This window comes from Chiloscyllium plagiosum, unplaced genomic scaffold, assembly GCF_037043375.1.
Source record: "Chiloscyllium plagiosum isolate Xiang-an unplaced genomic scaffold, Cpla_swu_hap1 HiC_scaffold_45, whole genome shotgun sequence".
Taxonomy (NCBI): Eukaryota; Metazoa; Chordata; class Chondrichthyes; order Orectolobiformes; family Hemiscylliidae; genus Chiloscyllium; species Chiloscyllium plagiosum.
Window position 1 is genome coordinate 53,611,572 of NW_028270183.1, and position 288,358 is coordinate 53,899,929.

The 288,358-nt window shown below is 44.0% G+C and overlaps 1 protein-coding gene across 1 annotated transcript; it reads left to right on the forward strand.

Annotated features, from left to right (window-relative positions):
• Positions 1 to 80,184: 80,184 nt before the first annotated feature.
• On the forward strand, positions 80,185 to 183,353 carry LOC148136669 (uncharacterized). Its single transcript, XM_087983357.1, has 2 exons — positions 80,185 to 80,233; positions 182,773 to 183,353. Exons 1-2 carry the CDS (start codon positions 80,185 to 80,187, stop codon positions 183,351 to 183,353), a joined length of 630 nt encoding a protein of 209 aa, XP_087839483.1.
• Positions 183,354 to 288,358: the final 105,005 nt, after the last annotated feature.

Below are 288,358 nucleotides of genomic sequence, written 5' to 3' on the forward strand. Positions count from 1 at the left end.
GCCTGTAGTGTTAGGTAAGGGGTAAATGTAGGGGAATGGGTCTGGGTGGGTGCGCATCGGCGGGTCGGTGTGGACTTGTTGGGCCGAAGGGCCTGTTTCCACACTGTAAGTAATCTAATCTAAAAAAAGCTCTTGGTGGCTGCTACCCAGTGGAAGCAGGAGGACTGAACACGGCTGTTGGAGATTGTTACTCAGCGGCAGCAGCGGGAGAACAAACAGCTATGACAGCCTGGTACTCAGGGGTAGCAGGAGTAGAGTGCACGGCCGTTTATGCCTGTTACTCAGGAGCAGCAGGAGAGTAAACAGATATTAGAGCCTCTTATTCAGCGACAACAGGAGGACAGTTCACAGCTATTGGATCCTGTTACTCAGTGGCAGCAGGAGAGCACACAGCTATTGTAAAGTGTTACTCCGCGATAGCAGGAGGAGAGCACACAGCTACTGAAGCTTGTTACACAGTAGCAGCAGCTGGAGAGCGCACAACTATTCGGGCCTGTTACTCAAGAGCAAGCAAAGGAGAAAACCTAGCTATTGGAGGTTGTTACTCAGGAGGAGGAGGAATGCACACAGCTATTGGAGCGAGTTACTCAGGAGCAGCAACAGAAGAGCACACAGCTATTGAGCCTGTTACTCAGGACCAACCGGAGTAGAGTGCCCAGCTATTGGAGCTTGTAACTCAGGAGCAACCGGAGGAGAGCAAACAGCTTTTAGAGTGCGTTACTCAAGGCCAGCACGATGGGAGCACAGAACTGTTGGTGCCTGTGACTCGGGAGCAGCAGCAAGACAGCAGACAGCCATCGGAGACACACAGTTATTGGTGCCTGGTATCTAGGGTCAGCAGGAGAAGAACTCACAACTATTGAAGCCTGTTACTCAGGGTAGCAGGAGGAGAGCACAAAACTATTAGTGGCTGATATTCAGGGGCGGCAGGAGAGCACATAGCTATTTCAGCTTGTTACTTAGGGACAGAAGGATAAGAATGCAGCTATTGGAACTTGTTACTCAGCAGCAACAGGAAGAGAGCACATATCTATTGAAGCCTGTTACTGATTGGCAGCAGGAGGACACCGCACAGCTATTGGAGCCTGGTGCTGACGGTCAGCAGAAGAACATGTAGCAATGAGAGTCCCTGCAGAGTAAGAGGAGAACACGCAGATATTGGTGTCCGTTACTCAAGGGCAGCAGGGGAGCACATAGGTATTGAAACCTGAAACTCAGGGGAAGGAGAAGGAGAACACACAGCTATTGAAAACTGTACCTCAGCGTCAGGAATAGAGCACACAGCTGTTGCAGACTGTTTTACAGCAGCAGCAGCAGGAGAGCACGCAGCTATGGGAGGCTGTTAATCAAGGCCAGGAGGAGAGCACACAGGGATTCGACGCTGTTACTCAGAAGCAGCAGGATAGCACACAGTTATTGGAGCCAGTTACTCAGGAGCATCAGGAGAGCACAAAGCGATTAGAGTCTGTTACTCAGGGACAATAGGGACAGAGCACACAGCTATTGGAGCCTGTTACTCAGGGACAGTAAGAGCAGAATACACAGCTATTGGAGACTTGTACTGAGGGGCAACAGGAGTAAAGCAAAGAGCTATTGAAGACAGTATCACAGAAGCTGGAGGAGGAGAGCACACAGCTATTGGAACCTGTTACTCAGGAGCAGCAGGAGGAGAACACACAGCTATTGGTGAGTGCAACTCAGGAGCAACCAGAGGTGAATACCCAGCTATTGGAAATTGTTACTCTGGAGAAGGAGGAAAGCACACAGGTATTGTATTCTGTTAATCAGAAACAGCAGGAAGAGGGGACACAGCAATTGGAGCCTGTTACTCAGGGGCTGCACCAGGAGAGCAAACAGCTATTAGAGCTTCTTCTTCAGCGACAGCAGGGGGACAGTACGCAGATATTGGAGCCTGTTCCTTAATGGCAGCAGGATTGCACACGGTTATTGACAATTGTTGCCCCTGGACAGCATGAGGAGACCACAAAGCTATTAGATCCTGTTAATGTGGAACAGCTAGAAGAGGGCACACAGTTATCAGAGCCTGTTACTCCGGAGCTGCAGGAGGAGAGCACACAGCTATTGGAACCGGTCACTCAGGGGCAGCAAGAGGAGAGCACACAACTATTGGAGCGTGTGACTTGGGAGTAGAGGCTGTAGTGCGCACAGATCTTGGAGCTTGTCACTCAGTGGAAGCAGGAGACCACACAGCTGTTGGAGCCTATTAATCAGGGACAAAGGGAGGAGTGTACACGGCTGTTGAAGATTGTTACTCAGTGGCGGCTGCAGCAGAGCACATAGCTGCGAAGCCTGGCACTCAGGGACAGCAGGAGTAAAGCAAACAGCTATTGCAGGCTGTTACTCAGGAGCTGGAGGAGGACTGTACATAGCTACCTGAGCCTATGACTCAGTGGCAGGAGGAGAGCACACAGCTCTTGGAGCCTGACACTCAGCGGCAGGTGGAGGAGAGCACACAGCTGTTGAAGCCTGTCACTCAGGGGCAGCAGGCGAACACAGCTATTAGAAACTGTTACTCAGGACCACAGGAGGAGAGCACACAGCTACTGTAGCCTCTTACTCAGGGGCTGCAGGAAGAGAGCACAAATCTATTGGAGCCTGTTACTCAAGGGAAGCAGGAGGACAGGATGCGCCAATTGGAGCTGGTTATTCGGGGACAAGAGGAAGACAGTGCACACCTATTGGAACCTTTTACTTCAGGGCAGCAGGAGAGCACACAGCGAGTGGACATTGTTACTCGTGCCAACAGGAGGACAGTACACAGCTATTGGTGCCTGGTTCCCAGAGTCAGTAGGTGAGCATGCAGCTATTGGAACCTGTTACTCAGGAGAAGCAGTAGTAGAGTGCACAGCTATTGTGAGGGGCAACAGGAGTAGAGCAAAGAGCTATTTGAGACTGTAACACAGAAGCTGGAGGAGGAGAATACACAGATATTGGCCCTGTTGCTCAGGAGCTGGAGGAGAGCACACAACTCTCGGAGCCTTTTACGCAGGAGCAGGAGAGCACACAGGTGTTGTAGTTTGTTACTCAGTGGAAGCAGGAGAACACACAGTCATTGGTGCCTGTCACTCAGGGGCAGGACGCGGAGAGAACACAGGTATTGTATCCTGTGACTCAGGAGCAGGAGGAGAGCACACTGCAATAGCAGTTTTTTCAGCAGCAGAAGGAGGAGAGCACAAAGCTATGTAAGACTATGACTCCGGGACAGGAGGAGAGCCCACAGCTATTCGACCTTGTTACTCAGCAACAATAGGAGAGAACGCAGTTATTGGAGCCTGTTACTCAGGAGCAGCAGGAGGAGAGCACACAACTATTGGAGCCTATTACTTAGGGAAATCTGGAGGAGAGTACGGGCGGCACGGTGGCACAGTGGCACAGTGGTTCGCACTGCTGCCTCACAGCACCAGAGACCCGGGTTCAATTCCCACCTCAGGCGACTGACTGTGTGGAGTTTGCACGTTCTCCCTGTGTCTGCGTGGGTTTCCTCCGGGTGCTCCGGTTTCCTTCCACAGTCCAAAGATGTGCAGGTTAGGTGAATTGGTCACACCAAATTGCCCGTAGTATTAGGTAGGGGGTAAATGTGGGGGTATGGGTGGGTTGCGCTTCGGCAGGTTGGTGTGGACTTGTTGGGCTGAAGGGCCTGTTTCCACAATGTAATTGGTGGGTGGCACGGTGGCACAGTGGTTAGCACTGTTGCCTCACAGCACCAGAGACACGGGTTCAATTCCCGCCTCAGGTGACTGACTGTGTGGAGTTTGCACATTCTCCCAGTGTCTGCGTGGGTTTCCTCCGGGTGCTCCGGTTTCCTCCCACAATCCAAGAAATGTGCAGGTTAGGCGAATTGGCCATGCTAAATTGTCCTTAGTGTTAGGTGAAGGGGTAAATGTAGGGAAATGGGTCTAGGTGGGTTACGCTTCGGCGGGTCGGCGTGGACTTGTTGGGCCGAAGGGCCTGTTTCCACACTGTAAGTAATCTAATCTAATCTAATCTAATCTAATCTATTGGAGTCTGTTGCTCAGCAGCAGGAGGAGAGCACAAAACTATTCGACCCTGTTACTCAGACGCAGCAGGCGGAGAGCACAACACTATTGGAACCTATTATTCAGGAGAAGCAGGACAGCGCACAGCTATTATATCCTGTTACTCAGGAGCAGCAGGTGGAGAGTACACACCTGTTGGATCCTTTTCGTCAGGAACAGCAGGATTAGCGGACACAGCTGCTCGAGCCTGTTACTCAGAGACGACGGAACAGCACACATCGTTGGGAACCTTTTGCACAGTGGCAGCAGGAGAGCTTTCAGATATTGGAGCCAGTTACTCAGGAGCAGCCGGAGGAGGGAACACAGATATTCGAGCCTGTTACCCAGGGACAACAAGAGGAGAGTGCTGAGCCTGTTACTCAGCAGCAGCAGGAGGGGAGCACACAAATGTTGTGGCCTGTCTGTGGGGGCAGGGGAGGAGGGAACACGGCTATTGTATCCAGTGATTCAGGGCAGGAGGAGAGCACACAGCTATCGGTCCAAGTTATTCAGCAGCAGCAGGAGAGTACAAAGCCATTGGAATCTGTTACTCAGGAGCAGCAACAGGAGAGCACACAGCGATTGGAGCCTGTTACTCAGGAGCAGGAGCAGAGCACACTGATATTAGAGTCTGTTACTCAGTGACAACTGGAGGAGAGCACACAGTCTTTGGAGTCTGTTACTCAGAGGCAGCAGGACAGAACACGGATATTGGAGCCTGTTACTACATGGAAAGAGGAGGGGAGCACAGCTATTGGAGCCTATTTCTCAGCAGCAGTAAGAGAAGAGCACACGGCTATTGGAGCCTGTTACTCAGGAGCAACTGCAGAGCACGCAGCTATTGGAGCCTGTTACTCAGGGACCATAGGAGCAGAGTAAACAGCGATTGGAACCTGTTACTCAGAGGTAGAAGGAGAGCACACAGATATTAGAGCCTGTTACTCAGGCGCAGCAGGAGCTGTGCACACATCTATTGGATGCAATTACTCAGAAGCAGCAGCAGGAGTGCATAGTTATTGGAGTACATTACTCAGGGGCAGCAGGATGGGAGCACAGAACTATTGGTGCCAGTGGCTCGGAAGCAGCAGCAGGAGAGCACACAGAAATCAGAGATCAAAGCCAGGTACCCAGGTGCAGCAGGAGGAGAGTGCACAACTTTTGGTGCCTGGTACTGAGGGGCAACAGGAATAATACAAAGAGCTATTGAATACTGTAACACAGGAGCTGGAGGAAGAGAGTACACAGATATTGGACCCTGTTTTTTAGGAGCTGTTGGAGCCTTTTGCTCAGAAGCAGCAGGAGAGCACACCGTTTTGGGAGCCTGTTAGTCAGGAACAGCAGGAGGAGAGCACAAAGCTATTGTTGACTGGTATTCAGGGGCAGCAGGAGAGCACACAACTATTGGAGCCTGTTACTCAGCAGCAGCAGGAGGAGGGCACACACCTATTGGAACCCGTGTCTCATTGGCAGCAGGAGGACAGCACACAACTATTGGAGCCTAGTGCTCAAGGTCAGCAGAAGAAAATGCAGCTATGAAAGCCCCTCAGGAGCAGAAGGTGACAACACAGATATTGCTGTCTGTTACTCAGGGGCAGCAGGAGAGCACATAGGAATTGGATCCTCTTACTCATCGGCAGGAATAGAGCACACAGCTATTGCAGCCTGTTTTACAGCAGTAGCAGGAGAGCACACAGCTATGGGAGGCTGTTAATCAGGGGTAGGAGGAGAGCACACAGGTATTCGACCCTGTTATGCAGAAGCAGCAGGTTCGCACGCAGCTATGTAACCCTGTTACTCAGGAGCATCAGAAGAGAACACAGCTATTAGAGACAGTCATTCAGGGACAATAGCAGAAGAGCACACAGCTATTGCAGCCTGTTTCTCAGGGATAATAGGAACAGAGTACACAGCTATTGGGACCTTGCACTGTGGGGCAACAGGAGTAAAGCAAAGAGGTATTGGAGACTGTAATACAGAAGCTGGAGGAGGAGAGCACACAGATATTGGAGCATATTACTCAGGGCCAGCAGAGGAGAGCACACAGCTATTGGGGATTGCTACTCAGGTGCCGGAGGAAATCACACAGCTATTGGATCCTGTTAATCAGGAACAACAGGAGAAGGCGACGCAGCTATTGAAGCATATTACCCATGGGCTGCACCAGGAGAGCACACAGTTATTAGAACCTCTTATTCAGCGACAACAGGAGGACAGTACGCAGCTGTTGGAGCCTTTGACTCAGTGGCAGCAGGAGAGCACACAGCTAATGGAGCCTGTTACACAGGAGCAGCAGGTGGAGCGGACACAACTATTGGTGCTTGTTTCTCAGGCGCAACCAGAGGAGGGAACCCAGCTCTTAGAGGTTGTTACATGGGAGCAGGAGGAAAGCACATGGGTATTGGATCCTGTTAGTGTCTAGATTAGAGTGGTGCTGGAAAAGCACAGCAGTTAAGGCAGCATCCGAGAAGTAGTAAAATCGACGTTTCTGGAAAAGCCCTTCATCAGGAATACAGGCAGAGTTCCTGAAGGGTGAAGAGATCAGAGTTGGATCCTGTTAATCAGGAACAGCAGAAAGAGGTCACACAGCAATTGGAGCCTATTGGAGCAACCGGAGGAGTGCACCTAACTGTTGTAGCTTGTTACTCAGGAGCAGGAGGAGAGCACACCGCTATTGGAGAGTGTGACTTGGGAGTAGAGGCACGAGTGTTCACAATTATCGAAGCCTGTTACGGAGTGGCAGCAGGAGAGCACACAGCTGTTGGAGCCTAATACTCAGGGGCAGCAGGAGGAGAGTGCACAGCTGTTGGAGATTGTTACTCTGTGGCAGCAGCAGGAGAGCATACAGCGATTGAAGCCTAATACTCAGTAGCAGCAGGAGGAGTACACACGGCTGTTGGAGATTGTTACTCAGCGGCAGCAGCAGGAGAACAAGCAGCTATGACAGCCTGGTACTCAGGGGCAGCAGGACTAGACTGCACAGTCATTGGTGCCTGATACTCAGGAGCAGCAGGACAGCACACAGGTTTTAGAGCTTCTTATTCAGCGACAACAGGAGGACAGCATACAGCAATTGGAGGCTGCTACTCAGTGGCAGCAGGAGAGCACACAGCTAGTGGAGCTAGGTACGCCGCGGCAGGATGAAGCGGGCACAGACCTATTGGTACCTGTTACAATGTAGCAGCAGGTGGAGAGCGCACACCTTTCTGAGCCTGTTACTCAAGAGCAAACGGGCGAGAGTTCCCAACGTCTTTGATGCATGGTAAGGTGGTTATGGTTTATGGAGAAAGTGAGGTCTGCAGACGCTGGAGATCAAAGTTGAAACTTTATTGCTGGAACAGCACAGCAGGTCAGGCAGCATCTAGGGAACAGAAGATTCGACGTTTCGGGCACATGCCCTTCTTCAGGAATGAGCAGAGAGTGTTCAGCAGGAGAAGATAAAAGGTAGGGAGGAGGGACTTGGAGGAGGGGCGTTGGAAATGTGATAGGTGGAAAGAGGTCAAGGTGAAGGTGATAGGTCGGAGTAGGGTGGAGGCGGAGAGGTCAAGAAGAAGACTGCAGGTCAGGAAGGTGGTGCCGGGCTGGAGGGATTCGGCTGAGACAAGGTGGGGGGAGGGGGGATGAAGAAACTGGTGAACTGGTGAAACTGGTTATGGTTTATGGCTTTGTTAGGTCTGCTTGTCGTGGTTTGTTCTTGAGGAATCTGCGCACTGTATTATTTGAGTATCCGTTCTTCTTGAGTATGTTGTATAGGTGGTTCTCTGTTTTCCGAAATTCGTCTCTACTGCAGTGTGTGGTGGCTCGTTGGAACAGTGTTGTGATGCAGCTTCGTTTGTGTGTGTTGGGATGGTTGATGGTGTAGTTAGGTATTTGGTCAGTGTTTGTCGATTTTCTGTATACGCAGGTTTGTAGTTCTCCGTTGTCCTTTCTTTCGACTTTGATGTCCAGGAATGCGAGTTTATTTCAGAAATGACACAAGTTTCAAAAATGACAGCCACAGTACTAAGAACCCTCGGAATCGTAGTAGCACACAAACTGACCAACACTCAAACAAAAAAAAACAAACTTAAAAGACCCAGTACAACCCATGGACAAAACCAACGTCATCTACAAAATTCCATGCAAGGACTGCCACAAACACTACGTAGGACAAACAAGAAGAAAGTTAGCCACCATGATACACGAACACCAGCTAGCCACAAAAAGACACGACCCTCTCTCCCTCTTAGCCCTACACACGGATGAATAAAACCACCATTTCGACTGGGACAACACATCTATCCTGGGACAGGTTAAGCAAAGGCATGCCAGAGAATTCCTACAGGCCTGGCACTCCAACCACAAGGCCATAAACAAACGCTTAGATATAGATGCCATCTATCAACCCCTCAGAAAAGGGTCAGGAAATGACGTCACTACAGGAACCCTATCCAGGATAAAGATATAAATAGAAAGCAGGAAACATCAGCTTTGCTTCACTTGGAGGTCGCCACTGATGATGTTACCTAGCCAGGTAATGAAACATCTGGATATCAAACCTACAGCTCAGCGAGCAAACCTACATCCTAAATCTCAACCTGAGCTACAAACCTTCACGAAACTTGCAAAAAAGAGTGTAACCAGTCATTGAAGCTTGTCACTCAGGAGCAGGCGGAGAGCACTCCAGTATTGGAGCTCGTTACTCAGGTGCAGCAGGAGGGGATCACACATCTATTAGACGTTGTGACTTGGTAGCAGAAGGAGTAAAGCAAACAGCTAATGGAGCCTGTTACTCAGGAGCTGGAGGAGGAGTGTTGACAGCTACCTGAGCCTGTGATTCGGTGCAGGAGGAGAGCGCACAGCTATTGTCGACCGTTACTCAGAAGCAACAGGAAAGCATACAGCTGTTGGAGCCTTTTGGTCTGGAGCAGCAAGAGAGCACACAGGTATTGGAGCCTGTCACTCAGGGACTACAGGCGAACACAGCTATTGGAGCCTGTTAGTCAGGAGCCGCAGGAGGAGAGCAACCAGCTATTGTAGCGTCTTACTCAGGGGCTGCAGGAGGAGAGCACAAAGCTATTGGAGCCGGTTACTCGGGGACAAAAGGAAGAGAGTGCACAGCTATTGCAGCCTGTTACTCAAAGGCAGCAGAAGAGCACAGAGCTATTGGAGCTTGTTACTACGTGGAAACAGGAGGGGAACACACATCTAATGGAGCCTCTCACTCAGGGGCAGCAGGAGGATCGTCAACACCTGTTGGAGCCTGGTACTCAGATGCAGCAGGGGAGCATGCAGCTATTGCAGCCTGTTACTCAGGAGCAGCAGGAGTAAAGTTCACAGCTATTGGAACCTGTTACTCAGAAGCAGCTGGAGAGTACACATTTATTACTCAGGGACAAGAGGAGAGCACACAGCTGTATGAGCCTCTTACTCAGAGGCAGCAGGAGAGCACACAGGTATTGGAGCCTGTTACTCAGGGGCAGCAGCAGGACAGCACACAGCCATTTGAGACTGGTACTTAGGGACAGCTGGAGAGCACACAGCTATTAGAGCCTGTTACTCAGGGACAACAGGAGGAGAGTACACAGGTTTTGGAGCCTGTTTCTCAGAGGCAGCAGGACAGCACACAGCTATTGGAGCCGACTACTCAGGGGCAGCAGGAGAAGAGCACACAACTATAGGTGCCTGGTATTCAGGAGCAGTTGGAGAGCACATAGCTATTAGAGCCTGTTACTCAAGGACAACAATAAGAGAGTACACAGATATTGAAGCCTGGTACTCGGTGGTAGCAGGAGGGCACACAGTTATTTAAGCTTGTTACTCCTTGGCAGCAGAAGTTGAGGACACAGATTCTCGTTCCTGTTAATCAGCAAGAGGCATGCACAGAGCTATTGGACCATGCTACTCAGAATCAGCAGAAGAACACACAGCTATTGGAGCCTGTTACTCAGCAACAACCGGAGGAGTGAAATCAACTATTTGAGTTTCATACTCAGGAGCAGGAGGAGTGCATTAAGCTATTGGAGCCTGTTTCTTAGGTGCAGCAGCAGGAGCGCACACAACTATTGTTGCCTCTTACTCAGCAGCAGCAGGAGACTGCACAGCTATTAGAGCCTGTTACTCAGGGGCAGCAGTAAGAGAGTACACAGGTATTAGTGCCTGTTACTCAGGGACAAAAGTAAGAAAGTACACACTATTGGAACCTGTGACTCGAGAGCAGCAGCAGGAGAGCACACAACTATTGGAGCCTGTTACTCAGTGGCAGCAGGATTCATGTAGATGACTGTTGGAGATTGTTACTCCGTGACAGCAGCAACAGCGCACAAAGCTATTGGACCGTGGTACACAGGGGTAGCAGGAGTAGAGTGCATAGCTATTGGAGCCTGGCACTGAGGGACAACAGGAGGAAAGGAAGCAGCTATTGGAACCTGTTACTCAGGAGCAGCAGGAGGAGAGTACAAAGCTATTGCAGCATATTACTCAGGGGCAGCAGGAGAGCACACAGGCATAGGAGCCTGGTACACAGGGGCATCAGGAGAGCACACAGGCAAAGTAGACTGGTACTCAGCGTCAGCAGGAGGAGATTACACAGCTACCGGAGCCTGTGATTCAGGGGCAGCAGGAGTCATGTACACGGCTGTTTGGGATTGTTACTCCATGGCAGCAGCAACAGCGCGCAAAGCTATTGGAGAGTGGTACATAGGGGCAGGAGGAGTAGAGTGCATAGCAATTGGAGCTTGGTACTGAGGGGCAACAGGAGTAAAGCAAACAGCTATTGGAGCCTGTTACTCAGGAGCAGAAGCAGGAGAGTACACAGCTATTGTAGCATGTTAGTCGGGGCAGCAGGAGAACACACAGCTTTTGGAGGCTTGTACTCAGGGGCAGCAGGAGGAGAGCACACAACTATTGAAGCCTGTTACTCAAGGGCAGCAGAACAGCACACAATTATTGGAGTCTGTTACTCAGTGGCAGCAGGAGAGCAGACAGCTGTTGGAGCCTGTTACTCAGGTGCAGTAAGAGTCATGTAAACGGCTGTTGGAAATTGTTACTCCATGGCAGCAGCACCAGTGCACAAAGCTATTGGAGTATGGTACATAGGGGCAGGAGGAGGAGAGCCCACAGGTATTTGAGCCTGTTACTCAGGAGAAGGAGGAGGACAGCACACAGCTGTTGGAGTCTTTTGTTCAGGAGCAGCAGGAGAGCACACCGCTATGGGAGACATTTTCTCAGGGAAGGCAGGACAAGGACAGACAATAGACAATAGACAATAGGTGCAGGAGTAGGCCATTTACCCCTTCGAGCCTGCACTGCCATTCAATATGATCATGGCTGATCAGTCCTAATCAGTATCCTCTTCCTGCCTTATCTCCATAACACTTGATTCCACTATCCTTGAGAGCTCGATATAACTCTTTCTTAAATGAATCCAGAGACTGGGCCCCCACTGCTCTCTGGGGGCAGCACACAGCTGTTGGAGCCTTTGGCTCAGCAGCGGCAGGAGAGTATACCGCTATGGGAGACTGTTACTGAGTGGCAGCAGTAGGAGAGCACACGGTTAATGGAGCCTGTTACTGAGAGGCAGCAAAAGAGCATGCAGCTATTGGACCCTGTTCCTCAGTGGCATCAGGACAGCACACAGCTATTAGAACCTCCTACTCAAGGGCAGCAGTAGGAGTGTACACATGTATTGGAGCCTAGTACTCAGGGGCAGGAGGAGAGTACACAGCTATTGGAAACTGTTACTCAGTTGGAGCAGGAGGATGCATACAGCTATTGGAACCTATTACTCAGTGGCATATTGGAGAGCACACAGCTATTGGAGCCTTTTACTCGGCGCAGCAGGAGAGCACACAGCTTTTGTAGCCTGTGTCACAGGACCAACAGGAGGAAAGTGCACAGGTATTGGCGTCTGGTAATCACGAGCAACAGGAGGAGATCACACAGCTATTGGAACCTATTACTCAGGAACAGCGGACGTTGAGTACACAGCGGTTAGGCCTTGTTAGTGAGGAAAAAGAGAAGGGGAACACACAGCTATTGGAACCTGCGACTCAGGGGCAGGCGGAGAGTACACAGCTATTGGAGCCTGTTACTCAGAGGCAGCAGGAGGAAAGTACTCAGCTCTTGGTGCATGTTACTGAGCAGCAGCAGCAGGAGAGCACACAGCTATTGCAACCTGTTACTCAGTGGCAGCAGAGGAGTGCGCATAGGTATTGGAGCCTGTTACTTAGCGGCAGCAGGATAGCACACAGCTATTTAGCCTATTTTTCGGGAACAGCAGGAGGTAAGTAAACAGATATTGGAGCCTGGTACGCAGGGCAGCAGTAGGAGATCACACAGTTATTGGAGCCTGTTACTCAGGAGCAGGAGGAGGAGATTACACAGATATTGGAGCCTGTTACTAAGGGGCAGCATGAGGAGAGCACACAGCTATTGGAGCATTTTACTGCTGCGAAACAGGAGGAGAGCACACAGCTATGGGAACCTGATACTCATGAGCAGCAGGACAGCTCACAGCTATTGGAGCTTGTTAATCAGGGGAATCAGGAGTAGTGCATACAGCTATTGGAGCCTGTTACTCAGGGCAGCAGGAGGAGAGCAATATTTATTGGACCCTGTTAGTCAGGGGCAGTGGAAGAGAGGACACAGCTCTTGGAGCCTGTTACTCAGGAGCAGAAGGGCAGCACACTGTTATTGGAGCTTTTTAATCAGGGGCTGGAGGAGGATATCTATTTTCGCAAACCCTGGGCAAAGGAATAGGAGTCTGTCACTCTACTGCTCGAGACTGGGATGTTACTCATGAGCATGACTCGGATGCAGGAGGGTGTTATTCAACTGCTCGAGACTGGTACCCAGTGACATTCGGAAGTCATTCGATTGCTCGAGATTTTCACCCAGCGATAGGAGGCAGTCATTCAACTGCTTGAGAGTGGGCACAGGAAGATGAAGCAGTCACACAGAGCTCGAGAGCGGGAAACAGGAACTGGAGGCAGTCATTCAACTGCTCGAGTCTGGGATACAGGAAAACCTGGAGGCTAGTGAGTCCCCTGAATCCTGTAACCTTTTGAGGAGGTGACTCACTCCTTATCAGTATGAGACACTCGAGAAAAGGGAAATTGGCTTGTTACTAACAGAAATTTGAAGCATTTGCATGAATAACCCATTCAAACCTCCTCCAACATTCTCTGAGAGCGTCGCTGATCTGATTGTGACTTCTTCATTCGTTTTATAGAGATTCTTCTTCCTGCAGCCTCTGCTTCATTTGTTGGTCATGTCGTAAACTCAGATGCCGTAAATACAATCCACTTGACTCATCCTGGGTGGTCACTAAAGCCTTTGGCTTTCATGAATGTCCACAGCAGCTTAAAACGCAGCCTTCACTAATGTTCCAAAACTAGAATTAAGTCAAATATCACTCAAATGGAAGTGAAAAGCCTGGTCATAATCTATAACAGTGGTGGGGATTCCTCATGTTACTGAGCACATAATCAGCAGAGAGTGACTAATGCAGGCATTCCGTGGATAGACACAGAACAAATTACAAAGATGTGCTTCAAAACTGTTGAAACCCCACTATCGAAAATGGAGCACAGGGCATGACAACGGGAAGTCAAAGAAAACGCAAGCTATGCCTTTTGAACATTGTTTCAAAACTTCTTAATGTCGGAAGCTGATGCTCTTGGGTGAGCAACATTCAAGGCCAGGGAAAGATTTAGGACAATTATTGACATTAAAACTGGACAATTAAAACTGGATGGTGGGGATACAGTATAATACAAAAAAGGGAGGGATTTGGGAAATACACAGAGGGAGAGAGACTCAGAGACAGTGTTATGGGAGGATGTGATCGCAGGTTTCAGAATGCTGAAATGAAGACATTTCGATCGCATCTGGTAACATAAGCTGGTATTTCCGGGATTGATGAATTAATGGGATATTGGTGTGACGTCAGACCGAGTCATAGAGTCTCGGGCATGCACAGCATGGAAACAAATCCTTCTATCTAACTCGTCCACGCCGATGAGATATCCTCCATTAAACTAGTCCCATTTGCCAGCATTTGTCCCATATTGCTCCAAACACTTCCTCTTCATGTACCCATCCAAATGCCTTTTAAATGTTGCATTTGTAACAGCATTCACAACTTCCTGTGGCAGTTCATTCCACATATGCACGCGTCTCTATGTGAAAAAGCGGCTCCTGTGGTTATTTTAAAACAAAATCTTTCCCTTCTCACCTGAAATCCATGCTCTCTCATTTTGGTGAAAAGATCTTGGTTATTCACCCTTTATATGCCCCTCATGTTCCAAGTAAAATCACCCAACCTACTCAGCCTCTCCCTGTAGCTCAACTCCTAGCAACATCCTTGCAAAACTTTCCTGACTCCCTTCAGGATTCACAATATCTTTCCGATATATGGGAGAGCAGAATTGAATGCGGTACTCCAAAAGTGGCGAACCAATGTGCTGTACAGCAGCAACATGACCTCCCAATTCATTTAGCCAAAGCACTGACCAACAAAGGCAAGCGTACCAAATGCCTTCTACACTATTCTGTCTAACTGTAATTCAATTTTCAAGGAACTATGAACCTGCAATCAGAGGTCTCTTTGTTCTGCAACACTCCCCAGGACCTTTCCATTAAGTGCTCTGATTTGCATTTCCAAAATTCAGCACCTCACATTTTTCTAGATTAAGCACTATTTGCCACTACTCTGCCCAACAGCCCACCTGATCATGATCCCATTGTACTGAGACGTAAACCTTCCTTGTTGTCCACTACACCATCAATTTTGGTATCATTTGCAAACTTACCAACTACAAATTGATGAGGGTCGAGTGGTGGATGTTGTGAATGTGGCCTTCCGCATGGCATTTGACAAGTTTCCCCATGGTAGGCTCTTTCAGATAGTCAGGAGGATTGGGATTAAGGAAGATTTAGCTGTCTGGATACAACATTGGCTGGTCGACAGAAGACAGGGAATGGTAGTGGAAGGAAAGTATTCTGCCTGGAAATCTTAGTAATTTTTATTAATGACATGGATGAGGAGATTGAAGGATGGGTCAGCAAGTTTGCAGACGGTACAAGGGTTAGAGGTATCGTTGACAGTATAGAGGACTCTTGTAGACTGCAGCGTGACATTGATGCAGGGATGGGTGGAGATGTGGCAGGTGGAGTTCAACCTGGATAAATGCGAAGTGATGCATTTTGGAAGGTCGAACTTGAAAGTTGAGTACATGATTAAAGACAGGATTCTTGGTAGTTTGGAGTAACAGCGGGATCTTGGTGTGCAAGTACACAGATCCCTTAAAATTGCCACCTAAGTTGACAGGGTTGTTAAGAAAGCATATGGTGTTTTGGCTTTCATTAACAGGGGGATTGCTTTTAAAAGCCGTGAGATCTTGTTGCCGCTCTATGAAACTTTGGTTAGACAGCACTTGGAATACTGTGTCCAGTTCTGGTCGCCCTATTATAGAAAAGGTGTGGATCCTTTGGAGAGTGTTCAGAGGATGTTTACCAGGATGCTGCCTGGAATGGAGGGCTTATCTTACGAAGAGAGGTTGACTGATCTCGGAATTTTTTCATTGGAAAAAAGTAGGAAGAAACGGGAATAAATTGAGTCGTGCAAGATAATGTGAGGCATAGATAGATTTGATAGCCAGATACTTTTTTTACAGGGCAGAAATTGTTAACACGAGGGGTCATAGTTTTAAGTTGTTTTGCGGAAAGTATTGCGAGGATATCAGAGGCAGGTTCTTTCTGCAGAGACTTGTGACAGCATGGAATGCGTTGCCAGCAACAGTTGTGGAAGCGTTGTCATTGGGGATATTTAAGGAACTACTAAACATGCATATGGTAACAGAAATCTGAGGGTTCGTACATTAGGTTTACCTTACACGAGGATCAATGGTCGGCACAACAGCGTGAGCTGAAGGGCCTGTTCTGTGTTGTACTGTTCTATATTCTATGTCTATGTTCTATGTTCTCTCGCTGCTGTGTTCACATCCAAATGTTTTATGTAAATAATGAAAAGCAGTGGACCGAGCACCGATTCTTGTAGCAACTACTGGTTAAAGGCCTCCAGTTCGAAATGCAGTCCTCCACCATCACCCTCTGTCTCATACGTTCGAGCCAATTTTGTATCCACATGGCTAGTTCTCCCATTATTCCATGTGAACTAATCTTGTTAACCTATCTAACACGCGGAAAGTTGTCAATGTCTGACTGAAGTCCATATCGGCAACATACACCTCTCTACCTCAATGAATCCTCATGGTCACTTCTTCAAAAAAAGACTCCGTAAATTTAGTGAGACACAATTTCCAATGCTTAAAGCGATGTCGACTATCCCTTATCAATCCTAGCGTTTCAAAGTGCATGCAAACTTTGTGCCTCATAATCCTCTACCAATTTTCCCACCACTGACGTCAGGATCACCGGCTTTTCTTTACCACCCTTCTATCATTTTTGAAATAATGGAAAAGATTAGCAACCTCCTATCTTTCAGCAGTCATGATGCAAATACCTCAGCAATAGGTCCAGCAATCACTTCCCTCGCCTCCCAGAGAGTTCCCGAGTACACCTGATCAGGACCTGGGGTATTTTTCAACCTTTACATGCTTTACGAACTCAAGAATCACCTCCTCTGTAATGCAGACAATTTCAAGATGTCACTGTTTATTTCCGACGTTCCCTAGCTTCCATATCCTTCTGCACATAAACGCTGATGCAAAATGCTTGTTTAGTACAGACTCAATCTCCTGTAGTTCTGCATATCGGCAGACTTGCTGATCATGAATTAGACCGAAGATCTCTTGAGTTACTCTTTTGTCGTTAATGTACTTGTAGAGTCCCTTTGTATTGTCCTTAACCCTAATTACCAAATCTATTTCATGTCCCGTTTATGGCCTCCTGATCTCCCTCTTAAGTGTACCCCTACTGGCTTTAGACTCTTCTAGAGATTTACTTTAAATCTGGAATTACAAGACTGATGGCGATGTTGAATCCACTTTTGATTGGTGGATTCACTGATGTCCTTGATGGAAGCAAACTGCCATACCTACCTGGTCTGGGTCGTTGAGACTCCAGACCAACAGCAATGTGTGTGACTTAACTACCCTCTGGGCAATTAGCGATTGGCAACACATGAAAGGTCCTTATGTGGGTAGGATTAGGGAAAACCCTAAGGCTTTCTATAAGTATATCAGGAATAAAAGAATGACTAGGGTAGGAATAGGTCCAGTCAAGGATAGTAGTGGGAAGTTGCGTGTGGAGGCTGAAGAGATTGGGGAGACACTGAATGAATACTTTTCGTCAGTATGCAATCAGGAACAGGACATTGTTGTCAATGTGAGTACTGAGTCACAATTAAGTAGAATGGATGGCTTTGAGGTATGTAGAGAAGAGGTGTTGGAAATTCTGGAAAGGGTGAAAATAGATAAGTCCCCTGGGCCTGATGGCATTTATCCTAGGATTCTCTGGGAAGCAAGGGAGGAGATTGCAGAGCCATTGGCCTTGATTTTAATGTCCTCGTTGTCTACAGGAGTAGTGCCAGAAGATTGGAGGCTAGCAAATGTGGTTCCCTTGTTCAAGAAGGGGAGTCGGGATAACCCGAGTAACTATAGGCCGGTGAGTCTCACTTCTGTTGTGGGCAAAATCTCAGAGAGAATTGTAAGGGATAGGATTTATGAACATCTGGATAGGAATAATGTTATCAAGGATAGTCACATGGTTTTGTGAAGGGCAGATCGTGCCTCACAAACCTTATTGAATTGTTTGAGAAGGTGACTAAGGAGGTGGACGAGGGGAAAGCGGTAGATGTGGTGTATATGGATTTTAGTAAGGCGTTTGATAAGGTTCCCCATGGTAGACTACTGCAAAAAATACGGAGGTATGGCATTGAGGGTGAGTTGGAGGTTTGGATTAGGAGTTGGCTGGCTGGAAGAAGACAGAGGGTAGTAGTTGATGGCAAAGGTTCATCTTGTAGTGCCGTCACTAGCGGTGTTCCGCAAGGATCTGTTTTGGGACCATTGCTGTTTGTCATTTTTATAAATGACCTGGAGGAGGGGTTGGAAGGTTGGGTGAGCAAGTTTGCGGATGATACGAAAGTCGGAGGAGTTGTAGACAGTGAAGAAGGATATGGCAGGTTACAGCGGGATGTAGATAAGCTGCAGAACCGGGCAGAAATGTGGCAAATGGAGTTCAAAGTAGCGAAGTGTGAGGTGATTCACATTGGTAAGAGTAATAAAAAGATGGGATACTGGGCTAATGGATGAGCAGAGGGATCTTGGTGTCCATGTACACAGATCTTTGAAAGTTGCCACCCAGGGAAATAGTGCGGTGAAGAAGGCATATGTTGTACTGGCTTTTATTGGTAGAGGAATTGAGTTCCGGAGTACTGAGGTCATATTGCAGTTGTATAAGACTCTGGTACGGCCGCATCTGGAGTATTCTGTGCAGTTTTGGTCGCCATATGATAGGAAGGATGTGGAGGCACTGGAACGGGTGCAGAGGAGGTTTACCAGGATGTTGCCTGATATGGTAGAAAGATCGTATGAGGAAAGGCTGAGGCACTTGGGGTTGTTTTCATTGGAGAAAAGAAGGTTTAGGGGTGACTTGATAGAGGTGTACAAGATGATTAGGGGTTTAGATAGGGTCGACAGTGAGAATCTTTTTCCACGTATGGAGTCAGCTATTACAAGGGGGCATAGCTTTAAATTAAGTGGGGGGGGGGGGGGGTAGGTATAGGACAGATGTTAGGGGTAGGTTCTTTACTCAGCGAGTCGTGAGTTCATGGAATGCCCTGCCAGTAGCAGTGGTGGACTCTCCCTCATTATGGGGATTTAAGCGTGCATTGGATAGGCATATGGAGGATAGTGGACTAGTGTAGGTTAGGTGGGCTTGGATCGGCGCAACATCGAGGGCCGAAGGCCGTGTACTGCGCTGTATTATTCTATGTTCTATGTTCTATGTAGAACCAGTGATACACTCATCCCGTGAATGAATACTGAAAAAAATCTCGATTCCTGCGAGAGAACATAGAACAATACAGCACATAACACGCCCTTCGGCCCACGATGTTGTGCCGAACATTTGTCCTTGCTTAAGCACCCATCCATGTACCTATCCAATTGCCGCTTAAAGGTCACCAAAGATTCTGACTCTACCACTCCCACAGGCAGTGCATTCCATGCCCCCACCACTCTCTGGGTAAAGAACCCACCCCTGATATCTCCCGTATACCTTCCACCCTTCACCTTAAATTTATGTCCCCTTGTAACACTCTGTTGTACCCGGGGAAAAAGTTTCTGACTGTCTACTCTATCTATTCCTCTGATCATCTTATAAATCTCTATCAAGTCACCCCTCATCCTTCGCCGTTCCAATGAGAAAAGGCCTAGCACTCTCAACCTATCCTCGTACGACCTAATCTCCATTCCAGGCAACATTTGGTAAATCTTCTCTGAACCTCTCCAAAGCTTCCACATCTTTCCTAAAGTGAGGCGACCAGAACTGCACACAGTACTCCAAATGTGGCCTAACCAAAGTCCTGTACAGTTGCAACATCACTTCACGACTCTTGAATTCAATCCCTCTGCTAATGAACGCTAATATACCATAGGCCTTCTTACAAGCTCTATCCACCTGAGTGGCAACTTTCAAAGACCTATGAACATAGACCCCAAGTTCCCTCTGTTCCTCCACCTCACTAAGAACCCTACCGTTAACCCTGTATTCCGCTTTCTTATTTGTCTTTCCAAAATGGACAATCTCACACTTGGCAGGGTTGAACTCCATCTGCCACTCCTCAGCCCAGCTCTGCATCATATCCAAGTCCCTTTGCAGCCGACAAGAGCCCTCCTCACTATCCACAACTCCACCAATCTTCGTGTCATCTATCTTTCACTGACATAAGTTTCCCTCTTATCCGTGTCCAGGGTCTCACTTTCTACAGTCTCCAGCATTCTTTACACCTACCAGCCTTACGCTTCACACTAACAGAGACATAGCGTCTCTGTCTACTTCACATCTCATTTTTTGCTGGCCTCGTATCTGCGAATATCTGTCCTAATCCACTTTGGAAGTTCTTGCCTAATAACATCAAAATTGGCCTTCCTACAAATTAGAATGTTAACTTTTGCATCCAGTTCATCCTTTTCCATCTCTGTTTTAAAAGTAATGAAATTATGACTACTAACCGCAAACTTCTTCCCCAGCGATACCTCAGTCACCTGCCCTGCCTTATTTCCCAAGGATAGTTCACGTTTAGCTCCTTCTCTGTGATGGAGAGTATTGGCTAAGCACCTGCAGGTTTGTAGCTGTGAGTGGTGTCAGCAGGGTGTTCGCCACATTGATGTGAATCGAACAATAATTTGGCTCAGTGATGTTTTCATTGAGAGAGAATAAGGTATCGTCTGCACAAGGCCGAACTAGTTTCCTGGTGCTATCTTATCGAACACACCTGATTAACCATCTACCGCACGCCACGGTGCCTGTTTGTTGAATGTCAGGCCGCTTCTCAGACCGGTCGTGGCTCGAGGTCCTCATCATCGCCCGGATGCCCCTGGATATTCCGTGAACCCTGGCACTGGTTTCATCTTTAACAGGCACTGCTGCCTCACAGCGCCTGAGACCCGGGTTCAATTCCCACCTCAGGCGACTGACTGTGTGGAGTTTGCACGTTCTCCCCGTGTCTGTGTGGGTTTCCTCCGGGTGCTCCGGTTTCCTCCCACAGTCCAAAGATGTGCAGGTCAGGTGAATTGGCCATGCTAAATTGCCCGTAGTGTGAGGTAAGGGGTAAATATAGGGATATGGGTGGATTGCACTTCGGCGGGTCGGTGTGGACTTGTTGGGCCGGAGGGCCTGTTTTCACGCTGCAATCTAATCTAATCTAAAAGGTCAATGGGCACACGGTTGAGCTTTCCCAGTTTGGAGCTGCCCTATGCAGTTTAACCCGAGCATGGCAGATAAGAGGCAATTATACCAGGGTTTGTCGACAAGTGCACGGAGACCCTGGTAGATGGGCTAGTACAGAGGAGGGCCATTCTCTTCCCAGAGAGGGCCACACCACCAGACCCACCGAGCATGGTCATGGTCTGAGTTCACCACCCAGCTCAGTGCAGTATCTGCGGTCTGAAGAAATGTCCAGCAATACAAGACAAGCATCAATAATTTTCCCCACTTTGCCAGGATAAGGGTCATCATATTCTCTCTGCTTTCTAACACGCACTGTATATCTGTTGCAGCACCTGCCACCAAACAAAGTACATGCTCCACCACTAACACCTTCCCACCACCCCCCACCCTCCCCACCCCACCTCATCTCCATTATAGCTCCCACACTAATAACATGGCATGGATACATCACTGTCGACTGGCTCCCTTCGGAAACCTCACCATTCGCCCCTACCTACACTAGCACTAACAGCAGGGCCACCTATTCCCACCCTCCCAACCTTTCTGCCTTTCTCCCATTCCAGGGGAAACAGCCTGGAAAAGGACAGAATGGGCCAAGTCGGATGGTTTGAGTGCCTGACAGCCGTTCCCTCACCTCCCTGGTACGAGCCGGTGAGGACCGGGATGCCTCGTATGGAGATTCTGAAACGTCCACGTCCCACCAACCGAGTAAGGCGCAATGTTCGGTGCAGGACAATTCTCACTTTAAACCCACTGTCAGTTCCATTTCTCCGACACAACTTAGAAGCCGTGGCCCTGATGCCATCTCCCTTTTGTGTCGAGATGGTACAAATGGGATACCCCACAGCCTCGGTGAACAGGATGGTGGGCTCACAACACATCATCACCACCACCTCCCAGGAAGGGAGCATGGAGGCTCCCTCCTACACCTCCTCCCATAATCAGCTCAGATACTGAAACTAATCTGCGATATTATCTGCCCTCACAAGTTGTATTGAAATCCTCAATAATTTCTCCTCATACGCACCGAAAGCCCTCTGCTCCTGCACCCCCTTTATAACGGTACAGACCATTTTATATTGTCTTCCAATGTCCTTCCTTCCAAAGTGCATCACCTCACACTGCCCTTCACTGATCGTCATATGATGCATACCTGAACACTACACCAACATGTCGGTGCCCTGTTGTTGTTGCACTGCGACCTCGACACACTTTACAATTCTTCCAGGTTTGGGGACATCAACAGGCCTCGAAGGTGTCGTAGAGTCACGCTCCACTCAATATAACTGAAAGAGAATGTGTTCCTGGAAAAGCACAGCAAGTCAGGTAGCATCCGAGGAACAGGAGAATCGAGATTACAGGCATAAGTACTTCATTAGGCTTATGCCTGAAATGCCGATTCACCTGCTCTTCAGATGCTGCCTGACCTGCTGTGCTTTTCCCGCACCACACTCGCGACATTGATCTCCAGCATCTGCGGTCCTTACTTTCGCCTGCAAAAAAAACTGAAATACTGACAGATTCTCTGATGTGATCAAGGAGCACTCTGATACCAAAGGAGAATCAGAAATATCAACACACATTCCACAGACCCAGAGAAACAAAAAGGACATGCTGCAAACAGAGAAATAGAAATAATATGCACACCATGCAGAGAAGGTGAAATAGTGAGAATTCGCCACAGAGAAAGAGAAATATCGATTGACGCCCCATGTTTGTCTCTTGCCAGTGTGCTGTGTGTGTGTGTGCGTGTGTGTGTTTGTGTGTGTGTCCATTGATTTGTACGTCTGCATCTGTGTGTATGTATTACTGTGTGTATTAGTGTGTGTGTATCTCTGTGTGGGACTGGTCTGGTGGTTTTCCGTTGCCGAAAGTGATGGAATTCCACACTCTGCTTGCCTCTCCACTCCATTGTTCAGACAGTGGCGGATGGTGAAAACCGTCTGGAATTCCGTCAGAGAGGGAGGGAGGGAGGGCAGCAGGTCACAGCATCATGCAAACCCACAGCAGTATGAACAAGAAGACAGAGACACACACACAAACACACACACGCACACACATACACACACAAGACTAGTGTGGAGAGGATTGCAATTGTACTGGGGCTCATATGGAGAAATGTCTGTGCTCCCTCTACAATGTAGTCTGAATTTGGGCAGTATTTCTGACAAATAGTGTACATATTAATGAGTATTTCCACAGCAGCTGTCTTCAGACGTCTCTAAGTGAACCATTGTGGAAGGAGATGAGATCATTTGATTGCACGTTCTGCTACTTGCATTTTATTTGCTCTACCTTCTGACGAATGGTAAGCGAGAATGCATTTTCAATAACCCAATGGCGCTAACAGGTTAACGCTAGACATGTCCACCTCCATTTGATAAGGTTCCCCATAGTAGGCTCATACATAAGGTCAGGAAGTATGGGAGACAGGGAGATTTGGCTATCTGGATTCAGAATTGGTTGGCTGTAGATGGTGGTTGTAGATGAAAAGTATTCTGCCCAGAGGTCAATGTTGAGTGGAGTCCCGCACAGCTCTATTCTTGGGCCTCTGCTCTTTGTAATATTGAAAAATGACTTGGAAGAGGAGATTGAGGGGTGGGTTAGTAAAGTTGCAGATGACACAAAGGTTAGAGGTACCATCGATAGTATCGAGGGCTATTGCAGGCCGCAGCGGGACACAGGCAGGATGCAGAGTTGGGCTGATAAATGGCAGATGGAGTTCAACATGAGATAAATACGAAGTGATGCATTTTGGAGGGTCGAACTCAAATGCTGAATATAGGATTAAAGGCAGGATACTTGAAAGTCTGGAGGAACAGAGCGATCTGGATGTGCAAATACATAGATTCCTCAAAGTTGCCACCCAAGTGGATAGGTTTGTTAAGAAAGCATATGGTGTTTTGGCTTTCAATAACAGGGTGATCGAGTTTAAGAGTCTCGGGGTTTTGCTACAGCTCAACAAGTCCCTGGTGAAACCACACTTGGAATATTGTGTCCAGTTCTGGTCACCCTACTGTAGGAACGATATAGTGGGTTTGGTAGGGTGCAAAGAAGGTTTACCAGGATGCTGTCTGGACTAGAGGGCTTGCCTCATAAAGAAAGGTTGAAAAAGCTCGGACTTTTCTCTCTTGAGAGAAGGAGGACGAGAGGAGACCTGATCGAGGTGTACAAGATAACGAGAGGAATAGATAGAGTCAATAGCCAGAAAATTTTACACACAGGGCAGGATTTACGGGTACGAGAGGTCATAGTTTGAAGATATTGGAGAAATGTATAGAGGAGACGTCAGAAGTCGGTTCTTTATGCAGAGAGTTGCGAATTCATGGAATGCGTTGCCAGCGGTGGTGGTGGAAGAAGTGTCATTGGGGACATGTAAGCAACTGCTTGACATGCACATGGAGAGCAGCGAGTTGAGGGGTGCGGCGTTGAGATTAAGTTATCATATTTTACATTAGGATTTAACCTCGGCACAACATTGTGGGCCAAAGGGCCTGTTCTGTCTGCACTGTTCTATGTTGTATGTTCTCTAATGTCTCAGGGACAAGATTTCAAATGGTCACACAAACCCCACTCTATTGCCAAGCTATTCTTTCAAGCACGACACAGCCGCACAATGTGTGTGATTGACAGTCATTGATGCATTCTCAAACAAACGCTGAGGTCTCAACTTTTCTCCTGCAATCCAAAGATGTTCAGGGTAGGTAGACTTAACGGCCATGCTAAGTTGCCCATAATGCCCTGGAATATGCAGGCTAGCATGGGTTAACCATAGAAAATGCAGGGTTACAGTGATGGGAACGATTGTGGGACACTCCATGGCGAGTTGGTGTGATAAACTAGATTAGATTAGATTACAGTGTGGAAACAGGCCCTTCGGCCCAACAAGTCCACACCGACCCGCCGAAGCGAAATCCACCCATACCCCTACCCCTACATTTACCCCTTACCTAACGCTACGGGGAATTTAGTATGGCCAATTCACCTAACCCTGCACATCTTTGGACTGTGGGAGGAAACCGGAGCACCCGGAGGAAACCCACGCAGACACGGGGAGAACGTGCAAACTCCACACAGTCAGTTGCCTGAGGCGGGAATTGAACCCGGATCTCTGGCGCTGTGAGGCAGCAGTGCTAACCACTGTGCCACCGTGCCGCCCACTAAAGATGGCCTGAATTCCACACTGAAGGGATTCTGTTAAACCTGCTGCTTGCACAGCGGTGTTCGTGAACCAGCAGATGGTGACATTACATCATTTTTAAGCACACATGGGAACGAGGCATTATCCCCCTTTTCAATTAATCCACTCTCCCCAAAACAAGAGAGAACCCATTACACAGTGTTACTGATCAGATCAGAATTCTCAAAAGAGACTAAGAAGTTAGCCTGAACTTTAACGCTTTCTTATTTTAAAGGTAAATGTAAGTGCTATGTTTCAGATACAATTCAATTGATCAAACTAATTGAAGTTTCGCAAAACGCAATTTATTTGAACACCAAATTTAAAATATGATCAAAGAAAGATGAACGTGGAATAACTTAACTCTATTGGAAAACTTAGCAAAACTTAGTAAAATATTTTACTAATTAACAGTAACTGTTCCAAATACGGAACATCCCAGAAACACACCCTGGGCACAAAGATTCAGAAAAGCAAATTGTCTCACATGCAACTCCTGCAACCCAGAAGGGAAAATTCAGAGAAAGTAGTAGCCAGCGACATGTAGCAGAACTTCCAACCAGTTGATATCCCGGCTACAACTGCTGAAAGCAACACAGTTAAAAATCACACAACACCAAGTTATAGACTAACAGGTTTAATTGGAAGCAGACTAGCTTTCGGAGCGACGGTCCTTCATCAGGTGATAGTGGAGGACACAAGTCTAAGGCACAGAATTTACAGCAAAATTTTACAATGTGATGTAACTGAAATTATACATTGAAAAATACCTTGATTTTCTACTGAATCTTTCATCTGTTGGAATACCATGATAGTTTCACTACTTTCATGTGTAAATCACAAAACCTTTTTTTAAAAGTTGCATTCTCAGGTTGGCTGTAACAATGGGCGTTAGCTTGACAATATGTTGAAGGTGTTATCCCCCTGTGTTCTCTGTGTATGCCATGAAGTTTAGATTGATTCTATTCTAAGAAGTGAGAAAACAGAGTTTTGCATGAATTCTTGCCTTTTTTGAGCAAAGTACAATGTAACTGTGCAAGTACAAATTCACCCCACAAAATATATGTGTGCACGTATGTCATTGTCTGTGTGTGTCTGGGGTCGGGGGATTGTGAGTGTCTGTGAGAGGGAGTTTATATGTGTGCGCATGAGTGTGGCGTGGTATACGTCTCTGAGAGGATGCCTGTGTGGGTGTGGGAGTGTGTGTGTCTGTAAGGATGTATGTGAGTGTCTGTGTGCGTGTCTGTGTATATGTGTGTCCGTGTGTATGTGTGTGTATAGAAGTGCCTGTGTGTGTATGACCAATGGTGGTCACTTGTATGTGACATGAACCCAGCGTCCCGGTTGAGGTCCTCCCTATGGGTATCGAACTTAGCTATCAGCCTCTGCTCGGCCACTTTTCGCTGCTGCCTATCCTGAAGTCCGCCTTGGATGATGGTCACCCGAAATTCCGAGGTCGAAAGTCCTGGACCACTGAAGTGTTCCCCAACTGGGAGGGAACACTCCTGTCTGTTGATTGTTGTGCAGTGGCAATTCATCCATTGTCGTAGCCTTCCTTCGGTTTTACCAATGTACTATGCCACCGGGCATCCTTGCCTGCATACAACCCTGACACGGTAGGCACTGCAAAATGTGTCAGAGTGTGGACATGGATACCATCATTACACGTGGGGATTCCTCCCACCTTGTACTTGGCAGGTACTCGTGTGACCCATCCAACGTTGTCTATCTTATACATTGCAGGCAAGGATGCCCTGAGGCATGTTACATTAGGGAAAACGGATGAATGGGCACCACACAACAATCAACAGACAGGAGTGTTCCCTCTCAGTTGGGGAACACTTCAGTGGTCCAGGACATTCGACCTCGGAACTTCGGGTGACCATCCTCCTAGGCGGACTTCGGGACAAGCAGCAGCGAAAAGTGGCCGAGCAGAGACTGATAGCTAAGTTCGGTACCCATAGGCCGGGCCTCAACCGGGACTTTGGGTACATATCACATTACAGGTGATCACCATTGCACTATACACGCACACACAGGTACTCCCACGCAGGTACTTCAAGACACACACGTAGACACAGCCACACATATACACAGACACGCACACACACCCTTCCAGACGCACACACTCCCACACCCACACATTCATCCTCTCAGAGACTTAAACCACTCTACACTCATGCACTCACATATACACTCTCTCTCACAGACACTCACAACCTCGCACCCCAGACACGCAAACACAGACAGGCAAAGACCCACATGCACACATATATTTTGTGGTGTGAATTTGAACTTGCAGAGTTACATTGTAATTTGTTCAAAAACTGCATGAATTCATATAAAGCTTTGAGCTTAGAAACTGCATGAATTTATGTAAAACTCTGTTTTCTCACTTTTTAAAAATTAGAATCAATCTAAACATCATGGCATAGCCAGAGAACACAACATATTGTCGAGCTAACACCCAGTGTTACAGCTAACCTGAGAATGCAACTTTTCAAAAAATGTTTTGTGATTTACCCATGAAAGAAGTGAAACAATCATGGTATTCGAACAGATGAAATACTCAGTAGACAATCAAGGTATTTTTCAATGTATAATTTCAGTTACATCACACTGCAAATGTTTGCTAAAAATGCTGTGCCTTAGAATTGTGTCCTCCACTATCACCTAATGAAGGAATCGCGCTCCGAAAGCTAGTGTGCTCCCAATTAAACCGGTTGGACTATAACCTGGTGCTGTGTGATTTTTATCTTTGTACACCCTGTCTTCAAATCAAGAAAACTACAGAGTATTCACGCTGGTGCTATCAGACCTTGACTGTACTCATTGAGGCTGCTTCTTTTGTTCAAGTTTTTTAAAACAACAACGTCTCACGAACAACATATTTTAGTTGCTCTGGAAGATTGCTGGGTGACTTTAAAAGAGGACGACAAAATAAACCCTTAAACCTACAACAGACATATGCACGAACAGACATAAAGACAGTCATATATGAACAAACATGCAAATATAGACACGATAATGCCTTTCAGATAGGGTTAGATAAAGTTTTAACTAATAATGGAATCTAGAGTAATGGGGAGAAGTGAGAAGCATGTGCTTAAGAAACAAAACAGCCATGAGCAAGCAGCAGAACAGATTTGATGGCGCAAATGTCCCAATTCAGTTCTCGTTTGTTATGATTCATTGATACCTGGAAATGTCGTTGTGAGTGTGCTGTGCAGGCTGGCTTTGACAGATATTTAACCAAAATGTAGTCAGTGGTAATGTGCGAAATGTTAGGAGGGCTGAGTGGTTTTTATCTATTCCTAATTATTGTTGTTTCCTATGAGGTTAACAGACTATATAAATAAGCGAGCTCCATTTAAGACTGAGTCTAGAATCTTTTATTCGCGTTGGGGATTTTCTCATTCCCAGGGAACAATGAAGATTGGGTTATTGAAGGTATTCAAGGCTGAGATCAACTGACCTTTGATAGACAGCAGAGTCAGTGTTTATTGGGAGCAGACAAAGGAAGAGAACTATCATATTCAGCTCGTAACGCAATGGGATAGTGGGGGCCGTTCTGCCCCTCTAAGGAGTTAGACAAAAATGAGGTGATGTTATTCAGCCCTTCACAGTACACTGCACAGCACAGGACGAGGCCATTCAAAATGCCTGAGGTGCTGCAGAAGCACAGCAGACTCCTGAATATAACAGGAAGTAGTGTGTAGAGATTAATATTGGTTTGCAGGTTGGATAACTGATGCAGATTAACCTTTGAGGCACGCCACAGGTTACAGTTATTTGGATGACCCGATAAATTGAAGTTCAATGAGCTAAGAAACCAAGATAGTCATTCAATACGTTGTCAACTTGACGCAGACAGTCAGCAATGGGATACATTCAGGAGTGGTTTAGTGTCAAAACCTTCAGCAGAAAATGTTTAATGTGGATTATGAAAGTCACTGCTGCATGAATCATGTCAAGTTAGTCAGCATGTGCAGCAAATGATTCGGAAGTTAAATGGAACGATGCTGCAAAGGTTATCGGGTTTAATCGTAGGAATGTTTTACTGCATCAGTACAGAGCATCGCTGAGATCACACTTGATGCAGTATTAACTGTTTTTCATCCTAAACTGAAAAAAAGAAAGATTCAACAGAGGAAGAGCACCATTCTGAGGAAGGTTTACCGGACCCAAAATGTCAACTCTGATTTGTCTTCACAGAAATTGCCAGATCCGCTGAGATTTTCCAGGAAATTCTGGATTTGCTCCTGATTTACAACAGGTGGTTGTGAGTAGAGTTTTATGTTGATTTTCAGTTTGGAAAACTGAAACCAGTGCAGTGCTCCAGGGATCAGTCTATGTCAGTTATTCATAGTTCTTTTGCTTTCCGGTGAACCAAAAACATTTGATTTAGAAACTTCACATTATTGTTTCTGAGTTGAAGGCCTTGTATTATGAAGGATATGTACTTTAGGTCTCAGTTCAAGTGATTCTGCTATTGTACAAAATAAGATATGAAAACAGTGTATCAGGTGAATACCTGATGGACATTTCCTCTTGTATGGAAGACTAAAACCTGGAAATCCATTTTAAGAATAAGTATTCACTTTGACACAGATATTGGAAAGTCATTAACCATTTTTATAAAAGGTAAACGAGTCTTGGTCACAGAATCAAACAATAAGGAAACACACTCGTTGGTTCAACTAATACTACCAGTCTGCATTTGGCTCATATCCCTCTGAACATTTCCTGTTCTTGAACCTACCCAAACATCTTTTACATTTCGTAACTGTACCTGCATCCACCACTTCGTTTGAAAGTTCATTGCACACACTAACATTTCTATGTAACAACATGTTGTCCATCTTGTACTTTTTAAAACTTTGTCTTCTCACTTTAAAATATTCTCGCTGGTTTTGAACTCCTCCGTCCTAGAGAAAATAAACATGCCATTCACTTTATCAATATCGCTCATGATTTTATAAATATCCAGAATGTTACCCTTGAATCTCGTGCGCTCCAGGGAAAAAATGTATGAGTCGATCCAATCTCACCTTCTCCCCCAATCCCTCCATTCTTAGCAACATTCCCGTAAATCGTTTTAACCTTAACCAGCTTAATAACGTCCTTCCTCTGGCAGGGTGATTAGAACTGGACCCAGTACTCCAAAAAAAGCTCTTACCAATGCCCTGTACAACCTTAAGATGAAATCTGGACGCCTATACTGAAACGTCTGAGCGACGAAGGCAAGCGTGCTAATTGCCTTCTGAACCATTTTTTCGACCTGTGACACAAAGTTCAAAGAATTATGTGCCAAAACCCCTCGTTCTCTGTGGTCTGAAACACCACTCGGGCCCTATGATTGTTTGTTTTACGTCATGAAGTACATCACATTTACTGGATCTAATCTCCATCTGAAACTCCTCAATCCATTGACCTAATTGATCAATATATCTTTTCAATTTCAGACAACTGTCTCACTGCCCAATATACCAGCACTTTTTGAGTCATCTGAAAATGCCTTCTATAATATCATCCAAATCTTTTACATCAATGACAAACAAAAGTCCATCCAGTTCTGATCTCTGTGGAACACTGCTGGTCACAGGCTTCTAGGCCACAGCAAAATCCTCGATTCATTCAGTTGGCAAGCTCACCCTCAATCCCATGTGCTCTAACTTTATTCATTTGTCTACCATGCAGAACCTTATCAAAGGCTTTGCTAATATTCATTTAAAGTACATCTACCATTCTGCTACAATCAATCTTTCTCGTTACTTCATTTAAAACAAATTAAAATCATGTTTGTAAGACATGATTCTTCTCACACAAAACCTTTCTGACCATCACAAATAAGTCCTTCCCTCTCCATGCATATAAATCCTTTCTTTCAAAATCACTTCCAACAACTTACTCATCAACAATGTAAGATTCACAGTCTATCGTTTCCATGCTTTTCCTACCAGCCTTTCTAAAGGCGCAGCATTAGCCACCCTCCAGTCCCCTACAGTACTTCACTTGTGTTTATAGAAGAAACAATTGTACCTGCTGGGTTCCATTCGTTTCGAAGAATAATGAACAAAGAAAAAATAACAAAGAATATTACAACACAGGAATAGGCTCTTTTGCCCTCCAAACCTCACCGATCCAATTCCTCTATCTAAGCCTATTTTCTATGGATCTGTATCCCTTGGCTCCCTAACCATTCATGTATTTGTCTCGATCGACCTTAAATGACGCTATTGTGCCCAACTTTACCACCATTGCTGGCAACGCGTTACAGGCACCCCCACCCTCTGAGTAATGAACTTACCACATGTACCTCCCCTAAACATATCTGCTCTCACTTTGAACTCAAGGCCCCTCGTAATTCAGTACGCCACTCTGGGGAAAGAAAAAAGCTTCTTGCTATCCAACCTGTCTATACCTCTCATGATTTTGTTGACCGCAATCATATCCCCCCCTAACCTCTGTCTTTCTAATGTAAATACTCCCAATCTACTCAAGCTCTCTTCATAGCAAGCGCCCTCCATGCCAGGCAACATCCTAGTGAACCTCTTCTGCACCCTCTCCAAAACATCCACATAGTTTTGGTAATGTGGCGACCAGAAATGTACCAAATGTAAGGTCCAACCGTAGTCTTACTGAACTGTAACATGACCTAGCATATCGTGTACAAAATACCTCGTCCGATGAAAGAAAACATTTCATATGATTTCGTGACCACTCTATTGACCTGTGTTGCTAAATTCAGGGATCAAAGGACCTGAAAACCCAGAGTTCTCTCTGTGCATCAATTTTCCCCTGGACATTTCTACTTATGGTATAATTCGCTCTTGAATTGGATCCTCCAAAATACAACACCTTGCATTTGCCCCGATTGAATTCCATCTGCCATTTCTCAGCCCAACTCTCCAGTCTATATATCTTTGCTCCCACAACGTCCTGGCTCACACAGGATCCAGTCCTGGGAGATTGATCAATTCTTATGTTTTCTCGGGCACAACACCCAAATCTCCTTGTGCTGGTGTTTTGTTTTTACAGTCTCTGTCCATATGAATAATCATTTGTTTTTTCATTCTTCCTTCTGAAGTGCTTGACCTCACACTTTATTACAATGAACTCCATCTTTCAATTACATAGTGCAGATTTCTAATATCCTTATCGCACCAGGCACTCCACCCTATTTTTACGACCGTCAAATGTGCATAGATTGCATTCTACACCGCCCCTCAAACCTTTAATACATGAGTATGCAACTGGAGTCCAAGTGCACGCATTTGTGGTACTCCATTTATTATATCTTTCTGAACCCTCGCAGACATATTAATCAAGACTCACTCCTTCGTGTCTTCACAAATATTAAATCTCTGAGCAACAACCCACAAGTTCCTACCTTGTGCAATACACGCTTTATATGGTATTTTACAGAATGCTTACCAAATCTAAACACACGGGCTAAGAATTCACTTTTATTATCACTGCTTCTCCTTTCAGATGACTATGTTGAGTCTGTTTGATCCTTTTAAATTACTGTAAATGCCATCTTTTTCCCCTGAATGATAGACCCGAGCAGTGTCCTAATAATAGACATGAGGCTACCTGACCTTTATTTTCCTTTTTTCTACCTTCCTGTCTCCTTGACGCAGGCATCACAGTATGACCTTAGATTCCAATGAAATCCTCTTGGACTGTACTGATATTTCAATGAATGCCAGGAATATGTCTGAAGCACATTCTTTCGAAATCCAGGAAACAGACCACTGGTTTTTGGTGGATAGTTTATCCGTAATTATTTCCTTCATCAAACAGGTTGCCCTGAAAATAAGTCCTGTGAATCCTTTGGGATATTTCTATGTCCAATCAATGCGGCAATCAATATAAAATATTTGTTCGAGTGATCTGGGAGTTTCAATTTTTCCTGTGTGGAACTTCCCGATTTCATCTTCCAACTGTTCCAAAAAAGGTTTTAGCGACATTTTTTCTATTTTAAATTTCCACATGGAGCCTCGTGCTATTTATATTTATACTATGCAACAACTGACCTTCCGAAATCAATTGCCTTCAACTTTATTTGCTTTATATCATTCAACTGTTGGGCTGTAAAAAAGAAACCCAATCCTCTGGTCGACCAGCAGTTTTTATCATTTCGTGCAACTTTGTTTTCATTTGGTACTCGTCCTGACTACACTTGTTAAGCATACAAAGTTCATCTTCTCATCAATTCGTTTTTGTTTTTTATTAAATTTGTTCACGGATTTAGGGCGTCACTGGCTCGGCCAGCATTAGTTGCCCATCCCTAATTGCCTATAGGGCAGTTACGAGTCAATCAAATTGCTGTGGGTCTGGAGTCACATGTAGGCCAGACCAGTTAAGGATGGCAGATTCTTTCCCTGAAAGGACTTCAGTGAACCAGAGGGTTTTTCTCTCCCCAAAAATCGACAATGGATTCATGGCCATCATGAGATTCTTAATTCGAGATTGTTTTATTGAAATAGATTTCCACCATCTGCTGGAAATTCGGGTCCCAGAACAATCTGGCGATGACACCACAAGACTACCGCCTCCCCATCATTTTTGATCATTGTGTCACGTTAATTTAAATATCTGCCAATGTCATCAAGTGAACTTCCTCTCAGTCTACTTTCCCAACTCATTGTAAGCAACAAATGCCCAAGCTATTGATTATAACATAAGAACTAGGAGCAGGAGTAGGCCGGCCAGCCCTTCGAGCATTCTCCATCATGCAATCACATCATGCCTGAGCTTTCCGTGGACTCAGCTCCACTTACCTGCCCTCTCACTGGATCCCTAATTTTCTTCATTGTTTGAAAAAAAATACCTTAGCCTGAAAGTAGTTTCCTGAAAAGCGTCAACTTCTTCCCCAGGCAAAGAGTTCCATCGATTAACAACCCTCTGAGTGAAAGTCTTCCTTCCGATTTCAGTCCCAACTCTGCTTCCTCTATTCTTGCAGCTTTGCCCTCTTGTCCTAGCTTCACCTGCCAGTGGAAACATCCTCTATATTTCTATTTTGTCCATTCCCTTCATTATTTTATATGCTTTTGTGAGATCCCCCTCATTGTTCTGAATTTCAAATAATATAATCCCAATCTACTCAATTTCTCCTCATAAGCCAACCCCTCCTCGACTTCGGAATCAACCTAGTGAAAATACTCTGCACCCCCTACAGTGCCAGTATATGCTTTCTCATGTAAGAAGACCAAAGCTGCACACAGTACTGCAGGTGTGGTTTCACCAGCGCCTTGTACAATTGCAACATTACCTCTTTGCTTTTCAACTCAACCCCTATAGAAATGAAGGAAAAAGTTCCATTTCCCTTCCGAACCACTTGTTGATGAACGCCTTTTGACCGAAACATCGAATTTCCAGCTCCCCTGATGCTGCATGACCTGCTGTGCTTTTCCAGCACCACTCTAATCTAGACTCTGATCGCCAGCATCTGCAGTCCTCACTTTCGCCTACTTGTCCGACCTGCAGACCAAAAGTCTGTGATTCATGCCTGATCCTTCTCAAGCCTCTAAGGGGTTTTCCCATGTGAATTAAAGTTTGATCAGCTCGCGGTGACTAACTTGGAGTTTTAGTGGATAGTCAGAGAATAATTGTGAACGACATGAGTCAATGTTTCTAAAATCCCTGTCGGACAGGGAGCCGCACGTGTGATGCTTTGGACGTGAATGATAATACAAGCAACAACACAGTACCACCAACTGTACAGGGGCTCAAATCATGGTCAGTGAGGGACAAAGAAGCAAGTACATTCCCACTAAACACAGGATAGGACAATGCTGGAAGGAAAACACATCTGACGAATATATGAGAAATGAGCTGAAGAATCAGACTAATTGGAGAAGTGAAGTCATAGAGACACATTGATAAGAAGGAGAACTTTAAAATGAGACATTATCACAACGATTATAGGGGTAATAAGTGAATGGAACTCCGTGTGATTTGGCAAACAAGCAGCAGAGTTGAGGATGAGCTGAGGTTCAGGGACGGCATAAGGTGAGATGTCAATGAGACGATTATTATAACAGTTGAGACTGGAACAGACAGAGACATGCATAAAGTTTTCAGAAGAAGAGTTTATAAGGAAGGGATACAGATCGAGGCTGCAATAGAGCCAGGAAATGGGGAAAGTTTTGGTGACAGGTATGGAAAGTAGGATGAAGCTCAATTCACTGTAAAGTAGAATGCTGAGATTGTACACAAACTAGTTCAGGCTCAGATATCAGCTGGGAGAGGAATTAGATCAATACATGTGGGCGATCACGGTAATTATGATACAGGCTCCTGTGGTATAACAGTACACTCAGTACTGATTAGTGCAGGAATTATCTATGGAGTAGGAGGCAGAAAGAGAAATGAATTTATGATGATAGAACATGTCACTAATTCTATCATTGTTATGATATTTAGAATAAGGATGTCACCATTTAGACAATGTTACAGTTTCCAAAAGATAGATAATCAAAACACCAGCATAGCCTGAGGTAGATACAGAGCACACCTCCCTCATTGTTTGTGTGAATGGAGAAAGGGGTGGAGGAGTTATATTGAACATTTCAGTAAGGATTCTGGACTATCGGTATGCAGGAATTCTTGTGTTTACTTGTTTGATCTTATTTGCAGATTTGGTCAATGTTTTGTTTTTAAACTATGCAAGTACACTTTGAATGCTGTCCAGAGGAAGTTTACTCAATTGAAGCCTCAGGTATTCAAGTTTTCTTTTGAGAAAAGGTGATACGCTGGCCTTGTTTATATGAGTATGCTTAGGAGAGAGGAATGAATTTATGAAGTACTGTTTAATATTCACAATCTACTTGTGAAAATGATGATGTGGATTATTGTTGGCTCTACCTAAAGTTTTAACATAGCTATTTATGTTTTGATATCATAGATGAGTTGTGTACAATTTTTTAACACTATGTCAAAATATGTCAAACATAGGCAGCCGAACGGGGAGCATGCCAGTGTTTACCCTGATTTAATAAGATCACGCTGAGCTGATCATAACATTAAACCTGCATTCCCAACTATTCTGCAAATCTGTTCACCTCTTTCCTGACCTGGAATCTGTATACCTCTGCCTTACAAGGGTATTTGGGGTCTCTTGCTTCCACTACATTTTCAGGTAGAGAAATCTAAAACAAAACCACCTGCAGAAAAGAAAGTTATTTGCTGTTTTGAATAGGTGATCCTTCATGTTTAACAAATGAACTATAAGTCTACATCTTACACGTAAATAGAAGCATTATATCTACATCTAATCTCTCAGGATCCAATATGATGTTTATCAGACATTGAGCCAACATAGTCTATTCAACAAATCAACTCTGTTCCGCAATTCATTACCGTCATGGCTGATTGATGATCCTCAAATCTGCCTTCTTGCCTTATCTCCATAGCTCTTGATACCCTCACTGCTTAGCAATCTATCCACCAACTACTTTGATTAGACTTAGCGACGGGGTTTCAGCAGCCCTATCTTTCATTAACCCTCTGAGAGAGAAGATCCACCCCACTTCCATCAAAAAGGTACACTCCCTTTGATTGAGGCCATGCCTTCTGGTACTGGACTTCCTCCACAAATTCACAGATCTTTTTGGCAATGAACCTATCGTCCTACTAAGAATTTGTTTTTGTTTTCATTAAGATCTCCTCTCATTCTTCCAAACTCCAATGAGTTTATGACCAAGCTACTCAAGTTTGCTCCATAAGGAAATACCTCAATTCTCAAGATTAATTCTGTGGAGATTCTCGCATCTGCTACCAATAAGTCTGTTATCTCATCTACATAGTTCCTTAGAAAATCAGACTAGAATCGTTCACATTTTCACAGGTTCAGTCTGTGTAGAAACGTGTGCATGTTTAGAGAGATATTTATGTGCCATCACATTTGAAATAATAGCTAATAGTGCATTTGAATTTCCTATAATTGTTGAATTGCACGCCAACATTTTGACTGTCATGTCGAGGGTCTGAAATTCTTGAGTCCTTTATCTTGTTACATAGATTTAGCTCTTCTATTTTGTCTGACAACGTTAATTAGTACAAGCTTTCCAATTCTGTATGGCAGATTCCAACTTTGTGTGCACTCATCTTATTTTTTCTATCTCATGATAAACTCCTTGCATCATCCTCACCATTTGCCTTTCCACTTCTGTTTGCGTTACTCACTGATATAGAGATAGTAGTTTCATTTCTATCACCCAAGGCATTGTGTGGTTAATAATTCCGGTCCCAGCACTGATCCCTGTGGCACTGCACTGGTTAAAGTTCATTATCCCAATAAGGTTCCTCGATGCTCCTCTTTCAGCAGATCTGTCTGTAGACATGTTATAAAGAAATAAACTACGAATTTCCTCAGCGAGAGCAGGAATTGAACCCATGCTATTTAATCGTTCTATTTGATATATACCAGCCATCTTGGCAACTGAATTTTCCAATGCCCAGTACCTGGCACCACTGAAACATTAACACCTACTTTTATATTCAATGTTGCTCAAAATAACTGATACAATTCTACGACGTTGCCTCATTACTTATTGTACCTGCATAAAACGTTTTGCAAATAAAACAGAAGTGCATCCTATAACTCTGTCGTCTCTCATCTTATTTTCTTTCTACTAATGGACGATTTCGCAATTACTCATCTCATACATTTGCTTTATCTTGTCCAACTCATGTGATACATCATTACGTTTTTCAAACCATAAAAATGAGATTGAGAGGGATTATTTGCTTTTAGTTAAGGGTGGGAGTACATGTATTCATATTCCTGTTAAGAAGAGGATCAAGCCATTTTGAGGGTAGAGGGGAGTGTTGTGTACAAATCAGAAAGGAATCAGTCACGGTCTTACTGAATGCCAAAATGCAAGGGGACAAATAGCCCATATCAGCTTCTAGTTTCTATGCATATTCCCTCATTTTCATCAATATTGCATAGAACATTACAACATAGTACAGACCCTTTGGCCCTTGATGATTTTCCGACGCACGGAGCCAATCGGAAGACCATCTAACTACACTGTTCAATTTTCATCCTTATGTCGATCCAAAGATCATTTAAATGTCCTTAAAGTTGGCACACCTACTTCATTCCACACCCCCACTACTCTGTGAGTATAGAAACTATTTCGGACATCTGTCCTATATCTACCCATCTCAATTTAAAAATATGTCCCCTCATGCTAGCCATCACCATCCCAGGAGAAAGGGCTCTCACTATCCACATAAAAACAATGATTGCAGATGATGGAGGCCAGATTCTGGATTAGAGTGGTGCTGGAAAAGCACAGCAGTTCAGGCAGCATCCGAGGAGCAGGAAAATCTCTTGTAGAGAAAGGAGGAAAACTTATTCAAGGCAGGCTCTCACTATCCATCCTTTCCAACCTTCTGATTATTTTATATGTTTCAGTTAAGTCACCTCTCAGCTTTCCTCTCTGTAACGAAAACAACCTGAAGTCCCTCAGCTTTTCATCGTAAGACCTTCCTTCCAAATCGGGCAACTTCCAAGTAAATCTCATCTGAAACCATTCCAAAACTTCCACATCCTTCCTATAATGCGGTGACCAGTGCACCGGCACCAGATGTTTGTCCAGCTGCAGAATGACCTCATGGCTCCTGAATTCAATTTCTTTACTAATAAAACCTGACACACCGTATGCTTTCTTAACAATCCTATCAAGTTGGTTTGCAACTTTCAGGGATCTATGTACATTGACATGGAGATCTCTCTGTTCATCTACCTTACCAAGAATCTTACCATTAACACAGTACTCTGCATTCGTGTAACTCCATACAAAGTGAATCATCTCGCACTTTTCCGCATTAAACTCCATTTGTCATAGCTCTGTTGTTTAGCTATGTCCCTCTGCAACCTACAACATTCTTTGGCACTGTCCACAACTCTACCGACCTTGGTGTCATCCGCAAATGTACTAACCAATTCTTCTTCGCCCTCATCCAGGTCATTTATAAAAATGACAAACAACAGTGGACCCAAAATAGATCCTTGCGATACCCCACTGGTAGCAGAACATCAGGATGGACATTTCCCATCAACCACCCTCTGCCTTCTGTTAGCCAGCCAATTTTTGATCCACAACGCGAAATCACCCTCAATCCCATTGCCTCCGTAATTTCTGAAATGGCCTACCGTGGGAACCTTATCAAATGCCTTACTGAAATCCATATACACCACATCAACGCTTTACCCTCCTCCAGCTGTTGATCACCTTTTCAATTAACTCAATCAGGTTTGTGAAGCACGATCTACCCTTCACAAAACCATGTTGGCTCGCCCCGTTAACTTGTTCCTTTCGAGATGGTATGTTAAATATTATAATTTATAACCTTTTCTAATGTTTTACCCACTACAGAAGTAAGGCTCACTCATCTATAATTCCCAGGGTTGTCTGTACTCACCTTCTGGAACAAGAGAACAGCATTTGCTATCCTCCAGTTTTCTGGCACTATTCCTGTAGACATTAACGGCATAACAATAACGGCATTAACGGCCAAAGACTCTGTAATCTCCTCCATAGCTTTCCAGAGAATCCTAGTATAAACCCATGCAACCCAGGGGACTTATTTATTTTAACGCTTTCCAGAATTGCTCACACCTCTTCATTGTGAAACTCAATCCCATCTCATCTAGTCGCCTGCACCTCTGTATCCTCTTCGACAACATTGTCTTTTCCCAACGTGAATACTGACGTAAAATATTTATTTAGCGCATCCCCATCTCGTCTGACTCTCTGTACAACTTCCTACTACTATCTTTCATTGGCCCTAAACTTATTCAAGTCATTCTTTTATTCCTTATATACCCAGAAAAAGCCTTAAGGCTTTCCTGGATCCTATCTGCCAACGGCTTCTCACGTCCTCTCTTGGCTCTTCTTATCTCTTTTCTGAGTTATTTACTGGTTAACGTAAAGCTTTCTAATGCCGTAACTGAGCCCTTCGTGTCTCACTGTAACATCAGTCTTACTTTTCCGCTTGACAAGAGATTCAACTTCTTTAGTAAACCACGGCTCCCTCGCTCGATCACTTCCTCGCTGCCTGACAGGTACATGCTTTTCAAGGAAAATCAATAACTGTTCCTTGATTAAGCTCCATATTTCAATTGTACCCAATCCCTGCAGTTTCCTTCCACATCCTAAGCATCCTAAATCTTGCCTTGTTGCATCATAATTAGCCTATCCCTTTTAGGGCTTTGCTTTTCAGTGGCCACTTGGGTGTTTTCTTTTCTTCCTGGTGGTGGAAATTGAATAACGGTTCATGCACCTTGTGTCTTTCACTGATTCTTACACCTGCACGCACAAACATGGGTGCGGGGGAAAAATAAGCACGACCACAGTTCGTCGGTTGCTTGGGGAAAGAACAGGAGTATCACTCTGTTCACTCTGACAAGAAAAGAAAAATAGCGAATAAAATATTCCTATCCCTTTCTATCGCTAAAGTAAACATAAACATATTGTGGTCGGTATTACCAAAGTGCTCACTTACCTCCAAATCAAAAATACGGTCTAGTTCATTACCCAATACCAAATCCAATGTGGCCTCGCTCCTGGTTGTGTTGTCTACATACTGTGTAAGGAAAGACTCCTGCACACATTGGACCAAAACTGACACATCTAAAGTACTTGCACTATAACATTCCCAGTCAATATTTGGAAAATTAAAGACCCCATAACAATTACGCTATCACTCTCGCTCATATCGAGAATCATTTTTGCTATGCATTCCTCTGCATTTCTGAAAATATTCGGAGGCCTATAGATAACTCCCGATAGGGTGACCTCTCCTTCCCTGTTTGTAACCTCAGCAGACGAGCTCTCAAACGTCCTTTCTGCCACTGTAATGCTGTTCTTAATTAATAATGCTACACCATCTCCCCAACCCCCATCTATTGCAATCCTCCCTCTGATTAATGAAACATCGAAATCCCAGAACATGCAATAACCATTCCTGTCCCTGCTTTACCATGTCCCTGAAATGGCCACAACATCGCACTCCAACGTACTAATCCATGCTGCAAGTTCACGCACTTTAATCTGGGTGTTCCTCACATTGAAGTAGACACACAACAAACCCGTGTGCTTGCAGTGCCCTCTTGCGACCTTGAAACCATATTACTGACCACACTATTATCAACATCGTGTATACTGGAACTAAAAGTTCGGTTCTTATACCTCTGCTGAATTGGTTTAAACTGTTCCAGAGAGTATTAACAAATTCCACACCCCCAGGATATCGGTACCCCTCTGGTTCATGTGAAGACCATCTTGTTTAGAGAGGTTCCACCTGCCCCAGAAAAATATCCAATTATCCAGTATTCCAAAACCTCTACTCTATACCTTCGCTGTAGTCATGTGTTCAACAGCGCTCTCTCCCTACTCCTCGCGTATTAACTTCATGTAATTCCTTGTAATTACTTGTCATGGAAGCTGCATTATGCCTCAGAGGAAATCATCAAATTTCCTTAGTCAGTACCTTCAAAACCTACAAAAACATCACTCCGGAGAAAAATAGTGCAGCAGGTATGTGGGAATATCATCTTTGACAAGTTCCCCTGCAAGTCACTTGCCCATCCTGCCTTGGAAACATATCATTCAGGGTTTTTGTGTCAAAATCTTCGAATCTCGTCTGAATGGCATTCTGGTTCTACCTTCGCCAAATTGTCTGCAGTAGACCTACAAACAATCAATTCCCACTTTTTCCAAGGCAACCTTGGATGAACAAAAAAACATGGCCCCAATACGTTCCTCCATAGCCCATGGACATATTCAACTCAATACAAGGTACTCAATTCACCGGTATTTCTAGGATATTATTCTATCATCCACCAGAAGACAGAAACAATGTATGCATCTCGCCTAGAATACGTGACCTCCATCACCTAATGATACATAAATGGACAGTATCGTTGGAGATGATGGAATGCATATTTACTCCTGCCTGGGAAGTTCTGGATCAAAGGCACTCAATAAAACTGTGACATTGATGATCAACGTGAGCCTCGTCTTCACCTGGTGTAACTCTACAAAATTTGTTGAAAGGGAGCGAATGACACAGCTGTGACACAACCTCTTCTTTGAACAAGACTTGCCTCACTTTGTGCTCCTGCTTACCCAATTTGTTGTGCAAGTGTTCCTGGAAAACCCAGGATATATTCGTCATATCCGAACTGTCTCAACTCCCAGCCCTAGCCCGACATCAGCATCCTACTTTTTAAAACGGCTTTCCCCATTCTAAAATGTTTGCTTAGTTTGACAGTCCCATTGGATATCCTCACTGAATCTATGCTGCAGCTGAAACACAACTGAGGAACCCATGCCCAACCTCCCATATAGCTTACCACCGAGATAAGTATGTTACATTCCACAAAGTCCATTGTTGATTAGAATAGCTTCATTCCTTGTCTTTGATCTCTTCTGTGCATTTCCCTTTCGAAAGAGACAGTGTCAGATGTTCAAGTCGTCTCAACAATCTGAATATTGGGACTCAATCTCTCCACAGAAATGAATGACAGTATAAATTGTACAATTTTCTGAAGGTCAGCATCTCGGACACCAACACTAGTGCTGCCTGTGGATGTAACACTGAGACATAAAAAACCCAGAAGTTAGGAAGAGGGCATTTGGCCCTTCATCGCAATCATGGCTGATCATCTAACTCAATAGCCGAATGCTGCTTTTTCCTCATTCCCTTTGATCCCATTCTCCCCAAGTGCTACATCGAGCCACCTCGTCAAAGCAATCAGTGTTTTGGCATCAACTACTTCCTGTAGCAATGATTTCCAGAGGCTCACCACTCTTTGTGTGAAGAAATGTCTCCTCATCTCTGATGTAAATGGTCCACCCTGAATCCTTAGACTGTGACAGTTCTGGACACACCCACCACCAACAACATCCTCCCGACATCTACCCTGTCTAGTCCTGTTTGAATTATATTAGTCTCTCCGCGATCTGCCACACCCCCCCCCCCCCCCGCCGCAACTCATTTGTCTGAACCCCAGTGAAAACAATCCCTCCCTCGTCAAATACTCCTCATATGTCAGTCCTGCCAAACCCGGAATCAGCCTGGTAAACCTTTGCTGTACTGCCTCAAGAGCAACACCATCTTTCCTCAGAAAAGGAGACCAAAGCTGCACAAAGTATTCTAGGTGTGGCCTCACCAAGACCCTGTATAACTGTGACAACACATCCGTGAATCTGTACACGAAACCTCCCGCAATGAAAGCCCAACATCCCATTTGTTTTTTTTTACTGCCTGCTGCGCCTGCATGACAAACTTCAGCGACTGTGCAACAGGACACCCAGGTCCCACTGTGAACTCCCCTCTCCCAACTTACAGCCATTCAGATAGTAAAATTGCTGTAGTTCTGTTCGCCGAGCTGGAAGTTTTTGTTGCAAACGTTTCGTCCCCTGTCTAGGTGACATCCTCAGTGCTTGGGATGTTGAGGATGTCACCTAGACAGAGGACGAAACGTTTGCAACAAAAACTTCCAGCTCGGCGAACAGAACCACAGCAACGAGCACCCGAGCTACAAATCTTCTCAAACTTTGAAGATAGTAAAATTACTTATTATTTTGCTTCAGTGGTGAATAACCTCTCATTTATTCAAATTATACTGCATGTGGCATGATTTGCCCAACTTACCCAGAATTTGCTGAAGGATCTCTCTTTCTCGTCACAGTTCATCCTCCCATTAAACCTGGTTTCACCTGCAAACTTTGAGGTGTCAAATTTTGTCTCCTTCATCCTAATCATGAATATGTATCTTGAATAGCTAGGGTCCCAGCTCTGATCTTTGTGGCACCCCACAGATATCCTACTTGCTATCACTAGGCCCAAATCCCTCGTCTCCTTTCCTATTCATTTAGCCATCGCGATGCCTTTTTAATGCTGTACTTATACCAGACACCATTACTTCCTTTGGCAGTTCATTCCATATACGGACCACCATCTCCATGATTAAGTTGACTCTTACGCCTTTTTAAAGTCTTTCTCCTTCCACAATAAACCTATGTCCTCTAGTTCCATACATGCCCACTCCACGGAAAATACCTTGGCTATTTACTCTATCCTCATGATTTTGTAAACCTCGACCAGTTCACCCATCAGCCTCTGAAGATCCAGGGAAAACAGACCCAGTCTATTCAACCTCTCCTTATAGCTCAAATCCTCCATCCCTGGCAACATCTTTGTAAATCTTTTCTGAACACTTTCAAATTTCACAACATACTTCCGATAAGAGTGAGACCAGAACAGCAAATAATATTCCAAATATGGCCTAACCAATTCCTGTAAAGCACCACCTTGACCTCCCAACTTCTAACTGAATGCTCTGCCCCAATAAATAAAGTAAGCCAAATGCGTTCTTCATTAACCTATCTGCCTGCAACTTCACGCCCAATGAACTATAAATCTGCACTCCAAGGTCTCTGTTCAGCAAACACCCCCAAGACATTCCCATTAAGTTTTTACGTTCTGCTATGATTTGCCTTTCAAAAAGCATTATCTAACATGTATCTCCTGCCACTCCTCGATCCATTTTATTCTGAGGTAACAATCTTTGCTGCCCACAAAACCACCACTTCAAGAGAAGCTAATTATACCTCCAAAATTCACTTCCAAACGATTTATATAAATGATGAAAAATACTGGATCCAGCACTGATCATTGTGGTTAAGCACTGGTACAGCTTGAAAGGCAACTCTCTGGACGGAAGGGAGGATCGAAAATGAGATGATGGATGGGAAGAAGGAAGTATCCGAAAAGCGATCATGGATGGATGGATGGCAGAAAGGAAGGATCGAAAAAGAGATGATAGACGGAATGAAGGAAGGGTGGAAGAAGAGATGGTGGGTGGAAGGAAGGAAACATTGAAAAAGAGGTGATGGAAGGTAGGAAGGATCAAAAAAGAGATAATGGATTGATAGAAGGAAGGAACGAAAAAGCGAAGATGTGTGGATGGAAGGCAGAACGAAAGGAAGGAATGAAGGAATGAAAGAAGGGGAGATGGAAAAAGAGGTGATGGCTGGAAGTAAAATTGGAAGGAAGGAAGGATGTATGGAAGGAAAGAAGAAACGAAAAATAGATGATGGATAAAACAGAAAGAAGGAAGGAATGAGAGAAAAAGAGATGCGGGAAGGAAGGCAAGAAGGAAGGAAGGGTCGATAAAAGATGAGGGATGGATCGACTTAAGAAGGAACAAAAAAGGAAGGATCAAAAAAGAGATGATGGAAGTAATGAAGGAAGGATCGAAAAACAGGTAATGAATGGAAGGAAAAAAGGATCAAAAAGAGATGATGGAGAGAAGGAACGAAAAAGCGAGAGTGGATGGATGGAATACAGAAAGGAAGGCATGATTGAATGAAGCAGAGATCAAAAAAGAGATAATGGATGACAAGTAAGGAAGGAATGGTCGAAAAAGAGATGTTGGAAGGAAGGTAAGATGGAAGGAAAGATCTCAAAAGAGTGGACGGAAGGTAGGACGGGAGTAAAACTCGAAAAAGAGATGATGGATGGATAGAATTAAGAAGAAACAAGAAAGTATGGATCGAGTATGGTCGTACCTTCCATCCACTATTTTTTGATCTTTTCTTCCATCTTGCCTTCCTTTCAACATCTCTTTTTCGGCCATTCCTTCCTTACTTGTCATCCATTATCTCTTTTTTGATCTCTGCTACATACTTTCTTGTTTGAGGTGAGGGATGCCATGGACGTCCCTGCTGATTACACTTGCAGGAAGTGCACCCATCTCCAGCTCCTCCAAGACCGTGTGAGGGAACTGGAGCTGGAGTTGGATGAACTTAGGATCATTCGGGAGGCAGTGGGGGTCATAGATCGGAGCTTTAGGGAAGTAGTTACCCCAAAGAAGGCAGATATATGGGTGATGGAGAGGGACACTGGGAGGAAGCAGCCAGTGCAGGGACCCCCTGCGGCCGTTCCCCTCAAGAACAAGTACACCGCTTTGGATACTTTTGGGGGGAACGACTTACCAGGGGTAAGTAACGGGGCTCAGGCTTCTGGCACGGAGCCTGTCCCCGTTACTCAGAAGGGAAGGGTGGAGAAGAGCAGAGCAATAGTAATTGGGGACTCGATAGTTCGGGGCACAGATAGGCGGTTTTGTGGGAACGTGAGAGACTCACGTTTGGTATATTGTCTCCCCGGTGCAAGGGTACGTGATGTCTCTGATCGTGTTTTCCGGGTTCTTAACGGGGAGGGGAGCAGCCCGAAGTCGTGGTCCACATTGGCACCAAAGACATAGGTAGGAGGAGGGCTGAGGATGTTAGGCAGGCTTTCGGGGAGCTAGTTTGGAAGCTCAGAGTAAGAACGAACAGAGTTATTGTGTCTGGTTTGTTACCCGTGCCACGTGATAGAGAGTCGAGGAATAGGGAGAGAGAACAGTTAAATGCGTGGCTACAGGGATGGTGCTGGAGGGAGGGATTCCGGTATTTGGATAACTGGGGTTCTTTCTGGGGAAGGTGGGACCTATATAAACAGGATGGTCTGCACCTGAACCTGAGGGGCACTAGTATCTTTGGTGGGAGGTTTGCTAGTGCTCTTGGGGGGGGGGGGTTGGACTAATTCTGCAGGGGCATGGGAACCCAGACTGTAGCTTTCAGGTGCAGGACTGGAGTGTAGGGAGGTTAGGAACATGGCATCAATTTCAAAGGAGGGTGCCTGTAAACAGGAAAGTGGCTTGAAGTGTGTATACGTCAATGCAAGAAGTATACGAAATAAGGTAGGTGAACTTGCAGCGTGTGTTAGTACCTGGGAGTTCGATGTTGTGGCTATTACGGAGACATGGGTAGAACAGGGACAGGATTGGCTGTTGCAGGTCCCAGGGTTTAAATGTTTTAGTAGGGTCAGAGGTGGGGGTAAAAGAAGGGGAGGTGCGGCATTGCTTGTCAAAGAGAGTATTACAGTGGTGGAAAGGACGATGGATAAAGACTCGCCATCCGAGGTAGTTTGGGCTGAGGTAAGGAATAGGAAAGGTGAGGTCACCCTGTTAGGAGTCTTTTACAGGCCTCCTAATAGTCCTAGAAACGTAGAAGAAAGGATTGCGAGGATGATTCAAGAGAACCATGAAATTAATAGGGTGGTTGTTATGGGGGACATTAACTTTCCTGATATTGATTGGGAAAGCTATAGCTCAAGTTCGTTAGATGGGTCAGTGTTTGTCCAATGTGTGCAGGAGGGTTCCCTGACACAATATGAAGATAGGCCAACAAGAGGTGAGGCCATACTGGATTTGATTCTGGGTAACGAACCAGGCCAGGTGTTAGAATTAGAGGTAGGTGAGCACTTTGGGGACAGTGACCACAATTCGGTGACTTTTACTCTAGTGATGGAGAGGGATAAGTGTGCACTACAGGGCAAGAGTTATAGCTGGGGGCAGGGAAATTATGATGCGGTGAGGCATGACTTAGGATGTGTGACTTGGAAAAGTAAGCTTCAAGGCAAGGGCGTAATTGATATTTGGAGCTTGTTCATTGAGTGTCCTTGATAAGTCTGTACCTGTCAGACAGGGAGGAAAGGGTCGTGTGAGGGAGCCGTGGTTTAATAAGGAATTGGAATCCCTTGTTAAATGGAAGAGGGCGGCCTATGTAAAGATGAGGCGTGAAGGTTCAATTGCGGCGATTGAGAGTTATTAGGTAGCCAGGAAGGACCTGAAGAGAGAGCTAAGAGCAGCAAGGAGGGGACATGAAAGGTCCTTAGTTGGTAGGATAAGGGAAAACCCTAAAGCTTTCGATAGGAATGTCAGGAATAAAAGAATGACTAGGGTAGGAATAGGTCTAGTCAAGGATAGTAGTGGGAAGTTGCGTGTGGAGGCTGAGGCTTATGCCAGGAACGTCGATTGTCCTGTTCCCTGGATGCTGCCTGACATGCTGTGCTTTTCCAGCAACACATTTTCAGCTCTGATCTCCAGCATCTACAGACCTCACTTTCTCCTCCTGGATGAGCAGAGGGATCTTGGTGTCCATGTACACAGATCTTTGAAAGTTGCCACCCAGGTAAATCGTGCGGTGAAGAAGGCATATGGCGTACTGGCTTTTATTGGTAGAGGAATTGAGTTCCGGAGTCCTGAGGTCATGTTGCAGTTGTATAAGACTCTGGTGCGGCCACACCTGGAGTATTGTGTGCAGCTTTGGTCCCCATACTTTAGGAAGGATGTGGAGGCACTGGAACGGGTGCAGAGGAGGTTTCCCAGGATGTTGCCTGGTATGTTAGGAAGATCGTATGAGGAAAGGCTGAGGCACTTGGGGTTATTTTCATTGAAGAAAAGAAGGTTTCGGGGTGACTTGATAGAGATGTACAAGATGATTAGGGGTTTAGATAGGGTTGACAGTGAGAATCTTTTTCCACGTATGGAGTCAGCTATTACAAGGGGGCATACCTTTAAATTAAGGGGTTGTAGGTATGGGACAGATGTTAGGGTAGGTTCTTTTACTCAGCGAGTCGTGAGTTGATGGAATGCCCTGCCAGTAGCAGTGGTGGACTCTCCCTCATTATGGGCATTTAAGCGGGCATTGGATAGGCATATGGAGGATAGTGGGCTAGTGTAGGTTAGGTGGGCTTGGATCGGCGCAACATCGAGGGCCGAAGGGCCTTTACTGCATGTATTCTTCTATGTTCTATGTTCTATGAAAACGCGATGATGGATAGAATGAGGAAAGTAACAAGGAAGGAAGAAACAGAGATGGCGGATAGAAGAAAGGTAGGAAGTAAGGATCGATACAGAGATGATGGATGGAAGGTAGGATCGAAAAATAGATGATGGAAGGAAGAAAGAATCGACAAAGACGATGGATAGAAGGGAGGAAGGATCGAAAAAGACTTGAAAGATGGAAGGAAGGATCAAAATGAAAACATCGATGGAAGGAAGGATTGGAAATTAGGTGATGGGTGGATCGATGAAAGGATAGGAAAGGAGCTGTTGGATGGAAGGAAGGACAGAAATAGAGATAATAGTTGGAAGGAAGGTAGGAATAATAAAGGAGATAATGGATGGAAGGATGGATTGAATAAGAGATGATGGATGGAAAGATGGCAGGGACAAAGAAGGAAGGATCGAAAAAGAGTTGATGGATGGAAGGAAGGAAGGAATGAAGGAAAAATCGAAAAAGAGATGATGGAAGGATAGAATTAAGTAGGAACATGAAAGGAAGGATAAAAAAACGGGATGATGGATAGGAAGAAATTAGAAAGGAAGGCTCGAAAAAAGAGATGGCGAAAGGAAGGAAGGGTCGACTAAGATGATGGATGAATGGAAGGAAGGATCACAAAAGAGATGATGGATGGAAGGGAGGATCGAAAAATAGATGATGGAAGGAAGGAAGAATCGACAAAGACAATGGATGGAAGGGAGGAAGGATCGAAAAAGACATGAAAGATGGAAGGAAGGATCAAAAAGAAATGATCGATGGAAGGAAGGATTGGAAAATAGATGATGGATGGAACGATGAAAGGATAGAAAAGGAGCAGTTGGATGGAAGGAAGGACAGAGAAAGCGATTACGGTAAGAAGAAATGTTGGATCGCAAAAGACATGCTGAATGGAAGTAAGGATAGAAATAGAGATAATATTTGGAAGGAAGGTAGGAATAATAAAGGAGATAATGGATGGAAGGATGGATTGAATAAGAGATGATGGATGGATCGAAGGGACAATCGAGAAAGAGAAGATGGATGGCTGGCAGGAAGGAAGCAAAGAAGGATTGAAGCAGAGATGATGGATTGCTGGAAGGAAGGAAGAGTCGACAATGAGTTGATGGATGGATGGAAGGACGCAAGAATGGAAAAAAGATGTTGAATGGAAGGAAGGAATGAAGGATCGAAAAAGAGATGATTGGTAGAAGTAAGGAAGGATCGAACAAGAGGTGATGGATGGAAGGAAGGGAGGATTGAAAATGAGATGATGAATGGAAGGAAGAAAGAACCGAAAAGAGAATGATAAATGGAGGAAAGGAAAGAAGAAAAGATCGAAAAAAGGAATGATGGTTGGAGGAAAGGAAAGGAAGGAAGAAAGGATAAAAAAAGAGAGGTTGAATGGAAGGAATGAAGGGTCGAAAAAGGGATGATGGATCTGACGGATGGAAGGAAGGCAGGATCGAAAAAGAGATGTTAAATGGAAGGAAGGAAGAATCGATAAAGAGATGATGGATGGAAGGAAGGATCACAAAAGTGATGATGAATGGATGGAAGGAATGAAGAAAACAAGGGTCGAAAGAGGGATGATGGATGGATGGAATTAAGAAGGAACAAGAAAGGAAGGATCGCAAAAGAGATGACGAACGGAATGAAGAAAGGAACAAGGAAGGAAGTATCGAAAAAAGATGTGATGGATGGAAGGAAGGAAGGATTAAAAATAAATGATGGATGGAAGGAAGGAAGTATCGGAAAAGAGATGATGGATGGAACGACGAAAGGATAGAAAGGGAGGTGATGGATGGAAGGAAGGAAGGACAGAAATAGAGATAATGGGTGGCAAGATTGTAGGATCGAAAAGGCGATAATGGACAGAAGGTAGGAAGGAATGAAAAAAGATGATGGATGTATAAAAGGGATGATCGGAAAACAGAAGATGGATGTCAATAAGGAAGGAAGCATAGGAGGATCGAAACAGAGATGATGGATGGATGGAAGGAAGGATCGCAAAAGAGATGATGGATGGAAGGAAGGAAGAGTCGATATAATGATGATGGATGGAGTGAACGAAGTATCAAAAAAGAGATATGGATTGATGGATGGAAATGCATAAACAGAAACATTGAATGGAAGGAAGGCAGGATCGTAAAAGAGATGATGGGTGGATGGAATTCAGAAGGAACAATAAAGGAAGGATCGAAAAAAAAAGTTAAATGCAAGGAAGGAAGGATGGAAAAAGAGATGATTAATATAAGGAAGGAAGGATCGTAAAAGAAATGATGGAAGGAAGGAAGGAACAAGGAAGGATGGATCGCAAAAGAGATGATGGATGGATGGATGGCAGGGACAAGGAAGGAAGGATCGAAAAAGAGTTGATGGATGGAAGGAAGTAAAGAAGGAAAAATCGAAAAAGAGATGATGGAGGATAGAATTAAATAGGAACATGAAAGGAAGGATCGAAAACGCGATGATGAATAGGAAGAAATTAGAAAGGAAGGCTCGAAAAAATAGATGATATAAGGAAGGAAGGGTCGACTAAGATGATGGATGGAAGGAAGGAAGGATCGAAAAAAAGATGAAGGATGGAAGGAAGGAGGATCAAACAGAAATGATCGGTGTAAGGAAGAATTGGAAAAAGAGATAATGGATGGAAGGAGGGATTGTAAAAGAGAAGATGGATGGATCTAAGGGACGATCATAAAAGAGAAGATGAATGTCAGGAAGGAAGGAAACAAAGAAGGATCGAAGAAGAGATGGTGGATTGATGGAAGGAAGGAAGAGTTAACAATGAGTTGATGGATGGAAGGAAGGACGGAAGAATCGAAAAAGAGATGTTGGATGGAAGGAGGTAGGATCGGAAAAGAGTCATTGCATGAAAGTAAGGAAAGAAGGATCAAAAAGAGATGATTGGTAGAAGTAAGGAAGGTTCCAAAAAGAGAAGATGGAAGGAAGGAAGGAAGGAAGGAAGGAACAAGAAAGGAAGGATTGTAAGAGAAATGAAAGAGGGAAGGAAGGATAGAAAAAGGATCAAAAAAGAGATGACGGAAGGAAGAATCGAAAAAGATATGATGGATGGAAGGAAGGAAGTAAAGAATGAAAATGTGATGATCGATGGAAGGAAGGAAGGATGGAAATACCGAAAAAGAGTTCATGGAATGAATGCATTAAGGAACGAAGCAAGGATCGAATAGAGGTGATGGATAGAAGGAAGGGAGGATTGAAAATGAGATGATGGATGGAAGGAAGAAAGGACTGAAAAGAGAATGATGGATGGAGGAATGGAAGGAAGAAAGGATCGAAAAAAGAGATGATGGATAGAAGAAAGGATCGAAAAAGAGTTGATGGATGGAAGGAAGGAAAGGCAAAAAACAGATGATGGATCTGAAGGATGGAAGGAAAGCAGGATCGAAAAAGAGATGATAAATGGAAGGAAGGAAGTATCGAAAAAGAGATGATGGATAGAACAAAGAAAAGGATAAAAAGGCGGTGATGGATGGAAGGAAGGAAGGACAGAAATAGAGGTAACGTGTGGAAGGATTGTAGGATTGAAAATGAGATAATGGATGGAAGCAAGGAAGGAAGGATTGAAAAAAGATGATGGATGTGTCAAGGGGACGATCGGAAAATAGAAGATGAATGTCAATAATTGAGGAAGAATAGAAGGATCGAAACAGTGATGATGGATTGATGGAAGAAAGGAAGGATCGCAAAAGTGATGATGGATGGAAGGAAGGAAGAATCGATAAAGTGATGATGGATGGAGTGAACGAAGTATCAAAAAGAGATCATAGATTGATGGATGGTAGGACTAAAACAGAGAAATTGGGTGGAAGGAAGGAAGGATCATAAAAGAGATGATGGATGGATGGAATTCAGAAGGAACAATAAAGGAAGGTTCGAAAGAGAGATGATGAACGGAAGGAAGGAAGAATCGAAAAGAAATGATGGAAGGAAGGAAGGAACAAGGAAGGATGGATCGCAAAAAGAGATGATGGATGGAAGGATGGGAGTGACAGGAAGGAAGGATAGAAAAAGAGATGATGGATGAGCGGAAAACATTCTGGAAGGCAGGATCGAAAAAGAGATGTTAAATGGGAGGATGGAAAGATGGAAAAATCTAAAAAGAGATGATGGATGGATAGAATTAAGTAGTAACATGAAAGGAAGGATCGGAATCGCGATGATGGATGGAAAGAAGAAAGGAAAAAGGACGGAAAAATCGAAAAAGAGATGATAGGTAGAAAGAAGGTAGGAAGGAAGGATAGACAAAGAGATGATGCAAGGAAGGAAGGGTCGACTAAAATGATGAATGGAACGAAGGAAGGATCGAAAAAGGGATGAAGGGTGGAAGGAAGGAGGATCACAAATAAATGATTGATGGAAGGAAGGATTGTAAAAGAGAAGCTGGATGGATCGAAGGGACGATTATTAAAGAGAAGATGAATGGCAGGAAGGAATGAAGCTCAGAAGGATTGTAGCAGAAATGATGGATTGATGGAAGAAAGGAAGAGTTGACAATGAGTTGATGGCTGGAAGGAAGGACGGAAGAATCGAAAAAGAGATGTTGTATGGAAGGAGAAAGGATCGAAACAGAGACGTAGCATGAAAGGAACGAAAAAGGGATCGAAAAAGAGATGACTGGTGGAAGTAAGGAAGGATCCAAAAAGAGAAGATGGAAGGAAGGAAGGAACAAGGAAGGATCAAGGAAGGAATGATTGTAAAAGAAATGATAGACGGATGGAAGGAAGGATTGAAAAAGAGGTGATGGATGGAAAAAAGGAAGTAAGGATCGAAAATGTGATGATTGATGGAAGGAAAGAAGGACGGAAATACCGAAAAAGAGTTCACGGAATGAATGAATTAGGAAATAAGCAAGGAGCGAGTAGAGGTGATGGATGGAAGGAAGGGCGGATTGGAAATGAGATGATGGAAAGAAGGAAGAAAGGACTGAAAAAAGAATGATGGATAGAGGAAAGGAAGGAAGAAAGGATCGAAAAAAGAAATGATGGATGGAAGGAAGGAAAGGACCGATGATGGATGGAAGAAGGAATGGTCGAAAAAGAGATGATGGATGTGACGGACGGAAGCAAGGCAGGATCGGAAAAGAGGTGTTAAATGGTAGGAAGGAAGAATCGAAATAGAGATGATGGATGGAATGAAGAAAAGATCACAAAAGAGATGCTGAAAAGATGGAAGGAATGAAGAAAAGAAGGATCGAAAGAGGGATGATGGATCGATAGAATTAAGAAGAAACAAGAAAGGAAGGCTCGAAAAAGAGATGATGGATGGAATGAAGAAAATAATTAGTAAGTAAGTATCTAAAAAGATGTGATGGATGGAAGGAAGGATCGATTACGATGATGAATGGAAGGAAGGAAGGATTGAAAATGTGATGATTGATGGAAGGAAGGAAGGATGGATATATTGAAAAAGAATTCATGGAATGAATGAAGGAAGGAAAGAAGCAAGAATCGAAAAGAGTTGATGAATGGAAGGAAGGGAGGATTGAAAATGAGATGATGGATGGAAGGAAGAAAGGACTGAAAAGAGAAGGATGGCTGGAAGAAAGAAAAGAAGCAAGATTTGATAAAAGAGATGATGGATGGAAGAAAGGATCGAAAAAGAGGTGATCGATGGAAAGAAGCAAGGACAGAAATAGGGATAATAGATGGAAGGACTGTTGTATTGAAAAGGAGATAATGGATGGAAGGGAGGAAGAAATGATCGAAAAAGAGATGATGGATGAATCGAAGGGACGATCGGAAAACAGAAGATGGATGGCAATAAGGAAGGAAATATAGAAGGATCGAAACAGAGATGATGGATGGATGGAAAGAAGGAAGGATCGCGAAGAGATGATGGATGGAATTAAGGAATAGCCGATAAAGTGATGATGGATGGAGTGAATAATGAATCAGAAATGAAATTATGGATTGATGGATGGAAGGACAAAAACAGAGTCGTTGGATGGAAGGAATGAAGGATCGTAAAAGAGATGATGGATGGATGGAATTAAGAAGGAATAATAAAGGATGCATCGAAAAAGAGATGATTCGTTTAAGGAGGGATATATCGAAAAAGAGATGATGGAAAGAATGAAGGAAGGAACAAGGAAGGAAGAATCGGAAGAAAAAAAACTGATGGATGAGGGGAAGACAGGAAGGAAGGAAGGATCAAAAAAGAGATAATGGATGGAAGGAAGAAAGGGTAGAAAAAGACATGATGGATCGAAGGTAGGAAGGATCGATAAAGAGTTGATGGATGGAATGAAGGGTGGATCAAAAAAGAGACGATGGATCTGATAGATGGATGGAAGGCAGGATCGAAAAAGAGAAGACAGATTAATAGAATTAAGAAGGAACAAGAAAAGAAAGATCGAAAAAGGGATGACGAATGGAAGGTAGGATGGAAAGAAGGATCGAAACTTAAATGATGGATGGATAGAATTAAGAAGGAACAAGAAAGGAGGGATCGAAAAAGCGATGATGGACAGAATGAAGAAAGGAACAATGAAGGAAGGATCGAAAAAGAGATGATGGATGGAAAGAAGGCAGGAAGGGAGGATCGACTAAAATGATGGATGGATAGAAGGATGAATCAAAAAAAGACATTAAGGATGGAAGGGAGGAGGATCAAAAAGAAATGATCGATGAAAGAAGGATTGGAAAAGACGATCATGGATGAAAGGAAGGATTGAAAAAGAGATGATGGATGGATCGAAGCGATGATTGTAAAAGAGAAGATCAATGGCAGGAAAGAAGGAAGTAAAGAAGGATCGAAGCAGCGACGATAGATTAATGGAATGATGGAAGAGTCGACAATGAGTGGATGAATGGAAAGAAGGACGGAAGAATCAAAAAAGAGATGTTGGATGGAAGGAGGATGGATCGAAAAAGAGACGTTTCATGTAAGGAAGGAAAGAAGGATCGAAAAAGAGATGATTGGTAGAAGTAAGGATGGATCTATAAAGCGATGGAAGGAAGGAAGGAACAAGGAAGGATGGATCGCAAAAGAGATGTTAGATGGAAGGAAGTAAGGATCGAAAAAGAAATATTGAATGGAAGAAAGGAAGGAAGGATCGAAAAAGAGACGATGGATGGATCGAAGGGATGATTGTAAAAGAGACGTTGCATGAAAGGAAGGAAAGAAGGATCGAAAAACAGATGACTGTTAGAAGCAAGGAAGGATCCAAAAAGAGATACAAGGAAGGAAGGAACAAGGAAGGAAGGATCGTTAAAGAAATTATAGATGGAAGGAAGGAAGGAAGGAAGGATCGAAAAAGAGATGATGGATGGAAGGAAGTAAGGATCGAAAATGTGATGATTGATGGAAGGAAGGAAGGATGGATATATTGAAAAAGAGTTCATATAATGAATGTAGAAAAGAAGGAAGCAAGGATTGAAAATAGGTGATGGATGGAAGGAAGGGAGGATTGAAAATGAGATGATGGATGGAAGGAAGAAAGGACTGAAAAGAGAAGGATGGATGGAAGCAAGGAAGGAAGGAAGGATCGAAAAAGAGCCGATTGATGGATCGAAGGGATGATTGTAAAAGAGACGTTGCATGAAAGGAAGGAAAGAAGGATCGAAAAAGAGATGACTGTTAGAAGCAAGGAAGGATCCAAAAAGAGATACAAGGAAGGAAGGCACAAGGAAGGAACGATCGTTAAAGAAATTATAGATGGATGGAAGGTAGGAAGGATGTAAAAAGAGATGATGGATGGAAGGAAGTAAGGATCGAAAATGTGATGATTGATGGAAGGAAGGAAGGAAGGATATATTGAAAAAGAGTTCATATAATGAATGTAGAAATGAAGGAAGCAAGGATTGAAAATAGGTGATGGATGGAAGGAAGGGAGGATTGAAAAGAGAACGATGGATGGAAGCAAGGAAGGAAGAAATGATCGAAAAAAGAGATGATGGATGGAAGGAAGGATCGGAAAAGGGATGTTGGATGGAACGAAGAAGGATATCAAAACAGAGATGATAGATGGAAGGAAGGATCAAAATGAAATATTCATGGAAGGAAGGAAGGAAGGAAGGATCGATTAAGATGATGGATGGAAGGAAGGAAGGATCAGAAAACAGATGACGGATGGAACGAATAAATGATAGAAAATTAGGTGATGAATGGAAGGTGGGAAGGACAGAAATGGAGATAATGGATGGCAGGATTGTTGGATTGAAAAGGCGATAATGGATGGAAAGAAGGAAGGAAGGATTGAAAAAAGAGATGACGGATGTATTGAACGGACGATAGAAACCAGAAGATGGATCAAAAGAAGGAAAGATGGAAACAGATGATGGATGGAAGGAGGGAAAGAAGGAAGGATCAACAATGCGATTATGGATGATGAAGGATGGAAGGATCAAAAAAGAGTTGTTGGATAGAAGCAAGTAAGGATCGAAAAAGAGTTTATGTATGGAAGGAAGGATCGCAAAAGTGATGATGGATGGAAGCAAGGGAAGATCGAAAAAGAGATGATAGATGAAGGGAAGGAAGAATCGATTAAGTGATGATGGATGGAAGGAAACAAGTATCGAAAAAGAGATTATGGATTGATGGTTGGAAAATAAAAACAGAGATGACGGATGGAAGAAAGTAAGGAGGAAACAAAAAAAAGGGTGATGGGTGGAAGGAAGCAAGGATCGAAAAAGAGATGTTGGATGGAAGCAAGGAAAAACAAGTAAGGAAGGACTTTAAAAGAGACGATGGATGGAAGGCGGGAAGGAAGGATCAAAAAGTCATGATGGATCCAATAAAGGAAACATCGAAATAGAGATGATGAATGGAAGGAAGGAAGGAACAAGGAAGGAAGGATCGCAAAGGAGATGATGGATGGAAGGAAGGAAGGAAGGAAAAACGAAGGGAGATTGAAAACGATACGATGGATGGAAGGAAGGAAACATCGAAAAGAGGTGAGGGAAGGAACGAATGAAGGATCTTAAAAGAGATAATGGATGGTAAGGAGGAGGATCAAAAAAAGATGATGGATGGATGGAAGGAAGGAACGAGAAAGCGAGGATAGATGGATGGAAGGCAGAATGGAAGGAAGGAATGTTGGAAGAAGAGATCGAAAATTAGATGATGGATGGGCAGGAATGTTGGAAGGATGGATGGAAAAAAAGATGGATGGAAGGGAGAATTGAGAAAGTGATGATGGATGAAAAGGAAGGAAGGAAGGATCGAAGAAGAGAAGATGGATGGAAGGAAGAAAGGAAGGAATGATAAAAAACGCGATATTGCAAGGATGCAAGAAAGACAGGATCGAGTCAGAGATGATGGCTGGACGGAAGGATCCGAAAATAGATTATGTTTGGAAGAAAGGAAGGAAGAACGGATTGGAATGAAGTGATGGATGGATGAAAGAAATGAAGAATCGAAAAAGAGATGATGGATGGAAGGAAAGGTGGAACAAAGAAGGAAGGATCGTAATGGAGATGATGGATGAAAGGAAGGAATGAAGGATCACGGAAGGAGAGATCGAAAGTGAGATGATAGTTGGCAGCAAAGAAGGAAAGATCGAAAAAGTGATGATGAAAGGAAGGACAGAAAGAAAAAGAGATGATTGGTGGAAGGAAGATGAACAGAAATAGATTTCTTGGATGGAAGGAAGAATTGAAAAAGAGATGATGAATAGAAGGACGGAAGGAATAATCACAAAGGAGATAATGAATGGATGGAATGAAGAAAGGAACATGGATGGAAGAATCGATAAAGAGACAATGGATGGTGGGAAGGTGGGAAGGAAGGATTGAGAAAGTGACGATGAATGGAAGGAAGGATCGAAAAAGAGATGATAGATGGAAGGATGAATGAAAGAAGGATCAACGAACATCATGGAAGGAAGGAAGGATCCAAACAGGAGGTGATGGATGAAAGGAAGGAGAACATGAATAGAGAAAATGGATGGAAGGAATGTAGGATGGAAAAGGAGATAATGGATGGAAGGAAGGAAGGATTGAAAAAGAGATGATGGATGGATCAAAGGGGCGATTGGAAAACAGAAGTTGGGTGGCAAGAAGAAAGGAAGCAAAGAAGGATTGAAACAGAGATAATTGATGGATGGAAGGAAGGAAGTGTCGACAAAGAGATGATGGATGGAAGGAAGGACGGGCAGGATCGAAAAAGAGATGTTGGATGGAAGGAAGGATCGAAAAAGAGATTATGCATGGAAGAAACGAAGGATCGCAAAAGAGATGATGGATGGAGGGAAGGAAGGAAGGATAGAAAAGACATGCCGGTTGGAAGGAAGGGAGGGTATGAAAGGAGGTGATGGATGGAAGGAAGAAGTACAGAAATATATTTAATGGATGGACGGAAGGAAGGATTGAAAATGAGATGATGGATGGAAGGAAGGAAGAATCACGAAGGAGATGATGAATGGATTGAAGGATGGCAGGATCGAAAAAGAGATGTCGGATGAAAGGAAGGAGGGATCGCAAAAGAGTTTATGTATGGAAGGAAGGATCATAAAAGAGATGATGGGTGGATGGAAGGAAAGAATGAAAAAGGAAGGAAGAATTGAAAAAGTGATGATGGATGGAAGGAAGGTAGGAAGGATGGATCGACAGAGATGATGGATGGAAGGAAGGAAGAATCGAAGAAGGGATGATGAATGGAAGGAAGGATTGACTAAGATGATGGTTGGAAGGATGGAAGGAAAGAACGGAAAATAGATGATGGATGGAACGAAGAAATGATAGAAATGAAGCTGATGGATGGAAGGTGGCAAGGACAGAAATGGAGATAATGGATGGACGGATGGTAGGATTGAAAAGGAGATAATGGATGGCAGGAAAAAGGAAGGATTGAAGAAAGAGATGATGGATGTATCAAAGGGACAATCGAAAAATTAGGGATTGGTGATTGGAAAATAAAAACAGAGATGACGGATGGATGGAAATAAGGAGGATTCGAAAAAGAGATGATGGATGGAAGGACGGAAAGATCAGAAAAGAGATGTTGGATGGAAGTAAGGAAGGTACAAGGAAGGAAGGATCATAAAGGAGATTAAAGCAAATTACTGCGGATGCTGGAATCTGAAACCAAAAGAGAAAATGCTGGACAAACCCAGCAGGTCTGGCAGCATCCGTAAGGAGAGAACAGAGCTGACCCTTTGTCAAAGCTACAAAAAGGGAGAAATAGGGAGGCATTTATACTAGGTTTAGGGAAGGTGTTGAGCCCGGCAGGCTTTCACGTGCTACTTCAACACACAATCCTGCTGCCATACCCACATGTCTGTCCTTGGCCTGCTGCAATGTTCCAGTCAAGCTCAATGCAAACTGGAGGAACATTTTCCGACTCGGCATGTTACAGCCTGCAGATCTCAATATTGAATTCAACAAGTTCAGATGATTCCCATCTCGACCATTTTGTTTTCATTCTGCTCCATAATTTTATTTCTTTTATTTTATTTATCTTTTTTGTATTTTTTCACTGTTCTGTACCTCTTATTTCTTGATTGTCTCTCTTTCTCTCGCTCCCCACTCTCTCATCACCCTTTTCCTCTCTTCTTTCCCCTTGCTACCTTCTCCCCTGTTTTCCATTTTGACTCTGCTTCACCCATCCCCCAAATCCACCACATATTTTGTGGATTTAGCAGTGTCTTCAGCCTTGGTCATTCACAGCTCCTAATCTCCCTATAATCTCTCTATACATTGTTACTATCACCTCTTTATCGCTACCTTTGCTTCTGGAACCATGACTCGCCTTCTCTCAGCCTAGTATAAATACCTTACAATTTGTCCCTATTTTTAGCTTTGACAAAGGTCAAACGTCGGCTTTTTTCTCTCCTTACAGATGCTGCCAGACCTGCTAAGATTTTCCAGCATTTTTCTCTTTTGGGCTCAGAAAGAGACAATCGATAGAAGGAGGGAAGGAAGGATCGAAAAAGCAGTGACGGATAAAAGGAAGGAAGGATCGAAACAGAGATGATGGATGGAAGGAAGGAAGGATCGTAAAAGGGATGATAGATGGATGGATGGAAGGAAGGAAATATTGAAAAAAGAGATGATGGAAGGAAGGAAACATCGAAATACAGATAATGGATGGAAGGAAGGATGGATCAAAAAAGATGTTGGATGAATGGAAGGAAGGAACGACAAAGCAAGGATGGATGGATGGAAGGCAAAATAGAAGGAAGGCATGAATGGAGGAGAGATCGAAGAAGAGACGATAGATGGAAGGAATGTTGAAAGGAAAAATGAAAAAAAGGATGAATGGAAGGAAGAATCGAAAAAGAAATGATGGATAACAATGAAGGAAGAAAGGAAGGAAAGAACAACGAAGGAGAGATCAAAAAAGATAATGGATAATGGAAGGAAGGATCGAAAAAAAGATGCTGGACGGAAGGAAGGATGGATCAAACAAAGATGATGGATGGATGGAAGGCAGAATGGAAGGAAGGAGCGAATGAAGGAGAGGTCGAAGTAGGAGACGATAGATGGAAGGAATGATGGAAGAAAGGTTGGAAGAAATGATGGATGGAAGGAAGAATCGAAAAAGAGATGATGGATAAAAGGAAGGAATAAAGGATGGAAAGAACAACGAAGGAGAGATCGAAGAAAAGATGATGGATGAAGGAAGGAAGGATCGAAAAAGGGAGGAAGGACGGATCGTAAAACAGATAACGGTTGGAAAGAAGGAATGATCAAAAAGCGATGATGGCTGGAAGGAAGGAACGCAAAGCAAGGATGGATTGATCGAAGGCAGAATGGAAGGAAGGAATGAAGGAAGGAGACATCGAAAATGTGATGTTGAATGGAAGGAACGCTGGAAGGATGGATGGAAGGATGGATGGAAGGAAGGATAGAAGGAAGGAAGGAAGGAAGGAAGGAAGGAAGGAAGGAAGGAAGGAAGGAAGGAAGGAAGGAAGGAAAGATCGTAAAAGAGATAATGGAATGGAAGGAAGCAACAAAGAAGGAGAAATCGAGAAAGAGATAATGGAAGGCAGGAAAAAAGGAAGGATCGAAAAAGTGATGATGGAAGGCAGCAAGTATCAAAAAAGTGATGATGGATGGAAGGAAGGAAACATCGAAAAAGAGACGATGGAAAGAAGGAAGGATCGAAAAACAGATAACGGATGGACGGAAGGATAAAAAAAGGTGATGGATGGATGAAAGGAAAGAACGACAAAGCGAGGATGGATGAAGGCAGAATGGAGGGAAGGAATGAATGAAGGAGAGATCGAAAAAGAGATGATAGATGGAACGAATGTTGGACGGAAGGATGGAAGAATAGATGGATGGAAGGAAGAATCGAAAACGATAAGATGGATAAAAAGGAAGGAAGAAAGGAAGGAAGGAATGAAAGATCGAAACAGAGAAGGTGGATGGAAGGAAAGAAGGACGGAATTATCAAAATGAGATGTTAGAATGATGCAAGGAAGGCAGGGTCGAAAAATAGGTGATGCATGGAAGGAAAGAAGGAAGGATGGTTCAAAAATGAGATGTTGGATGGAATGAAGAACGGATCGATAAAGACATGACGGATGGAAGGAAGGATCGAAAACGCAATGATGGATGGAAGGAAGGAAGCAATGAAGAGATCGAAAAAGGATGATCAATGGATTGAAGGAATGAAGTTCCGAGAAAGAGATGATGGATGGAGGGCAAGAAGTGAGGATGCAAGTAGGAAGCAAGGATCGAAGAAGATACAGTAGATGGATGAATGGAAGGAAGGTAGGAAGGAAGGACCGAAAGTAGAGATGATGGATAGAAGAAACGATCGAAAAAGTGATGATGGATGGAAAAAAGGAAGGATCACAAATGAGCTGACAGATGGAAGGCATGATGGATCGAAAAAGAGATGTTAGATGGAAGGAAGAAAGAATCAAAAAACGTGACGATGGATGGGTGGAATTAAGAAGGACCAAAAAAGGAAGGATCGAAAAAGAGATGATGAATGGAGGGAAGGAACGATCACAAAAGAGATGATGAACGGATGGAAACATGGAAGGAAGGATCAAGAAAAGGGATGATGAATGGAGGGAAGGTGGGAAGGAAAGATCGACAAATAGATGATGAATGGAAGGCAGGAAGGATCGAAAAAGAGATAATAGATAGAAGGAAGGAAATAAGGGGGGATCGATGAAGATGATGCATGGAAGGAAGGAAGGAAGGATGGTTCGAAAATGAGATGTTAGATGGAATGAAGGACGGATCGATAAATACAAGACGGATGGAAAGAAGAGTCGAAAACGCAATGATGGATGCAAGGAAGGAAACAATGAAGGATCGAAATAAATGGTCGATGGATTGAAGGATCGAAAAAGAGATGATGGATGAATGGCAGGAAGTGAGGATGCAAGGAGGAAGCACGGATCGAAGAAGATACAGTAGATGGATGAATGGAAGGGAGGTAGGAAGGAAGGACCGAAAGAAGAGATGATGGATAAAAGAAAGAATCAAAATAATGATGATGGATGAAAGAAAGGAAGGATCACAAATGAGCTGACAAATGGAAGGCATGATGGATCGAAAGAAAGATGATGGATCTGACGGACGGAAGGAAAGTAGAATCGAAAGAGATGTTGGATGGAATGAAGAAAGAATCAAAAAAGTGATGATGGATGGGTTGAATTAAGAAGGAACTAAAAAGGAAGGATCGAAAAAGAGATGATGAATGGAGGGAAGGAACGATCACAAAAGATATGATAATGGATGGAAACATGGAAGGAAGGATCAATAAAGGGATGATGAATGGAGGGAAGGTGGGAAGGAAAGATCGACAAATAGATGATGAATGGAAGGCAGGAAGGATCGAAAAGGAGGTAATAGATGGAAGGAAGGAAATAAGGGGGGATTGATGAAGATGATGGATGGAAGGAAGGGAGGATCGAAAAAAGAGATGACGAATGGAAGGAAGGATCAAATAGAAATGATCGATGGAAGGAAGGATCAGAAAAGAGATGATGGATGGAGTGAAGTAAGGATAGAAAGAGAGGTGATGGATGGTAGGAAGGAGATCATAAGTAGAGATTATGAATAGAAGGAAGGTAGGATTGAAAAGGAGATGATGGATGGAAGGAAGGAAAGATTGGAAAAGAGATGATTAATGGATCGAGGAACCATTGAAAAACAGAAGATGGATGGCAAGAAGGAAGGAAGTAAAGAAGGATCAAAACATAGAAGCTTGATGGATGGCCAGAAGCAAGGAAGCAAAAAAGGATCAAAACACAGATGATTGATGGATGAAAGGAAGGATGGTTCGACAAAGAGATGATGGTTGGAAGTAAGAACGGAAGGATCGAAAAAGTTATGTTGGGTAGATGGAATTAAGAAGGAACAAAAAGGAAGGATCAAAAAAAGATGATGTATGGGAGGAAGGATCACAGCAGAGATGATGAATGGATGGAATGAAGAAAGGAACATGGAAGGAAGGCCGATAAAGAGATGATGGATGGAAGGAAGGAATTATCAAAAAAGAGAGGATAGATGGAAGGAACAAAAGACGGAAGGATCGACGAAGATGATTGATGGACGGAAGGAAGGAAGCATCAGAAAATAGATGATGGATGGAATGAAGTAAAGACAGAAAATGAGACGATGGATGGAAGGACTGAAGGGTTGTAAAAGAGATGACGGATGGATCAAAGGGATGATCGAAAAACAGAAGATGGATGGCAAGAAGGAAGTAAGCAAAGAAGGATCGAAACAGAGATGATTGATGGATGGAAGGAAGGGTCAACAAAGATGAGACAGATGGAAGGGTGGAAGGAAGGAATCGTCAAACACGCGAGGTTGGAATGATGCAAGGAAGGCAGGATCGAAAAAGACATTATGAATGGAAGGAAGGAAGGATGGATGAATTGAAAATGAGATTTTGGATGGAAGGAAGGACGGATGGCAAAATACATGAAGGATGTAAGGAAGGATCGAAAACGCAATGGTGGATGAAAGGAAGGAAGGAAGCAATGAAGGATCAAAAAAGATGATGGATGGATTGAAGGAATGACGGATCGAAAAAGAGATGGTGGATGGAGGGAAGGAAGTGGGGATGCAAGGACGGAAGCATGGATAGAAGAAGAGACGGTGGATGGATGAATGGAAGGAAGGAAGGACGGAAAAGAAGATGAATGAAGGAAGAAAGAAAGGGAGGAAAGAAGGATAAAAAAAAGAGATGATGGATAGAAGAAAGGAAGGATCGCTAATGAGCTGATAGATGGAAGGCAGGATGGATCGAAAAAGTGATGATGGATCTGACGGACAGGAAGAAGGCAGAATCGAAAAAGAGATGTTGGATGCAAAGAAGGAAGAATCGAAAAAAGAGACAATGGATAAAAAGGAAGGAGAAAGGACGGAATTAATGTAGGATCCTAAAAGAGAAGATGGATAGAAGGAAGGAAGGAAAGATCGAAAAAGAGTTGATGGATGGAAAGAAGGATGGAAGGAAGGATGGAAGAAAGGGTGGTAGGAAGGAGCAATCAAAAAATCGATGATGGATAAAAAGGAAGGAGAAAGTAAGGAAGGAATGTTGGATCGGAAAAGAGAAGATGGATGAAGGAGGGAAGGAAGGAATGATCGAAAAAGAGATGTTGGAAGGAAAGCAAGAAGAAAGGAAGGATCGAAAAAGAAATGATAGATGGATGCAAGGAGGGCAGGATCGAAAAAGAGATGATGGATTGAAGGAATAAAGGAAGGATCCAAAAATAGATGATGCAAGGAAGGAAGGTCGGAAGGATCGAAAATGAGATGATAGCTGGAAGGAACGAAAGAAGGAAATAGATGATGGATGGAACAAAGTAAAGATAGAAAAGTAGATGATGGATTGAAGGCAGGAAAACAGAAATAGAGATAATGGATAAAAGGAAGGTAGGATTGAAAAGGAGATAATGGATGGAAGGAATGAAGGACTGAAAAAGAGATGATGGATGGATCGAAGGGATGATTGAAGAACAGAAGGAATAATTAATAAAGAGGTTATTTATTGATGGATGGAAGGATCGAAAAAGAGATAATGGATGGAAGGAAGGAAGGAAGGAAGGAAGGGAGGGAGGATCGAAAAGGAGATGCTGGATGGCAGGAAGGAAGGAATGAAAAAGCGAGGAAGGATGGATGGAATACAGGACGGAAGGAAGGAACCTCGGATGGAGAGATCTAAAAAGAGATGATGGATGGAAGAAATGATGAAAGATAGGACGGAAGAAAGAATGGAAGGAAGAATGGAAAAAGAGATGGTGGATAAAATGTAAGGAGAAAGGAAGGAAGTAATGAAGGATCGAAAAAGCGAAGATGGATGGAAGGAAGGAACGAATGATGGAAAAAGGAGATGTTGGATGGCGGGACGAAAGGAACGAAAAAGCAAGGATGGATGGATGGAAAGTAGGAAGGAAGGAATCTAGGAAGGGTAGATCTAAAAAGAGATGATAAATGGAAGGAAGGGTGGAAGGTAGGGTGGAAGTCAGGATGGAAGAAAGGAACAATCGATAAAGAGATGTTGGACAAAAAGGAGAAAGGAAGGATGGAAGGTAGGATGGAAGTAAGGATGGAAGAAAGGAACAATCGAAAAAGAGATGTTGGACAAAAAGGAAAAAAGAAGGAAGTAATGTAGAATCGAAAAAGAGAAGATGGATGGAAGGACGGACGGAAGGAATGATCGAAAAAGAGTTGATGGAAAGATGCAAGGATGGAAAGAAGGATGGATGAATTGAAGGAAGGAATGAATGAAGAATGGTAGGTGCGAAAAAGAGATGATGGATGAAACGAAGGAAGCAAAGAAGAAAGGAAGGAATGATCGAAAAAGAGATGAGGGAGAGAAGGAAGACAGGAATGAAGGATCGAAAAGGAGGTGATGGATGGAAGAAAGGATGGAAGGAACAATCAAAAATAGATTATAGTTAGAAGGAAGTAAGGAAGAAAGGATCGAAAAAGTGATGATGGATGGAAGGATGGACTGAAGGATCAAAAAAGAGATGATGGATTGATGGAAGAAAGGATGGAAGGAAGGAGGGGTAGATGGAAATAGTGAGGATGAATGGCACGGAGGAAGGATGGAAGGAAGGACTGAGAGAGCAATGATGGATGGATCGAAGTAAGAAGGGAAGGAAGTAATAATCGAACAAGAGATGAGGGATGAATTAAAGGAGGGAAGGAAATTGCCTGTAGTGTTAGGTGCAGGGGTAAATGTAGGGGAATGGGTCTGGGTGTGTGCGCTTCGGCGGGTCGGTGTGGACTTGTTGGGCCGAAGGGCCTGTTTCCACACTGTAAGTAATCTAATCTAATCTAAATTATAAAAAAAAAAATTGAAGGAGGGAAGGAAGGAAGGAAGGATTGAAAAAGAGTTGATGGATGGACGGAAGTACGAAAGGAAGGAAGAGAGTATCAAAAATTGACGATAAATAGATGGAAGGAAGGAACAAGGAAGGAAGTATAGAAATATTAGATGATGGTTGGAATGACAATAGCAAGGAAAGATCGATAAAGAGATAATAGCTTGAAGAAAGGATCGAAAACTGATGATGGATGGAAGGAAGGACAGAAGGCAGGAAGAATCGAAACAGTGATGACATTTAGAAGGAAGAATGAATGCAATGAGGGCAGGGTCAAAAAGAGTTGGTGGATTGAAGGAAGGCAGGATCCAAAAATAGATGATGCATGGATGGAAGGAAGGAAGGAATTATCAAAAAAGAGATGATGAATGGAAGAAAGTAAAGATCGCTAATGGGCTGATGGATGAAAGGCAGGATGGATCGAAAAACAGATGATGGAACTGACGGATTGAAGGAAGGCAGGATCGAAAGAGATGTCGGATGGAAGGAAGGAAGAATCGAAAAAGAGATGATGAATGGATGGAATTAGGAAGGAACATAAAAGGACAGATCAAAAAAGTGATGATGGATGGAAGGAAGAAAGGAACATGGAAGGAAGGAACGATAAAGAGATGATGGATGGACGGAAGGTAGCAAGGAAGGATCGGCAAAGTGATGATGATCGGAAGGAAGGAAGTATCGAAAAAGTGATGATGGATATATAGAATTAAAAAAGAAGGACGGCAGGAAGGATCGAAAAGGGGATGATGGAAGGAAGGAAGGAAGGACGGATCAAAAAATAATCATGGATGGAAGGAAGGAATGATCGAAAAGCGACGATAGATAGATGGATGGATGGAAGGAAGGAACAAGGAAGGAACAATTGTAAAATAGATGATTTTTGGATGGAAGGAATGAAGAATTGAAAAAGCAATGGTGGATGCAAGGAAGGAAGGAAGGATCGAAAAGACTTGTTGGAGGGAACGAAGGAAGGAAGGATGCAAGGAAGGAAAAAGGAAGAATCGAAGAAGAGATGCTGTGTAGGTTGAAGGAATGAACGACCGAAAAAGTATGATGGATGGAACAAAGGAAGGCCCGAAAAAGTGATTATGGAGTGATGGAAGGAAGTTAGCATCGAAAAAGAGATGAATAATGGAAGGAAGGATGGAAGGAAGGAATGATTGACAAAAGTGCTATTGTAAGGAAGAGAAGAAGAATCAAAAAAGAAGATAGATGGAAGGAAGGAACGATCGAAAAACAGATGATGGATGGAAGGAAGGAAGGATGGATAAAAGGAATGAAAGAAGTAAGGATCAGAAACAGATGATGAATGGACGGAAGGACGGAAAGAAGAATCGAAAAAGAGTTGCTAGATGGATTGATGGAATGAAGGAAGGAAGCAAGGATGGAAGAAAGACAGGATCGAAGAAGAGATGGTGGATTGATGAAAAGAAGGAAGGAAAGCAGGAAGGAAGGAAGGAGGAATGACCCAAAACACGATGATGGTTGGAATAAAGGAAGTAAAGAATGAAGGATCGCAAAAAGAGATGAAGGATGGATGGATAAAAGGAATGAAGCAAGTAAGGATTAGAAACAGATGATGAACGGAGGAAGGAAGAATCGAGAAAGGGTTGTTCGATGGAATGACGGAATGAAGGAAGGTTGGAAGGCAGGATCGAAGAAGCGATGGTGGATTGATGGAAGGAAGGAAGGAAGAAAGAAAGGAAGTAAGGAAGGTTCGTAAAAGAGATGATTTTCGTATGGAATGAATGAAGAATTGAAAAAGAGATGTTGGAAGGAATGAAGGAAGCAAGCAAGGAAAGAAGGAAGGAAGGATCGAAAAGAGCCGATGGATGGAACGAAGGAAGGAAGGATGCAAGGAAGCAAGGAAGAATCGAAGAATAGATGGTGGGTGGGTGGAAGGAAGGAAGCATGGAAGGAAGTATCGAAAAAGTTATGATGGATGGAAGGAAGGAAGGACCAAAAAAGAGATATGGAGTCATGGAAGGAAGGTAGGATCCAAAAAGATGTTGCAAGGAAAGCAAGAAGGAAGGAAGGAACTTAAAAGAGATGGATCGATGCAATGAGTCAGGATCGAGAAAGAGATGATGGATTGAAGGCAGGAAGAATCCAAAAATAAATGATGCATGGAAGGAAGGATCGAAAACGAAATGATGGATGGAATGAAGGAAGAATCGAAAAAGAGTTGAAGTATGGAAGGAAGGAAGGATCAAAAAAAGAGATGATGGATGAAAGAAAGTAAGGATCGCTAATGAGTTGATGTATGGAAGGCAGGATGGATCGAAAAAGCAATAATGGAGTGTTGCAAGCAAGATAGAATCGAAAAAGAGATATGGAAAGGAAGGCAAGAAGGAAGGAAGGAAGGAAAAACAGATGGATGAATGCAATGAGGGCAGGGTCAAAAAGAGTTGATGGATTGAAGGAAGGCAGGATCCAAAAATAGATGATGCATGGAAGGAAGGAAGGAAGGAATGATCAAAAAAGAGATGATGGATGGAAGAAAGTAAAGATCGCTAATGGGCTGATGGATGAAAGGCAGGATGGATCGAAAAACAGACGATGGAACTGACGGATTGAAGGAAGGCAGGATCGAAAAAGAGATGTCGGATGGAATTAAGGAAGAATCGAAAAAGAGACGATGAATGGATGGAATTAGGAAGGAACATAAAAGGACAGTTCAAAAAAGACATGATGGATGGAAGGGAGAAAGGAACATGGAAGGAAGGATCGATAAAGAGATGATGGATAGACGGAAGGTAGCAAGGAAGGACCGGCAAAGTGATAATGAATGGAAGGAAGGATCGAAGAAAGATAATAGACGATAAGAAGGGACGAAGGAAGAATCAACGAAGATAATGGACAGAAGGCAGGAAGGATCAAAGAGAAATGATCGATGGATGGAAAGAAGGATCAGAAAAGAGATGGTGGATGGAATGAAATAAGCATAGAAAAGGAGGTGATGGATGGAAGGAAGGAGAACAGAAATAGAGATAATGGATGAAAGGAAGGTAGGATTGAAAAGGACATAACGGATGGAAGGAAGGAAGAATCGAAAAGATGATGATGGATTGAAAGAAGGAAGTATCGAAAAAGACATTATGGATTGATTTATGTAAGGATCAAAAAAGTGATGAACGATGGAAGGAAGGAAGGAAGAATCGAATAAGAGATGACAGATGGAAGGAAGGAAGGAACGAACGAACGAAAATGCGATGATGGATGGATGGAAGGAAGGATCGAAAAAGAGATGATTTTTGGACGGAAGGAATGAAGAATTAAAAAAAAACTAGTGATGGTTAATGAAAGGAAGGAAGGAAGGAAAGTATGAAGGAAGGAAGGATCGAAAAGAGTTGATGAATGGAAGGAAGGAAGGATGCAAAGAAGGAAGGAACGAAGAAGCGAAGAAGGGATGCTGGGCTGGTGGAAGGAAGGACTGAAAATGTTATATGGATGGAAGGAAGGAAGGAAGAAAGGAATGCAAGAAGGAAGGAACGATCATAAAAGAGATATTTGGATGGAAGGAATGAAGAATTGAAAAAAGAGATGGTGGAAGGAAGGAAGGAAGGAAAGAAGGAAGGAAGGATCGAAAAGAGTTGATGGATGGAACGAAGGAAGGAAGGAAGCAAGGAAGGCAGGGAGGAAGAATCGAAGAATAGATGATTTTTGGACGGAAGGAATGAAAAATTTAAAAAAAAAACTAGTGATGGTGAATGAAAGGAAGGAAGGAAGGAAAGTATGAAGGTTGGACGCAAGGAAGGATGGAATGAAGAACCGAAAAATTTATGATAGATGGAAGGAAGGAAGGATCGAAAAAGAGAGTATGGAGTGAGAGAAGGAAAGTAGGATCGAAAAAGAGAAGAATAATGAAAGGAAGGATGGAAGGAAGGAATGATTGAAAAAATGCGGTTGGACAGAATGTTGGAGGGAAGAGAAGGAGAATCGAAAAAGAGAAGATCGATGGAAGGAAGGAACGATCGAAAAACAGACGATGGATGGAGGAAAGGAAGGAAGGATGTAAAAATGAATGAAGCAAGTAAGGATCAGAAACAGGTGATGAATGGGAGGAAGGACAGAAGGAAGGAACAATAGAAAAAGAGTTGTTACATAGAATGACGGAATGAAGGAAGGAAGCAAGGATGGAAGGAACGCAGGATCGAAGAAGAGATAGTGGATTGTTGTAAGGAAGGAATGATGGCAGGAAGGAGGGGAGGAAGCAAGGAAGGTTCAAAAATACGATGATAGATGTAAGAAAGGAAGTAACGAAGGAAGGATCGGAAAAAGTGATGATGAATGGAAGGGAGGAAGGAAGTGTCGAAAAAGAGATTTTGGATGGAAGAAAGGAAGGGTCGATAAAGAGTTGATGGATGGAAGGAAGGAAGGAGGGAAGGAAGGAAGGAAGAATCGAAAAAGAGATTATAGATTGATGGATGGAAGGATCGAAAATGAGACGATGAATGGAAAGCAGGATGGAAGGGAGGATCGAAAAAGAGATGATGGATAGAAGGAATATTGGAAGGAAGGATGGAAGAAATGACGGATGGAAGGAAGAATCGAAAAAGAGATGATGGATGAAAAGGAAGGAAGAAAGGAAGGAAGGATCGAAAAAGAGATGATGGATGAAAAGGAAGGAAGAAAGGAAGGAATGTTCAAAAACGAAATGTTGGAAGGATTTCAGGAAGGCAGAATCGAATAGAGATGATGGATGAAAGAAAGGAAGGAAGGAAAAATTGATCAAAATGAGATATTGGATGGAAGGAAGGACGGATGAATCGATAATGAGCTGATGGATGGAAGGCAGGATGAATTAAAAAAGCGATGATGGATCTGACGGTCGGAAGGAAGGCAGAATCGAAAAAGAGATGTTGGATGAAAGGAAGGAAGAATCGAAAAAGAGACGATGGATGGATGGAATTAATAAGGAACAAAAAGTTAGGATCAAAAAAGAAATGATGGATGGAAGGAATGAAGAAACGAACATAGAAGGAAGGATCGACAAAGAGATCTTGAATCGAAGGAACGATCAAAAGAGAGATGATAAATGGAAGGAAGGAAAGAAGGAAAGATCGACGAAGATGATGGATGGATGAAGGAAGGAAGTATCATAAAAAGAAATGATGGATGGAAAGAAGGATCAAAACGAAGTGATTGATGGTTGGAAAGATTAGAAAAGGGATGATGGATGGAACGAAGTAAGGATAGAAAAGGAGGTAATGGACAGAAGGAAGGAGAACAAAAATAGAGATAATGAATGAAAGGAAGGTAGGAATGAAAAGGAGATAATGGATGGAAGGAAGGATTAAAAAGAGATGATGGATGGATCGAAGGGACGAATGAAAAGCAGAAGATGGATGGCAAGAAGGAAGGAAGCAAAGAAAGATAGAAACAGATGATTGATGGATGGAAGGAAGGGTTAACAAAGATGATGGATGGAAGGAAGGATGGGAGGATCGAAAAAGCAATGTTGGATGGAAGGATTGAAAAAGAGATTATGTATGGAAGAAAGAATGGAGAAAGAGATGTTGGATGGAAGGAAGTATCGCTAATGAGCTGATGGATGGAAGGCAGAATGGATTGAAACAGAGGTGATGGGTGTGATGGACGGAAGGAAGGCAGAATCGAAAAGGAGACGCTGGTTGCAAGGAAGGTCGAATCGAACAAGAGATGATGGATGTGCAGAATTAAGAAGGAACAAAAAAGGAAGGATCAAAAAGAGATGATGGATAAAAAGGAAGGAAGAAAGGAAGGAAGGAATGAAGGATCGAAAAATAGAAGATGGATGGAAGGAAGAAAGTAAGGAAGGATCATAAAGGAGATGTTGGAAGGATACCAGGAAGGCAGGATCAAATGAGAATTGATGGATGAAAGGAACAAAGGAACGAAGCAAGGAAGGATCGAAAATGAGATGCTGGATGGAGGGAAGGAAAGATCAAAAACACGATGATGGATGGAAAGAAGGAATGAAGGAATGAAGGATCGTAAAAATGATGATGGATCGCTGGAAGGAATGAAGGACGAAAAAGAGATGAAGGATGAACGAAGATTCGAAAAAGAGATGATGGATGGAAGGGAGGATCGAAAACGCGATGATGGATGGAAAGAAGGAACGAAGGAATGATGGATCGTAAAAGTGATGATGGATGGATGGAAGGAATGAAGGATCGAAAAAGAGATGATGGATATGCAGAATTAATAAGGAACAAAAAAGGAAGAATCAAAAAAGAGATGATGGATAAAAAGGAAGGAAGAAAGGAAGGAAGGAATAAAGGATCGAAAAATAGAAGATGGATGGAAGGAAGAAAGTTAGGAATGATCATAAAGGAGATGTTGGAAGGATTCCAGGAAGGCAGGATCAAATGAGAGTTGATGGATGAAAGGAACGAAGCAAGGAAGGATCGAAAACGAGATGTTGGATGGAGGTAAGAAAGAATCGAAAATGCGATGATGGATGGAAAGAAGGAACGAAGGAATGACGGATAGTAGAAGTGATGATGGATGCATGGAAGGAACGAATGATCGAAAAAGAGATGATGGATGGAGGGAAGGAAAGACGGCTGCAAGGAAGGAAGAAAGGAAGGAAGGAGTGAAGGAAGGATCTAAGAAGAGATGGTGGATGAATGAATGGAAAGAATGAAGGCAGGAAGGACCGAAAACAAGATGATGAATGGAAGTCAGAAAGGAAGGAAGGAAATATCGAATAAAAGAGATGACGGATGGAAGAAAGGAAGGATCGCTAATGGGTTGAATGGATGGATGGAAGGATCAAAGCGAATTGGTCGATGGTTATAAGGATCAGAGGAAGTGATGGATGGAAGGAAGGAGAACAGAAATAGAGATAATGAATGGACGAAAGGTAGGATTGAAAAGGAGATAATGGATGGAAGGGAGGAATGAGAAGCAGGGGATGGATGGCAAGAACGACGGAAGCAAAGAAGGATCGAAACAGACGATTGATGGATGGAAGGGAGGAAGAGTCGACAAAGAGATGATGAATGGAAGGAAGGATGGAAAGACTGAAAAAGTGATGTTGGATGGTGGAAGGAAGGATCGAAAAAGAGATTATGTATGGAAAGAAGGAAGAATTGACAAAGTGATGATGGATGGAAAGAAGGAAATATGAAAAAAGAGATTATGGATTGACGGAGGAAGGATCGAAAAAGTGACGATGGATGGAAGGCAGGAAGGAATGGCGGATCGAAAAAGACATGGTGGATGGAAGGAATGTTGGAAGGAAGGATGGAAGGAAAAATTGAAAGAGAGATGATGGATAAAAAGGAAGGTAGAAAGGAAGGAAGGAATGAAGGATCAAAAATAGAAGATGGATGGAAGGGAAAAAGGAAGGAATGATCAAATATGAGATGTTGGAAGGATCCTATGAAGGCAGGATCGATTAAGAGACGATGGATGAAAGGAAGGAAGGAAGGAAAGAAGGATCGAAAATGAGATGTTGGATGGAAGTTAGGAAGGATCGCTAATGAGCTGATGGATGGAAGGCAGGATGGATCGAAAAAGAGATGATGGATCTGACGGACGGAAGGAAGGCAGAATCGCAAAAGAGATGTTGGATGGAAAGAAGGCAGGATCGAAAAGAGATGATGGATGGATGGAGATAATAAGGAAAAAGAATGGATGAAATGAAAAATGGAAGGAAGGCAGGATCGGAAAAGAGATGATGGAGGAATGGAGTTAATAAAAAACAAGAATGGACAGAACGCAAAAGAGACGATGGATGGAAGGAAGAAGGGATCACAAAAGAGATGATGAACGAATGGAAAAAAAATGAAGGAAAGAAGAATCTAAACAGAGATGATGAATGGATGTAATTGAGAAGGAACAAGAAAAGAAGGATCTAAAAAGAGAGGATGGAAGTAAGGAAGGAAGGACAGAAATAGCTATAATGGACGGAAGGATTGTAGGATTGAAAAGGAGATAATGAAGGAAGGAAGGATCGGAACAGAGATGATGTATGGATGGAAGAAAGGAAGGATCGACAATGTGATCATGGATGGAAGAAGGAGGGAAGGATCGAAAAAGAGTTGATGGATGGAGGGAAGTAAGGACTGAAAATAAGAATGAAAAAATGGTAGGAAGAATCGACAAAGTGATGGTGGACGGAAGGAAGGAAGTATCGAAGTAGAGATTATGGATGGAAGGAAGGAAGGATCGAAAAAGATGTTGGATGGAAGGAAGGAACAAGGATCATAAAAGAGATGATGGATGGATGGAAGGAGGGAAGGAAGAAGAAAGGAGAGATGGAAAAAGATATGATGGAAGGAAGGATCGAAAAAGAGATTATGGATGGAAGGAAAGAAACATCGAAAAAGAGATGATTGTAGGAAGGACGAAAGGTTCTAACAACAGATAATGGATGGAAGGAATGAAGCATCAAACAAGATATGATGGATGGAAGGATTGAAGGAATGACAAAGCGACGATAGATGGATGGAAGTCGGAATGGAAGGAAGGAATGAAGGAAGAAGAGATCGAAAAAGAGTTAGTGGATGGAAGGAATGTTGGAAGGAAGGATGGATGGAAGGAAAATCCGACAAAGAAATGATAGATAAAAAGGAAGGAAGAAGGGAAGGAAGGAATAAAGGATCGAAAATGAGTCGAAGGATGGAAGGGAGAAAGGAAGGAATGATCAAAAATGAGATGTTGGAAGGATGCAAGGAAGGGAGGATCGAAAATGAGATGTTGGATGGAAGGAAGGATCAATAAAGAGATGATTGAGAGAAGTAACGAAGGATGGAAGTATCGAAAAGCGTCAATGGATGGAACGAAGGAAGGAAGGAAGCAATGATCGAAATTACGTGATGCATGGAAGAAAGGGAGGATCGAAAATGAGATAATAGATAGAAGGAATGAAGTATCGAAAAAGCGATGATGGATGAATGGATGGAAGGATCGGATAACGAATAATGCATGGGAGGGAGGGAGGATCAAAAAAGAGATGATGGATGGATGTAAGGAAGGAACGAAACGGCGAGGACAGATGAATGGAAGTCAGAAAGGAATGAAGCAATGAAGGACTGAGAGATCAAAAAAGAGATGATGGATGAAAGGAAGAATGGAAGGAAGGATGAAAGAAAGGATGGAAGGAAGGAAGAATCAAAAAAGAGATTATGGAAAAAATGAACGAGAAAGGAAGGAAGGAATGAAGGATCGAAAAAGAGAAGATGGGTGGAAGGAAGGAAGGAATGATCGAAAAAGAGATATTGGAAGGAAGTCAAGAAGGAAGGAAGGAAGGCAAAATAGATGAATGGATGCATTGAGGGCAGGATCGAAAAAGAGATGATGGATTGAAGGAAGGTAGGAAGGATCCAAAAATAGATGATGCATGGATGGAAGGAAGGAAGGAAGAATTGAAAAAGAGATGTAGGATTGACAAACAGATAATGGATAGAAGGGAGGAACTATCAAAAAAGATATGATGGCTAAATGGATACAAGAAAGGAAGGAAGGATTTTAGGAAGGAGAGATCGAAAATGAGATGGCAGATGGAAGGAAGGGTGGAAGGAAGTATCAATCGAAAAAGATTAGATGGAAGGAAGGAAGGAATGATCGAAAAATGATATGTTGGAAAGAAGGTAAGCATGTAGGAAATAACGAAAAAGAGATGGATGGATGCAATGAGGGCATGATCGAAAAAGAGACTTTGGATTGAAGGAAGGAAGGATCCAAATGCAGATGATTCATGTAAGGAAGGAAGGATTTAAAGAGATGATGGATGGAAGGAAGGAAGAAAGTAAGGAGAGCAGGAAGGACGGATCGATAAAGCCATGATAAATGGAAGGAACGTAGAATGGAATTATTGAAAAAGAGTTAACGTATGGAATGAAGGAATGAAGGAAACAAGATCAGAAAGTGGATGATGGATGGAAGGAATGATGTTCAAACAAACGATGATGGATGAAAGAATGGAAGGATCGAAAAACGGAGAATGGATGGAAGAGAGGAAGGATCAAAAAATACATGATAAATGGATGGATGGAAGGAAGAAAGGAATGAAAAATAGAGAATTGATGGATGGAAGGCAGAAAGGAAGGAAGGAATGAATGAAGGAAAGGAGAGATCGAAAATGAGGTGATGGGTGGAAGGAATGTTGGAAGGAAGGATGGAAGAAAGGATCAATGGAAAAAAGAATTGAAAAAGAGATGATAGATAAAAAGGAAGAAAGGAAGGAAGGAATGAAGGATCAGTAAAGAGAAGATGGATGGAAGGAAGAACAGAAGGAATGATCAAAAGCGAGATATTGGATGGGAGGAAGGAAGGATTGATAAAGAGATGATGGAGGGAAGGATGGAAGGAATGAAAACGCAATGATGGATGGTTGGAAAGAAGGAAGGAATAAAGGATCGATAAAAAGATGATGCATGGAAGGAAGGAAGAATCGGAGGACCGAATGCACCTTAATCAATGGAATGAATGCAGGAAGGATGCAAGAAAGGAAGGGAGGATCGAAGAAGAGACGTTGGGTGGGTGGAAGGAAGGGTGGAAGGAGGGACCTAAATAGTTATGATGGATGGAAGGACGAAAGGAAGGAAGGAACGAAAACACGATGATAGATGGAAGGAAGGAAGGAAGGAGTGAAGGATCGATAGATAGAAGATGGATGGATGGAAGGAATGATGGATCGAAAAAGAGATGATGGATGGATGGATTAAGAAGGAACAAAATGAAGTATCGAAAAAGAAATGATGGATGGAAGGAAGGAAGGATCGAAAAAGAGATGATGGATGGAATGAATGAAGGAATGAATAAAGGATCGATAAAAAGATGATGGATAGATGGAAGGAATGAAGGATCGAAAAATAGATCATGGATGTAATAAAGAGATGATGGATTGCAGAAAGTAAGCAAGGATGGAAGGATCGAAAACCGAGATGATGGATGGAAGAAATGTTGGACAAAGAGATGATGGATGGAAAGAAGTAAGCGTCGAAAATGAGATGGTGGATGGAAGAAAGGGAAAGATCGAAAAAGTGATGACAGATCTGACGGACGGAAGGAACGGCACGGTGGGCGGCACGGTGGCACAGTGGTTAGCACTGCTGCCTCACAGTGCCAGAGACCCGGGGTCAATTCCCGGCTCAGGAGACTCTCTGTGTGGAGTTTGCACATTCTCCCCGTGTCTGCGTGGGTTTCCTCCGAGTGCTCCGGTTTTCTCCCACAATCCAAAAAATGTGCAGGTTAGGTGAATTGACCATGCTAAATTGCCCGTAGTTTTAGGTGAAGGGGTAAATGTAGGAGAATGGGTCTGGGTGGGTTACGCTTCGGCGGGTCGGTGTGGACTTGCTGGGCCGAAGGGCCTGTTTCCACACTGTAAGTAGTCTAATCATCTAATCTAAAGGAAGGCGGGATGGGAAAAGAGGTGATGTTTGGAAGGAAGGAAGTAATGGCGAATTGAAAAAGAGATGATTGTTGGATGGAGTTAAGAAGGAACAAGAATAGAAGGATCGAAAACGAAATAATGGATGGAAACAAGAAAAGATCATAAAAGAGATGATGAATGGAAGGAATGAAGGAAAGAAGGATCTAACCAGAGATGATGAATTAATGTAATTAAGAAGGAGCAAGAAAGGAAGGATCCAAAAGGAGATGATGGGTGGAAGAAAGGAAGGAACGACAAAGCGACGATGGATTGATGGAAGGCAGTATGGAAGGAAGGAATGAAGGAAGGAGAGATCAAAAAAGAGATGATGGATGGAAGGAATGTTGGGAGGAAGAATGGAAGAAAGGACGGATGGAAGGAAGAATCGAAAACGAGGTGACGGATAAAATGGAAGGAAAAAGGATGGAAGGACTGAAGGATCAAAAAGAGAAGATGGACGGAAGGAAGGAAGGAAGGTTGGAAGTAAGCCGTGACTGATGGAAGGAAAGAAGGATGGAATTATCAAAAAAGAGTGAACGGATGTAATGAAGGAATGAAGGAAGCAAGATTCGAAATGGATGATGGATGGGAAGAAGGATGTATCAACAAAGCGATGATGGATGATTGGATGGAAGGATCGAAAAACAGATAATGCATGGAAGACAGGAAGGATCAATAATGCGATGATGGATGGATGGATGGAAAAAAGGAAGGAAGAAATGAAGGAAGTAGAGATCGATAATGAGATGATGAATGGAAGGAAGGATGGAAAAAAGGATGGAAGCAAGGAGCAATCAAAAAGAGATGATGGATATAAAGGAAAGATAAAGGAAGGAAGGATTTAAGGATCGTAAAAGAGGAGATGGATGGAAGGAAAGAAGGCAGAAATGATCGAAAAAGAGATATTGGTAGGTAGGTAAGAGTATAGGAAGGCACGAAAACGAGATGTATGGATTGAATGAGGGCATGATCGAAAAGGAGATGACGGATTGAAGGACGGAAGGAATGATTCAAACACAGATGATGCATGGAAGGAAGGAAGGAAAGATCAAAAAAGAGATGTTGGAAGGATGCAAGGAAGGCAGTATCGAAAATGAGATGCTGGATGGAAGGAAGGAAGGATCGATAAAGCGATGATTGATGGAAGGAACGAAGGATGGAAATATTGAAAAAGCATTAATGATTGAAACGAAAGAAGGAAGGAAGCAAGGATCGAAAGTAGATGATAGATTGGAGGATGAAAGTATCAAAAAGGCGTTGATGGATGAATGGATGGAAGGATCGAAAAACGGATCATGGATGGAAGGGAGGAAGGATCAAGAAAGAGATGTTGAATGGATGGTAGGAAGGAAAGAAAAAGAGAAGATGGATGGAAGGAAGGAAGGAAGCAGTGATTGAAAAGGAGATGGATGGATGCAATGAGGGCAGGATCGGAAAAGAGATGATGGATTGAAGGAAAGAAGGAAGGAAGCATCCAAAAATAGCTGATGGATTGAAGGAAGGAAGGAAGGAAGGAAAGATCGAAAAAAGAGGTGATAGGTGGAAGGAACGACGGATTGAAGTAACGAAAACGCACTGATGGATGGATGGAAGATATGAATGATCGAAAAAGAGATGGTAGATGGATGTAATTAAGAAGGAACAAAAAGGAAGGATAACAAAGAGATGATGGATTGAAGGAAGGAAGGATCACAAAAGAGATGATGAATGGATGGACTGAAGAAAGGAACATGGAAGGAAGGATCCATAAAGAGATGACGGATGGAGGGAAGGTACGAAAGAAGTATCGAAAAAGAGATGATGGTTAGAAGGGAGGAAAGAAGGAGGGATCGACGAAGCTGATAGATGAAAGGAAGGAAGGATCGAAAAAGAGATGATGGCTGGAAGGAACGTTGGAAGGAATGAAGGATCGATAAAAAGATGCTGGATGGATGCAAAGAATGAAGAATCAGCAAAGAGGTGATGGATGGAACGACGTAAGGATGGATTAAATGAGAACAGAAATAGAAATAACAGATCGAAGGAAGTTAGGATTGATAATGAGATAAGAGATGGAAGGAAGAATTTTAAAAGAGATGATGGATGGAAGGAAGGATCAAAGGGAAATGATCGATGGAAGGCAGGAAGGATCAGAAAAGAGATGATGGATAGAACGAGGTAAGGATCAAAATGGAGATGGTGTGTGGAAGGAAGAACAGAAATTGAGATAATGAATGGAAGGAAGGTAGGATTGAAAAGGAGATAATGGATGGATTAAAGGGACGATCGAAAAACAGAAGATGGGTGGCAAGAAGGAAGGAAGCAAAGAAGGATCGAAACAGAGATGATTGATTGATGGAAGGAAAGAAGGGTCGTCAGACAGATGATGGATAGAAGGATGGAAGGAATGATCGAAAAAGAAATGTTAGAAAGGAAGGCAGGAAGAAGGATCGAAATAGAGATTATGTATGGAAAGAAGGACGGATCGCACAAGAGATGATGGATGGAAGGAGAAAGAATCGACAAATTGATGATGGATGGAAAGAGGGAAATATCGAAAAAGAGATTATGTATTGATGGGTGGAAGGATCGAAGAATAGATGATGGATGGAAGGAAGTAAGGAAGAATCGAAAAAGAAATAATGTTTGGAAGGAAGGGAGGATCGAAAAAGAAATGATGGATGAAAGAAAGGAAGGAACAAGGAAGGAAGAATCGTAAAAGAGATGGTTTATGGATGGAAGGAAGAAAGGAAAAGGAAGGAGGGATCAAAAATAGACAATGGGTAAAGGAACGAAGGAAGGATCGAAAAAGGTGTTGGATGAAAGGAAGGATCAAAAAAGAGATGATGCATGGAAATAAGGAAGTAAGGATCGAAAAAGCGATGATTGATGGAAGGAATGAAGGATGGAAGTATCGAAAAAGAGGGAGCGAGGGAGGAAGGAAGGGTGCATCACAATAGGCAGGCAGGATGGAAGGAAGGAAGGAAGGAAAGATGGAAGGAAGAATCCAAAGTGGAATGGAGGAATGAAGGAAGGGAGAATCAAATAAGGCAGGGAGGAAGGAAGGTAGGAAGGAAGGAAGGAAGGAATGAAAGAAGGAAGGAAGGACCGTAAATGGGAGGGAGGAAGGAAGTAACGAAGGAAGGAAGAAACCTTTCCATAAATGTAGGCACAAGGAAGGAAGGATGGAAGTATCGAAAAAGGGAGAGAGAGAGAGGAAGGACGAAAGGAACGAAGGAGGGATGGCATGAAAAATTGCGGGAGGAAGGAAGAATCGAACAAGGGAGGGGGAAGGAAAATGGTATTGGGGAAGGAAGTAAGGATCGAAAAAGGGATGGAGGAAGGAAGGATGGTAAAGGGAAGGAAAGAGTAAGGAAGGTTCGAAATGGAGAGAGGAAGGAATGAAGGAAAGGGTCACAGAAGGAAGGAAGAAAGCAAGGAAGTAAAGAAGGAAGGATGGATGGATCGAAAAAACGAGGAGTTAGGAAGGAAGGATTGAAAAGGGAGGGAAAAATAAGTAACGAGGGCACAACTGAAAAGGGAGAGCAGAAGGATGGAGTTAAGGAAGGAAGTAAGGAAATAAGCTTTGACAAAAGCATGGAGAAAGGGATGAATGAAGGAAGGAAGTAAGGATTGGAAAAGATAGGTAGGATGGAAGGAAGGATCAAGAAAGTGATAGAGGGAGGAAGAAAGGACGGAAGAATTCAAAAATGGAGCGACGAAAGATAAAGGAAGGAAGGATTGAAAAAGAGAGAGATGAAGGAACGAAATAAGGATTGAAGGAAGGAAAGAAGTAAAGATTAAAAGCGAGTGAGGAAGGGAGGAACGAAGGAAAGAAGGAAGGAACAAATGAAGGAAGGAAGAATCAAAAACGGAGGGAGGGAGAAAGGAAAGAATTGTCATAAAAGGGAGGGAGGGAGGAAGGAAGGAAGGAAGAAAGGAAGGAAGAATCCAAAAGGGGAGGAGGAGGAAGAAAGGAATTAAGGAAAGAAATAAGGAAGTGTTTACTGAAAAAGGGAAGGAGGAAGGAAGGAAGCAAGGAAGGAGCGAAAAAGGGATGGAGGAAGGAAGGAAGGATTGAAAAAGTGAGAGATGAAGGAAAGAAGTAAGGAATAAAGGAAGGAACGAAGGAAGGATTGAAAAAGCGATTGAGGAAGGAAGAAATGAAGGAAAGAAGGAAGGAAGAAATGAAGGAAGGAACAAAACCGGAGGGATGAAAGAAGGAAGGATGTGAAGGAAGGACGGATCGAAAAAGCACAGGATGAAGGAAAGAAGGATCGAACAAGGAAGGGAAGAGAGAAGGAAGGGTAGAAAAGGTATTGGGGAAAGAAGTAAGGATCAAAAAAAGCAAAGTAGAAAAGGAGGGAAGAAAGAAGGAAGGAAGGAAAATGGTAGTGGAGAAGGAAGGACGGAGGAAGGGAGGAAGAATCAGAAAAGGGGGAGAAAAGGAAGGAACGAAGGAAGGATAGAAAGAAGGGATGGAAGAAAGAATGATGTATCATAAAAGGAAGGAATAAAGGAGGGGATGAAGGGTCAAAAGGGGGCGTCAGGAAGGAATGAATTAAGGAATGAAGGATCGATGATAAGACGGATGAAAAAAATGGAGGGAGGAGGCCAGGATATTTTGAAAAATGGAGGGAGGGAAGAAGGAAGGGAAGAAAGAAGGGAGGAAGGGAGGGAGAATTGAAAAAGTGAGATAGGAAGGAACTAAGTAAGGAATGAAACCTTAATATGCTTCATTCACCAACAACAGTCCTGTCTGTGTAAAATGCCCCGCCCTACCAACATCCTTATTCCTGTTAACTGATCTCTCCCACCTCCCCATCTCCATGAACTGCTGCAGGCCATACAGCTCTCGACATTTCTTTACCTCACTGAGGCTCTATGGTCCTCCCTCCATGTGAAACCATCTCCGTTCTCCACAATATTATCAGTCTGGGTTGTCTGCTGCAGATCAAACTATTGGTGTCTCTGTAAACTCCGACACACCTCACAAAACTGCCTATTTATGTCTCTTCCTTCGGATCCCATCCTCTTCAGCTTTCTGAAAACTCTTCCTGACATTGTAACCCTCCCTATTTAGAACATATAACAGTACAGCGTAGTACAGTCCCTTTGACCATCAATGTTGTGCTGACCTTTTATCCTCCTCTAAGAATAAACTAACCAATATGCCCTACAGTTTATTATCACCCACGCGCCTATCCAAGATTTTCTTGAATGTCCCTAATGCTTCTGACTTTACTACCACTGTTAGCAGTGCATTCCACGCACCCACTACTCTCTTTGTAACGAACTTAATTATGTGATCTCCCTTGAACCTTCCTCCAGTCATCTTCAATTTATGCCCCATCGTTGTAGCCATTTTCGCAATGGGAAATGTCTGTGGCAAGCCACTCTATCAATGCCTCTTATCATCTTGTACAACTCCAAGCAGTCACCTCTCATCCTTTTTCATTCCAATGAGTAAAGCACCATGTCGCTGAAACTTTCTTCACAAGACATTTATTACAGTGCACGCAGCAGCCTGATAAATTTCGTCTGCACTCTCACTATATCTTCCACATCTTTCTGATAGTGAGGCAACCAGAGCTGAACACAATATGCCAAGTGATGTTCGGCCAGGGCTCTATAGAGCTGTAGCAAAACCTCGTGGCCCTTAAACTCAATCACCCTGCTAATCAAAGCCAACACAACATACCCCTTCTGAAAAGGCTATCAACTTGAGTAGCAACTTTGAGGGATCTATGGAAGGGGACACCCAGATCCTTCTGTTTCTCCACACTGACAAGAAGTCTGCTTTTGAACCTGTACAGGTTTTCTGCGGAATCCTTCAATCTTAAACCATGCCTATCTTGGTAGCTTTCTCCAATCCCTGCAACACTCGTAAACTGTGAAACCTCGTCAAGTCCCAACAGTCCTCCTGAGCACTGTAACCGCCTTTATTACTCTGAAACCTCAAAATCATTGAAGCCTCTTTTTGCCACAACAATATTCCTAATAGATACAAATCCCTCCCGGCCTGATATCCTTCCGTATCTCTGTAACGTCCACCATCCTCCAGTGTCCTTCTAAGGAACATTGCAGTGGAAGGAAGAGTTGTAGAGTCCGAGCCATGTGACGGAGGTAGGAAGGGCTGCAGAACCTGGAGAATGGTGCAAATGTAGGATGAAACATCGACCCCGCAGAAGTTAGAGGGAGCAGGATTCATAGATCCTGCAGGATGGGACCAAGAATGAGTTGCGGATCCTGAAGGATGTTTAAATTTGAATGACTGAGTGTTTTTGATCAGAATTTTGGGCCGATCTGGATATCCAATTTATGGAGATATTTGCTAGAATAGCTGTGCACCCTTCAGATTCGTAGGCTGGGAGATATGAGTTTGGATGTGGATCCATTATCCCATTCTGTCTGTGTGCCTGATGCTGACCTTTTACTTTTCTGATTTAAGCATTCTCCATGCATTGGTGACCTACAGATCTACATGACTGACAAGAGCTCACCTCATCAAAACATTTCTTTTGAACGTTTATTTTTTCATTATTTTCAAGTGGCAGTTTCGCGAGATGCAGGAAATTTCGAGTTTCAATTTTGAGAGAATGGGACCTTTATCATTGGAAATTGGGAAGCCTTCAAAAATGAGAACTGCAGTTCTGAGACAGGAGATGTATTCCTGTTAGGGTGTAAGAAAAGGCTGGTAGGTGTAGGGAATGCCTGATAATTAGAGAAATTGAGGTTTTAGTTAAGAAAAAGAATAAGCATATGTCCAGTATGGACAGGAGATAATATGAATCCTTAGAAAAGTGTAAAGGCAGTAGGAATATACTAAAGTGGGAAATCAGGCGGGCAAAAATGAGGCATGAGATAGCTTTCACTTACAAGGTTAAGGGCGATCCAAAGGGCTTTTATGAATACATAAATGACAAAACGGCAACTAGGGAAAGAATAGAATACCCTTGCTCAAAGATTAGCAAGGTAGCCTGCACGTGGATGAGGGAGATACCAAACAAGTATTTTGCATCAGTGTTTACTGTAGACAAGGACATGGAACATAGAGAATGTTCGGAATAGGTGGTGAATTCTTGAAAACTGTCCATATCACAGAGGAGGGGGCGTTGGATGTCTTGAAACGCATACATGTGGATAGATACCCAGGACCAGATCAGGTGTACCTTAGACCATTTTAGGAAGCTAGGGAAGTGATTGCTGGGCCTGTTGCTGATATATTTGTGTCATCGATAGTCACAGGTGAGGTGCTGGAAAACTGGAGGTTGTCTAACGTGGTGCCATTATTTAACAAGATAGCAAGGAGAAGCCAGGGACCTACAGATCGATTCGCCTGACGTCAGTGGTGGGCAAGTTGAAGGAAGGAATCATGCAAGACAGGATTTGCATGTATTTAGAAAGGCAATGTCTAATTAAGGATAGCATAGCTTTGAACGTGTGAAATCATGTCTCAAGAAATTGATTGAGATTTTTCAAGAAGTAACAAAGAGGATTAATGAGTGCAGCGCGGTGGATGTGATCGATGTGGACTTCAGTAAGGTCTTCGAAAAGATCCCACATGGGAGAATGGTTAGCAAAGTTAGATCCCATGGAATACGGGGAGAACTTCCCATTTGGATACAGAACAGTCTCGAAGGGAGAAGACAGATGGTGGTGGTGGAGGGTGGTTTATCAGAATGACGGTCTGTGACAAGTGGTGTGCAACAAGATTCAGTGCTGAGTCCACTACTTTTCATCATTTACATAAATTATTTAGATGTGAACATGAGAGGTATTGTTAGTAAGTTTGCAGATGACACAAAAATTGGAGGTGTAGTGGGATGCGAATAATGTTAGTTCAAATTGCAACGGGATCTGGATCAGATGGGCCAATGGGTTGAGAATTGGCAGATGGAGTTCAAGTGGTGTGAGCAGCAGCTAAGGTAAGACAGTTTGTTTTAAAATTACTTACCGGTAGCGGGTGGAGGTGTTTTTTTCTCTCTTTACAAAAAGAGCGGGAGCAGCAGGGGGAAGTCATGAAGACCAGAGGGGCAGCCGGGAAGGAAAGTAGTGAGTATAAATACTCACCCTTCGACGCCAACGGTCGCTTTGAGTGCGAGTAGCAGCTAAGAAAGAGCGGGAGCAGCAGGGGAAAGTGACGAAGACCAGAGGGGCAGCCGGGAAGGAAAGCAGTGAGTATAAATACTCACCCTTCGACGCCAACGGTCACTTTGAGTGCGAGCAGCAGCTCAGGTAAGACAGTTTGTTTTAAAATTACTTACCGGTAGCGGGCAGTGGTGTTTTTTTTTCTCTCTTTACAGAAAGAGCGGGAGCAGCAGGGGGAAGTGACGAAGACCAGAGGTGCAGCCGGGTAGGTGTTTCTTTTTCCCCTTTAAAAGCGCGCAGGAGAAGAACCCGAGGCACTACAGAGGTAGTGTCTCCCACCGCCCTCCTCCTCTAACCTAAATAATAAGGCGCGTTGTGGTAAGTAGGTAAGTGCTGCATTTTGCTTGTTGTATTCTTTAGACACAGATTTTTTTATAAAAGGTTACTTTCAGAGGGATGGCAGTGAAGGCAGTGCAATGTTCCTCTTGCAACATGTTTGAGATGAGGGATGCCATGGACGTCCCTGCTGATTACACTTGCAGGAAGTGCACCCATCTCCAGCTCCTCCAAGACCGTGTTAGGGAGCTGGAGCTGGAGTTGGATGAACTTAGGATCATTCGGGAGGCAGAGGGGGTCATAGATCGGAGCTTTAGGGAAGTAGTAACTCCAAAGATGGCAGATAGATGGGTGACGGAGAGGGACACTGGGAGGAAGCAGCCAGTGCAGGGACCCCCTGCGGCCGTTCCCCTCAATAAAAAGTATACCGTTTTGGATACTTGTGGGGGGGGGGGACTTACCAGGGGTAAGTAACGGGGCTCAGACCTCTGGCACGGAGCCTGTCCCCGTTACTCAGAAGGGAAGGGTGGAGAAGAGCAGAGCGATAGTAATTGGGGACTCGATAGTTCGGGGCACAGATAGGCGGTTTTGTGGGAACGAGAGAGACTCACGTTTGGTATGTTGCCTCCCAGGTGCAAGGGTACGTGATGTCTCTGATCGTGTTTTCCGGTTCCTTAAGGGGGGGGGGGGGGAGCAGCCCGAAGTCGTGGTCCACATTGGCACTAATGACATAGGTAGGAGGAGCACTGAGGATGTTAGGCAGGCTTTCAGGGATCTAGGTTGGAAGCTCAAAGTTAGAACGAACAGAGTTGTTGTCTCTGGTTTTTTACCCGTGCCACGTGATAGAGAGTCGAGGAATAGGGAGAGAGATCAATTAAATGCGTGGCTACAGGGATGGTGCAGGAGGGAGGGATTCCGGTATTTGGATAACTGGGGTTCTTTCTGGGGAAGGTGGGACCTCTATAAACAGGATGGTCTGCACCTGAACCTGAGGGGCACCAGTATCCTTGGTGGGAGGTTTGCTAGTGCTCTTGGCGGGGGGGGGGGGGGGGGGGGTTAAACTAACTCTGCAGGGGCATGGTAACCCAGAATGTAGCTTTAGGGTGCAGGACCTGGAGTGTAGGGAGGTTAGGAACATGGCATCAATTTCAAAGGAGGGTGCCTGTAAACAGGAAAATGGCTTGAAGTGTGTATACTTCAATGCAAGAAGTATACGAAATAAGGTAGGTGAACTTGCAGCGTGGGTTGGTACCTGGGAGTTGTGGCTATTACGGAGACATGGGTAGAACAGGGACAGGATTGGCTGTTGCAGGTTCCAGGGTTTAAATGTTTTAGTAGGGTCAGAGGTGGGGGTAAAAGAGGGGGAGGTGTGGCATTGCTTGTCAAAGGTAGTATTATAGCTGTGGGAAGGACGATGGATAAAGACTCGCCTTCTGAGGTAATTTGGGCTGAGGTTAGGAATAGGAAAGGTGAGCTCAACCTGTTAGGAGTCTTTTACAGGCCTCCTAATAGTCCTAGAAACGTAGCAGAAAGGATTGCGAGGATGATTCAAGAGAACAGTGAAAGTAATAGGGTGGTTGTGATGGGGGACTTTAACTTTCCTGATATTGATTGGGACAGCTATATCTCAAGTTCGTTAGATGGGTCAGTGTTTGTCCAATGTGTGCAGGAGGGTTTCCTGACACAATATGTAGATAGGCCAACAAGAGGTGAGGCCATACTGGATTTGGTTCTGGGTAACGAACCACGCCAGGTGTTAGAATTATAGGTAGGTGAGCACTTTGGGAACAGTGACCACAATTCGGTGACTTTTACTCTCGTGATGGAGAGGGATAAGTGTGCACTACAGGGCAAGAGTTATAGCTCGGGGCAGGGAAAGTATGATGCGGTGAGGCATGACTTAGGATGTGTGGCTTGGAAAAGTAAGCTTCAAGGCAAGGGCGCAATTGATATGTGGAGCTTGTTCAAGGAGCAACTGTTGAGTGTCCTTGATAATTATGTACCCGTCAGGCAGGGAGGAAAGGGTCGTGTGAGGGAGCCGTGGTTTAATAAGGAATTGGAATCCCTTGTTAAATGGAAGAGGGCGGCCTATGTAAAGATAAGGCGTGAAGGTTCAATTGGGGCGATTGAGAGTTATAAGGTAGCCAGGAAGGACCTGAAGAGAGAGCTAAGAGCAGCAAGGAGGGGACATGAAAGGTCCTTAGTTGGTAGGATTAGGGAAAACCCTGAGTCTTTCTATAGGTATGTCAGGAATAAAAGAATGACTAGGGTAGGAATAGGTCCAGTCAAGGATAGTAGTGGGAAGTTGCGTGTGGAGGCTGAAGAGATTGGGGAGACACTGAATGAATACTTTTCGTCAGTATTCAATCAGGAACAGGACATTGTTGTCAATGTGAATACTGAGTCACAATTAACTAGAATGGATGGCTTTGAGGTATGTAGAGTAGAGGTGTTGGAAATTCTGGAAAGGGTGAAAGTAGATAAGTCCCCTGGGCCTGATGGCATTTATCCTAGGATTCTCTGGGAAGCAAGGGAGGAGATTGCAGAGCCATTGGCCTTGATTTTTATGTCCTCGTTGTCTACAGGAGTAGTGCCAGAAGGTTGGAGGCTAGCAAATTTGGTTTCCTTGTTCAAGAAGGGGAGTCGGGATAACCCGAGTAACTATAGGCCGGTGAGTCTCACTTCTGTTGTGGGCAAAATCTTAGAGAGAATTGTAAGGGATAGGATTTATGCACATCTGGATAGGAATAATGTGATCAAGGATAGTCAGCATGGTTTTGTGAAGGGCAGGTCGTGCCTCACAAACCTTATTGAATTCTTTGAGAAGGTGACTAAGGAGGTGGACGAGGGGGAAGCAGTAGATGTATTGTATTTGGATATTAGTAAGGCGTTTGATAAGGTACCCCATGGTAGACTACTGCAAAAAATACGGAGGTATGGCATTGAGGGTGAGTTGGAAGTTTGGATAAGGAGTTGGCTGGCTGGAAGAAGACAGAGGGTAGTAGTTGATGGCAAAGGTTCATCTTGGAGTGCCGTCACTAACGGTGTTCCGCAAGGATCTGTTTTGGGACCATTGCTGTTTGTCATTTTTATAAATGACCTGGAGGAGGGGTTAGAAGGTTGGGTGGGCACGTTTGCGGATGATACGAAAGTCGGAGGAGTTGTAGACAGTGAGGAAGGATGTGGCAGATTACAGCGGGATATAGATAAGCTGCAGAACTGGGCAGAAACGTGGCAAATGGAGTTCAATGTAGCTAAGTGTGAGGTGATTCACTTTGGTAAGAGTAATAAAAAGATGGGGTACTGGGCTAATGGACGGATACTTGGTAGTGTGGATGAGCAGAGGGATCTTGGTGTCCATGTACACAGATCTTTGAAAGTTGCCACCCAGGTAAATAGTGCGGTGAAGAAGGCATATAGCGTACTGGCTTTTATTGGTAGAGGAATTGAGTTCCGGAGTACTGAGGTCATGTTGCAGTTGTATAAGACTCTGGTGCGGCCGCATCTGGAGTATTGTGTGCAGTTTTGGTCGCCATACTATAGGAAGGATGTGGAGGCACTGGAACGGGTGCAGAGGAGGTTTACCAGAATGTTGCCTGGTATGGTAGAAAGATCGTATGAGGAAAGGCTGAGGCACTTGGGGTTGTTTTCATTGGAGAAAAGAAGGTTTAGGTGTGACTTGATAGAGGTGTACAAGATGATTAGGGGTTAAATAGGGTCGACAGTGAGAATCTGTTTCCATGTGTGGAGTCAGCTATTACAAGGGGGCATAGCTTTAAATTAAGGCGGGGAGGTAGGTATAGGACAGATGTTAGGGGTAGGTTCTTTACTCAGCGAGTCGTGAGTTCATGGAATGCCCTGCCAGTAGCAGTAGTGGACTCTCCCTCATTATGGGGATTTAAGCGGGCATTGGAGAGGCATATGGACGATAGTGGGCTAGTGTAGTTTGGGTGGGCTTGGATCGGCGCAACATCGAGGGCCGAAGGGCCTGTACTGCGCTGTATTCTTCCATGTTCTATGTTCTATGTTCTAATTTAGATAACTGAGTGGCAAAGATATAAAGGGAGCCTAAGGGGCAACTATTTCAGGGAGCAGGTGTTGCTTGTATGAAACGAACTGCCAGAGGAAGTGGTGGAGGCTGGTACTATTACTGCATTTAAAAGGCATTTGCATGGGTATACGAATAGGAAGCGTTGAGAGAGATTTGGGCCACGAGAGTATTTTAGGATATGTGGGTGACGTGGACGAGTTAGGCTGAAGGGTCTGTTTGTGTGCTGTACATCTCTATGACTGTAAATGTTTTCCACTGTCCATTTACATCCACACATTTCACTGTTCCTCCTGTTTTACTTGGGCAGTTCTTCTCTCAAATATTTGTAAATGGCTTTGGTTGTAATTGTAAGGTGTGTTTTATGGTCACTTTAAAATTTTATCTTCTCTTTGAATTCCACTATACTATAATTTTCCAGAGGATTGCTCAGTGTGACATCACTCTTTCACTCAGATGCATCACCCACTGATCGATCTGAGATAGTCACGTACCTAGGAATTTGCACAATGTGTTATTCAAAGACACACTGACAAAATATACGAAGAGGCGTTTGGAGAAGTTTACTTTTGCCAATGTGACAGTCTCAGATTATATAAGGATTGAAGTGTCCCAAAATTATCACAGTGCCTTTGCATTACACAGGATTTCATTGAAATTTGCAACAGTGTTGTGCAATGAAATGCTGTTAAGTAGCCCAAACACTGTGCTCCTGCTTGTGATTTTGACACGTACTACCCAGAATTTGCATGCAGGCTGATTTAGCTGCGTAACCTGAAGCCAAATGCTTTCTCTGTAATTCCTTTGGTATTCATTACTGTCAGGGTTACCTAGCCTGCACTCCCATTCTGCCAGAGATCCCTCGAGGTTGTTTACTGTTGAATATTTATATTCCCCTTTTTGTTCACCCTGTAACCACGTCTCTCTGATGACTAAATCTCGTTTATTGCATTGACACATGTTCATCAACCTTATTACAGATACACTGTCCTTTCCAAAAAATAACATTATAATTGACTTTTTCACACAATTTTCTGTCACAGCCAATTCACTGATGTACTTTTTGGTTAACATCTGTTCCTTGCTGTTCCTCTCTGCTGGTCTTCAGACACATCCCAATGCTGTTCCATTGCTTCATATTTTCTGTTTGGGTTTGGAAATCTCCTTCGATTTGAACCCTGTCCCTGCATCCTTCATGTCAGCTTAAAGCCCTGTCCATAAGCCTACTGAATTGATTGGCCACGACATGGCTCCCAGCAGTGTTGTTTTTAATTCACTTGTGGGATGTTGCAGTCTCTGACTGGCCAGCGTGTATTTCTCACCCCACGCTGCCCTGGAGCTTAGTGTCTTCCTAGATCATTACAGAGGGCAGTTGAAAGTCAATCGCATTGCTCTGGATCCAGATTCATATGTAAGCCAGACCTGTTGCAGATGAAAACTTTCCTTCCTTAAAGAACATTAAGCAGTCAGGTGGGTGTACCGCATCAAATTCTGAACAGTCTTGTGAGAATAACGCAATGTCATCACCTTTCCCACTTGTAGCTCAACCGTCACTGAGTATGTGCAACATGAATCGAAACCATTTCGTTCTGATCATTGTTTGATTCTGAAATCTTTCAGCACTTTGGTGATATCACTCAGTCTCTCTCCATGTGGTATCCCTCACTGTGTGATGCCTAATTGCTGCCTTTGTGAGTATCGCTCGCTCTTGCAGCTACTCCAGATCCTGAGCCAACATAATCCTGCGCTCCAGAGAGACGAGTCAGCACAGGCCAAAGATTTCTCTGTCTTCTGTAGTTACTCAGGAAGTTCCTCACTCAATAAACCTATCAGCTGCTGGGTGTCTCCTCCATCACCTTATTCAAGGCTGTTGGTCAGCCAGAGGGCAGTTTGATCTGGAGCCTTCAATAAATCCTGCAGCGAGGTAAGATCATTCACAAAGAACAGAGCAGAGAACATTTAAAGGGCAAGAATAATTGGTTCACAAGACATGACGGATATTCAGTGCTGAAGGGTAAACACAGACCATAAAGCTACCAGGTTCAATCTCCACCCCCTTGTGAGAGAATTACTTTCAGCTCTCCAGTATTGATCCTTCCTGAGACAGCATAGGGAATTCCCAGTTATCAATTCAAAACTGTGCTTTCTTAGTGAGTATCGACAGAACAGAGGGAAAGAAGGCTTCCCTTAAGAAAGTGCTATTGAAGCCTGGGATCTTGCTGTTCTCTATTTCATCTCCAACACTCTCTGTTGTCAAATCATAGAGTCATAGAACAAGGAAACAGACCTTTCAGTACACCTCATCTACGCCACTGCCTTGAATACTTCTAAATCTGAGAACAGTTCCTATCTCTGTAACCTCCTTCGTTTTCTACAATCTCACTGTGTATTTAAAACCTACTCCAATGCTGACTACTCTCCCTGTCTCTGTAAATGACTCCAGTCTGAATGAAATGCCAAATCTCAGTATTCTCCATCTACAGTCATTACAATAATCCCTATTCCTATCATCTTGCTCAATACCTACAGCACACCTTGCCTCTGAAATATGCTCCAGCGTTTATCAATTCCCCCGCTATCTATGTTCCTTCCTCCAGTACCTACTGTATCACTGTAATACCCCTCTAATCTTCAATCCCTATCACATTCCTGTCTCCCGTCCTACACTACCACATGACCTCTGAAAACATACTATCCCAACAGAATTCCCAATCTGTGCAAACTCCTCCAGTTGCTATTACTTTTCCTAACTGTGTAACCTGCTACAATCCCTGAAACTCTCCCTGTGTATTGTGTTCTGTAGCTACTTTAACCCTCCGCATCTCTGCAACCTCGTCCAGTCTCTGCGATTCCCTCTATCGCTGTGACCTTCTGCCAACACCACAAAACTCTATAAATCAACCTCCTCTCATCTCAACAAGCATTCCTGTCTTTTGAACCTCTTGATGCCACTAAAACCATTCATGTACCTGAAAGATCCTCTTTGTTGCGATATTAAAGCCCAGGTCCTACAGCTGTCACTTTCTGCAACCTCCTTCTGTCTGAAGAACCATCCAGTGTCTACGCCACTGTGTGTTACTAACTTAATCTAAACGCTAAAATGTTGTGCAATAATAAATACCTAATAATCATATTATGAAGGAGTTTTGTGAGCAGAGACCCAGAATACTGTAATATGGATGCTGAGTATGATTTAAGACCATGAGATGTAGGAGCGAAATTATTACATTTGACCCATTGAGTATATTCTGCCCTTTATTTATATCATGGCTGCTCTGATGATCCTTAACTCTCCTTTCCTGTCTTTTCCACAACATTCTTGTTTCCCTGATTCAGTAAAATCTGACCATTTCTGCTGTAAATATTCTTAACGACGCAAACTTGACTGTCCCCTGCATTCAAGAATTCCCACAGAGTCACTCCCACAGAAGACATTCCGCGTCATCTCCGTCTTAAATTGGTGAACCCGTGCTGGGATTTTATGCCCCCGGTTATAGACTCTCTCACAATTGAAACGAAAGGAAGTGACAGGTATAATTATTGTAGATGACATGAGAATTGGTGGAGTTGGGGTTAATGAGCAAGGCTATCCACGTTTAGAGGAGGTTCCAAATCAGTTGGAAAGACGTGCAGAAAAATGGCAAGTTTAGTTTAATTTGAACAAGAATGAGATGATGAAGTTTCGGATGTGAAATTCAAGAAGAAATTCAGGATACCTAGGGATATTGATATTCAGAAGGATCTTGAGCCAGCCCGTAACTTTCTGAAAATGACAACAGAAGTGTTTCAGTTGGGAAAGAAAACAAATGGAACACTGGCATTCATCAGTCACCGACGTTGAGTGCAGTGGTTTGAATCTGATGTTGCGATTGTACAAAGATTTTGTTTGGCCACATTTGAAGTACTGTATGCAATTATCATCTCCATACAATAGGAAGGATGTGGAGCTTTGGAGAGGGTACAAAAGGGGTTTATCAACACCTTGTCTGTATTAGGTTTTTTTTTAGGTGTGTGCAAGCTATAAGAGGAAAATAAACAAAGTTGGATTGTTTTGCAAGAGTTTTTATTCACATAGAGAGTGGAAGTTACCGAGGGAGGTCCTCGAAGCAGAAAAATGAGCAAAGTTTCAAAGGCGCATTTAAACAGAAACATGAGTATGCACACAGATGGACCACGTGCAGGCAGATGGTATGAGTTGAGAAGAGCATCATGGTCGGCAGAACCATAGTGGGCCGAAGGTCTATTGTTGGACTGTACTGTTCTGTTTTCTGACTTATAACCATCTACCCTATCAAAGCCCTTCAGAATCTTGGATGTTTGATTCCATTTCTCTCTCATTTTTCTAAGCTTCAAAGGGTTCAATCTCAATCTACTCCACCTCTTCTCATTAGAAAATGTCTCCATTCCCAAGAACAGCTTGACTGAACCTTCCGTGTCCTGCCTCAAATGCAAGGATATCTTTCTTTCGGGCACTCATACTGTTCATAATATTCTAGGTGTGTATGGTTTTAGGAAGACCTTCCTAGTTTTAGACCCCATTCCATTCGTAAAAAATGCCAGCAATTGATTTGTCTTTTCTATTACCTGCTGACCCTTTCAGCTACCTTTTTAGATTGATGAACAAGAATCCCCATAACCCTTTCCGCTGTCAGTTTGAAAAAGAAAGTGTTAACCTGGCAGTAAGTAGGGAGCATGTTGAAATGTGTTAGAAAGGATATGTCACTAAACAATAACTGGCCACTTTAGAAACACATTTTATAAATAGAGAATGTGTTTTTGAGACTGCTCGATTTTATTTGTTGGTGTGAATGTAAATAGCAGAATAGATAAGGATATAGGAGGGGTTGGTCGTATGGGGTTACGATTTATTTGAATTTTCAGAATCTTTTATGCAAGTTTCAATAAGGGCTATAGAGTAATTTGGAATAGAATAGGGGCCCTTAGTTATCAATAAGGTCGCCTATGTTTGGAACCAGAGGAGATGGGTGAGATATTAGTCAAAATAGTCTTGGCAGAATTTACTGTGGAGAACGAAATGGAAGCTTGGGAACATAGGGAAATAATTAATTATGTATTGGAGAGAGTCCTCAACAGAGAAGCAGAAGTGCTGGAAACTTAAAAACCCTTCCTGGATATGCATGGGAAGAGATTATTTTCTATTCTCTCTTTCTGTGCAAGGAAAAATATTTTGGTAAACTGGGTGACTGAGAGCCCACCTGGAGTTTCGAATTGGTACAGAATAATCATGAAATGCATTTCCCTTGAATTTTTACAAATATAGTGCACCATAAGACCGAATTATTTCATAAAATATGGCAGCCCTTCTTGATTTACACAAATACAGATATTTCGGCCATCCTAACAAGGGATTTTATTTAACTGAGATGGCGAACCTGGCTGGTCCGCGGCCCCTTGGGAGAAGAATTCCGCACGAATACGGGTTTTGTTATGATCTGATGTTAACACATTTCGAGCATGTATCTCACTACACAATTTCTGTATTATCCGTCGATTTTTTTTCTTCCCTGAATAATGTAAGAGACTTAAGTATACACTCTGGTTAGTTGTAGGTTAGATTAGTAGTTAGTTGACTTTTGTTCTTTTCTCTCGGTATATCTTTTATCTGTTTGATAAATTTTGGTTATTGTCTATTTAAGATTTAATTGTATATCTATGTTTATACTTGGGTTTTTTAAAATTTGTAAACTTGGAAAATATGTTAAGTTTTCAATAAAAATATCTAATAAAGGTAGTTCAATCCTCAGTAGCTCATTAGGTCGATCTTAGAATATTGTGGGAAGCTAGGTAGAGATTGCAAAGTCCCTGACAGAGATATTTATATTATCAACAGATGCAGTGAGGTGTCGGAAGACTGGAGGGCGGCTAATGCTGTTCCATCGCTTGAGGACTGCAGAGAAAAAACGGAAAATTACAGACCAGTGATGGGTAAGTTGTTGGAGCAGATTCCGAGAGAAAGAAACCACGTATATTTGGAAAGCTATGGACTGTATAGAGATAAACAGCATAACTTTGTGAGTGGAAAACCATGTTTCACAACCCGTATTGACTCATCGAGGAGGCGGCCCAGAGATAACTGAAGGCAGAGCGGTCACCGTTGCTTACATAGACTTCAGCAAAGCGTTTGACAATGTTCCAAGGGGTGTAGAACATCTCATCAAGAGGAAGAAGGAAACGTAATTATAGGTTGAGAAAGCAAGGAGCAGACAGGTTTCTAGAGGGTAACATGGATTAGCACGGTAGCTCAGTTGTTAGCACTGCTGCCTCATAGCACCAGGGACTCTATTTCGATTCCAGCCTCAGGCCACTGTCTGTGTGGAGTTTGCACATTCTCCCCGTGTCTGCATGGGTTGCCTCCAGGTGTTCCGGTTTTGCACCCACAACATGATTATGTGCAGGTTAGGTGAATCAGCCATGCTAAAATACTCAGTGTTCAGGGATGCGTGGGTTTGGTGCATTAGTTGGACCAATGGAGAGTAATAGTATGGGAGGGACACTCTTCGGAGGGTTGGTATGGAGTTGTTGGGCCAAATGGCATGTTTCCACACTGTAGGGATATTCTGAAGTTATCAGGAAGGCACTTAAGAAAGGACTTAGGACACCTGGAACGGGGCATGAAAAAGCATTGTTTGGAAGGATTAAGGAAAACCATAACGCATCCTCCACTTGTGTGAGGAACAAGAGCATGACCAGAGTAACGGTAGCGCCAATCCGGCATAGTGGAAGGAACTTGGGCCTGGACTCGGAGGAGGTCTAACTGAATACTAAGCCTCAGTATTCATTACTGAGTGGGATCTTGCCATTTGAGAGGATAGCGTGAAAAAGGCTGATATATGTGAACAGGCAGCTGTTAAGATGGACGATGTGCTCAGACTTTTGTAAAATATAAAGATAGCTAAGTCTGCTGATCCAGACGGGATGCGCCCAAGAAGGAAACGATTGTTGCGTCTTTGTAGATTATCTTTGCACCCTCACAGTCCACTGGAGTCGCACCAGATGTTTGGATGCAGGCAAATGTTATTCCCTTGTTCAAGAAAGTGAATATGTATACTCCTGGGAATTAAAGACCTAACAGCCTTATTTCTGTAATGTGCAGAATTTTGGAGAGGGACGGGATTTTTGATTCATTGGAAAACCATAGTTTGACTAGAAAAGTTGATGAGGGTCGAGCTGTGAATGTGCTGTATTTGGACTTCAGCAAGACATTTGATAAGGTTCCCCATGGTAGGTTCATTCAGAAAGTCAGGAGGAATGGGATACAGGGGAACTTAGCTGTCTGGATACAGAATTGGTTGGCCAACAGAAGACAGCGAGTGGTAGTAGAAGGAAGATATTCTGCCTGGAAATCTGTGGTGAGTGGTGTTCCACAGGGATCCTTGGGCCTCTACTGTTTGTAATTTTTAATAATGACTTGAATGAGGGGATTGAAGAATGGGTCAGCAAGTTTGCAAAAGACACAAAGGTTGGAGTTATCGTTGACAGTATAGAGGGTTGTTGTAGGCTGCATCAGGACATTGACAGGATGCAGAGATGGGCTGAGAGGTGGCAGATGGAGTTCAATCTGGATAAATGCGAGTTGATGCATTTTGGAAGGTCGAATTTGAAAGCTCAGTACAGAATTAAGGATAGGATTCTTGGTAGTGTGGAGGAACAGAGGGATCTTGGTGTGCAGATACATTGATCCCTTAAAATGGCCACCCAAGTGGACAGGGTTGTTAAGAAAGTATATGGTGTTTTGGCTTTCATTAACAGGGTGATTTAGTTTAAGAGTGGTGAAATCTTGTTGTAGCTCCATAAACCTTTGGTTAGACCGCACTTGGAATACTGACTCCAGTTCTGGTCGCCCTATTATTGGAAAGATGTGGGTGCTTTGGAGAGGGTTCAGAGGAGGATTACCAGGATGCTGCCTGGACTGGAGGGCTTATCTTATGAAGAGAGGTTGACTGAGCTCGGACTTTTTTCATTGGAGAAAAGAAGGAGGAGAGGGGATCTAATTGAGGCATACAAGATAATGAAAGGCATAGATAGAGTCGATAGCCAGAGATTATTTCCTAGGGCAGAAATGACTAACTCGAGGGGTCATAGTTTTAAGCTGGTTGGAGGAAAGTATAGACGGGATTTCAGAGGCGGGTTCTTTACACAGAGAGTTGTGAGAGCATGGAATGCGTTGCCAGCAGCAGTTGTGGAAGCAACGTCATTGGGGACATTTAAGAGACTACTGGACATGCATATGGTCACAAAAATGTGAGGGTGCATACATGAGGAGCACTGGTCGGCACAACATCATGGGCTGAAGGGCCTGTTCTGTGCTGTACTGTTCTATGTTCTATGTTCTATCATTGGAAATGGTCAGCATGGCTTTGTAAGGTGCAGGTCATGCTTCACAAATCTTTTTGATTCCTTTGAGAATGTTGCAAAACACATTTATGGCTCATTCAGAAAGTACAGAGGCATGGGATACAGGGAAATCTGCCTGTTTGGATACAGAAATCCTGGCCCTTAGAAGACAGATGGTGATGACAGATGGAAAGTATTCAGCCTGGACCGCGGTGACCAGTCGTGTTCTGCAGGGATCGGTTCTGGGACTTCTGCACTTTGTGACTTTTATAGGTGACTTGGATGTGTGAGTGCAAGAGTGGGTTAGTAAGTTTGACGATGATACGAAGATTGGTGGAGTGGTGGATAGTGTGGAAGATGTTGTAGGTTGCAACGGGACATTGACAGGATGCAGAGCTGGACTGAGAAGTGGCAGGTGGAGTTTCATCTGGAAAAGTGTGAGGTGATCAATTTTGGAAGATCAAAGTTGAATGCAAAATACAGAGGTAAAGCCAGTTTTCTTGGCAGTTTGGAGAAACAGAAGGACCCTGAGTTCCAAATCCATAGTTCCCTCAAAGTTGTCACAAAAGGTGATAGGGTTGTTTAAAAGGAATATATTGTGTTGAATTTCATTGGCTGGAGGATTGCGTTTTAAAGCCCGTGAGATTATGCTGCAGCTCGAAAGAGCCCTGGTTCAACCCACTTGGAATATTATGTTCAGTTCTGGTCCCCCAATTAGAGAAAGAATGTGGAAGCTTTAGAGAGGGTAAAGAGGAGATTTGTCAGGATGCTGCATATACTGGACACCATGCCTTATGAAGAAAGTTTGAGGGAGCTAAGACTTTTCTCATTGGAACGAAGAAGGATGAGGGGCGACATGGTAGAGGTGAACAAGATGATGAGAGGCACAGAGACAGTGAATATTGAGAGACATTTTCCCCATGACGTAAATAGCTATTACAACTTCAAGGTGATTATCGGATGGTTCAGGGGAGATTTCAGAGTTAGGAGTTTTACACATAGATTGGTGGGTAAGTGAAATGCACTGCCAGCGGTGGCAGTAACAGTTGATGCATTAGCGACATTTAATGTACTTTTGGATATGCACATGGATGATAGTAAAATGTAGGGCATATAGTTTAGTTTGATGTTACGGTCGGATAAAAGATTGCCATGACATCAAGTGCCGAAAAGTTTTGTGCTGCAATGTTCTGTGTTCTACCATCTGCATGTGCGTAATACGCTCAGATTAGTGCAAAAGGATTTGACATTCAGGGGTAGCTTGTGAACTGGATACAACGTTGACTTGATGGTAAGATACAGAGGGTGATGGGATATATGTTGTTTTTCTGACTGGAGGCATGTGACCAGCGGTATAGTGGGCCTACTGTTGTTTGTTCTTTGAAGAAATGGTTTGGATGGGAATATTGGTGACCTTGTAAGTGTTTTTTTTTTGGGTGACACTGAAATTAGTAGTAAAGTGGACAGCGAAGAAGGTTATGAAAATACAACAGGATGAACAGTAATTCTGGGATAGTGCCCAGAAGAATAGCAGATGTAGTTGAATTGAATAAAAGTGAAGTGCTCCATTTTGGTGAAACAAACCAGGTTGAGACTTGTATAGTTAATGATCGGGTCCTGGGTAGTGTTGTCAATCAGAGACCGAGGGATGCAGGTACACAGTTCTTTGAAAGTGGTGTCACAGATAGACAGGCAGGTGAAGCATGCGTTTCGAATGCTTACCTTCTTTGGGCAGAGAATTAAAAGAAGGAAAATGATGTCATATTGTATGAGTGCAAAACATTGGTGAGGTTAATATGAAACAATAGTTGAAAGCAGGAAGAACTCATCTGGTTCACTTACCTCCTTTTGGGAAAGACATCTGACATTGTAACCTGGTGTGGCCGACATGTGACTCCAGACGCACAGAAATATGGCTGACTCTAAGCTACCCTCTGTCCAATTATTAGTGGGTCAAAGAATTCTGGTATAATCAGAGACGTCCTCAATCCATGAAGGAATAAATGAAAGTATATACCTTCCCTCCCTACCTTTGCAAACACTTCCAGCTGCAGCAATTCATATTGGCTTTGTAACACCATTCAGGCCATGGACACTCTCTGTAATACTCTCAGCACCATCAGCAACTTCACCTCTCCCTGTTCCTATTGTGACATTAAACACTGACAATGATTCCCCTTCCCACTGCCCTCCACCTGAAAAGAGGCCCATTGCAAATCCTTTAAAACTTACTCCTAAAACTCTTTCTCACTTCAGGATTTTAAGTACTTTTTGGTGATGTTCTAAGCCTCTTAATCTAATATAACCCTTTTTGTCCTGAGTGAGAGACCGATGGGGATTTCTTGCTGAAGCTTTGTCCGTTTCAGTCGAGTGCCTTTTTGTTGAGTGTTTTACACTGTTCCTTCAAATGCTTTTCACTATTCATTTACAGGTACATTTTTCAGTCTGTTTAGCCAATTTATATTGGTCTGTTCTTTCAAAAAAATTAATTGGCTATTTTTTGTTTCCAGTTGTAGATTGCCCTTCCTGCGATTCACTGTAAAACTTTATATTTCTTTAGAATGCACTTTATCATAATTTTCAGGAGGATCTCTCCTGGTGACATTAATCATTCACTAGGTTTCATCACACAAAGGTGATCTGAGATAATTACATCCCTCGCCAGTTGCACAATGTGTTATTCAAAGATACACGGAAAAAAATCTCGGAACCCCTCAACCAATATCACTCTTGACCCACATAATGAAATTTTTTGATTTTTCCCAAAATTATCACAATGTGTTTGTTGATAAATTCCATTAATTCCTGTTTAATGCAGTGATGAGCAACGAAATGCGGTTAGGTGCCCTAAAACTGTTCTGCTGCTTGTGTCTTTGGCAAATAGGAGCCAGAGTGTACATTTATACTGACTCCAATTCATGATCTGAGGCCAAGTGCTGTCTCTGTAATGCATTTGCTATCCATTATTGTTAGCGTTGCTCATTTTGCCTGAGTTTCCGCAAGGTTGTGTACAATTGAATATTTATATTCCACCTTTTTGAAGGGAAGTCCACATTTAAAATGTGGGACGTTTTCAAAAAATAAAATAAAGCTAGTGCAGGATAGGCATGTCCCGTTGAAGGCAAAGGATAGGAAGTGCAAGATTTTTGAATCGGAGATGACAGGAGAAATTGTACGACTGGCCAAGAGGAAAAGGATAGCATACATACGGTCTAGGCAGCTAAGAATAGAACTGGCCCTGGAGGAATATCGGAAGAGTAGGAAAAATCTTAAATTAGGAATCAAGCGGCTAAAAGGGGTAATTAAAAAGTTTTATCGAGCAGAATTAAGGAAAATCCCAAAGCATTTTATTCTTATATAAGAGGCAAGCGGGTAACTAGAGAAAGGATTGCTCCACTAAAGGAGAACGAAGAAAGGCTTTTTGTCGGACCTGAGAGATTGGGTGAGATTCTGAATGATTTCTTTGTATTAGTGTTCACTGAGGAGGAAAACATGATGGATGTTGAGATTAGAAATAGAAGTTTGATTAGTCTGATCTCGTTGACATTAAGGGAAGATAAGTTGGGTATGCTAGAGATTATTAAGTTGGACAAATCCCCAGGACCGGCTGGGATCTATCCCAGGTTGCTGATGAAGGCGAGAGAGGAAATAACTTGGACCCTGTCAGATATCTTTGTGGCATCCTTAAGTACAGGTGAGTTGCCGGAGGACTGGGGGGTTGCTCATGTTGTCCCCTGTACAAAAAGGATAGTAGGGATATTCTGGGTAACTACAGACCAGTGAACTTGACGTCAGTGGTGGGAAAGTTGCTGGAGAAGGTAGTGAAGGATAAGATAAATTTATATTTAGAAAACAATGTGCTTATCAGTCGTAGCCAACATGATTTTGTGCAGGGGAGATCGTGCCTTACCAACTTAATAGAGTTCTTCGAGGCAGTAACCAAATTGATAGATGAAGGAAGGGCTGTTCATATTATATAAATGGATTTTAGTAAGGTGTTTGATAAGGTTCCCCATGGTAGACTAATGGAAAAAATAACACCGACGAGGGTAGAGGCCATTTCGGATTTGGTGCTCCGCAACATGCCAGGACAGGTGTCAGATCTCGCGGTGGGAGAGCACTTTGGTGAAAGTGATCACAGCTGCCTCACATTTAGCATAGCTTTGGAGTGGGAAAGGAGCAGTTACAGAGGGAAGATATTTAACTGGGGAAAAGGGAATTATCAAGATATCAGATGGGAGTTAGGAAGTGCAAGCTTGTAGCAATTGTTTCACATAAATGGCTCAGCAGACATGTGGAGACTATTTAAGAAACAGTTCTTGCGAGTGATGCACGACTTTGTGTCGCTGAGACAAGTAAGAAGGAGTAAGATGGAGGAAGCTGAAAATGTGTTGCTGGAAAAACGTAGAGGGTCAGGCAGCATCCAAGGAAGAGGAGAATCGACGTTTCGGGCATAAGCCCCTTGGATAACGAGACCGAGGATCTTCTCATCAAAAAGCAGAAGGCAGCTTACGTAAGTTGGAGGAAGCAAGGATCTCGCACAGTTTGACAGCATTACAGGCTTGCTACAAAGGAACTCAGAAATGGACTGAGCAGAGCCAGTAGGGGGCACGATAAAGACTTGGTAAAAAGTAAAATGGAGAATCCAAAGGCGTTTTACTCATACGTGAGGAAGATGAGAATGATCATGGAGAAGATAGGGCCGATCAGGGATAGCGGGGCGAACTTGTGCGTGGAGTCTGAGCAGATAGTGGAAGCCCTAATTGATTTTTTGCTTCGTTTTCACCAAGGAAAGGGAACTTGTTGTAAATGATAACTTAGAAGAGCTGGGATACAGACTTGACCAGATCAAGATTGATGAAGTTGATGTGCTAGAAAGTTTGGAAAACATTAAGATGGCAAAGTCCCCAGGGCCAGAACAGATTTATCCGAGGCTGCCCCGGGAAGCGAGAAAGAAGGATGCTGAGCCATTGACGAGGATATGTACCTCCTCCTTCTCTACAGGAGTCATACCGGAGGATTGGAAGGAGGCGAATGTCGTTCCTCTTTTCAAGAAAGGTGGGAGGGAAATCGCTGGCAATTACAGGCCAGTCAGTCTTACGTCTGTTGTCAGCAAAGTTTTGGAAATAATTCTGAGGGATAAGATTTATGACTATTTGTCAAGCATAGTGTGATTAAAGGCAGCCAACATGGGTTTGTGAGGGGCAGGTCATGCCTCACAAACTCTTATTGAGTACTTTGAGGAGGCGTCAAGACTGGTCGACGAAGGTCGAACAGTGGATATGGTGTATGTGGACTTCAGCAAGGCATTTGATAAGGTTCCCCATGGTAGGCTCATTCATAAAGTCAGGAAGTACAGTATACAGGGAGATTTGGCTATCTGGATTCAGAATTGGCTGGCTGACAGATAGCAGAGAGGGATTGTATATGCCTGGAGGTCAGTGTTGAGTGGAGTCCCGCAGGGCTGTGTTCTTGGACCTCTGTTCTTTGTAGTTTTTATAAATGACTTGGATGAGGAGATTAAGGGGTGGATTAGTAAATTTGCAGATTACACAAAGGTTGGAGGTGACGCCGATAGTACAGAGGGGTCCTGCAGGCTGCAGTGTAACATAGACAGGATGCAGAGCTGGGCTGAGACATGGCAGATGGAGTTCAAGCTGGATAAATGCGAAGTGATGCAACTCGAAGGATGGAAGGATGAACTCGAATGCAGAATATAGGATTAAAGACAGTATTCTTGGTAGTGTGGAGAAACAGAGGGATCTGTGTATGCAAGTACATAGATCCCTCAAAGTTGCCACCCAAGTGGATAGTGTTGTTCAGAAGGTGTATGGTGTTTTGGCTTTTATTAACAAGAGGGAACGAGTTTAAGAGCCACGAGGTTTCACTGCAGCTATAAAAATCCCTGGTGAGACCACACTTGGAATATTGTGTTTAGTCCTATAGCCCTACTATAGGAAGACACAGATGCTTTGCAGAGGGTGCAAAGAAGGTTTACCAGGATACTGTCTGGACTTGCCTTATGAAGAAAGGTTGAATAAGCTCGGACTTTTCTCTCTGGAGAGAAGGAGGAAGACAGGAGACCTGATCCAGTTGTACAAAATAATGAGAGGAATAGATAGAGTCAATAGCCAGAGACTTTTCCTCAGGGCAGGATTAACTGGTACGAGGAGTCATAGTTGGAAGATATTAGGATGAAGGTATAAAGGAGATGTCAGAGGTAGATTCTTTCCGCAGAGACTTGTGAATGCATGGAATGTGTTGCCAGCTGTGGTGGTGGAAGCAGAGTCATTGGGGACATTTAAGCGACTGCTAGACACGCACATGGATAGCAGTGAGTTGAGGGTTGCGTAGATTACGTTTCTATATTTTGCGTTAGGATTAAATTTCGGTACAACATCTTGGGCCAAAGGGCCTGTTCTGTGTTGTACTTTTGTATGTTCTATTTCTAAAGTGAAGTCACATGGTGTTCAGGGTGTTCTAGCTAGGTGAATAATGAACTGCCTGAGCAACAGGAGACAGAGTATTAGTTGAAGGGAGTTTCTCGAAATGGAGAAGAGTGACCAGTGGTGTTCCACAGGGGTCAGTATTGGGATCACTGTTGTTGTAATATACATAAATGATCTGGAAGAGGGCACTGTTGGTATGATCAGCACTTTTGCAGATGACACAAAGATTGGTGGAGTAACAGAAAGCATAACGGACGGGCAGAGAATACAGGACGATATAGATAGACTGGAGAGTTGGGCGTAAGAGTGGAAGATGGGTTTAAATTCAGTCAAATGTTAGGTGATGCATTTTTGCAAGACAAATTCGAGGGCGAATGATTGGAAGAGTCTTGAGAAATGTTGATGGTCAGGGAGATCTGGTCGTATAGGTCCTTGTACCCTGAAGGTTGCTTCACAGGTGGATTGAATGGTCAAGAATGCATATAGTATGCTTGCCGTCATTGGACGGGGTATTTAGCATAAGAGCTGGCAAGCCATGTTAAAATTGTACAAGACATTGATTCAGCCTCATTTAGAATGTGTGTACAGTTCTGGTGGCCACATTACCAAAAGGATGTGGACGCTTTGGAGAGGGTGCAGAAAATGTTTACGTGCATGTTGACTGGTATGGAAGGTGCGAGGTAAGAAGAGAGGCTGAGTAGGTTAGATTTATTTTCATTAGCAAAAAGGAGATTGAGGTGGGACCTGATTGAGGTTTACAAAATCATGAAGGGGACTGACAATGTCGAAAGAGAAAAGCTTTTTCTCTGGGTATTTGATTCAATAACGAAAGGTCACGTTTTCAAGTTGAGAGGTGGAAAGTTTAAGGGGGATACACGTAGCAAGTACTTCATACAGAGGGTGGTGGGTGTTTGGAATGCGTTGCCAGCAGAGGTGATAGAGGCAGGCACTGTAGATTCATTTAAGATGTGTCAGGAGAGATGCATGAATAGGTAGAGAACAGAAGGATACAGATACTTAGGAATTGACTGACAAGGTTAGACAATACCTTTGGATTGGCTCAGGCTTGGAGGGCCGAAGACCCTGTTCCGGGGCTGTAAATTTTCTTTGTTATTTGTTCTTTTACTCGCCCTCTAACCATCTCCCTCTCGTGTCTAAATCTGTTTAATCTCTGTTTCACCATCTACCTTTTTGAAGAGATTTTATCCTTTCAAAAAAAACCCATAATTTACTCCTTCCCACAAGTTCCTGTCACAAATCGATTCACTGATGTGCCGCTTTGGTTAAACTTTGTCCCATCCTGTTCCTTTCTGCTTGTCCTCGCCCAGATCCCCATGCTGGTCTGATGCTTCACCTTTTCTCCTTTTACCTTTGGCTTTGGAAAGCTCCTTTGACTTGAACCCTGTCCCTGCATCCTCTTTTTCAGTTTAAAGCCCTGTCCATAAGCCTACCAACATGACTGGCGAGGACACTGATCTCAGCACGATTCCAGTGGTACCAAATACATTATTCATTTTTAAATCACGAATTGAATATGGGTGTCTCTGGCTGATCAGACTTTGGTTCAGCTGGCACTACCCTTCACCTGAGAATCTTGCTCGGCCATGTCAGAGGCAATTGAGAGACAAACTCAATCAGGCTGCAAGTACATCGTGCAGACCATGTGAGGATGTGCAGATGTCGTTCTCGAAAGGACAAGTGTTTGCATTTTTTCTACATCGACAATGTTATCATACTTATTTGTGGTTTGTTAATCACTAATTTTAAAATTAGTGATTTCAAATTTCACCATTTCTGTTGGTGGGAATCAAGCCTGTCTCCCCTGAACATTAGCTGAGGGTTTAGATATTTGATCTAGCAATAATGCCACTCAGCCATCACAAAGCAAAACCCGCTCTTACTACATGATTGTGTGATCCTGAAATCTTCCAGCACTCTGGTGATATCACTCGTTATCTCTCCATGAGGTACCCATCAATGTAAGCGCCTCTCGCTCCTGCAGCTATTCCAGACCTTGAGCCAACTGAGGTTTTCACTCCAGAGAGATGAGGCAGCAAAGGCCAGGGATGGAGACTGGGATTTTCCAGATATCTGTGGGAGTCAGTGCCATTCTCCATGTGTAACCGTCACTTCGTCAGTTTAATTTCCCATTTGTCTATGTCACTGTCTCCTGCAGGTACTCAGGAAGTTCCTGACTCAATGAACTTCCCAAGTGCTCGGTGTCTCGTCCATCACCTTATTGAAGATAGTTGGTAAGCCAGAGAGAAAAAGGGTATGGAGATCTGGAGCTTTCAACAAATCCTGCAGTGAGGTAAGATCACTCACAATGTTCAGAGCAGAGAGCAATGAGAGAGCTCCAAACATCGGCTAAAAAGACATGACGCATATACATTGCTGGAGGGGGAGTAGAGTACAGACACACCTCTGGCTCAATCAACACGTCTACTTAAACTTATGTTGTACTGAGGCAGCTTAGAAATTCACAGTTATCAATCCAGGTCTGTGCTGTCATAGTGAGCATCATTACAACAAAGGCCTCACATGAAAGGGTGGGAATGCTGCCTGGGATCTTTCTGTTCCGTGTTCCATTTGTAACAGTACATCTAGGTCATATCTCATAGACCACTGTCTTCAATAACGTGTAACTCCGATGTCAGTTCCAGTCCCTATAATCTCCTCCCTTCCCTATAGTCCCTTCACATATTTGAAACGTACTGCGTTCCAGATTACCATCCCTATCGTTGTAACTTGGTACAGTGTCTACAACATGCTTTATCTCGGTACTCGCCTCCTCTTTAACTGGATACAAAGTCATGCAGCATGGAAACAAAACCTGTGGTCCAACTCATCAATGTTTCCTAAACTGAATGAGTCACATTTGCCTGCAATTGACCCTTACCTCTTCAAACTTTCTCCTCTCAATATACCACAACAAGTTTCTTTTCCATGTTGCAATTGTGCTTGTTTCTCCCATATGCCCCTGGTAGTATGTTCCATCTCTTCACCATCCTCTGTGGATGACGTTACCCCTCAGCACCCTATTTAAATTCAAAGTTTGTGAGAAGATTTGTAGCTCGGGTGCTCGTTGCTGTGGTTCTGTTCGTCGAGCTGGAAGTTTTTGTTGCAAACGTTTCGTCCCCTGTCTAGGTGACATCCTCAGTCCATGGGAGCCTCCTGTGAAGCGCTTCTGTGGTGTTTCCTCCGGCATTTATAGTGGCCTGTCCCTGCCGCTTCCGGTTGTCAGTTTCAACTGTCCGCTGTAGTGGCTGGTATATTGGGTCCAGGTCTGTGTTTGTTGATGGAGTTTGTGGATTAGTGCCAAGCTTCTAGGAATTCCCTGGCTGTTCTTTGTTTCGCTTGCCCAATAATGGTAGTGTTGTCCCAATCAAATTCATGTTGCTTGTCGTCTGCGTGTGTGGCTACGAGGGATAGCTGGTCGTGTCGTTTCGTGGCTAGTTGATGTTCGTGGATGCGGATCGTTAGCTGTCTTCCTGTTTGTTCGGCCATACATTGTTTTATAAAACTGTACAAGGTCGCCCCATAGCCTCCTCTGCCCAAGGGAAATATTTAGGACAATGTTACAAATATCTCCAGCTTATGTATCAAAATGGTGGCCAATGACGGCAAGTGTGCAAATGCCACTTTCACGATCCACTTTCAATGAACAATGTAACTGCAGCCCTTGATCTCTCTCTGTTCGACAGCACTGGCTAGAGCCATTCCATTAACTGTGTTAGTTCTCTTTGGTTTGTCTTAACAAAATCCAACAGCTGAGTTAAACTCCACCTTTCATTCCATGGTCCACTGGCCCAGTTGTTCAAGATGCCCTTTGATAACCGTATTCACTGTCCACTACAACATTAGTTTGAACATCCACAAACTTACTAATAATGATTCCGATATACTTAAGAAAATCATTTATGTATATCATGCACATCAATGGACCCAGCCCCGATCATTATGGCTTGGTGCTGATGACAGGGCTCCGGTCTGACCAACAACCGTCTCCCACCACCCTCTGTCTCCAACTGTCAAGCCAATTTTGTATCCAGTGCGCTAGCTCTCCCTCTTCCCATGTGATCGAAACTTACGAACCAGAATATCACGCTAAATACTGTCAAAGACCCTGCTGACGTATGCAACGTATGGTCAACACTTCAACAAAAGCAATCAAGTTAGTGAGACCTGACGTTTTCTGCACAAAGCTGTGCTGACTATCTTTCAGCAATTCTTGCCTTTCCAAATGAACTTGACTCCAGTTTGGGAGAATCACTTCCACAACTTACCCACCACTGACATTGGGCTAATTGGTCGTTAGTTCCCCGGCCTTACAGTGCAGTCTTTCTTTAATATTGGAATAAATCCATGTTCTTGTCATAGAGCCATGCAGCATGGAAACTGACCCTTCGGTTGATACCAAACATAATCTAAAACTAAATTCGTCCCACCTGCCTTTGTTGGCCCATATCCCTCCAAACGTTTCCTGTCCATCTACTTATGCAAATCTCTTTTAAAAGTTTTCGTTGTACCCACATCCACCCCTTCCTCAGGAAGTTCATTCCACACTCAAACCACCCCCATGTAACAATTTGGCCCTCATGTTGAACATCTCTCTCTTCTAATCTGAAAAATGTGGTCCCTCCCCTTGAGAAGAGGCAACTATCATTTCATCGATATATATCGCTCTTTTTTTTCATCAACTTTCAAAACATCAAGTCTCAACTTCCAGGCTCCAGTGAAAAAAAACGCATCCTATCCAACCATTTTACAAGGTCAAGCCATCCATACACAGCAATATCCTGGTAAATGTCTTCTGAACCCCCTGAAGTTTAATGATATCCTTCCTATAAATGGGGGACCAGTATTGGGCGGAGTATTGCAAAACGGGCCTTCTCAATATCCATACAATCTCAACATGCCATACTGATTTTAATCCTCTTGGTCCTTTTCCATTCGTCATTTTCCTTACTCACTTAAAGTGACACACAGCAATTATGGGAATCCAAAACTACCAATTTGTGCACGATGGATAAGAAAGGGAGGGGGAAGGCATCACTTTGTCTGAGTTCTGGTGCAGAACTCAGCGGGGCAGACCTCTTGGATCGCTGACATCTAGGATCTTCCCCGAAAAATCACGTTTAATGAACTTCTTTTGAAATGGTTTGAAGATGTTTCTTGTGGCCAGAGACAACGGAGACCCAGGAGATGTGATCTAGTTGAATATTCAGGTAGCTGTTTAAGAGCTCAGACAGTGAGTGGTGAATAAAACTAACCAAAGTGGTTCAGGAGAAACATTTGGGAATGAAAAGGTAAACGTGAAGTTGGCCTTCATTTAAAGAGAATTGGAATGAAGAATTAAAAGCGGTCTGCGCAGACTGCATGGAATTTGGATGAGACTTTACCTGTGTTCTGCACTGTTTCTAAGAATGAGAGGTGATTACTGGGAAGCTTACGAAATTCACACACAGGGGACTGACTAATACAGGGACATGGAGAAGTGCAGCACGCAGGGTAGGGAGAATCCCAGGATATTCTACAAAAACATCAAATAGAGCAGAATAACCAGGGAACAATTAGACTCATTTCGAAACCAAGGGGGCAATTTGTGCGTGAAGCTAAAGAACGTTCTTTGATTGACAGCTTCCCATCCATTTTACTTGGGAGGAGGAGGATACAAAATTCGAGAAGATGCATTGTGAAGCTTTCGAACAGATGGATGTAAGATGCAAGTTGGGATTTATGATATTGGATTGTGTAAAGCTCAGATGAGTTGTACCTCCGGCTGCTGTTGGAGACAAGAGAGGAAATGATCTGACCCAAACGGTTAAGCTGCATCTGACCACAAGGACAGTGGTACAGGACTGGAAAACAGCTAATGTGGTCCTACATTACAGGAAGGATGATGGGGATAGACCAGTGTCTGGTCGTGTACAATATGGAGCAGTGCAGCGAATGGTATTATTTGTAGTATTCATAAATGATGCAGATGTTAATATGGAGTGGGGTGGGAGGAGAGCGATAAGTAAGTTTGTGTTTGACACAAAGATTGGCCGGGAGGTTGGCAGTAAGGGGGATGGCCGTATGTTACAGGAAGTTACAGATGGAATGGTCAGATGGGCAGATCATTGGCAGATGGAATGTAATCCTGAAAAATATGAGGTGATGTATTTTGGAAGAAGGAACCAGACAGGGGAGGACTCAATAAATGGTAGAACACTAGAAAGCTCAGATGGTGCATCTCCACAAATCCTTGAATGTTTTTAGTAGGGTAATAGGTTAGTTAAGAAAGCACACAGGTCTCCAGGCATGGTGTTTTTTTCATCGAAGCGTACATAATATGAGCCAAACATGCCATTGTTTAGCCATACATAGAATATTGTGTGCATTTCTGGGAGCCATATTGCAGCAAGTACGTTAATGAAATGGAGGGCATACAGAGGAGAATCACCAGGATGTTCATTGAGATGTAGCGTATCAACTACGGAGAAAGGATGGGTAAGCTCGGGTTGTTCACAATAGAACAGAAAAGTCTGAGGGGAACTAGATTCAGAGAGATAAGATTAGGATGGACATGGGCAGGATGGATCGACAGCAGTTGTTCCTTTTAGTGAATGGGCCAAGAAAAAGGGAGCCCACTTTTGAAGTAAACGACTTGAGGTTCAGAGGGGATTGAAGATTATATTTCACCCAGAGGGTGTTGAGGTCCACAATAAACTTTCTGAGAAGGGGGGTTGTCGTGTGTCACCTCACAATCGTTACAAAGTACTTGGACCAGCACTTGAAGTCTCAGAACATTCACGGCGTGTTGGAAATTTGGAATAATGTAGATAGTGCTGTATTTCTGATGGTGCAGAGTCTCTACTTCCGTGATTGCATGATTTCGGTCAAAAGCCCTTCATCAGGAAAAGAGGCAGAGTGCCTGAAGGGTGGAGAGATAAATAAGAGGAGGTTGGAGGTGGGGAGAAAGTAGCATAGAGTAGTTGCAGTGGGAGAGGGACTCGTTGAGATTCTTGTAGAGAGAGGAGTTAAACTTCTTCAAGGCCGCAGCTCTATTCCTGATGAAGGGCTTTTGCCCGAAACGTCGATTTTCCTGCTCCTCGGATGCTGCCTGACCTGCTGTGCTTTTCCTGCACCACTCTAATCCAGGATGTGGTTTCCAGCAACTGCAGTCATTGTTTTTAACTTGTGGATTTTAACCCTACTGCAAATCCTCTTGCAAGGATGCCTGCCTTGAAGAAGTTTTCCTCCTCTCTCTACAAGAGAGTTATGGAGTTGGTGCAAACAAATGGACATGGCTTCAGTACGGCACAGCTAGCAGGCAACAGTCAGTGGAATGTTTTACTCTTTACAGGATAAGGTGCACTTTACAGGATAAATACAAGAAATTGCAGGGCAAATGTTTCACATTTAGCCTCAAAACAGCACAATTTTGAATGATGTGAGAATACGGAAAAAGAAAATGAAAGGTATAGCTGGAAGAGAGTCCATGGGTCCTGAGTCAGCTCCTCACCATCGGCAACGCCTGCACCTCTCATCCCTCTACAACAGCTTCATCACCATCTACGCCGCACCCCAACAACATCGAAGTTGCTGATTCTCAAGCACCATCTTTGCCATTGGGCTGATACGCCTCCATCACTGCCACATCGCCACCTGTGCCAGACCGTCCAATGTAAGAGTCATGTTTCTTACTGCTGCGCCGACCTCATCAGTATTACCATGATGCCGTGACACCATCCGCTTCATCACCACCGGCGAAACCAACAATGAAGTCTCCGATCCTCAGGCATCATCTTTTGCTGCTGGGCCCTATCTCGCGCTCGTTGTTTCTGCCAATGTAGCAGCTACCAATTCCAAGTCCTGTGCTTGTTCCGGAAAAGTAGGTAGAGATTCACTCTCCTCCAGACTGGGCCCAGCTCGGGGTCCACTTCTTGGGCCAGACTTGAGACCTCTCATGAGCCACTCCCTGAGTCCTCTCAAAGTCCCGATATTGCGCTCTCGCCACTGCCGATGATGCCCCAGCACAAGGTCAGTAAGTTACAGAGAGAAAAGAGGGGGGAGAAAATCCAACAAAGGAAACAGGTCAGAGTGGACAACGTCCAGCACAGGAGCCCTGAGACTGGAAACACCGAAATAAAATGCTACTTTTATTGGGGACGAAGGCTCGTGAAATATCACAAGGGAGCGGGGCTTGGGCCCCAGCTATTCCAAATACGAGCAAACATTTGGTTGAGGGATCCAAGTACAATATTTCCCACCCTCCTGACAACACTAAACCATGTTGGGATGAACCAGGTGAGGAGTACGTAGAAAAGCTCCAAGGTGATTTAGACAAGTGGAGAGAATGTGTAAATATGAGGCAGATGGAGATCAGTGTGGGTAATTGTGACGTACTGCACGTTGTTGGAAATATAGAACAGCAGCCTACCATTTGGAAAGGGATTGGTTGAAACATATTGATCTATAAAGGGACTTACGCAGATTTATTTGTTTCCTTCTGTACAGACCTCCGAAATCCATGCAGGGCAGTGAGATCTGAATCCAGGAGTCAATACTGGGAATGGCATTGGCACTCTGACCAGCGTACACAGACCCACCAAGTGGTTAGCTGTAACATGGGAAATGGTTAGGATCGCCCTGTACACCAGTCACAGCAAGCAATATTGCTGGAGCAGAAAGCAGTTAGGAAGATAAGTTGTGTGTTGATCTTAATTTCAAGGGGATTTGAAGACAGAAGTAACGGTGTCTGACTGCAGCTCTAAAGGTCCTTGGTGAGATCTCATCTAGAACATTGTGCAGTATTGCGTGCAGTTTTAGCCTCCTTACGTAATAAAGGACCAACCTGACATTGAGGGGGAGTAGCGAAGGGTGACCAGACCGATCTCTGGGGTGACAGGCTTGTGGGATCAGAGTTTGGGTCGACTGGCCCTGTATTCCTTGGGCTTTAGGAAAATGAATGGAGATCTCAGCGAAATATATAAAACTCTGACAGGGCGAGAAACATTGAAATCAGGGATAATAATTCCCCAGGCAGGTACGTCCAAAACAAAGGGAAACAGTATTAGGTACGGTCAGACCACTTTGCATTAAAATGGCCTTGTTAGCCAAAGATAGTACAAATGTAGCTGAGAGAAGGTTTGATGAGGTGTGGGCTGAGGTTAGAAATAGGAGAGGAGAGGTCGCACTTCTTGAAGTTTTTTTTGTAAGCCTCCGCAGAGTTCCAGGGAGGTGGACGAGAGATTGAGCAACATTATTCTGCGCAGGAGTGAAAGGAGCAGGGTGGTAATTATGGGAAACTTTAACTTTAACCTACCCAACAATGATTGGAAGTGTTATAGCTGTAGTACGTCGGATGGATCAGTTTTTGCTCAATGTGTACTGGAGCGTTTCCTGAAACAGTATATCGAAGGGCCGATAAGAAGGGAAGCCACACTGGATCTGGTGCTTGGTAATGATCCAGCCAGTTTTTTGATTTGTTTGGAGAGAGTGAACATAATTCAGTTACGATGGAAAGGGATAGGTACATGCCATAGGTCAAGTGTTATTGATAGGGCAAGGCCAGTTATAATACGATGAGGCAAGAATTAGGATGCATAGAATGGGGTAGCAAAATGCAGGGGATGCAGGTGGTCGAAATGTAGAGCTGGTTTAAGGAACAGATATTGTGTGTCCTTGATAGGTATGTCCCTGTCAGGCAAGGAGGAAATGATAAGGTAAGGGAACCCTAGTTTATTGCAGAACTTGCATCTCTTGTTAAGAAGTGGAAAGAAGCTTGCGTGTTGATGACGCAAGATGGTACACATGAGGCGATGGAGAGTTACAGATCAGCTTGGAAGGATTAAAAGAGAGCGTTAAGAAGAGCAAAGCGAGGACACGAGCAACCTTTAGTAAATAGAATAAAGGAGAACCCTAAATATTTCGATAGGGATATGAGGAATAAAAGGATTATTAGGCTCAGAATAAGGCCAGTCAAAGACAGAAATGGGAAGTTGAGTGTCGACCCTGTGGAGATCGGAGAGGTGATAAATGAACATTTCTCCTTGGTGTTCACTCAGGAAAAGGAGAGTATTGTAGAGGAGAAGAATGAGGTACGAGACATTAGACTAGCAATGACCGAGGTTAGTTCTGCGCAGGTGTTATCAATAGTAGAAGGAGCCAAAGTAGACAAGTCCCTTGGCCGGATGGGATTTATTCGAGGATTCTCTGAGAAGCTAGGGAGGTGATAGCAGAGCCTTTGTTTTGATATTTGATCGATCATTGTCTACTGGTTTAGTACCTGAGGACTGGAGGATTGCAAATGTTGTGCCCTTGTTCAAGAAGGGCAGCAGAGATAACCCAGGTAATTATAGAGCAGTAAGTCTTACTTCTGTTGTTGGAAAGGTTTTGGAAAGGATTATGAGAGATAAGATTTTTTATCATCTAGCAAGCTTCAATTTGATTTCAGATAGTCAATATGGTTTCGTCAATGGCAGGTCATGACTCATACACCTTAGTGATTTTTTGAGAAAGTGCCCATGCACGTAGATGAGGAGAGCCCAGTTTACGTGGTATACTTGGACTTCAGTAAAGCCTTTGATAAGGTTCCACATTGTAGGATGATGGAGAAAATGCAGAGGTATGGAATTGAGAGTAATTTAGCAGTTTGGATTAGAAATTGGCTTTCTGGAAGAAGGCAGTGAGTGGAGGTTGATGGAAAATATTCAGTCTGGAGTCCGGTTACTAGTGGTGAGCCACAAGGGTCTGTTTTAGGACCACTGCTTTTTGTCATTTTTATAAGTGACTTAGATGTAGGCATAGGTGTATGGATTAATAAATTTACAGACGACACTAACGTAGGTGGAGTAGTGGACAGTTTGGAAGAATGTTACAGATTGCAGGGAGACTTGGATAATTCATCCACAAACTCCATCAACAAACACATCGACCTGGACCCAATATACCAACCACTACAGCGGACAGCTGAAACTGACCACCAGAAGCGGCAGGGAGAGACCACTATAAACACCGGAGGAAACATCAAAGAAGCACTTCGCAGGAGGCTCCCAAGCACTGATGATGTCGCCTAGCCAGGGGACGAAACGTTTGCAACAAAAACTTCCAGCTCGGCGAACAGAACCACAACAACGAGCACCCGAGCTACAAATCTTCGCACAAACTTTGAAGATTTGGATAATCTGCAGAATTGGTCTGAGAGGTGGCAAACGGAGTTCAATGCAGCTAAATGTGAGGTGATTTGGGAAGAATAACAGCAGGGCAGAGTACTGGGTCAATGGAAAGATTCTTGGCAGTGTGGATGTGCAGAGGGGTATTGGAGTCCGTGTGCATAGATCCCTGCAAGTTGCCACCCAGGTGGATAGTCCTGTAAAGAAGGCATACGGAGTGTTAGGTTTTATTGGAATAAGAATTGACTTCCAGACCCACAATATCATGCTGCAACTACACAAAACGCTGGTGCGGCCACACTTGGAATATTGTGTACAGTTCTGGTCGCCTCAGTACAGAAAGGACGTGGAAGCATTGGAAAAGGTGCAAAGGAGATTTACCAGGATGTTGACTTGTCTGGATGGAAGGTGTTATGAGGAAAGGTTGAAAGATTTGGGTCTGCTCTCATTGGAAAGAAGAAGGCTAAGGGGGGATTTGATAGAGACTTACAAGGATTAGATAGGGTAGATAGGGCTGATCGAAGGATTAGATAGGGTAGACAGTGAAAAACTATTTCCTAGGATGATGACGTCAGCTTGTACGAGAGGGCACGACTACAAATTGAGAGGTGATAGATTTAAGACAGATGTCAGAGACATGTTCTTTATGCTGGGAATCGTAAGGAAGTGGAATGTCCTACCTGCTAAGGTAGTCAACGCACCTCATTAGGGAGATTTAAACAATCCTTAGATAAGCACATGGATGATGATGGGATAATGTAGGGGGAACGAGCTGAGAATAGTTCACAGGTCGGCACAACATCGAGGGCCGAACGGCTGTTCTGCGCTGTATTGTTCTATGTTCTAATCTGCACTCAGAGACCGGTGTACCTGGGATATTCTCTCCAACATAAGTCTGTGGAAACCAAGGCACTAAATATAAATCAGGATTTCTCGACAGTAAAAGAATGACAATACTAGGCTTATGGTGTGGCGATAGAGGATCAGTTACTATTGAATTTAATGGGATAGAAAATTCTACTACTGCAGTTCCTGTTTATATTTTTCCGATGGTTAATCACATTAAAGGACATGTGCATTGAGCGGGAAAATTGTATTGAGGAGATGTTTGAACGTGATCTGGAATGGGGAAGGCTCATTGTGTTGAATGACCTACTCCTTTCCCGATGTTTCTGTGCAGTCTGTGAGAAAGCTGCGTAAATGTTGTCACAAACTCTCAAATGTTAGGAATTGTGTTTCCCGTTCCCTTTTCCGATATCGAGGCTGGTATCGGGTGTTCTGTCCGGTTTTATCCTTTAAGACCCCGGAGCAGTTTGATACAATTGAGTGCTTGCTTGGCAGTTTCAGAGACCATTGAAGACTCTATAATATGTCTGTGTGCGTGGAGTCACTTTTAGATCAGACCAGGAAAGCACCAGAGATTCACTTCCTGAAATTACACTGGGGAGTAAAATTGGTGTTTACAATCAACGGTGGCTTCAAGTTCACTGCTACTGACACCAGAATTTTGATCTCGATATTTTATTAATTGTTTTAACTTCCACCAGTTGCCTGAGCATTAGCCTGGTCTGAATTACCAATCCAGTGTCATTTCAACAACAGCACTATCAGAAATCATACTGATCAGGTTATTTCTGTGCTGCTTGACAACTCTGACAAAAAAAAACTACCACCAATTTGCCTGTCGTGCTGGGACTGAGGGTGTGATTATTGGTCAGATTGCAGTTATCCTCCTCTTAGGTGGATTGAACATAGTTGAGTAATTTTCCACATTGCCAGGCAGATGTCAGAGTTGGAGATGAATGAAACAGTTTTCCCAGGTACACGGCTTAATGTGCAGCACAAATTTCCAGTCCTATTGCAGGCAATGACGTCAGGGCCCATTGTCTTTTACCATATCTACTGTGTTCAGATTTTTTTTTCATGTCACGTGCAGCGAATTGAATTGGTTGAAGGTGAGTGTGTTTCCTCCGGTTTCCACCCACAATCCAAAAAGTGTGCAGATTAGGTGAATTGGCCATGCTAAATTTCCCTTTGTGTGATTTGAAGGGGTAAATGTCTGCGTGGGTTGCCTTCCACAGGTCGGTGTGGACTTGTTGGGCCGAAGGGCCTGTTTCGACACTGTGGTAATCCAATTTGTCACATTCCTGAAAACCTTTTAACATATTCTAGGATTCTCTGAGAATCCAGAGGCGAGATTGCAGAGCCTTTGGCTTTATTCTTTATATCATCATTGTGTACAGGAATAGTGACAGAGGACTGGACCACAGCAAAAGTTCCCTTGTTCAAAAAGGAGAGCACAGATAACCCTGGTAATTATAAAACAGTGAACCTTACTTCTGTTGTGGGCAAAGTGTTGGAAACGATTATAAGAGATAGCATTTAGTACCATTTGGAGGAGAATAAGTTGGTTAGGGATAGTCAACACGGTTTCGTGCAGGGTAGCTGGGGCCTCAGAAACCTTACTGGGTTCAATGATTAGTTGACCAAACATGTATATGGATTTCAGAAAGGCGTTTGTTAAGGTTCCCCCGGTAAGCTATTGCACAAAGTACGGAGGCATGGGACTGAGGGTGATTGAGAGGTTTGGATCAGAAATTGGCTGAAAGAAGAGAATGGTGGTTGATGGGAAATGTTCATCACATTGCTTGTGGAGTACCACAAGGAACTGTTTTGGTGACATTTTATAAATGATATTTTATGAGGACATAGAAGGATGAGTTAGCCAATTTGCGTAGGATGCCAAGTTCGCTGGAGTTGTGAACAGTGCTGAAGGATTTTGCAAGTTATAGAGGGGAATAGATAGCTGCAGAGCTAGACTGACACGTGGAAAATGCAGCTTACTACGGGAAAGAATGAGATGATTCACTTTGGAAATGCAACAGGAATAAATTGTACTGGGGTAATGGTAATTTCTTGGCAATGTAGATGAACAGAGAAATCTCGGTGTTCATATACATTGATCCCTGAAAGTTGCCGATCAGGTTGATAGGGTTGTTAAGAAGGCATATGGTGTGTTAGCTTTTTTTGTAGAGGAATTGAATTTCGGAGTCACGAAGTCATGCTGCACCTGTACAAAACTCTGCTGTGGCTTCACTTGGAGTATAGTGTATCGTTCTGGTCACCACGTTATAGGAAACATGTGGAAACTTTGGAAAGGAAGCAGAAGAGATTTACCAGGATATTTCTTCGTATGGAGGGAAGGCCTTGTGAATAAAGGCTGAGGGACTTGAGGTTGTTTTCGTTAGGGAGAAGAAAGTTGAGAGATGATTTACTTAAGCTAATCGGTGGATTCGATGAGATGGGCATCGTTTTTCTTTGGATGGTGATGGCTTGCATGAGGAGACATAGTTTTAAACTGAGGGCTGATAGCTATAGGGCAGATGTCAGAGGTAGTTTCTTTACTCAGAAAGTAGTAGCGGCATGGAACGCCAACAGTAGTAGACTCGCCAACGTTAAGGGCATTCAAATGGTCATTGGATAGACGTATGGATGAGAATGGAATAGTGTAGTTTAGATGGACTTCAAATTGGTTCCACAGTTGGCGCAACATCAAGGGCTCTATATTCATCTGAATCTCTTCCCATAGAGTAGTGCCATCTTCTGTGTTTTAAGTGATTGTGCTTCCTTGACTATGAACTCGGTAGTGTCAGTGACGCCAGCCTTATGTAGTTTTACTTCCTGATGTTTGAAGATCCATATTGGACAGGCCTATTGAGTAGCTTTGATACACATCTTTGAAACTTGCTCAAAACTAGAAATTCCTGGTGAAATTAAGCAGGTGTGGCAGCATTGTGGAATGAAAACAGAGTTAATCGTTTCGGTTCAGCAACTCTTCGATAAAGCTCCAAGTCTTTACAGCAAGTTTTGCTTCTGTTGCAGATTTCCAATATCAACAGTTATTTCTTTTTTTTGAAAGTCTGTTCAGTGCCTGTTCATTTCTGGAGACACTCAGCAGGTCTGGCAGACTATGTGAGAGACAAAGAAGTAGAAATAACACTTCAAGTCCAGAGTGACCTTTCTTCAGAACTGAAAAGATTTTTAAATTGAGCTTTCTAATTTCTTGGCGGAAGTGGAGGAGTGTGACGGGAAACCGATGGTGTGGACGTGCAGTGCAAAAGACAAACGGGTTTTAATTGCAGTGAAAGAAAAATAAATATAAAACGGTTGTAAATAAAGGTGTAAATGGGGGATATCGTTTCTCTGTATTGAGTGCAAGATACAAACTGAAGAAGGGCTTATGCCCGAAACGTCGATTCTCCTGTTCCCTGGATGCTGCCTGACCCGCTGCGCTTTTCCAGCAACACATTTTCAGTCCTGCTCCCATTAGCTCTGGACAGATCCGCTGTTGTGTCTTTTTCATGATGTTCGTCAATAATAATCACATTCAACAGTGAGCAATGGGTATAAGCTGAAAGAGGGAGGTTTGAGAAATGGGACACGGAGAATAATTGGTGGATTTACTAATGAAATGCAAAGAGAGATATAGCGAGAATATGTGGATGAGGAGGTGTAAAAATGGAGAAATCTAGATTCTCGACAGATCGAGATGTACTTCCCTATTTGTTTTGTGTCCTTTCCACAGTATATGTACAACAGACTAATATGTTAAAATTCTAGGTCCACTGCGAGAACTGTTATCTCCAATAATATGACAGACATCAGCTTTTGACAGAATCCAGTCGTATATATATATTTTTCCCAGCAGAAAGTGGATTAATTGAAATAAAGTATGACAACAGAACTGTAATTTATAGAGTGCATCTGATAAGAATGAGAGTCTGGAGCAGGGAATCCCAGAAAGTGTGTGTGTGAGCGGATGGGCTGGGGGTCTAGATAATATTGAGAGAAGAGAAATATTACAGCTAAGTAGCAAGTAATGTTACAATGTCATATAAGTTTTGCATATTTTATGATTCATATTTTGTTTACTCTATTTCGTTGTTAATTCTGAATATGTTGTGCACTTATGAACAATCCTATCTATCTGCACACGCACACTGATTAAACACTGTTTCTAAAATCATTTTCCTCCATTTCATTTCAAATTACCCTGAGTTGTTGACATTGTCACTCACTATCACTTCTTCCAAATATATTCTGTTTCTTTCACTACATTTTACTGTATTCCGTCTAACAAGAAGATATTTGAGACTGGAAGATAACATTTTACTCATCTCCAGTCATCACAGCCAGTGTCTCCTCGACTTTTCTGTTTCCTAACAGAGGACACATCAATTCAGTCTCTGAACTTTTAATCCCATTAAACAAGGCAATTGTAAATGTAAGGTGCTGCACCAGATGACCTCCTGCCCAGAGAAAAAGACGGAAAGCATTCACCCTATCCATGACTTTCATGACATTATACCCTTCGATACGAGCCCCACTCAGTCTGCTGTGCTTGAAGGAAAAAAACCCAAGGTTGTCTACCTTTTCCCTATTACTCAGACCATTGAGTTCTGGAAACGTCCTTGTAAATTACGTCTGCACTCTCTCGTTTAATAACAGCATTCCTATGGCATGGTGACCTCAGCATCGTCCTGTATAACTGTAACATAATTTCCAAACTACTATACTGAATGCCCTGGATTGATGAATGCCAGTGTGGCAAAGGCCTTCTTCATTTTACTGTCCCACCCCGCTCACCCACTACAACGTCTCACCCTCGGACCCACCACTCTCACCCACTCCAACCCCTCACCATCGGAGCCTCCTACCTGTCCTCGACCTCTTCATAGACAACTGCCACTGCGATATTAACCGCCACCTGAACTCCCCCACCCCTCTCACCCACTCCAACCTCTCACCCTCGGAACGCGCAGCCCTCCACTCCCTCCGTTTCAACCCCAACTTCACTATCAAACCAGCAGACAAGGGAGGCGCGGTAGTAGTTTTGCGCACCGACCTTTACACCGCTGAGGCCAAACTTCAGCTCGCAGATACCTCCTCCTACTGCCCCCTTGGACATGACCCCACCCCCCACCACCAAACCATCATCTCCCAGACCATCCATAACCTCCTCACATCGGGGGATCTCCCATCCACCGCCTCCAACCTCATAGTCCCACAACATCGCCCGCTTCTACCTCCTGCCCAAAATCCACAAACCTGACTGCCCCGGCCGACCCATTGTCTCCGCCTGCTCCTGCCCCACCGAACTCATCTCCCCATACCTCGACACGGTCCTGTCCCCCTTAGTCCAAGAACCCCCCACCTACGTTCGGGACACGACCTCCCCACCTCCTCCATGATTTTCGCTTCCCCGGTCCCCAACGCCTTATCTTCACCATGGACATCCAGTCCCTGTACACCTCCATCCCCCATCATGAAGGAGTCAAAGCCCTCCGCTCCTTCCTTTCCCGCCGTACCAACATGTACCCTTCCACTGACACCCTCCTTCGACTGACTGAACTGGTCCTCACCCTGAACAACATCTCTTTCCATTCCTCCCACTTCCTCCAAACGAAAGAGTAGCCATGGGCACCCGCATGGACCCCAGCTATGCCTGCCTCTTCGTAGGATATGTGGAACAGTCCATCTTCCGTAACTACACTGGCCCCACCCCCCCACCTTTTCCTCCACAACATCAATAACTGTATGGCGCCGCCTCGTGTTCCCACGAGGAGGTTGAACAGTTCATCCACTTCACCAACACCTTCCACCCCGACCTCAAATTCACCTGGACAGTCTCAGATTCCTCCTTCCCCTTCCTCGACCTTTCTATTTCTATCTCAGGCGACCGAATCAACACGGACATCTACTACAAACCGACCGACTCCCACAGCGACCTGGACGACACTTCCTCCCACCCTGCTCCCTGTAAAAACGCCATCCCATTCTCCCAATTCCTTCGTCTCCGCCGCATCTGCTCCCAGGTGGACCAGTTCCAAAAACGTACAACCCAGATGGCCTCCTTCTTCAAGGACCGCAATTTCCCCCCCGACGTGGTCGACGATGCCCTCCACCGCATCTCTTCCGCTTCCCGCTCCTCCGCCCTTGAGCCCCGCCCCTCCAACAGCCACCAGGACAGAACCCCACTGGTCCTCACCTACCACCCAACCAATCTCCAAGATCAGCGCATCATCCGCCGTCATTTCCGCCACCTCCAAACGGACCCCACCACCAAGGATATATTTCCCTCCCCTCCCCATCAGCATTCCGTAAAGACCGCTCCCTCCGTGACTCCCTCGTCAGATCCACACCCCCCACCAACCCAACCTCCACTCCCGGCAGCTTCCCCTGCAACCGCAGGAGTTGCAAGACTTCCGCCCACACCTCCCCCCTCACCTCCCTCCAAGGCCCCAAAGGAAACTTCCATAACCGCCACAAATTCACCTGCACCTCCACACACATCATCTATTGCATCCTCTGCACCCGATGTGGTCTCCTCTATATTAGGGAGACAGGCCGGCTACTTGCGGAGCGTTTCAGAGAACACCTCTGGGACACTCGGACCAACCAACCCAACCACCCTGTGGCTCAACACTTCAACTCCCCCTCTCACTCCACCAAGGAAATGCAGGTCTTTGGACTCCTCCATCGCCAGACCACAACAACACGACGGTTGGAGGAAGAGCGCCTCATCTTCCGACTAGGAACCCTCCAACCACAAGGGATGAACTCGGATTTCACCAGTTTCCCCATTTCCCTATCCCCCCACCTTGTCTCAGTCAAATCCATCGAACTCAGCACCGCCTTCCTAACCTGCAATCTTCTTCCTGACCTCTCCGCCTCCACCCCAGTCTCACCTATCACCCTCACCTTGACCTCTTTCCACATATCGCATTTCCGACGCCCCTCCCCCAAGTCCCTCCCCCAAGTCCCTCCTCCCTACCTTTTACCTTAGCCTGCTGGACACACTTTCCTCATTCCTGAAGAAGGGCTTATGCCCGAAACGTCGATTCTCCTGTTCCCTGGATGCTGCCTGACCTGCTGCGCTTTTCCAGGAATGCATTTTCAGCTCTGATCTCCAGCATCTGCAGACCTCACTTTCTCCTCATTTTACTGTCTACCTGTGACCCATTGTCAGAGAACTCTGCACCTGAACACCTAGCTCCCTCTGTTCTAGTACACTCTTTAAGACTCTATTATTCACCATCAATCTCCTATTTTGATTTGACTTTCTAAAATTCAAGACCTCACACTAATTTAAATTAAACTCCATTTACCATTTCTCGCTCCACTTCCAGCTGCTCAAGGTCCTTCTGCAGTTTCTGCTAACCATCCTCATTATCCTTGATACCACGTATTTTAGTGTCCATTTCAGATTTACTAATCACAGCTTGCACATTCTCATCCAAATCATTGATATAGATAACAAAGAACAATGGGCCCAGCACAGAGCTCTGAGGCAATACACTATTCACAGGACTCCAGTCTGTCAAGCATCCTTCACTATTACATTCTGCTTCCAACCATCAAACCAATTGCATTTCCAATTTGCGAAGTCCCCCTGGACTCCAGACGATCTAACCATCCCAACAATCAAGTGGAATCTTATCAAAGGTCTTACTGAAATCCATATCCATGACGTCTACCGCCTTGCCATCATCAACCTTCCTGGTCAGTTCATCAAGGAACTCTAAAAAAAATCTGAAACATGATCTCTCACACGCAAAGGTATGTTGGCAACTGCAGAACAAACCCTGTGTAAATAAAGAGAGCAGTTGGTCTTCATTGTAAGATGATTCACGTACATAAGTATCTTGCTGCAAATGTAGAGCCTTGCAGATAGAATATTTGGGTCACTGTGCAGAGATTTGCGTTCCTTCATAAGGAATGATCTCCTTACCACAGGCACAGGTAATGGTATCATAAGGAGAGAGTAAAAAAGCTGAGTGTCGAATCTGTAGTGGTGTGAGAGATGAGATGGTTGCGTTGAAACTTGAGGTTTGGCGGCGATCTCCTAATTCCAAAAGAGACATTGATCAAGTGAGAAATTCCATACTGTATCCAGTATGGATTGATTTGATTTATTGGCATGTGTATATTAGGACATGAAAAATTTTGTTTGTGATCAGTGCAGACATATTTTGGTAAGGAAGGACGGGAAGATCAGTGTGAAACACAAAACTTGGATAGTGTACGGCACCCAGTTTATAGCGCAGAGGACGTTAGTTCAAGATTAGAGATTCCATTCTTTCTGTGTAATATGACATTCCTAATAGTTGATATACTTCAGTGAAACCTTCATATCAATATACAGTCTGTGTGTGACCCTGCACTGAGTTGTTCACAATCCCCGACAGCAGCCACAATATCTTCCTTCTGAAACAGTTAGCCTTTCACACCAGGTTCTGCCCAACATAGAGAACATCAGTTTGTCTACTCAGAGATGGAAGATGCTTCTTGAGACTTCATACAAAACATTTCACTTCCCTTCTCGCAGCTAGAAAACCAAGTTAGTCCCACGTCTGTACCATGAGCAATAGAGCCACGAGGAACGAAGTGGAACAGTCTGTCTGTGCAGTCTCTGCTTCTTTTGATTTCCATTTTGGAACATTAATGTCCTCATACTCATCCTTTCTAAGAGACTCAAGGGGCTGATTGTCTTCTTCCTCGTTCGACTGGTTAGGGCCAAGTGCCTGATTGGGTTACTCCTGGTTCCTGGTTTACAGCACGATGTGCTGACTAATGTAACAGTGCCGCAGCTTTAAGAAGTTATTTTGACTTGATTTCTTTTAAGACAGAGATTGGAAGAGAGATTATGGCCAGGCTAGTTAAGCCAAATTGAGCAAATATCTTGGTTTGCCTGTGATTTATTGTAATGCAGCCTGATTGAGTGTGGACAGCTATCGAAGATTAGGTTCTCTGGGATTTGGATTCTCAGTAACATGAGAAACTATTGGGGTCTCAAAAGATTTGTAAGCTTCAGTGAATGTCTGCTGGTGGCTCCTCTCTCTGAACTTTCTCTGGGTGTTTTCTGCCCCATCTTGGATTGGAGATCTGCATTTGAGAGTCTGTGTCGTAAATTTCCTTTTTTGCCAAGTGTGTGTTTAAGGGATATTACAGTATTAGAACAGATAATTCGTAATAGTTATTGTTTCTATTATTGTGATATGATTTCCCATAGACTTGTTATTCTAAATTCCTATTTAGTTGGTTTTATGTTATCTATCGTGTTTAACTAAATTGTGTTTAGTTCAACACCGAGTAATTTTACCAGCCGCATTGTATCTGGAACAGGCACTTTACATTTCCTTTAAAATAAGAAAACATTAGCATCTAGGCTACCGCCTTGAAATATATTTGAGGGGCTCTGGAGTGGACCATAACACTGGACGTCTTCTCTCCCTGTGTGGTATGTTGGAGGCACTTAATTGGCTATCCCTATTCTTCTCCAAAACTTTCAATGCGTTGAATGACTTCCTCATATTCCCGTGAAACCAGCGTGAGACGCTGAATGAATTCTTCCTTTTAACTGTGGAAATGTGCAGTGTCTAGTAGTACTGTTACATGAATGTTCCTAACACGTTAAGCTTAAGTGTTGGCCAGGTCTTGCTGCACAACGACACAGAATATTTCAGAAGCTGAAGAGTTAATAATTGTTGTGTAATCTTCAGTGAACACCCCCTTGTGGGCAAGGCATTTATGAAGCCGTTGAAAGTGTTTGTGCTGAGGTATCTACCATGTGGACCTCCTGCAGCTATGTCCCAGGACTAATCGGATTTATATACACAAACCACACGCATTGTGTTTTATGCTTTAAATCACTCTAACCAGGTAGGTTTACAACTCTTTCTGATTAAGTGCAATCTTGCTCAGGCTCCTTGATACCGTCCTCAGTTAAATACTGCCTTGATATCAGAGCCAGTCACTCTTCCTTGAGCCCTTGTTTTTCACGTCTATTGCTCATGTCAACAGGTCATGGTGTAGGGACAGGGAGTGTGTTCTTCAAACAATGGTTACTGAATGTCAGGAATTCTGTATTCTCAGAGAATTAGGGAGCTAGGTCACTAAACGTATTTAAAGAGGAGGAAGTTGGATTTTGACCTGTCGGAAAGTTGAGGGTTATGAAGAATTGTGCATGAAAGAGTATTTGAGAACTTATGATTTTATTAAGGGGTGAGGCTGGCTTGCGTGGTTGTGGGGGTGCGGGGGTGGTACACATGAATGACCTGACCCTGTTTCTGATGTTCTCACAGTCTGTTATTGGAAAGTTACTGGGCGGACGTACGTTTGCTCGCTGAGCAGCGAGTTAGTTCGTGTTATTTTCCCGGAAGTTCTGTTATTAAATGTTGTCATGGTGAGCAGAGGATTTTGTGAGCCATCTCTCATTGAGGTATGGTGGCTGTATTCACAGTGAATCTCGGTCTACAACGTCAACAACAAATGAAGCATAGGTTGCAGAGAGGCGAAGCTCTGTACAGAAAGATGAGGGGCCTCTTTCACACCTAGCCTGGATTTTCCAATTGCGTTTTCCAAATCACCTCAAACAATAAATGACAATCTTGAGGGGCTGACTGGTCTTCCCTGTTTATGTACACAAAGTGATAGCATTAAGTAGCCTCCAAACGCTCCTGTCGAACACGTTTGATTGGTCGAATCGACACAGAAACATGGGACTGAGAAGCAGGAGTGGATCATTAGACACTCAGAGCTTTCTCCACCAGGCACTAAGTTTGTGGCTGATCAGGTTGTGGTCTCAGCCCCACTTTCCTGTCCGTATCACATTATCCGTGACTGACTTCTCTGTCAAATATTTAACTAACTACACGTTGAATAACTGTGAACATAAAGGCACAACAAACTTGTGGGGAAGAGAATTCCCATTTGAAATATCTGTTTAGAATTTCTCCTCATCCCTTTTATAGAGTCATACAGCATGCAGACTATTCCGTGCTGACCAGACATCCCAATGTGATCGAGTCTGATTTGGCTCATATCCCTCTAAACCTTTTTATTCATATAACTATCAAGATGACAGACTGCATCACTTCCTCTGGCAGATAATCCCATATACATGCCTCCCTCTGCATGTAAACAATGCCTCTAAGTTCACTTTAAAATATTTCCACTCACACTTTAAACCTATACCGTTTATTTTTGGATTCCTCTGTCCTAGGGAAAAAAATCTTGTTTATTTAACCCTATCCATGCCCTGTATAATTGTATAAACCTGTATATGGTCAGCCATCAGCCCTGATTCTACAGAGAAAACAGCTCCAGCCTATTCAGCCTCTGCGTATACCTTTAATCGTCCAATCCCGGCAAGATCCTCATAAATCTTGCCTGAACCATTTCAAGTTTCACAACAATCTTCCTACAGCGGGGAGACCAGAACTGCACACAGTATTCCAAAATTGGCTCACTGACAACTTGTACAACTACAAAACGTGACATGCCAACTCCTATACTGAATGCTCTGACCAATGAAGACAAACACCTTTTTCACTATCCTATCTCCTTTCAAGGAGCTTTGCATCTATCTCCTTCACTCTCTTTGTTCAGCAACATTCCTCAGGACCCAATTAGTGTATATGTCCTGCTCTGATTTGCCTTTCCAAAATGCAGCACTTCACATTTATCTAAATCAAACTTAATCTGCCACTCTTCAGCCCATTTAGTCATCTGATTAAGATCTCATTTTACTCTGAGATAATGTTCTTCACTATTCACAACATCAACAATTTTGATGTACTCTGCAAGATTTCTACTCATACCACCGATAGTCACATCGAAATCATTACTTTAATGACGAAAAGCAAAGGATTCAGCACTGATACTTATGGCACACCACTTTTCACATTCCTCCAGTCTGAAAAACAATCCTCCACGACCGTCTGTCTCCTCCTGTTAATCAAATTTAGTATTCAATTGGCTTGGGTGGCTGTTTCCCATGTGACCTAACTTTACTAACTTGTCTACTGTGCAGAAACTTGTAAATACCTTGCTCAAGTCCATTTGGACATCATCTACAACACTGCCTTCATCAATATTCTTTGTCACCTCTTTAACAAACTCAATCAAATTAGTTTGAAATATTTCCCACGCAAAATGACATGGTGACCATCCCCAATATTATTGCCTTTGCAAATTAATGCAATTGACAATCCCTCAGAATCCCCTCCAACAACTTACCTACCACTGATTTCAGGCTCAGCAGTCTAGTGTCCCCTGGGTTGTTGGGTCGCTGCTTCCTTTTTAGTGCCACTCCCCTCTTGATCACAGCAAGTTATCAATGTAACCATGTTGATGATATGGCCAATGATACAGGTCTCACATATGTTCAGGTCATTTTGTGAAGAGATCAGGTAGATTTCCTTTAAATACTTAGCTGTTGTTTCCAGCTTAAATGGCTATTATCTGTCGTCTGCAATATTAGGGAAAGAAACCCTACAGACAAATTCTGCACTATGAATATCTCAAATAGATATCAATACCGAACACCACCGACAAAGGAATAGTATACTTTCTGTCCTCAAACACTGGTCACTGTTTCCCATCTTTAACGTGTGACTGCCCTCTTCCTAAAACCATTAAATGATACAAGTCAGCTGATTATTTTCCAGCCTTTCTTCCCTCGTACTATCACTCACTGGGCTGAAGAATGCTATGGAGTTCAATTTCGATGAAAGCAAGGTATTGTAATTTGATAAAACAAACAAGGAGAACACATACACAATTACGTATTGGGACACTGGTAGTGTTGAAGAATAGAGGGGCCTAGGGATTCAGGCATAATTCTTTGAAGTTTGCATCATATATAGACAGGATATTTAAGAAGGCGTTTCACTTGCTGGCCTTCATTAAGGAGACATAGATTCAGAGATATACAGCACGGTAACAGCCACTTCTGTCCAACTCATCCATGCTGCCTAGACACCCAACATAATCTAGTCCCATTTGCCAGCACTTGGCCCATATTCTTCAAAGGCCTTCCTATTCAGATGCTCATCCATATGTCTTTCAAGTACTTTAGTTTTTTCCAGCCTCCACCACTTCCTCTGGCAAAACAAGTTGTCCCTTACGTCCCTTTTATATCTTTCCCCTCTCACCCTAACCCTATGACTTTTAGTTCTGACCTCGCATACCTCAGGGAAAGACCTTGTCTATTTACCCTATGCATGCCTCTCATGATTGTATATACATCTATATGTTCACCCCTCAGCCTCCAATGCTCCAGAGAAAATATTCCCAGCCTATTCAGGCACTCCCTACATCTCAAATCATCCAGCCCTGGCAACATGCTTGTAAAACTTTACTGAAATCTTTCAAGTTTCACAATATCTTTCCAATAGGAAAAAGACAAGAATTGCATGCAATGTTCAAAAACTGGCCTAACCAAAGTCCTGCATAGCTTAAAAATGAACTGGCAACTCTTGTATTCAGAGGTCTGAACAATAAAGACAAAAACATACCAAGCACGTTCTTCACTTTCCTATCTACCTGTAACTCTATGTTCAAGGTGCAATGAACCTGTACACCAAGGTCTCTTTGTTCAGGAACCCTCCCCAGGACTTTACCATTACGTGCATTAGTCCTGCTCTGATTTGGTTTTCCAAAATGCAGCACTTCACATTTATCTAAATATCTCTCCAACTGCCATTCCTGAGCCTACTGGCACATCTGATCAAGATCCCATTGTACTCTGAGCTAAATCTTTGAGGAGAAAGTGAGGTCCGCAGATGCTAGAGATCAGAGCTGGAAATGTGTTGCTGGAAAAGCGCAACAGGTCAGGGAGCATCCAGGGAACAGGAGAATCGACTTTTCGGGCATAAGCCCTTCTTCAGGAATGAGGAAAGTTTGTCCAGCAGGCTAAGATAAAAGGTAGGGAGGAGGGACTTGGGGGAGGGCGTCGGAAATGTGATAGGTGGAAAGAGGTCAAGGTGAGGGTGATAGGTCAGACTGGGGTGGGGGCGGAGAGGTCGGGAAGAAGATCGCAGGTTAGGAAGGCGGTGCTGAATTCGATGGATTTGACTGAGACCGGGTGGGGGGAGGGGAAATGAGGAAACTGGTGAAATCCGAGTTCATCCCTTGTGGTTGGAGGGTTCCTAGGCGGAAGATGAGGCGTTCTTCCTCCAACCGTCGTTTTGTTGTGGTCTGACGATGAAGGAGTCCAAAGACCTGCATATCCTTGGTGGAGTGGGAGGGGGAATTGAAAATTTGAGCCACAGGGTGGTTGGGTTGGTTGGTCCCAACCACGATTCTCCTGTTCCCTGGATGCTGCCTGACCTGCTGCGCTTTTCCAGCAACACTTTTCCTACTCTGAGGTAAACGTCTTCATTGACCACAACACCTCCAATTTTGTTGTCATCTGCAAAATTACTAACTATGCCTCCTATTTTCACATCCAAATATAAATTACAAAAAAAAGGGCAGTCCTTTTAGTTAGGAGTTGGGATGCAATTTTCAAGCTGTACAGGACATTCATGATGCCTGTCCTGGACGACTGTGTGCAGTTCTGGCCACTCTGTTACATAGAGAATATTATTAAGTTTGGTAGGCTTCAGAAGAGATTTACCAGGAAGTTATTGGGAATGGACTGCTTGAGTTAAAAGGATAGGCTCAATAAACGAGGACATTTTCTCCTGGAGTTTTGGATGTTGGCAGGTGACCTCATAGAGATTTATAATATGATGAGGATTATCGACACTGTGAATGCTAGGTGTCTTTTCCCTCAAGTGAGTGATTGTTTTAATATGAGAGGAGAAAGTTTCTAAAATGACATAGCGTCATGAAGGTGTACATATGGAAACAGTCCCTTTGGTCCAACATGTCCATGCCGACCAGATAGCCAAAATTACTCTCCTCCCGTTTGCCAGCATTTAGCGCATTTCCATTTAAACCCTTCCTATTCATCTGCCCATTCAGATGCCTTTTAAATTTTGTAATTTTTCCAGCATCCACACCTTCCTCTGGCAGCACATTACACAGGGACTACCCTCGACATGAAACGTTGCCCATTAGATCCCATTTAAGCCTTTTTCCTCTCACCTTAACCCTATATGCTCTACGTTTGGACTGCACTACCCTACGGAAAAAACCTTGTCTACTCACTCTATCCACTGCATCCATAAATTTATTTACCTCTATCATCACCCCTAATACTCTGATGCTCCAGGGAACACAGCCCCAGCCTATTCAGCCGCTCCCATAGCTTAAACGCTCCAAACCTGGCAACAACTTTGTAAACCCTTTCTGAACTCTTTCAAGTATTACAACATTCTTCTTTCAGTAGGGAGACCAGAATTGCACACAATATTCCAAAAGTGGCACAGCCAATGTCCTGTTCAGACGCAATCCGACATCGCAACTCAGATACACAATACACTGACCAATAAATATAAGCATATCAAATACTTTCTTCGCTATACTAACTAATTGCAACTCCACTTTCAAGGAAATATATACCTGTACTCCAAGGGCATTACGTTCAGCGACACTTTCCAGGATTTTCCCATTAATTGTAAAGTTTCCAATGTGTAGCATCAGCAATTTATCTAAATTAAACTCTATCTGCCATTCCTCGAACTAATGGCCCATCTAATCAAGATTCCATTGTCTTCTTTGCTGTTCACTGCACTTCCAATTTTGTTGTCATCTGTAATCTTACTAACTATACTTACTATGTTCACATAGAAATCGTTTATATAAATGATGCAAAACAGAAGACCCAGCACCGGTCTTTGTGGCACACCACTAGTCACAGGCCTCCAGTGCAAAATAAAACCCTCTACCACCAACCACTGTCTCAACTTTGAGCCAGTTCTGTATCCAACTGGCTAATTCTCCCTGTATTCCATGTGATCTAACTTTGCTAACCAGCATCTCATGGGGAACCTTGTCAAATGCCTATTGAAGTCTGTATAGATCACTTACATCGTTCTGCCATCGTCAGTCCTCTCCGTTACTTCTCAACAAAAATTAATCAAGTTAGTGAGACATGATTTTCCAAGCGCAAAGTCATGTGATTATCCGTAATCTGTCCCTGACTTTACAAATACATGTACATCTTATCGCTCATGATTCCCTCCACCAACTTGCTCACCACTGATGTCAGACTCAAAAATCTATAGTTCCCTGGCTTTTCCTTTCCATCTTGTGTATCAATAGCACAATTTCTGTCAATCTCATGACTTCCAGCTTCTTGCATGTGGCTATTGATGATACAAAAACATGTAGGCAAGGGGTCCAGCAACCAGATCCCCAGCTTCCGACAGAGATCTCGGATACACCTGATCAGGACCCGTGAGGTGATCTTTTAATACAGCATGTGGTTCGTGTTCGGAATGCATTTCCTGAGGAAGTTTGGATTGTGGACACAGTATCTGTATACCTCTGTGTGCGTGTCTATCTCCCTGGGGTTGTTACGTGTGTTTCTGCATTAGTGTGAGGATCTCTGTATCTGCATCTCTGTGCAATCGGAACTCTTTTGTTCTGGGTGTGAATCATTGAAACTGTTGGAAATGTGTTGCTGGAAAAGCGCAGCAGGTCAGGCAGCATCCAGGGAACAGGAGAATCGACGTTTCGGGCCTAAGCCCTTCTTCAGGATGCTGCCTGACCTTCTGCGCTTTTCCAGCAACACATTTACAGCTCTGATCTCCAGCATCTGCAGACCTCACTTTCTCCTCATTGAAACTGTTGTCAAACCGGGTGTCCCTCCTTCTCCCTTTTGTCTATCTGTCCCTCTTTTGTTTAACATGACACAATGCCGCACTCTGCTAGTCTGTTTTAACATGTTTCACTCTGATTGCCTCAGTACAATGTCTATGCGCGCTTGTGTGTCTGTGTGTGTTTGTGTGTGTCTTTGTGCGTCTGTGTCTGTGGAGGTTTGTCTGTGTGTATGTGTTTGTGTGTATGTTTGTATCTGTGTGTGTTTTTGTGTGTGTATCTCTGTCTCTCTCTGTTTGTCTGTGTGCGTTTGTTTGTGTGTGTGTGCCTCCGTGTGTTTTTGTGTGTCTGTGTGTGTCTCTGTCTCTCTATGTGCGTGTCTCTGCCTGTGTGTGTCTCTATCAGTGTGTGCATCTGTCTGTTTGCGTGTTTGCGTGTGTGCGCCGGTGTGCATCTCTCTGTGTGTGTCTGTGTCTCGCTTGATTGTGTGTGTGTGCGTATCTGTCTGTGAATCTGTGTCTGTGTGATATTTGTGAATGTGTGTGTGTGTATGCCTATGTGCGTTTGTCTGTGATTGCGTTCCTGTCTGTCTGTGTGTGTCTTTGTGCCTGTGTGTGCGTGTGTCTGTCTGTATGTGTGCAGCAGTGATTGTTGTGTGTGTGTCTGCCTGTGTCTGTGCGTGTGCTTGTGTGTGTGAGTGTTTCTGTTTGTCTGTGTCTGTGTGTGCATTTGTGTCTATGTGTTTCAGTGTGTGTGTCAGACTGTCTCTGTGTGTACCTGTGTGATGTCTATTATCTGTGTGTATGTTTGCTTGCGCACATCTGTTTCTGTGCGTCTGTGTGTGGGTGTCAGTGTGTGTTAATGTCTGTGTTTGCATGCCAGTGTGTGTCTGTGTGTATCCCCTGTGTGTATGTGTGTGTGTGTATATGCGTATGTGTATCTGAGTGTGTGTGCATCTTTGAGTTTGTACGTGCCTCTGTGTATGTGTGTGTGTGTCTCTGTCCGTGCCCGACCGTGCCTGTGTGTGTTTGTGTGTTTGTGAATGTGTTCGCGAGTATGTGTTTGTGTGCAAGTATCTCTGTGTGTGTGCCTCTGTATGTGTGTGTCTGTATGTGTCTCTGACTCTGTGAGTGTATGTGTCTGTGTGTTTGTTAATCTTTGTGTTTGTATATCCATGTGTTGCATATTTGTTTGTGTGTGTGTATCTGTGTGTGTTTGTGCATATGTGTGTGTGCGTCTGTGTGAATGTGTCTGTATGTGTGTCTGAGTGTGCGTGTGTCTGTGAGTGTGTGTGTTTCTGTGTTTATGTGTCTTTGTTTGTGGGTTTGCGTCCGTGTCTATGTGTGCATGCTTGCACGCGTGTATCTGTCTGTGTCAGTCTGTGTGTGTGAGTGTGTGTTTGTGTGTGTGTCTGCCTGTATTGATTGTGCTTCCGTTTTGATTGTGGTGTGAGTTGCTACCCGCAATCTATCCCTCCCAGACTGAATTCCTGAAGGCTTACATACTCCACCACTACCTTTACAGTGGCCTTGGGTGGGGTGGGGTGGGGGGAGGGGAGTCTGGGTGGGTGGGGATGCAACAGAGATTGACAACAACAGAAAGCTCAGCAGATCTGGCTGTATCTGTTTCGGGTCAAATGACCCTTCCTCAGAACTCATGTTGGGGAATATTACTTCACTTTAGATACCACAGAGACGGCCGCACCCGCCATAGAGATACATCCACACGAATAATGATACATGGAGGCACTCACTAATACATTGACACTCGTGCAGACATAGAGAGTCTGTCTTTATTTCTGTTGCTCCACGATAACCTTATCAATATATCACTTGGTCTGTCTGATGTGTGTCACTATTTATTGGTGGAGTGTGACTGTAGGGCAATTTAAATGTTTGAAGATCCCAAACCTGCAAGAATTATAAAGTTTGTTGTGGATGGTGGGGAGCTCCAAGAGGAAAGTGAAAAGTTGTTGTAGTGTTCACGTATATTGCAGATGCCTATCAATGCAGAACAGTGTGAGCTGATGCACTTTAGTGAAACAACATTGAAAGACAATATGAAACACGGTGTACCGTTATAAAGTAGGTGCAGGAACAGAGGTCTAGGCATATATGAGTACAGATTATTAAAGATGCCAGGACAAGTGCGGAGAGCAGTAAGTATCTCAGATTATTTTCAGTATCTGAGCTGTTTACAGGAGGAGGTGAAGGAGGGAACCTCCGCACTCCCTTACTGGGAGGTGGTGGAGACGATGTGTTGTAAGTCCACCTTGCTGCCCACCGAGTCCGTGGGGAAACCATTTGTACCAGCTCGACACAAAAGTGACATTGCATTAGGACCATGATTTCTATGGTGTGGCGAGGGAAATGGAACTGAAAGTGGGTTTAAAGTGAGAATTTCCCTTCACTAAACATTGTTCCTAACTTGGTTGGTGGGATGTGGATGTTTCAGAATCTCCACACCAGTCGTCCTGGTCCTCTCCGGTTCGTACCAGGGTCCTACACACATGGTGGCGGGAGATGGGTGAGGGAGCGTGAATCGGGCACTCCATCACCCAGCTTGACACTTTCTGTACTATTCCAGGCTTTTTCTCCTGGAATGGGAGAATGGGGAGGGAACGAGTGAGAGTGGGGGTGGGTGTCCCTGCTGTTAGTGCTGATGTAGATGGGGGGTAATAGTGAGGTGTTCAGAGCGAGTAACTCCACAGTATTATTAGTGTGTGTGTGTGTGTGGGGGGGGGTGGGGGGGGGGTAGGGTGTATAATGGAGGGGAGACAGAGACAGTGGGAAGAGGCTGCATGCATCAGTGAGAGTGGTGGCGCAATGAGCTTGTTCAGGTTTCGGTGCTATAACAGACATACAGTGAGTGTGAGGGAGCAGAAGAATATGTTTACACTTATCCTGAGAGAGCGGGGAAGGTTATTGATGCTTGTCCTGTTTTGCTGGACATTTGTTCAGACGACAGATACTGCACTAGCTCGGTGGTGAGCACAGGTCATGCGCGGTGAGTCTGAGGTTGTGGCCCCTCAGGGAAGTGAATGGTCCCCCTCTGTACTAGCCATCCACCAGGCCCTCCATGCCCCTGTCGACAAACCGTGTTGTAATTGCCCCTTATCTGCAATGCTCGGGGTAAACTATGCCGAGCAGCTCCAAACTGAGAAAGCTCAACCATGTGTCCATTGGTCTTTTAAAGATGACACCCGTGCCAGAAATCACAGAATATGCAGGAGCATCCGGGCAATGCTGAGTACATTCAGCCATGATTGGTGGGAGAATCAGGCTGGTATTGAATGAGACGGACACCATGGGGTGGGGTTAGTATTTAATGAGGTGAGTTCCTTAAGATAGCAGTAGGAAACTAGTTCTCCTTATTTCAGATCATCTCTCCACGAAAATCACAGTGAGACAATTTATTGTTAGATTCCCGTCAAAGAGGCACAACATCTGCTGAACCCACGCATAGTGACAAAGCTGCAGCTGCTTATCCAATACTCTCCATTACAGAGAAGGAGCTAAGCGTGACCTACCCTTGGGAAATAAGGCAGGGCAGGTGACTGTGGTATCAGAGTGGAAGCACTTTGGGACAAGTAATCATAATCTTATTAGCATTAAAATAGAGATGGAAAAGGATATTGTTATAAATTGGAGGAAGGCCAATTCTGATTATATTAGGCGACAACGTCTGAAGTGGATCTGAACAGATACTCGCAGATAATGGGCCAGCTGAGAAGACGGAAGCCTTCAAAAATGAGATGTAAGAGCTCAGAGGCAATATATCCCTGTTCGGGTGAAGGGTAAGTCTGGTAGGTGTAAGGATGCTGGAGGACTTCAGAAATTGAGGGTCTGGTCACGAATAAAAGGGAAGCATATGTCAAGTAGAGGTAGCAGGAATCGAGGATTTTTCAGTATTCATACACGGGATGAGGGTATCACTGATTTGACCTGCATTCATTGACCATCACTAATTGTGTAGATGGTATTTAAGAGTCAACCATATTGTTGTGGGTCTCGGAGTCACATGTAAACCAGAGCATTAACAATGGCAGTTTGCTGCCTTCAAGCACATCAGCCAACCAGATGGGATTTTCCAAAAATCGAAAATGGATTTATCATCGTCATTAGTATTTTAGTTCCAGATTTAAAGTCAATGCCTAGTGAGTCTAAAGCCAGTGGATGTATACTTAAGAGGGAAACCAGGAGACCATAAAGATGACATGAGATAGCTTTGGCAAATAGCATTATGGACAATCTCAAATGACTCTGCAAATACATTAACGACAAAAGAGTAACTCGGAAGAGGTTCTGGACACATAAAGATCAGCAAGGCTGGCGATGTGCAGAACCGCAGAAGATGGAGGTGGTACAAAACAAGCATTTTGCATCAGTATTTACTGTGCAGAAGGATATGGAAGCTAAAGAGCTTCTGAAATAAATAAAGAAATCTTGAAATATGTCTGTGCTACAGAGGAGGCGATGCTGGAATTCGGAAACCTTGCAAAGGGGGAATTGTCCCCAGGACCTGATCAGGTGGGAAGCGAGTGAAGTGATTGCTAAGCCCCTTGCTGAGATACATGTATCATCAATTGTCACAGGTGAGGTACCGGAAGATAGGAGGTTTGCGAACTTGGTCCAGTTACATTAAACATTTAAGAAGGAAGGTAAGGAATATCCAGTGAGCCTGACTTCAGTAAGGAGTAAGTTGTTGGAAAGGATTTTGTGGCGCAAGGTGTGCATATATTTTGTACAGCAAGGAATGATACGGGATAGGCAACATAGCTTGAAGCATGGGAAATCGTGTCTCACTAAACAGACTGAGATTTATTTGAAGAAGTGAGGTCTATATTGGACTTCAGTAAGACATTTGACAACTTTCTGCATGGTAGACTGGTTAACCAGTTTAGTTCACATGGAATTCTGGGAGAAGTAGTCATGTGGATACAGAATTGGCTCGAAGGTAGAGACAGAGGTTGGTTGTGGAGGATTGCTTTTTGAAATGGAGGGCTGGGACCATTGGTGTGCTACAAGGATCGGTGCTGGGTCCACTGCTTTTCATTATTTATATAAATCATTTGAATGCGAACATCGCAGCAATAGTTGGTAAGTTTGCAGATGACACCAACACTGATGGTATAGTGGACATCAAGGAAGGTTTATGTCAGAGTACAATGGGATCTTGATCAGATGGGCTGATGGGCTGAGGAGCAGCATATCGTGTTTAATCGAGATAAATGTGAGAAACTGCAGTTTGGAAATGCAAATCAGGGCTGGACTCATACATTTAATGGTAATGTCCTGGGGAGTGTTTCTGAACAAAGAAATCTTGGAGTGCATGTTCAGATTTCCTTGAAATTGGAGTCACAGTTAGTCAGAATAGTGCAGAAGACATTTGGTAGGCTTGCCTTTATTGGTCAGTGCTTTGACTGTAATGAATTGGAAAGTCATATTACTACTTTACAGCCCATTATTTCGATCACCTTTGGAGCACTGCTTTCAATTCTGGTCTCCGTCCTATCGGAAAGATATTGTGAATCTTGAAGCGAATCAGGAAAGACTTACAAGGGTGCTGTCAGGATTTAAGAAATAGGGAGAGGGTGAGTAGGTTGGGGCTATTTTTTTTCCTGGACTGTGAGGGGCATGAAAAGCCATGGTATTTTCCTCAAAACAAGAGGACAAGGATTTCAGGTGAGAGGAGAAAGATTTTAAAATGACTGCAGGAGCAGGGTTTTCCAACAGAGTGTGGAGCAAATACTGTAATGAGCTGCCAGAGGAGGTGGTGGAGGCTGATCCAATTACAACATTTAAAAAAGAATTGGATGGGTACATGAAGAGGAATGATTTAGACTGATATGGGCCAAATGCTGGCTGATGTGATTAGTTTAATTTGGGGTATCCCATGGATGAGTTGGACTGAAAGGTCTGTTTCCATGCTGTACATCTTCAAGGCTCTGATTTTGTATGACCTCACACCAATATACCATTAATTCATAATTCCCGGAAATACTAACCTATGTTGCTAGATGCTAGAAATGTCTTCACTTGAGCATTCTGAAACTTGCGAGCATATCATTCCATAACACTGTCTCTGAATCTCTCTCCCTCTTTCTGTTTCCCAAATCTCTCCCACTTGTTGGTTTTAAACTGATTCCCAACATCCAGTTTTAATTGTTCAGATTTAATATGAATAACTGTGCTACATCTTTTCCTGGCCTTAAATATTGCTCATCTGAGAGCATCAGCTTCCAACCTTAAGAAGTTTAGAAACAACGTTCAAAAAGCATAGCATTTTCTTTGACGTCCTGGTGTCTTGGTTTGGGTTCCATGTTGGACAGAGGGTATTCAGCAGTTTTGAGGTACATCTTTGTAACATACTCTATGCCTATCCACTGAATGTCTGTGTTGGTCCCTCTCTGCTGATCATGTGTTCAGTAACATGAGGAATCCCATCGACTGTGACTGATGCAGATCAGGCTTCTCACTTGCATTTGAATGATATTTGACTTATTTCTCGTTTTGAAACGTTAGTGGAAATGCTGGAGACAGTTTCCTGGAGGCTGTGTTTTCAGCTGCTGTGCAAATTCAGGAAGACCAGAGTCTTTGGAGACCCACTGTGGGATGAGTCATGGTGACTGCATTTGGATCTGCAACGTGAACAACAAATGGAGCTGAGGCTGCAGAGGGGAATATCTGTAAAATAGAATGAGGGAATCAGAAGCAAATCAGTAAAGGCCTTAGAGAATGTTTGAGCAGGATGGAAAGGCCCGCTTATGCAACATATTCAGATAATTCTATTAATAAAGCCCCAATTGCGCTTCTCTCCCAGTGTCCAATAGTGGTGGGCAGTGAGTCATCTCCTCGTGTTCTTGGGTAACAGAACCCTGGGGCCTAACAAGTCTCCAGATTTCCCTGTGCCCCAGTCTCGAGCTATTAGTGACTTCCTCCTGTTCCTGTGTCCTAGTCTCAAGCAGTAGAAGGACTGCCTCCTGTCCCTGTGTCCCAGTCGTGAACAGTTGAGTGACTGCCTCCTCTTCCTATGTCTCAGTCTCGAGCAGTTGAATGACTGCTTCCTTTTCTTCTGTCCCAGACTCGAACAGTTGAGTAGTGGCTTCCTAGCCCTGGGTTCCAGTCTCGAAAAGTTGAGTGACAGTCTCTTTTTCCTGTCTCCCTATTTCGAGTAATTGGATTCCCCTTTTCCTGTGTCCTATTCTCGAGCAGTTGAGTGATTGTCTCCTTCTCCTGCGTCACAGGTTTGTGAAAATATCCTCCACCTGATCCTGAGTAACAGGTCCAATAGCTGTCTGCTCTCCTGCTGCTCCTCCTGAGTAAAAGGCGCAAATAGCAATTTGCACGCCTTCTGCCCCTGAAAAACAGGCTCCAGGAGCTGTGTGCTCTCCCCTTTCTGCTTCTGACTAACAGGCTTCAAAAGCTCTGTGATCTCCTCCCGGTCCGGTGGAATAGAATTGATGATCTGAATGGCCTCTTCACATTTCTTTCAGTTTTTATTGACTGAGGCCCTTTCTCCTGTTTCTGTACAACACCATCAAAATCTGAATGCTGCATGTATAATTTGTTTCTCAATAATTGAGCAAGCATGCTGACTGATTGTTCTTTTGTTGTTCAGTAATGAGAAGCTGTACGAGTAACATTTTCGAGAGGCTGGATGGCGACCTCCTATCCCTTTGTAACACACTAAGAGGCTGAATGGCCTCCTTCTGTCCCTCTGTAACAGACTCAAGAGGCTGAATTACCTCCTCCTGTTGCTCTGTAACCGACTCGAGAGGTTGAATGGCCTCCTCCTGTCCATCTGAAACACACTCGAAAGACCGACAGGCCTCCTCCTAAGCCTCTGTGACAAACCTGAGAGGCTGAACGCCCTTCCCATCCCTCTGCAACAGACTCAAGAGGTTGAATGGCCTCCTCCCATCGCTCTGTATCTTCACATGGGGACCGAATTGTTTCTCCCTGTTCCTGAGGAGCAGTTTCAATGTAATGAATGATGTCTCAAGATTATGAATAGACTCGATAACAGGGCATTTCAAAATAATGCAGCATAAATCAAAGATATCTGGAAATTTCCCTACGAGCCATTTTATGCAGCTGCTCTGTTGTTTTATCCCTGTCTCCTTTTATAAAGAGTGTGGAAACTATACACACCTGCAATGTTCTAGCAATACCCCCACACACAGGGAAGAAAGATTTTTAGATTAATGATTTATTATTTCTACCTCAGCAACCCTCATGCTTTCCATCCAGACTGAGTAAATGTTCTCTTCTATTGTGATGTGCAAAGTGATCTAAGAAAGGGGTTAACTGAACCTGTTTGTTCAGTGACTGTGATTAATGTCAGTCTCCGTGGATTCTCATTATCGCAGCTGAGGGTTTCCATCTTTTAATGGTCAATGTGCTCCGAAAATGTATTATCCCATAATATAAGTGGAAACATCATCGACAGCACGAACACGGACTAGCAGCTTCAGAGAACGAGGGAGGAGAGATCAGAATTAGATTGGAATGCTCCAACAATGGATCAGAATCTGAGAACATTAGATTGGAATGTTCCAAAAAAGGACAGGAGTTTAATCATTTATGTTTGGATTCTTTCTACATACTACTGGTTGTCATTACCATCGCGGATCCGATATGCACTTCACATTATTCAATATTTTTGTTATCCTATCCTGGCTATTGTTGGTGTCCCTGGTAAGTTTCGCTGTGCATTTATTATTTGCATGAACCATGTGTAACTGTATTACTGTTCTTTGCATTTAAACTACTCTGTAAATATTCACTTTTCAAACCAATGTGAACAACAATGAACTTGCTCAGTCTTTCTCTCCCTCTTTAGATCTGGCACTGTGCCTTGTGGGTTGACCTACTGAGTTTCAGCTATGATACAGGATTCATTGTGTCACTGCCTTTGTTATTTAAATTTGAAATCATGGATGTCACTGTCTCCTGTTCTGGTTACTAACTCCATTTCCTTCCTCTGACTTCATCCCATCCCTGGCCATTACTTGAGGCTGAAACGGACGAGTAACAGTTATGGTGATCCCTTTGGGCCACAAGCTGTTTCCTGACACCATACCCTGACCTTTCCTAATTTTAGCAATTAACTCCTGCAGAATATACTTCACTGGCTCCTCCCATCTGCTACATGAACATGGAGTTGTGAAATCCAGTCTTAATGATCTACTGGAATAATCTGCACTCCCAGCTCCAAACCTGCCAAAGCAAATCTGAGTGGATACAGCATGGCTTAAATTTGAACTCGGACCAAATTCCCATCATTCCTGTGTGGATTGATTTATATTGTTGTTGCATTCGCAATGCCTTGACTTTAATATTCTAGAACACGTCGTCACCTCGGTCTCTGATACGGTCCTCAGTCTCCCTCTGTTAATTGCACAAACCCCTGCCAGTTGTTCACATTTAACTTGAATTCCTCCATGTGTGTTCTCTCTCAAACAGCCTGGGAACCCTCCAACCACAAGGGATGAACTCAGATTTCTCCAATTTCCTCATTTTCCCTCCCCCCACCTTGTCTCAGTCAAATCCTCGAACTCAGCACCGCCTTCCTAACCTGCAATCTTCTTCCTGACCTCTCCGGCCCCCACCCCACTCCGGCCTATCACCCTCACCTTGACCTCCCTCCACCTATCGCAGATCCAACGCCCCTCCCCCAAGTCCCTCCTCCCTACCTTTTATCTTAGCCTGCTGGACATACTTTCCTCATTCCTGAAGAAGGGCTTATGCCCGAAACGTCGATTCTCCTGTTCCTTGGATGCTGCCTGACCTGCTGCGCTTTTCCAGCAACACATTTTCAGCTCTGTTTAAATTCTGTGTCTAAGGTATTCCTCTCTCTCCAATACCTGATGGAGGAGCAGTGGTGGGAAAGCTTGTATTTTTAAATGAAACCATTGGGCTATGACCTGGTGTCGTGTGCTTTCTGATCTTATCCAACCCAGTCCAAAACCAGCACCTCCATATCATGGCTTTTATTAGTTAGCCAATCTTCTCTCCAAGAAAATAAATTTTCCTAATGTGTTCTTGTGTTGCATATTAATCTTTTATGAAGCACGTTATTTATTGCCTTCTGATTTCTGTTGGACACTCTAGCATCCTCCCACAGTCACAACATGTGCAGGTTAGGTGGATTTGTTATAGAAAATGCCAGATTGCAGAGACTGTTTTGGGGAGTGGGGAGTGGGGAATGGGTTTCGGAGCATCGGTGTGGAGTCGATGAGCCAGATGACTTGTTTCCACACTGTAGGGAATTCTATGATTAACACCTTCATGGCTGAAATCAAATGAGGGATAATCTCTGAGTTAATTCCAATATACTGCCTTAATGATGAGATTAAAACTGTGCACATTACTCCAAATGAGATCTTACCCTGATCCTGTACAGCAGCAGCAACACTTTACCAGCCTGCTGTACGGTTCCCACTCAGGCCAGAGCAGGCTCAGCTGTCTAGTGGAATACGCAACATTATTGAAAATATATGGTATGTTTACCAACGTTTCAGGAGAATTTGAGTTCATGAGTAAGTGTGTCTTACTATAACCGTACAGGGCCTTGGTGAGAACTCATCTCGAACACTCTTCAGTATTGTGCACAGTTTCGGTCTCCTGACCTAATAAAGGACAAACTTGGCATTGAGGGGAAGTAGCGGAGGATGACCAGACTGATCTCTGGGATGACAGGCTTTTTGTAGGATCACAGTTTGGGGCGACTGGGCCTGTATTCCATGGACATTAGGAAAATGAGTGAATGATATAAATCTCCGACAGAGCGAGGGAGTGTGGAAGCAGGGATGATAATTCCCCTGGCTGGGATGTCGAAAACAAGGGTTTACATTATTAGGCATAGACAGACCAAAGTGCATTGAGATGAGAACAAATGTCTGCACTCAGAGAGTGGTAAACCTGGTGAATTCTCAACCACATTAGGCTGTGGAACGCCAGGTATTGAAAAAAATAAAGGTTTACAGACACTAAAGAATGGGAGGAGAGTAGGAGTATGGCGTGAGGATGGAAGATCAGCGATCACTAAAAATTGTTCTCCGATAACAGGGAAGCTGCATTCCTGTGGATTACTATTATAGAAAATCGTGCAATCTAAATAATGGGGCCAATGGGAAAAAGAGGGTAAGGGGCGAACCCCAATAATATCAGTAAAAATCAAAGCAAAAATTATAATCAGCCTAACTCAAACGATAGCACGGGCTACATAAATCTTGAAACTATATATTGTAATGAAATAGTTCAGTAAATGTAACACTTTAACACCACAGTCACTGACTAAACCCCTTTACCTTCCACAAATCTGTTCACCAGAAAGCGCGTGGGCTGACTGATCACATGATCTCGACGCAGAATTCCAGTTCTCTCCAAGATACTACCCTGGTTTGAAGTAAAATTCCTTCCAAATGTAGACTACATATCCCAGTTTCAAGCTCAAGTTCCAGTTTTGTAGAGTGGATAATATTCCTGTTTTAGCTGAACTGAGGGTCAATTTTGCAGATCGAGGATGGGTTTAGCTGTTTAGCTGGTGCTGGGATGGAACCCCGTACAAGTGAATTGGAGCTGGCTTTATTAAGAATGTTGCGCAATTCACGAATGATGTTGCAGCGAAATTGGGTTTAATAAACACGTATTATCGTATAACTGCCTGTATATTGAATGGAGGAGCAAAATTGATGGACCAAAGTGACTCCAGCAGTTCGTATTTTATTGATATGAACACTGTGTGGGGAAAACTACATTGTGGAGGTTTTCTCCATGAGCTAGAATGAGAAGGATTCAATACGTTGAATGACGTACTCCTTTCCCGATATTTCTTTGCAGTTTGTGATAAGGCTCTGTAAATGTTGTCACAACCTCTCTCAGACCTTCGGAAGGAGGTCTCTGCAGGGTCGACAGGACTGTGTTTCCCGTTCCCTTTTCCGAAAACAAAGCTCGTGCCATGTACGGATATAGAACATAGAACATAGAAGAATACAGCGCAGTACAGGCCCTTTGGCCCTCGATGTTGCGCCAATCCAAGCCCACCTAACCTATACTAACCCACTATCCTCCATATACCTATCCAATGCCTGCTTAAATGCCCATAAAGAGGGAGAGTCCACCACTGCTACTGGCAGGGCATTCCATGAACTTACGACTCGTTGATTGAAGAACCTACCCCTAACTTCAGTCCTATATCTACCCCCCCTTAATTTAAAGCTATGCCCCCTTGTAATACCCGACTCCATACGCGGGAAAAGGTTCACACTGTCAACCCTATCTAAACCCCTAATCATCTTGTACACCTCAATCAAGTCACCCCTAAACCTTCTTTTCTCTAATGAAAACAGCCCCAAGTGTCTCAGTCTTTCCTCATACGATCTTCCTTCCATACCAGGCAACATCCTGGTAAACCTCCTCTGCACCCGTTCCAGTGCCTCCACATCCTTCCTATAGTATGGCGACCAAAACTGCACACAATATTCCAGATGCGGCCGCACCAGAGTCTTATACAACTGCATCATGACCTCAGGACTCCGGAACTCAATTCCCTCTACCAATAAAAGCCAGTACGCCATATGCCTTCCTCACCGCACTATTTACCTGGGTGGCAACTTTCAGAGATCTGTGTACATGGACACCAAGATCCCTCTGCTCATCCACACTACCAAGTATCCGACCATGAGCCCAGTACCCCATCTTTTTGTTATTCTTCCCAAAGTGAATCACCTCACACTGAGCTACATTGAATTCCATTTGCCACCTTTCTGCCCAGCTCTGCAGCTTATCTATATCCTGCTGTAACCTGCCACATCCTTCCTCACTGTCAACAACTCCTCCGACTTTCGTATAATCCGCAAACTTGCTCACCCAACCTTCTAACCCCTCTTCCAGGTCATTTATAAAAATGACAAACAGCAATGGTCCCAAAACAGATCCTTGCGGAACACCGCTAGTGACGGCACTCCATGAAGAAACTTTGCCATCAACTACTACCCTCTGTCTTCTTCCATCCAGGCAATTCCTAATCCAAACCTCCAACTCACCCTCAATGCCATATCTCCGTATTTTCTGCAGGAGCCTACCATGGGGAACCTTATCAAACGCCTTACTAAAATCCATATATACCACATCTACCGCTTTCCCCACATCAACCTCCTTCGTCACCTTTTCAAAGAATTCAATAAGGTTTGTGAGGCACGACCTGCCCTTCACAAAACCATGCTGACTATCCTTGATCACATTATTCCTATCCAGATGTGCATAAATCCTATCCCTTACAATTCTCTCTAAGACTTTGCCCACAACAGAAGTGAGACTCACCCGCCTATAGTTACTAGGGTTATCCCTACTCCCCTTTTTGAACAAGGGAACCACATTTGCTATCCTCCAGTCTTCTGGCACTACTCCTGTAGACAAAGAGGACATAAAAATCAAGGCCAATGGCTCTGCAATCTCCTCCCTTGCTTCCCAGAGAATCGTGGGATAAATGCCATCAGGCCCAGGGGACTTATCTATTTTCACCTTTTCCAGGATTTCCAACACCTCTTCTCCACATACCTCAAAGCCATCCATTCTACTTATTTGTGACTCAGTATTCACATCGACGACAATGCCCTGTTCCTGAGTAAATACTGAAGAAAAGTATTCATTCAGTGTCTCCCCAATCTCTTCCGCCTCCACACGCAACTTCCCACTACTATCCTTGACTGGACCTATTCCTACCCTCGTCATTCTTTTATTCCTAACATACCTATAGAAAGCCTTAGGGTTTTCCCTAATCCTACCGACTAAGGACGTTTCATGTCCCCTCCTTGCTGCTCTTAGTTCTCTCTTCAGGTCCTTCCTGGCTACCCTATAACTCTCAATCGCCCCAATTGAACCTTCACGTCTCATCTTGAGATAGGCCGCCCTCTTCCATTTAACAAGGGATTCCAATTCCTTATTAAACCACGGCTCCCTCGCACGACCCTTTCCTCCCTGCCTGACAGGTACATAATTATCAAGGACACTCAATAGTTGCTCCTTGAACAAGCTCCACATATCATTTACACTCTTGCCTTGGAGTCTACTTTTCCAAGCCACACATCCTAAGTCATGCCTCACCGCATCATAATTTCACTGACCCCAGCTATAACTCTTGCCCTGTAGTACACACTTATCCCTCTCCATCACGAGAGTAAAAATCACCGAATTATGGTCACTATCCACAAAGTGCTCACCTACCTCTAATTCTAACACCTGGCCTGGTTCGTTACCCAGAACCAAATCCAGTATGGCCTCACCTCTTGTTGGCCTGTCTACATATTGTGTCAGGAAACTCTCCTGCACACATTGAACAAACACTGACCCATCTAACGAACTTGAGCTATAGCTTTCCCAATCAATATCAGGAAAGTTAAAGTCCCCCATAACAACCACCCTATTACTGTCACTCATCTCCTGAATCACCTTCCCTATCCTTTCTTCAATGATTCTAGGACTATTAGGAGGCCTGTAAAAGACTCCTAACAGGGTGACCTCACCTTTCCTATTCCTAACCTCAGCCCAAACTACCTCAGATGGCAAGTCCTCATCCATCGTCCTTTCCACCACTGTAATACTATCTTTGACAAGCAATGCCACACCTCCCCCTCTTTTACCCCCACCTCTGACCCTACTAAAACATTTAAATCCTGGAACCTGCAACAGCCAATCCTGTCCCTGTTCTAGCCATGTCTCCGTAATAGCCACAACATCGAAGTCCCAGGTACCAACCCACGCTGCAAGTTCACCTACCTTATTTCGTATACTTCTTGCATTGAAGTATTCACACTTCAAGCCACTTTCCTGTTTACAGGCACCCTCCTTTGAAATTGATGCCATGTTCCTAACCTCCCTACACTCCAGGCCCTGCACCCTGAAGCTACAATCTGGGTTCCCATGCCCCTGCAGAGTTAGTTTAAACCCCCCCCCCAAGAGCACGAGCAAACCTTCCCCCAAGGATACTGGTGCCCCTCAGGTTCAGGTGTAGACCATCCTGTTTATAGAGGTCCCACCGTCCCCAGAAAGAACCCCAGTTATCCAAAAACCGGAATCCCTCCCTCCTGCACCATCCCTGTACCCACGCATTTAAGTGTTCTCTTTCCCTATTCCTCGAATCTCTATCACGTGGCACGGGTAACAAACCAGAGACAACAAATCTGTTCGTTCTAACTCTGAGCTTCCAACCTAGCTCCCTGAAAGCCTGTTTAACATCCTCGGCACTCCTCCTACCTATGTCGTTGGTGCCAATATGGACCACGACTTCGGGCTGCTACCCCTCCCACTCCAGGACCCGGAAAACACGATCAGAGACATCACGTACCCTTGCACCTGGGAGGCAACATACCAAACGTGAGTCTCTCTCGTTCCCACAAAACCGCCTATCTGTGCCCCGAACTATCGAGTCCCCAATTACTACTGCTCTGCTCTTCTTCACCCTTCCCTTCTGAGTAACGGGGACAGGCTCCGTGCCAGAGACCTGAGCCCCGTTACTTACCCCTGGTAAGTCATCCCCCCCACAAGTATCCAAAACGGTATACTTGTTCTTGAGGGGAACGGCCGCAGGGGGTCCCTGCACTGGCTGCTTCCTCCCAGTCCCCCTCACTGTCACCCATCTATCTGCCATCTTTGGAGTTACTACTTCCCTATAACTCTGATCTATGACCCCCTCTGCCTCCCGAATGATCCGAAGTTCATCCAACTCCAGCTCCAGTTCCCTAACACGGTCTTGGAGGAGCTGGAGATGGGTGCACTTCCTGCAAGTGTAATCGGCAGGGACGTCGATGGCATCCCTCACCTCATACATGTTGCAGGAGGAACATTGCACTGCCTTCACTGCCATCCCTCTAAAGCTAACTTTTATTTTAAAAAAAACTGGGTCTAAAGAATACAACAAGCAAAATTCAGCACTTACCTACTTACCACAACAGATGTTATTATTAGGTTAGAGGAGGAGGGCGGGTGGGAGGCACTACCCGTGTAGTGCCTCGGGTTCCTCTCCTTCGCGCTTTTAAAGGGGGAAAAAACCTACCCAGGTATATCCATTAAGATCTCGGAGCAGTATGATGCAAGTGAGAATCTTGCTTGGTGGATTCAGAGACCATTGAAGAGTTTATCACATGTCTATGTGTCTGGTGTCACTTCGAGGCAAATCCAGGAAAGCACGGGAGATTCACGTCCTGAAAGTACATTGGGGAAGGAGATCAAAGTTTAAAATCAACATTAGACGCACGGTCATTATTACTGACATCAGATTTTACATTTCGACATTTGATGAATTATAACTTCCACCAACTGCCAGCGCATTAGTTTGTTCTGGAGTAGTAATCCAATGACATTTCCACAACAGCGCAATCACCACATGGGGAACGATCGGAAAACACACTGAGTTGGTTATTTCTGTGCTGCTTGGCAGCTGTATCAAAAACAACTCCCACCAATTTAGCTTTTGTGATGTGACGGAGGGAGTTGTAATTGGTCAGATTGTAATTATTCTCCTCTTCGGGGATTGGACATAGCTGAGTAAAATTCCACATTGCCAGGGAGATGTCAGATTTAGAGCTCGAATGAAACAGCTTCCCCTGGGACACGGCTTGTTGTGCAGCACACGCCTTCAGTCCTATTGCAGGAATTGTGTCAAGGCCCATTGACTTTGTCGTATCTACTGTGTTCAGCTGCTTCTTCATGTCACGTTCAGCGAAACGAATTGATTAAAGACTACCATCTATGATTTTGTGGGCATCATGATGAGGGTGATGTGGACCATCGACTTAACACTTCTGGCTGAGGATGGTGCAGATACTAAATCCCTGTCTTTTACACTGATGTACAAGGCTGTTCTTTGATCGAGGAAGGGGATATTTGTGGAATCCTCTCCTCTCGTGAATTGTTTAATTGTCCAATGACATTTATGGCTGGATGTGGTAGGACTGCAGAACTTCGATCTGAGCTGTTAGTCATGGAATCATTTTGCCCTCTTGATCAGCCGTTAGCTTTGCCGTTTGGAATGTAACCAGTCAAGTGTGGTAGTTTTAATGGGTTGTCATCAAGTTCAGGTACACATGGTTCTGAACCTGGCATGCTCAAGCTCATCACTGAACGATCGATCGGCTTGATGCTAATGGTAGATTGAGGGATTATCCTAGAGGAAAAGGTAAAGATTGCGAATGAATACAATTCTGCTGCTGCCGTGATCTGCAGCATCACATGAATGACCAGTTTGAGCTTCAATATCTGTAATTCAATGCAACTGACTGTCCCCCATTTCACACCGAGACCCATTCACCCATCAGCCCGTTACTCAGTGACCTAACCTGGTTTCTGATGTGGTAACACTTCCATTTTAATATTCTGATTCTGCTGAGGGCCTATCCATGGTGTCACGCCTCCAATTTGTTACATTGCTAAAACGCTTTAACATATTCACCTGAATCTTTTCCATTCCTGCATGCCATCATCTGTGTTTGATGTTAATGTGTCACTCTGTTTCTCTCCCTGGCCATGATTAATAGTTATGTAGTCTCAGTGATGACAGCCTTATGTATTTTCAGACCCAATGAAAATGTGCACCTTGTGTTATTATTAACTTCCCCGTGCACGTCATTCCATGTTGGATAGGGTGTTTGAGCAACTTTGGCACACGTTTTGGAACTTGTTCAAAAACAGAAATTGCTAAAGGAACTAAGCAGGTCTGGCATCATCTTCTGCAGTGAAAGTAGAGTTAATCTTTCAGGTCCAGTGACCCTGCTGCAAAGCTCCCAGCTTCTCCAGCAATGTCTGTATTTTTATTTCCAGTTTCCATAGGTGTTTTATTTTAAAAAAAACTGTTCTGTGCCTATTGATTTCTTGAGAAACTCAGCAGGTGTGGCAGCATCTACAGAGACAGAGAAACGGAGTTAGCGTTTCAAATCTAGTGTGACATTTCCTCAGGACTTATATGGATTCGTCAATGGGCTTTTTAATCCCTTGATAGAGACTGGGGGGTTGGTGATTGTGAACAGAGAAGAAGGGCTTATGCCCGAAACGTCGATTCTCCTGTTCCTTTGATGATTCCTGAAGAAAGGCTTATGCCCGAAACGTCGATTCTCCTGCTCCTTTGATGCTGCCTGACCTGCTGCGCTTTTCCAGCAACACATTTTTAAACAGAGAGTCAGGCAAAAGATAAACGGGATTTAGCAGTGGTGAACGAGAAGATGATGTCAAATGGCTTTAAATCAAGACGTGAATGGGGACAAGTGGTTCTCTCTATTGAGTGAAAGATAATGAACACAAAACCACACAAGTCCCAAGGAAGAACTGGAGGGAGAATGTACACAAAATAGAGAATAGCCATAATGGGGTCAGGTTGTGAAGTTATGGAACTGAATAGTAACTCCTACATGCTGCAACGTACCAAAGCATAAAGTGAGGTGCTACTCAAGCTTGGGTTCTGTTTCATTGGAAAATCGCAGCAGCCCAGGACCGAAAGGAAAGCATTAGAGCAAGGTAGGTAATCGTAATGGGAAGCAAAGCGAAGTTCAGGGTTACTCTACAGACAGAGTTGGAGTGTTCCTCAAAGCAGTCTCTGTCTGGTCTCCCCAGTGTAAGGGAGACTGCATTGTGAGCAGCAATGACAGGAGAGTGGATTGAAAGAGTATAAGTGAAATGTTGATTCACCTGGAAGGTGTGTTTGGAGCCTTGGACAGTGAGGAGAGAAGAGGTGAATGGGTGAGTGTTTCAGCTTCTGCAATTGCATGGGAAGGCGCCATGGGGGAGTGGGAACTCTTCGGGGTTATGGAGGGAGTCACAGTAGGAATGTTTCCTGTGAAAGATAGATAGTGGACGAATTCGGAAAGATGTGTTTGAGAGTGCAGTCCTGCTGGAGGTGGTGGAAGTGGCGGAGGATAATCCTATGAATGTGGATTCTGCTGCACTGGGAACTGAGGACAAGGGGAGATCTATCTTTGTTATGTGAAGGATGGGTCGGAGTGAGGGCAGAAGCTCGGGAGATGGGATTGTCACGTCTGAAGGCCCTGTCCGCCGGAATTGTGGGATTTCTAGCTTGCAGGAAAGGAGGTCACGTCAGTGGCAGCTCACTGCAATGTGGCACCATCTAACAGAAACGACAGAGACGGAGAAACTGATCCCCTGAATGATTGAAAAGAACCAGAAATCTAAATTGAGGATGACTGTCTCACATCCGGTCTTAGCAGGGTGTGGAAATAGACCCAGAGGAAGGTCAGTGGGTATACATGGGCATACATTGAAGCAGATATCCCATAATGCGCAGAAATTATTGTTTCTGTTCAAAAAGAAGGACTCGAAACAACGATGAAACATCCATGGTTGACAAAATCTGTCAAGGATATTATTCGATCACAAATTGATGATCATTAGCGTAGGCCAGATTTCAGAATTTTATTTCAGGGACCATAAGCAGATGATGGGCATGAATTTCACCTGCGCTTCCTGAATTGGCCACAGAAACCCCTGCCATTGCTGCTCCATCCGATTCCTTGCTTTTCTTCCCTTCCTGATTCCAGGTTCTCCTTCTCAAATTACAGAACACATTCTCTTACTTCACCTGAACCTCTTTGATCAAGTCTACCTTCCCTGCATTAGCATCAGGCTGCGTTTGGTGCTGCCACTTTGCCTCTGTTCTCTGTGTGGTTCGGCCTCTCCATTGATGCTGTTTTACACTTCCCACCCACATCTCATTCGGGAAAGTTTCCTTCTTGTAGTAAACCTTCTTGAAAACACCTCTCCCGCTTTGCACTGGATTCACACATTGATGCAAATTTCCAAAAGTATACTCAGCTTTTATCTCACTCTTCTAAAGGCAACTGCATGCTGACCGTGTGATTTATCAATTCCTTTTCTTACATAGATCTTGTCAAAAATACTTTTTCACTGGAGAGATCAGCGCCCCCTTTAAAGAAAGGAATTCAGTTGTTTGACTTCTTATTGGCACGAGTAAGAGTTTTGTGCTGCCTTAGTACTGTAACATGGAGAAAAAAGAAATCGCAGTTTGAAGTTTGGACTAAATGTTGTTTACCTGCCATTTTTAATATTGTTTCGAATTTTCAGTACTTATCTTTAAATGTTTGTTCTTGAAGTTAGGATCAGATGTTGTGCAGGAGGTTAAGGCATGGCATTGTAGAAGTTTATAAAGTCATGGGAGGCATGGGTTAGGTGATTATCATGGTCTTTTCGACAGATAGGGGAGTTCAGACATGGAAGGCATAGCTTTAAGGTGAAACGGTGATGATTTAAAATGGACAAAGGGACAACCTTTACAAGCAGAGTGTGGTGTTTATATAGAATGAACTGCCAGAGGAAGAGAGGTAGATGCAAGTACAGCTTCAACATCTAAAAGACATTTGGGCAAACATACGAACGGGAAACGTTCAGAGGCATATGGGCCAAGTACAAGCCGATGGGACTAAATCAGTTTGGAACACCCGGTCAGTATGGAGTCCCTCCCTGCGTATGAAGAAAGTTCATGATGAGTGTGTGATCTTTGGTGGAAATGAAGTCAGGAAATAAGATTGAGGACATTTGAACAGTGCGCCTACAGGGAACAGACAGATAATTTACTCTAGAATTTTACATCATTCCTCATAGGGGAAGGCGCTATAAGTATTTCAATGATATAATCAAAATAGTACTCAGTGGGTCGTTCTTGAACTGTCTCCCACAAAAGGAATACTTTATTTTTAAAATGAACAGATAAATGTAAGTGGAGACAGGTCAACAGTAATTCGTAGCTGGTTTTAAAAGAAGTGGTTACAGAGTGACTGGTTGCTCTATGTGAAGTATTTCATAACTCTCTGGATTTCAGGAGTGTTCCAGTGAAATTGTCGAAAACTCCAATGTGGCACCTGTCATCAAGGAAGGAGCCAGACAGTAAGCAGGAACCATTTAGCACAACCATTATTGCTGGGAACCTGCTAGAGACTGTTCTTGGAGGAATTGCAGGACGTTTCGAAAAAAAAACTTAACGCATGGTTTTGTGAAAGCGGATCTATATTTTGCCCTGTAAAATCATGCAAAGTGTTTTCTGGAGAATGTAACAAGCAGATTTGATAAAGGGGGACCTGTAGACATGAGGGATTCCAGAGATTTTCCACAAGGTATCCAAAAGTAAAGGTTCTTACACAAGACAGAAGTTCATAGTATAACGGATTATACATTAGCATGGGATGACGGTTGGTTAACAGATAGAAATCAGAGAATCAGGAATAATGGATCTTTATGATAAAATGCACTGGAGTAGAAATAACAGGAGTAACGTAAATATCAGTCCGATGTCAAGAATTATTTGCAAACTATACTGATCGCCATATGGTGGGAGCTGAGAGCAATATACATCCGAGTTTGAGGATGACTCTGAGAACCAAAAAGTACGCTATTATTTAATGGAGAGGACTCCCAGAAAAGGAGCAGTACAAAGGGATTGGAACGCTCCTCTTTATGAAACATAAATTCAGCATGCTTATGCAGCAAGTAAATAGTTTTGTACATTAGGTGAGTTCCGAAGATGAAAGGGTTGAACATCTAAAATGGTGAGGCCTTTATTCATTGTGGTTGAAGTACGTGAGGGTGATTTTACTGAAACGTTCAAGATACATAGGGGTATTGACACGGTAAATGTTCAGAATGTGGGACAACTCCCGGGCAGAGTTTCTCACTTGTGGACAAAGATACAGAATAAGGAACATTGATTTCAAAATGAGATGCAAAGGAATGTCTTCTTTCAGAAGGTAGTGAATGCGTGGACTTCCCTCAACCATAGAGTTGTGGGGGTGGGACACTGAATTATTTACAAACGGGGTGAATTGGTTTTTGAATTATCAGTGAGTTGAGGGCCACAAGAGATTAGCGGGAAAGTGGAGTTGAGCCCTGGAGTTGGTGAGTCATGTTCTTATTGAATGACAGCTTGAGGGGCCAAATAGCTTGCTCCTGTTCCTATTTCTAATGTTTTTACGTTATATTTTTGGAAAGTCATTCGTTATTTTCCTGGATCTCGTCTCATTCAGGGAGAGCAGAGGACTTATTTGAGATAACCCTGGGCGCGGTATGGGGCTGTATACACAGCGAATCTGAGTCTGTAACATGACTGACATCTGGAGCAGAAGTTACAGAGGTTAGCATGGAAAGAGGGATTGGTGGTGGGGGGGTTACTTCCTGATCCAGCCTGGATTTTCCAAGTACATTTCGGAAACTACACCTGATCATCAGAGTGGCCTTGATCTGCTCCTGAAGGGCTGAATGGATCATCAGAACATTAGGCGAATGACACGAGTGGTCTATTCGGCCCTTTTACCATACTCCACAAGTAAATTAGTTCGTAGCTCATCTCAATGTAGTCCCATCTGCACCTTTCTCGCCATACATCATTATCACTGGTTTACCTATCCATGGAAAATCACATGAAACCTGCCTCGATATAATAGAAGGAGTTAATCATCCCAAACGTTTTGGGAAAGAGAATTCCCACTTGAATGAATTCCCACTTTGTGAATTTCTCTTCATTCCTGCTCTGACTGAGGATGGAGGGTGTTACTGTTTCCTTTTCTAGTCCCTCTCCTCCACAAGTGCACAACAACTTTTAAATTTAACCAGGTGGGTGATATGGCCAGACTGGGTCCGGTTCACGGAAAGGAACAAGTCAGGCAGATTTCTTTAGTCAGATACAAGTAACTAATATAACTAATGGAGGAGCATAGTAGATCTGTGGTCAGCACTGCTGCCTCACATCACCAAGAAGCTGGATTCAATTCCAAACTCGGGCGACCCTCTATGTTATGTTTGAACTTTCTCCCCATTACTATGTGGGTTTCCTCTGAATGATCCTGTTTCCTCCCACAGTACAAATATGTGCAGCTTGGAGTTCAGCGGCCATGCTAGATTTCCCATAGTGCACAGGGATGTGTAGGTTAGTCATGGGAAATGCGGGGTTACATGGATAGAATAGGGAGGTCAGATCTGTGTAGGATGCTTTTCGGAGGGTCAATGTATACGTGATGGGTAGAATGTCCTACTTCCACACTGTCGAGATTCTATGATAGTGACAACAAGTTTAGACTATGCAAACACCCAGTGGGGATCAATATTCTCAAGGTTTTGTATGTTTCAATAAGATCAGCTCTCATTTCAAGAGTGACCTGTAAAAGCCTCCATAATATAAGCCCTTCATCTCTGGAATCCATGAAGTGAAATGTGTCTGAACTGCTTCCAACGTAATTATATCCTTTCTCAGGTAATGAGGCAAAAAGAACACTCACACACCAGATAAGGTTTATTTTTTGTTTTCTCAGTGTTGTGAGTCTTTGGGACTCTCTTCCCCACAGAATACTGGAGGCAGCGATATTCAATATTGTTTGCGGAACAGACAGAAGTATCATAAATAACAACGAAGTAAAGGATTATCGGGGAATTGGCAGGAATGGGCAGTGTGGAAAAATGCTGGCAGTAGTACAAAATCACACTGCTCCAGAACATCCAGGAATGTAAGGCAAAATTAAATTATAATATAGATAACACTTTAATATATTAGCAGGGATATAATGCAGTTCCGAATGACCATGGGGCCACTTTGTCATTAGAGAGAGAAGACTCGTGGTGGTTTCCCCTGTGGGTCAACACATCTCGGGTGATAGGGTGAGCTTGAGAGAGCGTCGCCTTCTTAATAATCTCTGTTTGTGTGCGGAATTGAACCTGCGCTGTTGGTTTCCCTCTGCATTACAAACCAACCGACCAGTCAACAGAGGAGGAGACTGTGTAAGTATTACAGACAGGAACAGTCACAGACAAAAATAGCGAGAGAAACTTTCATAGCAAGGAAAAAGGTACAACCCAGGTAACGGTCAGTATAACAGCTGAGGATCAAAATGTTCACTGCTCAAAATTGTATTTTATAATAAGAAAAGTATTTAGAAGCTCTCTTTGGCTGAATAAAATAAGGTGAGACAAGTGAAATAGCAAGAAGTACTAAATGTGATTGGGTATCGACAATCATCAAGTAAGTGTATATTATTTGATTGTTCTGTGCAAAATGTGCTTACCATTACATGAATATATAAAACTGAGGGAATACGTTGTTAGGACTGTCTGTCCACATGGGAAATGTCCTCAAACATTGACGATAATCGAGATAGAAGTGCCTGAGGGCCATCTGGTTGGTGACAGGATCCCAGTGGGTTGATTAACTGAAAGCTCCCGTATCATGGAGCTGAGAGAACCGTCATATTTGTCGCGAACTTATTAAATGCTTGTGCACAGTTGAAGGTCTGAATGGCCTCATGATAGATTTGAATTGTATATGATGTGAAAAACTACATTACTACTCCTTCTACATATGTGTTACATACTGGGGAATTAACATTTTCTTGAAAATGGGAATTAATTGGAACATTATCTGAAACATTCCATAATCAGCATTCTCCAAATCATTCTATCGACATGTAGGAGAATTGAAAAGGCGATGTGTATATATAAATAGAGAGAGAGGGGTGGGTGGGAGGGAGAGAGTAAGAGAGGATCGGTGCTGCATGCACCAGTGAGAGTGGTGAAGCATGACCCTTGTTCAGGGTTCGGTGGTGTAACAGATATACAGTGAATGTCAGGGAGCAGAGATAATACTGTAATGCTTATCCTGACAGAACGGGGAAGATTATTGATGCGTGTCCTACATTGCTGGATATTTCTTCAGACTGGTGATACTGCACTGAACTGGATGGTGCGCTCAGACCATGCTCGGTGGGTCTGGTGGTGTGCCCCTCCCCTGTACTAGCCCATCCACCAGGTCCTCCGTGCTCCTGTCGATAGACCATGTCGATTGCCCTTTATCCAAACTCAGAAAGCTCAACCATGTGTCCACTGGCCTTTTAAAATATCCCCAGGGCCAGTGAACACCGAATATTCAGGGGCATCCGGACAATGGTGATTGCCTCCAGCCAATCGGGCTGGCATTGAATGAGAGGGAGACCATAGGGTCGGTGGAGAGTTAATGAGGTGAATTCGATGATATAGCACCAGCAAACTAGTCGGCCTCTGTCACACTCAATAAAAATGACACTGAGATAAGTTATTGTTCCGTTCAGCCCAATGAGGCAAAGAACCTGTTGACTTCGCTCCTGGTTACAAAGCTGTAGGACAAATGCCCATCTAAATCTCCATCATTTGAATTCACACAATATCCCGTTCACCCATCATTCCTAAACATACTGGCTGGCATTGCAGGATTCGTTCGAAATATCTTGATTTCAGCATTCTGAAACCTGTAATTTTCCTTGAAATGTCTCAATCTCACTTTCTCTTTTTCCAAAGTCCTTTTAGTTTTGGTATTTAAACAGATTCTTCCGCCATCTCTCTCTGGCAGCGATGTTCACACCCACAGCACCCCTTTGTTATGGAACAATGGAGACATGGAGTTGTAAATGAATGGTAGTTGCACATTCTGTCATTTCCAGCATGAGCTGCAAATTTTGCCACGCTGAGCAGCGATATAACACAGTGTTACTGAACAATGCACTGGAGTGGTGCACGCAGGTGTACGTGCTTGGAGATTAACTGGTCCAGGTTTACAGATCAATTCATTGCTATTTACTGCTCAGCTCCCCATACGAAACCGATGCCTTGTCGCATTTAAAGAACAAGAAACTGGTGTGGGCTGCATACTGCATGTCCATGCTGGACAGACCATTTCATTAAGGGTTCTGAATCAATTCACTGGTGTGGTCTATCCTGCTTCCCATGCTGGACCGATAGCTCGTGAACTGGTGGGACCTGGACAATATACCATCCTGGACAGATTGATGGGTTGTATTAAGTCTGGTCTGCACAGTATTCCATCCTCAACAGATTGCTGGGTTTTACTGAGCCTGCTCCGACAGTGCTCCATGCTGAGCGGATATCTGGTGTTTTGCGTATCTGGTCTGGATCTGTGAGGTGGATTGAGTATGCAATAAAATTCCTGACAGAGATAACATTCCTCCAGCTCTGTGCATTCCACTGTCAGACCCCGTATTTCTGCAACATTTCGTCCCTTAAGCAATTATCCATTTAAAACATAAATATCGTTCCTTCTTGCTGTCGACCCGAGCAGAAGCCCCTCAAAATACATGACGAAGTTAGTCTCGGCACCAACTTATTTTAAAGGTAAATGTGAAGTTCTGTGTTTCGATTGGTCAAAATATTAGGCATTAAGCAAAACAATCTATTCAAACACTGCAGACAAAATGCTACAAAACGTGATTATTTAATCACTAGAAAGCGACTGCTCCAATATGGTAACATCCTAGAAACACGCAATTGTAAAACTCAAATTCAAGAAATAGTTTGTCTCGCATGTAGTTCCCCAATCCAGGAGGAATGAACATCGAAAGAGAATTCTGAGAGAAATCTCAGTCAGAGAGATTAGAAGCCGGGAAAGATGTACTGCCTTCCAATCTTGCTGAGACCCCAGCAATAACTGGTGAAAGGTAAAATTAGAAATCTAGGTTTGTGAGAATTCAACCACCTCTCCACATTACCAGGCCATGTCTGCAAGGACCAAAAGGAATGGACCTTATCTACACAGTCTATGGTACTGTAGGAGCCTCTCAAAAATGACTAACTCCACTTAAGCCGTTAGATGATGGTAAGATAAACTTCAAAGTTAAACATATATAAATAAAACGAAAGGATGCAGCAGGCCTAGCGATCAGATACAGATAGCCTCTGGAGCCCAGCACCTCCTACCCTGCCAACACGCTGTAGAATCATCGAGCTGGTGAAGAGAAAGCATCATCACCCTCCCTTACATCTAACTTTACAATTAGAGATGTACCATTCACCCAATAATCAGCGATGTCAACATCCCACCCAAACCAAGTATTTTTCAGCTATATACGTGATGCTGCGAAATGGGTTAACTGGAGTTGTTTGTTCAGTGACTGTGATTGATGTCAGTCTCCTTGGAACCTTGCCCTTTCACTGGAGTGATTCCCGCTTCCATAAATCAGGGGCTTCTGTAAACCTGTTATCCCATAGTATCAGGGGCAGCATCATCCTCAATATCAAAGTGATTACCAGCTCCAGAGAGAGGAGAGGAATTGAACCTGAGAACAATAGATTGGAATATTCCCACAATGGATCAAAATCTGCGAACATTAAACTGGAATTTTCCAATAATGGATCCGATTCTGAGAATATTAGACTGAAATGTTTCAGCAATAGATCCGTATCTGATAACATTAGACTGCCATGTTCCAACGTTGGAAAAAAAGTCAAAAGAACAGCAATTTTAAGTGGGAGAAGAACAGACAAAGGAAGCATAGGGTGAGGTCAGTGCAGGAGACAGAGAGAGAAAGAAACTGACACCACAGTGAATCTGCACAGTTATTGCATTTGCTGTCTGAATTCATGCATCGCTGGACATCGGAGTGCGTCTGGGAAAATTAACAAATAGTTAAATTCACAATTGTTCATGGAGGAATTGTTGGGCGAAGTCACAGCACAGAAGCAGATAAGTCAATAGTTTTACATGCGGCCTATGGAAAATCTGCTGTAGTGATTAGTGTGTTCTTTCTTTTTTCTATGTTTTTTTGAGATATTTCTCTTAACTAAGCTTAAATTATAAACCGTAACTATTAATTTAACCCAGAGCAGTGTTTTGTAGAGGAACAAGACGATGTTACGTTCTGTGTCTGTAGATTGTGAAGCAGCAAAAATGGTGTTTAGTAGAGTAATATGCGTTTCATGTCAGATGTGGGAGTTTAAGGGCAATTTGCGGGTTACTGTGGATTATATTTGTAATAAATGCTATTGGTTGAGAATCCTATCAGATCGAATGGATCGGTTGGAGAGACAATTAGAGGCAATGAGGAATTTGGAACAATGACGGTATGTGATTAATGGCAGTTATAGGAAAGGGGAAAACTCGCAGATGCAGTCACATAGATTGGTTAATTTCAGGAAAGGTAAGAGAGGTAGGCAGATAGTGCAGACGTTTTCTTTCGCTATCCCCATTCAAACAAGTAAGCCTTTTTGGAAAATGTAGGGGAGTGATCGATTCACAGGGGAACATGGCACGAACAGCCAAGTTGATGGTACTGCGACTGGCTCTAATGCAATGAGGGGTATGTCAGGTTCCAATAGATCAATTCTGTTAGGCGATTCTCTAGTCCGAGGTACAGACAGATGTTTCTGTGGCCAGCAAGGAATAATAAGAATGGTGTGCTGTTTCCCTGTTTCCAGGATCAATGATGTCTCAGAGAGGGTGCAGAATGTTCTCAAGGGAGAGCGGGGCCAGCAAGAAATCATTGTCCACATTGGGACCAAAGATGCAGGAAGGGAAAAGGTTGAGATTCTGAAGGAAAAATACAGAGAGTTAGGCAGGAATTTAAAAAGGAGGTCGTTGAGAGTAGTAAAGTCTGGATTACGCCTAGTGCTACGATCTAATGAGAATAGGAATAGACTGATAGAGCAGATGAATGCATACCTGAGGAGCTGGTGTGTGGGAAAAGGATTCACATTTTTGGATCATTTGAATCTTTTTTCTGGTATAAGTGACATGCACAAGAAGGACGAGTAAGTTAGGGGGTTGGGACCCAGTGAGATATTGAGGAATGAGATCAATCTGAGACTGGTACAGTTGAGAACAGAAGAGATTCAAACAGTCAGGGCAAGCAGGGACATAGCAGAGAACAAGGTAGGACTGATAAATTAAACTAAATTTATTTCAATGCAAGGGTCCTAATAGGGAAGGCAGATGACCTTAGGGCATTATTAGGAATATGGACTGTAATATTATAGCAATAACAGAAACATGGCTCAGGGATGGACAGGACCGGCAGTTTTGTGTTCCAGGATACAAATGCTACATGAAAGATAGAAAGGAAGGCAAGAAAGGAGGGGGAGTGGTGTTTTTGATAAGGGGTAGCATTACAGCTGTACTGAGGGAGGATATTCCCATAATTATATCCAGGGATGTTATTTGCGCGGAACTGAGAAATAAGAAAGGGTGATCACCTTATTGGAATTGTATTATGGATACCCTAATAGTCAGAGGGAAATTGTGAAACAAACGTCTAAGGGGATGTCAGCTCACTGTAAGAAGAATTGGGTAATTTTGGTACAGGATTTTAACTTCACAAACATAGATTGGGACTGCCATAGTGTTAAGGGTTTAGATGGAGACGAATTTGTTAGGTATGTATCTGAAAAGTTTCAGATTCAGTATGTGGATGTACCGACTGGAGAAGGTAAAAAACCTGGCTTACTCTTTGGAAATCAGATAGGACAGGTGACTGAGGTGGGGGAGCATTTTGGGGCCAGCGATCATAATTCTATTAGATTTAAAATAATGATGGAAAATGTTAGAGCAATGATTAAAGTTGAAGTTCTAAATTGAAGAAAGGCGAATTTGACGGGATTAGGCAAGAACTTTCAAAAGAGGAGAAAGTGAGGTCTGCAGATGCTGGAGATCAAAGTTGAAACTTTATTGCTGGAACAGCACAGCAGGTCAGGCAGCATCCAGGGAACAGGAGATTCGACGTTTCGGGCACAGGCCCTTCTTCAGGAATGAGCAGAGAGTGTTCAGCAGGAGAAGATAAAAGGTAGGGAGGAGGGACTTGGAGGAGGGGAGTTGGAAATGTGATAGGTGGAAAGAGGTCAAGGTGAGGGTGATAGGTCGGAGTAGGGTGGAGGCGGAGAGGTCAAGAAGAAGACTGCAGGTCAGGAAGGCGGTGCCGGGCTGGAAGGATCCGGCTGAGACAAGGTGGGGGGAGGGGGGATGAAGAAGCTGGTGAAGTCCAAGTTCATCCCCTGCGGTTGGAGGGTTCCCAGTCGGAAGATAAGACGCTCCTCCTCCGACCGTCGGGTTGTTGTGGTTTGGCGGTGGATGAGTCCAATGACCTGCATATCCTCGGTGGAGTGGGAGGGGGAGTTGAAATGCTGTGCCACAGGTTGGTTGGGTTGGTTCGTCCGGGTGGCCCAGAGGTGCTCCCTGAATCGCTCCGCAAGTAGGCGGCCTGTCTCCCCAATATAGAGGAGGCCACACCGGCTGCAGCGGATGCAGTAGATGATGTGGGTGGAGGTGCAGGTGAATCTGTGGCGGATATGGACGTTTCCCTTGGGGCCTTGGAGAGAAGTGAGGGGGGAGGTGTGGGCGCAAGTGTTGCACCTCCTGCGGTTGCAAGGGAAGGTGCCGGGAGTGGTGGTTGGGTCGGTGGGGGGTGTGGATCTGACAAGGGAGTCGCGGAGGGAGTGGTCTCTACGGAAAGCTGATAGGGGAGGGGAGGGAAATATATCCTTGGTGCTGGGGTCTGTTTGGAGGTGGTGGAAGTGACGGCGGATGATGCGCTGTACATGGAGATTGGTGGGGTGGTAGGTGAGGACCAGTGGGGTTCTGTCCTGGTGGCGGTTGGAGGGGCGGGGCTCAAGGGCGGAGGAGCGGGAAGTGGAGGAGATGCGGTGGAGGGCACCGTCGACCACGTCGGGGGGGAAATTGCGGTCCTTGAAGAAGGAGGCCATCTGTGTTGTACGTAATTTGAACTGGTCCTCCTGGGAGCAGATGCGGCGGAGACGAAGGAATTGGGAGAATGGGATAGCGTTTTTACAGGGGGCAGGATGGGAGGAGGTGTAGTCCAGGTAGCTGTGGGAGTCGGTAGGTTTGTAGTAGAGCACAGGCCTTTGAAAAACTGATTGGGGGCAGATGTTCACAAGTAAATGGACGGCTAAAAAGTGGGAGTCTTTCAGAAATGAGGTAACGAGACTCCCGAGAAAGTATATATTTCTGTTCGGGTGAAAGGAAAGGCTGATAGGTAAGGGAATGTTGGATGGCTAAAGAAATTGAGGGTTTGGTTTAGGAAATGAAGAAAGGATATGTCAGGTATAGACAGCATAGATCGAGGGAATCCTTAGAAGAGTATAAAGATAGTAGGAGTATACTGAAGAGGGAAATCAGGAGGGTAAAAAAGGGGACTTGAGATAGCTTTGGCAAATACAATGGAGGAGAATCCAAAGGGTTTTTGGAAATACGTTAAGGACAAAGTGATATCTAGGGAAAGAAAAAGACTCCACAAAGATTGGCAAGGCGGCCTTTGTGTGGACCCACAGAAAATTAGAGAGATAGTAAACGAATATTTTGCAACAGTATTTACTGCAGAAAAGGATATGGAAGATACAGAATGTTAGGAAGTCGATGTGACATCTTGAAAATTGCCCATTCTACAAAGTAGGAAGTGCTAGATGTCTTGAAACGCATAACGGTGGATATATGGCCAGGACCTGATCAGATGTATCCTAGAACTCTTGTGGGAAGCGAGGGAAGTGATTGCTGGGCCTCTTGCTGGAAGTCCTGAAGAAAGGCTTATGACCGAAACATCGGTTTTCCTGTTCCTTTGATGCTGCCTGACCTGCTGCACTTGTCCAGCAATGTATTTGAAAAGGCAAGGACTGATGAGGGACAGTCAACATGGCTTTATGCGTGGGAGACATGTCTGACAAACTGGATTGAATTTTTTGAAGAAGTAACAAAGCAATTGATGAGGGCAGAGTGGTAGATGAGATCTATATGGACTTCCTTAAGGCGTTCGACAACGTTTCACATGCGAGACTGGTTAGCAAGACTAGATATCACGGGAATGCCGAGGGACAGGATGCACATGTATTTGGAAAGGCAAGGACAGATGAGGGAAAGTCAACGTGGCTTTATGATTGGGAAAACATGTCTCACAAAGTTGATTGAATTTTTTTAACAAGTAACAAAGAAGGTTGATGAGGGCAGATAGACAGATGTGATCTATATGGACATACTTAAGGCGTTCGACAACGATCCCCATGCGAGACTGGTTAGCAAGGTTTGATCTCACGGAAAGCAGGGAGAGTTAGCCATTTGGATACAGAATTGGCTCAAACGTAGAATACAGGGGGTCTTAGTGGAGGGTTGTTTTTCAGACTGGAGGCCTGTAACCATTGGAGTGCCACAAGGATCGGTACTGGGTCCGCTACTTTTCGTCATTTATATAAACGATTTGGATGTGAGCATAAGAGTTATAGTTAGTCAGTTGCAGATGGCACCAAGATTGGAGGTGTAATTAGATTAGATTAGATTACTTACAGTGTGGAAACAGGCCCTTCGGCCCAACAAGTCCACACCGACCCGCCGAAGCGCACCCACCCAGACCCATTCCTCTACATTTACCCCTGCACCTAACACTACAGGCAATTTAGCGTGGCCAATTCACCTAACCTGCACATTTTTGGACTGTGAGAGGAAACCTGAGCACCCTGAGGAAACCCACGCAGGCACGGGGAGAATGTGTAAACTACACACAGTCGGTCGCCTCAGCGAAGAAAGTTACCTCAGAATCCAACAGGATCTTTATCGGACGGGGTAATGGCCTGAGAAGTGGCAGATGGAGTTTCATTTAGATAAATGCAAGGTGCTGAATTTTGGGGAAGCAAATCTTACCAGGACTTATACACTTAATGGTAAGGTCCTAAGGAGTGTTGCTGAACAAAGAGACCTGGACGTGTAGGTTCATAGCTCCTTGCACGTTGAGTCGCAGTTAGAGAGAATCACGAAGAAGGCATTTAGTATGCTTTCCTTTGTACCGGAGTTGGGAGGTCATGTTGCAGCTGTACAGGACATTGGTTCGGCCACTTTTGGAATATTGCGTGTAATTCCGTGCTCCTTCCTATCCGAAAGATGTTGTGAAAATTGAAAGGGTTCAGAAAACATTTGAAAGGATGTTTCCAGGTTTGGAGGATTTGTGCTATAGGAAGAGGCTGGACAGGCTGGAGCTGCATTCGTTACAGCGTCGAAGGCTGAGGGGTGACCATATACAAGTTCACAAAATAATGAGAGGAATGGGGGGTGTATTGATAGACAAAGTACTTTCCCTGGGGTGCGTGAATCCATAACGAGAGGACATAGATTAGGGTGAGAGGGGAAGAATATAAAAGAGAACTAAGGGGCAACTTTACCATGCAGTGTTTGGTACGTGCATGGATTGAGCTGCTGGAGGAAGTGGTGAAGGCTGGTGTAATTGTAACATTTAAAAGACATTTGGATGGGTATATTACTCGGAAGGGTTTGGAGGGATATTGGCCGGGTGCTGCCAGGTGGGACTGGATTGGGTTGATTTAACTGGTCGGCATGGACGGGTTGGACCAAAGGGTCCGTTTCCGTGCTGTACATCTGTATGAATGTTACAGCAATGGACCCGAATCTGAGAACATTCGTCTGGAATGTTACAACAATGGACAGGGGTTTATCCTCGGGTCTTTACTGGCTTTCTCAGGACTAGCCACGTTTAGAGTCGTGAATACAAGCCATTCTGGTGAGTATTCAAGCCGGGTACTATTCCATGCTCACTATTATCGTTTTTCCTGGTAAGTCTATCCCTGTCAATTTTACAGCAATGGTGAAGTTCAAAGCTATTTCTTTTATTTATATTGGCAAAGACGTAAACGATTATCTTCAGTTTCAGTCGTACTCTCCACTTCATTTCCATGAATTACAGACTTCACAATCCTAAACTTCTAAGAAGTAACAATACTGTTCAGAACTTCAAGACAGCCTTTTATCCTGAACTGTTTTATGTCTCTGTATTCTCTGTGTTTAAACTTGCCGACTCCCATCTCCATCATATCCCCAAACTTCATCTCTTCCTCAGTATGTTGCTGAATTAGTCATGATCTACCACTTTGTTAACGATAGATGATATGTCTCCAGTTTTCTTTTGACTACTGTTCCAGTGACAAATATTTGGACCACAAACTGTTCTCTTCAGTGCAGTTCTTTCACAATACTGACTCTTTATCAGAGTAATAATGTTACTGGACGTGAGATTCAGAGGCACAGGTTGTGACTCTAAAGGCATTATTTCAAATACTACAACAACTGATGTCAGAAGTTAAACTCGAATGACAAGAATTGGAATGAAACCACTTTCACTTAATGCAAACAAAAAAAAAACATCAGAATTCCTTTTATTAGTTCACTGATAGCTCTTGTTAGAGAAACTTAACATTATTGCCAAGTTTGAAGTCAGTGTGACTTCATCCAATACAATGGATGGATTCATATTGTCTTGACGAATCGCCTCGTGATCAAGGGTAATTAGTGATGCAGAAAAACTGCTGCCCTTGTCAGTGATACTGACTTCCCGTGAAACAACAACATTTAAAGTGAAATAGCCAAGGAACTGTGAATGCTGGAGATCTGAAATAAAACTCTCCAGCGTTAGAAAGTGTTGGCCACCTCTGTCAGAAGAAAAGCAGATGAAGTTTCGAGTCCAGTCGCCCTGCACAGAACTGAACGCAACCAGGAAAACACATTATTTATGTTGGTATCAGAGATGGTTGGGTTGAAGTTCCATGGTGGTGGAGTGTAAATTAAACGTGTGGAGGAATGCCCAGAAAGGGAAAGTGAGAGTCAGAAACGGGAAAAAAACAAGCAAAGGGATTGCTGATGATGAACTGGAAGGATAATACAATTGGAGGGTAGACTAACATTCCCATCTTTTCCATATTCCTGAATATGATGTCTATTTATGTATATCCCTGTTTAAAGTGAGTTATGTTCCCTCTATCTCCATTGGCATTCGGCAATGCTTGTGCTGGCGTTTTTGTTGCTGAAATGCAGAGAAACGTAATGTTCCATTGTCAACTGCTTCGTTGGAGAGCGGAAATGTTACTGTGGGATGGTGCAGAGGTGTAACGGCTTTCTCAACCAGGAAGAGAAACTGAGGAGAGGGAGGCACTTTCAACACTGAATGCGTGCACCATCGGTATGGGGATTTCACTTGCTCCTGTCATTCTGATTTCAGTGTCGGTTCTGTGGATGCTTATCTTGGGTCTGTATTGTCAGATACTGGGTTGATTCCGGGAGACCCGAGGGTATGGGGACCCCACTCTGGACACTGCATGTACAGAATGGCTGGGTCCATGGGAAACAAATGGAGCCGAGACTACACAGAAGGGAAGCTCTGTAAATAGAGAGCAGGAGGCACTGCAATTGTCTCCCTGGGATTTCCAGAAAAATGTTTTCTAAGCTGGACCCATTCCAAGTTTAAAGAGTGAAACCAGTTTGTTTCAAAATTTTGATGGTCACTGAGCTGTATCCCCTCCTTAAGTATAACCTGCAGCGAGTGAGAGGACGGTGCTGACTCTAACCATGGAGTGAACTGGACTGATTCTGGAACTTTCCAGGCAGGAGTGTGTGACATATCCACTATCTCCGGAGTGCAGCCCGCCGCTGTATTCACTGGCTGATAGAAGCCATCTGCCCGCTAACAGGAATGTAGTGGTTCTGTCGCCACAGAGGAAGGTACAGAAACAAACAGAGGAAACAGAGTGAGAGGTGTAAAAGACAAACTTGAGGAAGTTAGAATTAATAAAAATTATGTCTTTGCAAATCTCGTTAAACTGATTTTGGTAAGGTGTTGCGTTTTGATGAGCTATATCACAGAGTACTGAGGAGGCGGAGAACAGAGTCAGTGGAAGAATTATTGATTATTCTTCAAAGTTTGTTAGATTCTGGAAATGATCCTGAAGACTGGAAAACAGCGATTGTAACTATAAATATTTAAAACAGGATGGAAAACGAAAACGGAAATCTAGACATTGGATAGCTTAATGTCAGCTGTGTCGAAAGAAAACATTGGAACCTGTTATAAGCAATGTGTCAACTAGACACTTGAAAAATAATGATATGGTATGGTAGATGCGGTCTAGATTCAGCAACGGGAAATGATCTTTGATAAACCTGCTGGAGTTTGTGGAAATTGTTCGCTGTGACATCGTCAATTGAGAACCAGTGGGAGTGGAGTATTTGAATTTTCATGAGACGCTTGACATAGTTGAATACAGGTGAGTGGGGAATGTTAAATTCCATGGGTATGTAGGTGGGGAATATATACCATATGGATTTTAAAAATGTATAATGGAGTCAACGAAGGGAGTAGTGCATTCTCTGGACTGAAGGTTTGTGGGGAATCAGAAGGATCAGTGTTTTTGCAGTAACTCTTCGCAAGGTCTAAAGATTATTCTGATGTGAACAACAAATATCATCATTTTCTTTATGTTTCTTAATTGGTGAGAGGTTGGGAAGTGCTGCTGTTGAAATGGACCTAGATGTCCTTGGCTATATAAATAATGATCGCCATGCTACCAAGACAGTGCAGAGGAGTTTCACCAGAGCATGATGAAACCATGACGAGACAGTGTAGGAAGTATGTGTTTAATTGGTAGCGCTGAGAGAGAATAACAAGGTGAAACTTGATGGTTATGGACGCACAATCATTATGTCACAAACAGCTGACTAGGGTGAAAATTACATACTTTTCATAAGATGCTCAATTCCCGATAGTTTATGTGCTTGGACAGAGCTTCTTGTCTATTGACAGAGAGGTACAATCTCTGAATGAACTCTGAACACTTTCATGCGAAGTTACTGTGGGACCCTGCACTGAATGTTACTTTGTACGCAAGCCTGTCAGCGGCCAAAACACCTTAATTGTGAAGCTGTTAGTCCCACCACCTGCTGAACTCCAAAGAGACCACGGGTCTGCCTTCTTGGAGATGGAAGACACATTGGAGAATTGTTAAAAGATTGGCTTCATGTTAAATTAACACATATGTACTATGAATAATGCAATCATGTTGAACAAGATGCTGCAGTCTATCTGTGCGGTTCCCGCTCCATTTATTTGTGATGTTGTGGCATTTCTGACACCTTGTGTTCCTGGGTTAGTGACTTGAGAAGTCGAATAATTTCCTCCTGTTCCTTAGTAATTAACTCCGGGTGTGAAATAGTCACTTTCTGATCCCGTGTAAGTGACTCGTGGGAGTGAGCAGAGTCCTTGTCTTCCTGTGTAACAGGCAGGAGGGACAAAATGGGCTATCACTCTTCTTTCCCAGTAGTTTTGAATGGGTTCCCCACATTCTTGTGAACCCAGATTGACGTGTGGAATGAACTCCTCCTTTTACAGTGGAAATGTGCAGTGCTGTTACATTAATGTTACCCAGACTTTAACAGCAGGATATTGAATGTTGTCCAGGTCTTGTTGCACATGGACACAGACTGCTTCAGGAGCTGAAGGGGTCAAATTGTTCTGACCGTTTTGTGACCTTCAGTGAATATCCGCTCTTCGGAGCTGTCTGGACTAAATGGAATGAATGGCCTGCTACCACACTGCAGGGATTCATCTCTGACAAACTGGAGATGCCTGGCCTGAGGAAGATACCCTGGGGATGTCCTGCAGTGATGTGCCACGGCTGCGATGCCCACCGACGATAAACGTTTTCCAATGAGCTATAAATAACGCCAAAGTATGGAGAGGTCACTATCGATTTTCATGAAGTGCAATTCTGCTCAGGCTCCCTGTGTCCCCTCTTTTGTTCCTATCAATAGGTCATCTTGTAGAAGCAGAGAATGTTTTCTTCAAAGAGATGGTAGTGAAAGTCGGGATTTCTCTTCCACAGAGAGTTTGGTGAGCTCAATCATGAAAGGGAACAGTAGTGACCCGCGAGGAACTGTTCTGGGACCTCTGTTCTTTGTGATTTTTGTAAGTGACGTGGATAAGTAAGTGGAAGGGTGGGTTAGTAAGTTTTCCGATGGCTCGAAGGTTCTGGAGTGGTACAGAATGTGGAGGGCTATTGTAGGTGCAACAGGACATTGACAGACTGCAAAATGGTGCTCATAAGTGGCAGATGGAGATCAGCCTTGAAAAGTGTAAAGTGATGCTGCTGCCAGCTCGAATGTGAAACCAGAATACCGAGTTAAAGGCAGGATTTCTGGCAGTGTGGAAAAACTGGACGTTGGTGTCCATGTCAACAGATCCCTCAAAGTTGCCACTCCGGTTGATAGGGCTGTTAAGAAGTCGGATGGTGTGTTGGCTTTCATTAACGGGGTGGGTGGGGGGGTTGGGTTTAAGAGCCACGAGGTTATGCAGCAGCTCTGGACATCCCTGATTAGACCACACTTGGAATATTGTGTCCAGTTTTGGTCACCTCTTGGAAAGGGTGTACAGGAAATTTATTAGGATGTTGCCTGGACTGGAATGCAAGTCTTATGAAGAACAGAGCTCGGACTTTTCTCATTGGAGTGAAGAAGGATGAAAGTTGGCTATGACAGTGGTGTACAAGATGGTGAGAGGCATAAATACAATGGATAGCCAGACCTTTTTGTTTAGGCAGAAATGGCTATCTCAAGTGGGGCATCATTTGGAGGAATGTTTCAGGGAGATGTCAGTGGGAGGTTCTTTACACAGAGAGTGATGGGTATGTGGAATGCACTGCCAGCAGTGGTAGTACAATAGGGACATTTATGCAATGCTTGAATAGGCACGTGGAAGATCGTACAAATTTAGAGCATGTAGGTTAGTCTGATCTTAGATTAGGATAAATGGTCGGCACAACACTAAGGGCCAAAGGGCCTGTACTGCGCTGTACTGTTCTATGTTCTATGTTCTATGAAAGCATTTACACAGACTGTAGATGGATTTTGATCTGTCAGAAAGGTGAGGGCTATGAAGAATCCGGCATGGAAGACGATTTGAGACTGAGAGCAGATCAGCTCTGATCTTAGAGAAGAGTAAGGCAGGCGTGTGTGTTGATTGACATGTTCCTGTTTCTGATGTTCTCACATTATGTTGTTGGAAAGTTAGTGGATGCTATTTTCCTGGATGTTCTGTTATTGAATATTGTAGTCACTGAGAGCAACGGATGTTGTTAGCCATCTCTGGGGAGGTATCTGGGTTGTATTAGCAGTGCAGCTGGGCCGACAACATGACCAACAAATGAAGCACAAGCCCTGCGGAGAGGGCAGGTCTGTAGAGAAACATGAGGGGCTTCTTTCATATCCAGCCTGGGTTTTCCAATTTACACTTTGCACATTTCCCAAACCATGTGTGACAGTCTGGAGGTACAAAAATGTCTTCTCTGTTTCTGTCCACCAGGTGATAGCAGTAAGTGGCCTGCTCCTGACTATCAGGTTTGAAGGACTGAATGGAACACAGAAACATGGGACTGAAGATCAGGAGTGGGTCATCAGAAAGTTTGAACTTTCTCCACCAGGCCGATCAGGTTGCTCTCAGCTCCACTTTCCTGTCTGTACCCCATTATCCATGACTCACTACTCTGTCAAATATTTAGCTAGCTCAGCATTGAATAAATGAAAAGAAACAAATATAACCTAAAATTCTGGAGAAGGGAATTCCCATTTGAAATTCCCTTTTTAGAATTTCTCCTCAGCCCACTTGTAGAATCAGAGAGTCATGCAACATGGACCCTTTACTCCAGCTTGCCCACACCAACCACATATCCCAATTTGATCTAGTCCCATTTGCCGCCATTTGTCCTATATCCCACTGAATCATTCCGATTTATTTATCTAGAACAAAGAAAATTTACAGTCCAGAGCAGCGCCTTCGTCCTCCAAGCCTGAGTCGTTCCAAATGTACTGTCAGAACTTATCAGTCAATTCCAAAACCTCTTTCCCTACCTATTCATACATTCCAGACGCATGTTAAATGCATCTACCGTGCCTGCCTCTACCATCTCTGCTGGCAATGCGTTCCAAACGCCCACCACCCTCTGTGTGAAGTGCTTTCCGCATGTATCCCCCTTAAACTTGCCAGCTCTCTCCTTGAAAACGTGACCTCTCGTTATTGAATCCTTCACCCTGTGAAAGAGCTTATCTCTATCCCTGTCTATATCCTTCATGACTTTGTAGACCTCAATCAGGTCACTCATAAATCTCCTTTTTTGAAAAAAAATAAGCCTAACCTACTCAACATTTCTTCATAGCTAGCATCTTCCATACCAGGCAACATCTATCCAGATATATTCTAAATGTGCAATTCGATCCGCTTTCAACACTTATCTGACAACGTTTTCTGTACACGCACCACCTTCTGCATGAAAAAGATAACTTTACGGTCCCTTCCAAATCTTACCACTGTCACCTTCAATCTGTGCCGTCTAGTTCTGGATTCCCCTACCCTGGGAAAATGATCTTGGACTTTCAGAGTATCCATACCGCTCAGGATTTTATAAACCACTTTCCTGTCACCCCTCAGCCACCGAAATTCCAGGGGAAAAAAGAACCTCAACCTGTTCATCCTCTTCCTGAGGCTCAAACCTTCCAGTACCGGAACATCATTGTAAGTCTTTATTGCGCCCTCTCAACATCCTCCCATCAACACAGCCAACTGAATTGTACGCAGTATTCTTAAAGTGGCCTGACAAGCGTGCTGTACTGGCGCAACATGCCACATCAACTTCGATACTCAATGTTCTGACCGATTAAGTCACGCATGCTAAACGTGTGATTCACCACTCTGTCTACCAACAACTCCACCTTGAAGGAACTATGAATCTGCACCTGTTGGCATCTTTGTTCGTCAACATTCTTCAGGGCACTACCCTGCTATAACTTAACGAAAATTCAAAACGTCTCAAATATCGAACTTAAACTCTATGCACCAGTCCTTGGTGCTTTGATGGTCAACGGTGCTGTTGTACTCTGAGACAATCTTCTTCGCTGTCCACGACACCACTTTTTTGATGTAAACTGTAAACTTTCTAACCATGCCTCCAATATTTATTTCCAAGTCATTTGTATACATGATGAAAAGCAATGAGAGCAGCAATGATTCTTTCAGCGCACCGCTGGCCACAGGCCTCTAGACTGGAAAACAAACTGTAACTTTCAATCCAATTTTGTATCCAATTAGTTAACTTTCCATGTGATCGAACCTTACTGATCTCTCTACGATGCAGAACCTTGTTAAACGCCGTGCTGAAGTCTGTGTAAACTGGGCACACCACAGTGCCTTCGTGAATCGTCTTTGCCACCTCTTCAAAATACTCAATCATGTCAAAGAGACATGATTTCCGTCACGCAAAGGCATGCTGATTATCCCGAATCAGTCCTTGTCTTTCCAAATGCATGTAAATCCAATCCCTCAGAATCCCCTCCAACAACTACAGGACACTGATGTTAGGCTCATTGAGTCGTTAATTTGTCCTGTGTTTGGATCACTGTTCCGTGTTAGATTAGATTACATTACAGTGTGGAAACAGGCCCTTCGGCCCAACACGTCCACCCCGACCCACCGAAGCGCAACCCGCCCATACCCCTACACTTACCCCTACCTAGCACTACGGGCAATTTAGCATGGCCAATTCACCTGACCTGCACATCTTTGGACTGTGGGAGGAAACCGGAGCACCCGGAGGAAACCCACGCAGACACGGGGAGAATGTTCAAACTCCACACAGTCAGTCGCCTGAGGTGGTGAATTGAAACCGGGTCTCTGGCGCTGTGAGGCAGCAGTGCTAACCACTGTGCCACCGTGCCACCCACTAGGTGTGTTCTAGTACTATACCTCCACTGGTCACAAAAATGTTTTAATTAGAACTAGTTTGGTGGTATGACCAATGATAAAGTTCTCATAGTGTGTCAGGGTCAGTGTGAGGAACAAGTCAGGCAGATTTCTTCAATCTGCTAAAATAAACGCACGTGTATGACCAAAACAAGTTTACTCAAACTATGATGGAAAGAAGAGAGACAAGAGGATATTGCAAATATGCACATTGATATTTCATGGTGAAAAATACTGCGGAACACACAAACACACACACACACACACAAACACACACACACATACATACACACACGCACACACACAGACACATACACACAACACACACACACACACGCACACACGCACACATAAACGTGTTTTGTTCAAATGTTGTTCTACTTGTAGAGTCAGAGAGTCGTACAGCATGGAGACAGGCTCCTTCATCCAAACTGGTCCATGTTGACCCGAATGTCCATCCACGCTAACCATTTCCCTACACTTGACGCATAAGCTTCGGAACCTTTCCTATCCATGTACTTGCCCAAATGCGTTTTAAGGATTGTTAATGTAAATGCCTCAACCACTTCCACTGGCAGCTCTTTCCATATGTGTACCACCCCCTGTGCAAAAAAGTTGCCCCTCAGGTTAGCTTTTATTTTTTTCCTCTCTAACCTTAAACTGATGCTTTCTAATCCTACATTGAATTAGATTAGATTACTTACAGTGTGGAAACAGGCCCTTCGGCCCAACAGGTCCAAACCGACCCGCCGAAGCGCAACCCACCCATATCCTTACATTTACCCCTTACCTAACACTACGGGCAATTTAGCATGTCTAATTCACCTGACCTACACATCTTTGGACTGTGGGAGGAAACCGGAGCACTCGGAGGAAACCCAAGCAGACACGGGGAGAACGTGCAAACTCCACACAGTCAGTCGCCTGAGGCGGGAATTGAACCCAGGTCTCTGGCGCTGAGGCAGCAGTGCTAACCACTGTGCCACCGTGCCGCCCACAATTCCTCGATTCCCCAGCTCTTGGTGGGGGGGGGGGCGGGGGGGTGAATCCATTGATCACATCAATGCCTCTCATAATCTTGTACATTATTTTTAACAACCCCCCTTAGTCTCCTATGCTCTAACGAAAAATATCATAGCTTTTACAACCTCTCCCTGTTACTCAGACCATTGGGTAAACATCCTTGTAAATTTCTTCTGCAATCTTTCCAATTTAAAAGATATTTCCTTTACCAATGAGACCACAACTAAACATAACACAAGTTTGGCCTCACCAACGTCCTATATAACTGCAGCATAACTTCCAAACATCTATGGTCCATGCACTGACTGATGAATGGCCGTGTGCCAAAGCCTTCTTCACCGATGATTTCACTTTCAGAGAACCATGCATCTGAATTTCACGGTCCCTCTGTTGCACTATATCATTTAAGGTCCTGCTATTCAACATGAAATTCTTCATTTATTTGACTTTCCAAAATGCAAGACCTCACACATACCTATATTAATCTTCGATCTGACAGTTCTCGACGCAATTCCCCAGGTAATCAAGGTCTTGCTGCAATTTCTTATAACCTTCCTCATTGTCCACAATACCACCTATTTTAGTGTCATCATTAAACATTGTCAGCAATATCATTGATATGGATAACAAACAGCAATGGGCCCAGCACTGATCCCTGAGGCACTCCATTATTCACAGGCCTCCAGCACCCTTCCACTATTACCTTCTGCTTTCTACCATCAAGCTAACTGTCTGTACAATTTGCCAACTCCCCCGGATTCCATATGATCGAACCTCCCCGAAAAGCCGATCAAGGGAACAACATCAAAGGACTCACTAAATTCCAAGGAGACTACTTCTACCGCTCTGCCCTCACCAACCTTCCTGGTTACTTCATCAAAGAGCTCAAAACATTGTGAGGCATCATTTCTCATTCACAATGCCATGCAATATTTCCAGTTTGAAAACAATTACTAATAAGGCATACATGCTTTTAGAAAAATAGGATTTGATTAGGAATAGTTATTATTTATTTCATTAAAAATATTATTAATCCTTATTAAAATATAGAATAAGTATTCCTAATTAAATCATATCTTTCAAATGCATGTATATATTATCCCTCAGCCCTCAAGTAACCTGCCTACCACGGATGTTAGGCTTACTGGTCTATAGTTCCCAGGTTTTTCTGTGCTTCCCTTCTTGCAAAAGGGCACGACATTCGCTACCCTCCACTCTTCTGGGACCTCACCTGTAACTAACAATGATGCAAAAATATCAGCCAGGGCCCGCGTAGTTTCTTCTCTCCCCTCTTGCCATTTTCTTTGATACATCTGGTCAGGACCAGGAGATTTATTCACCTTCATACATACTAATACATCCTACACCTCGTCTACTGTGACATGGGCTATCCCCAAGAAAGCTCCAAGAACTTCCCTAAGCTCCCAAGTCGTCATGTCTTTCTTCACGGTAAACACAGTGGAGAGGTACTCATTGAGACCCTCACCCACCTCCACATATGTTCTACGTATACATACCCACTTTGGTCCTTGAGGGGTCATATTCTAATCATAGCTCTTCTCTTTTCTTTAATATACTTAACCTCTTTGGATTCACCCTAATCTTCTAAACCAAGACTATCTGATACACTCTTTTCTCCCTCCTGATTGCCTTCTTTAAAAAACTCGTTCACTCGTGTAGACCTCCAGGGATTCCCTTGTTCCCAGCTGCCTACACCTGAGCCACGCTTCCTTTTTGCTGCTTAATGCCTCAATATATCTTGTCATCCAGAGTACCCTCTTCCTGCCAACCTTCGCTCTACCCTCGCAGGAACATATAGACCTTGAATTCTAGCCATCTCACTTTTAAAGGCCTCCCACCCGACTGAAGTCCCTTTGCCTGTAAACAAACTACTCCAATCAACCTCTGCAAACTCCTGTCTCATTCTGTCACAATTCACCTTTCCCCAAGTTATAACTTGCATCTGTGGACCAGTTTGTCCCTGTCCATAACTATTTTAAAATGAACACAACACTAATCACCAGTACCAAAATGGTCCCCCACTGTCACCTCACTCACATGTCCTGCTCTCGTTCCCAAGAGTAGATCTAAATTTTCCCCTTCCTGAGTAGGGCACTCTACATATTGCTTGGGAAACGTTCCTGAAAGGGTTTAATCGATTCACCCCATCTTAACCCTTACTTTTTGTCAGTCCTAGTCTATATTAAGAAAATTACAATCTCCTACTATGCCAATCCTATTGCGCCTGCAAGTCTCCCCAGTCTCTCTACGTACTTTTGTTTCTCTAATTCTCCGTTTTCTATTTGGTGAACTCCTGTACAATCCCAATAATATCACCATCCCTTTCTTATTTCTTAGCTCCACCCGCAAAGTCTCAATGGATGATCCATCTGTTATTTTATCTGATCACTTTTGTGATCGCGACATGATCAAAAATGCAACGGCCTTCCCATCCTTCCACCATCTCCGTCCCTCCTGAAACCCCGGTGCACAAACACATTAAGCTGCCAGTCCTGTCCCTCTCACGTAACTATCCACGCCCTGTTAGTGCTCTTGCATTGAAACAGATACAATTTAATCCTAAATGTTTTCTTTGCTGTGTGTCATGTTCCAGCCTGACCTGTATCTTCACTTTACTGTTTTTGATTACTGATCTCCTTCCAGCTTTATACTGCTGTTGAGGATCCCATGCCTTCCCCCACTCCAGCCCATCTCGTTGAAACTCTCCCTTGTCGCACGAGCTAATCTGCCTGCCACGGTATTGATCCCCCTCCAGTTCAGGTACATCCCGTCTTTCTTGAACAGGTCACCTCTGTCCCACAAAAGATCCAATGATCGAAAACTCTGAATCCCTATTCCCTGCATCAATTCTTTAGCCATCCATTCTTCTGCCATATCCTCCTGTTCTTAGCCTCACTAACACGAACCATTCGAAATAATTCTGAGATTACCACTGTTGTGGTACTGGCTTTTATTCTAAATCTCTACAATCATTCTGCAGAACCTCATCCGTATTTCTACCTATATCATTTGTACGAACGTTCACAATGACTTCTGAGCGCGCCCCATCCCCGTGAGAACGTTTTGCAGCCGCTCCAAGTCATCCTGGACCCTGGCACATGGGAGGTTCCCCACCATCCTGGATTCACATTTGCAGTCAAAAATTCCTATCTGTCCCCCTCTCTATCTAGTCTGGATAATTATTTCTGAAGTTGTTCTGCCTGCACACACTTCTGACAATAGGATTCCTTCCTGGAACAGTTGGGTTTGGCTGAATGGCTTTGCTTCAGGCAAGTAGTGATTCCAATGAATCCTCATCAAGTATCCTCCATAGTGGATTTTCTGGACTTTCTTTTTTTCGCTCGCACGTATTGCTCTGATGAGAGACAGGGAAAGAGAAAGGGAGTAATACAATGTTCCTTCTCAGTCAGGTTACATCTTTCCTTTTCTGAGTTGAATTCGTAACGTTATCAGATCCTAAACTGGGCCATGTCTGAACATTGTCTGAACTAGATGCTTCTACCACATTCCCTGCTCCACGCAGGTGTCTCATTGCTACTGTCATGCACAGAATAATTTCAAAAACAAAAAAATGCCCCTACTTGATTTGAAGATGTGTTTATATGTGCCTGAGTAATTTAAAAGTAAAACGTTTAATCTCTTCACAGTATTTGTTAAAATATATGTGTCTTATTCAACAAATGCAGAAATTACTGGAAAATCTTGGCGATCTGGCAGCATAAATGAAGAGAAATCAGAGTTAACGTTTCCGCTCCAGTGTACCTTGCCTCCGAACATCTTTTATCCTTAAATTAATTCCCCAGTTTTATTCTCCCACATGAGAGGAAAAGCGATCAAGTATTCACCATGATCTTATATGGTAAATAAGAACATCTCTCATTCTCCGGCCTAAATTGTTAATCCTTCATAACATAATGCCTTCATCCCAAGACCGAGTAAACACAGACATTTTTGAAAATTGATCAAGCAATTTTGCACTATTTTACTGTTTAGTTGATCATTGCTTCAAACATTAGATGTCGTCTCAGCGATGCCCCATTCAGATGCAGTAAAATGTTCCACATTAAATATGATACCCTTTGTCAGAAGCAGCATCATTCAACTTAACTTCCAAATCACTTGCTGCATCTGCAGATTAACCTGATTTGATTCATGTATCTGTAATATGGAAACCGCCTGTATCACAGAGTTCTGCAATCTCTCTCAATTTAAATTGATTACCATTGTTTTATCCTTCCTGCCAAAACAGACAATTCACCTTATGTTATTTCTACTCACTAACCTTCCCTGTCTATATCATGTTGCAGACCCACTACCTCCATTTGACGATACATTGAATGACCATCTTGGTGTATGCACTAGTTGAGCTACAAGCTATTCAGTCCCTTCTCTCAGAACTTTGATAATGATTATTGATCATTGATGATCCCACAGTGATCTCTGAGGCACTCCACCAGTTACAGCTTTGGAACCTGAAATTTAACATTCATCTCTACTCTCTATTTACTGTTAGCGACAGTTTTCCTGTTCCTGTGCAGCAGCTCATGCGGTTTGAATGGCCTACTCCTGAGCTGTTGAATGTACTCAGCGTGCTGAATTACTTCATTCTATATTCCTGTGCAACTCCTTCGAGGGGCAAAATTGTCTCCTCCCGTATCATTGTAACAAGTTTGTGTGGCTGAATGGGGTGGTCCTCTACCCTGTAGCAGCCTCAAGGGGTGGATTGAGGAACAACATTTGCTGTGGAGAGAGCAGTATATCTCTATGACAGCCTCGCGGGATATATTGAGAGAGCAACACATGAGGTAGAGGCAGCAGTATGTCTCTGTAACAGCCTCGAGGGTGGATTGAGTGAACAACATATGGGGTAGGGGCAGCAGTATATCTCTGTAACAGCCTCGAGAGTGGATTGAGGGAAAGATAGATGGGGCATGGGAAGCAGTATATCTCTGTAACAGCCTCGAGAGTGGATTGAGGGAACAACGGATGGAGTAGGGGCAGCAGTATTTTCTCTAACAGCCTCGAGGATTGGAACTGGGAGAAGAACAGATAGGGTGGGGCAGCATTATATCTCTGTAACAGCCTCGAGTGCTGGAATTGAGAAAATAACAGATAGGGTAGGGGCAGCAGTATGTTTCTGTAACAGCCTCGAGGGTGGATTGAGGGGAAAATAGATGGGGTAAGGACAGCAGTGTATCTCTGTAACAGCCTCGAGAGTGGATTGAGGGAACAACAGATGGGGTAGAGGCAGCAGTATATCTCTGTAACAGCCTCGAGAGTGGATTGAGAGAACAACAGGTGGGGCAGGGGCAGTAGTATATCTCTGTAACAGCCTCGAGGGTGGATTGAGGGAACAACAGATGGGGTAGGGGCAGCAGTATTTCTTTGTAAAGCCTCGAGAGTGGATTGAGAGAACAACAGATGGGGTAGGGGCATCAGTATATCTCTGTAACAGCCTCGAGACGGTATTGAGGGAGCAGCAGATGGGGTAGGGGCAGCAGTATATCTCTGTAACAGCCTCGAGACGGTATTGAGGGAGCAGCAGATGGGGTAGGGGCAGCAGTATATCTCTGTAACAGCCTCGAGAGGGTATTGAGGAAACAACACTTGGGATAGGGGCAGCAGTATATTTCTGTAACCATGATTTGGAGATGCCGGTGTTGGACTGGGGTGTACAAAGTTAAAAATCACACAACACCAGGTTATAGTCCAACAGGTTTAATTGGAAGCACACTAGCTTTCGGAGCGACGCTCCTTCATCAGGTGATTGTGGAGGGCTCGATCGTAACACAGAATTTATAGCAAATATTTGCAGTGTGATGTAACTGAAATTATACATTGAAGAATTGATTGTCTGCTAAGCCTTTCATCTGTTAGAATACAGTGATAGTTTCACTTCTTTCATGTGTAAATCACAAAACCCTTTTTTTTAAAAGTTGCATTCTCAGGTGACCTGCAACACATTATCAATGAGGATGAGCACCTCACCAAGACTTTCCCCACACCTCCACTACTTGCCTTTAAACAACCGCCAAACCTCAAACAGATCATTGTTCGTAGCAAACTGCCCGGCTTTCAGGACAACTCCATACAACCCTGTCACGGTGGACGCTGCAAAACGTGTCAGATTGTGGACATAGATACCACTATTACGCGTGGCAACACATCCCACCGTGTAAATGGCAGGTACTCATGTGACTCAGCCAACATTGTATATCTTATACTTTGCAGGCAGGGATGTCCGGAGGCATGGTACATTGGGGAAACAGAGCAAAGGCTACGACAACGGATGAATGGGCACCGCACAACAATCAACAGACAGGAGGGTTCCCTCCCAGTTGGGGAACACTTCAGTGGTCCAGGACATTCAGCCTCGCACCTTCGGGTGACCATCCTCCAAGGTGGACTTCGGGACAGGCAGCAGAGGAAAGTGGCCGAGCAGAGGCTGATAGCTAAGTTCGGTACCCAAAGGGATGGCCTCAACCAGGAACTTGGGTTCATGTCACATTACAGGTGATAACCATTGCACTACACACACATACACAGATATTCCTACACACACACACACTGACATACACACGGTCACCGATACACACAGACGCGCACACAGACACCCACACACACCCTTATAGACACACAGACTCCCACACATGCACCCCCTCACAGACTTAAGACACTCTGCACTCACTACACACACACACACACACACACACACACACATACGCACTTTCTCACACTCACAACCCCCACCCCAGACAGAGACACACACAGACAGACAAAGACCCACATGCACACATATATTTTGTGTGGTGATTTTTTTTGGTACTTTCAGAGTTACAGTGCATTTTGCTCAAAAACCACATACATTCATGTAGAACTCTCAGCTCAAAAACTGCATGAATTTATGTAAACTCTGTTATCTCACTTTTTAGATTGGAATGAATCTAAACATCAGGTCATAGACAGAGAACACAGGGGGCTTACACCTGTAACATATTGTCTAGCTATGATCATTGTTAACAGCTGACCCGAGAATGCAACTTTAAAAAAAAGGGTATTGTGAAACTATCACTGTATTCTAACAGATTAGATTACTTACAGTGTGGAAACAAGCCCTTCGGCCCAACAGGTCCACACCGCTCCGCCGAAGCGCAACCCACCATACCCCTACATTTACCCCTTACCTAACATTACAGGCAATTTAAATATGGCCAATTCACCTGACCTGCACATCTTTGGACTGTGGGAGAAAGCCGGAGCACCCGGAGGAAACCCACGCAGACACGGGGAGAACGTGCAAAGTCCACACAGTCAGTCGCCTGAGGCGGGAATTGAACCCGGGTCTCTGGCGCTGTGAGGTAGCAGTGCTAACCACTGTGCCACCGTGCCGCCCACCTAGACGAAAGGCTTAATAGACAATCAATTCTTCAATGTATAATTTCAGTTACATCACACTGCAATTTTTTGCTATAAATTCTGTGTTACGATCGAGCCCTCCACAATCACCTGATGAAGGAGCGTCGCTCCGAAAGCTAGTGTGCTTCCAATTAAACCTGTTGGACTATAACCTGGTGTTGTGTGATTTTTAACTTTATTTCCGTAAGAGCCTCGAGGATGGATTCAGGGAGCAACACATGGGATAGGGGAGCGGTTGGCCATTCTGCTGCTCGATTCAGAATGCTCATAGCTCATCCTATTGTGTCTGACCATCTGTCTCCTGTCTGTTCCCAATAAACATTGACTCTCCTGTCTAGCAAAGATCAGTCGAGCTTCGCCTTGAATATATTTAATAACTGAGTCGTCACTGTTCCCTGAAGATGAGGGCACCACGGCGAGCACAACACTCAAGTGCAAAGGACACCCTTATTTCATTGCAAGACCCATTTTTTTCAAAAACTGTGTTGACTTAACATCGGATAGATTTGAGAAAAATCAATACAGTAATTCAGAACAAATATAAATAATTTAGCCTTCCAACCTGCCCCACATTCCCACTGACTCTTTCCAATCAAATATGTATCAAACCCAGCCTCAGCTGCTCTCACAGGAAAAGAATGCCAGGTAGCATAACACCACATGAGCATTAAATAAAGGAGCATAATTGGGCCATTCGGCCCATCGATTCTAATATGCCTTGTAATAATTCTTTTATGTGTTCCTCAAACTCAATCTTCTGCCTTCTTCCGACAATGCTTGATCCCCTTACGAATCAAAAACTTATCTATTTTTGTCTTCCTGACACTCGTGTCTGTGTCTCCGTATGTATGTATTTGTTTGCGTGTCCATGTGTTTGTTATTTGAGTATTTGTGTGCCTACATCTGTGAGTCTGTGTATGAGCCTGTGTGTTTATTTCTGTGTTTGTATCTATTTGTGTGTATGCCTATATCCTTGTGTATATTTTTTATGTTTGTATATTGGAGTGTTTACCAAAATATCTGTGTATGTCCACGTCTGCAGCTCTGTACAATGTGTAATCTGTTCTTTTGGGAGTGAGAGAGCTTACTTTGCAACTGACAGTGGGTTTAAAGTGAGATTGTCCTTCAATGAACTTTGCTCCTTACTCGGTTGGCAGGAAGTAGATGTTTCAGGATCTCCACACGAGGCGTCCCAGTCCTCTCTGGTTCGTACCAGGGCCCTCCTCACATAGCGGGGTAGGGGGGTGAAGGAACTAATATCGGGCACTCCACCACTCGGCTTGGCCCTTTCTGTCCTATTCCAGGCTGTTTCTCGTGGAATGGGAGAAAGGGAGGGAGGGAATGTGGGAGATGTTGCCCCTGCTGTTAATACTGATGTAGGTGGAGGAGGGAAGGATGAGGTGTCCGAGGGAGTCACAATATTGTATCCATGTAGTATTATTAATGTGGTGGGTATTGCGTCGGTGACAGAAAAAAGAAAGTGGGGGAGGGAATCCAATAGCGGGAGTGGTAGTGTTTGAGCCTTATTTGGAAATCGAGCATGAGCCTTGTTCGGGGCTCGGTGCTGTAACAGATACAGACTGATGTGAGGAAGCAGGGAGAATACGGTGACACTTGTCCTGGCAGAGCAGATAGCATATTGATGCTTGTTCTGTATTGCTGGACATTTCATCAGATCATCTAAGCGCCGAGGTGAGCCTCCCCAAATATCAAAGACCCTGTCCCTCAGCTTCTACATATTCAGTGTTGTTGGATCTTACAAATAACTAGGAGAAGAAAACATTGCTGTGTTACATAGACTCTGTCCCTCAGCTTCTACATATTCAGTGTTGCTGGATCTTACAAGTAGCAAGGATCAGCAAATATTGCTGTGTTACATATCTAAACCAATACTGTCGTGCAAATATTTTGCTCAGGAAATTAGTTGTGCAAGCGTATTCAAGGGGAAGCAAAGGCCGAGCGGTGCTACTGCTGGGATTGTAACACCAAGTTTTACCTTGTAACACCAAGACCCAGCGAATGCTGGGGCCAGGGTTTGAATCCGGCCCTTACAGGTGGTGAAATTTTAATTCAGTAAGAATCTGGAATCAAGGGTCACTGATAACCAGGAATCGATTGTTGGGAAAATTCAGCTGGTTCACTAATATCCTTTGGGGTAGGAAACTGCTGTCTTCACCTGGTCTGGCTACATGTGACTCCAGACCCACAGCAACGCGTTTGACTCTGACCTGCCCGCTGGCATGGGCAACAAATCTTGATTATTCAGCGACCCCCTCATCCTGTGAATGAGTAAGAAATAATCGTGGGTGCTACAGAAGTAATGGATGGTGTCAAATTGCATATGAACTGCGTTAACTAAGTGACTGCAAATGTTGTGAAAAATTAATTCCATAAGTGTATATCAGGTAGATTGAAGAGTATGTTGTGAACCATGGTAGAGAACAGGCTATTTCGCATTTGGTGTTGTGTACTAACCATGCTCTGTGGAATAGTGATATTAAAATATTGCATTTTGCATGACGTCTGCATACATTATCGAATGTCTGAACATTCTGGTCAGACGTCATGGAAGCGTGGAGGCTTGAGGGCCAAGCTCGCTCCAATGAATTGGGTAAGTACAACATAAACTTCAATGGGAAACAAGCAATGACTTTTAGAGTCAGGAGACAGGCCCTTCGACGGAACATGGTCCATTCCGAGCAAAATGTCCATCCACGCTAATCTCATTTCCCTGCTATTGCCCGTATCCTTCTCACCCTTTCCAATCCGTATATTTGTCCAAATGCCCTTTAAATGTTGTTAATGTATCCGTCTCAACCACTTCTAGTGGCAGCTCATTCCATGTGCATACCATTCTGTGTGTAAAAATTCTGCTCATCAAATTCCCTTTTATTCTTTCCCCTCAGGCCTTAAACCGATGCCCTCCAATCTGTGATTGCCCAACTCTGGGAAAAACGACTGAAAGCATTCACTCTATCCATGCTTGTCATGATCTTACACCCTACAGTATGATCCCCCCTCAGTCTCATACACGCGAAAGTAAAAAGACTTAACTTGTCCAACCTCATTCTATTATTCAGATCGTTAAGACCTCGTCAACATCCTTCTAAATTTCTTTTGCATTCTTTCCAGTTTAACGACATCCTTCCCTTAGCAAAGTGAATAAAACTGAACATAATGCTACAAGTAGCATTATGTAGACAGGCCAACAAGAGGTGAGGTATGTAGACAGGCCAACAAGAGGTGAGGCCATACTGGATTTGGTTCTGGGTAACGAACCAGGCCAGGTGTTAGAATTAGAGGTAGGTGAGCACTTTGGGGATAGTGACCATAATTCGGTGAATTTTACTCTCGTGATGGAGAGGGATAAGTGTGTACTACAGGGCAAGAGTTATAACTGGGGTCAGGGAAATTATGATGCAGTGAGGCATGACTTAGGATGTGTGGCTTGGAAAAGTAGACTCCAAGGCAAGAGTGTAAATGATATGTGGAGCTTGTTCAAGGAGCAACTATTGAATGTCCTTGATAATTATGTACCTGTGAGGCAGGGAGGAAAGGGTCGTGCGAGGGAGCCGTGGTTTAATAAGGAATTGGAATCCCTTGTTAAATGGAAGAGGGCAGCCTATCTCAAGATGAGACGTGAAGGTTCAATTGGGGCGATTGAGAGTTATAGGGTAGCCAGGAAGGACCTGAAGAGAGAGCTAAGAGCAGCAAGGAGGGGACATGAAAGGTCCTTAGTCGGTAGGATTAGGGAAAACCCTAAGGCTTTCTATAGGTATGTTAGGAATAAAAGAATGACTAGGGTAGGAATGGGTCCAGTCAAGGATAGCAGTGGGAAGTTGCGTGTGGAGGCGGAAGAGATTGGGGAGACACTGAATGAATACTTTTCTTCAGTATTTACTCAGGAACAGGGCATTGTCGTCGATGTGAATACTGAGTCACAAATAAGTAGAATGGATGGCTTTGAGGTATGTAGAGAAGAGGTGTTGGAAATCCTGGAAAAGGTGAAAATAGATAAGTCCCCTGGGCCTGATGGCATTTATCCTAGGATTCTCTGGGAAGCAAGGGAGGAGATTGCAGAGCCATTGGCCTTGATTTTTATGTCCTCTTTGTCTACAGGAGTAGTGCCAGAAGACTGGAGGATAGCAAATGTGGTTCCCTTGTTCAAAAAGGGGAGTAGGGATAACCCTAGTAACTATAGGCCGGTGAGTCTCACTTCTGTTGTGGGCAAAGTCTTAGAGAGAATTGTAAGGGATAGGATTTATGCACATCTGGATAGGAATAATGTGATCAAGGATAGTCAGCATGGTTTTGTGAAGGGCAGGTCGTGCCTCACAAACCTTGTTGATTTCTTTGAAAAGGTGACGAAGGAGGTTGATGTGGGGAAAGCGGTAGATGTGGTATATATGGATTTTAGTCAGGCGTTTGATAAGGTTCCCCATGGTAGGCTACTGCAGAAAATACGGAGATATGGCATTGAGGGTGAGTTGGAGGTTTGGATTAGGAATTGGCTGGATGGAAGAAGACAGAGGGTAGTAGTTGATGGCAAAGTTTCTTCATGGAGTGCTGTCACTAGCGGTGTTCCGCAAGGATCTGTTTTGGGACCATTGCTGTTTGTCATTTTTATAAATGACCTGGAAGAGGGGTTAGAAGGTTGGGTGAGCAAGTTTGCGGATGATACGAAAGTCGGAGGAGTTGTTGACAGTGAGGAAGGATGTGGCAGGTTACAGCAGGATATAGAGAAGCTGCAGAGCTGGGCAGAAAGGTGGCAAATGGAATTCAATGTAGCTAAATGTGAGGTGATTCACTTTGGGAAGAATAACAAAAAGATGGGGTACTGGGCTAATGGTCGGATACTTGGTAGTGTGGATGAGCAGAGGGATCTTGGTGTCCATGTACACAGATCTCTGAAAGTTGCCACCCAGGTAAATAGTGCGGTGAGGAAGGCATATGGCGTACTGGCTTTTATTGGTAGAGGAATTGAGTTCCGGAGTCCTGAGGTCATGATGCAGTTGTATAAAACTCTGGTGCGGCCGCATCTGGAATATTGTGTGCAGTTTTGGTCGCCATACTATAGGAAGGATGTGGAGGCACTGGAACGGGTGCAGAGGAGGTTTACCACGATGTTGCCTGGTATGGAAGGAAGATCGTATGAGGATAGACTGAGACACTTGGGGCTGTTTTCATTAGAGAAAAGAAGGTTAAGGGGTGATTTGATTGAGGTGTACAAGATGATTAGGGGGTTAGATAGGGTTGAGAGTGTGAACCTTTTCCCGCGTATGGAGTCGGGTATTACAAGGGGGCATAGCTTTAAATTAAGGGGGGGTAGATATAGGACTGAAGTTAGGGGTAGGTTCTTCACTCAGCGAGTCGTAAGTTCATGGAATGCCCTGCCAGCAGCAGTGGTGGACTCTCCCTCTTTATGGGCATTTAAGCGGGCATTGGATAGGTATATGGAGGACAGTGGGTTAGTATAGGTTAGGTGGGCTTGGATCGGCGCAACATCGAGGGCCAAAGGGCCTGTACTGCGCTGTATTCTTCTATGTTCTATGTTCTATGTTCTATGTTCTATGTTCTATGTTCCATAAGTATGGCCTCACCATTGCCCTGTATAAATGCAACATAACTCTATAAATTCGATGTTCAGTGCTCTGACTGATGAAGGCCAGTGTGCCAAAAGCTTTCTTCACTGTCCTGTCTACCTCTGAATCGACTTTCAGAGAACGATGCACCTGAATTCCAAGGTATCTCTGTTGCACTGCATTCTCTATGACCCAAACAATCACCATGAAACTCCGACCTTGATTTGACTTTCAAAAATGCAAGAACTTACATTGATCTGTATTAACATCCATTTGCCATTTTTCAGCCCACTTCCCCAGCTGATCAACGTAGTGCTGTAATTTCTGAAATTTCTGATAACCTTCCTCACTCCCCATGATGCTGCCCATCTTAGTGTCATCTTCAAACTTACAAATCATGCCTGAACATTCGCATCTAAATCATAGATATATGAAATATGTAGTGGTCCCAGCACCAACCCTTGAGGCATTCTCCTCGTTACAGGCCTCCAGTCTGGCAATCATCCTTCCAGTATTACCCTCTACTTCCCACAATCAAGCCAATTGTATATCCAGTTAGACACCTCCCTCTTAATTCCATGCAATCTAACCTTCCAGAGCAGCGTACCATGTGGAAACGTATTGAAGATTTTACTGAAATCCATAGATACTACGTATACCATTGCTTGTCACTTCATGAAAGAACACAAACAAATTTGTGAGCCATTATCTTCCAGGCACAAAGCCATGCTGACTTTGATGAAGGACCTTTGCCCAAAACAGTGATTTCATGCTCCGAAACTGCTGTGATTTCCAGTCCCGCTCTTATTTTATTCATAAACACACTGTGTCTTTCCAAATGCATGGATATCTTATCTCTCAGAATCTTTTCAAGTAACTTAACCACTAGATTTTAGGTTTATTGGTCTATAGTTCTCAGAGGTTTTTTGTAGCCCTTCTTGAATTAGGGCACAGCATTCGTTAACCTCCAGTCCTCCTTGACCTTATCAGTTGGCCAGCGATGATGCAAAAGTGCCAACCAGGACAACCACAATTTCTTCTCTGTCTTCCTACAGTGTTGCTAAATACAGTGGGGTGAGGAAGGCATATGGCGTACTGGCTTTTATTGGTAGAGGAATTGAGTTCCGGAGTCCTGAGGTCATGATGCAGTTGTATAAGACTCTGGTGCGGCCGCATCTGGAATATTGTGTGCCGTTTTGGTCGCCATACTATAGGAAGGATGTGGAGGCACTGGAACGGGTGCAGAGGAGGTTTACCAGGATGTTGCCTGGTATGGAAGGAAGATCGTATGAGGAAAGACTGAGACACTTGGGGCTGTTTTCATTAGAGAAAAGAAGGTTTAGGGGTGACTTGATTGAGGTGTACAAGATGATTAGGGGTTTAGATAGGGTTGACAGTGTGAACCTTTTCCCGCGTATGGAGTCGGGTATTACAAGGGGGCATAGCTTTAAATTAAGGGGGGGTAGATATAGGACTGAAGTTAGGGGTAGGTTCTTCACTCAGCGAGTCGTAAGTTCATGGAATGCCCTGCCAGCAGCAGTGGTGGACTCTCCCTCTTTATGGGCATTTAAGCGGGCATTGGATAGGTATATGGAGGATAGTGGGTTAGTATAGGTTAGGTGGGCTTGGATCGGCGCAACATCGAGGGCCAAAGGGCCTGTACTGCGCTGTATTCTTCTATTTCTGGTCAGGGCCAGGAGATTTATAGAAATACTGCAAAGTCTGAAAAATATGTCTATTCATTTCAGATGCAAACACCAAAGAAAGTGAAGTGATTTAATGGTAGTTAACATAACAAATTAAAAATATATTAAATATAGGAAGTGACTTCAGATGAATTCCAGATATTGTGGAAACCTGCGAATTCTCAAAAATTGACAATCGAGAATGGAGGACCATGAAACTGACAAGGAAATCAAAAAGTGAACATGTGTGCTAACAACCAGGAACACAAACATTGCATAAATTGCCGATCTATATTTGAAAGGACACAAATTAAAACCAAGGTTAAATGTGGAAATTTATAAACTGGAGAAGAATGTTTGTTCTGGAGAACAGGGAAATGGCGAAGAAAATAACCCGTTACTTTTCATTTGGAGGAAGATCCACAAAATCACCCAGAAATACCAAGTGAAACGAAAGGCACAAAGTTATTTATATCAGTAGCAATGTAGTACTTGCTCAAGTAGCTGGATTGAGCATTACTAACTCTGACGAAACAGATGGAATTCATATCAAAATGTCAGAACTAAATCACCAATCGAAGTATTAATTGCACTGTCGATGACTGTGTTTTATTTTCCTGTGCATTCTGCAGAGGCCGGAAGACCATTTTGGATAAATGGAATGTAATAAACGTGAACCAAACACTACAAATGAATGGAAGGGATCCAAACAGCTACAAAGGGAAGAAGAGGCAGTGTGAAGAATTACAGACCAATTAACTTGACACCTGCAGAGAAACTGTTGGATTCTACAAAACAGGATATGATATTGGATATTTAGAAATTAACAGCAACAATGGAGATAATCCGTATATATTTCTGACTGTGAAATCGTACTTGACAAACTTCGGAATTGTTTGAAGTTGTTTCTTACAGCACAGATAGAGGGAAACCAGAAGGAATGGCATATTTTGGATTTTCGGAAAGCTTTCTGTAAGAACTCAAACAGTGAGTTCATAAATGCAATTAATGTGAAGGGTATTTGGAGGAATGTATGTAAGTGGAAAGTTAAAATTTGGTTCTCCTTCATTTAAGGGTGTTAGAACATGGATGAAAATACATGTTGAAGCAGTTTCACAGCGTGTTGGTGAGGCGGTACCTGGATTATTGAGTCCAGTTTTGGTGACCGAATCTGAGAAAGAATATATTTACCACAGAGGAAGTGCAATGGACATTCTCAGAATTAATCCCTCAGAAGGCGAGATTGCGTGATGTCAAAACTCTGCCTGTGTTCTCCAGAGTTTCAAAGAATGGGTGGTGGGTCACAATGAAATTTAGAAAATTCATAAACACATGACAAGTTGGAAATTAACAGAATGCTTCCCTGGCAGTCTAATCCACATTCAAGGCAAATCATGGCAGCATCTGGGACAGGCTATTTGAATCAGAAATAAGAAGGCAATTCTTCACATGGACGGCACTGACTAACACAGAGGCATTTATATACTGCAATTGCCCTTCTCATGTGGTTGAAGATGTCCTGCAATGCATCTCATCCACGTCCCGCACGTCCGCCCTCAAACCCCAATCTCTAAACGCAACAAGGACAGAGCCCCTGGTCTACACCTTCACCCTACCAAACTTTGCATAAACCGCATCATCCGCCGACATTTCAGCCACATCTAAATGGACCCCAGTACCAGGGATATATTTCTCACCCCAACTCTTTCCCATTCCGCAAAGAAAGTTCCCTCAGTGACTACCTGGTTCAGTCCACGCCACCCAACAACCAACCCTCCCCTCTTGGCACCTTTCACTGCCACTGCAGGAATCACAAAGCCTGCGCCCATACCTACACCCCCCCCCCGCCTCCAACCAAGGCTCAAAAGGATCTTTCCACATTCATCAATGTTTCACCGATGTCATTTATTGTATCTGTTGCTCCCGATGCGTTCTCCTTTACATTGGCGAGACTGGACGCCTTCTCACAGAGCAATTTAGGGAACCTCTCCGGGACACCAGCACCAACAAACCCTACCGCCTCATGGCCCAACATTCCAGCTCCCCTTGCCGAGGACATGCAGATCCTGGCCTTCCTCCACCGCGACACCCTCATCATCCGACGCCTTGAGGAAGAACACCTCATCTTCCACCTTGGAACACTTCAATCCCAGAGCATCAATATGTACTTCACCAGTTTTCTCATTTGCCCTCTCCCCACCTTTACCCTATTCCAACCTTCCAGCTCAGCCCAATTCTCATGACCTGTTCTAACTGCGAATCTTTCTTCACACCTATCCCTCTACCCTCCTCTCTGACGTATCATCTTCATCCCCACGTCCATCCATCCATTGTACTCTTGGCTACCATCTCGCAGCCCCACCCACTCCCATGTATCTCTCCACCGTGGAGGCTCCCTGCCTTCATTCCTGATGAAGGACTTTTTCCCGAAACGACGAGTTTCCTGATCCTCAGATGCTGTCTGACCTACTGTGCATTTCCAGCACAACTCTAATCTAGACTCTGATCTCCAGCATCTGCAGTCCTCACTTTTGACTAACACAAGGGCATGGAAACCTGTTGGCAGGACAAGATTAGGAAGAAGTCCCAGATAATCTACAAGTGTGCCAAGCTGAACAGAATATCCAAGGAACAGTTTGGACCCATTGGTGATTTATCAAACTTCATCCAAATCAACTTAGTGTTAGGAGACAGAGGGTAGTGATAGAAGGCTGTTTGTGTGACTGGAGACCGGTGTCCAATGGCGTACCACAGGGATCAGTGCTGTGTCCCTTATTATTTGTGATTTGGAGGTGCTGGTTTTGGACTGGGGTGGATGAAGTTAAAACTCACACAACTCCAGGCTACAGTCCAACAGGTTATTTCGGAGACAATAGCTTTCAAAGCGCACAACCTACTGTTGAAGATGCAGCGATTCAAAAGCTAGCGCCTCCGAATTAACCTGTTAGACTATAACCTGGTGTTGCATGATTTTTAACCCAATCATTTGTGGTATGCATAAATGGTACAGCTGTGAATATGGACGGTGATGGTGGGAGTGTGATAAGTAAGTCTGTGTTTGATACAAAGATTGGCCAGTGATTGGCACTGACGGGGAAGGCTTTATGTTACTCGAAAATCCAGATTGAATGGTCAGATGGGCAGACCAATTGCAGATGGAATGTAACCCTGATAAATATGAGGCGATGCACTATGGAAGAAGGAACAAATAGGCGAGTACTTGATGAACGGGCACACACTACGATTCTCAGAGGGTGCTTCTCCACAGATCCCTGAAATGAGATTAAATAGGTTCATGCACAAGTTGAGAAAGCATAGTAGCGGGAAACATAGGCTTTGTTAATCGAGGAATAGATAATAAGAGCTATGTGAAACTTTGTTTTGGCCATTATGGAATACTGGGTGTAGTTCTGGGAGCCATATTGCAGGAAGGATGTGATTGTACTGGAGTGGTTGCAGAGGAGATTCATTAGGATGTTCCCTGGGATGGAGTATATCAGCTATGGAGAGATGTTGGATATGTTTGAGTTGTTTAATTTAGAGGAGAAAAGGCTGAGGGGGACGTGATTCAGAAGGATAAGATTACGAGGGACAGTGACAAGGTAGATAGACAGATGGGCGGCACGGAGGCATAGTGGTTAGCAATACTGCTTCACAGCTCCAGAGATGTGGGTTCATTTCCCACCTCAGGCAGCTGTCTGTGTAGAGTTTGCAAATTCTCCCATTGTCTGCGTGGGTTTCCTCCTATTGCACCAAAATGTGCAGGTTAGGTGAATTGGCTATGCTAAATTGACCGTAGTGTTAGATGTAGGGGAATGGGTCTGGGTGGGTTGCTCTTTGGAGGGTCGGTGTGCACTTGTTAGGCTGAAGGACTTGTTTCTACACGATAAGTAATCTGAAGTTAAAGGACCAAGAGCAAGCAATCACACTTTAAAAGTGAAGTGTTTCTGGTTTAGTGAGAATTTGAGGATTGCTTTGTTTTAACTCATTGTGTGTTGGGGTCTGGAATGCACTTCCTGAGAGGGGAGATGTCACATTAGAAAATGCACAGTTGTGCACTTGAAATGCCATAAGATTCGCAGCTGTGGGTCTTGCGTCGGAAAATGGGGATAATGCAAACCGTGCTGTATTTCTGATGGTACAGAGTCTACGATCTTGTGAATGTATGTCTGTGAAAGGTCAATCACTGAGCAGCTTAAGATAGGAATTGATGAGTTTCTGAAGAATATATTATCAAGGCTGAACTTGTAATATCTTCTGAAAATGTGTCAATGACAAAATTAAGGGAAAAAGGGGTGCAGTTGTCTTACAGTCTGATACCAGAGAATTTAGGACCTAGAAATGGAGCAACTATGGAGCAAATACTTCAGTTACATTTTCACAGAAGAAGACAAAACAAAAAAGAAAACTTCCGAGCAATACCAGGGAACTTGAGTCTGGTGAGAAAAAGGGAATAGAATCAATTTAGCAATGGAACAGTTTTAGACAAAGTACTGGAACTGAAAGTATTGGGCATAGAAAAAGTAAACAAAGATTTATGAAATGGGAATCGTATTTGAGAATGTGACTTTTAGTAAAATTATGGAGAAGTTATTAATGCAATACGATTGGATTTTCAGAATGATTTTTGATAAAGCGACAATCCCATGATGCAAATCCGAAAACTATAGGACTGGGGCTAATGTATGGTCATGATTTTAGAATGGGAGAGATGACAGGAAATAGTGAGTTGGAATAAAACATTTTTTTCCAGAATAGAAGGCTTGGAGGATATAGCAAGGATGGGTGTTTTGGACCTAACGTTCCCAATACATATCGTGCATTTGGTTGAGGGGCTCAAATGCAATATTCGCAAGTCTGCTGATGGCACTCAACCATGTGGGATTGTGAGTGGATGAGCAGGATGTAAAAATAAAACCTCCAAGGTGATTGAGTCAAGTAAAGTGAATGGGGGAATAGGGGAGACGCGATGTTGTATATTTTGGAGGGACCAATAGAATGACAGCCTATCAATTGAAAAGTGATTGGTTGAAAAATGTTGGTCTATAAAGGAACAAAAGCTGCATTTTGTTTCATTCTGCGCAGTTCTACGAGTTCATGCACGGCAGTGAGTTCTCAAACCAGAAGTCCAAAACTGGGAATGGCACTGGCACGCTGACCTGTGTACACAGACTGAGCAAGTGGGTAGCTGTAACATTGAGGAGAAAGTGAGGTCTGCAGATGCTGGAGATCAAAGTTGAAACTTTATTGCTGGAACAGCACAGCAGGTCAGGCAGCATCCAGGGAACAGGAGATTCGACGTTTCGGGCACAGGCCCTTCTTCAGGAATTCCTGAAGAAGGGCCTGTGCCCGAAACGTCGAATCTCCTGTTCCCTGGATGCTGCCTGACCTGCTGTGCTGTTCCAGCAATAAAGTTTCAGCTGTAACATTGAACAGGATCTGGATCTGCCAGCACACCAGCCACTGAAAGGAATATTGCAGTAGCAGAACGCAGTGAGAAAGATAAATGCTGCATTCACCTTCAGTTCAGGGGGATATGAGTCCAGGAGTACGGGTGTCTTACTGCAACTGTACAGGACCTTGGGAGACCCCCACCTTGAACATTGCACACTATATAAATGACAAATCTGATATTGAGGGTGTACACCGAAGGATGACCAGACTAATCTTTGAGATGACAGCCTTGTGGTGGGATCAAAGATTGGGGCGGCTGGGCCTGTATTCCATGGGGTTTAGGAAAATGAATGGAGATTTCAGTGAAATATCTAAAACTCTGACAGGTTGAGACAGAATGTAAGAAGAGGTGATCATTCCCATGGCTGAGACATCAAAAACAAGGGACCACAGTATTAGGTATAGACAGGTCACTCTGCACTGAGATGAGAATAAATGTCTGCACTCAGAAAATTTCCCTGGTGAACCTGGGAAATTCTCTCCCACATCAGGCTGTGGAAGCCAAGACACCGCGTATAAATAAAGATTTGCAGACACGAAAGGGACAGGGAGAGAGCATGAGTATGATGTAAAGATAAGAATCAATTACCATTACAAGTTTTTCTCCAATATAGCGGTAGCTGTGTTCTTGTGGAACATTGTGTTGTAGAAAATCGTGCAATATTAATAATGGGACCTATGGGAAAAGAGGGTAAGGGACGAATCCCCGAAAATAATCAGTGTAAACTATAAATGAAAGTTAGTCCAACACATACGCAAACGAGCACAGTCTAAGTAAATCTTTAAGTCACAATGAAATAGTGCTGTAAATGTGTCAACTTTCACTGACTACAGGAGTGTGACTTTCACCAAGCTCTTCACCAGAAAGCGTGCAGGGCTGACTGAACCACATGACGCCGATGCAGAATTCCACTTCTTCCAAAGATTCTCCCCCGGTTGAAAATAAAATGATTTCTTAAAATAGCACACCATTCCGAGTTTCAGGCTCAGTTTCAAGGCCTGCAGAGCGGATTGCATTCCTGTTTTAGCTTAACACACTGAGTGTGCATTTTAAAGACAGAAGATCCTGAGGCTGGGTTTTGTTGGTCAGCTGATGCCTGGTAAGGAATTGCGTAACTGAATGGGAGATCCCTTTATAGAAAACGGTGCGCAAGTCATGAAGTGTATTGCAGCCAAAGTGTATTTAATTAACACATGTTATTGGATAAGGGCCTGTATATTAAATGGCGTGTAAAATTGATAAACCGAAGGGATTACAGCTGTTCTTTTTTATATTTTACAATGTTTAAACACATTATTGAACATGAATATATTTTGGGAATAATTGCATTGAGGAGATTTTCTCCATGAGCTAGTATAGGGGAGGCTCAATGTGGTGAATGGCCGTCGCCTTTCCCGAGGTTTCTGTACAGTCTGTGGGAAAGCTCTGTACATTTTGTCACAAACTCTCAGATGTTAGGAAAAAGGTCTCTGCAGGGTTGAGAGGGCTGAGTTTCCCATTCTCTTTTCCGATATCGAGACTGGTATCGGGTGTTCTACCTGGTTTTATCCTTTAAGACCTCGGATCAGTTTGATACAATAGAGTATCTTGCTTGGCCGATTCAGAGACCAGTGAAGAGTTTATCACGTGTCTGTGTGTCTGGAGTCACGTTTAGGCCAGACCAAGAAAAAACAGGATATTCACTTCCTGATAGTACATTGGGAAGGAGATTGATGATTCCAATCAACATTGGACACAAGATAATTTTTTCCCAAACCCAGATGTTAGATCTCGATATTTTATTAATTGTTTTTAAGTTCCACAAGCTGCCAGAGCATTAGCCTTGTCTCGATTCGCAATCCAGTGACATTTCCACAGCAACACAATCTCTACATGGGGACCTATCGGAAACTACATTGAGCAGCTTATTTCTGTGCTGCTTGACAGCTCTGTCAAAAATAACTCCCACAAATTTGACTTTCGTGATGGGCGTGAAGGGGGGGTGGGGGATAAATGATTAGATTTCAATTATTCTCCTCTTAGGGGATGGGACATAGTTCAGTACTGTTCCACATTGCCAGAGAGATGTCAGCGTTGGAGCTGGAATGAAACAGGGATACGGCTTGTTGTGCAGCACAAGTCTTCAGCGCTATTAGAGGAATGGTGTCAAGGCCCATTGCCTTCGTCGTATCTACTGTATTCAGCTGTTTCTTTATGTCACGTACAGCGAATCGAATTGATTGAAGACTGGCATCTGTGATTCTGTGGACATCATGACGAGGGTGAGGTGGATTATCCATTCAGAACTTCTGACTGAGGATGGTGCAGATACTACATCCTTGTCCTTTATGCTGATGTGCAGGGTTGTTCCGTTATTTAGGATGGTGACATTTGTGGAGTCCTGTCCCTGGATGTGGCAGAACTGTAGAGCTTAGAACTGATCTGTTCGTCTTGGGATCATTTCCCCCACTCCACCAGACGTTAGTCCTGCCGTTTGGAATATAGTCATTCAGGTGTGTTATCATTAACAGGTTGTCATCAGGTTTAGGTAGGTATAGTTCCGACCCTGGCATGTTAACCCACACTCGTCACTGAACCATAGATTGGCTTGAAGGTAATGGTAGACTGAGGGATTATCCAGTGAAAAAGTTACAGATTATGATTGCATAAAATTCTGCTTCGGCTGCTGCTGTGGTCGACAGCATCACATGATAACCCAGTTTTAGCTGAAATATCTACAATTCAATTCTACTGATTGTCCCCAGTTCAAACCGAGAACCATTCACCCAACAGCCCTGTACTCAGTGACCTAACTTGGTTTCTGATGCAGCAGTACTTCCATTTTCATATTCTCACCCTGCTGAAAGTCTCGCATTGGTACCACGCCTACAATGTGGTCCTTTACTCAATCCATTTAAGGAATTAATCTGATTATTTTCCATTCTATAATGTCATCTTCTGTGTTTGAAGTGAATGTGTTTTGAATCTGTTTTGCTCCCTGACCATGATTCAGAGCTCTGTCGTGTTAGGGATGCCAGCCTGATGCAGTTTCAGAGTGAATGAATTTGTACACCTTGCATTGTCGTTCAGTTCCCAGTGTTGGCCACTCCATGTTGGACAGGATGTTTGAGCAGCTTTGAAACACGTCTTTGGAACTTGTCCAAAAACAGAAATTGCTCAAGAAACTAAACAGGTCTGACAGCATCTTTTGGAATGAAAGCAAAGTTAAACTTTCAAATCAGTTACCCTTCTAAGAAAGCTCTCATTTTCTCCAGCAATTTTTTGTATTTTTGTTATAAGTATCCATAGTTATTTGATTAATTGAAAATTTGTGCTGTGCCTTTTCATTTCTGGACAAACTCAGCTGGTCCTGCAGCATCAACAGAGACAGAGAAACAGAGTTGGCTTTGCAAGTCCAATGTGACACACCTTGAGAACTGAAAATGATTGGACAATGGGCTTTTTAATCCCTTGACCGAGGTGTGGGATGGATGAAAGGGAAAGGATGGTATGGCAAAAGATAAACTGGCTTTTAGCAGTGGTGAACGAGGAGATGATGTAAAATGACTTTAAATTAAGATGTGAATGGGGGAAAGGTGTCTTCTCCATTGAGTGTAATAGAAAGAAGATACAACCACACAAGGTCACAGGGAGGCCAGGAGGTAGAATGTTGACCATGTGTATTAGAGAGGTCTGGGCAGGTATACGTATTTACTGTGGAGATCATCACCCCCTTTAGACAAATGAATTCAGGTGTTTGACTTCCTAATGGTATGAGTAAGAGTTTAGTGCTGCCTTCGTATTGTAATATGGGGAAAAAAGACACAATGAAATTTTGGGCTGAGTGCTGTTTACAAGTCGCTTTTAATATTGTTTAATATTTGCAGTGCTTACTTTAAAATGCTTGTTCTTGAAGTTATTATCAGATAGAGTGTAGGAGGTTGAGGAATGACATTATAGAAGTTTATAAAATAATTGGAGGAATGGATAGGGTGAATACCCAAGGTACCTTCCACAGGATAGGGCGGTCAAACAAAGAGGGTGTATCTTTCAGGTGAAAAGGGGAAGATTTAAAAGATACAAATGGGCGTTTTGACACAGACGGTGATGTGAGGTTGGAATGTGCTACCAGAGGAGGCGTGGTGGATGCAAGTACACCTACAACATTTCAAAGCCATTTGGACAAACGTATGAATGGGAAACATTCAGAGGCATATGAGCCAAGTGCATCAGTTGGAACTAGTTTTCTTTGGAAAACCTGATCAGCATGGGCAAGTTGGACCAAAGGGATTGTTTGTGCGCTATATGACTGTATAAATCTAGAAAGCGAGGAAAAAGTACAAAAAAAGGAATTATATACGTAAGTTAGCAAGAAATATTAAAAACACAAGCATCACGAACTTCTCCGTGTATATATAACAAAAGCAAGTTCAAGATGAGTATGTCACCTTTGGTAGAAAGAAAGTCAGGAAAGTATATTTAGGACATTTGGAGGGTGTGACTGGGGAATTAGCTCAGGGCACAGGCATATAACTTATAAATGCATTTTACATCATTTCTCACGGGGAAGGCACTGCAAGTATTTCATTGATACAAACAAAATGGTAATAGGAGAGAAGTTCTTGAACAGTTTCTAACAAAAAGAACAAGTTTTTTTTAAAAGAGATAGACTAAGGGTAGGCAGGTCAGCAGTAATTCATAGCTAGTTTTAAATGAAGTGGTCAAAGAGTGTCTGGTGGCACTGTGTGAAATATTCCATTACTCTATGGATTACAGGCGTGTTCCAGCGAAACTGGAGACCCTCCAATATGGCGCCTGTCTTCAAGAAAGCACCGAGACTGTCGGTTACGGCAGCCAATGAAGAGGGTGCCGGTAAGTGGCGTTGAAATGCCCATCAGCCATGATTGAATGGCGGAGTCAATTCGATGAGCCGAATGGCCTTACTTCTACTCCTATTTCTTATGTTCTTATGAAAGCAGGAACCACTCAGCCGAACAATTATTGCTGGGAGTTTGCTGGTGTCTGTTATTCAGAAGGCAATTGCAGGGCGTTTCCAAAATTTTCACGCAGAGTCAGCGTGGTTTTGTGAAATGGAACCTATGGTTTGCCCAGTTAAATCGTGCAAAGTTTTTTTCTGCAGATCCCTGTGAATGGAACAAGCAAACTTGAAAAAGAGGATCTGATAGACACGAAGCTTTCCAGAGGTTTTTCACAAGTTATCACAAAATAAAGCTTCTTGCACTAGACAGAAGCTCACAGTATGACGGATAATATATTAGCATGGGATGAATTGGTTAACATATAGAAATCGGAGGTTCAGGATTCATTGACCTTTATAGTAAAGACGGATCGACTGGATTCGGCAGGACCTAATATACATCTGAGTTTGAGGATGACACTGAAAACCAAAAGCAGGTTGTTATATAATGAAGATGACTCCCAAAAATGAGCAGTACAAAGGAATTCGAGTGTTCCTATGTATGAACAATAACGTCAGCATGCTGATGCAGCAAATAACTAAGTTGGTACATTAGTCGGGTTCCTGGGATGAAAAGGTTGAATTATTGAGAACACCTGAAATGGTGAGGCGATTATTCACTGTGATTGAAATGAATGAGAGTGGTATTACTGAAATTTACAAGATACAGTGCTGAGGTGTGAGAGTTTGACAGGTATATGTTGAGAATATGGTTCCCATTCCTGGGCAGACTCTTGAACTCGGGAACATAGATACAGAATAAGGGATATCGAAATTCACCTGAAAATCAACGAAATCTCTTCTTTCAGAAGGTCGTGAATGTCTGGAATTCCTTCGCCCAGAGCGTTGTGGGAGCTGGAACACCGCATGTATTTACAGACTGGGTGGATCTGTTTTTAACATATTAGCGATTTGAGGGATACAAGGGGTTAATAGGAAAGTGGAGTTGAGCCGTGGAGCTGATCAGCCATGTTCTCATTGAATAATAGTGCAGGCTTGAGAGGCCGAATAGCCTACTCCTGTTGCTTACGTCTCATGTTATGCATTTGGATAACTGGTTATTTTCCTGGAAGTCGTGTTGTACAATTTTACATTCAGGGAGAGTAGAGCATCTATTTCAGTTAACCCTGGGTGGGGTATGGGAGCTTCAATCACATGCACTCTGGGTCTATTCCATGACCCACATCTGAAGTGGAAGATACAGAGAGGGGAAGCCTGGAAAGAGGGATTGGCGGTTTGGTCAATTACTGACCCAGCCTGGATTTCCAAATACATTTCCGAAACTACACCTAACTATCGTAGTGGCCTCGATCTACTCCTTCGCAGCAGATCTAAAGGCCTGAATGGAACATCAGAACATCGGGATCAGGGACATGAGTGGGCCATTCGGCCCTTTGACACTGCAAATATGGTCGTGGTTCATCTCATTGTGGTCCCAGATGCAATTTTCTCTCCATGTACCATTATCCCTGATTCAACTGTCTATGGAAAATCAGACGAAGCCAGCCTTGATATAATGTGAAGGTTCAGCCATCACAAACTTCAGGGAAAGAGAATTCCCACTTGAATTAAATCCCACTTTTTGAATTTCTCCTCATCACTGTTCTGTCTGAGATTTCTTTTCTAGTCCCACTCCTCCACTGTTCACAATACAGTTTAAATGTAGCCAGGTTGCTGATATATCTGATGACAAAAGTCTCAAACTGGATCAAGTTCAGTGATAGGAACCAGGCAGGCATATTTCTTTAGTCAGCCATATGTAACTAATATAACTAACGGAGGAGCATAGCGATCTGTGGTTAGCGTTGCTGCCTGACATCTCCAAGGAGCTGGGTTCCACTCCAAGTTCAGGCGACGCATTCTGTAGAGTTCGTACATTCTCTACATGTCTGTGTGGGTTTCCTGCCAGTGCTCTAGTTTCCTCCCACAGTACAAGGATGTGCAGCTTACAGTCGATTTGCCGTGCTCGATTGCCCAAAGTGCCGAAGGATGTTTAGGTTGGTCGGTTAGTCATGGGAAATGCAGTGTTACATGGATACGGTAGGTTGAGAGGTCTGGGTGGGATGATTTTCGGTGGCTCAGTGTGAACTCGATTGGCAGAATATCCTCCGTCCGCACTATCGACTTTGTCAGACACTGACAACACGTTTGGATTATACAAATATCAAGTGGGTATCTACCTGATCCACTCTCCTCAAGGTTTTATATATTTCAATAAGATCAGAACTCATTCCAAGAGTAAGTTGTTAAAGCCTCCATGATATAAGCCCTTCATCCGTGGAAAACGTGAAGTTAAATATCTCTGAACTCCTTCTAATGTAATTATATCCTTTCTCAGGTAAGGAGATAAAAATAATGTCACACCCCAAATGAATTTAATTTTTGCTGTCTCAGTGTTGTGAGTCTTTGTAACTTGCTTCCTCGCAGAACAGTAGAGGCAGGGATATTGGATATTTTTGAGGCACATACTGAAGGTTCATGAATAACAACAGAGTCAAGGATTGTCAGGGAATGGGCAGGAATGTGCAGTGTGGGGAAAATACTGACAGTGGTACAAAATGACACTGCTCCAGAACATCCAGGAATATAAGGCAAAACCGAAATGATAACATTTTAAAATGCTAACCGTGAAAGAATACAGTTCCAAATGACCATGGGGTTTCTCTGTCATTGGAGAGAGTGCAATCGAAATGGTTTCCACGCAATCGAGGGTCAGCACACATAGGGTGATGGGGTGAGGTTGAGATAGCGCCCTTCATGGCAAACTCTGTATGTGTGGGGAATTGCACCTGCATTGCTGGCCTTCATCTGCATCACAATCCAGCCATACAGCCAACTGAGTGGGAGACTGCATTAACTGTTACAGACAGTAACAGTCACAGACGAGAATGACGAGAACGAGGGTAGGTCCGATCAAGGACAGTAGTGGGAGACTGTGTATTGAGTGGGAAGAGATAGGAGAGGTCTTGAATGAGTACTTTTCTTCAGTATTTACGAACGAGAGGGACCGTATTGTTGAAGTGGAGAGTGTGAAACAGACTGATAAGCTAGAGGAGATACTTGTTAGGAAGGAAGATGTGTTGGACATTTTGAACAACTTGAGGATAGACAGGTTCCCTGGGCCTGACGGGATATATCTAGGATTATGTGGGAAGCAAGAGAGGAAATTTCAGTACCGGTGGCAATGATCTTTTCGTCTTCACTGTCAACGGGAGTGGTACCAGGGGACTGGAGAGTGGCGAATGTTGTGCCGCTGTTCAAAAAAAAGGGAATAGGGATAACCCCGGGATTTACAGGCCAGTTAGTCTTACTTCCGTGGTAGGCAAAGTAATGGAAAGGGTACTGAGGGATAGGATTTATGAGTATCTGGAAAGACATTGTTTGATTAGGGACAGCCAGCACGGATTTGTGAAGGGTAGATCTTGCCTTACAAGTCTTATTGAATTCTTTGAGAAGGTGACCAAGCATGTGGATGAGGGTAGAGCAGTGGATGTGGTATACATGGATTTTAGTAAGGCATTTGATCAGGTTCCCCATGGTAGGCTTATGCGGAAAGTCAGGAGGCATGGGATAGAGGGAAATGTGGTCAATTGGATAGAAAACTAGCTAACCAGTCGAAGTCAGAGAGTGGTTAGCTAGTTTTATATTCAGCCTGGAGCCCAGTTACAAGTGGAGTTCCGCAGGGATCAGTTCTGGGTCCTCTGCTGTTTGTAATTTTTATTAATGAATTAGATGAGGGAGCCGAAGGGTGGATCAGTAAATTTGCAGATGATACGAAGATTGGTGGAGCTGTGGATAGTGAGGAGGGCTGTTGTCGGCTGCAAAGGGACTTAGATATGATGCAGAGCTGGGCTGAGGAGTGGCAGATGGAGTTCAACCCTGCCAAGTGTGAGGTTGTCCATTTTGGAAAAACAAATAAGAATGCGGAATACAGGGTTAATGGTAGGGTTCTTAGTGAGGTGGAGGAACAGAGGGATCTTGGGGTCTATGTTCATAGATCTTTGAAAGTTGCCACTCAGGTGGATAGAGCTTGTAAGAAGGTGTATTATCGTTCATTAGCAGAGGGATTGAATTCAAGAGTCGTGAAGTGATGTTGCAAATATACAGGACTTTGGTTAGGCCACATTTGGAGTACTGTGTGCAGTTCTGGTCGCCTCACTTTAGGAAAGATGTGAATGCTTTGGAGAGGGTGCAGAGAAGATTTACCAGGATGTTGCCTGGAATGGAGAATAGGTCGTACGAGGACAGGTTGAGAGTGCCTTTTATCGTTGGAATGACGAAGGATGAGGGGTGACTTGATAGAGGTTTATAAGATGATCAGAGGAATAGAAGAGTAGACAGTCAGAAACTTTTTCCCTGGGTGCAACAGAGTGTTACAAGGGGACATAAATTTAAGCTGAAGGGTGGAAGGTATAGGGGAGATGTCAGAGGTGGGTTCTTTAACCAGAGATTGGTGGGGGAATGGAATGCGCTGCCTGTGGGAGTGGTAGAGTCAGAATCTTTGGTGACCTTTAAGCGGCAAGTGGATAGGTACATGGATGGGTGCTTAAGCTAGGACAAATGTTCGGCACAACATCGTGGGCCGAAGGGCCTGTTCTGTGCTGTCTTGTTCTATGTTCTATGTTCGAAAGGGCAGTAGAAACGTTCATAAGAAGGAGCAAGTTATAATTCAGATTACGGTCAAGCTAACGACTGAGGACAAAAACATTGTTTGCGAGAATTGGTATTTTTTAATAAGACGAGTCATTAGAAACTGTCTTTGGCTGATTACAAAAAGGTGATACAAGTGAAGTAATCAGGATTATTAATTGTGATATCAATTACCATAAAATTTTTGATTGGTCTGTGTAAACTGTGTTTACCATTGCATGAGAGTATAAAGCTGATGGAATATATTGTTAGGAGAGTCTGTCTCCAATCGAAATGCCCTCGAACAGGCGAATCTTGAAAACCAGGGTAAAAGAGCCTGATTGTTGTCTGGTCAGTGACTGGGATCCAAGTGGTTGAATGACTGGAAGTTCCTATTACATGGAGATGAGAAGACCATCAGATCAGCCGCGATCTTATTCAATGTTAAAGCTCATTTGTAGGGCTGAATGGCCTCATGATGGATTTCAATGTACATGTCTACTCCTTATCATGATGTGTTACAAACTGGAGCATTGACATTTTTCTTATAATGGGAATTATTTGAAACATTATCTGGAACATTCCAGAATCGGAAGGAGAGAGAGAGAGAGAGAGAGAGAGAGAGAAAGAGTGGTGGAGCATGAGTCTTGTTCGGGGTTCAGTGCAATAACAGATATACAGTGAGTATGAGGGAGCAGAGAGAATATGTGACCCTTATCATGACAGAGTGGGGACGGTTATTGATGTTTGTCTTGCATAGCTGGACATTTCTTCTGACCACAGATAATGCACTGAGCTGAGTGGTGAGCTCAGACCATGATCGGTGGATTTGATAGTTTGACCCCGTCTGGGAAGAGAATGAGAGAATGGTCCCCCTTTGTACTCGCCGATCCACTAAGACCTCCGTACCCCGTTGACAAACCGTCGTGTAATTGCCTGTGTCTGTCATGCTCGGAGTAAACTGTGCAGGGCAGATCCAATCTGACAAAGCTCAACTGCGTGCCCATTGGCTTTGGAAACATTGCACCAGTGCCAGGGATTACGGAATATCAAGGGGTATCCGGGCGATGATGAGTACCTCCAGTCATGGTGGGTGGAACAATCAGGCCGGCACTGGGGCATGTACCCGAAACGTCGAATCTTCTGTTCCCTAGATGCTGCCTGACCTGCTGTGCTGTTCCAGCAATAAAGTTTCAGCTTTGATCTCCAGCGTCTGCAGACCTCACTTTCTCCCTGAACTAGAGGGACATCATAGGGTGGGGCGGATAGTTAATGAGGTGAGTTCCTTAAGATAGCACCAGGAAACTAGCTCGCCCGAGTGCAGATGACGCCTCTGTGAACTTCAATGAAAATTACACAAAGGTAAATTATTGTTAAGTTCAGCCCAATGAGTCATAGACTCTGTCGTGCCCAATCACAGCTACAGAGCTGCAGAAAAAATGCATTCAGGACTCCATCATCTGAACTCACACCAATATCCCATTCCCCCACCATTCATGGGAATACTGGCTCATGTTGCAGGATACAGTCGAAATATCTTCATTTCAGCTTTCTGAAACCTACGATCTTCCATGAAATTGTCTCTCAATCTGCCTTTATCTTTTTTCCACAAATTATTTTGTTTATTGTTATTTAAACTGATTCATCTGCCATCTCTCTCTGGCAGTGATTTTCAAACCCACGACACCCCTTGTCATGCCACATTGGAGATGTGCAGCTGTAAATGGCTGGGAGTTGCACAGCCTGTCATTTCAAGTATGTGCTGCAAGATTCTCCACACGAGAAAGCGATCCAACACAGTGTTTCTGAGCAATGCACTGGGGTGGTGTACACAACTCTGCATGCTGGAAGCGTAACTGATCCTGGTTTACAGTTCAATGCACTGGGGTGATGTACACAGCTGTACATACTGGGAGGAGAGCTGCTCCAGGTTTACAGACTTATTCAGTGCACAGGTCCCCATACAAAACAGATACCTTGGCCAAATGCAAAGAGCAAGATACTGGTGCAGACTGCATATCACCCCATGGTGGACAGACCGTTTCGTTCGGGATTCTGAATCAACGCACCGGTGATGCCTTACTGCACCCCATGTTGGACAGATAGCGAGTGGACTGGTGTTCCATCCTGAACAGATTTCTGGGTTGTACTAAGCCTAGTCTGCACTGTGCTCCAATCTGAGCAGATACGTTATCTCGGCTTATACGTGTCTGGGCTGAAACTGGGAGGTGGATTGAGTATCCGATATAATTACTGAGAGAGCTATCACTCCAACTCAGAGCATTCTACTTTCAAAACCCGTATTTCTGCATCATGTCGTCCATTAAGTAATTATCCAATTAAAACGTGAATATCCATCCTTCTTGCATTGGACCCGAGCAGACGACACACAATACATGACAAATGTAGTCTCGACCCACACGTTTTCTTACTTTATAGGTAAATGTGAGGTGTTGTATGTCAGATATAATTTGATAAGACAAAGCATGTGACATTAAGCAAAACACAATCTATTCAAAGACAGTCGACAAAATACAACAAATAAAACAATAGGAACTTGGAATAACTTAATTCTACTGGAAAACATAACAAGTCAGTATGTTTGGAAATTAGGAACAGCAAGGGAGCAGTCACCTCGTTAGGGGTTTACTACAGGCCCCCCAATAGCAGCAGGGAGATGGAAGAACGCATAGCTCGGCAAAGTTTGGAAAAGTGTGGACTTAGCGGGTTGTTGTAATAGGTGACTTTAACTTTCCCAATATTGATTGGAACCTCCTTCGAGCAGAAGATTTGAAAGGAGCTGTTTTTGTAAGGTGTGTTCAGGAGGGTTTCCTAACTCAGTACGTTGTCAGGCCGACGAGGGGAGAGGCCACTCTCGACCTGAACGAGCCGAGGCATGCATCAGATCTTGTGGTGGGAGAGCATTTTGGTGCTAGTGACCCACAACTGCCTCACATTCTATATAGCTATGGAGAAGGAGAGGATTAGGCAGAATGGGAAGATATTTAATTGGGGAAGAGGAAACTATGATGCGATTAGACATGAGTTAGGAAGCATGGATTGGGAGCAATTGTTCCATGGTAAAGGTGCTATAGACATGTGGAGACTGTTTAAGGAACAGTTGTTGCAAGTGATGAATAAACATGTCCCTCTGAGACAGACAAGAAGTGTTTAGATAAAGGAACCTTGGATGATGAGATCGGTGGAGCTTCTCGTTAATTCTTTGAAAAGGTGACGAAGGAGGTTGATGAGGGGAAAGCGGTAGATGTGGTATATATGGATTTTAGTAAGGCGTTTGATAAGGTTCCCCATGGTAGGCTACTGCAGAAAATACGGAGATATGGCATTGAGGGTGAGTTGGAGGTTTGGATTAGGAATTGGCTGGATGGAAGAAGACAGAGGGTAGTAGTTGATGGCAAAGTTTCTTCATGGAGTGCCGTCACTAGCGGTGTTCCGCAAGGATCTGTTTTGGGACCATTGCTGTTTGTCATTTTTATAAATGACCTGGAAGAGGGGTTAGAAGGCTGGGTGAGCAAGTTTGCGGATGACACGAAAGTCGGAGGAGTTGTTGACAGTGAGGAAGCATGTGGCAGGTTACAGCAGGATATAGAGAAGCTGCAGAGCTGGGCAGAAAGGTGGCAGATGGAATTCAATGTAGCTAAGTGCGAGGTGATTCACTTTGGGAAGAATAACAAAAAGATGGGGTACTGGGCTAATGGTCGGATACTTGGTAGTGTGGATGAGCAGAGGGATCTTGGTGTCCATGTACACAGATCTCTGAAAGTTGCCACCCAGGTAAATAGTGCGGTGAGGAAGGCATATGGCGTACTGGCTTTTATTGGTAGAGGAATTGAGTTCCGGAGTCCTGAGGTCATGATGCAGTTGTATAAGACTCTGGTACGGCCGCATCTGGAATATTGTGTGCAGTTTTGGTCGCCATACTATAGGAAGGATGTGGAGGCATTGGAACGGGTGCAGAGGAGGTTTACCAGGATGTTGCCTGGTATGGAAGGAAAATCGTATGAGGAAAGACTGAGGCACTTGGGGCTGTTTTCACTAGAGAAAAGAAGGTTTAGGGGTGACTTGATTGAGGTGTACAAGATGATTAGGGGGTTAGATAGGGTCGACAGTATGAACCTTTTCCCGCGTATTGAGTCGGGTATTACAAGGGGGCATAGCTTTAAATTAAGGGGGGGTAGATATAGGACTGATGTTAGGGGTAGGTTCTTCACTCAGCGAGTCGTTAGTTCATGGAATGCCCTGCCAGTAACAGTGGTGGACTCTCCCTCTTTATGGGCATTTAAGAGGGCATTGGATAGGTATATGGAGGATAGTGGGTTAGTGTAGTTTAGGTGGGCTTGGATCGGCGCAACATCGAGGGCCCAAGGGCCTGTACTGCGCTGTATTCTTCTATGTTCTATGTTCTATGTTCTAAAAGGAAGAAGGTAGCTTACATAAGGTGGAGAGAGCTAGGGTCAAGCTCAGCTCTACAGGATTACAGGCAGGCGAGGAAGGAGCTCAAAAATGGTCTGAGGAGAGCCAGGAGGGGACACGAGAAAGGCTTGGCAGAACGGATTTGGGAGAACACAAAGGCATTTTACACGTATGTGAGGAATAAGGGAATGGTCAAAGAAAGAGTAGGGCCGATCAGGGATAGCACAGAGAATTTTTGTGTGGAGTCTGAGGAGGTGGAGGAAGCCCTATATGAGGGTTTTGCTTCTGTCTTTACGAAAGAAACGAACTTTGTCGTGAATGAAACCTTTGAAGAGCAGGTGTGCATGCTGGAATGGATGGAGATAGAGGAAGCTGATGTGCTGAAATTTTGTCAAACATTAAGATTGACAAATCGCCAGACCCGGACCAGATTTGTCCTCGGCTGCTTTGGGAAACGAGAAATGCAATTTCTTCGCCACTTGCGAAGATCTTTTCATCCTCGCTCTACACTGGAGTCATACCTGAAGACTGGAGAGGGGCAAATGTATTCCTCTCTTCAAGAAAGGAAATAGGGAAATCCCCGGCAATTACAGACCAGCAAGTCTCACGTCTGTCGTCTGCAAGGTGTTAGAAATGATTCTGAGGGATAGGATTTATGACCATCTGGAAGAGCATGACTTGATTAAATGCAGTCAACACGGCTTTCTGAGGGGCAGGTCATGCCTCACAAACCTTATCGAGTTCTTTGAGGATGTGACTAGAAAAGTTGATGAGGGTCGAGCTGTGGGATGTGGTGTCTGTGGACTTCAGCAAGGCATTTGGGAAGGTTCCCCATGGTAGGTTCATTCAGAAGGTCAGGAGGAATGTTATACAGGGGGCTTAGCTGTCTGAATACAGAATTTTCTGGCCAACAGAAGACAGCGAGTGGTAGTATATGGGAAATATTCTGCCTGGCTGTCGGTGGTGAGTGGTGTTCCACAGGAATCCGTCCTTGGGCCTCGACTGTTCGTAATTTTTACTAATGAGTTGGATGAGGGGATTGACGGATGGGTCAGCAAGTTGCAGACGACACAAAGATTGGAGGTGTAATTGACAGTATAGAAGGCTGTTGTACGCTGCAGCGGGACATTGTTCGGATGCAGAGATGGGCTGAGAGGTGGCAGATGGAGTTCAACCTGGATAAATGCGAGGTGATGCATTCTGGAAGGTCGAATTTGAAAGCTAAGTACAGGATTAAGAATAGGATTCTTGGCAGTGTGGAGAAACAGAGGGATCTTCGTGTGCAGGTACATAGATCGTTTAAATGGCCACCCAAGTGTACAGGGTTGATAAGAAAGCATATGGTGTTTTGGCTTTCATTAGCAAGGGGATTGTGTTTAAGAGTCGTGAGATCTTGTTGCAGCTCTATAAAACTTTGGTTAGACCACACTTGGAATACTGACTCCAGTTCTGGTCGCCCTATTATAGGAAAGACGTGGATGCTGTGGAGAGGGTTCAGAGGAGGTTTACCAGGATGCTGCCTGGACCGGAGGGCTTATCTTATGAAGACAGGTTGACTGAGCGCGGATATTTTTCATTGGAGAAAAGGAGGAGGAGAGGGGACCTAATTGATGTATACAAGATAATGAGAGGCATAGATAGAGTGAATAGCCAGAGACTATTTCCCGGGCCAGAAATGACTAACACGAGGGGTCATAGTTTTAAGCAGGTTGGAGGAAAGTATAGAGGGGATGTCAGAGGCGGGTTGGTTACACAGAGAGTTGTGAGAGCATGGAATGCGTTGCCAGCAGCAGTTGTGGAAGCAAGGTCATTGGGGACATTTAAGAGACTACTGAACATGCATGTGGTCACAGACATTTGAAGGTGCATACATGAGGATCAATGGTCAGCAAAACATCGTGGGCTGAAGGGCCTGTTCTGTGCTGTACTGTTCTATGTTCTATGTAATAATGGATTATTTAACTACTAAGCAGTAACTGCTTCAGTATGGTAACATCCTAGAAACACACGCTTGTCGAAAACAAACTCAGGAAGCAGTTTGTCTCACATGCAGTTCTCCAATCCAGGAGGAAGGAACATCAAAAACTATTCTGAGAGAAATCTCAGTGAGACAGTGAAGCTGCTGGGAGACATTTGCTGCCTTCCAACCCTGCTGAGACCCCAGCACTACATGGCGAAAGGTAAAACGAAGAATCCAGCTTGTGTGAGAGTTTGAACATTACTCCACAGGACCAGGCCACGGCTGCAAGGACCACAAGGAATGGACAGAATCTACACCATCCATGGCAGTGTAGGAGCCTCTCACAAATGCCTAAACACACCTAAGCAGTGAAATAATGGTCATATAAATATCAAAATTAAACACAAATAAATAAAACGAAAGGATGCCCCAGGTCTGGTGTTCAGACACAGACTGCCTCGGGAGCCCAGCACCTTCCATCTTGCGAAAACACAGTAGAATCATCGTGCGAGTAAAGAGAAAGCATCATCTCTCCCCCTCACCTTCGACTTGGGAATTGAACCATTCACCCATAGGTCAGCAATGTCAACACCCAACCCAGACCAAGTATTATTGTGACATATAAGTGATGTAGTGGAATGGGCTAATTGGAGTTGTTTGTTCAGTGATTATGATTGATGTCAATCTCCGTGAACCCTAATTATTTCACTGGAGTGTTTGCCTCATCCAAAGTTAAGGGGCTTCTTTGAACCTGTTATCATGGAGTATCAGGAGCAGCTTCATCCTCAACATGATACGATGCAGTAGCTCCAGTGAGGTAGAGGAAGAGACTTTTCGAACAACAGACTGAAATGTTCCAGCAGTGGATCCAAATTTGAGAATAGACCGAAATGTTACAACAATGAATCAGAATGCTGTGGTTCTTTTCGCCGAGCTGGAAGTTTTTGTTGCAAACGTTTCGTTCCCTGTCTAGGTGACATCGTCAGTGCTTGGGAGCCTCCTGTGAAGCGCTTCTGTTGTGTTTCCTCCGCCATTTATTGTGGCCTGTCCCTGCCACTTCCGGTTGTCAGTTTCAGCTGTCCACTGTAGTGGCCGGTATATTGGGTATAGGTTTATGTGTTTGTTGATGGAGTTTGTGGATGAGTGAACGAGCACCCGAGCTACAAATCTTCTCACAAACTTTGAATGGATCAGAATCTGAGAACATTAGACTGTAATGTTCCAACATTGGATCAGAATATGAGAGCAATAGTCTGGAATGTTCCAACAATGGATCAAAATCTGAGAGAATTAGTCTGGAATGTTCCAACAATCGACCTGAACCTGAGAACATTAGACTGTAATGTTACAACAATGGACAGGAGTTTATCATCGGGTATTTACCATCTTTCTCAGGATTGTTCATGGTTAGAGTTACAAATAGAAGCCGTATTGATAATTATTAGGCTGGATACTATCCCAACTTTGCTATTTTTGGTGTTCCTGTTAATTCACTCCCTGTCAATTCTATAAACTCTGGTGAAGATGATTGCTATTTCTATCATTTATATTCGGCAAAGATGTAAACTATTACCTTCAGATTCAGGCACAAACTTCATTTGCTTTCCATGAATTTCAGACTCCTCACTCATAAGCATCTAAGACAGAACAATACTATTGAGAACTTTGAGTGTGCCTTTTGCCCTGAAATGTTTTATGTGTCTCTATTCTCTCTTGTCACCAAACCTGACTCCACCCACTTCTATAATATCCTCAGTCTCCAGCTCTGCCTCTGTGCTGTTGCTAAATTAGCCATCATCTACCACTTTAGTTAAAGACAGATTTTACGGCTCCAGTTCCCTTCTGATCACTCTTCCAGTTACAAATATTTTGACGACAAACTTGTTCTCGTTATTCATAATAGGAACTCTTCATCAGAATAATGATGCCACTGGACGTGAAATTCAGAGGCACAGGTTATGATCGAAAGACATTATTTGAAATCTTACCACAGCCGATGACAGAGATTAAATTCGAAAGACAATAAATGAAATGAAATCGAATTTCACTCAAACCAAGCAGAAGCCATCAGGATTTATTTTATTATTTCACTGGTAGCCTTTGGTGAAGAAACTTAATATTATTGTCCAGTCTGAACTCAGTGTGACTTCAGACCCACAACAAAATGGTTGGCTCCATATTGTCTTGAGAAATGCCTGCGTGGTCAAGGGAAATTAATGATGGAGAACAAATGCTGCCCTTGCCAGTGATGCTGCCAGCGCGGGAAGCAATGACATTAAACGTGAAATAAACCAAGGAACTATGGATGCTGGAGATCTGGAATAAATTTCTACAAAGTCCGAAAATGTTGGAGAATCTTGGCAGGCATGGAAGACTCTGTCAGGAGGAAAACTGGTAATATTTCGAATCTAGCGATCCTGTATCGAAACTGAATGCTACTGGGAAATAATATTGCTTTTGCTGATATCAGGGACGGTTGGATTTGAGGTGGGGGTGTGGGGAGTGAAGGTTTGAATTGAATGGATGGAGGAATGGCCAGAAAGAGAGAGAGAGAGTGAGAGTGAGTGAGAGAGCTAGAGAGAGAAAGAAAGATAGAGAGGAAAAGGTAAAGCAAACAAAGGGATTGCTAATGATGAAATGGAAAGGAAATAGAATGGGATGTTATTGTAACATTCCCGCCTTTCCTTATTCCTGAATATCACACCTATTTCGGTATGTCCCTGTTTAAAGTGATGTATGTTCCCTCGATCTATCTTCTCTGCGTCTGATGATCAACCGAATTGGCAATACTGGTACTGGCCTTATATTTGCTGAGACATGTAACAATACAATGCCAACCGATTCTTTGGAGAGAAGAGCTGTTACTGTGGGAATGTGCAGAAATGTAACGTCTTTCTCAGCCAGGAAGAGAAACTGAGGAGAGGGAGGCATTTTCAACACTGAAAGGGTGCATCATGGGTGTGGGGATTTGACTTGCTCCTGTCAAAAAATAAAATCAATGGAGGCTCTGTGGATGCCTATCTCGGGTGTGTGTTGTCAGCTGCTGGGTTCAGGGAGACCCGAGGGTCTCGTAAGCCCACGCTGGACACTGTATTTACAGAGTATCTGTGTCCATGTCAAACAAATGGAGGTGAGACTACACAGAAGGGAAGCCCTGTAAACAGGGTGGAGCAGGGCGTTGCATTATCCTCACTGGGATTTCCTGGAATATTTGTCTTAACTGCACCAAATCCAAGTGTCAAGTGTGAAACCAGTTTGTTGAAAAAGTCAGGCATTCATTCAGCTGCGTCCCCTCCTTCAGAATAACCTGTAGCCTCATCCCAGTGACAGGAATGTGTTAACACTCACCATGAAGTTAACTGGATTGATAATGGAACTTTCCAGGCTGGAGTGGGTGACATACGCTCTATCTCCGGAGTGCAGTCCGCCGATGTTCACTCGCTGACCGAAGCCATCTGCCTGCTGAGAGGGAAGCATTGGCTCTGTCTCGATAGAGGAAAGTACATAGAAAACTTGGAAACAGAATAACGTGCGTAAAAGAGGAACTGCAGGAAATTAGAATTAACAAAAAGTATGTCTTCGAAAGTGTCATTGAACTGAAAGTTGGCAATATGCTGCATCTGATGAGCAGCATTCCAGAGTACTGAGGAGTTGCCACCAGAGCTATTGAAAGATTTACTGATTATTCTTCAAAGCTGATTAGATTCTGGAAAGGTTCCTGCAGACTGGAATGTAGCTTGTGTAAACCTAAATATTTAAAACAGTACCGAGAGGAAAAACAGAAAAGTAGATAGTGGATAGCTTGATATCAGCTGTGAGAAGAAAAAACATTGCTATCCAAGTGTCCAGTTGTCACATTCCTTATAAAATGTTCCAATTATATGATTTGGTAGATTCGGCCTAGATTCAGGGAAGGCAAACGATCTTTGATAAACCTGCTGTAGTTTTGTTGAAATTGTCTGTTGTGACATCGACAATTGGGAACGAATGGATGTGGTGCATTTGAAATTTCAGGAGACGTTTGTCATATTTGAAAAGAGGTGATTGGGGAATGTTAAATTCCATGGGCATGTATTTGTGGAATATGTACCACATGGATTAAAAATTGTAGAACGGAGGCAATGAAGGGAGTAATTCTTTTCTGGACTGAAGGCTTGTGGGTATCAGAAGGATCAGTCTTTGGCAATATCTGTTCACTAGGTATAAAAATGATTCGGATGCGAACAACAATGTCATCCTTCTCTTTATGTTTATTAAATGAGGAGAGGTTGGGAAGTACTGTTGATTGAAGGGCTGGATGTCCCTGGCCGAAAAAGTAATGATTTCTATGTCAACGAGAGTGTACAAAGGAGTTTCACCAGACTAAACCCTGACCTGATGTTATCATGAGGAGAGAGTGCAGTAACTATGTGTATAATCTGTGGCACTGTGAGAGAATGAGAAATTGAAACGTGATGGTTATGGACGGACACTCATGATGTCCCAAACAACTGAACAGAGTGAACATTCCATACTTTTTGCAGGATGCTTGATTCCCGATGTTTATGTACGTATGCAGAGCCCCTTGTCTATTAACACAGAGGTACAGGCTCTGAATGAACTCTGAAGACTTTAATGTACAGTAACTGTGTGCCATGCACTCAACGTTACATTGTACACAACCCTGTCAGCAGCCGCGATACCTTCATTCTGAAACGGTTAGCCATTCCCGACCAGCTTCTAACCTCCGTAGAGACCATGAGTCTGCCTTCTTGGAGATTGAAGAGACCTTGGGGAATGGTTAAAAGATTGGCTTCATTCCTACTGCCAGAAAACCATGTTAAAGTAACACATATGTAACACATACTTTTCTTCAGTATTTACAAATGAGAGGGACCGTATTGTTGAAGAGGAGAGTGTGAAACGCACTGGTAAGCTAGAAGAGATATATGTTAGGAAGGAAGATGTGTTGGGCATTTTGAAAAACGTGTGGAAAGACAAGTCCACCGGCCTGACGGGATATATCCTAGGATTATGTGAGAAGCAAGAGAGGAAATTGCAGAGCCGTTGGCAATGATCTTTTCGTCTTCACTATCAATGGGGGTGGTACCAGGGGACTGGAGAGTGGCGAATGTTGTGCCCCTGTTCAAAAAAAAGAACAGGGATAACCCCGGGAATTACAGGCCAGTTAGTCTTACTTCGGTGGTAGGCAAAGTAATGGAAAGGGTACTGAGGGATAGGATTTATGAGTATCTGGAAAGACATGGTTTGATTAGGGACAGCCAGCACGGATTTGTGAGGGGTAGGTCTTGCCTTACAAGTCTTAATGAATTCTTTGAGGACGTGACCAAGCATGTGGATGAGGGTAGAGGGGTGGATGTAGTGTACATGGATTTAGTAAGGTAGTTGATAAGGTTCCCCATGGTAGGCTTATGCAGAAAGTCAGGAGGCATGGGATTTGGCCAGTTTGATAGAAATCTGGCTAACCGGTCGAAGTCAGAGAATGGTGGTAGATGGTAAATATTCAGCCTGGAGCCCAGTTACAAGTGGAGTTCTGCAGCGATCAGTTCTGGGTCCTCTGCTGTTTGTAATTTTTATTAATGCCTTGGAAGAGGGAGTCGAAGGGTGGGTCAGAAAATTTGCAGATGATACGAAGATTGGTGGCGTTGTGGATAGTGAGGAGGGCTGTTGTCGGCTGCAAAGGGACTTAGATATGATGCAGAGATGGGCTGAGGAGTGGCAGATGGAGTTCAACCCTGCCAAGTGTGAGGTTGTCCATTTTGGAAAGACAAATAAGAATGCGGAATACAGGGTTAATGGTAGGGTTCTTAGTGAGGTGGAGGAACAGAGGGATCTTGGGGCCTATGTTCATAGATCTTTGAAAGTTGCCACTCAGGTGGATAGAGCTTGTAAGAAGGCCTATGGTGTATTAGCGATCATTAGCAGAGGGATTTAATTCAAGAGTCGTGAAGGGATGTTGCAGCTGTACAGTACCTTGGTAAGGTCACATTTGGAGTACTGTGTGCAGTTCTGGTCGCCTCACTTTCGGAAAGATGTGGAAGCTTTGGAGACGGTGCAGAGAAAATTTACCAGGATGTTGCCTGGAATGGAGAATAGGTCGTACGAGGATAGGTTGAGCCTTTTCTCATTGGAACGGCGAAGGACGAGGGGTGACTTGATAGAGGTTTATATGATGATCAGAGGAATAGATAGAGTAGACAGAATTTTTTGTCCCCGGGTACAACAGGGTGTTACAAGGGGACATAAAGTTAAGTTGAAGTGTGGAAGGTATAAGGGGGATGTCAGGGGTAGGTCCTTTACCCAGAGAGTGGTGGGGTCATGGAATGCGCTGCCTGTGGGAGTGGCAGAGTCAGAAACATTGGTGACCTTTAAGCGGCAATTGGATAGGTACTTAAGCTAGGACAAATGTTCGGCACAACATCTTGGGCCGAAGGGACTGTTCTGTGCTGTATTGTTCTATGTTCTATATGTACTATGGGTAATGAAGGCACAAGGCACATGATGGTTCAGTCTATATGTCAATCTGTGAAACTAGATTGAGGTGCAGAATGAAGTCCTTCTTTTACTGTGGAAATATAGAGTGCTTTTACATGAATGTTAACCAGACTTTAACAGTACAATATTGAATGTTGTCCAGGTTTTGTTGCAAATGGACACAGATTGCTTCAAGACCTGAGGGGGGCAAATTGTTCTGATTATTGAGTGATCGTCAGTGAACATCCCCACTTCGGATCGGTATGGTCGCAATGGGCTTAATGGCCTGGATCAACACTGCAGGGACTCCCCATTGGAAATCTCAGGATGTCTGGGCTGAGGGATCAACGCTGAGCATCTGCTGCAGTAATGTCCCATGGCTGAGATGATTGATGCCCGCCGATTATAAATATCTTCCTTTGTGCTATGAATGACTCTCACCAGTGAGGAGGTCACAATAGATTTCATTAAGTGTGATTTTTCTAAAGGTCCTTGATGTCATCCTCAATCTAATACTGCTTTGAGTTCAGTGTTAGTCTCTCTTCCCTGACACCCTGTAGTCCCTCTTTTGTTCAAGTTAATAGGTCATGGTGTAGAAACAGATAATGTTTGCCAGGAATTCTCTTGCACAGAGTGTTAGAGGATCTAGATTACTGAAAAGGACGAAGGGTGTCACGCAGTGATTGGTTCTGGGACCTCTGCTTTTTTTTATAAGTTACTTGGAAAAGGAAGTGGAAAGGTGGGTTAATAAGGTTGCCTACGACACGAAGGTTTGTTCAGTGCTATCTTGATTGGCGGGCTGTTGTATGTTGCAAAGGGACATTGACAGGATGCATAACTTTTCTGATAATTGGCAGAAGGAGGTTAACCTGGAAAAGTCTGAGGTCATTCTCTTGACAAGCTCGAATGTGAATGCAGTTTACAGGGTTAAAGAAAGGATTCTTGGCAGTGTAGAGGAACAGAGATATCCCTCGAAGTTATATGAGATTACTTACAGTGTGGAAACAGGCGCTTCAGCCCAACAAGTCCACACCGACCCTCCGCAAAGCAACCCACCCAGACCCATTCCCCTTCATTTAGCCCTTCACCTAATACTACGGGCAATTTAGCATGGCCAATTCACCTAACCTGCACATTTTTGGACTGTGGGAGAAAACCAGAACACCCGGGGGAAACCCCCACAGACACGGTGCGAATGTGCAAACTCCACACAGACAGTTGCCTGAGGCTCGAATTGAACGCGTGTCTCTAGCACTATAAGGTAGCAATGCTAACCACTGTGCCAGCGTGCCACCCGCAACGTTTCATGGTTGTTAAGAAGGCGGGTGCTGTGTTGGCTTTCATTAACAGGGAGATTTAGTTTAAGAGCCGCGAGGCTATGCTGCAGTTCTTTGGAGCCCTGGTTCGACCGCACTTGGAATATTGTGTTCAGTTCTTATCGCCACTTTGTAGGAAGGATGTGGGAGCTTTAGAAAGGGTGTAGAGGAAATTTACCAGGATGCTGTCTGGCCTGGAAGGTAGGTTTTATGAAGAACGTCTAACGGAGGTAGGGCCTTTCTCATTGGAGGGAAATGGATGAGAAGTGACTTGATAGAGATGTACAAGATGTTGAGAGATTTTAGATACAGTGGGTAGCCAGGGACTTTGTTCCTCGGGCAGAAATGTCTATCTCGAAGCAGCATAATTTGAAAAAAAGTTTTAGGGGAGATGTCAGAGGTAGGTTCTTTACACACAGAGTGGCGGATGTGTGGAATGCACTGCCAGCAGTGCTAGTAACGTCAGATACATGAGGGACATGTAAGTAACTCTTGGATAAGCCCATGGAAGATAATGCAATGAAGGGTATGTAGGTTAGTCTGAGCTTAGAGTCGGATAAAAGGTGAGCACAACATCGAGGACCAAAGGGCTTGTCCTGTGCTCTACTGTTCTATGTTCTATGAAAGTATTAAAAGAGGGGGTAAATGGATGCTGACCTGTCAGAGGGTTGATGGCTATGAAGAATTTGGTATGAAAGAGTATTTGAGACCGACAGCAGATCAGGCATGATCTTAGTGAAGGGCAAGGCAGGTTTGGCGGGGGTGGTGAACGACCTGCTCCTGTTTCTGATATTCTCACATTCTGTTATTGGAAAATTAATGGTTATTATTTTCCTGGAATTTCAGTTATTGAAAGTTGCAGACAGGGAGGCCAGAGAATTTTCGGAGCCAGCTCCAGGTGAGGTAGGGTGCTGTCTTCACAGTGATTCTGGGTCTACAAAATAACTAACAAATGAAGCACAAGTTGCAGCAATGGGAAGCTCTGTTAAAAAAAAAGTTAAATAGCCTCTTTTGTACGCAGTCTGGGTTTTTCAATTATATTTTCCATATCTCCCAAACCGTGTTTGACAGTCATGAGGGACTGATTAGTCTCCTCTGTTTCTGTGCACCAGTCTGTACACATAAGTGGTCATCAACAGCTCCTGTTTAGCAGGTCTGAGATCTGAATAGAACTCAAAAACATGTGACTGAGGAGCAGGAGTGGGTCATTGGACACTTTGAGCCTTCTCCACCTGGCACTAAGATTGTGGTTGACCAGATTGTGGTCTCAACCCACTTTCCTGTCTGTATTCCATTATCCGTGACTCACTTCTCTGTAAAATAGTTAACTACTGCATAATCAAATAAATGTAAACATATAGGCACCTCAAACTTCGGGGGAAGAGAATTCCCAGTCGAAAGGACCTTTTTTTAGAATTTCTCCTCATTCCTCTGATAGAAACAGAGAGTCATACAGCATGGAACAAATCCTTTATGCAAGCTTTCCCATGCTGACCGGGTATCCGATCTCGTCCCATTTGTCATAATTTGGTCCATATCCCTCTGAATCATTCATATTTATGCATCTATATATTTTACATGTGTATTTGTAGTCGCTTTCACATTTTTTTCTGACAGCACTTTCCGTAACCTTTCCTGAAGAAGGGCTTATGCCCAAAACGTCGATTCTCCTGCTCCTTTGTTGCTCCCTGACCTGCTACGCTTTTTCAGCAACACATTTTTAAGCTCTGATCTCCAGCATCTGCAGTCCTCACTTTCTCCTTTCCAAAACCGCACCAACTTCTGTGTGAAAACGTTACCCCTCAGATCCATTCTAAACCTTTCCCCTCTCACATTCAACCACTGCTGTCCAGTCTGGATTCCCCTACCCTGAGAAAAAGAGCTTGTCCATTCATACAATCTCTGCCTCTCAGGATTTTTCAAGCACTTTCATGTCACCCCTCAGCTTCCAACAGTCCAGGGAAAAAGAAGTCACAACCTGTTCATCCTCTCCCTGAAGCTCAAACTGTCCAATACCGGAAAATGCTTATAAATCTTTATTGCGCACTCTCAATATCCTCCCATCAGCAGAGCCAACTGACTTGAACGCAGTGTTCTTGAAGTGACCTCACCAGTGACCTACACAGGCACAACATGCCACACCAACTCCGGTACTCAATGTTCTGACCGATTAAGGCAAGCATGGCAAACGTGTTATTTACCACTCTGTCTACCAGCAATTCCACTTTCAAGGAACTATGAACCTACACCCGTAGGTCTCTTTGTTCAGCAACATTCCCTAGGGTACTACGCTGCTTTAACTTATCAATATACAAAACCTCACAAATATCTAAATTAAACTATATCGGCCAGTCCTTGGGTCTTTGATGGTCAACAGTGCTGTTGTACTCTGAGATGGTCTCCTTCACTGTCCACTGCTTTTTTTAATGTTATCTGTAAACTTAATAGCCATGTCTACGATATTCACATCCAAATCATTTATATATGCCGAAAAGCAGTTAACTCAGGCAATTATGTATCAAATTGGTTAGCTTTCCCGGGATTCCATGTTACCTAACCTTAATAATTTGTCTACATTGAGGAAGCTCAGAAAACGCCTTGCCGAAGACTGTATAATCAATATATACCACAGCGCCTTCTTCAATTTTCTTTGTCGCCTCTTCAAAATACTCAATCACGTTAATGAGACATGACTTCCATCTCACAAGTCCATGTTGAATGCACTGGGGTTTACAGATCAATGCGCTGGGGTGCTGTACACAGCTCTACATGCTAGGAGGGTAACTGCTCTTGGATTCCAGATCAATGCACTCAGGTGGTGTACTCTGCTCTACATGTTGGGATGTTAACTTCATCTGTTTTACAGCTCAGCGCACTGTGTTGGTGTACACAGCTCGACATGCCGAGATGTTAAATGCTTCAGGTTTGCAGATCAATGTAGTGACTTGGTGTACATAACTCCATGCAGGGATTGTAACTGCACATTGTTTACAGTTCAATGAACTGGGGTCGTGTACATAGCTGTACATGCTGGGAGGGTTACAACTCCTGGATTACAATTCAATGAATTGTGCTGGTGTACACAGCTCTACATGTTGGAAGTTTAAGTGTTCCTGGTTTACTGGTCAATGCCTTGGGGCGTTGTACTCAGCTCTGCATGCTGGGAGGGTAACTGCACTTAGTTTCCAGATCAATGCACTAGGGTGGTATGTAAAGCTCTACGTGCTCGGAGAGTAACTGCTCTTGTTTTACACTTCACTGCACTGGGGCGTTGTACACAGCTCTACATGCTGGGACTGTAACAGCTCCTGGTTAACCGTTCAATGGACTGGGGTGGTCTACGCAGCTCTACTTGCTGGGTGGGGAACTATTCCTCTTTGACAGTTCAAAGCAATGGTGCGTTGTAAACAGGTCTATATGCTTGCAGGGTATATGATCATGGATTACAGACCAATGCACTGGTGCGGTGTACACAGCACTACATGCTGTGATGTTGACTGCTCTTGGTTCACAGTTCATTGCTCTGTGGCGTTGAACACAGCTCTTCATTCTGGGAGAGTAAATGTTCCTGGTTTACAGTTCCATACCCTGAGTCATGGATGCAGCTCTACATGTTCAGAGGGTAACTGTTCCTGGTTTGCACTTCAATTAACTGCGCTGGAGTATACAGCTCTACATGCTGGGACTGTAACTGCTCCTGGTTGACAGTTCGATGGACACAGGTGGTGTACTCTGCTCTCTATGCCGCAAGGGTAACTGCTCCTGTTTCACAGTTCAATGCACTGGAGCGTTGTACACAGGTCTACATGCTTGGAGGGTATATGATCACGGTTTACAGAACAATGCACTGGGGCGTTGTGCATGGCACGACATGCTGGGAAGTTAACTGCTCCTGATTTAAAGTTCAGTACACTGGGTGGTGTGCACAGCACTACATGCTGGGAGGTTCACTGCTTCTGGTTCACAGTTCATTGCTCTGGGGCGTTGAACACAGCTCTTCATTCTGGGAGGTTACCTGCTCCTGGTTCACAGTTCAATGCGCTGAGTGGAGTACACAGCTAAACCTGCTGCGAGGTTACTGTTCCTGGTTTCCACTTCAATGAGCGACGCTGGCGTGTACAGCTCTACATGCGGGGAGGGTAAATGTTCCTCGTTTACTGGTCAATGCCTTGGGGCGTTGTATTCAGCTCTACATGCTTTGAGGATAATAGCTCCTGGTTTCCAATTCAATGCACTTGGGTGGTGTGCAAGGCTCTACGTGTTTGGAGCGTAGATGCTCCCATTTGACATGTCAATCATTGGGGCGTTGTACACAGCTGTACATGCTGGAGCTGTAACTGCTCCTGGTTAACATTTCAATACACTGGGGTGATCTACACATCTCAAAATGCAGGGAGGGTACTCTGCTCCTGTTTTACAGATCAATGCACTGGGGTGTTGTACACCGTTTTACATGTTCGGAGAGCATATGATCACGGTTTACAGATCAATGCACTGGGATGGTGTACACAACACGACATGCTGTAAAGTTAACTGCTCCTGGTTAAAGTTCAGTACGCTTAGTTGGTGTACACAGCTCTATATGCTGGGAGTGTCACTGTTCCTGCTTTCAGTTCAATTCACTTTGTGGTGAACACTGCGCTCGATGCTCGGAGGATATCTGCTCCTGGTTTAAAGTGCAATACACTGCGGGTTTGTACACAGGTCTTCATGCTGGGACTGTAACAGCTCCTGGTTAACAGTTCAAAGCGCTGAAGTGGTCGACACAGCTCTCCATTCTAGGAGGGTAACTGCTCCTGGTTTACAGATCAATGCATTGGTGTATTGCACACAGATCTATATGCTGGCAGGGTATATGATCGTGGTTTACAGATCAATGCACTGGTGCGTTGTACAAAACACTACACGCTGGGAGGTTGACTCCTCCTGTTTCATAGTTCATTGCTCTGCGGCGTTGCACACAGCTCTTCATTCTGGGAGGGTAAATGTTCTAGGTTTATTGTTCCATGCGCTATGTTGAATAACAACAGTGAACTTGTTCATTCTCTCTCTCTCTCTCTTTAGTTCTGGCACTGTGCCTTGTGGGCTGACCTACTCAGTTTCAGCTATGAACCACAATTTATTGTATCACAACTCTTGCTATTTAAATATTTAAAGCTTGTAGGTCACTGCCTTCTGTCCAGGATACAAACTCCATTTCTTTCCTCTGACTTCATCCCATCCCTGCCACTATCTGAGGCTTGAGCTATGAGATGTAGTCTTAATGATTGCATTAATCTGCTGCCGACACTCCCAACTTCAAACCTACAGAAGCAAGTCTAATTCGATATTCCACGAAACGAATCTCACCTCACGCCAGAATCCCGTCATTCCTGTGAGGATCGATTTATGGTGTTGCTTGTTCTGGCAATGCCTTTACTTTAATATTCTCAAGTACATCGTTTCCTCCGTCTGTGACACAAACCTCAGTGTCTCTATAGTAATTACACAAACCATTGCCAATTGTTCTCAATTAAACTGATTTCCTCATGTGTGCTCTCTCTCAAACAACAAGTTTCATATTTACTGCCATCAAAACACACTAACACGCGCTCACGCACACAAACAGGATTCCTGAAGAAGGGCTCATGCCCGAAATGTCAATTCTCCTGCTCCTTGGATGCTGCCTGACCTGCTGCGCTTTTCCAGCAACACATCAGCTCTGATCTCCAGCATCTGCAGTCCTCACTTTCTCCCAGTGGAGATACAGAGCCATATATTTGTGGGATACCATTCACTGTCGTTCACTGCATGGGTTGCAAATCTTCCCGTGTAAAGCATCTCTGTAGTGCAAGTATAGTAGCAATATACTGGCAAAGGTTTGCAATGCTCCCCATGCTGGGCAGAGAGTCCAGTTTATGGAGTAGTCCACTTGCATGGTCTGCACATCTCTCCATTCCGGTTGGTATATTGTCCCAGTTTATGGTGTCTCGGATGGTTCTGTGAGGCAGACTCAGAATTTGATGTAACGAACCATTTCAACTGATCTGGCAATAATTTTATTGAATGTACTCATTCTTGTGATTAGACCCATCATTGTCTCACTTCTCCAGTTACTCCCATTCCTCTGTCTCCTTATCCATAGTTTTTTTTTTCTGTATCTTTCCCTGGTGTTTTTTTTTTGTCTCCCAAGTGTATCAAGTGCTGGCATTCTGAAGCTCAGAAACAACGAAATGGTGTATGGTGGGCTGTTGCTCCATGTTGGACAGGGGGTTCCAGAAGCTTTGAGACACGTCCTTGAAACTTGGTCTGTACCCGTCCACAGAACGCCTGATCGTGTCCCTCTCAGCTGATCGTGTGGTTCGTAACACGAGGAAGCCCCTCGAGTATTATTGTAAAGGACTTATAGTTGAGGGGCTTCTGGCTGACTCCTGTTACTGAAAAGTTAGTTGAGGTGCTGGTGATGATTTGCTGGAGGTTGTGCTGTGAGCTGCCTCAGACATTCAGGAAGACCTGAGGATTTGGTAACCCAATTCTGGATGGAGCATGGGGACTGTCGTTACAACATCTGGGTCTGTAACATAAACAACAAATGGAGCAGGGACTGCAGAGAGGGGAAGCTCTTAAACCACGGAGTGAGTATGTGTGGGGAAAGAGATCTGTCAAATCTGTCTGTGTCTAAACGAGGACACACGCATCCTCTGGCTCTCCACCTTAAATATACCCATGCACTCTCTCCCTCTCCTCCCCACACACACTCCCCCTATCAAATGCACACACACACTCGCCTCTCTCACACGCACGCATACTGCCCACACTCTCTCACAAACACTCTCTCTCTCCCACTCCCACATATATTCTGCCTCACTCTCAAACACAGACGCGCGCGCTCAAACACACACAGACATAAATATGGGGGTGAATTTGCATTTGCAGATTTGTATTTGTAGATGCATTATATTTTGTCAAAAATATATAATTCGTATACAGTCAGCCAATGTCGCATTCTATAAACCCCTACATTGGAAATAATCCCAGTCTAACTCCAGATGAAGACACAGACAGATGCCAAACAAGAACTCATGCCTAAGATACATTGTCTGCCAGGAGGGGTCACCTCCTTTACATTGATAATACCTGAAGATATCTCCAGGCAGTGACTTGACATAAGTTCTCGAATTGGCATTTTAATCAATCAAAACCTGCACCTCCTATCTAACGGATTAAAGATATAGGAGCCATCTTCGATGTGTTCAATTCATTAACATGAGTTGTATAACTCTTTGATATTTTCTTTATAAATTCTGTTTCTAATGTCTTCTTTTCTCTCTCTAACACCTGATGAAGGAGCAGCGCTGTGGAAGCTTGTCTTTTCATAAAACCCCTTGACTGTAACCTGGTGTCGTTTGATTTTTGACCTTATCCAACCCAGTCCAAAGCCAGCACCTCCATAGCATGGTTTTTATTTATAAGCCAAAGTTCTCTCCAAGTAAATACATTTTCCTAACCCCATGTGCTCTTGTCTTGCATATTTATCTTTTATCAGGCACGTTATGCATTGCCTTCTGATGTCCAGATATAAAACATCTATGGGATCCCCTTTATTCAACTTGCTCGTCACTATTTATTTTAAGAAAAGAAATTAGGCAAATCATTCAAGCATGATTTATCCTGATTAAGATCATGCCAACTTTGATAGATTGTGGTTTTACTTTGAAAATCTCCTGTTATTAATTCCTTAAAAACAGATTCGAACAATTTGCCTTCAGTCACAATCATTTACTTATAACTTCTCATTCCCGAGTGAAGTTGGTTATTCTAAGTTCTTCACGTCCTACAACCTCGACAGTCCCTTTAAATTCCTGTGCAACATGCTCAAGGCTACAAAAGATCTGCTCGAATTGCTGTGTAAGAGGCATGTGTGGCTGATTGGACTCATTATGTTCCTGCTTTACACACTTGATGGGCCGAATGTCTTCCTGGTGTTCCTACACTTTCGTCTTGATGACTTGCATATCGTGCAACTGTTCCTGACCAAGCCTCTCAAGATCTCAATGTCCTCTCCAGTTGCTCAATGACAGATTTGGTGACTTCTGGAAGCTCCCTGCTGTTATGTCACATTTCGAGGTTTGAATTAGGCAGGCACGTTGTGTTGCCCACACTGTGTTAGCACTGCTGCCTCACAGCACCAGAGATCTGGCTTCGATTTCAGACTTGTGTCACTGTTTATGTGGAGTTGGCACATTCTCTCTGTGCCTGCAAGGATTTCCATCAAATATGCCAGTTTCCTCCCACAGTCGCAGGATGTGCCGGTTAGGTGGATGAGTCATGGAAAATGCCACATTGCAGAGATTGGTTTGGGGAGTGGAGTTTGCATGGGGTGGATTTCGGATCATCAATGTGGCGTCGATGGGTCAAATTGCCCGTTTCTACACAGTAGGGGTTCTATGATTAACACCTTCATTGCAAACATCAGTTGAGGGAACAATGTCAGAGTGAATTCCAATATCTTTTCCTCAGTGAGGACATTAAATCTATTCACAATACTCCACATGTGATCTCACCAAGGTCCTGGAGAGCAGCAACAACACTTTACCAGCCTGCTGTACACTTTGCACTCAGGTTAGAGCAGTCTCCGCTGTCTGGGAAATACACAGTATTGTTGAAAATATATGGCGTGTTGACTTTCATTTCAGGAAAATTTGTGCACAGGATTTGGAGGTGCTGGTGTTGGACTGGTGTTCAAAGTTAAAAATCACACAACACCAGGTTATAGTCGAACAGATTTAATTGGAAGCACACTAGCTTTCTGAGCGTCGCTCCTTCATCAGGTGATAGGAGGACGTGTATCATACTACAGTCGTACAGTGCCTTGTGAGACCTCATGATTAGATTAGATTACTTTAGATTAGATTAGATTACTTTACAGTGTGGAAACAGGCCCTTCGGCCCAACAAGTCCACACTGACCCGCCGAAGCGCAACCCACCCATACCCCTACATTTACCCCTTATCTAACACTACGGACAATTTAGCATGGCCAATTCACCTGACCCTGCACATCTTTGGACTGTGGGAGGAAACCGGAGCAGCCGGAGGAAACCCACGCAGACACGGGGAGAATGTGCAAACTCCACACAGTCAGTCGCCTGAGGCGGGAATTGAACCCGGGTCTCTGGCACTGTGAGGCAGCAGTGCTAACCACTGTGCCACCGTGCCGCCCACGACTCGAACACTGTACAGTATTCTGTGCAATTTTGATTTCCTTACCTAATAAAGGGCAAACCTGACATTGAGTGAGTGCAGCGAAATCAGTGCACACCAATTTCTGGGATGACAGGCTTGTTGTGGGAGCAAGATGAGTCGACGGGGCTTGTATTCTATGGTGTTTAGGAAAATGGGTGAACTATATAAATAAGACCATAAGACATAGGAGTGGAAGTAAGGCCATTCGGCCCATCGAGTCCACTCCGCCATTTAATCGTGGCTGATGGGCATTTCAACTCCACTTACCCACATTCTCCCCGTAGCCCTTAATTCCTTGTGACATCAAGAATTTATCAATCTCTGCCTTCAAGACATTTAGCGTCCCAGCCTCCACTGCACTCCACTGGTTTCTGATATGGTAACGCTTCCGTTTTCATATTCTCATTCTGCTGAGGGCTTCTCCCTTGTGTCACGCCTCCAATTTGTTACATTTCTCAAACCCCTTAACATATGCATCTGAATCCTTTCCATTCCTCGATTGACATCTTTGTGTTTTTGGTTGTGAATGTGATTCCCTCTGTTTCTTTCCCTGACCATGATTAAGAACTCTGTCGTGTCAGTGATGCCAGCCTTATTTATTATAAGACCCAATGAATGCGTGCACTTTGTGTTATTGTTCACTTCCAATGTACGGCATTCTGTGTTGTACAGGGCAATTGAGCAACTTTGCCACACGTCTGTGGAACTTGTTCTAAAACAGAAATTACTGAAGAAACTAAGCAGGTCTGGCAGCATCTTATGAAGTGTAAGCAGAGTTAATTTCTGGATGCAGTGACCCTTCGACAAAGCTCTCAGTTTCTCCAGCAATATTTGTATTTTTATTTCAAGTGTCCATGACCATTAGTTAAATTGGATTTTTTTTCTGGACTTATTCATTTATGGAGAAACTCAGCAAGTGCGTTAGCATCTGCGGAGACACAGAAACAGAGTTAGTGTTTCAAGTCTGGTATGACACTTCTTCAGAGCGGAAAAAGATTGGAAAATGGGCTTTTTAATCCCTTGACAGACGCCGGGCGTAGGTGACAGGGAAAAGAGGTTCTGGCAAAAGATAAACTGGCCTTTAGCATTGGTGAACAAGAAGATGATGTGAAATGGCTTTAAATTAAGATGTGATTGGGGGAAAGGAGTTCTCTCTATTGAGTGCAAGATAAAGAAGACACAAATACACAAGGTCATTGGGAGGCCAGGAAGGAGAATGTACACAAAATGGAGAAAAGCCATAATGGGGTCAGGCTGTGAAGTTGTGAAATTGAGTATTAACTCCTGCAATCTGTAACGTACCAAAACGCAAAGTGAGGTGTTACTCGAGTTTGGATTGTGGTTCATTGGAACATTGCAGCAGCCCAGGACTGAAATGTTAGCATGAGACCAAGGTAGTTCATTATAGTGGGAAGCAATGATAAGGTCAGGGTTATTCCCACAGAGTGGGAGTGTTACTCGAAGCAATCTCTGTGGTCTTACCAGTGTAAGGAACTCTGCATTGTGAGCGTTATTGACAGGAGATTGGATTGAAAGAGTACAAGGGAAATGTTGCTTCAATTGGAAGTTGTGTTTGGGGCCTTAGACAGTGAAGAGGGAAGAGATGAATGGGCAAGTGTTGCAACTTCTTCAATTGCAAGGGAAGGTTTCATTGGGGAGAGGGGAAGTGTTCAGGGTGATGAAGGGTGTCACGGCAGGAATGTTCCCTGTGAAATATGACGTGGATGGGAGGAAAAGATGTGTTTGATGGTGATGTCATGCTGGAGGTGATGGAAGTGACAGAGGATGATTCTGTGAATATGGATTCTAGTGCAGCAGGAAGTGATGACAAGGGGAGATCTATCATTGTTTTGGGAAGGAGAGGACGGAGTGATGGCAGAAGCGTGAGAGATGGGGCAGTCACAGCTGCATGCCCTGTCCATCGGAGGTAGGGTATTTCTCGTTTGACGGAAAAGGAGATCACACCACATGCGGCCCACTGGAATGTGGCATCATCAAACAGAAACAAAAGAGACAAATAAACTGGGAGAATGGAGTCAGTCACCGTTAATCATGTGTTCAGCCACTTGCAGAAGTTCCCCCTGAAGAAGAACTAGACATATAAATTGAAGATTTCTGTCTCACATCTGGTCTGAGGCGGGGTGTGGAAATAGACTTAGAGGAAGACCAGTGAGTATACAGGAGCAGACATTCTAGCAGATATCCCATAACACTCAGCAATTGTTGTTTCTGTTCAAACAGAAAGACACGATAAGGATATGAACCACCCATGGTTGACAAAAGCTGTCAAGTATACTATTGAATTACAAATTGATGAACGCTTGTGTAGGAGCAGATTTTTGCAGTTTATTTCAGGAGCCATAAGCAGATGCTGGACATGAATTCCAGCTGTGCTTCCTGAATTACCCCCAGAAACCCCTGCCATTGCTGCTCCCTCCTCTTCCCTGCTCGTCTCCCCTTCCAGATTCCAGGTTCTTCCTCTCAAATTACAGAGCACATTCTCTCACATTATGGTCCCTACCCACTTTACCTGAAGCTCTTTGATCAAGTCTACCGTCCCGGCACGAGAATCAAGCAGCGTTTTGAGCTGCCACTTTGCTTCTGGCCTCAGTGAGGCTCGGCCGCCCAATTCATACTGTTTTACAGCTCCCACTCACATGTCATTCCGGAAAGTTTGCTTCTTGAAGTAAACCCTATTGAAAACACCTCTCCCCCTTTGCACTGAATTCACACTGTGATCCAAATTTCCAAAAGAATATTCAGCCTTCATCTCACTCTGCTAAATGCAACTGCACGTTGAACCTTTGGGATAACACTTCCGTTTCTTACATAGATCTGGCCAGAGAAATATTTTCACTGCAGAGATCATCACTCCCTTTAGACAATGGAATTCAGGTGGTTGACTTCTTATTGGCACTAGTAAGAGTTTCATGCTGCCTTAGTATTGTGGCATGGAGAAAAACAAATCACAGTATGAAGTTTGGGCTGAGTGTTGTTTACCTGTCATTTTGAATACTGTTTTAAATTTGCAGTGTTTATATTTAAATGTTTGTTCTTGAAGTTAATATCAGATGGAGTGTAGGAGGTTGAGGGGTGACATTATAAAAGTTTATAAAATCATGGGAGGCATGGGTAGGGTGAATAGCCATGGTCTTTGGTGACTGTGACAGTCACCTGATGAAGGAGCAGCGCTCCAAAAACTAGTGTGTTTCCAATTAAACCTGTTGGACTATAACCTCGTCTTGTGTGAGTTTTAAACTCATAGGGAAATCCCCTGTAAGTATTTCAATGATACAATCAAAATGGTGCTCGGAGGGAAGTTCTTGAACTGTCTCTCACAAAGAGAATACTTTTAAAAAAATTAAACAGATACAACTAAGGGTAGACAGATCAGCAGTAATTCGTAGATGGTTTTAAAAGAAGCGGTTCCAGAGTGACTGGTGGCATTGTGTGAAATATTCCATAGCTCTCTGGGTTACAGGAGTGTTCCAGTGAAACTGGTGATCCTCCAATGTGGCGCCTGTCTTCAAGAGCGTGAAAGAAAGCAGGAACCATTTAGCCTAATCATTATTGCTGGGATCTGCTAGAATCGGTTATTAAGGAAGGGATTGCAGGGCATTTAGAAAAGATTCACGCAGAGTCAGCATGGTTTTGTGAAAGGGGATCTATATTGCCCTGTTAAATCACGAAACGTTTTTTCTGGACGGCACGGTGGCACAGTGGTTAGCACTGCTGCCTCGCAGCGCCAGAGACCCGGGTTCAATTCCCGACTCAGGCGACTGACTGTGTGGAGTTTGCACGTTCTCCCCGTGTCTGCGTGGGTTTCCTCCGGGTGCTCCGGTTTCCTCCCACAGTCCAAAGATGTGCAGGTCAGGTGAATTGGCCATGCTAAATTGCCCGCAGTGTTAGGTATAGGGGTAAATGTAGGGGTATGGGTGGGTTGCGCTTCGGCGGGTCAGTGTGGACTTGTTGGGCCGAAGGGCCTGTTTCCATACTGTAATGTAATCTAATCTAATCCCTGAGAATGTAACAAGCAGATTTGATTAATGGGAAATTGTAGGCACGAGGCTTTCCAGAGATTTTCCACAAGGTATCCCAAAATAAAGTTTCTTACACAACACAGAAACTCATAGTATAACGGATAATGCATGAGCAAGGGGTGGCTGTTGGTTAACACATAGAAATTAGAGAATCACTATTAATCGACCTTTATGATAAAATGCATCTACTGGCGTACCACAAATATCAGTCTGATGGCAAGAGGTATTTATCATCTGTACTGATAGTCTGATGCCGGGAGCTGAGTACAATATACATTCGAGTTTGAGGATGAAACTGAGAACCAAGAGGCAGGTTGTTATTTAATGAAGATGATTCCAAAAAAAGAAGCAGTATAAAGGGATTTATGTGTTCCTGTGTATGAAGCATATAGTGAACATGCTGATGCAGCAAGTAACCAGGTTGGTTCCTGTGATGCAAGAGTTGAATTGTTAAGTAACTCTAAAATGGTGAGATGTTTACTCATTGTCGTTGAAATTAATGAGGATGAATATTACTGAAACGTACAAGATACAGAGAGGGCTTCACAAGAACAAACAACAAAGAACAAAGAAAATTTACAGCCCAGGTTCAGGCCCTTCGGCCCTTCAAGCCTGAGCCGATCCAAACGTACTCTCTATACCTGTCAGTCAATTCCTAAGCATGTGTAACCCGCTGATCCCCACCTACTCATGCATCTGTCCAGACGCCTATTAAATTAATTTACCGTGCCTGCCTCTACCACCTCAGCTGGCAATGTGATCCAAACGCCCACCACCCTCTGTGTGAAGTACTAGCCGCATGTATTCCCCTTCATTTATCCAGCTCTCACCTTGAAAGCGTGGCCTCTGGTTATTGAATCCTTCACCCTGAGAAAAAGCTTGCCTCTATCCACCGTGTCTATCCGCTTCATGATTTTGCAAACCTCAATCAGGTCCCACTACAATCTCCTTTTTTCTAGTGAAAATAAACCTACCCGACTCAACCTCTCTTCATAGCTATCACCTTCCATACCAGGCAACATTCTCGTAACTCTTCAGAATGTGGGTCCGCTCATGGGCAGAGTATCTCACTCGGAGACATAGATACAGAATAAGAGATTTCGATTTCAAACTGAGATGCAAAGAAAAACTTTCTTTCAGAAGGTAGTGAACATTTGGAATTCTCTAACCCAGAGAGTTGTGGAGGCTGGGGCACTGAATGTATTTATAAAGGGGGTGGATTGGTTATTAATATATCAGCGAGCTGAGGGATACAAGAGGTTAGCTGGAAAGTGGAGTTGAGCTCTGGAGGAGATCAGCCATGTTCTTATTGAATGGTTGTGCAGGCTTGAGGGGCCGAATAGCCTCTTCCTGTTACTATTTCTTATGCTCTAACGCTATGATTTTGGAAAGTCATTGGTTATTTTCCTGGAAGTCGTATTGAGCAATGTTGCATTGAGGGAGAGCAGAGGAATTGTTTGAGTAAACCTTGGGTAGGGTATGGGGGGTTGCATACACAGTGAATCTGGGTCTGTAACATGAGCCATATCTCGAGCAGAAGTTACAGAGAGGGGAAGCCTGGAAAGAAGGATTGGGCGAAGGGTTTCCCTTCCTGACCCAGCCAGGTACATTTCTGAAACTACAGATAGCCATCGGAATGGCCTCGATCTGCCCCTGTGTAGCAGGTCTGAAGGGCTGACACTACTCCACCGGTAATTAATATCGTAGTTCTTCTCATTGTTGTCCCAGCTGCACGATTCTCTCCGCACACCATTATCCCTGATTCACCTGTCTATGGAAAATCGCATGAAACCAGTCTTGATATACTAGAAAGATTCAACCATCCCAATCTTCTGGGAAAGAGAATTCCCATTTGAATGAATTCCCATTTTGTGAATTTCTCCTCATTCCTGCTCTGACTGAGTTTGGAGGCTGTCACTGTTTCCTTTTCGAGTCACACTCCTCCACTGCTCACAACGGATGTTATATGTAACTAATTTGGTGATATGGCCAATGTTAAAGGTATCAGACTGGGTCAGGTTCAGTGACAGGAACAAGGAAGGCAGATTTCTTTAGTCAGCCACAAGTAACAAATAGAACTAACGGAGGAACATGAGCGTAGCACTGCTGCCTCATATCACTGGGGAGATGAGCTCAATTCCAACCTCGGCTGACCCTCCAGGAGGAGTTTGAACATTCTCCCCATATCTGTGTGGGTTTCCTCCCAGTGATCTAGTTCCCTCCCACACTCCAAAGATAGAACATAGAACATAGAACATTACAGCGCAGTACAGGCCCTTCGGCCCTCGATGTTGCGCCGCCCTGTCATACTCATCTGAAGTCCATCCCAGCTGCACTATTTCATGTACGTCCATTTGCCTGTCCATGACGACTTAAATGCACTTAAAGTTGACGAATCTACTACTGATGCAAGCAAAGCATTCCATACCCTTACTACTCTCTGAGTAAAGAAAGAACCTCTGACATCTGTCTTATACCTATCTCCCCTCACTTTAAAATTTTGACCCCTCGTGTTTGCCGTCCCCATACTTGGAAAAAGGCTCTCCATATCCACCCTATCTAACCCTCTGATTACCTTGTATGTCTCTATTAAGTCACCTCTCAACTTTCTTCTCTCTAACGAGAACAGCCTCAAGGCCCTCAGCCTTTCCTCGTAAGACATTCCTTCCATACCAGGCAACATCCCAGTAAATCTCCTCTGCACCCTTTCCAAAGCTTCCACATCCTTCTTATACTGCAGTGACCAGAACTGTACACAATACTCCAAATGTGGCGGTACCGGAGCTTTGTGCAGTTGCAGCATAATCTCCTGGTTCGGGAACTCAATCCCTCTATTAATAAAGGCCAAGGCTAAAGTATCTGAAAAAGGCGGATAAACTATGCAATAAGATATTTTCATCTTTCGAAACAAGTTATTGATTGGCGTTGTGTTAAAGATAAGATGTTGTCTTACTACAGGAATGAGAGGAATGACCAGAGAAATGTGTACTCCCTATGTTCAGGGCAGCTCTCCTCAGAGACGGGTTTTGGACTGATACTTGTTGAGATGTAGGAGACTTCAGTGTCGTAGCAACCTCACAATTTTCTCTTCAGAGATGGCTTCATAGATCATTGTGTATGGATAACACAGCAGTATCATCAAGACTGTGGAAGGAAAGCATCACCATTCTCCTTTACCACTAACATTGTTCAAGTAATTGGATGTGAACAATAAGATCAATACCAGGCATTATCAACAACCCACCCAGACCAGGTAGCGCTGTCACATTAAAACTGTTGTCGTGAAAGGGGTTAACTGAGCAGTTTGTTCAGTGATTGTGATTGATGTCAGTGTCCATGGATCAGAACTGTGTCACTGGATGGTTTCCCTCTTCTATTAATAAGGGGTTTCATTCAACATGTTATCCCATAGTATCAGCGGCAGCAGCATCCTCAACCTGATTGAGATCAGCAGCTCCAGAGAGAGGGAGAGATAGTAATCTGAGAACATTAGACGGGAATGCTCCAACAATGGAGCAGAATCTGAGAGCATGAGACTGGAACGTTCCAACAATCGAAAGAGGTTTATCCTATAGTCTTTACTGGCTTTCTCGGGATTGGATATGTTTAAATTGGCGGACGGAGTGTGTACTGATGATTATTCAGCATTATTACTGATGATTACTACCCCATTCGCCCTATTGTTGGTGTTTCCGATGATGTGGCAAAATCCGAGGACAGGCAAAATCGACGTTTCGGGCAAAAGCCAATGGCTTTTGCCCAACACGTCGGTTTTGCCTGTCCTCGGATGCTGCCTGAATTGCTGTGCTCTTCCAGCACCACTAATCCAGAATCTGGTTTCCAGCATCTGCAGTCATTGTTTTTACCTCGGTGTTTCTGGTGAGCCTGTCTCTGTCCATTTTTAGTTCTGTAAACCATTGTGAGCACAATCGCTATTTCTGTTGCCCACATTTGGCAAAGGTATAAACTGTTGTATTCACGTTCAATCACAAACTCCATTCCTATTTCATGAAGTTCATACACGTCACTTACAAAAGTTTGAGGAGGGAAAAAAAGTGTTGATAATCAAAACTGATCCCCTTTGACCTGAGCTGAGTTATGTCTCAGTAATCCCTCCATCAGCAAACCTGCCCACTACAACCTCCACAATATTCGCAGTCTTCACTTCTACATCAGTGCATTTTCTGATTAAACCATCATCCACGTCTTTCTGCCTGCAGTTTTCTTATGACCTGTCTTCCTGTAACAAATAATTTGATCACAAATGCATTCCTGTCTCTCCCTGGAAATATGTCAGGTGTAAGGTGTAAGGTGTAAATTCAGTTTGATTCTAAAATGTGGTGGTCACAGCTTTATGCCATCTATTTCAGCATAACCTATAACTTCATACTAGGAAGAGCACTGTGCTCTCAGTGACTGTATCATTTGAACTATTTTGATTTTAGAACTGCCTGGGCAGGAGTGGGTCCCAAGTCCATCATCTCCCAAGTGCAGTGCTCCGACTTTTTCACTCAGTGACGGAGACCATCTCTGCCCACCACTGAGGGGAATACATTACTTCTCTGTCCACATAGAAAGATACAGAAAATCGTCCACAAGTATTAGGGGAGAGAGTGTCTGGTACAATTGACAAACTATGGAAGGATTAAAATTAATAAAGAGAAATCACTCAATAAACTAACTGAACAGAAGATTGGTAAGTTACTGCATCAGATGAGCCCCATCCCGGAGTATTCAGCCAGGTGCCAAAATAGCTAGTGAAAGAGTGACAGAGACTTTCGGCACATAAATAGACCAGTCGGTGTAACCAGTCTGTGATTATCATAATCCCAAACTAACCTAGTCCCACCTGCTGACACTTGGTCCATATTCCTCCAATCCTTTCCTATTCATGACTTTTAGATAGTGTAACCACAAGAAATAATTATTGAATATCCTTCAAGACTATTTAGACTGAACGTACTGCTTGCTGCATACCTCAAAGTACCTTTAACAAACCAAAGTATTGAAAACGTTACGGAGAGGGAAATAAATTAAGTCTAAATTTTGGACAACTTGATGTCAGTGTGAAGAAAGTTATTGCAATCTGCTAGAAGGAATGTGAAAAATAGACATTTAGAGAATCATGATGTGACTTGGAAGAGTCAGAAAACGGAAATCATTTCTGAGAAAACTGTGGAGTTGGTGTTTGGTGAGGCATCCACAGATGAGATCCCAGTGACAGTGGTGTATTTGTATTAATAGAATACTTCCGACGTGGTTGTTGACAGCTGAGCGAAAGTCCATGTGTAAGGGGGGATAAACTACATGGATTACGACCTCGTGGATTTTACAGGGAATGCACCCATGTGTGGACTGAAGGCTGTTACTTTCGCGGTATCACATGTATTAGTATTTGGACCACAGCAATTAGCAAGTTAGACTCATGATTTTGGTGTGGGGAACAAATAGCATAGATCTCATTTTGCATTGATTAAGTGGTGCGACTTTGGGAAATGTCATTGTCCGAAAGGACCTTGATAATGAGTCACCAAACAGAGAACATCCAGGAGTCTGAGAAGCATAGAACTTTATACTCCGCAAACTGGTCCATGCTGACTTGTTACGAAGCCGAAAGCATATCTGGTCAGGTTAAGACAGAACGTGCTTTGCTGAATTTATGTATAGCCACAACTGATGGCTCAGGCCAGGTTGTTCCAAATGTAATAAATGGCTGGTAAATGGTTACCTGAGTTTTGGTTGCTGTTTTGACGACAATTCAAATTTAACCAATTAGTTTTAATCATGTCAAGGATACTAGAAACAATTGGAGAATACAGTTTATTGTTTTAACACCTGGAAACTAATCAAATGATCAGAATTTCCTGTGTCATGGGAGTATATAAATATTATGTTTTGAAAATTAGTGGGAGAGTAACTGCTGTCGAGCCAGAGAGCTAAATAGCCATCTAACATTTAAGTCTCAAATAAATTAGAAAGATATTCTCTATCAAAGATACTTCTTCATGCAAAACCTACATGCTGTTAATAGAAAGGCAATACGATTACCCAGGGAAATCAGCAGCAGGGAGGTTAAAGACAGCGGGAAAGACAGAGATTGTGTGATGTTGAGATTAAGTTAATGTAATGCTTAATAAGTGGATTACTGGAACAGCATATTTTGTAGTTTTGGAATCAAATACTAAGCAGTTAAGAAAAGGGGGTGTTGTGCTTGTGAATAGTATTTTTTAGAGTTTACCATTCGAGTTCAGAAAATAAATTGTTATTTTTCTTTGATGGTAGAATTTGAGGTTCTCTCTCATTTATGCGTTAACAGAATACGAGGCGAGGTGAGCATTTTTTGGCATTTAATTTAAATTTCAACATCGACGTCATAACAGAATGGGGTTTGTTGTTTGGAATTTGTGCATACATGAACAGATTAGTGGTACAAAAGGTCTCAGCAGATTGCAACACTCAGCAATTATAGTCCTAGATCTTTAAATAAAACGTAGGTCAGAAAATTTGTTTAATTTTGGTTACTTGTGGGTGACTAAATGAAAAGTGAGTGAAATGGATCGTAACATTGCTAAAGATCGTAACATTGGGGTTTAAAGATGATTCCCAAATTTGCCAAGATGGTTAGAAATACAGAGGAAGGGCATACGTTTAGAATTAGCAAATAGGTTAGAATTATGTTTAGATTAGAGCGGTGCTGGAAAAGGGCGTGCAGTGGTAGTTTGGCGCACTGACCTCTACACCATTGAAGCCAGACGCCAACTTGAAGAAACCTCCTCCTACCGCCCCCTCGAGCATGACTCCACACATACTCACCAAACCATCATCTCCCAGACCATGCACAACCTCATCACCTCAGGAGATCTCCCACACACAGCCTCCAGGAACTTCGCACCGCGCGATTCTACCTCATTCCCAAGATACACAACCCTGACCATCCCAGCTGACTCATTGTCTCAGCATTCTCCTGCCCCACCGAACTCATCTCCACCCACCTCGATACTTTTTTTTAATCCCCCCTTGACTTCCCACATATGTTCGAGACACCACCCACACCCTCTACCACCCCCAAGACTTCCGTTTCTCCGGCCGCCAACGCCTCATCTCCACCATGGATATCCAATTCCTCAACACCTCCATCCACCATGACCAGGGCCTCCAAGCCCTCTGTTTCTTCCTCTCCCAATGTACCCAACAGTATCTTTCCACATACACTCTCATTCGTTTGTCTGAACTGGTCCTCACCCTTAACAATTTCTCCTTCGAAGGCTTCCACTTCCTCCAGACCCAAGGGGTAGCCATGGGCACGCGTGTGAGCCCTAGCTATGCCTGCCTCTTTGTCGGCTACGTAGAACATTCCATCTTCGGTAGTTACACCGGCACCACTCCCCACCTCTTTCTCCATTACATTAATGACTGCATTGGCGCCACCTCGTGCTCCTGCGAGGAATTTGAGCAGTTCATCAACTTTACCAACACGTTCCACCCCAACCTTAAATTCACCTGGACCATTCTGACATATCTTCCCCTTCCTGGACCTCTCAATCTCCACTAAGGACGACTGACCTGACACTGACATTTTTCACAAAACCATCGACTCCCACAGCTACCTGGATTACAACTCTTCCCACCCTACCTACTGCAAAAATGCCACCCTGTATTCGCAATTCCTCTGCCTCTACCGTATCTGCTCCCAGGAGGACTAGTTCCACCATAGAGTACACCAGATAGCCTCCTTCTTTAAAGACGGCAATTTGCCTTCCCATGAGGTTAAAGATGCTCTCCAACGCATCTCATACACATCCCGCACCTCCACCCTCAAACCCCACCCCTACAACCGTAACAAGGACAGAACCCTTCTTTTCCTCACCTTACACCCTATCAACCTTCACATAAACCAAATCATCCGCCGACATTTCCGCGATCTCCAAACCGACCCCACGACCTGAAGTATATTTCCCTCCACAACCCTTTACATTTTCTACAAAGATCGATCCCTCCATGACTACCTAGTCAGGTCCACGATCCCCAACAACCCACCCTCCACTCCTGGCACCTTCCCCTGCCGCCACAGGAATTGCAAAACCTGCGTCCACACCTCTTCCCTCACCTCCATCCAAGACCCCAAAGGACCCGTCCACATCCTGTTTCACCTGCACATCCACAAATTTCATTTATTGTATCTGTTGCTCCTGATGCGGTCTCCTCTACATTGGGTAGACTGGACGCCTTCTCACAGAGCACTTTATGGAACGTCTCCAGGACAACCAATCAATCCCACTGCATAGGGGCCAACATTTCACCTCCCTCTCCCACTCTGCTAAGGACATGCAGGTCCTGGGCCTACTCCACGGCCACTCCCTCACCACCGGACGCCTTAATGGAGAACACCTCACCTTCCGCCTCAGAACACTTCAACCCCAGGACATCAATGTGAACTTCACCAGTTTCCCCATTTCCCCTCACCCCACCTTACCACAGTTCCAAACATCCAGCTCAGCCCCACCTCATGACCCTACCTGCCAATCTTCCTTCCCACCTTTCCGCTCCACCCTCTTCTCTAACATATCACCTTCATCCCCAACCCCATCCGCCCATTGTACTCTTTGCTACCTTTGCCAACCTCCTCCTTGACCTATTAACTTCATCCCCACCCCCATCCACATATTTTACTTTTTGCTTCCTTCTCCCCGGCCACCTTCCCATTTATATTTCCAACTTGGAGGCACCCTGCCTCCATTCATGATGAATTGCTTCTGCCCGAAACATCGATTTTCCTGCTCCTCGGATGCTGCCTGACATGCTGTTCGTTTCCAGCACCACTGTAATATAGACTCTAGGTTCCAGCATTGCAGTACTCACTTTTGCTTAGAATTGGGTTTAGCCATGGACAAAAGTGAAGCTAAAATTGTAATAGAGTTGGTCAAGCACTTAGTTGTATCAGAGAAACATAGACTTGCAACAGAGTTAGAAAAAAAGTAATTTCAACTGAAGTAAAAGATTTTAGATAGTAAAGAAAAGGGGGGAAGTGAGAGAAGGTTCTCAGCTGAGCAAAGAGATGGGGAGAGGAAAGAGAGAGATGAAGAGTGAGTAGAAAGAAAAAAGAGAGTGAATTTGAACTTCAGAAGTTGCAAATTAGTCAGGAAAGTTAAGTGAACAGAGATAGTGATGTCCACAAATATATTAAAATATTGAAGCACTTTGATGAAAAAGTTGCCAAAGCCTTCTTTCTTTCATTTGAAAAAATTGGCTGGGAAAATGGACTGCTCAAAGAACTTAGGCGTAAAGCTAGTTCAGACTAAGTTGATAGGTAGAGCAAGTAAGATATTTGTAGCGCTGACAGATGAGGGGTCAAAAGATTGTGCAGATGTCAAACGGAGTATTTTGAGTTCTTACGATTTGGTATCAAAAGCATATAGACAGCGGTTCAAAAACTTAAAGATGAAACCAGGTCAGACATAGCGCGAGTTTAAAACATTTTAATATGGTAATTTGTACAGATGGACGTCGGCCTTAAAGCAGACATATAAGGCTCAAAGAAAGATTATTCTACTGGAGGAGTCTCTTCCAGAGATGATCAGAATTCATGCGAATGAACAGAAAGTTCAAGAATTGAGAAAAGTAGCGGAGACGGCAGGTAATTATACATTGGTGCATGAACTGCAATTTAGCTTCTGGCAGGATTTTCATCCAGTGAGGGATAGAAACTGGGAGAAGGGGAGAGCTTATTCGACACAATAAAGAGTAGCGCCAACTGGTAATAGTTCACCATCGGTTATAAAAGATGCCTAAGATTGTGGAAAGGAATAGAAAAGCCTCAGATTTTTTTTTTGTTTAGGATCATGGAGTGGAACACATGACATTACAGTGCCGGTGGTTACAGACGGGCACCGGGAAACTGTGTTTTCACTACCAGAAAGTGGGACACATAAACGCATAGTGCTGGACGTTAAAGAAAGGCACTGTGGGAAAAAATGTGATCAAAGAGGGTCAGCCAGTGGCATTAGTGGAAGTAGTAAAGGAAACCTCAAGAAAACTTGAGAAACGGGCACAGCCTAAGCTATAGCTCGGCTTTCTTGGGAGTGAAGATGAGCAGAGAGATCTCGGTGTCCATGTACACAGATCCCTGAAGGTTGCCACCATATTGACAGGGTTGTTAAGAAGGCATACAGTGTTTTGGCCTTTATTAATAGAGGGATTGAGTTCCGAAACCAGGAGGTTATGCAGCAGCATAGCTCTGGTATGCTGCAGCAAATCTCTGGTACGGCCACATTGGAGTATTGTGTACAGTTATGGTCACCGCATTATAAGAAGGATGTGGATGTTTTGGAAAGGGTGCAGAGGAGATTTACGAGAATGCTGCATGGTATGGAAGGAATGTCTTACGAGGAAAGGCTGAGGGCCTTGAGGCTGTTCTCGTTCGAGAAAAGGAGGTTGAGAGGTGACTTAATAGAGACATACAAGGTAATCAGAGAGTTAGATAAGGTAGGCAAGGAGAGCCTATTTCCAAGTATGGTGATGGAAAACACGAGGGGACACAATTTTAAAGTGAGGGTAGATAGGTATAAGACAGATGTCAGAGGTAGTTTCTTTACTCAGAGAGTAGTAAGGGTATGGAATGCTTTGCATGCATCGGTGGTAGATTGGCCAAGTTTAAGTGCATTTAAGTCGTCATTGGACAGGCAAATGGACGTACATGGAATAGTGTCGGTGGGATGGGCTTCAGATGAGTATGACAGGGCGGCGCAACATCGAGGGCCGAAGGGCCTGTACTGCGCTGTAATGTTCTATTTTCTATGTTCTGTGAATTTGATCTCGATAAAAATTCTAGTCTGTGTGTAACGTTTACTCAGAAAGTACTGAGGGAGAAGGACATAAAGTTATAATTTTGCGAGGTTAGGGATCTGTTAATTCTCTAATAGTCAAAAATTGTGGTGCTGGAAATAAGCACAAAAGATCAGACAGCATCCTAAGGGCAAGACAACCGCCAAATCAGGTATAAGCCCTTCAGCCTTCAGTGGCGGGGAGAGAAGGTGGCTGAAAGATAAATACGCGGGCAGGGGTGTGGCTGGCGGGACGTTCACAGAGAAGGCTATGGGAAAATGAAGGCGGAAGTGATAATGATAGGTTGGAAGGGAGGTGGAGTATGTCGGTAGGAAGGAAGATGGACAGTTAGGAGTGTTCACGATGGTGGTGTGGAGATGGAGGGTTGGATCTGGGATGAGGATGGTTAGGGGAGATCTGGTAACTAGTGAAGTCGACGTTGATACCCTGTGGCTGGACGGTCCCAAATGTTCTACCACCTTTCCGCTTCACCCTCCCCTCTGACTTATCACCATCACTCCCACCGACATCTACGTATCGATTTCCAAGCTACCTTTCACCCAGTTCCACTTCACTATTTGTCTGTCAGCCCGCTTCCCCCTCCTCCAACCCCCACTTTCCTGAAGAAGTGTTTATGCTTGAAACATCGACTCTCCTGCTCCTCGAATGCTGCCTGACCTGCTGTGTTTTGCCAGCTCCATACTTCTCAACTCTGATCTCCAGTATCTGTTTTCTAACTTTATCCCAACCTCTATTCGTCAGAGATGGAATTATTTGTACTCTTTCTGACATGTTGGCCGAGAACGTGATAACTTGTAGAATGGGGAAAGAAATTTACCATTCCCTTGTGTAACGTTAGGTTGCAAATCCAAATTAAGATTGGGAAAGTAATAGTGAGAGTGTATGACAGTATCAGCTCCAGGAATACAGTTTGTTCTTCGGAACTATTTAGCATGATCCAAGGTGTAGTGGAAAAGGTGGTCCCTTTTGGTGTTGAAATCAAAGGAAGACCAAGGAACTGAAGAGTTCAAAGAAAAATACACTGGATTCTTTTTCCAGACTGTGAACTAACAAGATCCCATTATCACAAGTTACAGACAGAAGGAAAAAACTGAAAAAAAAGGTCAAAAGATTTTGATGTTCAATTAGCTGACATCGTGTTTGATGTAACGGTGGAGGAAAAACCTGAACAGGGTAAAGTCTTTAGCCCAGAAAGGGTAGTGTCCGTACAGCACATATTTATGTAAATTGATGCATACTCATAAAAGGAATCAACATATATTGTTGAACGTTTTTAACTTAAAGATCGAATCCTAAATGAAAATGGAGACCAGGGAAGAAGAGAAATGGGCTGAAGTGAACCAGATTGTGTTGCCAGTCGCACAAAGAGAGCAGGTGGTGTGGATACCAAATGATCCACCTGCAGGAGGTCACCTAGGGTAATCAAAGACTCAGACTAAGGTACAAAAACATTTTTATTGGACTGGAATGCACAAGTATTGGGTAATTTTTGATGTGCATGTCATACATGCCAAATGGTAGATAAGTCAAAGGCAGTAATAAAACCGCTGTTACTAATTCCTGCATTCTACGAACCTTTCACATGGGTTATTGTTAATTGCATAGTTCCCCTTTCTAAAATAAAAGTATAAACCAATATTTGCTAAACATAATGAATATGTCTACCAGATTTCCAGAGGTAATTCTATTATGGAGTGTTAAGGCAAAAATGATGGCGGAGGAGTTTGGTAACTTGCTTAACTCGCTATGGGCTACCCAGACAGATTCGCTCAGACTGTTCGGCTTTACTGTTCGGCTTTGTAAGGAACTCATGGATAGCGTAGCCATATAGCACTTCCAATCAAGTGCGAACCATCCTGAATCCCAAGGAGCCTTGGAAAGTTAGCATCAGACCCTGAAGACCATTTAACAGCTTACTGTCAGGATTACCCGAACAATTGAGATGAATGTATCCCATTAATTTGTTTGCCATGAGATATGCCCCAAAGGAATCTACTCAGTTTACTCCCTTTGAGTTAATATTCGGACATGGAGTGAGAGTTCCTTCCAAATGAATGAAAGAGAAATTGACAGGACTGAAGTCGGAGATCTCACACTTGGATTATGTATCTGAGGTGAGGGAGAGATTAAACAATGTCTGTGAGTTGGCTGAACAGCACCTGAAGAGAGAAGGGCATAGAATGAAGCAAATGGCAGATAAAAACTACGAAATTCGTATGTTTTCTGGTGGGGATGACATACTGGTATTATTAAGAATGGATTGAAATACATGCAAAGCCAGGTTTAGTGGCCCCATGAAAATGGAGAAAGAGTTGAGTCAGACAAACTATCTGGTAAAGATGCTGGAGATAATAAAATAGTTACCGGGTACGTCATGTTGCAATCTTACTAGAAGAGAGACGGGGAACTGGAGAAACACGTATTAGTTACCGCCCTGCAGAGTGAGGAATCAAATCCAGATGCCATGGAGTTTAATATGCCTCAAAATGCTTTAAATAACAAGTCGGTCCTCGAGCAGTGGGAGAGGACAGTGAGCAATATGTCACAGGAGCAAAGAATCCAGTTAGAAAAAAGAAGATTTGCAAGCCTGAGCCGATCCAAATCCACTGTATAAACCTGTTGCCCAATTCCTCAGCATCTGTATCCCTCTGCTTCCGACCGACTCATGCATCTGTGCAGACCCATCTTAAATTGTTTACCATGCTTGTCTCTACTACATCTGCTGGCAACGCGTACCAGGCACCTACCTCACTCTGTGCACAGTATTTGCTGCGTATGTCCCCCTTAAACCTTTACCCTCTCATCTTGAAAACGTGACCTTTCGTTATTAAACCCCTCACCTGGATAAAAGTTTATCTCTATCGACCCTGTCGATACCCTTCATGATTTTGTACACCTCAATCCGATCCCAACTTAGTCTCCTCTCTCGAATGACAACTATTCTAACCTACTAAACCTCTTTTCATAGCTAGCACCTTCCATACCAGATAATATCCTCATAACCCTTCTCTGCACACTCTCCAAAGTGTCCACATGATTTTGGTAATGTGGCGATCAGAATTGAACACAGTATTCTAAATGCGGCCGAACCAATGCATGTTACAATTTTAACATGATCTGCCGGCTCTTCGACTCAATACCCCGTCCGATGAAGGCAAGCATAACATATGCCTTCTTGAACACTCTATCCATCTGTGCAGCAACCTTCAGGGTACAATGGGCCTGAACTCCCAGATCTCTCATCAACCTGTCCAAAGGCTCTACTGTTTACAGTATAATTCGCTCTTGAATTAGACTTCCCAAAAAGTATCACCACATATTTGCCTGAATTGAACTCCATCTGCCACTTCTCCACCCAACTCTGCAGTCTACCTATATTCTCCTGAATTCTTTGACAGTCTCCTATGCTTTCTGCTACTCCACTCATTTTCGTGTCATCTGCTAATCAGAACAATGTTGCCCTCTTCCAGTGTCCCCAGCACTGATCCCTGAGGAACAACACTGGTCACCTTGCTCCATTTCAAGAAACTCCCTTCAACTACTCTTGTTGCTCAACCAGTTCTTTATCCGCCTAGCTAGAACAACCTGCACAACATCTCACTGCACTTTCTCCATTAGTTTATCATGGGGGACGTTATCAAACGCCTTATTGAGGTCCATTTATATGACATCTACAACCGCTTCTTCAGCTATCAACTTGGTCACTTCCTCGAAGAACTCTATTAAGTTGATAAGGCACGATGTCCCCGCACAAAATCATGTTTCTGATCACTGATAAGCTAATTCTTTTCCAAATATAATTGATTTTATCCATCAGTACCTTCTCCACCAACTTTCCCACCACTGACGTCAGCTTCACTTATCTGCAGTTACCTGGAACACCCCTCCTACCATTCTTGTACAGGGGGACAACATCAGTAACCCTCCAGTCCTTCGGGACATAACCTGTGTTTAAGGATGCTACAACGGTATCTGTCAGGGTCACAGATATTTCTTCTCTCGGCTCCCACAGCAACTTGGAATAGATCCCATCTGGTCCTGGGGATTTGTTCACATTAATAACCTTCAGCCTACCCAGCACATCTTCCCTATTTATGTGAACGCGATCCAGAGTAAACAAACTTCTATCTCTAATCTCAACATTTGTCGTGTCCCTATCCTCAGTAAACATTGATGCAAAGTAATCATAAGAATAAAAGGCTTTGGGATTCTCTTTAATTCTGTTTACTAAGTTCCGTTGGGTTCTTAGCTGCCTAGACCTTATGTACGCTTCCCTTTTCCTGTTGGCTAGTCACACCATTTCTCCTGTCATCCACGGTTCACTAATCTTGCCTTTCCTATCCCTTGGTTTCAACAGGACATGTCTATCCTGCACTATCTTCAACCTATCTTTGAAAGCCTCCCACATATCAAATGTGAATTTGCTTTCAAATAGCTGTGTCCAATACACATTTCCCAGCTCCTGCCTAATTTCGATATAATTGGGGTTGGCTCAGTTTAGTCCTCTTCCCTTAGGATCATGCTCATATTTGTCGACTTACAGAACTTGTCGTCATTGTACTCAAAGAACTTCCCTCCCCACACCCCCACTGCAACGTCTACGACCTGCCCTGGCTCATTCCCAACACCAGGTCCAATATGGCCCCTTCCCTCGTCGAACTATTGACATACTACTTGAGAAAACTCTCCAGAACCTTTCCTATAAATTATCCCGCATTCATCCCTTTGACACTAAGTGTATCCCAATAAATGTTCAGAAAATTTAAATCTCCCATCACCACAACCCTGTTGCCTCTACATCTTTCCATAATCTGTTGATCTATTTGTTCTTCTACCTCATGCTCACTGTTGGGAGGTCTGTAATACAGCCCGAAAAATGTAACTACACTCTTCCTATTTCTCAAATCCATCCATCTGAATATTGTTTTCAGAACCTCATCTCGTTTTGTTTTTATATCAATGGTGCCTATATGCACCAAGCTAACTGGCTGTTCTCCCTCCCCTTTTAGAATGCTGTACAGCTGGTCGGTAACATTCCTGACCCGAGCATCTGGGAGGCAACACACGATCCGGGAGACACGTTTTTGGCCTCGGAAACGCCTATCTACTCTCCTTACAATTTCATCCCCTATGACTATTGCCCTATGAGCCTTTCTTTACCTGACAAATTCTTTTTCTTCTGATTAGAGGGATGGGTTGGGGGGGGGGGTGGGAGAGAAATACTGCACGTGTAGTCTCTCGGGATGAGCCAGTGCCCAAATTTAAGCTAAGTCCTTACCTTTCCAGCAACCTCCTGGTCTCCACGTCACCTCCTCTCTGTCTCCTGCTGCTCCTGGAAAAGGAAAGTGGTTGTTGCAGCAGTATGAGGACATTTGCAGGCGCACGATGGAAGGACAAACACTATTGTGCATGGGGTAAAGTCGGGAATGCTGTTCTGATAAAGAACGTCCGTTCAGACTTAATCCTTTCAAAGTCTCACAAATCCAGAAGGGAGGTGATGCGATACTCAATGAAGATATCATCGAAATGAGTCAGAGCGAGTGGAGTACGCTGAATCTGTTAGCTCCCAAACCTGATTGGACTCTACGAATTTGAGTGGAGTATAGCAATGTCTCCGCTGCAACAAAATTGGACTGCTCTCCAATACCAAGTTTGGAAGACTGCATACGTAAAGTTTAACAAACCGCACACATCATGAAGTTGGACTTACTGTTTGGTTATTGGCAGGCATCTTTATCAGAGAAAGTGAAAGAAGTTTCTGCGTTTACAACCCCACATGGGTCATATCAATTCACATTGATGCTCTTTGAAATGAATAATGCATCAGCCACAATCCAAACACTCAGGAACAGATATGTGACCAGATTAACAATTTGTGCAGTTTGTCTGTATGGTGTAGTGATCTTTAGCAATTAATGGGAAGATTACATGTTAGCGTAAGGAGAGCTAGTTGAACGATTGCAAAAAGCAAAACTGATCATAAACGTAATGAAAGCAGAATTCGCGAAGGCAGAGGGGGCGTTCTTGGAGCATTGCATTGGACATGGAAGGTTGACCACCAGGAACATAAAAATGAAGGCCATTGAGGAATTTCCACGACCATTCTCAAGAAAGAGGAGCTTTGATTTTTGGAACTGTGTGGATTTATCAGAAGTTTGTTTCAAACCTTGGCAACGTTGTGGCACTGCTGGTGGATTTACTAAAGAAAAACACAAACGTTTTGTGGACTGAAGGCATTTGAGAATTTAAAAGCAGTGTTAATCACCGCATCAGTTTAGCTACACCAAATATTTTGAAACCCTTAAAAATTGTGATTGATGCTAGCGAGGTAGGGGTTGGAGATATATTGATGCAGTAAGATGATGCTGGAATTGAATGGCCAATTGGCTACGTGTCAAAAAAAAAACTGTACGCCCACCAGAAAATAAAACTCCACTATTGAAAAAGTATTATTGGGATTGGTACTGCCTTGACAACATTTTAATGTTTATGTGGCAAACAAATTGTTGGAGACACTTGTGGACAACAACACCAAACGTCTCGCATTATTTGAAAGATTTAAAGAACAAAATATGAGATTAATTCATTGGAGTCTTACGTTATCGACTTTCAACTTACAAACTGTGTATGTTGTGGGTCCGAAACATGTGATAGCATGTATGTTATCGCGGATTTAAAGGAAAACGTGTGGGTAAATTTTGAATTATTCCAGTGATTTGTATGAGTTCGGAATTAATATGAAAGGTATAATTTAAATTAATGACTTCTGTATTTCATAGTAATGGGACGGAGAATTAGAGCAAAAGAAATGAAGCCATATTTTCATTCTGATGGTTCAATCATTTTTCTTAACGGAGGCGGTGTTGTGAAGATGAAAGCATGTCTGGTTATGTTCGGACACAACGTGTTTTGCAGAACTTAAAGTACAGCCACAGCTTCCAGCTAAAGGTCAGTCTTTTTGAAATGTAACAACTGGCTGTTAAATGGAAGCTGAGTTTTAGTTGCAGTTTTGATAACAATTAGTTTAAATAATGCCCAGGATACCAATGGAATTTGCATTGTATTATTTTGACACGTGGAAACCAATCAAATTTTGATAATTTGCTGTGTCATCACGAGTATATAAACCCACTATTTTGAACATTAGAGGTAGAGAAACTGCCATCCAACAACAGAGCAACTGCTGTTAAGCAGGAGAGCTAACTGGCCATCGAAAATACTCTCGAACATAGATACATTTTCATGCAAAACCTACTTGCAAAATAAAGACAAACGACTCAGGAAGATCAGCAGCTAAAGAGTGAAAAGAGTGGAGAAGACACGGACTGTGTAGTCTTGAGATTAATTTAATGTAATGTTTCATAAGTGGTTTATAGGATCAGCATATTTTATAGAGTTGGAGTCAGATAGTAAGTAATTAATGAAAGGGTGTTTTGTATTTGTGAATAGTTGTTGGTTAGCGTTCACTATTAAAGTTAAGCAACTAAATTGTTTTTTTTGTTTAAATAGTGGGATCTCTATCACTCATATATGAACAGATTGCGAGGTGAGGGGAGCTTTTCTGAGTGTTTGTTTAAATTAACGGGGGGGGGGGGTTCGACATCCCCATCGTAAATGTCCATCCACGCTAACCCCATTTCCCTGCAGTTGGTCCATACCCTTCTGGTGCTTTCCTATCCAAACATTTGTTCAAATGCCTTTTAAATATTGTTAATATACCCACTTCAAACAATGGTGGCCGCTCATTGCATATGCATCACTCTCTGTGTTAAAAAAAAAGCCTTGCCCCTCAGGTTCCCTTTTATTCCTTCCCATCGAACGTTAAACTGATCCCCACTAGTCCTTGATTCTCCAAACCTTGGAAAAAGACTTAGAACATTCACCCTATTCATGCCCCTCACGATCCTTCACGCTTATATAAGGCCCTGTGTCAGTCTCCTCTGCTCTAAAGAAGAATGCCTGGCTTTTCCAACCACTCACTTTAACTCAGACCATTGGATTGTGGCAACATCTTTCTAAATTTCTTCTGCGCTCCTTCCAGTTTAAGAACATTCTTCCAATAACAAAGTTACCAATACTGAACATAATACTCCATGACAACCGGAAGCGGCAGGGACAGGCCACTATAAATGCCGGAGAAAACACCACAGAAGCGCTTCACAGGAGGCTCCCAAGCACTGAGGATGTCACCTAGACAGGGGATGAACCGTTTGCAACAAAAACTTCCAGCTCGGCGAACAGAACCACAGCAACGAGCACCCGAGCTACAAATCTTCTCACAAACTTTGAACTCCATGTGCGGCCTCGCCAGTGTCCTGCACAAATGGAACATAACTTCCATACTGACTGCCCTGACTAATGAAGGCCAGTGTGCCAAAAGCCTTCCGTGTACTTGTCCACCTGTGACTACACTTTCAGAGAATCTTGAACCTGAAATTCGTGGTCGCTCTGTCCACTACACCCCTTAACGCCCGACAATTCACAAATAAACTATTGCCTTAATTTGACTTTCCAAAATGCAAGACCTCACACTTGTCTATGTTAAAATCCATTTGCCATTTCTCAGCCCACTTTCCCAGCTGATCAAGAACCTGTTGCAATTTCGATAGCCTTCCTCACTATCCACGATACCGCCTATTTTATAGTCATCTGCAAATTTAATCATCATGCTTTTTACAATCTCATTCCAATCTTTGATAAGAGATAACAAAAATTAATTGGCCCAGCATCGACCCCTGATATGCTGCACTAGTTCCCAAATATCCTTAAGGGAAGGGAAACTCCAACTTTAACTCGTTTGGCCCACGTGTGACTCCAGACCGACAACAATGTGCTTGACCATAACTGCCTTCTGGTCAATTAGGATGGGCAATAAATGCTGCCTATCCAGTGACGCCCTCATCCCATAAATGAATAAGAAAAAGTCACAGGCCTCCAGTCCTACAAATGTCTTTCGCCTAATACCCTCTGCTTCCTAACATCAAGCCATTTGTAAATCCAAATTGGCAGCTCCCCCTGCCTTCCATGCTATCTAACCTTCCAGAGCAGCCTATCATTTGGAACATTATCAAAGGCCTTCCTGAAATCCATGTAGACTACGGATTCTGCTCTGCCCTCGTCAATATTCCTGGTCACTTCATCAAAGAGCTCTAACAAATTTGTGAGGCCTGATCTCCCATGCACAAGGCTATGCTGACTGCGCCTAATCAAACCTTGTATGTGTAATAAGGGCAGTAAATGTTAAGATTATTCAAGTACATAAGTAAAACCATGTTCCTGCAATTTTAGAGCCTTACCAAGCGAGTACTTGGGGCATTCCCTTGAGATTTGGCCATCTTTCTAAGGAATGATCTCCTTACCATAGACACGGATATTTGTGCCATGAAATGAGAGGGATTAAACTGAGTGTTTAATCTGTAGAGTTGTCAGAGAAGAAGAAATGGTTACGCTGAAATTTGAGGGTTGGCAGCGATCATTTATTTCCAAAAGAGATATTGATAGGGTAAGAACTCCCGCACTTCACCCAGTATTAGCCGGTTTGATTTATTGTCATGTTTATCACAGTACAGAGAAAAACTTTATTTACGAGTAGTGGAGGCAGATCATACTAAGCATGGACAGATAGATCATAGGATGGAAATAGACTGAGACAGAGTAAGGCATACAGATTACACTGCGCAGGACATGCAGTAGACAAGATCATAATGAACAAGATCAGCATTATTTGAACTTAGAAAGTCCATTCATCAGTCTAATACGGCTTTCCTAACAGTTTATATGAGTAAATTAACTTTCCCCACATTAATCAGCCATTCGGCGTGTGAACCTGTATTGAATGTCATATTGTACACAATCCCCGTCAGCAGCCAAATGCCATCTTTCTGAAACAGGTAGCCATTCCCAACAGCTTCTGAAATCCATAGAGGTCAGCAGTCTGTCTTCTCGGAGATAGAAGATGCCTTCTTGAGACTTCATACAAAACATTTCGCGTTCTCCCCACACCTAGAAAACCACATTAAAGTCCCATATGTGTATAATGAGGAATGGACTCTCGAGGAGCAACATGGAACAGTCTGTCTGTGCAGCCACTGCTCCACTTGTTTGTCATTTTAGAGCACCAATAGCATGAAAGTAAGGACTGCAGATGCTGGATATCATATTCCAGACTGTGGTGCTGGAAATGCACAGCAGGTCAGTCAGCATCCAGGAGGAGGAGAATCGACATTTCGGGCACAAGCCTTTTATGAGGTGAGGAATCAGCATTAACTACTTCATTCTGTCCCTGTGTATGTGGCTTGAGGGTTTAAATGACCTCCTCCTGAACCAGTGTAAGTGACCCAAGGAGCCAAATGCCTTCCTCCTGTTTCTGTGTAAATGCTTCCTATCAGAAGGATACTAGGAGACTTGAAAAGGTCAGAAAGCATTCACAATGATGTTGCTGGGGTTGCAGGATTTGAGCTATAGTGAGAGTTTGAATAGGCTGGGACTATTATTTCTAGAGTGTCGGTGGCTGAGGGGTGACCTTATAGAAGTTTATAAAACCATCAGGGCCACGTATACGGTAAATAGACAAGGTATTTTCCCAGAACTAGGGGTGGCATAGGTTTAGAATGAGAGGGGAAAGATATAAAAGAGATTCGAAGGGGCAACCTTTTCAAACAGCGGGTGGTGCATGTGTGGAATAAGCTACCAGATGAAGTGGTGGATGCTGGTGCAATGACAGCATTTCTTTTAAGAGGAGATTGAACAAATTTTACCAAGCTGGATAGCTGGCACTACTTGAGTAAACAGCTTGGGAGTCCTTGGGTTTATTTTAATGCATCCTGAATGAGTGTGGCCAGCTCTCACAGAGTAGGATCTCTGGGTTTTGGTTTCTCAGTAAAACCAAAACAATTCGGCTCTCAAAAGAGTTGGAAGCTTCAGTGAATGTCTCCTGGCTGTTTTTCCTCTCTGAAATTTCTCTTGACACTGTTTTTTCATCCTGGATTGGGAAAGAGTTTGTGACAAACTGTGTCTGAATTTTTATTTTTGCCACGGGGTGTGATTATGGGAGCTATTAATCTATTAAGTTGGTCAATGGAGTTGCGTTCTTCTATATCCATCTTTGTTTAATTTTTTTTATCTATAGTGTTTAAATAAATCGTGTTTTCCTTCACACCAAGTACTTTTATCAGTCACATTGCATCTGGATATGCACTTTATATTTCCTGAAAAATAAGAAAGCAATAGAGGCGAGGCTACTGTCTTCAAATATATTCGAGGGTTCTGGTGTGCTCCATTACACTAGACTCCTTATCTTCCTATGTAATAGGCTGGAGGCACTGAACGTGTGATTCCTGTTCTTATCCAATAGTATCAATGGGTCTAATGGTTTCCTCATTATCCTGTGAAACTAGCGTGAGGTGCGAAATGAACACTTCATTTTACTGTGACAATGTGCTGTGTCAGGCAGTACTGTCACATGAATGTTACGGATACGTTAACAGCACACGCCAGAATGGTATCCGAGTCTTGGTGCACATGGGCAAAGACTGGTTCAGGAGCTGGGGTGGGGGAACAAATCATTCTGAACATTGTGGAATCTTCAGTGAACATCCCCACATCTGATCCTATGGTGGGGAGGGTGAGGTTAGGGGCGGAGAGACATTGCTGAAGCAGCTGAAATGTTTGTGAAGAGGAAGCTGCCCTGAGGATCTCCCACAGAAATGACCCAGGATTGAGATGATGGACATCTACGAACAACAAACATCTTCCTTGTGCTATGATTCACCTCAAACACAGGAGAGTTTACTCTGTTTCCCATTAAGTGCAGTTTTGATCAGCACTTTGATGTCAACCTCAGTTACTCACTGCCTTGATATCAAGGCCAGTCACTCTTTTCTGGAACCTTGAGTTCACATCATTTATCCTCATCAATAGGTTATGTTAAAGGAGCAGGAAGTGTTTTCTTCAAACAGAAGATATTAAATGTCAGGAATTCTCTTTTCCAAAGTGTTTGGGGAGCGAGATGACTGGAAGTATTTAAAGAGGAGGTAGATGGATATTGACCTGTCAGAAAGTTTTTGACTTTGAACAACTGGACATAAAAGATATTTGGAAACCTAAAGCGTGATCTTAGAGAAGAGCAAGACACGCTGGGTGGGGGGAACGCCATTATTCTGTTTCTGATGTTCTCACATTCTGTTATTGGAAAGTTAGTGGGTGTTATTTTCCTGGAAGGCCTGTTTTTGAATGTTGCAATTAGGGAGACCAGAGGATTTTGTGTACCACCTCTGGTTGAGGTATGGGGACTGTATTTACATTGAATCTAGATCTGCAACACGACCAACAAATGGCGTACAAGATGCGGAAATGGGAAGATCTGTAAAGAGGGATAAGGGGCCTCTTTCATAGACAGCTTGAGTTTTCCAATTACATTTTCCAAATCATCTCAAACCGTGTGTGAAATTCTTGACGGGATGAATGGTCTTCTCTGTTTCTGTGTACTAGGTGATACCAGTAAGTGGCCTCCAACCTCTCGTGTCTAGCAGGTTTGAGGGGCTGACTGGAACACCGAAACATCGGACTGAGCGGCAGAAGTGGATCATTAAAACTTTGGAACTTCTCCACCAGGCACTAAGATTGTGGCTGATCAGGTTGTGATCTCAGCCCCACTTTCCTGTTTGTATCCCATTATCCATGACTGACTCTCTTTGAAATATTGAACTAACTCAGCTTTGAATCAATGTGAACATAGACGGCGACAAATTTCCAGTGAAGAGAATTTCCTCTCGAAAGGTCCTTCCAGAACTTCTCCTTATTTCTCTTATGGAATCAGAGATTCATGCAGCATGGAAACAGATCCGTTAGTCCAATCTGCCAACTCCGACCAGATAACCAAATCTTAACTCGTCCCATTTGCCAGCCTTTGGCCAATATCCCTCCTCTTTCAGACACTTTATAAATGTTCGTTTACAACTTCACAACTTTCTCTGACAGCACTTTTATGAAAACAACACTCTCTGTGTGAAACATTTGCCCTTAAGGTCCTTAGACATCATTCCCCACTCACCTTCAGTCTATCCCCTTTTGTTTTTGACTCTCTATCCTGCGAAACAGACCGTGGCTCTTCAGAATATCCATTTCCCTGATGATTTTATAAGCCTTTATAATCTCATGTCTCAGTCTCTGACACTCCGGGGAAACACCTCAACCTATTCAGCCTCTCCCTCTAGCTCAAACCCTCCAGTCCTGGAACATCCTTGTAAAGCTGTTCTGCAGACAACCGAGCTGTATGCGGTATTCTTAAAGTGACCTCAACAACATCTTGTACAGATGCAACATGCCACCCTATCTCCTCTTCTGAATGCTCTTACTGATTAACGCAAATGGGCCAAATGTGTTCTGGAATACACTCTCTACCTGCGACTTCACGTTCAAGGGACTATGCATCTGCAGCGCCAGGTCCCTTTGTTCCGCAACACTCCCTAGGACCTTATCATTAAGTGTATAATTCCCGCTCTGAATTGCCTTTCCAAAGTGAAAAACCTTATATGTATCTACATTAAACTTTATCTGTCACTCCTTGCCCCTTTAACTCATCTAATTGTGGTCTTCTTGCTCTCTGAGACAATCGACAATGCCACCATCATCTGCGAACTTACGAGCAATGCCTCTGATATTCATATCCAAATCCTTGATATAAATGATGAAATGCAGTGAACTCAGGACTGATTCTGCAGCACACTGCTGATCACAAGCCTCCAGTCTGGATAATAACCCTCTTCCTTTAGGCCAATTGCGAATCAAATTGACTAGCTTCCTCTGTATCCCATGTGACCCCCACCTGACTAATCTGTCTAGCAATAGGAATATTATGAGAGTAGTAAGGGTATGGAATGCGTTGTCTGCAACAGTAATAGATTCGCCAACATTAAGTACATTTAAGTCGTCATTGGACAAGCATATGGACGTACATGGAATAGTGTAGATTAGATGGGCTTCAGATTGGTATGACAGGTCGGCGCAACATCGAGGGCCGAAGGGCCTGTACTGCGCTGTAATGTTCTATGTTCTATGTACCTTGCTGAAGTCCATATAGACAATGCCTGCCAAACTGCCTTTATCAATCATCTTTATTACTACTTCACAAACTCATTCAGATTAATGAGACATGATTTCCCATGCAGAACGCTATGCTGACTACCCCGATCAGTCCTTGCCTTTCCCAAAGCATGCAAATGCTATCCCTCAGAATCCTCTCCAACAACTTACCCATCATTGATGTCAGGCTTGCCAGTCTATAGCTCCCCGGCTTTTTGGCTGACTGTTTCGCTTTTCTAGTCCCGCTCCTCCACTGCTCACTAAAATCCTCAAATGTAACCAGTTTGGTGATAAGACCAATGATATATTCGCCTCAGACTGGGTCAGGGTCAGTTTTGGAACAAGTCAGGCTGGTTTAATTAATCTGCTAAAACTGCATTTTATGATTTAGAGCAATGTCACTCAAACTATGATGGAAAGATGAGTGGCAAACTGATTGGATATTGCAAATATGCAATCGATATTTCTCTTTCCAAAAGCACAGACACACACACACAGACACACATACACACACGCGTGCACACACACACACACAACACAAACAACTGATGAACAAAATCTCTGCAATTTTAAGTTGAAAGAACTTTTTTCCAAACATTAGTCTAACTCATGACAAAATGGAAAAAAAGAGATTGTCTAAAATATTATCCTGCTTCTGAAGATATTCTGCTTACACAAGTCACAAGCAATGGGATTTCATCCTGGAATAGGTGGATTTGGCTGGATTCCCTTTCCTTTAGGCAGTGAGGAGAATCCAACGAATTCTGGTCAGGCATCCTGCACATGGGTGCCACAGTGGCTCACTGATTAGCGCTACTGCCTTACAGTGCCAGGGACTTCGGCTCGATTCCAGCCTCCAGTAACTGTCCGTGTGGAGCTTGCATATTCTCCCCTTTTCTGTATGGGTTTCCACTGGACGCTGCGGTTTCCTCCCGCAGTCCAAAGATGTATAGGTTCGTTGGATTGGCCTTGCTAAATTGCCCAAAGTGTTCTGGAATGCCTGAGTTATTCGCATTAGTCAGGGTTAAATATAGGGTAGGTGAATGGGTTTTGGAAGGCTTGTTGGGCCGAAGGGCCTGTTTCCACACTGTAGGGATTCTATAAAAAAATTGTCGTGAAGATGACTGAGGAATTTTTCTTTTGCTCGCACACATTGCTGTGATGAGGAACAAGGAAGGAGAGAGAGCGCAATAGGCCGTTCCTTCTCGGGCAGATTGCATTTTCTTCCATTGTCAGCTGAATCACACAATAATGTTATCCTCTCCAAACTATACCATGTGAGACTTGTACATTGTACATTGTCCGAACTATGACTCCATCACATTCCCTGCTCCATGTAGGTGCATCGTTACTGCTGTCATGCACAAAGCCGTTTCCTGAGCAGAAAATAGTCCCCGTTGATTTGAAGATGTGTTTGTATTTGCCTGCGTAATTTAAAAGTACAATGATTAATGTATTCAGATTATCTGTCTTAAAAAAGAAGCATTTCGTATTTTAACAAATATAGAAATTGCTGGAAAATCCTCAGCAAGTCTGTTAGCATCCAGATGCCTTTGAAATGTTGCAATTGGACAAGCCTCCAAAACTTCCTTTGATAAGTCATTTCTCTGCGTGAAAAAGTGCCCTTTAGGTCTCTTCAAAATCTTTCCCCTCTCACTTTTACCCAATGCCTTCTAGATTCGGAATCCTCCACCCTGGGGAAAAACCTTTAATACTCACCCTATCCATGATTTTTATGATTTTATAAATCACCACTGCGCAAAATGCGACTCCAATCAACACGAATGACTGCTTTCAGTCTTCCTGCGGCTGAATTCTGAAAATGAATACTGACACAGCTTTCCACTCTAACAGGGCACAATTCTAAAACCATTTTAATCAGTTTATTTAGTCGTATTATGAAACACGTCTGTGGGAGTTTTACCAAGATATTTGTGCCCGGAGATAAGACCATTAGACCATACGAACATACGACATAGGAGTGGAAGTAAGGCCATTCGGCCCATCCAGTCCACTCCGCCATTTAATCATTGCTGATGGGCATTTCAACTCCACTTATCCGCATTCTCCCCGTAGCCCTTAATTTCTTGTGAAATCAAGAATTTATCAATCTCTGCCTTGAAGACATTTAGCGTCCTGGCCTCCACTGCACTCTGCGGCAACGAATTCGACAGGCCCACCACTCTCTGGCTAAAGACATGTCTCCGCATTTCGGTTCTGAATTGACACCGTCTAATTCTAAGGCTGTGCCCACTGGTCGTAGTCTCCTCACCTAACGGAAACAATTTCCTAGCGTCTACCCTTTCCAAGCCATGTATTATCTTGTAAGTTTCTATTAGATCTTCCCTTAACCTTCTAAACTCCAATGAATACAATCCCAGGATCCTTAGCCGTTCCTCATATGTTAGACCTACCATTCCAGGGATCATCCGTGTGAATCTCCGCTGGACACGCTCCAGTGCCAGTATGTCCTTCCTGAGATGTGGGGACCAAAACTGGACACAGTACTCCAAATGGGGCCTAACCAGAGCTTTATAAAGTCTCAGTAGCACAACGGTGCTTTTATATTCCAACCCTCTTGAGATAATTGACAACATTGCATTCGCTTTCTTAATCACGGACTCAACCTGCATGTTTACATTTAGAGAATCCTCGACTAGCACTCCCAGATCCCTTTGTACTTTGGCTTTACGAATTTTCTCACCGTTTAGGAAGTAGGCCATGTTTGTATTCTTTTTTCCAAAGTGCAAGACCTCGCATTTGCTCACATTGAATTCCATTGGCCAGATCCTGGACCATTCTCCCAAACTGTCTAGATTCTTGGCCTCCCCACTTCTTCAGTACTACCTGCCTGTCCACCTAACTTTGTATTATCGGCAATCTTCGCTCGAATGCCCCCAGTCCCTTCATCCAGATCATTAATATATAACGTGAACAGCTGCGGACCCAACAGTGAACACTGCGGGACACCACTAGTCACCGGCTGCCATTCCGATAAAGAACCATTTATCCAAACTCTCTGCCTTCTGTCAGACAGCCAATCCTCAATCCATACCAGTAGCTCACCTCGAACACCATGGGCCTTCACCTTACTTAGCAGCCTCCCATGTGGCACCTTAACAAAGGCCTTTTTGTAGTCTAGATAGATCACATCCACTGGGTTTCCCTGGTCTAACCAACTTGTCACCTCTTCAAAGGATTCTAACACGTTTGTCAGGCACAACCTCCCCTTACTAAATCCATATTGACTTGTTCTAATCCGACCCTGCTCTTCCAAGAATTTAAAACTTCATCCTTTGTGATGATTATGATGTGGTAGGCATCACAGAGACGTAGTTACAGGGGGGTCAGGACTGGCAGTTAAACATACAAGGGTTTTCAACTTCCAGAAAAGACACGGAGGTGGGCAGAGGGGGAGGGGTTGCCTTGTTAGTTAAGAACAAATTTAAATCTATGGTGCTGAATGACGTAGCGTCGGATGATGTGGAGTCTGTGTGGGTGGAATTGAGGAACCACAAAGGCAAAAAAAAACATAGTGGGAGTTATGTACAGACCTCCTAACAGTGGTCAGGACCAGGGGCGCAACATGTACCGGGAAATAGAGAAGGCATGTCAGAATGGCAAGGTCACAGTGATCATGGGAGACTTCAACATGTAGGTGAACTGGGCAAATAATGTTGCCAGGAGATCCAAAGAAACGGAATTCATGGAATGCTTACATGATGGCTTTTTGGAATAGCTTGTCATGGAGCCCACTAGGGGCAGGCTATTCTTAACCTAGTGCTATGTAATGAACCAGACTTTATAAAAAATCTTAAAGTAAGGGAACACTCAGGAAGCAGCGACCCTAATATGGTAGAGCTCAGTCTGCAGTTTGAAAGAGAGAAGGCAAAATCGGATGTAATGATGTTACAGTTAAATAAAAGTAATTATGAGGGCATGAGAGAGGAACTGACGAAAATAGACTGGAGTTTGTGGGTAAAATTGAGGACACTGTACAGAGGTTCATTCCCAAGAAGAGAAAGATTATCCGGTTAGGGATTAGACAGCCATGGCTGACAAAGGAAGTCAGGAAATCTATGAAGGAAAAAAGAGAGAGCCTATAAAGTGGCCAATAGCACTGGGAAATCAGAAGATTGGGAAGGCTACAAAAACAAACAGAGGATAACAAAGAGAGAAATAAGGAAGGAGAGGATCAAATATGAAGATAGGCTAGCCAGTAATATTAGAAATAATAGTAAAAGGTTCTTTCAATACAAAATAAACAAACGACAGGCAAAAGTAGACATTGGGCCACTTCAAACTGATGCTGGAAGTCTAATGATGGGAGATAAGGAAATTGCAGGAGAACTTAATAAGTACTTTCCATCAGTCTTCACAGTGGAAGACATGAGTAACATCCCAACAATTAAATGAGGTCAGGGGGCTGAGTTGAGTATGGTTGCCATTACAAAAGAGAAAATGCTAGAAAAGCTAAAAGGTCTTAAAATTGATAAATCTCCTGGCCTGATGGGTTACACACTAGAGTTCTGAGCGAGGTGGCTGAGAAAATAGCGGAGGCGTTGTTTGAGATCTTCCTAAAGTCACTGGAGTCAGGGAAAGTCCCGGATGATTGGAAGATCGCTGTTGTAACCCCCTTGTTCAAGAAAGGATCAAGACAAAAGATGGAAAATTATAGGCCAATTAGCCTAAACTTGGTTGTTGGTAAAATTCTAGAATCCATCATTATGGATGAGGTTTCTAAATTCTTGGTAGAGCAGGGTCGGATTAGAACAAGTCAACATGGATTTAGTAAGCGGAGGTCGTGCCTGACAAAAATCTGTTGGAGTTCTTTGAAGATGTGACAAGTAGGTTAGACCGGGGAAACCCAGTGGATGTGGTCTACCTAGACTTCTAAAAGGCCTTAGATAAGGTGCCACACGGGAGGCTGCTGAGCAAGGGCCCATGGTGTTCGAGGTGAGCTACTGGTATGGATTGAGGATTGGCTGTCTGAAAGAAGGCAGAGAGTTGGGATAAAAGGTTCTTTATCGGAATGGCAGCCGGTGACAAGTGGTGTCCCGCAGGGTTCAGTGTTGGGGCTGCAGCTGATCACATTATTTATTAATGATCTGGATGGAGGGACTGGGGGCATTCTAGCGAAGTTTGCTGATAATACAAAGTTAGTGGACAGGCAGATAGTACTGAGGATGTGGGGAGGCTGCAGAAGGATCTAGACAGTTTGGAGGAGTGGTCCAGGAAATGGCTGATGAAATTCAATGTGAACAAATGCGAGGTCTTGCTCTTTGGAAAAAAAGAATACAAACATGGCCTACTTCCTAAACGGTGAGAAAATTCGTAAAGCCAAAGTACAGAGGGATCTGGGAGTGCTAGTTGAGGATTCTCTAAATGTAAACATGCAGGTTGAGTCCGTGATTAAGAAAGCGAATGCAATGTTGTCAATTATCTCAAGAGGGTTGGAATATGAAAGCACTGTTGTGCTACTGAGACTTTATAAAGCTCTGGTTAGACCCTATTTGGAGTACTGTGTCCAGTTTTGGTCCCCACACCTCCAGAAGGACATGCTTGCACTGTGTCCAGTGGAGATTCACACGGATGATCCCTGGAATGGTAGGTCTAACATATGAGGAATGGCTGAGGATCCTGGGATTGTATTCATTGGATTTTAGGAGATTAAGGGGAGATCTAATAGAAACTTACAAGATAATACATGGCTTGGATACGGTTTGACGCTAGGAAATTGTTTCCGTTAGGTGAGGAGACTAGGAAGCGTGGACACAGCTTTAGAATTAGAGGGGGTCAATTCAGAACCGAAATGCGGAGACATTTCTTCAGCCAGAGAGTCGTGGGCCTGTCGAATTCATTGCCACAGAGTGCAGTGGATGCTGGGACGCTAAATGTCTTCAAGGCAGAATTTGATAAATTCTTGATGTCACAAGGAATTAAGGGCTACGGGGAGAATGCGGGTCAGTGGAGTTGAAATGCTCATCAGCCATGATTGAATGGCGGAGTGGACTGGATGGGCCGAATGGCCTTACTTCCACTCCTATGTCTTATGGTCTTATGGTCTTATGATTGATTCTAGAATTTTACCAACAACCGAGGTTAAGCTAATTGGCCTATAATTTTCCATCTTTTGTCTTGATCCTTTCTTGAACAAGGGGGTTACAACAGCGATCTTCCAATCATCCGGGACTTTCCCTGACTCCAGTGACTCTTGAAAGATCTCAACCAACGCCTCTGCTATTTCCTCAACCACCTCCCTCAGAACTCTAAACCTGGACACTATGACCACTCGGCAATAACCCCTGAAGTTGTAACATTAATCTCCCGTGAGTTTGTTCGTTAGTGTATTCTAAGATGCTGTGACACAGCTCTGCAACAGGCAGGACATAAATCCAGAACTTCTGGTCCAGATCTCGGGACACTACCACACAAGTACAGGAATTGGAATCAAATCCAGGGTTCTACTTCAGAGGCAGGTACACTTCACACCACACTAGATCTAAACCGTGCCCTGACGTTGGGTCACATTTTCAATGCCAGCTTTCAGCTTGGTGTGGATGTATTAAAAATTGTTTAACATTACTGAACTACATAAAATGTTTTTCGTTGTTAAACAAATGCAAGGTATTTGTCTCAACTGCAGGATGTTGAGTGCATGTGCTCTGTCATCGAAATAAACTAGGAACATCTTTAATTCCTATTATCTGTAGTCTGCAATATGACGGAAGGAAATCCTGCAGTCACACTCTGTACGATGAAGGATCTTGAATAGATATTTATTACTGAATACCAGAGACGAAGATAGAGCATAATGTCTGGCCTCAAACCATTGATAACTAATACATGTGACTGCCCTCTTCCTAAAACAATGAAATGACATAAAGCCAACAATTCCTGTCCAAGCTCTCCTCCACACTGAGTTTGCAATGTGTCCCTCCTCCCCCTAACTACACAAGGCAAACCAAGCTCAGGTTCCTTGTGAGAATCAAGGCCAGAGTGTGCAGTCCTCCTGGAGAGATCGTGGGTATTTTAAAATTCAAGAGCGAGGGTAAGGAGGTGGTAATATCATTCACTGGGCTGAGGAGTGGCTGAGGGAGTTTAGTTTGGATTAGTGTGACGTATTGGATTTGGGAAAATAAATAAATTAAGGATCTATATGATTAAAAGTAGGGTCTTTTGGGAGTGCTGTAGAACAGAGACCTCGGCCGTCAGGTATAACTCTTTAAAATTTGCATCACATATAGATTGCGTGGATAAGAAGGTATTGAGCACACTTGCCTTCATTGTTCAAACCATTGATTATCGGAATTGGGATGTCATATTGAACTTGTACAGAACTTTCGTGAGGCTGCTTCTGGAAAACTGTGCCGAGTCTGGTCACTCTGGCTGCTCATTACATACGCACACCATCGTCCGAGTGAATCAGTTGCCCCTTCACTTATATTTAAATCTTTCCCCTCTCACCTTAAAACTATACCCTCGTGTTTTGGATTCCCCTACCCTTCGAAAAAACCTTGACTATTCATGTTGATATTACTGACCTTCACATTATTAAGCTGGAGAGGGCTCAGAAGAGATTAATATGGATGTTGCAGTGAATGGAGGGATTGAGACAAAGGGAGAGACTGGATCGGCTGGGCCCTTTTTCACTGGAGAATATGAAATTGAGGGCTGACGGTACAGAGGTTTATAAAATGATGAGCGGTACAGTTAAGTTGAAGGGCAGATGTCTTTTCCCTAGAGTGGAGGATTCAAGACTGAGGGATATTTTAAGGTGAGAGTTAAAAGATTATCAAAAGCAATATTATCAAAAGTCATGAAAGATAGTTATTTTAGACAGAAGCTGGTTTGTGTTAGCAATGAACTTCCAGAGGAAGTGATGTAACGTTAAAAAGACAGTTAGATCAATACCTAGATAAGAAATCAATTTGGATGATGTTGTGAGCAGCTGGCCTCTCCCTTTCCCTCTTTGAATGAATCCCTGTTGGTTTTCAGCTTTGCCAATGCCTATGCAGTGGCAGGGGAGGCCAGCTAGAGGTCGGTATTGCATTACTTTAAACACCTCAGAGACTGCTGAACCTGCCGCACACAGAGACACATAGATATGCACACACAGGAATCGTTAGGACACGGCGTTGAGCCCTTCTGGTAATTGAAACTAAACGCCCAGAAAAGTTCAATTCGCTTCGTATACTGTTACAATATGAGTGCCAGAGAACTCCCAAATTACATTGTTGAAATAAAAAGATCAATTTACTTTTCAACCCTGAAAGTGAATATGAAACATTAACTATTAACAACACTGAGCTTCCTTTCTCTTAATTGCTTATTCTCTGCCTCCAAGTCTACAACAATATCCTGTTCCAATCAGGAAACTTCATAAAATCACATCCACTTAATTTCAAAAGTACACAACAACTGTTGTTTTAGATGTCTTCTTCTGGCTGAAGATCTCTCTCGGTCATCTTCCTTCTTTTTACTGCGAATGTGTTTTGTATGAAAAGGTATCTTTGATAGAGAGATTTTTTTCCCTAATTTCTGTGTTGATGACATTTGCTCTTCTGCAATTTGCAACATTTCTGCATTTTTAAATGCCCCAACATCGGATCATCCTATTAGTTCGATGCTGGAAAAACAATAGGTTCAAACTTGACTTAGTTTTCGTATCGCAGTGCATAATTTAAACGGATTGGTTAAATTCGCGTTGTTGACAAAACTGCAACCAACATGAGGTAATTATTTCACAACCGAATTTTACAATTTTCAATTTTGAAAATTCAATGTGGGACTGCAGTTTCTTCATATATGCAGGTGCTTGTAAACTCTAAGTTCAAAATAGCATTCACTCTCTTTTAAAGGTACGGAACACGCCTTCAACGTCATAACATTAAAATCCTGATGAATTTAGATAAGTGAAGCCTATCGGGATTTCTCTTTCTCCGTGGTGTTTCAATATTTCATTCACTCTGTCTGGTGTGTGTCGGACTTTTGCTGCTCCATTGACCGCATGTTGTTATTTGACTCATACGTGGGACGATATCAGTATTTCACTTGCTCACAATCGTGATTGTGGCAGAATTTCAGTTGCTCAATGAGAATTTTCACCCTATGACATTCTCAATGCTACCAATGTTTGAGCAGATTTGTAGCTCAGGTTGATGATGAGTCTGTAAATCAGCTAGCTGAGCTTGAAGGTTTGTTTTCAGACGTTGAGTCACCATGTCGAGTGAGAGTCTCCAGTGAAGCGCTGGTGCTATGTTCTGCCTCTCTCTTGATAGGCCTTGGTTTCGTAAGGTGAGTGATATCATTTTCAGTTCTTTTGGATAAGGGAAAGTAGATGGGATAGAAATCGATGAGCTTAATGATGGATTCCCACAATTAGAATGCCAGCCCCCAGGAATTCTCGTGCATGTGTTTGTTTCACCTTTGCTAGGATGTGTGTGTTGTTCCAGCCAACGTGGTATATTTCATTGTTCTTAATGTTTGGAAATTAGGGATAGTGGGTATTGTCTTTAGGTGGCCGGTTAGTGTTCATGTGTCCTGGAGGCAAGTTTCTTGCTAGTTTTTCGGATATAGTGTTTTTTTAACAGTTCTTGCATGGTATCTTGTAAATTCATTTAATTTTGCTAATAGTATCTAATGGATCCCTTTGGCTCATCAGTCGCTGTTTAAATGCGTGGTAGGTTTATTGGCTACCACGATTTCAAGGGGTCTGAGTAGACTGGAAGTCATTTCTGATATATGTTTGATGTAATGTAATGTGGCAAAAGTTTTTGGTTGCGTTGTGTTTGCATGTTTGGTTTGGTTTTATTGGACACCTGTTTGTCTTGAAAACATTGCATAGACATACTTCTTCTGCTATTTGTAGCTCTTAAATGTTGCAGTGTGACGTAACTCGTTGAAATAATGACTTGGTGCAGCTCCATTTGTAGATGGCAGCAAATATGGAAGAAATGTAAAGTGTGTTGAGGACAGTGTGGAACTCCAACAGGACAGTGCCAAGTCGTTGTCATTTTCAGGTGTATGGGAGTTGAGGCTCAATACAGAGCAATGTGAGGTTATGAACTTTGGTAGGAAGGACTTTGGAAAACAATAGAAAACAGGCTGTATTGTTATAATGTGCGTGCAAGATCAAAGAGCCCTGGATGTATATGAGCAGATTATTGAAGATGTCAGGACAAGTGGGAAGAGCTATAAATATCACAGCTCAGTTTTAGTATCGCAGCTGATGACAGTGCATTCATCGACTCCTCTGATCATCTTGTATTTCTGTATCAAATCCCCTCTTCGACTTCTTCTTTCCGATGAGAACAGACCCAAGTCTCTCAGCCTTTTCTCATGAGACCTCCCCTCCAGACCAGGCAAACTCCTGGTAAATCTCCTCTACACCTTTTCCAATGTTCCCACATCCTTCCCAAAATATGGCGACCAATACACAATATTCCAAGTATAGCCGCCCTAACATTTTGTTTCGTTGCAGCATGATATTGCGGCTCTGGAACTCAATCCCTCTCTGAATGAAACCTAACACACCACATGCCTCCTGAACAGCACTATCAACTTGGGTGGCAACCTTCAGGGATCTATGTACATGGATTGTCAGATCCCTCTGCACATCCACACCACTAAAAATCTTTCCATTGACCCAGTACTCTGCCTTCCTGTTATTCTTCCCAAAGTACATCACCTCACATTTAGCTTCATTGAATTCCATTTTTCCACTCTTTAGCCGAATTCTGCAGTTTATCCAATTTCCCCTGCAACCTGGAATGTTCTTCCAAACTGTCCACAACTCCACCGACTTTAGTGTAATCTTCAAATTTACTAATCCATCCACCTATGCCTGTGTCTAAGTCATTTATAAAAATTGCAAACAGCAGTGGTCCAAAATCAGATCCTTGGGCACAACACAAGTAATGGGCGGCACGGTGGCACAGTGGTTAGCACTGCTGCCTCACAGCGCCTGAGACCCGGGTTCAATTCCTGCCTCAGGCGACTGACTGTGTGGAGTTTGCATGTTCTCCCCGTGTCTACGTGGGTTTCTTCCAGGTGCTCCAGTTTCCTCCCATAGTCCAAAGATGTGCAGGCCAGGTGAATTGGCCATGCTAAATTGCCCATAGTGTTAGCTGAAGGGGTAAATGTAAGGGTATGAATGGGTTGCGCTTCGGCGGGTCGGTGTGGACTTGTTGGGCCGAAGGGCCTGTTTCCACACTGTAATGTAATCTAATCTAATCTAATCAGACTCCAGGCTGAATATTTTCCATCAACCAATACTCGCTGTCTTCTTTCAGAAATCCAGTTTCTAATCCAAACTGCGAAATCACCCTCAATTCCATGCCTTTGCATTTTCTCCAACAGGAGAAAGTTAGGACTGCAGATGCTGGAGATCAGAGCTGAAAATGTGTTGCTGGAAAAGCGCAGCAGGTCAGGCAGCATCCAAGGAACAGGAGAATCGACGTTTCTGGCATAACCCCTTCTTCAGTCTTATGCCTGCGCTTTTCCAGCAACACATTTTCAGCATTGTCTCCAACAGCCTACCACATGGAACCTTATCAAAGGCTTTACTGAAGTCCATGTATTCCACGTCAACTGCTCTATCCTCATCGACATGCTTGGTCACCTTCTCAAAAACCTCAATGACGATTGTGAGACACGACCTGCTCCTGACGAAACCATGTTGACTATGTGAAATCAAAGTGTTATTTGCTCGATGATTATAAACTTTATCTCTTATAATCCTTTCTAAAACGTTTCCTACAAAAGAAAAAAGGCTCAATGGTCTATAATTATCTTGATCATCTCGACACCCCTCTTAAACAAGGGCACAACATTTGTAATCCTCCAGGCCTCTGGTACTAAACCTGCAGACAATGATGACTCAGGTATCAAAACCAAAGTCTCTGCTTTCTCCTCCCTAGCTTCCCAGAGAATCATTGGATAAATTCCATCCGGCCAGGGGACTTGTCTACTTTCACTACTTCTAGAACTGATAACACCTGTTCGTAACTAACCTCGATCCTTTCTAGTCTAATATCTCGTACCTCAGTCTTCTCCTCTGCAATAATCTCATTTGCCTGGATGAAAACTGATGAGAAATGTTCGTTTAGCACCTCTCCGATCTCCACTGGGATTACAAACAACTACCCATTTCTGTCTTAGAACATAGAACATAGAACATAGAAGAATACAGCGCAGTACAGGCCCTTGGGCCCTCGATGTTGCGCCGATCCAAGCCCACCTAAACTACACTAACCCACTATCCTCCATATACCTATCCAATGCCCTCTTAAATGCCCATAAAGAGGGAGAGTCCACCACTGTTACTGGCAGGGCATTCCATGAACTAACGACTCGCTGAGTGAAGAACCTACCCCTAACATCAGTCCTATATCTACCCCCCCTTAATTTAAAGCTATGCCCCCTTGTAATACCCGACTCAATACGCGGGAAAAGGTTCATACTGTCGACCCTATCTAACCCCCTAATCATCTTGTACACCTCAATCAAGTCACCCCTAAACCTTCTTTTCTCTAGTGAAAACAGCCCCAAGTGCCTCAGTCTTTCCTCATACGATCTTCCTTCCATACCAGGCAACATCCTGGTAAACCTCCTCTGCACCCGTTCCAATGCCTCCACATCCTTCCTATAGTATGGCGACCAAAACTGCACACAATATTCCAGATGCGGCCGTACCAGAGTCTTATACAACTGCATCATGACCTCAGGACTCCGGAACTCAATTCCTCTACCAATAAAAGCCAGTACGCCATATGCCTTCCTCACCGCACTATTTACCTGGGTGGCAACTTTCAGAGATCTGTGTACATGGACACCAAGATCCCTCTGCTCATCCACACTACCAAGTATCCGACCATTAGCCCAGTACCCCATCTTTTTTGTTATTCTTCCCAAAGTGAATCACCTCGCACTTAGCTACATTGAATTCCATCTGCCACCTTTCTGCCCAGCTCTGCAGCTTCTCTATATCCTGCTGTAACCTGCCACATGCTTCCTCACTGTCAACAACTCCTCCGACTTTCGTGTCATCCGCAAACTTGCTCACCCAACCTTCTAACCCCTCTTCCAGGTCATTTATAAAAATGACAAACAGCAATGGTCCCAAAACAGATCCTTGCGGAACACCGCTAGTGACGGCACTCCATGAAGAAACTTTGCCATCAACTACTACCCTCTGTCTTCTTCCATCCAGCCAATTCCTAATCCAAACCTCCAACTCACCCTCAATGCCATATCTCCGTATTTTCTGCAGTAGCCTACCATGGGGAACCTTATCAAACGCCTTACTAAAATCCATATATACCACATCTACCGCTTTCCCCTCATCAACCTCCTTCGTCACCTTTTCAAAGAATTCAATAAGGTTTGTGAGGCACGACTTGCCCTTCACAAAACCATGCTGACTATCCTTGATCACATTATTCCTATCTAGATGTGCATAAATCCTATCCCTTACAATTCTCTCTAAGACTTTGCCCACAACAGAAGTGAGACTCACCGGCCTATAGTTACTAGGGCTATCCCTACTCCCCTTTTTGAACAAGGGAACCACATTTGCTATCCTCCAGTCTTCTGGGACTACTCCTGTAGACAAAGAGGACATAAAAATCAAGGCCAATGGCTCTGCAATCTCCTCCCTTGCTTCCCAGAGAATCCTAGGATAAATGCCATCAGGCCCAGGGGACTTATCTATTTTCACCTTTTCCAGGATTTCCAACACCTCTTCTCTACATACCTCAAAGCCATCCATTCTACTTATTTGTGCCTCAGTATTCTCATCAGTCTTTGATTGGTCTTAGCCCTATCCTAATCATCCTTTTATTTCTCACTTACCTATAGAAAGCTTTAGGATTCGCCTTCACTCTACTTGCTAAAGACTGCTAGTGTCCTTTCTTTACTCGTCTAAACTCTCTCTTTAAATCCTTCCTAGCTGATCTGTAACTCTCCATCGCCTCATCTGAGCCACTTTGCCTCATCAAAATATAAGCCCCCTTCGTCTAATTAACAAAATGTGGAATTTCTGTAGTAACCACGGTTCCCGTATCTTATCACTTCCTCCCTGCCTGACAGGGGCATACTATCAAGGTCACGCAATATCTGTTCCTGAAACCAGCTCCATTTTTCTATTGTCTGAATTTGGTACCCCATTCTATGCATCCTAATTCTTGCCTAATCACATTATAAATGCCCTTACCCATCTATAACTCGTGACCCGTGGCATGTGCCTATCCCTTTCCATCGCTAAACTAAACGTAACTGAATTATGATCACTGTCTCCAAAGTGCTCACCCACAACTAAATCAAACACCTGGCATTACCAAGCACCAGATCCAGTGTGCTCCCCCATCCCATCCCCCTCTTAGTTGGCCCTTCGACAGACTGTGTCAGGAAACAAGCTTTTTTGTTTTTCGGCGGCCGCAGCAACTCGAAGGGCGGGAGTTTGGACCGCGAGCCTGCCTATGCGGTGAGTCACTGAATTGAACCTTTAAAAACTAACCTCGAGCGCGGGAGTCCTCCATTTCTGCTTTTCGGCGGCAGCATAAACTCTAAATGCAAGAGCTTGGACCAGGGGCTTGCCGGGAGCGGTGAGTCACTGATTTGAGCTTTTATATTTGAAGTCAGAGAGCAGAGGTTTCTGAGAAAGGAGCGACTTCTTGATTTTATTTCTGTCCATCTATATAAGTCAGTGTTTTCACAACCCCAGATCTACCATTGAACACCCAACCACCTGCTTCAACCTTAAAGACTGGGGACACATCAGCAAAGCATCTCTTCTTTTTTTTCTTTGTTATAAGCAGACTAGCAGGGCTGGCAGTGCAGGGAGAGCAATGGTCCTCCTGCATGTTGTTTGAGGTGAGGGTCGCCATTAGTGTCCCATCCAAGGACAACTGCAGGAAGTGCACCCAACTCTTGCTCCTCCAAGACCATGTCAGAGAACTGGAGTGGGAGCTGGACGAACTTCGGATCGTTCGTGAGGCACAGGCTGTGATAGATAAGAGTTACAGGGAAATAGTTACTCCTAGGCACGAAGAAAGCTGGGTGAGTATTCGAATCGGGATGAATCAGTCACTGGAGGGATTCCCTGTGGTCGTTCCCCTGAAAAGCATGTATATTTTTTGGATACTGTTGGGGGGGGCGACTTACCAGGAGTATGCAGTGGGGCCCAGGGACTCAATAGTTAGAGGCTCACAAAGAAGTCTCTTTTGGGAAAGAACAAGACTCACGGTGCATGTATTGCCTCCCAGGTGCCAGGGTCCGTGATGTCTTGGATCGTATCTTTGGGGTCCTGAAGGGACAGGGTGACCAGCCATAAGTCGTGGTCCATCTCGGTACCAATACATAGGTAGAAAGAGAGATAGGGATGCAAGGCAGGATTTCAGGGAACTAGGGTGTAAAGCTGAGAGCTAGAAAAAGCAGAGTTGTTATCTCTGATTTGTTGCCCGTGCCACGTGATAGCGAGGCAAGTGATAGGGTGAGATATTAGCTGAACACGTGACTACGAGGATAGTGCAGGAGTGAGGGTTTCAGGTACTTGGATAATTGAGGCTCATTCTGGGGCAAGTGTCACTTGTACAAAGAGGACGGCCTTCACTTGAACCAGAGGGGTACTGATATCCTGGGTGAACAATTTGCTGCTGCTAATTGTGTGGGTTTAAACTAGCTCAACAGGGGAATCGGAACCTGAGGTGTAGTTGCTGTGCACAGGAGGATGACAGTAGGGAGGACTGGGGCAGGATGTCAGGGTCACAGTAATGTGCTGGCAGACAGCAAACCGGTTTGAAGTATGATTACTTGAACGCCAGAAGTATCTGAAATAAGGTAGTTGAGCTTGCAGCTGGACAGATATCTCGCTCGCGTTTATAGTTCAATGCACTAATGTGGTCTCCACAGCTCCCGGTGCTGGACAGTTGTGTTGTCCAGGTTTATAAATCAATGCACTGCTGTGTTCTGCACAGCTACCCGTGCTGGATCAGATATCTCGTCAGGGTTTATAAATCAATGTATTGCTGTGGTCTGCACATCTGCCGGTTCGGGACAGACATCTATTCCAAGTACATTGATCAATGTACTGCTTTGGTCTGCAGATCTCCCCATCCAGGACAGATATTCTTTCCTGGTTTAAAAATCAAAGTACTGCTGTGGTCTGCATAGCTTCCCGTGTTGGATAGATACATAGTCCTAGCATAAGAATTACAGAACCGATGTGGTCTATATAGCTCCCCGTGCTGGACAGATATCTAGTCCGGGTTTGTAGATCAATGCACTGTTGTGGTCTGCATACCTCCCCGTGCTGGACAGATATCTACTCCGGGTTTATAAATCAATGGACAGCTGTGGTCTGCACAGCTTCTCGTGCTGGACAGATATCTAGTCCGTGGTTATAGATCAATGCACTGCTGCGGTTTGCACAGCTTTCAATGCTGAAAAGATACCTGCTCCGGCTTTATAGATCAATACATTGCGTTGGTCTGCACAGCTCCCAAAGGTGTACAGAGAGCGAGTCCACCCGTGTGGGCCCAAGCTATGCCTGTCTCTTTGTCGACTACATAGAACAGTCCATCTTCCGTAGTTGCACCAGCACCACTCCCCACCTCTTCCTCCACTACAGTGATGACTGCAGCGGTGCCACCTCGTGCTCCCACGAGAAGGTTTAACAGTTCATCAACTTCACCAACACATTCTACCACGACCTTGAATTCACCTGGACAATCTCTGACACCGCCCTCCCTTCCTGGACCTCACCATCTCCATCAATAACAACCGATTTGACCCTGACACTTTTTACACACTCACCGACTACTGCAGATACCTGGATTACACCTCTTCCCACCCTACCTCCTGCAAAAATGCCATCCCGTGTTCCCAATTCCACTGCCTCCGCTGTACCTGCTCCCAGGAGGACCAGTTCCACCACAGAACACACCAGATGGCCTCCTTCATTAAAGAATGCAATTTCCCTTCCAATGTGGTTAAAGATGCTATCCAACACATCTCATCCACATCCCTCACCTCCGCCCTCAAACCCCACCAGTCCAACTGTAACCAGGACGGAATCCATCTGTTCCTCACCTTCCACCCTACCAACCTTCGCATAATCCGCATGATCCACTGACATTTCCACCACCTCGAAACGGACCACACCACCACCGATATATTTCCCTTCCCACCCCTATCCGCTTTCCTCAAAAATCGTTCCCTTCATGACTACCTGGTGAGGTCCACGCCCCTCTACAACCCACCCTCACTTGCAGGCACCCTCCCCTGCGACCGCTGGAATTGCAAAATCTGCACCACAACTCCCCCCCATCTCCATCTAAGGTCCAAAAGGATCCTTCCACATCCATCAATGTTTCACCTGAACATCCACCATTGTCATTTATTGTATCAGTTGCTCCCAATGCGGTCTGCACTATATTGGGGAGACTAGACGCCTTCTCACAGAGTGCTTTAGGGAACATCTCCGGGACACCTGCACCAATCAACCCTACTGCCCTGTGGCCCAACATTTGAACTCCCCCTCCCACTCTGCCGATGACATGCATGCCCTGGGCATTCTCCATGGCCATTCCCTCACCACACTACGCCTGGAGGAAGAAAGCCACATCTTCCACATCAAAGAACTGCAGCTGCAGGGCATCCAATGCGGACTTCACCAGTTTCCTCATTTCCCCTCCCCACACCTTACCCCAGCACCAACCTACCAGCTCAGCACCATCCTCATGACCCGTCCGACCTGCCAATCTTCCTTCCCACCTAACCGCTCCAACTTCCTCTCTCACATATCACCTTCATCCCTATCCCCATCTACCTATTGTATTATTTGCTGCCGTCTCCCCAGCACCAGCCCCTTCCGATTTATCTCTCCACTCTGGAGGCTGTCTGCTTTTGTCCTGATGAAGAGCTTTTGCTCGAAACATCGATTTTCCTGCTCATCGGATGCTGCCTGATCAGCTGTGATTTTCCAGCGCCACTCTAATTTAGAGCCTGCGTTTATAGATCAATGCAATGCTGTGATATGCATATCTCCCAGTGCTGGACGGATACTTCGTCTGGGTTTATAGATCAGTGCAATTATGTGGTCTGCACAGACCTCCTGCTAGACAGATACTTAGTCCGTGTTTATAGATCAATGCTCTGCTCTGGCCTGCACAGCCCAACGTGCTGGAAAGTTATTAAGTCCATGTTTATAGATTAATGTACTGCTCAGGTCTGCATAGCATCCGGTGCTGGACAGAAATCTCGTCAGTATTTATACATCAATACACTGCTGTGATCTGCACAGCTCCTCGTAGCCGACACATACCTCATCTGGGTTTATACATCAATGTGCAGCGTTGGTTTGCACTGATCCCGGTGCTGGACAGATGTCTAGATTGGGTTATTAGATCATTGACCTGGTGAGGTCTGCATAGCTCCCAGTGCTGGACAGCTATCTAGGCTGGGTTCATCGATCAATGCACTGCTGTGGTTTGCACAGCTCCCCGTGCTCGACAGATATCTAATCCAGTTTCGAAGATCAATATACTGCTGTGGTCTGCAGAGCTCCACATTCAGGACAGATGCCTCGTTCGTGTTTGTCGATCAATGCACTGCAGTGGTCTATGTAGCTCGGCGTGCTGGATAGATACCTAACCCTGGTATATAGATCACAGTACTGATGTGGACTGCAAAGCTCCCAGTGTTGGACAGATATCTTGTCCGTGTTTGTAGATCAATGGACTGCTGTGGTCTGCATAGCTCCCGGTGTTGGACAGCTATCTAGTCGGGATTTGTAGATCAATGCACTCCTGTGGTCTGCTTTCCTCCCCGTGCTGGACAGGTATCTACTCCAGGTTTATAAATCAACGGACAGCTGTGGTATGCATAGGTTCACGTGCTGGACAGGTATCTAGTCCGTGTTTATAGATCAATGCACTGCTGAGGTCTGCACAGCTCTCCATGCTGAAAACATATCTGCTCTGGCTTTATAGATCAATGCACTGTTGTGGTCTGCGCAGCTCTCCGTGCTGGACAGATATCTAGTCTGTGGTTATAGAATAATGCACTGCTGTGGTCTACCCACCCCCGTGTTGGAAAGGTATCTAGTCTGCATTTATGGATAAACACACTGCTGTGGCCTGCACAGCTCCCGGTGCTGCACGAAATCTAGTCCGGGTTTGTACATCAATACTCTGCACAGCTCCCCGTTCTGGACAGAAAACTAGTCTGCTTTTATACATCAATGTACTGCTGTGGTCTGTAAAACTCTCCGTGCTGGACAGATATCTAGTCGGGTTATTAGATCAATGCACTGCTGTCGACGGCATAGCTCTGAGTGCTGGACAGATATCTAGTCCGGGTTTAAAGATCAGTACACTGCAGCTGTCTGTCCAGCTTCTGGTGTTTGACAGATATCTAGTCGGGGTTTATATATTAATGCATTGCTCTGGGCTGCATAACTTCCCATGCTGAACAGATTTCAATCCGTCTTTTTAGATCTATGCTTTGCTGTGGCATAGATATCTCCCTATGCTGGGCGGGTATCTAGTCCGGGTTAATAGATCCATGCACTACTGCCCTCTGCTCAGCACCCGGTGCTGGGCAGGTATCTAGTCTGCGTTTATACATCAATGCACAGCTGTGATCTGCACATTTCGACATGCTGGACAGATGTCTAGTCAGTGTTTATAGATCAATGCACTGCTATGGTCTGCATAGCTCCCACTACTGGACAGTTATATCTAGTCGGGTTATTAGAAAATGCCCTGCTGTCGACTGAATAGATCTGAGTGTTGGACAGATATCTAGTCGGCGTTTATAGATCAATGCACTGCCATGGTCTGCATGACTCCTCGTGCTGGACCGATGTCTAGTCCGGGTTTATATATCAATGCACTGCTCTGGTCTGCATAACTTCCCATGCTGGACAACTATCAATCTGGCTTTATCTATCAATGCGCTGCTGTGGCCTGCATACCTCCTCGTGCTGGGCAACGATCTAGTTCGGGTTAATAGATTAATGCACTGCTGCAGTCTGCACATCTTCCCAGGTTGGATAGAAGTCTTGTCATGGTTTATAGATCAGTGCACTGCTGTGGTCTGCACAACTCCCGATACTGGACAGATATCTCATCCGGGTTGATAGATCACTACACTGCTGTGATCTGCACAGCTCCCCGGTGGACAGATATCTTCTCCGGTCTTCTCTGTTAATACACTGCTGTGTTCTGCATACCTCCTCGTGCTGGACAGATATCTAGTCCTGGTTTATAGATCAATGCACTGCTGTGGTCTGCACAGCTTCCCGTGCTAGACAGATATCTAGTGAGGGTGTATACATCAATGCCCTGCTGTGATCTGCGTAGCTCCTCGTGCTGGACCGATATCTAGTCCGAGTTTATTAATCAATGCACTGCTGCAGGCTGCACATCTCCCCATGTTGGACAGACGTCTTGTCATGGTTTATAGATCATTGCACTGCTGTGGTTTGCATAGCTCCCACTACTGGACAGATATCTAGACTGTGTTTATAGATCAATGCACTGTTGTGCTCTGCATAGCTCCCATTACAGGTCAAATATCTAGTCCGGATTTATAAATTAATGCACTGCTGCAGTCTGCACATCTCGCCATATTGGACAGATGTCGAGACCGGGTTTATGGATCAGTGCACTGCTGTGACCTGCACAGCTCCCAATGCTGGACAGATATCTCATCTGGGTTGACAGATCACTACACTGCTGTGATCTACACAACTCCCCGGTGGACAGACATCTTCTCCGGTCTTCTCTGTTAGTACACTGCTGTGTTCTGCATACCTCCTCGTGCTGGACCTATATCTAGTCTGGGATGAGAGATCAATGCTCTGCTGTGATCTGCGTATCTCCCCGTGCTGGGCAGATATCTACTCCGGATTATTAGATCATACACTGCTTGGCCTGCACAGCTACCGATGCTAGACAGATTTTTTTTCTGCGTTTATAGATAAATGCACAGCTGTGATGTGTACAGCCCCCCCGTGCTAGTCAGATATCTTGTCTGAATTTATGCATCAATGCACTGCTGTGGTCTGCACATCTTCCGTGGTGCACAGATATGCTCTCTGGTCTTATCTGTGTTCTGCTGATCTGTGATCCGGGTTTATAGATCAATGCACTGTTGTGGTCTGCACAACTTTCCGTGCTAAACGTTTATCTAGTGCAGGTTTATACGTCAATGCACTGCTGTGATCAGCATACCTCCCCGTGCTGGACCGATATCTAGATCAATTCAAGATCAATCCACTGCTGTGATCTACACTTCTCGCCATTCTGGACTGGTCTGCCTATCTTCCAATTTGGGACAGATATCTAGTCCGAGTTTATAGATCAATATACTACTGTGGTCTGCACAGCTCACCAGCTGGACAAATATCTCGTCTGGACTTATAGAAAAATACACAGCTGTTGTGTGCACAGCTCACATGCTGGACAGCTTTCTAGCCTAGGTTTAGAAATCAATGCACTGCTGTGGACTGAACACCTCATGCTGGACAGGTATCCAGTCCGGGTTTACAGATTATTGCACAGATGTGGTCAACAGAGCTTTCCGGGTGGACAGATATCTGTTTTGGGTATACAGATCAATGCACTGCTCGTGTCTGCACAGCTTTCCTGCTGAACAGGCACCTAGTCTGAGTTTATAGATCAAAGCACTGCTGTGGTTTGCACAGCTCCCGATGCTGGACAGATATCTCGTCCGAGTTCATATATCACTGCGCTGCTGCGGTCTGCACAGGTTCCGGTTCAGGACAGATATCTAGTCCGGTTTAATACACCAATGCATTGCTGTGGTCTGCACAACTCCTCGAGCTGGACAGATATGTAGTCCAGGTTTATAGATCAACGCACTGCTGTGGTCTGCACAGCTGCCCTGCTGACTAGATATCTAGGTCAGGTTCATACATCAATGCACTGCTGTGGTCTGCACAGCTCCCGGTGCTGGACAAATATCTACACCGTGTTTACAAAACAATGCAAAGCTGTGGTCTGCGTAGCCTCCCGTGCTGGACACATATCTAGTCAACGTTTAGCGAACAATGCACTGCTGTGGTCTGCACAGCTGCCCATGCTGGGCAGATTGCTCGTCCGTGTTTATAAATTAATGCATTGCTGTTATATCCAAAGCTCCCAGTGCTGGTCAGAAACCTAATTCGGTTAATATTGATCAAAGCACTGCTGTGATTCGCACAGTTCACCATGTTGGACAGATATTTAGTCCGGGTTTATAGACCAATATACTACTGTGGTCTGTACAGCTCACCTGCTGGACAGATATATTGTCCGTGTTTATAGATCAATGCAATCCTGTGGTCTGCACAGTTCCCCGTGCTGCACATACATCTCGCGCGTGATTATTCATCAATCCATTGCTGTGATTTTCACAGCTGCCCTGGTTGACAGAGAACTTTGCTGGTCTTCTTGATCAATGCACTGAAGGGTTCTGCCATGCACCCGGTGCTGTACAGATATCTTGTCCGGGTTTATACATCAATGCACTTCTGTGGTCTGCACAGCTCCCCGTTCTTGACAGATATCTGGTCCGTGTTCATGGATCAATGCACTGCTGTGGTCTGCACATCTCGCCATGAAGGACAGATATTTAGTCAGGGTTTATAGATCAATGCACTGCTGTGGCCTGCATAGCTCCTATGATTGAACAGATATCTAGTCTGTGTTTATCGATCAATGCGCTGTTGTGGTCTGCACAGTTTCCTGTTCTTGACAGATGAAAGTCCCGGTTTTCTCGATCAATGCACTGCTGTGGTGTACAGAGCTCCCATATCTAGTGTGGGTTTAGAGATCAAATCACTGCTGTGGTCAGAACATCTCTCGATGCTGGACAGATATCCAGTCCGGGTTTTTCAGATCATTGCACTGATCTGGTCTGCAGAGCTTTCCTACTGGACAGATATCTGATTTGGCTTACAGGTCAATGCTGTGCTATGGTCTGCATAGCTTCCGTGATGGACAGATATCTAGTCACGATTAAGAGATCAATGCACTGCTGTCGGCTGCACAGATCCCCTGGTGGACAGAGATCTTCTCCGGTCCTCTCTGCTGTGTTTTGCTTAGCCCAAGGTTCTGGAAAGGTACTGAGACTGGGTTTATAGATCAATGCACTGCTGTGGTCTGCACAGCTCCCATGCTGAACAGATGTGTAGTGTTGGTTTCTCGATCAATTCACTGCTATCGTCTGCACATCTCCCTGTGTTGGAAAGAAAACTAGTCCGGGTATACATATCAATGCACTGCTCGTGTCCGCACAGCTCACGGTGCTAGACATACGTCCAGTCCGGGTTTACAGATCATTGTACTGCCGTGGTCTGCACAGCTCCCGATGCTGGACAGATATCTCGTCCGAGTTCATATATCACTGCACTGCTGTGGTCTGCACAGCTTCCGGTTCTGGAAACATATCCCGTCCGGGTTTATAGATCAATGCACCGTTGTGGTCTGCACAGCTCCTCGTGCTGTACAGATATCTAGTCCAGGTTTATAGATCAATGCACTGCTGTGGTCTGCCCTGCTCCCGGTGCTGGAAAGATGTCAACTTCAGTTTGATACATCACTGCACTGCTGTGGTTTGCACAGATATCTAGTCCGTAGATATAAATGCACTGCTGTAGTCTGCACAGCTCCTCGCTCTGGATATGTATCTGACCCAGGTTTATAAATCAATGCACTGCCGTGGTCTGCACGGCTCCCCTGCTGAACAGATATGTAGACCATGTTGATACATAGCTCCCAGTCCTGTACAGAAACCCAGTTCGGTTCTTATAGATCAAACCACTGCTGTGGTCTGCACAGTTCACCATGCGAGACAGATGTCTCGTCCAGGTTTCGAGATCAATGCACTGCTGTGATCTGCATAGCTCCCAATACTGGATAGGTATCTGGTCTGTGATTATAGACCAATGCACTGCTGCTGCCTGCCACGCTCTGTGTGCTGGACAGATACCTAGTCCGGTTCTTTAAATTATTGCACTGCTGTAGTTTGCACATCTCGTCATGCTGAACAGATGTCTAGACCAGGTTTATAGATCAATGCACTGCTGTGGTCTGCACAGTGCCCATGCTAGACGGATATCTAGTCGGATTTTTAGATCAATTCCCTGCTGTAGTCTGCATAGCTCTGTGTGCTGGACAGATATCTCGCCCAGACTGATACATCAATGAACTGTGTCGTCTACACATTTCCTCGTGGTGGGCAGATATCTAGTCCGGTTTTATAGTTCAATGCATAGCTCTGGTCTATATTTCTACCCTGCTGACTAGTTATCCAGTCTGAATTTATAGATCAATGCACTGCTGTGGTCGGCACAGCTCACTTTACTGGACAGACATCTGGTCCCGGTCATTCATCCACGTACTGCTTTGGTGTGCACATCCCCTTGTGTTGGACATATACGTAATCCGCTTTTATAGATCAATGTACTGCTTTGGTCTGCATTTCTCCCTGTTGCCGCATAGATATCTCGTGCGAGATTATCGATCAATGCACTGTTATCTTCTGCATAGCTCGTTGTTGCTAGACAGGTATCTACTCCGAGCTTATAGATCAATGCATTGCTGTCGTCTGCATAGCTCCCTGTGCTGGACAGATATCTAGTCCGGGTTTATAGATCAATGTTCTGGTCTGGGCTGCCTAGCTCCCATTTCTGGACATATATCTACTCTGGGTTTATAGATCAACATACCACTGTGGTCTGCACAGCTCACCTGCTGGACAGATATACTACCCACGTTTCTAGATCAATACAATCCTGTAATCTGTACAGTTCCACGTGCTAAACAGATATCTCGGGTTTATACATCAATCCATTGCTGTGATCTTCACAGCTGCCCTGGTTGACAGAGAACTTTGCCAGTCTTCTTGATCAATGCAATGAGGTGTTCTACCAAGCACCCGGTGAAAGACAGATATCTCGTCCGGATTTATACATCAAGGCACTGCTGTGGTCTGCACACTCCCCGGACTTGACAGATGTCTGGCCCGGTTTATATATCAATGCACTTCTGTGGTCTGCACATTTCGCCATGCTGGACAGATATTTAATCAGGGTTTATAGATGAATACACTGCTGTGGCCTGAATAGTTCCCGAGCTGGACAGATATCTAGTCTGTGTTTATCGATCAATGCGCTGTTGTGGTCTGCACAGCTCCCCGTTCTTGACAGGTGTCTGGTCCGGGTTTATAGATCAATGTACTGCTGTGTTCTGAACTTCTCCCAATGCTGGATAGATATCCAGTCCAGGTTTACAGATCATTTCACTAATGTCGTCTGCAGAGCTTTCCTGGTGGACAGATATCTGAATTGGGTTTACAGGTCAATGCTCTGCTATGGTCTGCATCACTTCCGTGCTGGACAGATATCTCGTCACGGTTCAGAGATCAACGCTCAATTGTCAGCTGCACAGCTCCCCTGGTGGACAGATATCTTCTCCAGTCCTCTCGGTCAATGCAATGCTGTGTTCTGCTTTGCTCCCGGTTCAGGAAAGGTACTGAGTCCAGGTTTATAGATCAATGCACTGCTGTGGTCTGCACAGCTCCCCATTCTTGACAGATATCTGGTCCGGATTTATAGATCAATGCACTGCTGTGGTCTGCACATCTCCCATGCTGAACAGATGTCTATTGTAGATTTATAGATCAATTCACTGTTGACGTCTGAATATATCCCCGTGTTGGACAGATATCTAGTCCGCATATACAGATCAATGCACTGCTCGTGTCTGCACAGCTCCCCTGCTGAACAGACATCTCGTCTGTGGTTACAGCGGGGTCAGCACTGGCAGTTAAACATCGAAGGGTTTCAACTTATCGAAAAGACACGGAGGTGGGCAGAGGGGGCGGGGTTGCCTTGTTAGTTAAGAACAAATTTAAATCTATGGTGCTGAATGACATAGCGTCGGATGATGTGGAGTCTGTGTGGGTGGAATTGAGGAACCACAAAGGAAAAAAAAAACCATAGTGGGAGTTTTGTACAGACATCCCAACAGTGGTCAGGACCAGGGGCGCAACATGTACCGGGAAATAGAGAAGGCATGTTAGAAAGGCAAGGTCACCGTGACCATGGGGGACTTCAATATGCAGGTGGACTGGTAAATAATGTTGCCAGTGGATCCAAAGAAAGGGAATTCATGGAATGCTTACAGCATTGCTTTTTGGCACAGCTTGTCATGGAGCCCACAAGGGAGCAGGCTATTCTGGACCTAGTGCTATGTAATGAACCAGACTTTATAAAAAATCTTAAAGTAAGGGAACACTTAGGAAGCAGCGAACATAATATGTTAGAGTTCAGTCTGCAGTTTGAAAGAGAGAAGGCAAAATCGGATGTAATGGTGTTGCAGTTAAATAAAGGTAATTATGAGGGCATGAGAGAGGAACTGACGAAAATAGACTGAAAGCAGAGCCGAGGGGGGGGGAGACAGTAGAGCAAAAATGGCAGGAGTTTGTGGGTATAATTGAGGACATTGTACAGAGGTACTTTCCCAAGAAAAGAAAGATTATCCGGGCAGGGATTAGACAGCCATGGCTGACAAAGGAAGTCAGGAAATCTATCAAAGAAAAAGAGAGTTCCTATAAAGTGGCCAAGAGCACTGGGAAATCAGAAGATTGGGAAGGCTACAAAAACAAACAGAGGATAAACAAAGAGAGAGAAAAAAAACAAACAAAGAAAGAAATAAGGAAGGAGAGGATCAAATATGAAGGTAGGCTAGCCAGTAATATTAGAAATAATAGTAAAAGTTTCTTTCAATACATAAGAAACAAACGACAGGCAAAAGTAGACATTGGGCCACTTCAAACTGATACTGGAAGCCTAATGATGGGAGATAAGGAAATTGCAGGAGAACTTAATAAGTACTTTCCATCAGTCGTCACAGTGGAAGACATGAGTAATATCCCAACAATTAAAGGGAGTCAAAGAGAAAGTGCTAGAAAAGCTAAAAGGTCTTAAAATTGATAAATAACCTGGCCTGATGGATTACATACTAGAGTTCTGAGCGAGGTGGCTGAGGAAATAGCGGAGGGGTTGTTTGAGATCTTCCAAAAGTCACTGGAGTCAGGGAAAGGCCCGGATGATTGGAAGATCGCTGTTGTAACCCCCTTGTTCAAGAAATGATCAAGACAAAAGATGGAAAATTATAGGCCAATTAGCCGAATCTCGGTTGTTGGTAAAATTCTAGATTCCATCATTAAGGATGAAGTTTCTCAATTCTTGGAAGAGCAGGGTCGGATTAGAACAAGTCAACATGGATTTAGTAAGGGGAGGTCGTGCCTGACAAACCTGTTGGAGTTCTTTGAAGAGGTGACAAGTAGGTTAGACCAAGGAAACCCAGTGGATGTGGTCTATCCAGACTTCCCAAAGGCCTTTGATAAGGTGCCACACGGGAGGCTGCTGAGCAAGGTGATGGCCCATGGTTGTCGAGGTGAGCTACTGGTATGGATTGAGGATTGGCTGTCTGACAGAAGGCAGAGAGTTGGGATAAAAGGTTCTTTATCGGAATGGCAGCCGGTGACAAGCGGTGTCCCACAGGGTTCAGTGTTGGGGCCGCAGCTGTTCACGTTATATATTAATGATCTGGATGAAGGGACTGGGGGCATTCTGCCGAAGATTGCCCATGATAAAAAGTAAGGTGGACTGGGGGCATTCTGCCGAAGATTGCCGATGATATAAAGTTAGGTGGACAGTGGAGAGACTGCAGAAGGATCTAGACAGTTTGGGAGAGTGGTCCTGCAAATGAGCAATGAAATTCAATGTGAGCAAATGCGAGGTCTTGCACTTTGGAAAAAAGAATACAAGCATGGACTACTTTCTAAACAGTGAGAAAATTCGTAAAGCCAAAGTACAAAGGGATCTGGAAGTGCTAGTTGAGGATTCTCTAAAGGTAAACATGCAGGTTGAGTCCTTGATTAAGAAAGCGAATGCAATGTTGTAATTTATCTTAAGAGGGTTAGAATATAAAAGCACCGTTGTGCCTTTGAGAATTTATAAAGCTCTGGTTCGGCCCCATTTGGAGTACTGTGTCCAGTTTTGGTCCCCACACCTCAGGAAGGACATTCTGGCACTGGAGCGTGTCCAGCGGAGATTCACATGGATGATCCCTGGAATCGTAGATCTAACATATGAGGAACGGCTGAGGATCCTGGGATTGTATTCATTGGAGTTTAGAAGATAAAGGGGAGATCTAATAGAAACTTAAAATATAATACATGGCTTGGACAGGGTGGAGAGGAGAAAGTGAGGTCTGCAGATGCTGGAGATCAGAGATGAAAATGTGTTGCTGGAGAAGCGCAGCAGGTCAGGCAGCATCCAGGGAACAGGAGAATCGACGTTTCGGGCATAAGCCCTTCTTCAGGAATGAGGAAAGTTTGTCCAGCAGGCTAAGATAAAAGCTAGGTAGGAGGGACTTGCGGGAGGGGCGTCGGAAATGTGATAGGTGGAAAGAGGTCAAGGTGAGGGTGATAGGTCAGACTAGGGTGGGGGCGGAGAGGTCAGGAAGAAGATTGCAGGTTAGGAAGGCGGTGCTGAATTCGATGGATTTGACTGAGACAAGGTGGGGGGAGGGGAAATGAGGAAACTGGTGAAATCCGAGTTCATCCCTTGTGGTTGGAGGGTTCCTAGCCGGAAGATGAGGCGCTTTTCCTCCAACCGTCGTGTTGTTGTGGTCTGGCGATGGAGGAATCCAAAGACCTGCATATCCTTGGTGGAGTGGGAGGGGGAGTTGAAGTGTTGAGCCACAGGGTGGTTGGGTTGGTTGATCCGGGTGTCCCAGAGGTGTTCTTGGAAACGCTCCGTAAGTAGCCGGCCTGTCTCCCCAATATAGAGGAGGCCACATCGGGTGCAGAGGATGCAATAGATGATGTGTGTGGAGATGCAGGTGAGTCTGTGGCGGATATGGAAGTTTCCTTTGGGGCCTTGGAGGGAGGTGAGGGGGGAGGTGTGGGCGCAAGTCTTGCACCTCCTGCGGTTGCAGGGTAAGGTGCCGGGAGTGGACGTTGGGTTGGTGGGGGGTGTGGATCTGACGAGGGAGTCACGGAGGGAGTGGTCTTTACGGAATGCTGATAGGGGAGAGGAGGGAAATATATCCTTGGTGGTGGGGTCCGTTTGGAGGTGGCGGAAATGACGGCGGATGTTGCGCTGTACATAGAGATTGGTGGGGTGGTAGGTGAGGACCAATGGGGTTCTGTCCTGTTGGCGGTTGGAGGGGCGGGGCTCAAGGGCGGAGGAGCGGGAGTGGAAGAGATGCGGTGGAGGGCATCGTCGACCACGTCGGGGGGGAAATTGCGGTCCTTGAAGAAGGAGGAAGTCTGAGTTGTACGTTTTTGGAACTGGTCCTCCTGGGAGCAGATGCGGCGGAGTCGAAGGAATTGGGAGAATT

What these genes read in the sequence shown, in the direction of transcription:
- LOC148136669 (XM_087983357.1), top strand. Translation starts at nt 80,185, where the DNA reads ATGACGGATGGAGGGAAGGTACGAAAGAAGTATCGAAAAAGAGATGAT. An exon ending in GTATCGAAAAAGAGATGATG is followed by an intron (nt 80,234 to 182,772) that starts GTTAGAAGGGAG and finishes TTTTTTTAAAAG; the next exon opens with TTGCATTCTCAGGTGACCTG.